Below are 288,358 nucleotides of genomic sequence, written 5' to 3'. Positions count from 1 at the left end.
CCATCCACTACCAGCCTTATCAACATGGCCCAGGGACCCCTAAACACTGACACTCACCCCCCCGTTCAGGACATAGAAACTACACCAATGTAGCATCTCCAGACCTTTACATTACGTTAATGCACAGTCTACTGTCTATATAGTACTATATATTGTATATAATATGTTGTATGTTTTATATTGTATAAAGCTATAGATTCTGTATTCTTTATATACATCTAATTTGTCTACACCATTAACACCCAGTCAAATTCTTTGTAAGTGCAAACCTACCTGGCAATAAACTTGATTCTGACCATGGGAGAAAATGAATGGATGTTAGTAAAGGCAGAGCAATGATACTTTAAGCTATATAGAAAATATTAGATACAAATACATCAGTGGACTGAGGTTAATTTTCCGGGAAATGCTGAGAAATGTCCACTCCTAGGGTCTCATTAAAAAAATGATAAAAGCTTTTCATCATTAAAAAAAACAAACCTTACTCATAATACTTTAAAAAATAACAAGTTGAACATGTCTTATAAAACACAAAAGATCAAAGTTTGATATTAACAAATTCACATCTCAATCTCAGACATCTGTCAGCTTGTACAGTTAAAACAAAAACAAACAAATACAATTCTTTGGAGATGAGATGTGAAGTTGAAGACAGATGGGGTAACACACCATCTCTATGGTGATCTGACCTATTGTCTCAGTGTCTTCTGACTTGAACTGTTCACTACAGAGATGGAACAACTCTGGAGGAAAAAAAAAAAACTCCTTTCTTATTAGAGCTTCCCATTTTCTGTGTAGCTGGGCAACCTTAAAAATATGAGGCAAAAAAAAATAAAAAAATCCAGAGCTGATGAGAGAGAAGGAAAAAAAAAGTCCTGCTGTTGACATTTGATTGATGCCCAATAACATTAGATTGGGACCGTGAGGCAGAGGGCAGAGGACAAATTTCACCTTTGTAGGATAATTTGGGAAAAAAGAAAAAAATCAGGCGATACTAAGATGAAAAAGAAAAAGGACTTAAAATGGACCAGAATTCATTTTTCCCCTCTGTCAGTAGCTTTCGTGCTTGTGAATGAGAGCAGAGGAAATTAGGAACACTGATAGAAGAGTTGAAATGAAGGAAAAGGAAAGAAAATATGGAGAGGGAAGAAGACAGAGAAGAATGAATGACATTGATTGATTCATTTGATTAATCTTAGGAAATAGGGTTACATACCTGGATTTTGCACTTGATTTTGTTGTTTAGATATGAATAAATATGTAAAAATAGATGATAGCATCACTGTTCCTGATCCCTATTTTCATTTAGATGATATGTATTAATTTTTTATCTATGAGCTGGTAATGTCCCCAGATTGGATTTCAGAAAGTTTGTCACCTTATGAAACATGCCGTCTGGAAAAGAGCAATCTTCAAAGCAGAGACAACAGGAGTAGCTTGCTCATGAGGAGTGGGCAGAAATACCTGCTGCGAGGTGCAGAAGTCTCACTCACAGTCACAGGAATTGTTTGACAGCAGTGGATGCTGCAAAAGGTTGCATAAAAAATATCAACTTGATACTATAATTTTTTTCCCAGCCATGTTAGATGAGTTTATTTTTTAAATCATTCTGTTGAAGCACAGCTGAAAAGCAATGTCTGACTTTTATTTGTTCATTTTCATAGAATTTTTATTTGTTACTGCTTTTATTCAGATTCATGTTATTTCTTTGAACCTTGTAGTATTTAGTTTTTATTAAAATGAGGGGTAGACATTTAAACAGAATTTCTACCGACATTTTCTGAGAAGAAACACAATGTGCTCCAGGTCACTGAGAGAAAGCTTTTTATTGAAAATAATAATAATACAAAAAAGCGAAAAAAGATAACATCTCCTTAAATATGTAAAGCAAAATAAGTGAAATGTAACATCCACTGTGAAATCCAATATAAACTCCGGAAGAGCTGTCAGTTGAATAGTAAAAATAAGGTCAATACGCTAGACAGTAACAGTTTTTGAAACATTCCTCGGTCTGGTTAATATCTTTGGTGGCCATTTTTTGATCTAATAGTTATTTAAAAACACATTAAGTACCCATCAGGGCTGAGTCAGGTAATCGGGGGAAAAAGCCTTTGGCTCATAAATTCAGGGAAACAATAATTAGGTTGTAAAGGGGATGGGAGGAAAAAAAGATCAGCTTAAAGCAAGATGTATGTGGCTTGCAGTGAGAGTTTAGCAACCGGTGCAGGCTGCAAAGGCGCAGATCTCACAGACATCCATTGGGACTGCAGCTGAAATAGAGACATAAAACAGACAAATGTCAGCTCAGTCACATTGTTAAAACAATTTCATATTAATAACTTGCGATCTCTTGTTAACAGCGTTAAGATTAGAATCAGCTTACCGAGTCTGACCAGAGATGAAGACCCTCCGGTCTGCTTGCAGAGGGCCAGCAGCTCCTGGGGGAGCATGGGCTCGGCGCAGAGGGACATGGGGCTTGCCCTGAATCTTGGGTTCACTTGCCCTGTCATGGCTCTGCTCTCCGACAGCTCTTGAAGCCTCTTGACTGCTTCCAGGGAGAAACTCAGTCCATTTTCCTGAAGAAAGAAGCAAAGTTTGTTCTTAGTAATGGCTATTTAAAACACAAAGCATAGAAAAAATGTATAAAAATATTTTTTTTCCATTAGAAGCCACATCCTGTATAGATAGATGAAGCTTCGTTTCTCTGTGTATGTCATCAAAAATGCAGCTTGGCATTGTTATCGTGTACAGTCATGTAGAAATCTAACAGAGAATCACTTACTTCAACCTGTACGGCCTCAGAGGTCAAGCCAAGAGCCAGGACAAAGAGAGCAACAGTGGCAAGGGTAGCCTTCATGGTGGTAGTTGGCAGCGGTTAGTTTTGCAGCTTCTTTGGTCCACTGGTTTTTCTCAGCAGATGCTCAGCTCAGTGTGTCTGGTTTCTATCGCTACACAGACCTCCTTTTAAACCCTTAAGCCCAGGAAACCAGTGGTCATGTGACCACAGTTGCTACAAACAGGAGCAAAGTTTTTCTCATGGTTAATGAATGCTGATTGAGTTTTACGAGGTTGTAAAGAGAAATTCATAAATCCAACTTTGACATCATCTGTCTGATTATTTTTATGGATCTGGGGCTCAGGGGTTTGCTGTGCCTGGAGCTGATTTCACCTGTTGTGGGTTAAACAGTTACCAAGATCTTCATGCATGACGACAGAGACACACCAAGGCATTGTTAAAAGGTTTGGCTACCCACACCTTATTATCAAGCTTTGCTTAAGATATAAAAAAAATTCTGCCATGCCTAAATTATAAACATTAGAACAGGTGATAAAAAGAAAACTGCTGACCTAAAACATTCTAGATTTTGGACAAACATACTCTATGTTTTAAATAATAGAGCTAAGCAGTCTGTTTAATATATATCCTGATCTATATTGGATACTTTAACAGTTCTATTTTGCAGTTTGTCAAGAAAAAAGAGCTTATTGGATTGAAATTACCTCTGTCACTCCTTTTGTTCAAAAAGACATTTGCTTTCGTGAATTATTTCCCCTTCTTTTCAGCCACATTTGGATTAATATTTTATAAAGAAACAAAAAAAGAAAGGGGAAAAAAAAACAGTTTACTATCTAAACCCTTCTGTGGGATTTTAGGCATGCTCGATGATAAGTGCTCAGAACTGAAGCTGTGAAAGCTTTTAGGCAAAGAAAGGGGCTACATTGAATTAGGAAGGGCGCTATACATTGCATAACAAATAAATATGTGTTTCACTCCAGGTTGCAGCTTTGGCCTTTTAGCCAGTCAAAATTACAACACAGCTCTGTGACCTTCCACAAATGTAACAGTGTAATTGTCAGACCTCTTAAGGACTGTATGGGATCCACATAACAATCCCAGCGTAAGTTCTGATTTTGCTTTGGGGATGCACTAAATGCACTACCACTCACCCAGCTCTTTGAGGATTTGGCACGCCATCTACACATATGGGAGGTTTTTAATGAGCTCACGAGGCCCAATTTTTCACACACAGCATGAAGGAGCCATTAGTCTAACTAGTGGTTGTGGTACTGGGCATCTTCAATACATCTTTTTTTTAATCTATCTTTAATGATTAGCCATTTTATGGTGTGTGAGGAGGAAATAAAGGTAATCACATTTTTAAAAATAATGATGCTAGTTTATAAAGCATAGCACATTTGTATGGTAGCATTAGTGTATAAAACTTTTGGGGCTTTAGTATAAAACATTTTTTTGAAAGCACTATACCTTCCTGGGAAACCACAGGATTCTTTTCTTAAAGCGAAAAAAAAAAAAAAAGAGACTTTATAATGTAATTATAAATATTATCAGAACTGTGGGGAAAATATGTGTGACATAATTAAACTTGGCAACAGGATTTATGCCTTTCCTGTTTTCTTACTAAAGCAAAGCTCTCAGTAAATCTAACGTAAAAAGACTGGTCTTTTTTGACAGGCCTTGATGATAAATTTTCATTGTCCAAAACATTATTACTTGTATCTTGTTATGTCTATAAATGTGCAGTGTTTTAATGGCCCTACCTGACATGAACCTCCATCTATAATCTTTAAATCAGTTTTAATTATTTTTTAGTTACATTTTCTCTCTATATTTGTCATTATTTTGTGAAGAATTAGCTTATATTCACTTACGACTTCAATAGACTTTCTAGTACCACGAGCCCCATTGACCTCAGTCTTTGTGGCACATTATATTATTATGTCACTTCATAATAATATAAGAATAACATCATATAGTCAAAGACTCCTTGTTACGGTAACTGCACAGCCATGAATTGAAAATCAGGTTACCGTACACCACATTTTTAAAATCTTTTATGCTGCTATAGGCTTAGACAGCTGGAGGACATAGGGACCACTTTTCATCATTCCACTTCATTCTATCTCTATTCTCCCATTCTGCAGTATTTATTAGTTATCTAGCATTATGCTTTTCCTCATCATTTTATCTTTAGCATCTGCTCTGTTCCTGTTTGGCTGTGACACCATCCTGAAGAGAAATATCAGCTGTGCAGCTGCTATCAACATCTTATTTTATAGATGTTGTAGCTTGGTCTGTTTTTTAGTGTAGTCCTGTTTTTTTCTGAATGTCACTAACTGTATGTGCGCTCTTTCATCCTCTGACATGGGAGCTGGCTCGGAGCTTGTCTGCCAGGCTGTGTGTTTCTTGGACGGGGCTGCCTGTGGAGCTGGTTGACAATTACATTTTATATCTCTGCTTCTTTTTCTATGTCTGCTTCTGTCTACTTGAACCCCAGTTGCCTAAGCAGAGGGCTGCTCACACTGAGCCTGGGTCTGCTGGAGTTTTCTTCCTGTTGAAATTGAGTTTTCCTTTCCACTGTCGCTAAAAGCATGCTTGGTGTGAAGGATTGCATGAGAATACTATGAACTAATATGACTGTATGATCTGTCTGAATTGTCTCAGTAAAGTGCCTTGAGATGACATGTTGTAGATGACGATTGAGATGACGTGTTGCAGTGTACTTCATGAAGCCTAGCCTTCAACTGAAGAAACTAAATTACCTGCTTCATCATCAGAGGCTCTCCTGCCTCTGATGCAAACCTATTAGCTTTTAACCGCAATTCAACAAAGCCCAATCAGCATCCAGGGTCCATTTTAAAGGGTCTTCAAATCCACGATTCCACCTGAATTTAACTCAGATGACCCAGATTCATTCCACATCCATCCCCTTCTCCACCATTGTAGCTAAGCTCCATCTGGCTTTCCCAAGGTGCTTCTTCGACCTCATCCCTATAAGAGTGTAATTCCTCCCGGACACTTACTGCATTCCCCATCACAGTCAGTTGAGCCTGGTTCTGCTAGAGGTTTCTTCCCAAGGGGGAGTTTTTCCTCTCCACTGTCGCTTCATGCTTGCTCATCATGGACAGGTTCATGCAAACTGTGTTTATGCAAGCTGGACATCTATTTTCTGGGTCCCGAGTGAAGCACTAGTTTCAGCTCACACAGTCTACTTGTTCTCACCAAATCAGCTCAAGCACACCGTCTTGCCAACCAACAGTCTATGGACTGAACCAACTTCATCCATTTCCACTCCATCACCAGTTTCAGGCCTCGAGGGAACGATAGGTGTTTTCATACACCTGCTTATGCATATTGAAGTACATTTCAGCCATAATGTTTCCTGTCGAGGTCTGAGTGCCAAAGTCCTGAAATAATTGTATCAATAAAATTCTTCTAATTGTCTCTTTTTTGACTTTTTCAGATTGAACTGGCCTCCAGTAAGTACACTTAAGAAAGGTTTGTGATGGTTTATGAAATGGAAATATCTAGATAATGGATCATTTCACAACACTTCGAATACACGGTCTCATAAAAAATAAAAAGAAGTCATGAAGAACATTGTGGACTTCCATATCTAGTTCATCCTTGCGTTCAATATCCAGCTGCCTGGAGGTGGTAATGTTTAAACAACTGTATGCAAGAATAAACAAAGAACACAGGCTCTGTAACACAGAAATTGGGCAGGTGTAAGTGGGTAATGTGTGTATCAGAAAAAGAAAAAAAAAACTTGTAAAGATGCTGAGTGAAACTATTACAAAAGGTTCATTAACCACAGGGAAACGAGCTCTGTACTGACATTATGCTCAGTACAGGGACATCAGAAGATTGCATTTCAGTAAAGCCGAAATTGATCTAAACAATAGAGGAAAGCGACCCTCAAGGACTAAAGTTTAACAGCCCATCACTTAGAAATTAATCTTTGGATAAATATTCCGTTGTGTGTTGAAACTACAATTTGAAAGCCCATAATGACCATAATGACCATGATAATATCTAGACGATAAAGGGCAAAGCTAGCAAGCCTGAAAATGACATCCCAACTGCCAAATGGGGGAGAGGCAGCATCATTTTTAGATGACATATTCAGGAAATTAAAAACAACCCAACCTTATTTGTAAATATAGGTCAAAGCTTTTGAAAGAATTTCCAAAGCATTTGTCTTTCTGAAGAAGTGAGCCCAGTAGTTAGCGCTGCCATCTGTAACACAAGACATTTCTCTGATCTGAGGAGGGTTACAATTTCTGTCAAAACCTGTTGTCATGCCTCATAGTTATTTAACATACACTATATTGCCAAAAGTATTTGCTCACCCATCCAAATTATTGGAATCAGGTGTTCCAATCACTTCCATGGCCACAGGTGTATAAATTCAAGCACCTAGGCATGCAGACTGTTTTTACAAACATTTGTGAAAGAATGGGTCGCTCTCAGGAGCTCAGTGAATTCCAGCGTGGAACTGTGATAGGATGCCACCTGTGCAACAAATCCAGTCGTGAAATTTCCTCGCTCCTAAATATTCCACAGTCAACTGTCAGCTGTATTATAAGAAAATGGAAGTGTTTGGGAACGACAGCAACTCAGCCACGAAGTGGTAGGCCACGTAAACTGACGGAGCGGGGTCAGCGGATGCTGACGCGCATAGTGCGAAGAGGTCGCCAACTTTCTGCAGAGTCAATCACTACAGACCTCCAAACTTCATGTGGCCTTCAGATTAGCTCAAGAACAGTGCGCAGAGAGCTTCACGGAATGGGTTTCCATGGTCGAGCAGCTGCATCCAAGCCATACATCACCAAGTGCAATGCAAAGCGTCGGATGCGGTGGTGTAAAGCACGCCGCCACTGGACTCTAGAGCAGTGGAGACGCGTTCTCTGGAGTGACGAATCGCGCTTCTCCATCTGGCAATCTGATGGACGGGTCTGGGTTTGGCGGTTGCCAGGAGAACGGTACTTGTCTGACTGCATTGTGCCAAGTGTAAAGTTTGGTGGAGGGGGGATTATGGTGTGGGGTTGTTTTTCAGGAGCTGGGCTTGGCCCCTTAGTTCCAGTGAAAGGAACTCTGAATGCTTCAGCATCCCAAGACATTTTGGACAATTCCATGCTCCCAACTTTGTGGGAACAGTTTGGAGCTGGCCCCTTCCTCTTCCAACATGACTGTGCACCAGTGCACAAAGCAAGGTCCATAAAGACATGGATGACAGAGTCTGGTGTGGATGAACTTGACTGGCCTGCACAGAGTCCTGACCTCAACCCGATAGAACACCTTTGGGATGAATTAGAGCGGAGACTGAGAGCCAGGCCTTCTCGTCCAACATCAGTGTGCAACCTCACAAATGCGCTTCTGGAAGAATGGTCAAAAATTCCCATAAACACACTCCTAAACCTTGTGGACAGCCTTCCCAGAAGAGTTGAAGCTGTTCTAGCTGCAAAGGGTGGACCGACGTCATATTGAACCCTATGGATTAGGAACGGGATGTCACTTAAGCTCATATGTGAGTCAAGGCAGGTGAGCAAATACTTTTGGCAATATAGTGTATATACATTAGAAGGTGTTATTTAAAGTGTTTGCTATGAGTGATCTCTTCTCAGGAAAGAATCGTGGAGAGAAAGCTTAATGTAAACACAGCTCTCCATTGAAGGTTAGCAGGCAATTCTATCAGAAGGTCTGAATTTGGAGAAATTAGTTACTTTTGTGATCCTAACTGACCATAAAAAGAAAAAGTTCAGTATAGTTTAATGTAAGCTGCTAAAGACAGAGTATTTTTTGATGTTTTGTACAGTTTATGTAGACATCTTGCTTTAACTGTTTGCAATTTTTTTTTTATCTTACTCTAATGTCTCTGTAGGGAAAAGCTTTCAGTTGTAGGTATTTGTGTAGAAACAATTCTGAGGTCTCATAAATCCTATTGTCAGGTTTAACCAGTTATGTCTGACGGTGAAGAAATATGAATAGAAACTTTAAAAACTTTATAAACCTTTAAACACCTCATATATACTAACTACATTTATGACAAAGTTGACACCATTGATGTAAGAGTTTTCTATGAAACCTCATCCTTGTTTTATTTACAGCCACACTCATCAAGATGACTTTTTATCTTTAGTTGCCTACATCTGTCTCACAACTTTATAGGAATTGTGTTTTTAACTGCTCTGGATTTACGCATTTTGTTGCCACTCATTCAACTTTATTGTCCTCTATGATATGCAAATCCATTCACTGCAAAAAATGGGCTCTCACTCTCCAGTGGACAGTGTTTTTTGTCTGTTTATTTGTAATTCAGTTTTACTGACAACAGATATGAGTCTTATGCTTGAACAATACGATATGACCTTTTTTTTTTTCATAAGAACGCCTTTCATCTAGTATTATGTATTCATAATGAGGTACCATCTATTAATAATATGTTGCAGGGCAGATTTGAAAAAGACCGTCATGTTAGCGTTACCTGAACTTTCCTAGATACACTGGCAACTAATGTGAACATATGTGAACTATGATGAAAAATATAGAGTAATAGGGCTTTGCTTGTTAGACTCATGGATTTAACCAAATGGTTGGCTATGTAAAAAGTATACATATATGAATCATAATAAACATCTTTTCTGATCAAACTTCCAAAAGTCCATCCATCTTCTTGTATTGTTATCATTCTCAAATAGTCCAGAGAAAATTACTGTAGCTTTCTTCCATCCATCTTCTCCAGCTTATTCTGCAAGGGTCACTTTGGTGCCTAACTCCAGCAGTCTATGAGTGAGAGGTGGGCTACACCCTAAACAGGTCACCAGTCTGTCGCAGGGCAACACAGAGACAAACAACAAAGCACAAACACTCACACACATAAACAAGGACAATATAGAGACATAGATTAACCAAACAGTCATGCTTTTGGACTGTGGGAGAGAGCCACAGTACCCGGAAAGAAATCACGCATGCAAACTCAACGAAGAGCCTTCTTGCTGCAAGGCAATATTGCTACAGACTTGTGCCACTGTGTAGTACTTAAACGTGACACACAACAGACAGGGTGAGTCTTATATGATTACTAATGAAAACATAGTTTTGCCGACGTCTTCCTTTAAAGGCTGAGTTAGTCATCACAGTTGCAAAGAGTGTTTCATACCCCATCTTGAGGTTGGAGGGTGTGGTTTTTGAGACTGGGATTGCTACGTTAATCAATAATCACAGACAGACTACCAGACTGCCAATGAATCAAAAGGTCTGTCTAGAGGAAGTGTGTGGGCAGTGTAGACGTGCTCTACAGCACAGAGATGTCTATTAGGGTGACAGTAAATAATTTAGATTTTATGAATAATTAAAGAAATTTAAGGATGCAATGTGATATGAAGTATTGGGCTTTACATGATGTGACATTTGGCTTCCTCCTTTTGGTAAAATTTTACCCTGAGCTGTTTCCACAGTCTTTGCGTTCACAAACCTAAAGCTAATTGATGTTTTGGTGCCTTTTTGTTTGCAAAACTCACTGACAAAACAAATGGATTTATTTTACTCTAAGGAGAAATAACGTGTTTGTGACCGGAAAAAGCATTATCCAAAGGCCAAGGGCAAGACTAATTGACACTGCTATATTGTAGGGAAAGGAAACCCTGAGCTTAGGTCTAAGTATTCACCACCAAAGGTCTCATATTTCTATGCTTTTGTCAAGTAAACAGTATGAGTCCTATTTGTTAAGATATTAAACATTAAATTAAAATCAGGTTTGAAATATTAAAAAGGAGGAGACTGAATAAGCTACTTTAAATCATTTTCAATGAGGTCTTTTCTTTTCAGTTCCACCTAACATTATTGGACAGTGCACTCACACTCACCTTCAATAATAGGTAGATGCTGTTTGCAGTTCAGCCAATTTTTTTGATAACAGGGAAATTTACTGTAGTAAAAATAAAAATTTGCTGCATGCTATTATGGCCCCTATTATATCCAATTAAAATCACACAACAACAAAATATCAGGCAAAATGTGGATAAGCACTTGATATGGTGCCTCTGCTTTCATGCACAAAATATCTTTAGTGAGTTGTGGTAGTTTGTTGTTGTGATACTTGCTCAGCATTGCTTTAGGGTAAATATTTTGCATTACCATAGAGGGATATTTTCTTCTTCAAAAGTTAAAAACACAGACGAGGGATGGATAGTTTGACAGATGTGTAGACTGTCACTTAGGGAAGATCAAATTAGTCTATTTATTATCTGCTTTTAGTGAATACCTAAATATCAAATTTTTTGCTGATGAAGATTCTCAGTCATCCAGGTCATAGTCATTCAAAATCAAATTTTTTGTGATAAAAAAAAAAAAAATGCATCAACGAAAAAAGAAAAAGGTTTTTAGCAGGTGGAGAAATGTTTTTTTTTTTTTTGTTCCTTAAAAGATTTAGTTAAATTATGAAATGGTATTTATTACTAGGGTATTTCTTTATATTAACACAGATTTTGTGTCTAAATATAACCGAGTTTATTCTGAAAAGAAAAGAAAGAAAAACTGTTAAGTCTGTTGTGTTGTGGAAGGCACAGCTTTAAAACACTCTGAATTAAAGATCTTATATGAGACTTTAGGACCCCACATACTGGTCACGCCAGCATGTTCCAGCCTTCATGGTTGAGTGTTTATTTCTCAAATCAAAGGTTAGTAAAGCACCTTGCCCTATTTCTTGTTCCTGTTACCTGTCAGTAAGTGGGAGAGGGTAGCTGAGAGGCTGTAGGTCCTTGTGATGGGCTGCTCTGAGCAATGTGCTGCTGCCACTTTTGTCAATCCATAGCCAAATCTGAATACCTGAAATAGGTCGGTTGCTTTTTGAGACACAGATCTGTCATCTAAAACACGTGCCTGTCAAATCTTCACTGTAAATTACAGTTTCTTTTGTATAGGCTGTGAGTTATTGATTAGGTCTCTTTCTTTTTTTGAAATGGTATCAAAGTCTGCTCTTCCAGGTGTTTATAGCTAAGGAAATAGCAGCCATAAACAATTAATCTAAATCATTAAGGACTAATGCATCTTATCTGATATTCCACTGCCATATGTTAATCTATTTCCACATTGCCAAGGAAATATCTGGTTCCCCTTTCTACAATTCAATTGAATTCACTTTATTTCTATAGTGCCAATTCACAACACGTCACCTCAAGTCACTTTCCAGTTCACCAGATCATACAGTCAAATTGATTCAAAGTTTTCTATCTAAGGAAAACCAGTTGATTGCAACGACTCATTGACTCGAAGCAATCCCAACATTTGATGGTGCAGTTGTACACGACTGCGGTATTTTCATAAAGATAAGACCATGAAGGTATATTGTTTTACTTTTCTTTTAAAATTAAGCAAAACTCATCTTTTGTTTGCTGTGCTATAATATAGATATTAGAAGACAATTGTAACATAATAAGAAACAGATCCTTTGTTCTTTAACATAGTTTTATAAGATCAATTAAATAAACTTTTAGACTAACAGGTTTACTGAACATCAAGCAAGCAATCGAGTCTTTGGTGAGTGATACAGCATGATTGAGGATTCATGAATTTGTCATAAGTGGCCTGTCCCTATCTGAGTGTTAGGGTTTGTAAATCAGACTGTAAATTCTATATATCTAAAGCTTTGAAGCCTCTCTAAATTACTTGTTACATCACAGCTCGGCCAATAAAAGGATAACAAACCACAGAGTGAAAGGCCAACACTCTTGAGAGACAAAAAAAAAAGTTCTTTGTAAATTGAAAGAAGAGCAAAACAAGGAACATGATGCTGGTGTTAGAATTAATAAAAGATAAGGAGAATGATAGCTGATAGCATTATGATTAAGAAAAACCTTGAGTCAATGCGTGGACTCAATTAGCTTACAAAACATTATTCATACATTTTATTTGTTTTCCCCTATAGAAAAATTAAACCATTACAGGTGATATGAAGGATAAAGGTTTAAATAAACTCCATGGAACCTTAAAATGATATTACAAATTATCATAGTGACTAAGGGTACATCTTTTCTTAAATCAAGTGGAGGAATACATCTACAGTAAAAAGAGTAACAATTGAATCCTGAACCAACTTAATAACTACTATTAAAAACTGTCAGTGGACTCGTTTTAATTGTATTTGATTATATCAATTAATTAGGCCATCATCTTGGGTGATTGTCATTTCAGTAAATTAATTAGAAATATGTTTGACATTTCCAATGCTTATTTCACTCACTATAAATAAATACATGGAATCAAAAGCTGTTGATCATTTTTTTTTTTTTAATATATATATATATATATATATATATATATATATATATATATTTTTTTTTTTTTTATAAATATAGTCTTTGATAGATCAGCTGTTCAGGATGCAGCTTTTTTTGGGCATAATGTGTCACAGTGCAGTGGAGGTTTGACAGGACCCAAATGCAGACACTACAACTTAAAGTCGTTTCTTGAAGATTTATTTACAAAAGGGTAACAGAAGCAAAAATCCCAAAACATAAATCCTCTGAAACCAGAAAAATACAAAACCAGGAATACTAACAACAAGGGGGCAAAGAAATGACAACAAACCAGCAAAGAATGACTGAACAGGAGGAGAATATATTAGAGAAACAAAAACCAGGCTAATTAGCAGATTGGGAGCAGGTGTGAACAGAGGCAAGAAGGGAGCTGGGGAAAAGGAGACTGACACAAGAGGGTAAACAAGAAATATCCAAGAACTCAAATACAATCAAAAATAACTAGAAAACAAAAATGGAATAAGACCAATGAAAATGCAGAGATAAAACTTGAACAGAAACGAAACCATGACATAATGTTTATTATTATTATTAGTATGGATTAATATCTGAGAGCAAAAATAAAAATTATGTAAAAGTTTTCTTAAATTTCTGCTTCTGATTATCATCTTTCCTGCTCGTTTAATTGCAGTCTACTTTTAATTTTGCTGCAACAGCACTAAGCATCTCATTTTCAAAGTATATTTCCTTTAAGCTCTTTGCTCCTGTGTTTTTTTTTTTCTCTTCACAGTGTTTCGATTTTGTTTGTACCTGCACCAAAATTAGATCAGTCGAACTAGGAACTAATCCCGCAGCAAATTCCCTGATGAGTTTAACGGTTTAAGGTTTTTAATCTCTTTCATCATTTCAATCTTCAACTCTCTTGCTGTGTGTTGAGATCAGCACATGACTTCAAATTAGTGAAGACTGTGATCTGTGACTGTCATCACTGATTGTGATTTGTAAGTAATATCTCATTTCAGAATCTAATTTCCACTGTGAATTCTTGATCTTCCTTTGATTAAACCAAAACCGCCTTTTCTTGTTTTTCAGAATAGAATTCCACTTTTTTGTCATTACATTGTCACAAGTACAAACCAACGAAATTCACTCTCTGCATTTAACCCATCATTTGGGGAGCAGTGGGCTGCCATTGTGTGGAACCCGGGGAGCAGTGTGGGGTTAAGGGTCTTGCTCAGGGACCCAGGGTGGCAATTTGTGGGAGTGGGGCTTGAACTCAGAACCTCTGAGATCCTAGTGCAATACCCTAATCACAAGGTCACCACTCCCCTTAATGTATCCAGATGCTATATAACAATTTTCTATCATTATATTTATGTATTTTAGCCTCAGTGTTCATGTACTCGATAAACTTTAACAAAGAACAGTTATTCTGTTTTTTTCCAGGTGGTGTAAAAGTCGTATTTTCTATTTATATCTGCCAGACTTAAAGTGCAATTTAACAATGGATTCTTTGTACTGAGCACGCCGATCCAGTTGATGTCTTTCGCACACCAAAACAAAAATATTAGTGTTAGCTGAGGTGAAACACATATAATGTTGTATAATCTGATATGTACACAAACACTGCTCTTACTACTTTACAACTTTTCCCAGTTGTAGATCTCCCTAACAATCCATGATCCATATCGCTGATGCCTAAAGGTTACTGCATATCAGATTCATTGCTAATGATGGCTCTCACATTTTAGTTTATTAGACAAACATGACAAGACAAATATTGGCCCTTTAACAAAGACCATAAACCATAAAGACATGGACGTCTGGAGTGTTTAAGGGAGAAAGGATTTAGGGGAGAGTGAGGTTTATTTTATACTGACGTATTCCTTACCAATAAATCTTAAACATTTGTTTGATCCACAACCTGAACGTCACATGTGTGTCTGTTTTATCCTTTCATTGCTGTTCCCATCGTTTCAGTTTGCCTTTATTTCACAGTAAACTAAACTCACTTCATTGCTGCAGCAAATTTCACACACTATGAAAACTATTTTGAAAATATAAATAAACAGATATACACTATATTGCCAAAAGTATTTGCTCACCTGCCTTGACTCACATATGAGCTTAAGTGACATCCCGTTCCTAATCCATAGGGTTCAATATGACGTCGGTCCACCCTTTGCAGCTAGAACAGCTTCAACTCTTCTGGGAAGGCTGTCCACAAGGTTTAGGAGTGTGTTTATGGGAATTTTTGACCATTCTTCCAGAAGCGCATTTGTGAGGTCGCACACTGATGTTGGACGAGAAGGCCTGGCTCTCAGTCTCCGCTCTAATTCATCCCAAAGGTGTTCTATCGGGTTGAGGTCAGGACTCTGTGCAGGCCAGTCAAGTTCATCCACACCAGACTCTGTCATCCATGTCTTTATGGACCTTGCTTTGTGCACTGGTGCACAGTCATGTTGGAAGAGGAAGGGGCCAGCTCCAAACTGTTCCCACAAAGTTGGGAGCATGGAATTGTCCAAAATGTCTTGGTATGCTGAAGCATTCAGAGTTCCTTTCACTGGAACTAAGGGGCCAAGCCCAGCTCCTGAAAAACAACCTCACACCATAATCCCCCCTCCACCAAACTTTACACTTGGCACAATGCAGTCAGACAAGTACCGTTCTCCTGGCAACCGCCAAACCCAGACCCGTCCATCAGATTGCCAGATGGAGAAGCGCGATTCGTCACTCCAGAGAACGCGTCTCCACTGCTCTAGAGTCCAGTGGCGGCGTGCTTTACACCACCGCATCCGACGCTTTGCATTGCACTTGGTGATGTATGGCTTGGATGCAGCTGCTCGACCATGGAAACCCATTCCATGAAGCTCTCTGCGCACTGTTCTTGAGCTAATCTGAAGGCCACATGAAGTTTGGAGGTCTGTAGTGATTGACTCTGCAGAAAGTTGGCGACCTCTTCGCACTATGCGCGTCAGCATCCGCTGACCCCGCTCCGTCAGTTTACGTGGCCTACCACTTCGTGGCTGAGTTGCTGTCGTTCCCAAACACTTCCATTTTCTTATAATACAGCTGACAGTTGACTGTGGAATATTTAGGAGCGAGGAAATTTCACGACTGGATTTGTTGCACAGGTGGCATCCTATCACAGTTCCACGCTGGAATTCACTGAGCTCCTGAGAGCGACCCATTCTTTCACAAATGTTTGTAAAAACAGTCTGCATGCCTAGGTGCTTGAATTTATACACCTGTGGCCATGGAAGTGATTGGAACACCTGATTCCAATAATTTGGATGGGTGAGCAAATACTTTTGGCAATATAGTGTAACTTAGAAAAACTAATCAAAAAGCAGAAATGTGGGATAATCTAAATGGTCGTGATTTGTAGGGCTACTAATAATACTTAACAAAAAATAATTCATAAGAAAACAACCAAGATTTTTTCCCTGATACAAGGAAGCAATCTTGATTGTTTTCTTATTGATTGCAAAAAAAAAAAAAGCTTTGAAATTATGCTTATTTTGAGATTAAATGCTTTCAGCTGCTTTGGGAATTCAACATTAATAAAAAAAAAGAAAGGTTTACCAGTCTGTACTTAGCACCAAACAATAAGAGAAATTATTATCTGAGTGAGTAACTTATTATCTAGCTGCACTGATTGGAAGCCCTCAGCTCAAGTGCAGCAGCACGTGCACCACGGTCATAGGGATTCAAAAACTGCACCATTTCTCTGCTTGAGAATTTGTTTATGTGACCCATACGTGTACATGTGTTCTGGGCAAGCTCTAAGACATGATAAAAGGGGCCATATACAGCCATTCCCAGAAAGACTACTTGGAAACCCACCAACATAACGTAATTGTTCAGTCAAAAGAATCGTATTATTTACCAGTTTATGATCAAATAAATAAAGCAGCTACCAAAGCCACTTATAAGAGGGCTACATCTAATGAATAACTGTAGAATTAATTAGCTGCAGCTGAAGATTGATATATTTAAAAAAAAATTGCAATCTTTGTTGATGGTTCAGTTACATATTGATTATTTTCATGAATTTATGACCCCCCAGTTATCATAAGGTGCAAAAGTCGGCCCAGTAGACTGCAGCTGGTTAATTTTATATATGTAAGTAAACCGTTCATCAAGACATACTGAACAATAACAACAACTTTAGCTAAAAGGAACAGGGTACTTTTTATTGGAAGCTTAAAGTATGACTTCGAGGTAAAAGAAAAATGTGGAAACAAAGGGAAAATCTTCCTAAATCAACAGAAGTAACTTGTTTTTTTAAATTCTATTGTATTCTACTGTTTGTGATCGAGCCAAAAACCATGTTTCCTTAACTTTCTTTTATTTACATTTAATGTATTTCAGTAGAAGAGCTCGAATGGAACAACAGAATTTCAGTCAACTAGATATTATGCTTACTATCTGCGTTTTTAATAAAAAAAAAATTAGTAAATATGCTAAAGAGGAGAGGGAAACACAAATGTTAAAAATAAGGAATGTTTACCACACATGACTGATCACTGATTGCACCACGTTTGGTGGAGGGAGTATTATGGTGGGGGGTTGTTTTTTCAGGAGTTGTGCTTGGCCGCTTACTTTCAGTGAAGGGAAATCTGAATGCTTCAACAAACCACGATATTGTGGACAATTCTATGGTCCCAACTTTGTGGGAACAGCTTGGAGCTGCCTATTCCTCTACCAACATGACTGTGCACCACAGCACAAAGGAAGGCCCAAAGAGACATAGATGGCAGAGTCTGAGGTGGATGAACTTCAATGGCCTGCACAGAGTCCTGGCCTAAATCCGATAATATAGCTTTGGAATTAATTAGAGCAAAGAATGACAGCCAGGCCTTCTTGTTCACCATTAGTGTGTGATCTCACAAATGTGCTTCCGGAAGAAAGGTAAAAAGTTCCCATAAACTTAGAAGAGTTGAAGCTATTCTTGACCAACACATTGAATCCCTATGGATCATGGATGGGATGTCATTTAAACTCACATCTGAATCAATGCAGGTGAAAAACTTTTGGCAGATTAGTGTGTATAAAAACCTCGGTCCATAGTGATCTTTGGCCTGTAAAAAAGTCAACATATGGTGACCTTACACTTTACGTTGGATAGTTAAAGGTAAAGTTGAGGATTTTTATGAAGACCCGCCCTTTCCACTTAAAAAAAAAAAAAAAATCACATGCACAGCCCTGTACCTGCACGTGAGAGGGAACGTCTATTAAATGATTCCGAGAGCATGCACGAGCCAGTTTCTCTTGTCTTGTGCATGCTCTGTTTAAAAGTTGCTATTTGCATCGCTCATACAAGCATACTTTCCAAAGGAAGATTTGCAATTGTACCACTATGTCAAACTCGCCATCGCAAAGTGAAAATGGGGACGAGAACGTAAGACAGCCTTACCTAAACATATCAGCTGAATGATCGACAATTAGGAGGACCATTTAATTTGATGATCCACCCGGAGGAACAACATCCTCCACTATACATTTAACTCACTTCAACATTTGAAAAGCAGACTAATTTGCTTTTTCATTTTATTTTGATACTTTAAAAGTTTGCTCAAAATTCACATGAGAACATTTCTTATGTCCTCACCTTAGAAGACAAATGTATTCACTATCCTGTTTTGACGTGTTTAGAAAGTAGATTCTGCACGACTAAAGAGAGCGAGAGAGAAAGAGGAAATCAGCACCATACATTTTAGCATTTCCTTTGACTCTGGTTTGTTTGGATACAAAAATCAAGTAGTTTTATTATTTGGAAAAGTCTACAAAAACATGCTAAATCATGTCCCATCCTGAACAAAGAAAAATATTTAAAAAATCAGTTTCTTCTTGTTAGGATTTTCTTCCATGCAGACACATCTTAGCAAAACATTTCAAAATGCAAAATGTTCGAAATGCTGCTATCCAATTTATCAAGCCATACATTATCTTGAAGAGAACTTCAAAAATAGATCAGACTAGGTTTTAGATTAACTCAAAAGACTTCTAGACTAGATTATATAATTGGATGCAGACTGTAGGACCCTGGTTGGACCTAAGTTCCAATAAAGAAGGCCTGCTGTTGATGCCAAAGGCAAGGTTGAAAACAAACAGACAAAGCCTTCTGTTTAATGACCACAAGACTCAGTTACTCTCTTCCTTTGAGGTTTGACCTTAGCAAGCTCAGCTGGGTAGAAAAGTTAATGAAGTGATGTCAAAGTCTTCATTTATTCAAATGTCATTTTACTGTTAAGTTGATCTGCAAAAAAAAAAAATTCAAATTCAGTAACCATGAGTGGTTTTGGATTTTAATAGGTGTTGGCATTTTGCAAAGTAATTTAATTTGAGCAATGTCATCCTCATTGTTGAGGTCAATTGTAAATGGAATCAGGGTTTCTGTGAGCTTGCAGGCTGTACTTCTCTTCACAAAGCAGGTTCTAAAACCAGCAATACTGGCACCTTTTCAGGGAGTAAAACCTGCTTTATATAATACAGATTTTAAGTTAGTCTTCCTCTTGCTCTGAGTCTTTCTCAGAGCAATTCGCTTTGTCTTTATGATTTATATCTCTGTTGCCCTTAAGAACAGCTACTAAGACTGTTGTGAGCATATAAGATGTGTTCATTTATAAATCTAATATGGGCACACACATCAATGTTTCTTTTACTGACAGACGTATAAATGAGTATCAACATAAGGCTGCATTGTTGATCATGCCATATGACCTAATTTAAGAGTGCAAGACAGCAAAGCAGTATAGGATATAATATAATATTATATAATAGAATAGAATATTATATTTGTGCAAACTGGTGTTCTAAATTCTTCTTTGTCAATGAAAAGCCAGCTCCACATGGCTTCACAAACAAGTCAATAAATAATCTAAGGAACAAAGAAAAGCATCTGGTCCTCCTGCTGTCCCTGAATGTCAGTAGACTGGAAGAGTAATGACCTGTCATCTTTGGCTCAAGCTCTGGCCAAGCAGCACAATTTTAATAAGTGTCAATATAGATTTTTGCCAAGGTGTTCACTATGTTCCCATACCTTGGCAGTGGATTAGTCCTTGTAATGTGGGCCACTATAACCACAGAATGTTTCAGAAGGGATACTGTTTCAGTTTTAAAGGAGATGTTCTTGGTCTAAACTGAATACAACACTGATGATATAACACAACCCAGAGGGAGCCCTTGGTTTAAAACCAATTTACAAGATTTTAACCCTTTTAAGAGGACCTGTTGCAGTCTATATTGTACGAAGATGAGTTTGGAGAGCTACAAGGCATTGCAAAAAGACTGACATTTACAGTGCTGTATAGTTGTTCTAAATCCAGATGGTGTCTAAAAGTATAAGGCTTCCATCTCTGGGTTTGCTTTATAGGAAAAATAGAATGGGTCCAATTTGCCAGACACTCTCTTTTTAAGCAAAGCACTTACATCTCAACTCATTTCCATAACACTAAATGCAGGCTCACCAGTCTACCTTTTCAAATACTTTGCAAGCACCTTTTTGGGCAGAGGGATAATTGTTGATTCCTTACATTGCTCAGTGGCACAACTAAAGTCTAAAAGCAGCTAGAAACATAAAAAAACAAAAAAGGTAGGACACCCTAACCCCATTAGCTGGGGTTTCCTCTTTCATTTATATGATTTCAATAACTTTCTGTAACCATCCATAGTTTTTTTAAGTCACACCCAAAGCATATAAGACAGGGGAGGTGGCGGCCTAGTGGTTAGGGCAAGACTCTTAACCCCAAACTGCTTCCCGGGTGCCGCACAATGGCAACCCACTGCTCCACAGGAACATGGGTTAAATGCAGAGAGTTAATTTTGTTGCTCTGTACTTGTGACAGTGTAATGACAATAAAAGGCTTGGGGAAAAAAATCTAAATAAGAACAAAATGTGGGCCCTGAGATAGGATAGATTTATTTGTTTCCAGTGCATTGTTAGTGATTTTTATTGCTATATTGAATACTATGATGGAGGGCCAAACCATAATACTTCCAGCTCTATGCTTCACAGTTGGCAAATTTCTTGGAAGATTGTATTTGGTTTATTTTAAATTTCCCGTCTTTTCTGATGTCCAAATAGTACAATTTATTTGGATATCAGAAAACATTTCCAGAAAGTTCGGTCTGTGTCTATTTTCTTACCAAACTTTTTTCTGGCCTTCATGTTTTTCCCAATTAATTGAAGTTGTTTGATCTCTTTCTTGTTGTACAAGAATATACAAGTCTGTATAAGGTCATATCATGATATTTTGTCTTCTTTTAGATATCCTGTAGCATTTTACTGTCTTTTTAAATTAGGCAAAAGTCTTCAGAGTGCTGGGTAATATTTCCCTAATACACCTACGATTCTAAGGGAGACTAATTTTATTTTCTTCTATGAGGAGATACAAGGGGATGTTATTTTCATAAGCTACATATACCATGTCTCATTTTGTTTTGCTTGTCTCTTTATAACGTACAAATTCATACCAGCTTTCTACTGTTAGCCATGGCTGGTACGAGTCTATGATACATGAAGATGAGCTGTTGGTAGCATAATAGATACCTCTGGCAGTTTACCATAATTACGGGAATTTGAATAATTCACCTTCATACAACTTTGTAGAAACGTCATACTTTGATTTATTAATTAATTAGCATGCCTTTATCAGCATATATGTAAAAAAAAAAAACATACACTTTTGTAACCTGGCATAAGCCAGATGTATTTTGATGTGGAATTCTAACTGAGCTACACATATCCAGCCTTCTGTTGAAAGTGTTTGCAAAAGGGAGGAACATTCAGTACAATTCATTGAGCTGATTGGGTACCTACTTCTCATACTGAGCTTTTAGCCAATCACAGCAGCAGTAGCACTTCTGACATTTCACATTGTTGATTTGTTCAACAACTAGAGGAGTTAAGTGATGAATCAAACTCCTACCATTTCCAGTCGGGAGGAACATGCAAACATCTTTCCCATCCACAAAGGCAAAAATTGTGTCTTTGACTCATTTTAGAAAAATAAATAGAGAGTATTCCAGCTAAAACCTGTGCGGCTTTAAAACCAGTTTTTTTCAGCCCTCTGCCATAAATCATAAATGCTACTGCAATGATTTCATTCCCCAGCATTTCTGTATTGAGGCTAATGTATTGGTTGATTTCTGGAAAGATGTATTTCAGGAGTTAGTTCATTCACATCTGGCGACTATTTATCTTGCTTGCAAGGTAAACACTTTTGTTCTTTTACTAAAATGTATATGTTTATTTATAATTTATATTTTTCTTTCAGTAATCTAACGGAAGCTGATCAAAATCTGTTTACTTTTGTTTACCCACTTGGACAAAAAAAACACACCCAACAAACTGTAAATAGTTTCCAAATCAGGTGGGGATCTGGGGAAAAGTCCTTGCCTCTAGATTTAACACTGACCCATTTTACATTTTACACATTGCTGCTTCATGTTAAAAATATAGATCATCAAACTGAGTTTGAATTTGAAAAGAGGTTGCTTGTGAAGTGGTGCTTTTTACCCGTTCATTAATTACAGTGTGTGGGAGGAAACTGAAACTCCACTAATGGAGTATGCTCAGATGCTGGCACTACATGGAACTCATGACATCGCTCACCTTTTCTTCTGTAACAAATGTGTATCCAGACATCTGAACCAGCATCAGCAGATAACACTATTTTCTGCAGTCCTTTTTGATCTGTTTGTAGAGTTTTGCTGTATGTGTTTTACTTGAACAAGAATGACTTCTTTGATGTCTTTTTCACATGTTTTATGTCACTGTCAATGTGGACAACCTCTGCAAGATCAAATTTTGAAATCAAGGCATTAGTTTGTCTGTTTAAACTTTTCAACAATGCTTGATAAACATTTTCATTTCAAATAACTGCTAAAACTGCAATGCCAAAAAGAATGGCACTGCATTTCCAATGAAATGGGTTCGCTAATTGTGTAGGAAGCTTTAACATTTAATCATGAATACCCTGAAGTAAAGTATTTAACTTACACAATTAGCTCGTAAAGTGTCATTGACTTTGCATCAGTCCTTCACAGTGGCTAAGCCTACAGGGACAATAGATAAAAAACCTCCCCTTTGACAGTAAAAAACCTTCTGCCAACCTTCTGGGGGGTTTGAGCAGAAAGAGCAACACAGAATTACTTATCCATTAATGAGAGAATGGATCAGAATGTATGAGAGAGAACCAAAAGTTTGTCTTCTGTAGTAGCTTTTGAATTACATTGTAAATAAAAGGCTTTCTAGTCTAATCTTGTTCTACAAGTTGTTCTCATTTAGCAATTCTTACCAACTCCGTCGTACCACATTTTGAGTTAGTTTTCATAATCTTTTAAGAATAAAAAACAAACAAACAAATAAAGATAAATTAACCATCTAAGCTGTAAAAATCCTATGGTATTTCCTCAAAAGAACGACTGAAAGCAATATCTTAAAGCTGCAAGGGAAATATGCTAGTCCTTATTTAGCTCACCCTGTACAAACATAATATATGAGTTTTAATTATATGCTGCAGTTAGAATCGCATTTGATGGTAGACAAGAGAGCGAAGCAGAGATGTAAAATGGAAAGAAACACTCTGAGGTCATTTGCTGAAATTCTCCCAAATGCTTCTCTCTATAAACTACACAAACCTGGAAAATCTGTCCAGAATATCAGCTGAATTCAGTGCTTATATAAAATGTTGCATAGTAATATTGAGTTATAACTCACTGCAGTATAAATATTCCCATTTAAAACTAACTTCTTAGATATTTCCTGAAAATGAGATTACAGGGAACACGCTGAGGCCATGCAGAGCATCTTCTCATTATACACCTACTCCTCTGTTTGTAACCAAAGGTGTTGAGGACAAAACCTGTGCTGTTGATGGTTCTGTGGATTCGCAGCAGGAACAGCGTCAGTCTTGACTTCTGCAAAAAGGTAAAAATAAATAAAATATTTATTTTATATGCTATTTTTTGTTGTTTTTTTGAAGGAATGAAAGCAGTGCAATAATTTGTTAACTTAGAAAATGTGTCAACAAGGCAGCCTATAAAAACAGAACTCAATCAATCCAAGGTGGTTGACATCCATTTATTATTTCTCCAGCACAATTACAAGCACATTATTAATGACTTTTAGTTAAAAGGTACTATACATTGTTTTTTGCTTCAAATATTTAGAGCAGCTTGAAAACATCAACAGAATTGACACAAAACTCTCACATACATTTCTATATGCTAGATATGAAATATGATATTTGTGGTATTGAAGTTATAAAAAAATATTATCTTTTAGGAAGTAGAAAGCAGCCGGGAATGGTCAGACCTCCACCAAGCAGCTCATTTCCCTATATCCCCCTTTAAAAAACCTAAATCTTTTTAGAAATTAGATTTTTTGGATCTACAGGTTGTTAAAGTTGTAGAAAATAGGTAGTAGAGAAATACTAGATAGCTCATGTGTATAATATGTCACAGATGCCCTCCATATGTGAGTTGTTTAGCGTGCTACACGCACATTTTGACCTAAGCCACTCTACCAATACACAGTCTATCAGTTATTATTTTCCTGGCAGAGACATATTTTCTAATGTCCTGTGATGCAGTGCCTAACCCCCTGCAGGGGTGTGCCTAGTGTTTTATAAATACCAGTCTAATCCATCATTCAAGGATTTTATTTCTTTTTGGCTGCACTGGTACCTGCCAGGAGACTTGGTGTTAATCACAAAACAATTTTTCTGCCTTATTCAAATTCAACGTATGTTTCTGTTTGAAAGTTTTTCCTTCATGGGAAGTTTTAGCTTCACTGCAATCACTTTAAGGGACAAGAGCTGGAGGGGCACAGAGGCAGCTAAATGACGACAGCATCTGGTAGCTTTTAAAATCATGAATTGCCACTGGAATGTAATGAGCTTTAAGACACATCCACAGGCTAAGACAAATCTGTCATAGAAATTTCAGAGCATCCTATTCATAATGTTTGTACAATCTTGCTAACACCAACATTATCATCATAGCGAACATAAAAAGAGTAAAAAATATCTTGTTAGCATTCAAACAGGTAGGTGGATGTGAATGTGAGGAGTAGGCCTACATGTAGTAATGTCTCAGATGCCCGAGGCCACCCGCGTTTCTGAGACTCCCTACTCATCGGAGCACAGAATAGGTACAGGGTCTGAGTTGTAAGTGGTACTCAGCTTTTACATGGTAGGTTATATGTCACTATGGGGGCATGGGGGAGGAAAAAAACCTTCTTCCAAACCACAGAGTCAGGGATACTCATATCAGTTTTTCTGGATAACTACACTGCAAAAACAGTCTAAAAATAAGTAAAAAAATATCTTAAATTAAGTGTAAGATGATTTGCCAATGGAATGAGCATTTTTGCTCTCGAAATAAGATAATCAGGTAGTATGCACTTGAAATAAGAAAATATTTTTTTTTTGTTATTTTAAATGTAAATTGTCTTGTTCCATTAGCAAAGTGTCTCACTTACCACCTCAATTCAAAACAAACTCAACCTATTTTAAGAAAAAATGACTTATTTAGAGTTTCATTTTTTGCAGTGTAGAATATTGGTAGAGCGAACACCAACACTGATTCAAAATCAGATGCCATACACCAGTTATACATCAGAAGGGCAACAGGCAGACAAATTTAGACACAAAAATAGGATAGCAATAAATGTAAAATAAATTGTCAGAATAATGCATGGACATATAGACAGTACTATAAGGCAACTATTGATACAGCTTATTAGCCAAAAAAGTAAAATTTGTTTTGAATTGTCCTGTAAGTTGACTAAATGTCTGTAGTTTCTGTTTCTAGAGTTATAGCACCCCTTGTGGAGTATCACCTCACAATTTTAAAAGCCACACCCATTTGAATCCAGTGTGCAAACTTCAATGCTTTTTTTTTTTTTTATCCTGATTTTAGCCTTGGACTCAAGGAGTCCTGATGGACTCACTTTGAAGAAAATGTCTTTGTAGGAATTCATGTGTAACTTCCTGACAGCTCTTCAGCTTCACAGATCTTTGCTGTTATGCTTTTAAGTTATTGTTAAACACGTTTGTTTTGGTTCAGTTTCTCAACTTGTACGTTGGTTGGTATTTGAAACACCTATCAGCTATATGTTGAAGTAAAAAGCTTTGGGAGCTTTTCTTTATGCACTATGAGCAAAATGGTTGACGGACATAGTTAATAAAGAAACACAGAGAACATTGTTACAGTTTACCAAAATGCTTTCTTCAGGAGATGATGGAAATCAAAGATTTGATACCTACATTAATAGAAGTGCTAGTATAAACTTTCATTATGTAATTTTGAACTCATTCTAAATCTCTTTCAATTTCTTTATATGCTCAGTTTAAAAAAAATTAAAGCTGAACTTTGAGGTAAAGTTGAGACATTCCTATGTTTTTGGCTACAATAAATGAAAATTGATCTTAATTTCTAACAACAGCATCAATATTTATAAACGAGCTTGGCTGACAATAAAAGTCAAAGATATTTACATATATTTAGTTGGAATGCTGCATCCAATATAATTTCTGTGGCAATGCATCACAATCGATGTACAACTTGGCCCCAAATTTATTCTTTATGAGAACAAAAATGTTAAAGGCTATTATTTAATGAAATAATTGCTTTCTGACAAATTAGTTATGAATCAATCCAACCATAATGAAATAAAGGAAAACTAACTAACTTTATTTTTAACGTTAGTTAGTTTTGAGTTATTTTTATCTTGAAATTTAATTTGGGGAAATACTCTACTTCACACTAACCTGCTTCGGAGAAATAAGACTGATAAAAATCTATAAAATGCATTGAATTCATTAGTCTTTATCATGCTGTTTTTAAACACAGTCAAAACATAACATAATTACATCCTGTTTTAGTTCTGCGCTTTTTACCACATAGAGCTTCTTGTCATCCTAAGTTTTTAAACTTAATATGTCCTAGAAAAATTGTTCTAGTCTTACAGAGATCAGATTTTAATGGATAAATAATGACTTAAGATAAATTCTGGTTCCACTTTTACAAAGTTAAATGACATTAAATTAAACCAAAGTTAATCTGGGGCTCTGGTCCATAAATAGGATTAGTTAAGAGGACACATGAAGTCAGACCAGTGGCAGTTTTTTTTTTTTTTTTTTTTTTTACAAAAAATTAATAAAAGATACTGTAAGGGACCTGCCAACAAGACAATGAAAGATGGATTTAGACTTTGTGCATGTGGATGAGTGAGCTTAGGTCACTTTTCAAGTTTTTATGTCCTGGATCAGCTCTGAAAGGACCAGTACTATTGAGTAAAAGCTCATCCATAAAACAGACATTTGGGGTGCATCAAAGTTAACCTTTCAGAAGAATCACAGATATTGGACAGACATGGGCTGATGCCTGGGCACAGACCTTTAGAGAGGAAGTTTAAAGTTGGGCTTGAGATGCTGTTAACAGCTCTGTGTTACTTTAAAAAAGGAGCAGAGGATATCAAATGTCCACTCATGTATTCCTCAAAAAAATTTCTTTGACAGCCTGCTTCGAACTTCCCTTGTACAGAATTGTATTATCTTTATTTGTTCCTTGTTTAGTATTCTTTACATGCTTTTTATTTTTATACAAAAGGCTACCGTATGTTTCTATTTGTTTTTTATTCCTTTTTTTATTTTGCTACAGAATGTTATCATTTCTTGTCAGGGTAAATTAAACAATCCAATTTCCCTAAAAAAGCTTCAGATTAAGATACTAAATTTAACTTTTAGACATTGGACAAGTTTAAATAAAATAGACTTCTAGTAATTATATTTTCTATTATCTCTGAACTAGGATTTCATCACCCCATTACTGTTTCTTTTGTTTCTTTCCCCCAGTAGGAACTCCACTGCAGCAAATTTATCATTAAATCCAGTCAGTTTTAAATATAATCTACACAACTGTCTATAATCAGCACAAACAAGCTAAAAAAAAAAGGCTGAAGAAAGCAAGCAATCACTCCAGTCAGAGTGCAATTACTGTCACTTAAAATACTCAAATGAAATGAGTTGGGTTGGATGTTTAATACACATAAAGGAAATCTCTGTTCTTTAATGAACTGGTGCCAAGATGTCCATTACAGGTTGTCGCACATGAAACCTAAATTAAGCTAAATTGATCATTCTGCTTTTGTTATATTTGACTTTGAAAAGAAACTCTCCTAAAGATCTGAGGAAACCCAGAAAGCATCACAGAACATATTGACACCCCCAGATATTTCCCCAGCTCTCCTGATTGTCCTGAAACTTATCTCCAGGCTCCTTTTTATTTCAACACTTTATACACCCGGGGATTTACACCGCTGATTGAATTCACTCAGATCAAACGTTTTAATCTTATAAGTATAGAAAACCTTTCAGTTCACTCCTCTTCTTTCCTTTTTATTATCTTGTTTGAAAAAGATGTTCAAAAAGAAAAGAATCAACTTTATTGCAGTACCATAATTTCATAATTAAAAGCTTTATTTACACACATACACTTACAAATTATAATAGAGGGGATATTATTCAAATTTACTGGTGTCACTTTCATTGGCAACCCTGCTAGAAGTACTCTGTACAGAAACTCATTACGAGTAAGCCATTACTTATTTTCTCAAACAATACTTCGGGATGTTGGAGCATACAAAGCGGGTGACCTTTGAGCTTTAATTTCCACTTAATCTTCCTTAACTGTCCAGCAGACTGGGCCATATCCCTTTGCACTATTCTACATGTTACTGGTGTTCTCTGAAAAATACCGTTTGAGGTCTGATATGGCCAAGATTAAGCCTATTCCTCTGACTATTGGACCTTTCTTGGGTTGGTTAGTTCTGCTGAAACACTGAATAAAATAAAAAATTGTAACGCTCAAACATCTATCTATCTATCTATCTATCTATCTATCTATCTATCTATCTATCTATCTATCTATCTATCTATCTATCTATCTATCTATCTATCTATCTATCTATCTATCTATCTATCTATCTATCTATCTATCTATCTATCTATCTATCTATCTATCTATCTATCTATCTATCTATCTATCTATCTATCTATCTATCTATCTATCTATCTATCTATCTATCTATCTATCTATCTATCTATCTATCTATCTATCTATCTATCTATCTATCTATCTATCTATCTATCTATCTATCTATCTATCTATCTATCTATCTATCTATCTATCTATCTATCTATCTATCTATCTATCTATCTATCTATCTATCTATCTATCTATCTATCTATCTATCTATCTATCTATCTATCTATCTATCTATCTATCTATCTATCTATCTATCTATCTATCTATCTATCTATCTATCTATCTATCTATCTATCTATCTATCTATCTATCTATCTATCTATCTATCTATCTATCTATCTATCTATCTATCTATCTATCTATCTATCTATCTATCTATCTATCTATCTATCTATCTATCTATCTATCTATCTATCTATCTATCTATCTATCTATCTATCTATCTATCTATCTATCTATCTATCTATCTATCTATCTATCTATCTATCTATCTATCTATCTATCTATCTATCTATCTATCTATCTATCTATCTATCTATCTATCTATCTATCTATCTATCTATCTATCTATCTATCTATCTATCTATCTATCTATCTATCTATCTATCTATCTATCTATCTATCTATCTATCTATCTATCTATCTATCTATCTATCTATCTATCTATCTATCTATCTATCTATCTATCTATCTATCTATCTATCTATCTATCTATCTATCTATCTATCTATCTATCTATCTATCTATCTATCTATCTATCTATCTATCTATCTATCTATCTATCTATCTATCTATCTATCTATCTATCTATCTATCTATCTATCTATCTATCTATCTATCTATCTATCTATCTATCTATCTATCTATCTATCTATCTATCTATCTATCTATCTATCTATCTATCTATCTATCTATCTATCTATCTATCTATCTATCTATCTATCTATCTATCTATCTATCTATCTATCTATCTATCTCAAGAACGCTAAGAAATGTCTAGGCTTATGGAAAATAAGCAGGCCCACAGCATCATATGTTCTGCACCATACACAGCAATAGGATAAGCAGGTATTCTGTAAATTCATTATTTGGATTATATAAAACCATCCATCCATCCATCTTCTTCCGCTTATCCGGGGTCCTCAAAGGAAGAAGTGTTGGTGGCATTAAGGAGGTGATCGAAGTACTCCGCCCACTGACATACAATGTCCCGAGTGGAGGTCAGCAGCACACCACCCCCACTACAAATAGTGTTGATACTGCACTGCTTCCCCCTCCTGAGACGCCGGTTTGTGGACCAGAATAGCTTTGAACCCATACGGAAATCTTTCTCCATGGCCTCTCCGAACTCTTCCCACGCCCGAGTTTTTGCCTCAGTGACCAGCCGAGCCACCTGCCGCTTTAAAAAAACATATGAATGAATTATTTTTTGTAATTGTTTAGATTATTTCCATCCTTCTATAAGAAAACTGGATTCTGGATTTGGATTTTTAGTCTAAATGAAAATTGCAACATTATAAAAACAGATATGTTACTGCAACTGTTACCAAATTTCAATTAAATTCAATTCAGTTTATTTATATAGAGCCAATTCACAACACGTCATCTCAAGGCACTTTACAGTTCAATAGATCATACAGTCAAATTGATTCAAAGTTTTCTATCTAAGGAAAACCAGTTGATTGCGTCGACTCATTGACTAAAAGGTAATTCCTCACACTAAGCATGCTTGTAGCGACAGTGGAGAGGAAAAACTCCCTTTTAACAGGAGGAACCCTTCAGCAGAACCAGACTCAGTGTGAGCGGCCATCTACCGAGGCCATCTGGGGTTAAAGGAGACAGAAGCAGAGATACAAAAAACAACTGTAAAAGGTGGTCCCATCCAGGAAACACACAGCCAGGCAGATGAGCTCCGAGCCAGCTCCCATGTCAGAGGATGAAGAGAGCACATCCAGCCAGTCAGTCAGAGAAACAGGACTAAACTAGAAAACAGGTCGATCTTAAACATCTATAAACAAAGGTGTTGATGGCAGCAGCACAGCTGATATATAAAAAAATGTATTGACCTTTTGCATATTTAATAGACTATATGGTGATTATCTACTGTATGTTTATGTTTAAAGTACTTATTCTCATAATCATTCAGTGAGATGGGTCCTTCCTCTCGTTTAATGTGTGTTTTTTGGAATCTGTTTGTGTAGTTTGACAGTGTGTGTGAAACAACTTGTTCTTAACTCAATCCTTTGGGTATTAACAAACTGACCTGAGCCAGAACCCTGAATCCCACCAAAAACCTTGACAGCCCAATCTTACTTTCCTTTGACCTAAGCACATTGTATAGGCACAGTTCTGGCAGCAGACACACACACTAATTGATTTTTTTAAGAGCGAAATATGGAGAATGTTTCACATTTCTGTACATTTATTTTTTTAGGACTAGAAAGAGGTAGTTGAAAGTTGTGTTACAAGTATTTAAAGATATTTATCTTAAAAATATATTTTTTTAAATTTCTTTTTCCTTATTTTTCCTTGACCCTTATTTGGACTTCTGTGACAATCAATTAATAAATCATTCCTGCATTTGTAAACAAAAATCCAGGGATATCAGTCTAGTGGAGAGTTTGATAATTCACTTACATTTTTTTTTTCTGGTAATGACTCTATCGAAGAAATCTTTTGTTTTTACATCAAGGCTTTTGATTAAATACACACTGATACAATCAATGGTACAGTGCATCTTTTGTATAATTTAGATAATCACCTAATATCATTTGTGCCTGCTTCCAATCCTCTGAAATGCAAGCTTTTCTGTGTGTTTTTAAAACAAGACAACCATTCCCACAAACATATGTAAGAGCAGATCAAAATATCAAATTACAGCAGTATAAAAGCAGTAACACTGAGCAGCATGAACCTAATATGTTTTAATGTTTTTTCTCATCCTCAGGCCAATTTTGCATGCTCTGTTGGCAACCTTTTCCTGTGTTAATCCTCCTACCTACGATTGCACCATGCTATGAGTGGGGAACCACATGTAGTTATGAGAGAATAAGATATCCTCCAAAGACCATCTAGGATGAGGAAAAGAACAGGTTGTTTTCTTTCAGGGTAAAAATTACACAATGAAGGGTTTTAAAATGGAAGTGAATCTCACTGGCTGTTATTTTGTATGACAAGAATCATTTTTAAAGCAGAAGATTGTTGAATAGAATGATCAGAAACAAGAACATTTCAATAGATAAAAATTATTTTTACTTATCTGCTGACTTTTGAACAACATCAAACAATTGAGTAAGCAAACACAGTGAATTATCAGTGACAGCACATCCTTATCACGGCATCGACACGTAAAAAACAACAAGCAGAAAAGCGATAGTTTGTCTCATCTGATTTATATAATTCAAGATAAATGAAATATTCTTAGGGGGAAAAAACATATATTTCAGCACTCTAAGAACCTAAGTTGTTGATTGAGGTTGTTCAGAAATCAGAACTGTAGGACCTTGATCATTTGACCTCATTAGAGGCATCCTATTCTGTCCCTCTATAGCTGAGCAAGTATCTCTTTTTTATTCTTTAATTTAAAGTACCACCACTGTCATGTTTTTGCTTTGCTGCTGACTCTGACATCTCCCATTTAAATACAGCTGGTCTGATTAGATGATCGTTACATGACCAAGAGAGGGACGGAAATTTAGTCGTGGGACAGATTTCTAAAGAATGAAAGGTTGAAGTCATGTGGGTCATAAACCTGTGGCCTAAACATCAACTTTTTTATTCTCCTTCTTCTTGTTCCCCAGAAAGTTGATAACGTTATTTATAGAATAGAATCGTTTTTTTGCCCAAACTGGTGTAGTCAATTCTTTGTCAACCAAAAGCCATTTCCACATAGCTTCACAAACAACTAGATGAATACATTTAAAGATCACAGTAAAACAAAAAATAAAGACGCGTGCTTAAAGAATAATAATATGCAAAACTACTTTAGTAAATTATGAAAAGAAAGGAAAGAAAGAAAGAAAAGCTGCTCTAAATTAAAGAGTTTAAAGAGCGAATTGCAAATTATAGATGTTTTTCCAGGCCAGTTTAAGCTAATACTTTCAGCCAGATGAGAGCAGGTGGAGAGAGTAATGAAGGTGGTGAGACCGATCCTCTGAGAGAGGGTAGCTCTCCTGATCACAGAGCTCTTGTTCAGCTCAAAAAGAGGTGTGAAAGACTTTTTGCTGCCCTGGTTGATAATATGGAACAGCTTGGGTTTCTTTATGACTGTGAGGAAATTGTAAAGGGAAAAAAAATATTGAAAGTGAGGATGGATTCTATTGATGATTTATAGACCAGAGTAAAACAGCCTTACTAACAAATATTAGCTCTCTCAGCAGGTGGAGCCATTGTTCTGTGTTTTTATAGATTGAGTCTGTGTGTATACTGGAAAGTTAATTGTTGGGCCCACTTCAACTCACAGGAATTTAAAAGACCCCATCTGGTCCTCCTGCTGCCCCCAAATGGCAGTAGGCTGGTAGAATAATGACCTGTCATCTTTGACTGAAGTTCCCCCCCAGCAGCACTATTTTAATAAGTGTCAATATGGATTTTTACTGAGGTGTTCACTATGTTCTGATACTTTAGCAGTGGATTAGTTCCTGCAATGTGGGCTACCAGGACCATGTTATCAGCATATTTTGGAAGGGACATACTTTGTAAAGAGGAAAAACAGATTCTTCTGAAGAAAACATTTTACTTGTTGATACGTCAACAAAATTTACGTAGTTTTAATTCTAGTTATTTAACTGTCTCAACTGGACATCATATTTAGCTTTCCTTCTATTAAATTGAAATGGTTAATCTAGTACATTATATAGATGTTTTAACAGACAAAACATCATAGATGAAGCTTAAATAACTGGGATATAGCTGCAGACTGGGAAATCATGGAATTACTTGTAAAGACAAGGCCAAATTCCCTCATCTAGATTAAATCCAACATCAGAGAACCCAAATATATCTGATCATGCAAGTGCCATGTCTGTCTTACTGTCTAAACATAACTTTTTGTTTAGTTTAAAAAGTTTAATGTCAGCTTAGACTGCTCAGAGCAAATTACCCTTTCAGCAATAGATCCAATCATCTCAAGTTACATAGGGGAGTTTTTAAGAGAGGCACTTAGCATGGAGAATCAATATGCTCCAAATGCCGTACATTGACTTAAATGAAGCACTGAAGAATGTTACTCACACAATTCTTCCAAGGTAACTAGATATGTCTTTTGTTTCCTCCATAATAATGAAAGCTTAGTCATAATGTTTGAACATAACCTTTACAAGCTCAGTATTTACTGTAGGTATGTTAATTTGTATTTGTTACATAGGATTTATTTAGCATTTGTAATTATGTCAAGTTGAGATTACAATTTCTATTTTAAGGGAGAGCAAGAAATTAATTATTCTCAACAGTAACAAATATCAGCACTGAAAAAGAATTGGTAAGCAGCAACAAAAAAAAACAATTCTTGATCTTTCACAGGGAACATTGCTGACATTGAATTCATTTCCATCTTTATATCTATATTGATGAGTAGTGAGCTGGGAAATAAGGGTGTTCGAATCTGCCAGTCCGTAATGTCAGTACTGTCAGTAATGGAGCAATGCCAAGGGTGTAACTTTGGGATAAAAGTTGGTGGGTTGATATTTATAGTTATAGACAGATGCCTGTCTTTGGTTCATTATTTATAAAGGGCTGGAAAAAAAATAATGTATTAAAAAATGACTAATAGCAGCCGATACCGATTTCAACAGCAATATATCATGCATCCCTAGTATGGACACAAGTTCAATTCCATCCATCCATCCATGTCTGGCTTCCCTTTAAGCTGCATCAGTGATGATCTTTTTTCACAAGCAGCAAAATCAAATTTAGAAATTTGTCCCATATGTTGTTGACAGCCAAAGTCTATTTATTGAACCTTATATTTAAAAAATCATTTATACATTGATTTTTATTATTTGTGCTTTAATTCTTGCAGGTTTCTTATATTTTAACTGTAATTCTGTTTCCTGTGAATCTGTTTGTCTCTGGGTTGGCTGGCACAGCTTTTTCTGAGTCTTGTTGAACTACAAAAGACAAAGAGATGTGTTGAACTTTATTATAACATTGCATATTTTTCTTGTAAACTTGGAGATATATTTCATTGCTTGTTGCATATCCCAGTAAATCTATTTCACCTTTAAATCTGCAGCTGTCCCTAATTGTGTCTCTGCTCTGCTTAAAAACAGATTTATAAACCTGTTTACTATAATGATGCCAGAAAAAATATTTTCAAGATATTTAGAAGTTCTGCAGTCTGATTCTGTTCAATAAGAAAACAATAGATATGTGTTCATTTTAATCTATAACTCTAAATAATGGTCCTCTGAGAAGCCCAGTTTTTTTAAGCTTATATAAATGTACACTCTATTGCCATTTTTAGCTGAAAAAGCTCCGTATGTAACGAACAGATTTTTTGTGGCATCTCTAATTTTTTTAACCAACCCGTCTCCTAAATTTTACTGAAACATATATCGAAGTAGCTGCCGGTTAAAATTCACTGAGTGCTGCTGTGTCTCTCCTCGTAGCTACTCTGTACGCAGTCAATAGCGACCACAAATAATATTATGTCCGAAAGAGACAGATGCAATGATATTTATAGGGAGAGCAAGAAATAAACACGAACTGAAAACGCTCTGCACACAGACAGCTGCACCCAACCCCAGTTACTGTTGGCTAAAGTAAATCAGCGGAAAGGGGAAAAAAGCGGAAATTATGTGTGGGGACTGTCCCCTCCATGCCAAAGTTGATGGGGACATGTCCACATCAGCCCTTCAGAAAGTTATGCCAGTGAGCGATGCACAAGGTGGCTTAGCCCAGTGTTTTTCAACCCTGGTCCTTAAGGCACACTGCCCTGCATGTTTTGGATGTTTCTGAGCTTCAGTACACTTGATTCAGATGATTGCAGTTCAGCAAAGCCTGATAATCTGCTATCAATTGATAACAGGTATGCGAAAGCTGGGAAACATCCAAAACATGCAGGGCAGTGTGCCTTGAGGACCAGGGTTTAAAAACACTGGCTTAGCCTGCCGACTAAAGCCAACCATTTTGCTCTTTGTTTAGTTTCAAAAGAAGCTATAAATTCTGACTGATTACTGCTTCCAAACATAAAGTCAATGTAAGGCAATACACATAGCAGCTTTATTTAAATACTTATATGTATATAAAACCTGTATATACATTTACTGTAAACTGTACACTTTCTTTACATCCTCCACCAACATCTTAATTTGTATATTGTTCTTTTAATTACTTTTTAAGAGCATGCTGTTTTTCCAGTTTGACTTTACAACTGTGATGATTGTATTATATGATTGTATCTGAACTGTTACTCTATTGTTGTTTTCAGGGAAGGTCAACAGATGTGGTGGTCTTTCTGGTAATCAGAGGGAACCGCTGCTGAGACTTCATTAGGACTTTTGCACATTTTCACATTGTTCAAATTTGTAGACACAGTTTATTGGTGAAGATGGGCTGCAGGGTGGAACAGTTGGTAGCGCTGTTGCCTTTCAGCAAGAAGCTTCTGGGTTCGATTGCCAGCCTGGGGTCTTTCTGCATGAAGTTTACATATTCTCCCTATCCATATGTGGGTTTTCTCCCACAGTTCAAAAAACATGGCTGTTAGGAGTGTGTGTGTGTGTGTGTGTGTGTGTGTGTGTGTGTGTGTGTGCATGGTTGTAAGTCTTTGTATGTCTCTGTGTTACCCTGAGACAGACTGGTGATCTGTCCAGGGTGTCCCCCGCCTCTCGCCCATAGACTGCAGGAGATTGGCATCGCTCCCCCTGATGGAATAATTGGGAGAAAATGGATGGATGGAGTTTATTGATAGAGGTGTATACAAGAGTATACAATATGAAAGTTATACAATAAATAAAAGTAGGATTATTATAAAGCTTATTATATGTTTTACATGTTTAATAAAATCTTTGGTCAATTGTTTTTGTACAATTGAAACTATTTTTTTTTAATAAGCTAATGCATTTTTAACCAAAGAGCGTTATTTAAACAAGCATTTGTGGTGTCCTTGACTTGGCTGTCACAGGTTTGATTCCCATTCTGCGAAATTTTTACTAAAGTTTTTCCCCTCCCTTTCAGCCCAATTTGCTGTCTCTTTCAAATAAATGCAACTAGTACCAATAAGAGTTAAAAACAAAGGCTTGAATCCATGAATTCCTATTTCGCAGTAGTTATTTGACAAGATCCAAGGTCATCTCGGTTATAGAGAAACATACTGAGTTCAGATGAAAAACTATAAAATTAAAGGTGTAGTGGAGGATTTTTAATTTTTTTTTTTAAAGACCCGCCCTCTCCACTTAAAAAAAAAAATGCACATGCACAACCCTGTACCTGCTCTCAATAGGGAACGCCTTTTGAGCGCATGCAAGAGCCCATTTCTACTTTAGGCTGTGTGGGAACGCAATAAGACGGTCGCTCAGATGGATCACTTCTCACCCATATTTATATATAAAAGTCCTCCCTCATAGCATCTACAGCCCCAAATTCTCTTCAAGTCATTAACAACTTTTTAAAAATTATTCTATTCAGCTCTGCTTTTCAGTTCATTTTCCTTCTGGTACCAAAAAGAGACTAAATAACATCTGCTACACATCAGTGGCGATTTGGGACAAGGAGCAAATCCTGGAAACAGTAATATTGCAGGCTTTAAAGCATGCAGATCTGAAGCTAAAAGCAGAGCTCTTAACCACAGCTATATTTAAGCAATAGCATTCCCATGCTAGCATTGATAAGACATGTAAAAATAACTGTGTAATATTACTCAAATTGGTTTTCTTTAAGCACATAACATTATAATAAAAAACTGCAGACATGCAACGTATTCTATAATATGTTAGCAATGCTGTTCCTGTCTAAAATGTAGGGATTATAAATGTCCATGCAATCTAGGAACTGATCAGTGCACATTAAAGGGTCAATAACTACCAGAAATTGTCGGGTAAATGAGGAAATATGGTTCTTCTTGTTTTGCTTGATTGATTGATAAACTTTATTAATCTCACAGTGGAGAAATACACTTGTCACATCGGATCAATAGCCAAAAAGAAGGTGCCAAAAAGAGGAAAAGGTGCATGGGGTACATACAGTATATACAGTGCGTCCACATATTTGTATATAACAGCTGAAGTCTCTTATTTACCAGGATTAATGTACAAGGTTATTGCACAGGGTATTACATGGGTATTTTTAATAAATAGGCATTTTTTTATTATTTTTTTTTATTTCCTTTATTTAACCAGGTAAACCCCGTTGAGATCTGGATCTCATTTTCAAGGGGGACCTGGGCAGAGATCTGCAATACACTGCAACCTGGTTACAAAAATAAAACCAAATAATACATATGCTCAAATATAAAAGTTTAAAAACTATTTTAAAAGCAGAGACACTGTTTCATAGAGGCTTGTTGTCTTTCTTTAAAGCTGAAGTCTGTAAGTTTTAAAAATCACTTTTTTGTCATATTGGCTAAAACTGTCCCTATGCCCAGACAGCAGTACATGTGATATGTAACCTGTGAAAGAAACTGCTTCAATTGGTCCCGCATACGGCCTGTATTTCAATCTGGAAAGAATATTTCGGGACGAGTCAAAACAACCAATCACAGCCAGAGGAGCGTCTGATGGAGTGTCAATCACAGCCCCCCCCCTCACCGCTTAACCTGCCGCAGCGCCCGGCTGCCGCAGTCAGGAGGACGCGCGTGGAAGTCATGGCGGAGCGACAGCCACCAGCGAAAGAGAAACTGCCCTTACTGCCCCTGCCGACAACTGCTTACACGCCAAACTTCGGTATAACCAGCATCTTATATCTAGCTGCTTGGAGGTGAGTGTTATCGCTCTTACCGGTTCACACTCCATGCCGCGTACGCTGCTAGGATGCTTCTGGTCGCTGCGCAGATGCTGTGAGAGGGGTGGAGCTTGGAGGTGGGGCATGAGTGAAGCAGAGAGGGTGGGGGAGTGGCGTGAAGCCTGTTTTTCTTCAAATTTTCAGTCGAAGTCTGCTCTCTCCTCAATGTTACAGACTGCAGCTTTAAGAAGTTATTTATATATATATATTTAGTTATTACACAGGGTATTAAATATGTATTTATATAAGAGATATTTATAAATATAGTTATTGCACTGGGTATTCAATAGAAACAGGTTATTAAACAGGGTATTGAATAGCTCCACCAGAATCCATTCAAACTGATGGACAGCTGTGAGATGTTTGGAACTATTGTGGGCCAAATAAACCACAGGACTGTGTGTGCCTGGTTCAAAGAGCACATCTCTCTATATATGCTCTACTGCACACATTGTGTTTTGACAATTAATGGTTTTATACATTGCTCCAAAAACCACCAAGACAAAATGCAAATATGCATGTTGACAAATACCTGTATGGACTGCCATAATACTTCGCATGCTTGAAGAATCAACAGGAAGATGTTAAAAACCTCTTTCCAAATCAGAATCTGAAGTTAAAATAGGTGTAGCCTTTTGTCTTGAAGCATATCACAAAGACTCTTATGTTTCAAAAAGGAAAGAAAAATGGCACGAACTGAAGATCAAAGTGCCTACGAAGGACCTCATGACCTTCATGATTCGAAGAGAGCTTGTTTGGAAAAACCTTTAAAGTCCCACTTAAAAAAAAGCCTTTGCCTATTTTACTCAAATGTCTTGAATTCATAAAGTATGGAAGACTATTTACAAATACCAAACAAGTGTGTTTAGTTACACATTCCTTGAGTCAATGAAGATGTTTAGCAATATTTCAATTTGAGGACTAATGGTTTTTTCATTACGTGTCTTAATACACTGTTTTCTGTACTTTAACAGCTTTCTTTAAAATATGTCATCAGAATTATTTATGCTGAGAAAAACACATTTTTCAACAGGTGTTTTATCACAATTCTCTTTTTTATACATCTGACAATAGGTAATCATACTATAATTTAGTTTTTGGACCAGAATGCACTCATGCATTCACACATAAACTCATACTGAAGGGGAATTTAGAGACCAATTAATCTAATAGTCATGTGTTTGGATCGTGGGAGGAAACCAACATCACACACAGAGAGAATATGTTAACTCCATGCAGAAAACAATGAACCTCTTGCTGCAAGGCAACACACTGAAACACAGCTCATCTATTCATGAATCACTGTTTTCAAAAATGTATTTTTTTTTTATTCAAATTGTACTTTTTTCATTCATCATTTCATTCCATTATGACAGCCTATTGCATAATTATAACTTAGTAATGACTCATAATTATGAGCCCCTTGCTGTTATTATAGCAAATTATATCTCATAATAATAGAGAGCGCATAATGGGCCTTATCTTCATAATCATTATGAGATGCATTTTTTTATGTTGAATTTTGTTGATCAAGTTTGAAGGGAAAGGCATTGTGCTCTATTTTCAAATAGCTTTGCCTATCAAACCTTATATTCAAGTGTAAAAACCCTGAACTATTGCCACTTTAGTTTATCTTTAAGTGGACAGTCTCATGGCATGTTTTCCCTCCGCTCCTCTTCACTTTTATCACTTTCTCTCCCCTGCAGCTCCCCCTGTTTCTGGTGCAGCAGGTAACCTTAGTGAAGGGGAGAAGAGCAGAAGCGCAGTTGCGCTCCGCTCCGCTCCGTTTATGGACCCTCTGTTTGCATCCTCCTCTCTGCGCGGATCCCAATCGCTCGATACAACTTTTCCATCCGCGCATTATCCTTTCCGTTTTCCAGGAAATCAAGCATGACTGCACAGCGTGTTCAAAATTAGAAGCGACCTGCAGAGCAACAGAAAATAAGGTAAAGATTTATTTCTAACATGCTGTGCTTTGTATGCTTTATATTTAAATAGCAGCATTTTTGTGATTAAGTAAAAGATGGCTCATAATGCTTTTTTAATTTATTGATATGCCCATGCAAATTGAAAAAATGCCTTGCTTGTGGTAAACGATTAAAACATAACAATAGTTGTAATTTCAAGTTCATTTATAACAGAATACATTTCATAAATACAGAAAAACCTTTTAGGATTTTATTTTGTCCAATATTTTATCAAACAATGAGGTTGTTGGCTATGGAGGAGCAATCCTGCCATAATTAAAAATAAATCCAGAAATAAATAAATGCTCCAAAAATAAATAAGCGTACAATGGAATGCCCCCCAAAAATACAATAAACGAATTATACAGTCAGACATATATATATATATATATATATATATATATATATATATATATATATATATATATATATATATACACAGCCACAGGCACAACAAAGATGGCTACCTACGATGAAGTTTACAGTGAGCTGAGATATTTAGCAACTGTTTTTGAAAACAAGAAAGAAATAAATGCTCGAAACCAGACAAAAATATCATATCATGAACATAAAGAAATAAATAATAAATAAATAACGTTAAAGAATATAACAGACAATAAATAAATAAGGTAATTATTACAAAGGCAAATCAATATAGAAGCTAATTAAGATATATAAGATATATATTTATGTCTCCCTTTATAATTTAATTTCTACCTATATTTAGTTGTTTATTGTATTTTTGGTAGGCAATTAATTGTATCCTTCTTTATTTTTGGAGCATTCATTTATTTCTGTATTTATTTTTAATTATGGCAGGATTGGTCCTCTATAGCTGGCAACATCATAAACCTGTGTGAAAAAGCCATTAGCACATGTCATTACACCGGATATAAAGGCAATTATCTTGAACTGCAAACGGTTGATGAAAATGATTACAAGCTCATAACTGTGGAAGCAAAAACTGCATTCTCCAACATAAGCAGGAATTTGACACTTCACTGTCTGCTGTTTCTTTTGCAGCATGCTTAATAAGTAGAAATAGCTGATGCTATCAGTGTGAGCCATTGTAAAGAGAAAGTTAAGGCTTTATAGCAAATTCAGGACTTAAAATGTAAGTACGGGCAGAATTACAGTTTTAGGTATACTAAAGCTGTCTATACTTTTACAAAAATGTTTATTTGAACACATTTGATTTTATATGTATTATTACATATCCATGTTGCCATCTAGGGGAGTATAAAAGTCAGAATTAAGCATTGAAAATATGTAATGTATACTAGAAAAGCAGGAAAAGCTTATCAACTGTATGTAACCAGATTCTATAACCTAATAATTCAACACAAATAAAAAAGATGCATTTTATCATAAAATCTCAAATATGCAAAGTTTGGTTACATCTGCACATGAATCTACACTGCCAATGTCTAATTTTCCTTTCCCAGAATAATTTAGCATGAAGGTTTTTAGTAACATCAAAACAACACCATGAAAGTAGAAAATACATATCAGACCCTGGTACATGATGTTTTCAAGCTATTAATCATTAGAACCATGTTGTTTTTCTTCCATTTTTCTTTTCAACACAGGCCCCTGAAGTTGAACCAGTCCAGACGCCAGAACAGGAGCTGTTGACACTTCCAATAATTTTTTTCCAGCCCTCCTGGTTGCAATGGATCTTTCTATGCAGAGTTCCACTTTATCTGCAACCCTCTACAACACTAGTATGACAATGAATGCATCAGGGAACAACACTTTTGAGCAGTTTACTGATATCAACCTTTTTGAAATCCTCGGTCCCAAGAGATCCCCCTTTTTTCTCCCTGTGACAACTGTTTATCTTTTAATTTTCCTCACAGGGTTGTCTGGAAATCTTCTCACTTGTGCAGTGATAGCAAAGCACAAGAAGATGCGAAACCCCACTAACTTCTACCTTGTGAGTCTGGCTGCCTCAGATCTACTCGTTCTGATGTTCGGCATGCCGTTGGAGATTTACGACCTTTGGGAGAATTACCCATTCCCCTTTGGTGAGGGCGGCTGCTATTTCAAAACCTTCCTCTTCGAGACAGTGTGCTTCGCCTCCATCCTTAATGTCACCGCGCTCAGTGTGGAGAGGTACATCGCTGTGGTGCATCCACTTAAAACACGATACCTTTCGACCAACCAGCATGCCAAACGTGTCATCACCTTTGTGTGGGTGGTGTCGATGATCTGTGCCATCCCTAACACCTCGCTTCATGGGATCTTCTACTTGCCTGAGAGAATGGAGGAGTCTGCCATATGTGCTGTGATCAAACCCCTGTGGATCTATAACTTGGTGATGCAAATCACAACTGTTTGTTTCTACTTTTTTCCTATGATGATCATTAGCATGCTCTATTTAGTTATGGGCGTTCATTTAGGTAGAGAAAGAAGGCGTACTAGGAAAAACCTAGGGAAGAAATGCTCCAGCAACAACAGGAGAAGGGTCACTGGGGAAAATGGCCGCAGAAGACAGGTCATCAAGATGCTCTGTGAGTATAACATACCAAAAATGCAGCTATGTTATGCAGGTATCATTTAAATTGAAAATGTATTTACTATATATATACTTATATACTATATATACTTTATATATTTTCTAAATAGCTTAATTTACGTCTTCTTTTTGTTGTGTTGACGCATTGTAGGGTCTGCCATCAGACTACAATGTGACACCACAACGGCAATAACTTGTGTAATCTCTAATGTGCAATTACTATTTAATAACCTGTACAATAACCTGTTCTTTATATTTGATACTCAGTGCAAAAGCTATATTTATAAATACCCATATATATAAATACTCACGTTAATACCCTGCAATAACTCTGAATAATAATCCTGCTAAATAAGAGACTTCAGCTGTCATATATATATATCTATATATATCTATATATATATATATATATCTATATATATATATATATATATGCAGGGGTTGGACAATGAAACAGAAACACCTTTCATTTTAGTGTGGGAGGTTTCATGGCTAAATTGGACCAGCCTGGTGGCCAATCTTCACTAATTGCACATTGAACCAATAAGAGCAGAGTGTGAAGGTCCAATTAGCAGGGTAAGAGCACAGTTTTGCTCAAAATATTGCAAAGCACACAACATTATGACTGACATACCAGATTTCAAAAAAGGACAAATTGTTGGTACACGTCTTGCTGGTGCATCTGTGACCAAGACAGCAAGTCTTTGTGATGTATCAAGAGCAGCGGTATCCAGGGTAATGTCAGCATACCACCAAGAAGGACAAACCACATCCAACAGGATTAACTGAGGACGCAAGAGGAAGCTGTCTGAAAGCGATGTTCGAGTGCTAACCCGGATTGTATCAAAAAAAAAAAAAAAAACACGGCTGCCCAAATCACGGAAGAATTAAATGTGCACCTCAACTCTCCTGTTTCCACCCAATCTGTCCGTCGGGACCTCCACAGGGTCAATATACACGGCCGGGCTACTATAGCCAAACCTTTGGTCACTCGTGCCAATTTCAAACGTTGGTTTCAATGGTGCAAGGAGCGCAAATCCCGAGCTGTGGACAATGTGAAACATGTATTGTTCTCTGATGAGTCCACCTTTACTGTTTTCCCCCCATCCGGGAGAGTTACGGTGGGGATAAGCCCGAAAGAAGCGTACCACCCAGACTATTACATGCCCAGAGTAAAGCATGGGGGTGGATCAATGATAGTTTGGGCTGCCTTATCATGGCATTCCCTTGGTCCCATATTTGTGCTAGATGGGCTCGTCACTGCCAAGGACTACCGAACCATTCTGGAGGACCATGTGCATCCAATGGTTTAAACATTGTATCCTGAAGGAGGTGCCGTGTATCAGGATGACAATGCACCATTACACACAGCAAGACTGGTGAAAGATTGGTTTGCTGAACATGAAAGTGAAGTTGAACATCTCCCATGGCCCGCACAGTCACCAGATCTAAATATTATTGAGCCACTTTGGGGTGTTTCGGAGGAGCGAGTCAGGAAACATTTTCCTCCACCAGCATCACGTCATGACCTGGCCACTGTCCTGCAAGAAGAATAGCTTAAAATCCCTCTGACAGCTGTGCAGGACTTGTATATGTCATTCCCAAGACAAATTGAGGCTGCATTTCGCAAAAGGAGGCCCTACACCATACTAATAAATGATTGGGGTCTAAAACCAGGTGTTTCAGTTTCATTGTCCAACCCCTGTATATTCCGATGCACCTTTTCCTTTTCACACTTTCTTCTTATTTTTGACTATGTAGCTGATGTAACAACTAAATTTCTCCACTGTGAGATCAATAAAGCCAATCAATCTTTTTTTATAGTGAGATAAAAAAAAAGCTGCAACATAATTCCAGAGGAATTCCATTTGAAGGCTTGATATCACAACAGGTTATTTTCAGTGTAAGCTACAGAGTTCCTATATCATCTGAAACATAAGTGTTGAGCATCACTGGAGGTTTTACAATATATCTCTGTATCCGTGCTTCTCTTGTCATGAGCAAACAAGGGTCTGTGGCAAAAACGTTGTCAAGTATTCCCAGAACCTTGTTATTTTATTGATGACACTTCCAGAGGAAAGAAACAGTGAATCACACCTAAGAAAAAAAAAGTCTCTCAGAGAAATCATATAGATTTATAAAACTGACACCACTGTTATGGTCATCCAAGTCCATCATACATGTGAATGTTGGCTATGCATTTTTAATATTACAGAAAAGCAACCACACAGCTGTGTGTCAGATCTTTTAATCAAATACATTTTTCTGTCAGATTAGAACTCGAAAGTTAGGAAAAAAAGCAGCATCATATTGTCGATTTTCCCACTAGTTTTTCATGTGTCTAAGCTTACATACAAACTCCCAGTGAATTTACCTGACCTTTGTGAGCACATCCCACATGCCCACTGAGGTTACATCAATATAATGTCTGTCCAAAACCTTGGATCATAAGTTAGAGGGCATACTAGACAAAATAAATCTAGTGAATACATTCATTTATTTAAGATTACTTAGCATAGATGCTACTGATTTAGCTCACTTATATGAAAGAAACAAAATTCCTGTTTTCTTTTTTTAATATGAGCTGTATACTTTGCTGGAGGTTAGATTAGGGTTCCTACCAAATAAGTGCTGGGAGACCGGAACATTTTTCAGAGTTCAACTTTTATTGTCATGGAATTATTTACATTCGTGCAATGGCATTTTATAAAGGTATGTGGTACTGTAAATCCCTGTAACTCTTGTCTGTAATATTTATATTGCTGCCGTCCTAAGGAATGCATTCATAAAAATGTGTAAACTGAATGGGAGTAAAACAAGAAGTAGGAGTTTGAGTGATATCTTAGTCTTTTACTAGCATTTCTAATACTCCAGTTTAGTAACAACATTATTATTAATATCCATAAATGAAAATTATCAATAAATGACCCAATAATACAGACACATTTGAACTGAGATTTTAAGTTCACCCTGTTATTATCATTTGTCCTTACTTCTGCAGTGGCTGTAGAATTAATCCAGGCTGATTGCACCTCCTGCTTTTTGTGTCGACTTTGTGTTCATCAGCTGGTCCAAATGTGCTACTTCAAGATAATTTCCGATTACTGTTTCGATGTGATTCATTAAACCAAAGCCTCTTTCACATTCTGCACTGGATGCTTGAATTGCAGCACAAGTAATTACTCACATATAATTGCTGCATCTAAGTTCTGCAGCCACCATGATGTGAGAATGGTCTGATTGATGCCTGTTTAAGTTTTCGCATTTTCCATGCTGATGGCATTTACAGAAGTGGTGGAAAATGCACTATACTGCTTTGCCATTGTAGCAATATCTCGGTGCTTCGATATTAAATGCAGTTAATTCCTGCAATTCATATCCAGCAAAAGAAGCATCAAAGCAGTGTTTTTAAGCAGCCTTTAAAGTTTTAGTTGTAATCTTATTCTTTTGGACAAAAATGCTTGTTAGTTTTAGTCTAAAGTTATTTCATGTTTTAATTGAAGAAAACTCAAATAGGTTTTTGTCTAGTTCAACTCTGCTGAAAAGAAAATTTGTCAATTTTTTTTTATATATGTATAATAAAGTACACCACCTTTAAAGTTGACAAGTGAATCCAAAAAAATTAAAAGTAGACATATCTTAACAAAACATATGTGAAAATATATATATTACTCATCTAAACATACTTTCACCTACCCATTAAGAATGGCAACCATGTGCTGCTCTTCTTTTGCTGTTACCATAAAAATCTTCTGCTGTTGTGCAGCATGGTACCCCCAGCTACTGTAATAACAGTCTACACACAATATGATTTTTTTTCCCCATTCATAAAACACTAAATCAGACAGATTCAGTGATGGACAGGTCTACTATGGGTACTGTCCAGGTCTTGGACTGGGAAAGTTTTTCGTCCCTGGCGTTTTTCCATCTACCCCGGCCCATCTGGACCGCCCCTGAAAAAATAAAATAGAAGCACAGTCAAATGCGTGTGTCTCAAATGTGAAACACAATACATATACACATTATGGATTAACCGATCTATCTTCAAGCATCACACGACAACCATCACCAACATGGACGCAATAGTTACTGCTGCTGCGTAACGTCCACACTTGCATGAAGCCAGCCAGCCACCCACGCATACACACTAAGTCTAAAACGTAAGCCTGAGTGTTGCAAAAACACCATCATAAAACAATACAATATACAGGCAAACAGGCAGTTCTTCAAGAATAAATACATGGAAGTTCAGCAGTGTGTAAGCATTCACTGAGTGTCTAGGTGGCATGTTGTTGCAAAATATTTGCACATAAATTCGCCAAATATTAGGAAAACCGTAGTTTGGTTTAAAGAAAGCGTTTTAGTTTTATTGTAATTAAGTTTGTTGTAGGGATATTACAGTTTGAAGAAATAGAAAATTGCACCATACTGTATGCCAACCGTCACAAGGATGTGCATGACAAGGAAGGGCTATATATACTGCATGCATCAGTTAGGTAGTTAATAATGCTCCTTGAATTTTTGCATGCATCAGTTAGGTAGTTAATAATGCTCCTTGAATTTTTTACTGTCACAGGTAGGTGCTTTGTCCGGAGAGTAAGTGTTGATTAAGTGATGATTTAAGAAGGGCCGGTCCTTGCACGCTTAAATTAGGACCGGCCCACCAGGCAAATACCCGGCATCACAGATTACCAGTCTGAGCCTGGTACTGTCTCCAGAAATGGAGACATCTGCTTATCATACTCTTATGGCTTTTAGTCTAAAGCTTAATTTATGCCTAAAGTAATACGTTCTGAGGGCAAAATGAGACGTGTGGAAACCACCTCTGTACTCCATGCAGCTTTTTCACCTACCCATTATTCTGGCTGGCTCCTGGGGGTCGTGTACCATTCAAACCACAAGTGTACCAACACCATCAGGAAGTAGAAAACACTATTTTCATCTTTTTCAAAGCCTCTTTGTGTAATCCAAGAGTGACGGTCGTTTCTTTCCAAGAGATTTTGACGACCAGTTGATTGTAGTGAATCCTCGTCATAACATGCTCACAGACCGTAAAGAAGAAGGTAAATCTTTCTGAACATCACAATTGCTGTCCATAGTTAATAAACTAATGTTATACCAGCAAACTCAAATTTAGCCTTATGTTAACCTGAGATTTGCAGAATTATCCGTGCTGAGAGCATTAAGGTGCTACTGAGGTATTTTCCCTCCTTGTTAAGGTCCACAGTGACCACCATCTGTATCCTTGGTTTGATTTCCTTTTGGATGAATAATATACCCCTTTCTTACGGCTGAAAAACATGTTTACACCGGGAACAATCAGCTTTTAGTGGCAGTGGGAACAGCTCACTGACGTGTGTCTACCCGGCAAGCGACCTGCGTTAAAATCGCCTAGGCTCTGATCACCATGCAAAGGGAACACCAGACCCCGGTTGAGCCGCTAAATTACGTGCGCCATGGAATGGACATATGAACGTCAACACTGTGCCAGTCACGTGTAACAAGCTTTATCAACTCTGTTTCAATAAACATGGTGCAGCCCTGGAAAGCGGGATTCAGACAGATAAAAGAGCAAAATGATAAAGAATACTGAATATGATCTGGCCCCCTTCCATGTTGCTCTCCAGTATTTACTTCTGTGATTCCCGTCGCACTGTCGATATCATTGCCAGCAGGGGGTCAGACTCGGCTTTTCAGTCAAATGGGAAGAAAGCCGAAAGCCAGTTGTCAGCGGGTCAGCCCGGTTTTGAAAAACACGGGTTTTCAGTGGGAAAGCAGCGATAGTGAACTATAACTGTAGGTCGATAGTATGGCGTCCGACCACCAAGCCTTCTTTCAAACATGCAACATTTGCTTTCAGGTGGTGAAGGGGAGTGCCAAATGTGCACAGAATTCAACTCGGTTGGTGATCCTTCAGTTTTTGATAGACAGATTAGGTGCATAGCAGGCATAATAGGCCAATGATTTTGAGTATGTAACAAATCAACCAGTAAAAATATTTTGTCAAGTCTTCATCTTAACAAGTAAAACTATTGCACATTATCTAGTTTTCGTTACTAAATGTGTTTAATATCGTCATCCGTCATCAGTGTAAAAAATATTGTATCCAAAGCTCACCAAAGAGGCCCTCATGGCCTATTTGACATGTTCACTCTACCACACCCTTCACATCCTTCAAGCATTGGGAACACAACTCCTGAAACTTAGCTCTCACAATCCAGTGTCCTTCCTTCACAGAAAGGCTGCCTGTTTGGAAAGAAAGTCAGAGTTGTCCCAGCTTGGCCAAAACATCTCCCAGAGCTGTAAAAGTAACCTTGAAATTTGAATTATTCAGCTTCTCGTAGCAGCAATTTACCACTTGATATCAGTTATCATTGCTATCTTATTTTCAGTATTCTTCAAGTACAGTATAGTTTATCAGAAGAGCATTCAAAGCTTGCTGCTTCAGCAGCCATTGAACTTCAACTAGAGGTCTGAATAACAGTGTATCCTTAGGGAGGATCTATGGTAGATCCTGCATTTTGTCCCTCTTTACAGTGGACAGAGAGAACGTAGAATATACCGTTCTAAGAGGAGTTTTCACATCCTGCCTCGCAGGCATGATTGATGTCCAAGTATTGTCTATGGGCTACACAGTGTTGTTTAGTTGGGTGTGGTATTTGCTGCCTAAATAACGATACAAAACCATTGTGCTTTCAAGCATCACCATTAAGATCAGCATCACCATTTTCTGCAAGTCTAGTCCATGCTTGGGATTAAACTGAATAAAACTACATTATTGCATGCACTATAGTTGTCAGGTTGGTCAGAGGTTTTGGAGGACCCAAGTGCAAAGAGGGATGCTGAAGTGATATCTTGCAGTTTTGATAAACAAAAAGTTGTAACTGAAGCAAAACTAAAAAAATAACAAATACAGAAAACCAAAAATCTCGGAGACAACAGGGACAAAAAAAAAAAACACATGAGGAGCCAGGAAATGACAAGGAACCAGCAAACAGTGACTAAAAAGGAGCTGTATAAATAGAACACTGAACAAAGACGAGGCTAATGAGTAGATTGGGAGCAGGTGTGGAAAGAGGAATTAAGAAGGGAGCTAGGAAAATGAGACTGACACATGAGGGCAACAGAGGGTAAACAAGAAATACATAAGTACTTAAAAAAAATCACTTAAAACAACTAGAATAACACAAAATGGGAATTAAACCAATAAACAAGAAAACAAAGACAGACATGAATCAAAATATAACTGAAAACTCAAGAAGAAACAGAACCAAAAAGTGCAGAATCATGAAAATAGCCTATGGTCAAAACTGTATCATGCCAGCAAACACAGTTTTACAGTTGAAATACTGTTCATCACCAGGTTTAAAATATTTGACTAGAATTTGGAGCTCTTTACTGTCTGTGTTCTTATCTACTATTAGGGTATGCCAGAATGCATTTTTAGCATTGAGCACAGTCTAATTTTATGTTATTGATTGAGTTCACAAATTCAAAGGCAATTTTTTTTCTCTGCCAGATTTCTTGTATACTAACATACTTTGTTGTTTGATCCTGTATTTATTGAACCAAAAGCATTTATACATTCATTTTGAATATTGCTAATAAGAACTTTCACTTGCTCAGGGTCAATTTTCTTTTTTGTCATAGCTTGTTTCTTTTCTCTCTGTCTTTACACTTAGTAAATAACATGAATGCATCTAAGCACATAAATCAAATGCAAAAAATAAATAAATGTTAAAACAAACTAAAGTTTTTGGAACAAAATGTTAATGTCCATGCACCCGATTATAGTAAATGCAGAGGACATGTGCACAGTCCAATCAGCTGGCTGCCGAAACAGCAGCGATGGATGCAGTGGAGAACCAGCCTAAATCAAGAAAGCAGAGCCTTCCTGTGTGTTGGAGCATGAAGCACAGCAGTGCTCAGGCTAAGGACGTGCCAAGGAGCTGAAGCACAGCCTACCAGCCTACCATTCCCCTCTAAAGGGGAAGGAAGAAAAAAGAGGCTCGTATAATCGGACTCTAGGGCAGAATATTAGCTAGAATCTCAAACAGATATAACTGTTCAATGTACTGATGTGTATTAAAAATACTTAGCATAGAGTATTAATTTTCATTATAGGGAAGGGCTGAAGTACTTAAAACTGCAATTGAACAAAATGTATAGCAGAGATCTAGATCACCATATATATATATTTTTTAAATATGCTGTTGAAATATTAACAGAGGGAAATATTACAACCTTTATGTTACTGGAAAAAAGGCCCCAGTAATAAATAAAGCTAAAGCAGCCGGGATGTTGCAATGAGGAAATACTGTCTGAAAGATAAAAATGCCTAATAGTAAAGCTGGGCATACACTGTACGATTTTTTTCAATTGTTGCACGCAGCTATAGCTCATGATGCATGTTCAGCCCGACACTCTGATGCGATCTACCTGCTCACACTGTACGTTTAAAATACAAGTCGAACTCAGGTCCGCAGTGAGATGGAGCTACTCTGACTCGTCTATCCGGAAGCCAAATGAGTAGAAGAGGAATATGAAGTTAACTAGAGTGAAACGCGCTGCCTTGGCAATTATTTGCAATTTCATGCCGAAGGCCCTAAAAAGAAAAGGAGACGACGTGTTTGGAAAAAGCCTAGCTGAGCAAACGTGGCTACTACAGTCTATCAATTTTACAGAAAGAACTCCATTTCACCCGCACCCCCACCATGCTTCTGTGTTTACATCTGAGAAGAAGAAGAAAAAGAAGTATCCTTTTTTGCACATGCGTACTGAGCGATTTGCCCATGACGGTCCCGACTTCACGGTACCTGATCGGGAGGTGGTCATGAGATTCTGATCCTACTCGTTACCCCCTGTACACTACACGACGCACGATCAAGCTGAAAGTCGGCCGATCAAAAAATTCTCGCACGACTGGAAAATCGCCCCGCAAAGGGCAAAAAATCGAACAGTGTAAAAGCCCAGCTTAAGATAATTCCCTCACCTCACCTGTCTCCTCTCGCTCCAGAGCTCTAAAGAACATTTTATAGACAGTGTTGACTAATAAAGGATAAACTAACAATATGATCGAAAGAAAATAAACTATTTGAAACACAATTCTTCAAGAACTTAGTGAGAGAGTGTTAGTCCTTCAAGTGCTTGCTGAACTGACGTTTAAACATTAATCAGCTCCTGATAAATATAAAAAAAGTCAATGTAAAGTACAAGGGCTTCGAATTGAACATCTCATGGCTCAATGATTTATAGACTATTCTCCCATTAAAGTCTCCACCCCTCGGATGGCCAACTCCTGTATTTTGGTCATCTAGATCTTTGGCCTCGGCTGCTACACATACAAATCTTGAGGTTATTTTCAAAACAATAATTAAAAAGGCTTAAATAAAACAGAATGATTAGATCCATTAGATGTGTGACAGTAGCTGTAATAATGAGGGCGAATAAGGTAGAAGATAAACAAGTAACGCTTCCACATTCTTAAGATTCATTGGGTTTATTAACTCCTTAATCTTAAATTCTTCCCTGAAAGATTTTCATAACATTATCCTCACAAAATGGTAAAAGGAAATAAAAGTTTGCACCACCAACTACTCCACCAGCTGACAGGCAGCAGAAGGAGTAAAGATGCACTGCGCAGCAGCAACCTGTGTAACTATAAAGTATAAAGCCATCTACCCACCCATGAATTACGGGTGTACTTAGAGGCCCCATTCATACTGCAGGCAAATGAGGCCTAAATCTATTTTTTTAGGAACAAATGATCAGGTCAGGCTGTTTAAAACAAGTGTGGAGGCTCAGATCTGGCTCATATCTTGACTATTTCAAGTCACATTTAAGCCACATTCACATGTGGTCCTGAATCCATCTCGTATCTGATATTTTGGAATGTTATTTCAGAGTGAATGACCGATGCAGATTAGATGTGAATTTAATGTTAAAATTTTTGAAAATTTTTTATTTGCTCTTTAATTTAGCAGGTGATGAATAATCTGCAGATGAAATGATCTGCCAATGGAACAAGTATTTTTGTCCTTAAAGATAATCAGATATTATGCAGTTAGTTATTATTAAGACCTTAGAGTTTAATATTAAACACCATTAAAACTTAATTCAGGCCTAATTGTAAGGGTTATAGGAACCATTAGGTTATGGGAAATATTTTTCATTGTAATTTTTGTATATGACCCTTCAAATAGAGGACATTAAGATGCTTTAGAGTTCCATAAGCATGTGATGATCTGTTGCCGTCTAATATATTTGATGGTATCAAGTCTATCTCCTAGCAGTAGAGCTAAGTAGCGTTGCTAATATGGTCAAAACTTATATCCCAATATATTTCTTTACTTTGGTTGGTACAATATAACTTTGATATGGAAATAAAAAAATAAAAGCCTAAAAAAGAATGCCCAAAATGCCAACAACCGATGCCTTTACAAACATATAACGATAATTTTGACATGTTTATAAAACTCCTCCAATATAACATTTTAATAGAATCTTTAATGTAAAAAAAAACTACCATAAACTATTGAAAAAACTGGAACATCAATGTAATCACAGACTCTAAACTATGTTGAAATATCAGAAATATCCAAGCTCCATTTTTTTTTCTTTTTTCTTTTTGGAAGAGCCGTGAAATTACACAATACTCATTTTAAACATCATTTGAAACACTTAATCTTTCATTTGTGAGTTTATCTAAAAATAATCCTAACTATGCTTTACTACCTCCTCATATCTACAGCATACTTGAATAGTGATCAATCAATTTATTTCTTTAACATTTTTCCTCTCAGTGAAATGCATGATTAAGTGAACATATGAAAGATAAAAGCTCAGAGAAAAATAACAAACATGACCACCAAAGGCAATAATTTTTTTTCTTTTCTGTTTGGTTTCCAAGGTGATGAACATCCCTGCAGGTGAAATTAATTTGGTCTCTTCCTAATGTGAAATGGGTTTATATATTTCATTACTTCTAGCTAAGTTAACAATTATTGCCGTTTCTATGGAGATGTTTATATTACAACAATATATATCCCTGTCTTTTAATAAGTAATGTATTAGTTGGAATTAATGTATTAGTCAAAACCAAACAGCTTTTCATTTATCAGAAAAAATATCCATGACAATATCTGTAAAAACAGAATCTTTATGCACAGATTAATAACCTTATTCTACTTTGAATGTTGCAACAGGTTTATATTAATTTATTATAATTATAAACTGGGGTATATATGCGGATTTATCAGTGATACAAAAACTTAGTGAGTATTTGACTTCTTATTTTTTTCATTTACAGAAACTTTTGAAAAACTTCCTGGCAACCATTAGCTGCTCTAAATAAAAGTTTTTATATTTAAGCAAATATTTAGTTGTAAAGAAGCAGAACAACAAAAAAAATTTCTCAACTCTCAAAAAGGGTCCCTTTACATTCTAATTTTAAAAGCAGAGTTAGCCAGCCTTAATAAGCTGAGAATTAATTAACTACATATAAGCTTATAGAGACCATTTGTTAATGAAAAAACTATCTTGAAAAGCTCCTCAAATATTGTGCTATAGCTTTAATTCAACGAAGGATTAGGTAGCAAGAGACTTATTAAACCTGCATAATTTCATGAGTATAAGAACCTTTAGGATGTTTTTATATGGATGACTTTCAACAAAGTGCTATGTAGACTACATTTCTTCTATAAAAGAGTCAAAATCACTAAATGTTGCACACCTGTTATTTTAGTAACAACACACTAAAAGATGTTTTGTTTCTCACAGTCCTAGAGTGTTTAAGGTTTTGTATGTTGTTCAGATTAGGTGTGCACAAGTTTGGGTAACTAGCTGCATACTGTTAGTAGTTTCCTGATCCATAAAGTTTAAGATGCATTTGCCTCACTGTAAAGAGCTTGTTCTCTTTCACCCATTTTGATGCAATGCTTAGAGAAACTGGCCCTACAGTTTTAACATGTCACATAAAAGGAAACAGAAAAAAAAAAAGAAATTATTCTCTGCTCATTTCCTTTTAAAAGAATATGTGAAACATTCTTTAACTTCAAAAGTAACGTACCGGTAACATAAATTTACATAGCATTTGTTAGAATTGTTTTTCAAACTTGTTAAGTGGATCAAAAAAGAATATGAAAGAATGGAAATGTTTTATTGTGACTTTTATCAAGTTTATTACAAATAATCACATACAGTATGTGTTCATGTAAAAAGGTATAAAGAGACAAAAATTCTATGGAAGGTATAGTGGACAATCTATAGGGGTCCATGGGATCATCTCATCTAGTTCTACCAGATGCCCTGTGTTCATGAGGCACCATTGATCATGCTTCTTCTCGCTTTGCATGGACACTTGTCACGTTTATGCATCAAGTGAACTTCATTCATTCATTTAAGCTCTACTGCTCTGACTGTATACTGTACTTACTGTACACTTATAGTACAGAGCTGAGCATAAGGTCAGTGGGGTTCACACATGCTCGTTCACCTTCGCACACACACATTTAATAATCGTTCTTTCGGTTGAGTGGAAGAGCAGGCAGGACGCTTTGGTTCATGCGCAATTATTCAAAAGGTGACTTGAGTGTTTCCGGAAATGATCGTTCACTGTACCTTAAGCCTATCAAATATTTACACATATGCAAGCTGAACAATCAGCTTTCAAACAGATGGTGGTTGCTGAGGGCTTAAACCAGAGCCCAAATAGACCCTGGGATACAGACCCGCATAGTAGAGGCCCGCTTCCGCCTACTGCTCAAGGCAATTTGTGTCATTAGTTTGAGGAATTAAACACACTGTGCTTTGCTGAGCACATTACTGGCCGATTCTTCACCGCATAGTGCATGACGCGCATTAGGTGGCACGAGCTGCTATATCCAGCACATTCTGATGTATATATAAATAGACATAGACTGATAATTTATGGCTTTATTTTACACATTTCTTTTACGTTTTAAAACACGTTTTTAGTTCGCTGGACTACAGCTTATCACCGCTCCTGCCCGCACCTACAATGAGCTTTCAATATTTGTCCCGCGCCACACTGCTTTGCGTTGGGTCCCTCGAGTCCCCTGGGATTCCCGCCGGAGTGCAGGGCCCTACCGCTTAGTGTGTTTAGAGTCATTGTTCATTTTACAAAACACATTTTTTCCCCATAAGTTTTAACCTTTTGGCTTTTGGCACAGACAGCATGCCTGTGTCTCTCCAACACAGACATTGGAGAGACCAAGCAGCCACTACACAGGCACATGGCGCAACATAGGAGGGCCAACTTCTCAGGACAGGACTCAGCTGTTCACCTACACTCGAAGGCTAAACATTCCCCAGAAGATTCACCTAACATCCACCCCCGACTGACTCACAATGCAATGAGGCATGTGACCGAAACCACTCTGTTGAGGTTGTTAACGACCTGTCACAACGAATAACGACCATTAACAACCCCCATGTGAATATCCTTGGCCAATCCAGTGGGAGGATCAAAGCCACATTTTGCCCCCCAAAGGCTGATTTATACTGTACACAGAAACCAGGTCGTCTGCCTGTGTGTTGCAGTGAACGCAGATATGCCCCCACCCCCACCCCTACCACAGACACTCTGCCTCACCTCTCCCAAATTGTAGGTGACCACAGACTGTGCCGCAGACACGAGATCTCCTTTGGTCAAATCTACATCCGCTCTACTCATGCGTATTTCCTGTTTGGTACCTTACTGGCTTACCTGCCCTTTTTCGCCCTCATGTCCCTCTGTTGTCGCACAAACTTGCCCCCACTTCCTCAGCACCTCGGCCGTATCCAGACCCACAGCTAGTTCTTGATTGTCCCTCTTGGGTTGTGGCGTGGAATAACATAGCACAGACCACGCTTCAATATCAATATTATTGCGACACACAGCTGCTGGAGTATAATCAGCCCTTAACTCTTTGTTAGACCTACAGTATATAAATATCAGTGCTCCCCACCACTAGTTAGAACTGAAAAAGCCTCTTGGATGAGAGGCGAACTTAACGCCCCCTTGCTTAGACTGAACTTTTTCAATCTTGACCATGACCTGGATGACTGAGAATCTTCAGATACTTTAGTCTGCTAATGAGTTCTTCTAATTTCTGGACCATTTGACCTCATATTGATCCAGAATTTGTTTCAATGGTGTACAATGCCACTCCTCAATCAACCTGTAATCTTCCCAAATTCTTTTTTTCTGTTTTAGTTACATACTAAAACACATCCATCCATCCATTTTCTGACACACTTAATCCCAAGGGGGGTCGCGAGGGGTGCTGGCGCCTATCTCCAGCTGCCTATGGCCAAGAGGCAGGGTACAACCTGGACAGGTCGCCAGTCCATCGCCGATACTAAAACACATTTTATACTAAAACACTTAACTCTGAGGAACACAGTGCAACATCTGTAGGTATCTTTTTAGTCAAACCAGACTTGTGGCGGTCCACAAATGTCTTCCTGATATCTTACCTGTTTTTAAATGATCAAAAGTAGGGCTGTGTGATTCAGATGAAAAATGGATCACAAAAAAATCAGACTGAATCGTTAATTATAGATTTGATTACTTATTTATTCCACCTACTTTAAATAAGGACCAGGGGAAAGAAAAGGCTGGATTAAAATTTGAACCCTTTCCCAATTTAAATGTAACCTTTAACATTTAGACAGAGGTCAGACCTCCCATCAACCTTCTTAACTTGGTTCTAAGAGGTTCAGAGGCTCAATCCTTTCCTCTGCCTATCCTCCACAATGCTGTTGGGTTCCTCATTAGAGTTTGCGCAAACTCTAGATCTTTCTGTCTGTCATATTTTGTATTTGATTGATCAAGTGTTTCATTCAAAACATATAATTGTTTTATTGCCCATCTTTAAAATAGTATTGCTCATGCTTTGCACATTTGGCAAATACAATATATTCTAACTGAGCTAAAGTAAAGAAAGTTTAATTCAAATTGTTGTGAGGGAATTTTTTTTTTTCATAGATACACTGTTTTAATTGAACTTTCTGTGCAATACCACTCAAATCTCTTATTCTTGCAACAGTGCACAAAAATATTCCAGTTATTCTGCAGCTGCTAAGCTTCCTTCAGGGAGAAAAATTTAATGGTTAAATGTATAGAGAACAATGTGAGGAATGTAAGGAGGTAAAAAAATAAAACGGTAAGAGCTAAGCATCTTGTAAAATATTTACAAGTGGTAATAGGCAGAGAGTAAAACATTTAGGTGTTATACATTTTAGGGGTATTGATTACTTTACTTTGTGCATTTTTTTAAGACTCCCTTTATCCATTTGTTTTATGGACAGCAGGAAGCCAGATTTCTTCCTTAGACACAGAAGCGTTTTCATTGTAAAAGCTTTTACCTTACACATTAGATGTATAATATTTCTTTCTTATTTCTCCCATTAGCCGTTATTTCATTAGATGCCTTGTAAATTTGCCTTGGGGGGTGCTAATGATTCATGTTGAAATGTGTTAAAATGTACTTAGATAAACAGCCTTATTTCCTATTCACTACAGGTGCTCTTAATACCTTTAGATTCAGTATGTTCCTAATGAATAAATGCAACCTTTCTTTTTGTCTGGCTTTATCCTACAGCGATTGTTGTGGCTGTATTTGGAATCTGCTGGGCTCCTTTCCATATTGAGCGGCTTCTGTGGAGCTCAGTCAACCAGTGGACCGACATGATGCACAATGTTTATCAGTACGTCCACATCCTGTCTGGCATCTTCTTCTACCTAAGCTCTGCGGTAAACCCCATCATCTATAGCCTGCTGTCCACGCGATTTAGAGAATGCTTCCGGGAACTCGTCTGCTCCCACTCAGAGGGAAACACCTCTAGCAGAGACTCACCACCTTTGCCCAAGATTTTACTGGATGCCTCCATCTCAAGTTCGAGAACTCAGTATGAGATAAAGGACTCAACCTCTACCATCCCGTTGCTGTCTCCCAGTGTGACTTTGAATATGGAAACTGCAATCCTTCCATGTGTAGCTAAAGAGACCAGCTCTAAGACCTATGTTCTCTGAGATTTGTTTTGGGACTGACCAGAAACATTTTAAAGTTGTGGTAAGCATTTTGAGAAATGGATTTATTTGCTTGCTTGCAAACAGACTGAGACACAGCTTTGATAATAAAGTATCCCTTAGAGAGGGAGCAGATGTTTTCAAGTAGTGGCTGAGAAACTAACAGATGGACACTGAACTTATCCAAAGTGTTGCATGAAGTAAAGTTCTGTAATTTAGTGAAGCTCATAACAATAATACCCAGTTGCAAGGCAAAACCTGATGTGTTTGCATCTGTGTATGGTGTCCAGGGTAAAAAAAAATGCTGACATTTCATGTTCAAACTTCTGCATATTGAGCAGGAGAGAGCACACTTAATCAATAAATGGTTTAGATTTTTCCAAAAGGATGTTTTCAATGTGACTCAAATCCTATACATTCATTTTAGTGTGCAATTGAGCTATTTTTTGTGAAACTTTAAATTAAAACAAATGTATATATGTGTTGAACTTTGGGAGGATATGGATTTAAGAATTGTTCCCATTAGATTTAATGTTTGTAACTAAGAGAACAAAAGAAAAAGTAAAGACCTTAAAGATAATCATCATTGCGTCTTTCAAGCTATTAGCACAAGCATTCATCTCATCTGTAACAGAGAACTATACTAAAAGGCAATGATAAAAATAAAAAAAATGTCTGTGGTTTCTTACTATCAAATACCTGTGACCCTGGGGAAGACACTGAGCAAACTGAATCCAAAGAAGAGCTATAATCCTCATTTTCCTACTCGAAAGAAACACCGGATAGTTAATGATGCCATAAACCAACGCAGTTCAAAACATTTTAGTCAGAGCAAACAAGCTGTTATCCAGATAAATGAGATGTCACAGGATTAAACATAGCTGTCAGGTTCTCTCTGTCAGTCCCTCTTACTGTTTTTGCCAGGCAGAGGCTGAAATAGATGGAGAGACAGAAAAAAGAGCTGTAAATGTGCTGATGAATTCAGAGAAGTGGTCATGTTGAACAGGCGTGTATTAATTGGGCTGACCTTGTCACCTTCTTTTCTATTCTACTGTGGGATAATAAAAAAAAAACATCAGCACAACTAACAAATGCTTGTTATTAAATAGAAAGAGGATAGTAAAAACCAGTCATATTAGTAATGCAAAGGTTTAAACTACTATAAATTTCTCTGCATTTTTGGTGTGCTTGTTGCAAATAAGGGTTAGTTACACATTTGTCTTAGCCCCTACCTCTATTGAGGGATTTAGGGTTGGGGGTCATGCAAGGACAGAGGCTTGGCTCTAAATAAAGCTCATTGTTAGCTTATGCTTCTTAGCCTACATAATAATTGTCTATAAACAGTGACTATTGAAATCACAAGCAAGGTCTCCATCTTATAGAGAAGTAAAATAGAGTTTAAGGCTGCTTTATTTAAGTACTTAAAAAAAAAATTATATCTCTCTGTATATGAAGCTAGAACTTAACATTACACTGTGAACTGATACTTCTCATTTATTTAGGGGAATTTCTCATTCTAGTACAATTTGTTCCTTATCGGTGGTGTTCAACAATGTATTCCATTATAGTTCTAATAATGAATTTCGCAAAAATTGAGGAGTATTTTCAAAAGACAGCAAGACAGTGCAAGGGAGCTAATGCAGATAAATTGATGATGATACATTTGGATTACCGAACTACCATCAATGCGTCTGAGTATTTCCTCCTAAGACAGAAAATTTTAGCCAGGTCTTTAGCTCCAATTTTAGTATTTGAGGTGAAGATTTCTAAGACATTTAAGGCAGGGGAACTACTGAACAACTTCTGAAGGCAAAAGCTTGAAAACTTAAAAAAAAAAAAATTAAAGGGACACTATGCAACATTTTTCAGTTAATTAATGTGTTCCATAACGTTATGGATGACTAAATGAGTCATTTCAGGTTGAACAAAGGTATTCTCGGCCGCCCTGGTGGTCTGTGGGGGAAATACTGCACTTGCAACTGCAGGAGCACCGACCCGCACCCACAGGCTCAGAAGTCTCGTGAGAGTCAGTCTTGCTTTACGGCGAGAACTGCTACACGCCCCCAGTTAAAAGCATTCTCGTTGCTAGCACAGTGGCAATCTTTGTGCAGTTATGCTACGTTCATGCAGCAAAAGCAGCAAAATTGTGTCTGCTGCTTCATTTTTACTGCTTGTACCAGTTTAGTTCTGACGCGTGGCTGAAGCAGCTTTGCTGCTCTGGCTGCCCGGTGCAAAAGTGGCTCTGACGCGCGTTGGGCGGAGCTTCACTATCCTTTCTCTGCCTTGCAGCTATATTTGCTGTGATCAGTGGGAATAAAGTAGTTTTAATATGTGTTTAAGTGAGAAAATACACAGCTCAGACCCCCACATACCAGCGGGGCGCCGACAGTATGGATCCCTTCATCAGCAGCGGTTCACCGCGGCAGCTGGTAGGTGTTTTTCATCTAAATAATCCAAACTGCATATTCTGCCGGCAGATTTCTGCATTTTAAGTTAATTTAGGCGTCAATAAACTGTTTAAGAGGAGTGATCATCAGCGCTGTGTCTCTCTCCCTGCGTTAAACGCGCCCGATGCGCTGCTTCAGGTGCTCAGACGTGCTGCGCCTGGTGCTCAAAACGCGCCGCGGGACCTTTTGTTGCGCTTTGACGCGCGTCAACCATTGACTTTGCATGTAAACTCGCTGCTTCTGTCGCGCCAGCTACGTCCAGTGTGAACGCAGCATTAGTCATTCGCTGCTAAGCTCAAAACAACCGCGCCTGGCTTGACGGAGAAACCAGGAGAACAGCTGAGCATATTTACGACAGTGCACTTTTACTTTCGCCCTCTGGGGGGAGCCTCGCTGGAAAATCAACACCGGTTGCATAGTGTACCTTTAAAGGTCTGTTCCAAACATTATCTGGGGATGAAAAATTAGGGAATAATTTCTTTGGGAAAAAAATAAAATAATGTAATAAAAATCTCCTATATTATGAACCTTCATTCTCTACAAAATCCCACTAAGTTGTATTAAGCAGTTGCCCCAGTGCTGTTTCAGCTGAAGTCCTCTATATCGCCATAAATTGTGTTGGGTTCCCTTCCTTAATGACTTTCTACATTATCTTTAAGCTGCCACACATTATTTTAAACTTTTGTCAAACAAAGAGGCCTTTCACTCATTTCCATAAGAAAGGTGTAGGTGGTACTGTTAAAGACAAGATGTTATTCATACTGGTTAGTGCCTTCCTGTTTTAGTTTGTATCACACAAACCACTTGTTTTTACTTAAAGGTATAGTGGGGGATTTTAATTTGGAGCTGGATCATCAAAATAAATGGTACTCCTAATTGTCAATCATTCTACTGATATGTTTACGTAAAGCCGTCTTACGTGCTCATCCCCCTTTACACTTACCGGTGGTGAGTCTGACATAGCGGAAAAATTGCAAATCTTCTTTTGTAAAGTAAGCTTGAATGAACGATGCAAACAGCAACTTTTAAACAGAGCGTGCAAAAGGAGAAATTGGCTGGTGCATGCTCTCACATGTGTTTAATAGGTGTACCCTATTGGGAGCAGGTACAGGGTTGTGTGATGTGCATTTTTTTTTTAAGTGGAGAGGGCTGGTCTTTTCAAAAATTCATGAAAATCCTCCACTATACCTTCAGGCTTTGTGTAAAAACTGTCTGCTTTTAAATAACAATGGAAAGGAAATATATATTTTTTCCATCTTTCATCATTTGAAGAGTTTGCAGGGTTATTCTTATTTGCTAAAATGTATTACTTCTTTTGTATAAAACAAATATATATGTATTCTGTGCTTCTACCATAAATTTTGTTTTCATTAACGTTTCTTCTCAATAATTCAGGAAAACCACATTGAAAAGCTGGTAAATGCAAACAGAAAGCCTTGGTGTGCAGAAAAAATAACTTGTAACTGTATCCTTGATAGATTGTTTTTATTTTAAACCATTTTTTTTTTTTTTTGCTGGTATCAAACTACATTGGATGATTAATAGAATATAAACCAGTGTTTGCATTTGTCAACGGCATCTGGAATAATATGAAAAATAAGCTTTAGTCCCTGCCATCGGTTTCTCTCTGAGCTGCTGTTGAAACGTGGCAGCAACATGTGGCCAATCAGAGAGTGGAGACAGATAAAGGGTTACAATTAGAGTATTATTTGCTTATAATAGCTGACATTTGCTGTTCCGAGAATTCTGGTTACCCGAGAAAAGTTATAAAAAGTAGTTTGAGCACAATGCTGCAAATGGATTTTTTCTCAATACCTTCAACTTGGATCAATTGTAAATTGCAATCAGAGAGTACTACAAAGTGTTTTTTTTTTATTCTGAAAAACTTAGAAAACCTGACATGGTCTTTAATTAAATAAGATAATTCTATGAAAATGGAACATTTATATTACATCTCAGTTTTAACTCGATATGCATCTGTTTCAAATTCATATTACTATCCATTTTGAAACACAGTGAACAGCTGAGCATCCAAGTGCAGCTTCTCTCTTCTTTTTACACTATTTATGCTACATGTAAGGTGTTTTCTGATGGTGTCTCAATAAATAAAATAAATCAAGCTCAGTATTCATGTTTATCACAAAATTGTTTTTGATGATTTAGAGCATATAAAAAAAACTCAAACTCAAAAAAAAACTTATTGTATTGGTCTGTATGTATATGGATCAACGGTCTTAGATTTCTATGCCTGTGTGCTTAGTCTGTATGCTTTTTCTTTTTGAAAATCAAATGGGAAAACCTACTGTAATAGGAGCGACAACATGCATTATCATTTCTGCTGTTATTTGAAATTCATTGTTAATGACAAGAAGAAAAGAAATAATCTGTGCTTTACTGGAATATGTAAATAATTAAGCTAATATACTGTGTGCGTGTCCACTAATGTCGTTATGCTTCTTGTTACTTGTCGCCAATCATCTATGTGATTTGAATGATTGGTAAACAAACAGTTTGCCACTTTGATTTAAAAAAAAACAAAAACTGATTGTTGCTATTGTTATTTTTGAAAGTTGCATAAATAAATTTAATTCAATTTAGCTGTTGTACTTTCTATACATAAGTATTTCTTAACTTTTGAATAGATAATTTTAACTTTAATTGTTGTCTAATAATCAAATTATAAAACTAACATTTATATTTATCTTCCAGATTGGACTATGTGGCTATTTCTTTTCTAAAATATGACTAAATATACTTGGACAATTTGCTGAAAATAAAAATTGAGGACTATAGTAAGAAATCTGGGCTGTAAATTCAGGATTTAAGTTCAGCTTCGTGCTAGAACAGCTCAGAGTATTGCATCAAACATGTATATATAGCTATATGTACAAGCTTTAATTTGATAGAAGAGTATAATGGGTTATATTTTGAATGAACAAGTCCAGGGCTGATAAAATATGAGACTTTGATATAGAAGCAGGCTCTATCTACTGAAGTATTTTCACTTAACATTTATGGAAAATGTCACTCATAATGAGATGAGAATGTGAATTTGTTTCAGAAAGCCACTATTAGTTATGATCTGGGTCCCACAGGACAACTTTTCCAGGATTGTGGGAAAAATAGAATATGATAACATCTGTAGACAAAACAAAACAAGAAGTAATTTCAGTGAACATAACTCTCTGGTGTAATGCTAATCGCTTTAATGTCAGCCTTGATTGTCCTGTTAACCATGGCAGGGTGGAGTTAAATCAGGGCCCCTCTTTTGAAGCTATTATTCACCAAAATTGAAGTGGCATCATTTCCAAAACAAGAAAAGAAAAGAACAGAAATTGATTTGATTGGACAAATAGCAAAAAATAAATAAATTACCATTTGTAAACAAAAGCAGTGAAACATGATTTAACAAAAATAAGAGAAATAAGTTTTAGAAGCAGCTAGCTGTGCTGCAGCACCAACATATAGTCTGAGAGTAATACACAGACACCCTGTTTCATCAATATTATTTTTTATTTCATTCCTCTTTTTTAACACGGCTACTGATGCCACATTAAAGCCAGCTTTGTCTGTTCCTTGTTCAAAGACGTTTTTTTGGGGGGAAGCTCAACTCCATGCTTTATGTGCTGTTGATCTGTTTAACCGATAAATTCCGACTTTATTAACACTGAATTATACAATTATGGTATTAAAAAAAAAAAACACATAAAAAAGTAATTTATAATGATATTTGCTTCCATTACAGATAAAACTATGACCCAAATTTAAACCAACATCATAAAAACAAAGCAGTGTTCTTAGCAATAGTCATGTAGTAAGGGTTCACTGGAAAATACAAAGAATCTTTAAAGCAATTATCACCCTGAAAAGATAGGATCAAAACATCAAAGCATCAGAACTACTGTCTTCTTTGAATCAACTACTGTATGGAGTTTTTAAACAGCCACTCTTCTGTGCTATGGTGAGAGTAGCCTTAACTTTAGCATTAAACAGATATTTAATCACCTGTTATTTTCTCTTATTTCTGCCCCTTTAATCCATATAGGATACAATGATAATGTGAAAAACATTGTTCTTTTCTAATGTTTTTGCAAATTTGCTGAAGTACATTCCTATGCATAACAGCTCTCATAAGGTGACAAAAAAGGGGGTAAACCCCTCACAGTCTTGTGCTAATATAAAATAAGATTGGATTCTTCTTTTTTTTTATAAGCACAATGAAATCTTTTACTTATTCCCAAAACCTCCAGTTGCTATTTTTTCACAGAAACATTAACAAAACAGATCAGAACAGCATGATAGTAATTTAAAAAAGGCAGGGGTAGTAAAAGCACTGAGATGCCAAAGTATGAACATTTAGCTTGATAAAGGACCAGTGCGAGGACAACTTTCCTGTACATCATAAGTGCAGTCATATTATCTGTGAAGGTCAATCTGTTCTCATAAAAAAGTTGGTTTTAATGAGAAACTGCTGGAGTCCTTTCTTCTTCAGTGAGTCTTTCTGTATCCTACGCCTTGCATCATGTTGCCTTTCCTCCTCAGCTGGTGAATGTTGGCCTACGGGCTATTCTCACCACATTGTATGTGTTTAACCCAGGAGCATCAAAGCCAGGGGACAAGCCTTGCTTATTAAACAGATAGAAGTTGAACAGCTGACCGTCTTGGGCTTCCAGTGAGACTGAAGCCTTGCCCACTTTCAAAACACAAGGGTACTCTTTATCAAACACAACTCTGAATACTCGCTCAACCAGGTAGTTAAGCTTTATTGTTCTATACTTCTCTGGTATCAACTCTTCAATCTGAGGACCAAACTGCTGCATGATCAGAACGCCGTCAGGTCCCACCTTGATCTCATAGAAAGTAATGTTGCTGTAGGTGAAAAAGCCGATATAATGAGCTGGATTTGGAGGAGCAACAAGAATCCTCTTGGCTTCTCTAAAGGCTTTCTCTATTGCTGGAATAATGTAGCTGTAGGCCTTTGTGACCACATCCTGTTTCTGAGGCCTGCTCCCCGCCATAAGGACCACTAGACCAAGCTTCAGTCTGGGAACCAGGGAGAATGTAGCCGAGTAGCCATCCAGATCACCATCTTTTCTCAAAATCTCGTAGCCCATGAGGTCATTTACCTCCCAAGGTGTCCCAGTACGGTTTGCAAAGTAGTCCTTATCACACCTAAAGAGCGGGTTCAGCATGATCTTCAGAGAATCTGGCTCCAGCAGTTTACGGTGGTAAGCACCCAGCAGGACCATGGCGAGTTTGGCCATATCTGCAGGAGTGGAAAACATCTGACCGGAGGGCCGATACCAGCCGAGATCATAGAGAGGAGCAGGCTTTCCATTGGAGTAAACTCCGACAGCAAACTGGCTCTGCAACCCAGGGGTAAGCTCAAAACTGGTGTCTTCCATTCCTAATCGATCCAAAATGTTCTCTGTGACCCAGCGCTGATAGTCAACCCCAACCACTTTTTCAGACATCACATGAGCAAGTAGAGAGAATGCCAGGTTACTGTAGTGACACCTAAGAAAAGAGAACATTTAAAGAAATGAGAGAGAAAAGAACAGAAGCAATGACACGCTGTCTGGTCATGAAAATTTAAATCCACAGAATGAGGCTTGTTGCATTAGGCATGACATGTCAGAGTGCATTCAGTGTGATTACAGACATGGTTCAAAGAAGGAGATTTATTGGAAAATGTAGAAGCCTCTAGTAAGGCTCTTTATGTCAATAAGCTTTTCACACTGTTAAAAAACTGAAGAACATATTGAATTTTGTTAGCATGTGATGGAGGACAAGTTACAGCCTTAAATGTTGATGGTGTTTCATTCTGAAAGGTCAAAGAAGACGTACTTAGTTCCTGGATCTGCAACAAGGACATCATCTTGTAATAGATTGATTGCAGATTGTGTTTTGCCTTTCCAGAGTAGATTTGTGGCCCGAAGCCTCCGGGGTAGACCTGGAGCAAAACAAAAAAGAGGAAAAAAAACAACCAAATCTCTGGATGAGATTAGCAACTAAAGATATTTTTCCAGGCATTATACACGTTTTCCATAAAAGAAAAAAAAGATTTTTAGAAATCCCTCTAATATTATCATTATGGTGCAGCGCATGTTTTACTTTTTTTTTTAAAAAAGTGGTCATATGTGGACCCACTGTATATACTGTTTATACCCCCTGCACCTTTTTCTACCTTTGGCAAATTCTTCTTAGAGTATTTGATCTGATGTAACAAGTAAATTTCTCTACTGTGAGATCAATAAAGTCAAGCAATCAATCAAGCAATTACTTGTACTTCAGCCTTGTGAGAAAAACACATAGTTCTTCATCATGGTTAATATGTCCACCCCTGATTTTACAGGCACATAAATATACTGACATGTATGATACTTCTAAACTGTCTTTTTTTATTTTATTTTCTCTTTTAGACTAATTATTAGGTAAAGTTTATTAGACTGAAAAAAGACTGAAAAAAAAATCCTAACTCTGTGTTTCTGAAAACAGCAGCTGAATGGTTTGTGAAAAGTAGCAAAATGCACAAAATGTAGTTTGTTTTAATACAAAAGCAGTTTTCTCATTGTTTCTTTTGTCTTTTTTTATCTTCTATCTGCTGAATCCACAAACCTGAGAGCTGGCTTGCCATCCTGCGCAGGGTGACAGAGGAGGAGCGGATTTGTACCTCTCCGCTGTCTAAAAATATGAGGCCATCTGTCACATATTTCAACTCTGAGTCCCGTGTTTTTCCCAGAGGGTTTTTTATGGTGAAATTGTCCACATATTTTTCGAGGGGGTCATCTAAGGAAGCAATCTTTCCATCCTCCCACAATTTGTAGAGCATCAGCGTCGGGAAAATCTTTGATAAACTGGCAATTCTGAAAGACAGACAATATGTCATAGTTATTGGTTTTGATTTTTGGATGACACACCAATTCACAGTTTTTATTTACTCTCTTGCCTTTCTGATGTTTTTCTTTTTTCCAATATGGCCACATGAGTGTGTGGAAGACATGAACTTTGCTAAAAATGTACTTGGCTAAAAATAGAATATATATGCATCTTATTACATTGTAATGTTTCACTTCTTCATGATCAAAAACTGATGTGGTTTTATTTGCTTGTAATTTTTCACTGTTAGCTTTCTGGAAATCTTTACTGTTTATATTCTCTTTACTTTTTTCATACTCATTTTGATAAGATTTGACGAATATAGATTTAAGTCCCGGAAATGTTAAAATCTGTACAACAAATGAGGTAAAAGAGCTTAAATCTGATATGTAAAATGTTTTAAGCAGACCAGTTACCTGACCAGATAAATGTAAGTCTCCACCAGCCTATTGGAGTAGAGGTGTAAACAGAGGCGTAGCCAGAAAATTTTTTAATAAAGGTGGCCAGGCAATAACCAATGTACTTTGAGGGGTGGCCGAAAGCAGATAGGCGCCTTGAACCTCAGGGTTAAGCTACACTGTTCCAACAGGAAAATTAATGAGCACAACATCCATGTTTTCTAAATGAAGACAGACTATCCTTTCCTGCAGCCTTTGCTTACAAATAGACGCATATATAGTGGATGCAATTCTTTCAGGTTTAAGTTCTCGGGCAAACATCTTTTCCATTGTCATCACTTATTTTTATCAATAATCATTCAGCAAAAAAATTATATTTGCAAGTAAAAATATCTACATAAATTGATTATTTAATACGTTTTCATTAAAATAGTTATTTATCTATGATTTCACTGAAGACTGCTAGATGACCTGCAGAGACACATCATTTTCTCTTTACCCCATTTAACACAAAATCTAGTTCTGAAACGAGTATGAATTCTGTATTTATCTTTAATTTTGGTATATTTATTTGCATAATTAACGACAGTGTATTTGTTGTCAAGTAAATGTTAATATATGAAAAATTAAAATGGTTTGAATATTCAAATTGAGAGTCTGTTGCTAGTGTTTGTATTAGAGGGAAAAAAATGGTATGGGCGCCACATCAAGCTCTGCCCCTGGCTGTAAATAATCATTTCAGTTGCCAGGTGGTGCTGTTTCAGCTTACAGTCAGAAGGGATAATGTTAACAGTTAAAATGAAGAAAACTATATCATTATCCCTAGATAAGAAATCCTGTTGGGGAAAAAAAAGGAATCAGCTTCATCCCATATTGAGGAAGCTTTGATTTTATGATACTATTTTTGTAGTCAACGTCCCCTAACCTGAGATTAAGCCCAAAACAAGTCAAAGACCTATAAACAAAACAAGTCTGTGGGCAACTTTGGCTCAATGGGAAGAAAATCATAATAAATCTAGATTAATGTGGCTGCATAGAGTTCTGATCCTGTAAAAAGTTGTCTTGTTTTTTTTTTTACTACAGGCAGAGTGAGTAATGGCAACAAATGGAGATGGAGAAATTAATGCAACTGATTTTCTTTCTTTTGTTTTTTTTTCTTGATGCTTTAGAGTCAGAGGAACGTCTTTATAACTGCACTGGAAAATGTTTCTCACACTTGTTTCTCAGTCCTACTATCTTACAGGGGGATGGTAATTCTGGAATTGCTGTATTGATTGAGTGAGCTCAAGACCCAACCAAGACGGTGAAAATATACTCTACAAACTAGTCTTGAGGGCAAGATTATTTTTTTTTATCTCAACTATAATGTTATAATGGTATGAGAATGGCTATTCCACAAAGCACAATCAATTTAAATGACCATACCCTAAAACGCCTTATTTTCCAGTCTCAAACCTTTCCTGAAAAAATAAATAAAAACAACTCAGTTAAATATGAAGTAGTTTATGATCACTTTTTATATGTTTTGAGATAATTAAGAATAAATACAAAGCCCTGTTTACTCAGAACTATAAAGGGTTAATGCTGCATGCACTTGTCTGTCTGAAGTGGACCCTATATGGAGTATATCTGCCAGCTGTGATAAAAAGCACTTTTTGTAGAAAACTCTTTAAACTGATCATCTGTCCGTTCAGGAGGGGGTGTAAATGGGAGGTCCTGCAATTAGCCCTGTGGTAAATCAATAAATCTTTAAATCCCTACTTTTAAATGTCATGTGCTTTTTTAAGGGTTATCTGGATGCCACGGCACATACTAGGACATGGCTCTGCTTTAGTTTGAATAGATCTGTTTCAATAACCAGTGTGCAGTGAAGGAGGTCAGCTTGCTTCAAATTGTCTCTTAAAAATTTATAAAGTTTTCATTGATTTTAATGATGCATTTTCAGGAGGGGTTGTAAATATCTAGCAACTTCAATTACAATCTAAAAATACAGCACAAATGTATATATATATATATATATATATATATATATATATATATATATATATATATATACATATATACTTATCTATATAAGTATATATATACATATATACTTATCTACTTGTCAGGTGTGGTGTTTGCCTCCCCCGCCCTGCCTACTGAACATCCTGGGCCCTGAGTGTGAGTAGGGCCTGACTCCTCCCCCTTATTATTCACTAGATTCACTTTGGGCATGGCAGCTGGCGGAGCCCATGACCTAGCTTCCGCGGCCCTGTGGGACCTCTGCACTATGGCCTCCGTGTTCAGGCCCCTCAGGGACTGGGCCCCTTTGGAGTTTTTGCCCCTAAGGGGTCGGGCTGCAGGTGCTCTCGTCTGCACTTCTATGGAGGGAGCGGCCATCCCTATGTCTGCCCCTATTGTGTCCCAGTGATGTGGGCTGGCTCTGGATATCTGCGGCTTGCATCGCCTCTTTTTCTGTCCAGAGCCCTGTAGGGCTAGTCCTGAGCTGCTCACAACTGCTATTAAGCATACTTTTCTTCTGAGGAAGCTTTATAAGTCCTTTATACTCGAGCATGCCCATGCATACATGCCACGGGAGTTTGGTTCCAGGTTTTCACAGATACAGACTAATAAAAATTACTAAGCTGCAGCTGGAGAAATGTACCACCTTGAATAATATTGTGTAATCAACATAGGTTTTGCCTTCGACAAACATGAATAGCTAAGGGATAGTCGCTGCTCTGGTAGCTTTTTAAAAATGTTTTCTTTGACTCTCTGTTGTCTTTTCTTTCCTGTTACGTTCTCTGTTTTCTGTTCCTCTCGTCTCATACAGTTGTGGAAGCAGACTTCTAGGAGTAACTTTATATAGTCTTTTTAGTCTATATTTGCTGTTTTGTTTTATTTTTTTCTCTTGTTATGCACTCTTTCCGGTCTTTATCTGTCTCTCTCTCTCCACCTAGTTCTTATCCCTCCCTTTCCGTCCGTTGTATACATTGTTAATCCTTAAATAATTTTCAAAAACGTTTCATACAAAAGTATCAAAAAACAAAATGTGAAATGTGTTTATCATGCATTCAGAGCTACAGAATAAATTGTGTACATGGAAACAAGCAGCTCTCTTTGAAAGTCTGCATCATTCTGACAGCTTTAGGGAGAGTTTATTCAGAGCGTTAAAAAAACACAATCTTTGCTTTTAGCTCAAAGCACCATTTATATGTTTCAAACGATTCAGTTAGGTTTCTGTGTCCAATCTGGATTTGAAGTCAGTATTACATAAGAACTGATTTGAGCTTTTTTTTTTTTTTATGATTTGAGCTTTTAATGGTATGATCACGAAGGGAAAACATGTCTGATAAGAGAGTAAATATAATGAGAACATTTTTAAAGTGTATAATTTTTTTAAATATATATATTTGATAATAGTCAGTACTCTTGTCATCCCCCGTATTAAAAAAATCTTTAAAAAAATCATATAGATTCAAAATGTCATCCCCTCATCCCATCCCCTGTGGTATCTTATTACTGAATGTGTAACATTCCCCCTATATATTAACAGTAATGGCAATAATATTGCCCTTTCAGCATTTGGCTGGCTGGAGGCTTACAGTATGAGTAGCCTGAGCAAAATAAATAAAATCAAAGAAGTGGCCATGCCATGCATATTGCTTTAGGTTACTAGACTATAGTAATTAGGCTATGTATGCTTAAAAAAAAAAAAGAATTTCACCATTCCCCTTTTTTTTTTTTACAACTACACTACTGATAAAAGTTACTTTTGGTCGTTGTACATCCAAAAGGAACTTTGTCAACGTTCTCTGCATAAAATTGAGCTTGTTGCTGGTATGACTTCGACTCCCTTAGATGTTTTACCTTGTCTCTGCCACTGGTTGTCAGGTTGTATGACAACATCTCAAATCACGGAAAGGAGGGGCTCTGGTTGGAAACATCAGAGTTTAATCTTTTTTTTTTTAGCATCTTCAAACTATGACCTTCAACACCCAACAAAGGAGTTTTCAGACCAATGTGAAGTAAGTGGGTAGAAAAGGATTTTTTTTACAAAGTCTGATGCCATGGTTTTCAACCAGCTAAGGGGTCAGTCTGTGTGTCAAGATGAGCATCAGTTTCAAGTGATATGGTCTGATTCTCAAAGGCAATGTCAGGATGGAGTGGGAAATGGAAATATTTTGGCCTCTTCTGTTGTAACCAGGGTATGTCACGGTGGTCTGGTCCTCCATAACATACCCTGACAAACCTCTTGATTTTTTTTTTATCCATTCACCCTCATCTGAGGTCATGAGGTGTAGATCATGACCAAAATAACAAGTTTGTATTCTTTTGGGCAATAAATTGCCTGAAGTCTTGTGAAAGTGATGGGTTGAAAATCTATCAAATATTTTTCAAATATAATTTTAAATCTGTCTGTTTTTCTATTACATTGCCATTGTCAAAAATTGACAGCTTACAGCAACACAAAAAAATCAGAAGAGCACTGCTTTATTCTACATACTCTGTTTACTCTATGCAGTGTAAACACTTTGTTGTTAGGAATATTGTAGGGGTGGCTTCTTTGTTTTTTATAATGAAGATACGAGCAGAAACCCACTGTCCAAATGGAAAACGCTGCCAACCAACCAACCGCTTTTGTCCAGAAAGTGTTGTCATTTTGCAAGAAGGAATTCTTTTAGCCACTGACGAGGGCTCAAAAGTCTTTAAATCATAGCTCTTACCATACTTCATGCCTGACAGAGTTTTTTTCAAACCACTATTATAGCCTATAGCAGTACAAAGAGACTTTAATGGACATAATGAATTGCTGTTTGGGAAAGCTGTTGGTAGCTCACTTCATTGTGGCTTGATTAATGGGCATTGATTTCTCTAGATCAGAACTCTAAGAGCAATCCTGGGTAAACTTGAAAACAGAAGGTTCATTTATCTGTTATAAATAGACCACTGCAGTAGAGCTTTTACTTTTATATGGGCTTTATACTTAAATTCACAGAATTAGAAAATTGTTTCTTAATTGGCTAGGCGGCCCCCTCAGGCAACTTTTAATTAGAAACTACAAAAATAATCAATTTTACTTTTACAATGAATTTTTATCTAATTCCCACTAAAACAGACTTTTCTTCTATCCAGTTATATTTTTAATGAAACTTTAGTTTACTCAAAGGAATCCTGAAAATTTACCTGATATGAATAAAATAAGGCAAAGCAAAAAAAAAATACCAGTGCAATACAAACCTTTTAAGAAAATACAAACATAAAACAAACATTTGAGGGTATTGTTATGTATAAATAAAGAGTATAGAGTGCCATTTGGTGTAAAAACAACCTGTAGATGGTGTATTCACTGGGTGGGCCTGACAGAGGGTCACTGGCATTCCTCTTTCCAAAGTTACCAGTCCACAAAACTGTGTCATTCAAGATCACAATGGCAGACAGAGCAGGAAGGCTGACGGCATTGATGCTTTGCCTGAACAGAACATCCACCTGCAAGGGAAAAAAATAGCTCTAAAATATTTTAACAAAATAGCTGAGACTGTAACTAGTTTAAAAATTCATTTTTTTTTAGCTCCTAGCTTTTTTGTTGGTTTTAACTTGATTTTTAAGAAGCTGTCAATCATTAAGGTCCTCCTTAGACCAGATTGAGAACCTGAAAGAGTTTAGAAATGTTTATGGTCTTATGGTATCTTGACGAGATATTCCATGATGCAGATCACTTCCCATTACACCAGTTAGTTACAACACTGTTTAATCTTACACTACATTTTCTCAGTAAGATTGTTTTGGTTCATTATCATCACGGCAGAACAGCAGGGTCCTGGATGGGGCATGGGTATGAATAATGCAAGCAGTATCAGCATATACATTTGTTTTGGAATTAAACTCATCCACATGGCTTTAGGTAGAGAACTACAATAGCAACTAGTCACCGTGTTCTCACTTTAAATCTAAACCTCATACAAACCAGGATACCTGAAACATTCCAGGTATTAAAAATGAAAATCCCTCCACTCGTCCTATGCAGCTAAAAGAAGACAAACAAAGACAAACAATCCATGTCCTTCATGCAAAAATAGGTATTGCTCTGCACATAAGAGCTCTTCTGTTTGATTAGATTGAATTTTGTCCTTTTTCAAAGTGCATTGAGATAACATCAGAATATTTGTCTCTATATACATGAACTGAACTGAAATGCACAGTGTTATCGGTATGCAGGAGAAAAGGGATTCCAAACACATGTAACCAGAAGGTTGAGGAGATAAAAAGGCAAGCAGTTTCTCCTAGTGTTCAAAATATAATTTTGTAATAGCCAGCTGCGGTACATATTACAAATTACTGATCTGTAAATGCAGGTACTTGGGACATCCAGATATGATCCTAGACTCTAGCTCTGGCTCCTGATCAGCGCTGTTAAAGGGTCAGGGATCAGGATTCCTTGACAAAACTCAATTCCTTTATCTACTAATTGTTGGTCTAGTGCTTTATCACAAAAGCCCAAGAAAGATGCATAGCATGTTTTGTGAAATACAATAACCTTTCTTCCAAGGCGTACATGCACATATTAGTTAGATAGAACCTTTACAGAATGCCAAGGCATTTTTTTCACTCTTTGCTCTCCACACACGGCTCTTCATGGTATCATTATACAAGCTTCTGATGACGGAAAACAACTTTTTGTATTACTTCATCAACAATAAGGCTGGGCTAATCCTTACAAACGCTGGTTGGGCTACAAACTGTAAGACATTTTGTTCCTCCTCTTAAAAGTTTCAGCCCCTAAAAGCCTATATGAGACCTTGTTATTAAAAAAAAACTAATTAAATGTCTGTCTGAAGTTTATAACAAACGTAGACTATTCCTAAAAGCCTCAGATCGGACTCGGGAATGAAAATTTGAATACACAGAGTGTATACAAAATTAAATTTCATTTTGTACAGCTTTCATTTCCATTCCATAAAGTGCAGCAGTGATCAAATGTAATTCAAGAGCTGTATGATGGTGAGAATTTTTATTTTTTTCATTGATCTCACAATGGAGAAATTTACACTCTGTAACTAATCCATCCCCTTGAGCAGTGTGGGGTTAAGGGTCTTATTCAGAGACACAGAGTGCGGGCTGTGAGGATCAAACCGGTTACTTGCAACCTTCTCAGAGCACAAGTGCACTGCTCTAACCAATAGGCCAACACTCCCTTATAACTTTACAATAAGGCTCCTATCATAGATGGCTAGAAATAGTTAACAGATGTTATTAACTAATCTCTAAACACTTTAACACTCATTAACAAGCATTTACTATAGATCAAAAATGTCATTCATGCTCAAAATGTTGTGTTTACAAATGTTTATTGTGTTTACATGATAGTAACTTAGTCTGAAATACTGAAAATAACCATAGAGAGAATAAAGATCTACTATAGCTGAAGAGATTAGAGAGACTATCTGGCAGGAATCAGGCAGTTTTGTCTCTTGCTTAATCTCGATTAATTAAAAATAAGCCCTTAAAGTTTGTTAGAAAGTGTTTACAGATTCATCAATAAACTATTGGCGATTTCTAAAAGGGTCCTTTTGGTAAAGTGGTAGTGACTGATAACACTTGCTGTTAGATATGATGATTTTCCACCTACAACTAAAACTTGACATTTATGTGTTTAACACAGAAATGTTGGCTTAATATTACTTATTTTTAAAACATAATTTTTAATGCATACAGTTTACACAAGAAAATCTGTCTGAAAATGCAAAACTATATTTAAAAGACTGAAGCAGGCACTTAAAAACACTCATGATTTTATTGTTTTGACAGTTTTGTTTTTCCGGTTTGCATTGGTTGATTTATTGTTTGAAAAAAAATTATTTGAATATTAATATTACTTTTAATTTTATGATGCAGGGCCCTAAATCTCCAATCCTGGATGGCTGAAGTTGTGCTACTTCTAGATATATCCCTTGCCTTCAATCAGCTTTACTAATGCAATGGCAGCAGTCTAGCTCTGCTAATGAGCTCAAATTCATCATGTCTGTAGAAAATAAGGTAGAATTCTGATCTTTTCAGAAAATGATCATTTGAAACGATTAATCTCAGCTGAGTTGTAACGGTGAAGATAAATTTGACACTAATGTTCTTTTGCTTCTTTGGTTAATGCAGTTAAGCCCTTACTTATAAAGTGCATCTACGTGATTCTGTCATGAGATGCTAAAGTGCTTTTTCCGTTGCACACAACACAACCTTTTGCTCCAATGAACATTTTTTTTTTTTCCATTTGCTATTCTTTAATCTCCTTCTGGCGAATGAAACAGCATTTGGTGTGAAGGATTATCTAACTGGGCTCTAACTTTATTTGCTTTTGATTGGGCACAATGTTAAAAGGCCTGGTGATTGTCCTTCTGTGATTAACTTTCCTCACCTTTTCCAATGCTTCTTTGAGACTGGGAATAGGATGCTCCAAAGGGAGGGGCTCAGGGAAGCGTGGACACATCATCTCTGAATTGGCATTGCGACCTGCCTCTTCATCTGTGTGATGGATAAGAAAGGAGAAAAAAAGAGGGAAAAAATGTTAGAGGAAACCTGGTGGGAGACAATTTTTGATTAAATCCTACTTGACATTTGATAGAAAACAGCACCCAGGGCACGATGGCAGGGGTGATGTACTTTAATTTGGTGATTGAACATTTCATTCACTATTCCCTGTCTCATGGGGAGCTGGTTAGATTTAAGGATACATTCATACATGGTATGTTCTATACAGCTCCCTGGAGAAAGAAGATGTGACCTGCCTTTGCTCTGAACACAAATAATTCAGGATATGTTGTTGTAGCCTCAGGCCACTAGCTTTTGATTTTGAAAAGAGAATGTTTTTCAAACAAAAACAGGTGTTTCAGAATGTATGCAAGTACAGTCCCATAGCTTTTTCTGAGATTCCTGATCTCACAAAATCATTTTACATGTAGTGAGTTAATTTGTTTTTATACTACGGCCAAACAGATGCATGCCATACAACATGATCTGGTGTAATAATATATAAAAAAAACATCACAGTTTTCGTGATGACTAAATTAAAAGCACGTCTTAATATCCACTGAATTTAATATGGATTTCTTATCTACTAACTAATGTCATTTTTTTCCAAGCTTTTCTGTAATCATCAAACAGACGATGCAGATTTCCGTTTTTGCAAATAGTTTGAAATTAATGATAGAAGCTAAAATTCTGATGTAAATACTTGTTTATTACTTTGCTGCAATTTTTGCACAATTTCTGTGACTGGATTCAGTCCTCTTGTATACTTAAGAATGTTAAAGCCTTTAAATCATTATTGCAACTAAACTATAGGTAAATAAAAAAAGCAAGGTTTTATTTTAGATTGTTGAGAATGTTTTTTTTTTTTATAATTTAGTACACATGTGTTTAAGTAAAAATAAAAAACAGTAATCTAATATTTTGAGATTACAAAAAAGGAAAAACAAAAACATTTTTTATCTTTAAAAACAATATGTCAGACAAAATTTATCTGTGACATAAGTTACTCAAAATGTTAAATAATATATAATATGATTAGTGTTATATGGTTATTTAGTGTTTGCCAAATTCATTAGTTAATTAACCAATCAGATAAGGAGGTCACTGTTATGTCACAGTATTGATTTAGGAAGACAGCATCCTAATTAAGAAGTTCAGCTGTTTTACTCTCATTATCTGTTTCTTCATATAAGAATGATTAGATAAAGTAAGAACAAAAGAACAACTTACCCTAAATTAGTCTCTGTATTATTCTACCATTTTGTGAATAACAGACAAGATCAGTAAATACTTAATGTAATTAAAAAGGGAAAAATTAGAGCTGGTGAATGTATGTGTTTGTTTTGGAACTTAGATATCTAATTTTTTGTTAAAATTTAGCATATATTTCAAAGAATCAGTTTTTACCGATCATCTATTGATCCATCAAAATTCATAATTAAGTGAACAAAGGAGCTATTAATATAAACACAACTACATGGGCTAACTTGAGAGCATTGGCCTAAATCATGGAAGCTTGATTATGTGGTTTCATAACTATTTATTAATGATAAATTAATTTATTAATGGATAAATTGGATGAACTTTAAGAAAAAAAAACTTTAAGAAAAAACAAAAAACTTTACTTATGTACTTATTGATATTGTGGGGGAGTGGTGGCCTAGTGGTTAGGGTATAGAGCTTGGAATCCTGAGGTTCTGAGTTCAAACCCCACTCCCACAGGCTGCCACTCTTGGTCTCTGAACAAGGCCCTTAACCCTACCCTGCTCCCAGGGTGCTTCACAATGGCAGCCCACAGCTCACCAAGGGGAAGAGTTAAATGAATAAGTTTAAATTATTATTGTATTGGGATTGTGCTGACCATGGAAATAATCCCCGCTTTACCACACCAAATGTTTATGCCCCCATCTTAAAAAAAAAGCATAAACTTTACTTGCAATATGTTCTGAATTATCTACTTAATAATAATTATAATGAGGCAGAGATCAAGTTGTTTGACCCGATGAAAACCTCTCTTCAAAAAAAGGCAAATTTGTGTTTAAAAATAAAATTAATTCTGCGTGTGAGTTGGGCATATAACCCATGGTTTGAAAAGCATATGTTTTTTTTTATAGAAAATAAGTAGATTCGAAAGGTCTGAAGAGAAAATTTATTTAACACTAGGAAAAATATCTTGTTTTCAACTTGTTGTTAAGCAAAGCTTTAATCATTCAGTCATACATCTACCTTTGTAAATTAACTTTCATTTCTGTCCTAATATAAAGCACTACCTAAAGTTTTGTGTTGATTTGATCAGCAAAGACTTTCAATATGTCAACATTTCACAAATTTACATTTCTAGAAGAACAGATGTCATTATATAGCATTTTTATTTTATTTTAATGTTGATCATAGGAATTAATGAAGTTATATGGCTACTTTATTGCTGTACAAAACAATATAAGTTCAAGCTAGAATTTATTAAGTAACTGAAGCACCGAGTGAAAGCAGTTGGTGAAATGAACATGCCCTAACTCTTTTGATTAATTATATTATAATATAAATACTGCATAAATATATCCTTCCTCTGGTCTTAAGCATGTGAAGTCTTAGATACTTTGCTATAAACCTTTTAAGATGACATAAAAAAGAATAATTTTCCTAGAAGGCATTAAGAGTAAATTTATCTTGAAGTTGACAAACTTGAAGACACAAAAGATATTTCAGTGAAAAGTGTCCTGACACCATGGCGGTCTTACCTGGCTGAAGTTTTGGCAGCTGATACTGCCAGAGGAAACAGCCTGTCATCACCAGAGAAACAAGAAGAAAGAAGACCAAACCCAGATGGGCCCACTTCACTTTCATCTTCTTGGTTTTCGAGAGTCCTTCAAATGTAACACTGACAGCTGCAGGAGTAGGAGGTGCCGTCACAACCGGAGTTGTCTTACGGAAAGAAAGGCAGACACACAACAACACATGAGTTAGCTTTGAATGAATACATTTTTTTCTATTTCAAGCATTCCATTGACTGAGCTTTATTGTTTATTAGACTTTTTTACAGTGCATTTCATATGTGATTTTGTCAGATACTCTCATTATTAGATGAAATGTTAAATGAAAGTAGTTCCTGTACTTAGCAGAACTCACCACCTGATGATTCACAGGCCAAACCAGAGCAGGATTACCACAGACAGAAATCTTCTTAACCCTCAATGAACATCATAAATATATTCTCAGTAATTCCTGCCATGTTCGCAATTTCTGCTGTCCAAAGGCAGTAAATGGTTTCCCGTAGAGGTTTTCCTGAGCTGGAGAAAGGCACAGACATCGACTCTCATCTCTGATTTTTCACTAACTATGCTGTAATCCTGCACCATCGTTGCTCCCGTTCCTCACAATTCAATTTCCTCTCTAGCGTCCATAGGCTGTTGACATCATAATCCCCAGATTTACTGCACCAAAGCGGCTGGGGAAGTCTTAATCTCTAATCCCCCAGAATCAATTCACTCTACTCAAGCCTTGCTTGGTAGAGTGCAGCAGTAACTTCAGCTGAAATGGCAACCCTCAACTTGAGTTTTGATGGGGTGTTTGGATGAGCCTGTTTCCCACAATATATATTCTAAAAAGCGCAATTGCTCAGGCTCAGCACATTCAGGTCAAATGGATCAGGAAATTTGTGAACCAGGGGGATTTCAGATAATGACAGTGGAATAAATGCCATCTCTGAAAGTCATAACTACCATAAAGTCTCCACCACAGCTGCAAACTCTTCATTGTAATATAGAGGAGTGAATGTGGTTTACTTAGAGGTACAGCTGTTTATTAGTAATCAGGTTCCTCTCATGTGCAACCATATACCAGTTTTAGTCCTTGAGGCAAACACTTTGTCTACTTTTAGAGTAAGGCTTAAACTTTTCTTTTTGGCAATGCTTATATTTGGAGTGGCTCAGGTTATCTTGAGCTTTCTGTATAGTTATGCTGCTACAGTCTTAAACTAATGGAGGCCGGAGGGATCACTTTTCATCATTGTGCTTCATTCTTTCTCTGTTTTCAGCTGATTTTCTTTAGATAGAAAACTTTGAACCAATCTGACTACATGATCTGGGTGAATTGTCTCTGTAAAGTGCAATGAGATGACGTGTTTTGAATTGGCACTATATGAACAAACTAAATTGAAGATTGAATTACCGGTAAATGAAGTGTAAGTACAGTTGTGTTTGAAAGTTTACATACCCTCCCATTAAAGAAAATTATAAAAACTAGTTATTAAATAACAAATATTAGTAGTAATAATAAATAAAAAAAACTACAAAATAATAATCTAGTAAAATAAAATATAGATTTTGTATTTTTGTTTTAAAAAATTATTCTAAAAAAACAGTCTCAGTAAATTGTCCCAGACAGGTAAAGTACCTGTGAACAAAGCAACTGTCAACAGGTGCTCCATCAGGTTTGACCTATTTATAAAATTATTGTCATTGCACATTTATACAAAAATGGAATATTAGAAAACCTCAGAGCATAGAGAGGTCTGAATAGTCTGATCACTCCTAGCTGCTCTCCCCTTTTCCTGGTAGTATGTTGTGCAGGTGTAGGAAACGCCATGCTCCCACAAAATTGTCATGAAATGGTATAATGGATTCATCTCCATTAGGCTAAACTTTTTTCTTAGGAGCCATACCTAAACCTTGCAGGTTTGTGCTTGATGCATCAATGTTTCCTAAAGAAATTATGCAGCATTTAATGCTATTATATACACATGCACCTTTTTCCCCTGTACCAAATGGTAGCTATTTCTATGGGGTACTTTGAGGGCATAGACCATAAACTTAAAGATGGGATGATTGAAGTGAAAAAAATGTGTAAAAGTGAAAGGGCATTGAACATGTTTGGAAATAGTATGGGTTTTAAAATGGAGACAGGTGAAACATTGTTATGATGGGCCATGAAAAATAAATAAGCAATGCTTGATGCTATCCATGGAAAAAAAAGCTTTTTTATGTAACATTTTTGAAAAACCATGTTGTTGACCAAAAAGCTGCACCGAGGTAAAACACAGCACAGAAATAAAATATCTTACAATATTAAAAATACTAACATCTTCCAATGAGGAAGCAGAGCCTGAGGGCTCCAGCTCGGATTCTCCCATTTCTAGTGCTGAGGTTGCCAAGGTGATTTAAAAGCTCCTCAATTGCAAGGCCCCAGGGGTGGAAGAGATTTGCCCTATGTATCTTTATGCTCTGGATGTTGTGGTACTGTATTGGTTAACATGAGGCATCAGGCAGATCCTCTGGATTGGCAGACTGTGGTGGTGGTCTCTTTATTTAGAAATGGGGACCAGAGGGTGTGTTCCAACTACAGAGGAATCATACTCAGAAGCCTCCCTGGTCTATTCTGGGTTCTGGTCCGTCTGTAAGTCGAATCTCAGATTCAGGAGGAGCAGTGAGGTTTTCATGGAACAATGGATCAGCTCTACACCCTCAGCAGGATTCTGGAGGGTGCATGGGAGTTTGCCCAACCAGTCTACATGTGTTTTGTGGATCTGGAGAGGGCCTTCGACCGTGTCCCTCGGGAGGTCCTGTGGGGGGTATGCAGGGAGTATAGAGTAGCGGGTCCTTTAATAAGGGCTGTTAGGTCTCTGTCAGAGCCTGGTCTACATTAACAGTAAATCTGACTCATTTCGGGGGAGCGTTGGACTCCGCAAAGGTTACTTTACTTTGCTTTGGCCTTTGTCACAGATTCCGTTCACAACGTTTGTGGACAGAATTTTTAGGCGCATCCAAGGTGTTGTGGGGATCCGATTTGGTGGCCTGATATTAGTGATTGGCTTCATCAGAGCGTGATCTACAGCTCACACCGGAGAGGTTCTCAGCCAAGTATGAAGCCACCGGGATTAGGATAAGTGCCTCCAAATCAGAGATCATGGTATTGAGGCAGAAAAGGGTAGAGTGCTTTCTCCGGGTTGGGGAGGATATACTGCTCCTCAAGGAGGAGTTTAAGTATCTTGGGTTTTGTTCATAAAATGAGGGGAAGATGGAGCGGGAGACCGACAGGTGGATTTGTGTGGCATCCTCTGTGAAGCAGACGCTATACTTGTCCATTCTGGTAAAAGGAGAGCTCAGCCAAAAGACAAAGCTCTTGATTTAGGTTGATCTAGGTTCCTACTCTCATCTATGTTCATGAGCTTTGGGTCATAACCAAGAATGAGAATGAGAAGAATGAGATCTTGGATACAAGCCGCCAAAAAGAGTTTTCTCCATTGTGTGTCTGGAGTTTCTCTTACAGATAGGGTGAGGAAGGCATCCAGGCAGTACTCAGAGTAGAGCCCCTGCTCCTCCACGTAAAGAGGAGCTAGTTAAGGTGGCTCAGGCATCTGGTTAAGAGGCCTCCTGGATGCCTCCCTGGTGAGGGACCCCGGACATACTGGAGGGATTATGTGTCTTGGCTGGCATGGGAACACCTTGGGATTCCCCTGGAGCAGCTGGCCCAAGTTGCTGGGGAGAGGGATTTCTTGGCCTCCCTACTGAAGCTGCTAGCTGCACGACCCGACCCTGGATAAGCCGAGAAGATTGATGGATGGATTAAAAATACTAAGGTGACAATAGAAGAATCCAAACAAACAGAACAATATCTATATTCATTGGAATCAAACTCAATTTGTGTTAAAGAATTTATTTTTTTAATTGGACTTTCTCATCTAATAGTTTGTCATCTCACAATTTCTTTAAAAAAAAGACATCAAGCCATTCTCTATGAGAAATCATGTAAACAAGTTGCATTAATCTCACATATCTATTTTCAAGACAGCTCTTGGGTTTTATAAAAGCCTCCAAACCTCTGAAAATCACCTATCTACCTAAATTAGTCTTATAACCCCTTTTGTTAGCAGAATCTATCACAAATTTGCTCAGCATGTGGTCATCATCTTAGTTTGGATTGTTTTTAGTATTACATTTAGTTATAATGTAGATAGCATGAGAGTGAGCACCCTGATCCTTCTTTTTTAATCTGTGCAGAGAGAGTCACATATGGCTCATTTTACCAGCACAAGGGCTCACCTCCAACTGCCAGAGCACTAATCATGGCAGAGGTTTAATGTGTTTATTGAAATACACAGTGAATGCATTACCACTCAAGTTCTACATCTGTTTGAGAGGAAGATTGTATATTCTAAAGTGCATAATGTTTGTTCAATTGTTGTTTTTACCTGAGTTTGAACTCCATCCAGTGGGGTTTGCTGAAGAACTTTACTCCCTGCCCTTCCCATGTTGCTGTGGCAGGAGATATTGCCTGAAAAGCAAAAAAATAAGAAAAAATGTCACTGCACTGACACTAAGGTGCAACCTTTTTCACGTACAATATACAATAAATTTATTTTGCAGCTGATTAAGCAGCATATTTTCTGGAGTAGTGTTAATAATTTTGCTCTTATATTTCTGTATATTTGTTCTCCAAGTTTTTCCACTCAAGAAAATTTCCACTATTATGGATGACAAAACATGACATTCCTATCTTTTGCCATCTTGTGAAACAAACAGTTTACCACCATAGTAAAATAAAATAAAGAAAATCAAGCCAAATCAAAGGCACACTCTTCTCTGCTAATTATGGTGCATTAAGTTTCAGGTGATGCAGTTTTGAATAGGGTGGATTTCCATATTGTTTAAAAAAAAAAAAGATCAAGTCAGCTCAATAAAATCTTTGCACTTAATTTGCTCACCTTTCAGAATAATCAGTCTTAAATTGTATCCTTAGTTCCAACAGGGGGTTTAAAGCCTCTTCTCTGTGATCTTTGAGCAAGTTTAATGTCCTGCTGTCACACTTTGTCATCTATTTTTTACCATCTGGTAACTGTGGATCTATGTAGTTTAATAAGGGTACGCCAAGAGAGAATTAAAAAAATACAAATCTTGGAAAGTACAATTGTACATATTCCTTCATGACTAAAAAATGTTTTTGAAAAGGCCCCTCTCAAATTTAGAAATAAATGTGACAGAAAATCTGGTCTGCTTAAGACTGCTGTGAGAGATTTCTCCACAAATCTGATCTAGTTAGACCAATTTTGCATGCTGGAGTGGGCAAATATGAACAAGTTAAGACTTGGCATTCTGATTGACTCATACCACAACAGCCTGAATGCTAAAATTGAATAAAACGTTTTTTAGCATGTCCCAATTTAATGGGGTGCACAGACTTGCAATGAGGCTATTACATTTTTGTTCCTTTTGAAACATTTATTGTCTTTTCACAGGAAGGAAGGATTATTTATAAAGCACATTTCAGCAACAAAACAATTCAAAGTAGTGCATATAAGAGGAAAACAGACTGGGGAAAGTATATTTCAAGATAAATAAAGAAGAGTAAAATAACTGCTAATAAATGGAAAGAAAGTTGGACTCTAAACTTTCTAAAGTCAGAAAACACAAAGTTAAAGGCCATTCTAAAAACGTTTTTAAGGTTTCATCACTGTGCGAGCTTAAATAATTGACAAAGGCTGCTGGATAGGTGTTGAAACCTTCTCAGAAAAACTGAAAGAAAGTCGGGTTGCCTGCTTTGTGGTTGCCGTGACCCAGATGACTTGAAATGTACATAGGCACTCAGCATTTCTACAGTTTTCTGGAGAGTTATTTCAGATTAGTGGAGCATAAGAACTAAAAGCTGCTTCCCCATGTTTGATTCTGGTTCTGGGTATGCAAAGTAGATTAGAGAGAGGAGACCTGAGAGGTCTGGGCAGTTGATCCACTGACAAGTCTGTAATGTATTATGGTGCTAAGCCATTTAGTGATTTTTAGACCAAGAGAATTACTTTACAGTCTGTCATCTGAGATACAAGGAGTCAGTGGAAGGACTTGAGAAATGGGGGGATGTGCTCCACTTTCTTAGTTTTGGTAAGGATGTAGGTAGAAGTATTCTGGAGAAACTGCAGCTGTCAGATTTATTTTATTTTTTTAATAAAGACCAGGGAAGATAACATTGTAGAAATAAATTCTACTAAACATGAACCGATTTGAAATCGTTTTTCAACACCTTGCTAGGACATTTCTCCTTTTTTCCTTTCTTTCTTAAAGCATGGTTTGTAGAACAAATGTCAGTTTATGATATAAAAGATATAATTTATATATACAATATATAAATATATATATATATATATAAATATTATATAATATATATATTATATAAAAATATAACTATTATGTCACAAAAACCTAGCATTTTAACAAAGGTGTTTAGGCTTTGATATTAATGCGACCAATGGCAAATGAGTTGCACATGTCTTTGTAAGAGATTTTGTAAAAAAGGACAACACATTTTAAATATTTTTTTCCCAGATTTCAATTATTAAAAAGGAACAAGTTACATGGAGGGGAATAAATAACAAGACCATCTGCTAGTTGATAAAGCATTTTAACTGAGATTAGACGTTTCTGCTTTCGAGCCCAAAGGTCAGAAACACATCAAAAAGCTGCTGCTGTTTGAAGTGTGTGGATGAAAAATCCTTTATTAATGCCCTTAAACAGAACATTTCTCAGTAGGGACAGACTTTTTGCTTTAATTAAGGCTAAAGCAAGGTGATGGTAATGAGTTCACCTTTGCTTTCATGTGATTTTGAAAAGATTTAGATTTTATCTGAACTGTACTGAAAAGACATTAAACTTTAGAATCAATCATACTGTTAAACAGGATTAGATCACTGTCTCTTTTAAGCCTGTGGTTTGACAAAATATCAAGTTGTAATTTGCCTTTAATACCTGGTAAACAATCAATCTTTCCAGACAAACTTTGTAGAATATTAAGTCTGTGAAACACATTTAAAGTGCAAGCAGCTTTCAGTTGAAATAGTTGACTACAAGTTAGGGAAGCCCACTGAGTATTAATTAGACCTTTAGGTAGAGCCGTGGCCCAGTTGGTGCATGCTAAAGTGCCCTTACGGGTGCCAAAACATGTACCAAAATAACATCTCGTGATTCAAAACTTGTACTAAAGTGCCCTGCCGGGAGCCAAATCACATGTTCAATTACCACCCCCAGTGGTGAGAATCCTGCATATGTGACCTTTTTCCTATGACATCCCTGCCCTTCAAAAATTGTGCCCATGCCATTGTCTTTGGGGATCTAAAATAGGGGAGTGGTGGCCTAGTGGTTAGGGCATTGTGCTTGGATCCAAGAGGTTCTGAGTTCAAGCCCCAATCCCTGAGACTGCCACTCTGGGTACCTGATCAAGACCATTAATCCCCATACTGCTCCCCGGTCGCCACACAATGGCAGCCCACTGCTCCCCAAGGAGATTGGTTAAATGCAGAGAGTTAATTTCATTGCTCTGTACTTTTGACAGTATAATGATAATAAAAAAGCTAAAAAAGAGCAATTAATGAATGAATAAATGAAAATACAAGCTTTTAAATATTGCACAGGAACTTAGAGAAAGGATGGCTCTTTCAAGGGCACAGTTTCTGCCTCAATGTCAACCAAATCATTTTGTAAGCAACACGGGGGCACCTTTCAGCTGAGTAAAACAGTAGTTAAGAAAAAAAATTTTCTCCCCTGATTTTTCTTACCAAGTCAAACCCAAACAAAAATATTATCGGTATGTATGAAACTTTTCCCAAAGCACAAACAGTAAAAGCAGTAACAGCGTAAAAAGTGGTAATTAGCAAGTAACATATAGTTCTTATTGATGTATCTTTTTTTTTGCTAATAAAGGGATACAGTTGTCTCATACATTGCATACATCAATAAAAGGGAGCTTTTCTAGTAATCAAAATTTACCTTAAAAGAGGAAACTGTGAAAGTAGTAAGCTGAAATACTCTGCTGTATCTTTCTTTCTCTCCCCCTCTCTCCTGTTTAGGAGGATTACTTTCATTGTGATTTTTAAGGTTGACCTAAATAGCAAGTCATAGAATGAAAACTCACTGCAGATTAATAGGTGGAAATGTTACAGAAACTTTTAATGAATCCCAGTCCAGAATGTTTGTGTGCACAACCCAAGCCTTAAAAAGTATGAAACAATTTATCATTGGTGTTTGATGTGTCCGTGTTTGTAAAACAACTTCGTGAAGTTTATTTCTTTTTATGTGCTTTCATTTTTAGAGGAATTATTTTGTGTTTGGGTTGCAAGACAATATACATCATTCATCAAAAGGTTTGGCCCAAACTTCACAAGCAAGCTTAGCCGAGAACAAAGGCCAGCAGGGAATAACAACTGCTTCTTCATGAGACGAAGTATGAGAGAAGTTTTAGGGATGGTTGGTTATTTTAGTTTTTAGTTATTCATTTTCTTTATTTTAATCTTAAAGATAAATTTGTTACCATATTATAAAAACCACTATGAAGGCCTTTTTTGCCTCTTCCTATAAACAAACTTTGTTGTAAATTGTTAAATGAAATTTTTGGAAGCAAATCCTAAGCCTCTTTCACACGACAATGTATCTTTTTTATCCTTCACCTATTACAAGTAAATTATTCATATTGTCCTCTTCCCTTTTAATCTCTTCCAATCTTTGTCTTTCAGAAATACCTAAACCTAGACCTTTCATGATAAATAATTTTGCTGGATCATACATTTTTCCAAGAAATTATTGTGATACACAATAATGTCATTTTGTTTGAATCCAAAGAGTTCCAGCACCGCAGTTGTTGCATCTAGCTTTGCAACCAATTTTATCTCAGTTTTTTTTTCCAAATCTTAGCTAGTGTTTTTCTGGCTTGATACTCCTCAGTCACATGGATCTCTTCCTACACTGGCTGTGAAAAGGAAATGATCAGAAGAGAGGTGAGTGGCGAGTGACTCTCATGAATCCTGACACTAGTGCTGTTTGATTCATCACACCTGTCAGCTCTGCACCATTCTTAGTTAGCCTCCATCAGATTCATCTGGTCTATATAACCAGCTCTCAAACTAGTTATGAGTGCCAGAATAAAATAAGTGGTAGAGGGCTATTTGAATAGAACCTGGAACAGGTGTATATTATGAGCGATAATGAGAAACTGGGTGGAGCTCGGCAGGGGAATGAAATAAACCATTAAGCCAGTAATCAGCAGCAAGATCATGTCAACAACCTGTGGCAGTTTTCTAAAGGGAGGGGTGAGTTCTGCAATTTACAGTTTTCTAGTTTAATGAACTGTTCTTCCATTTCTGGTCATTACACTGATACGTTTGAGTGATTGTTTTTGTCTTCCCAACCCTTTGGTTTGCGACACCAGGATGCAAAAGTAACTATTGAACTTATTTAAATCTATAATACAATTAAGTTTTATTATGTGATTAACTATTGTTTTTTTGTTTTTTTGTGACAGGCCAACCTAAACCCTAGCCAAAGAGTGGGCTTTACTTTATTCTCTTACTTTTTGTAAATTTAACTTATTAAATTAATTGAGTGCCAACTTGATCCCCAAAGCAAGTTTATTTTCTAACAGGATGAAGCTAAGTTATACAACTCCAAGCTGCAACTATTTACAAATAAGAAACACACACATTTAAATAAATGGTAAAACTTTCACAAAAAAACTGTTGAAAAGAAAATGAGCATTTTTTAGGTTTCAGTATAAAATAAATTTTGATAACTGTTTGTTTTCGTTATCTGAATTTGCATACAAGAGCTGTCATTCTTCCTGTTACGAAGTAATTTCCTTGGACATTACTTTGCTGTAAGTTCCTAACAATTTAATGCAAAGAATACATACAGCATGAAAAGAGAATGCTTTGAAATGTAATGGTGATGAAAGTTGCATGTAAAAGCTGAAATTAATATCAAGGGAATTGTAAGCATTTTTAATTAGAATGACTTAAGTCTGGAAGAAGCGTAATATGCGTTTTACATGGTTTATAGATATGGTTTAGGTTGGGTCTGTCTCTACTTATTATGTGTGATGGCTCCTGTTCCTTGTTTAATCATAATGAGGAACAAATATGATTGCTGTTTGCATTACACGTCTTGCTCTTTAAACCAATTGGTATTCATCATCAGGCCAAACCTCTAACGCTTCAGTCGGAGTAGTGAATAGAAATATTATTGTTGTTACTGCATACAGAGCAGGAAGTGCTGACCAGACTGCATGATGCAATGTGCAATCATGGGCATTATTAGACATATATATATATATATGTGTGTGTGTGTGTGTGTCTAATAATGTGCAAAGTAGCCGGGTGTTAAAATACAAACACCGGGCTATTTTGCAGATTCTCCCACTAAGAAAGCACGTGGAGGGGTCTGCAATTGTCACTGTAGGTCAGTGTTTAATGTGACAGACATTATCTAAAAAAATAAAATAAAATAAAAAATACAGAAATTACTAAGGGCTACCCACTTTGCCGCTGAGCAGCCCCAGACTCAATATGTACTTCAGTTTATCTTAATAATATATCACACATGTTGCTGATGATTATTTTATAAAAATTTAATTCAAATCCGAATTTGATTAAAAGCAAAATCAAGTACCTTATAATATATTGACAACAAAAATAAGACAACAAAAATAAGAGCATGCAGCATCAACAAATGTGCTTAGATTATAAAATTGTATACATTCATGGTAACATGAGCTAATAACCTCCATCATTTCTGGTATTTGAAAGGTGTATTGTGAAAATTTAAAAGAAAAACCTTTCTTCCCTTCTAAATGCCATTACAGTTGTCTGACATGGAAAATGAGCTTTCCTCTATTTACCACGGTTGCATTTATAAGCTCCATTTGTCTGTTCACCTGGTAGTGATTGTGGCCTGAATTCTCCTGGCATGTGTTTAGGTATGAGGTGCAGTGCTCTCTTGTTTACCTCACTAATTTGCTGACTCTCCGCCATGACAAAGGAACACAGGTAACAGTTTGCAATGATAGATAAAAAAAAAACCAGCCACCCCATCACAGATGTAAAACAAGAGTAAGAAATAAAACAACAGCATTTGTCTAGTGCTATGAAAGGGTCAAAATGGAGTGTGATTAGCAGGAGAATAAGACAAAAGCTAAAGGTAAGCCCTCAACAAGGGGGGAGCTCAGACCTCCCCTGAGATTAAACAGGGATCCACAGTTTGCCGTCTTTTCTAAAAAGGTAGGAACCTCCTTTTAGAATAGATTCAATGCTTATAACTATCTTACCCCAAATGATATTATGCCTCTAAACAAAATACCTGTGCAGTCGGATCAGCAGACTGTGGTGCTTTCTCTCGTGCATATCGCTAGAACCATTCAAACTCGTTGCCAAAGGGGGGCGAGCATCTGCAATGACTCTAGGACTTGTTCTATGCTCCATTAAGATAAAACATTTTTTCTGCTTTAACTTGGTTGCAAAAATCCAACTTTTATTATCAAAAGGCTATAAAGTATACCCCCCCAAGTCTTTATGTTGTATGTTAATATTTGAAACACAAGGAGCTGTGTTGTTTTATCTGCTTGCTTAATTTGGTTGATTTTTTTTCCTTACTCTTAACTTTTAATCTTTTTTGCCAGAAAGTCTGAACAAAACTACTCTAAATCTTTGACACTTAAGGACTTCTCTAGGATTTATAGAGAGGAACCAGACAATTCCAGGAGCACCTGCATCTTTCATGAAAACACTAGCTAATCAGCACAAGATGTCTCCTCTATAAATGACTTTGAAAAGGTCCCCTTAAAAACGCAGTGATTGAGGTGAAAATTCAAAGGGGTTGAAGTGAATGTGTGAAATTGTGCATATAGAAATGAGACAAACTTAATGATTCAAAATAGTCGTAACGCTTACACACAGCTAACTAGCACCACCGAGATACAGAATACCCATATAAACAAGAATAAATCAATCAAGTTTTTTCTTTGAACTCTCTTGATGCACACAGAATAAAGTGAAAAAGAAACACAGCTTGCATTGATTTCCAATCATCCTTCCATTCTTCTATTGTCTATATCCTTATTTTTTATCCTTGCAGGATTAAAAATCTGACTGATGGCAATCTCAAGACATAACATGGGAAAGAGGTAAGGTAGACCTTGCACATATATCAAGTCCATCACATGGCAATCCAGAGTAAAACAGGGAAAACCATCTTGTACACACAAACACAGCTGGTTTTTCATGACATATGGGGACATTTCACTGACTTGCATTCATTTTATATGGAACTTACCCACACCCTTACCCGAATCCCAACTATTACCATCTCCATCCCTAAACATGGAGGAGCAGCATTTAGTTCCTATGCTCCACTTATCTGGAACAAACTTCCAGAAAACTGTAAAAGTGTGGAAAGCCTGAGTTCCTTTAAATCAAGACTAAAAACACATTTGTTTAGGATTGCCTTCGACTGTTCTAGTTAAACAGTTCAACTGAAACATCATTAGTTCAACCTTTTTTATTTTCTTTAGTCTAACTGTTTTTAATGTAAATTTTATATTCATTTTTTTCCTATTTGCTTTGATTCTGTTTTATTTTCCTATATTTAATCATGTAAAGCACTTTGCATTGTCTTTGTACTGAATTGTGCTATACAAATAAATTTGCCTTGCCTTGCCTTGCCTAACCCTAATTCACAGGACAGAACTTTACCTTAGGGGGACCAGCTGACACTCCCCATATGTACCTGTAAGTCCCCACATGGATAGGATATTTTACAATATTTTACAATACTTCCTTCACACACACACAAACACACACACACACATTTTTATTTCTATCTGTATTGAGATTCTTCATTGTTTTACATTAATTTTAGTTACTGCATTTAAGCCTAACCCTAACCCTAACACTAACCATTATCAGTATATTTCTAATCCTAATCTTAAATTGAAGTTAATTCACACCGTAACTCTAAACTGACTCCATAGGGTAAAAATTGGAGATCTGCCACATTAGGACCAGCTTTTGGTCCCCAGAAGGTCAGCAAATATACCACAAACGGCCCTAAATAGGTAACATAAAAGTACACACACACACCCCCACAGCCCCTCAGCCCCCACACACTCATAGACACTAATTAGCCTAACAGCAATTGTTTTAGTATGTCAGGGAAGGCCAGTATACTTGAAGAGAACCTACACATGAAATGGAGAAGAACATTCAAACTGCGCCATGCAGCCTCTTTCACATCAAGTAGATTAGAAATCATAAAAAGTAGAAATACTCTTCAGACATCTGCGTATATTTTGATCAGTTCTCGTTTTCATTACCTCAAGCATTTACTTCAATTCAGTGAGGCAAACACATTTAGTCAAAACGCATTCCACTGTACAGTAATTTGCTTTAGACTGTGGTAACTTTAGTAATGTTTTGTTACACTTGACACTTAAGAGCAGCAACAGCATATCATAACTGTTAGTTAGAATCAAATGTTTGGTTACTTGTTCAATAGTTGATTATTTTGGAAATCAAATGAAAGAACTGTTTATCAAACTGTTTAAAACACTTCATCAATTAGGTGAAAATGGAAGGGTAGCATATTAAGATATTTACCAAGGACATATTGCTCTTAGATTGATTTTTACCTGAAATACACTATAATATATAATCTAGATATTTTTTATCCTGGAGAAATGTTCACAGAGCATTACCTCAACTCGTCAAATAACTTAATAAACTTTATAATCTATTGTTGTTTCATGTCTTAAATATTTTGTTTTGGTTTTGAAAAACTTGATTTTTTAAATTTATTTGATTAAGAAATATCTTTTTTTCTCTTATATATTTCTATATCAAATAATCGTAATGGTAATTCCTTTTAGATCGTGGTGATGGAGTGATTAATCTCCTTTTATTTAATTATGAAATTATGCTTTTGATCTTCCTCTTGCGGATGCAGTAACCCAGTTTCTTTGCAGGTTCATTAAAATTTAAATCAATCACTCAGTAATAAACATTATGTCCTGTGGTATTTTCAGTTTTCCTAATTTTATGCTTTTCATGTAGCAGCCTGCTGGGGCAGTGCCTGCACATCATCTTTAAGTAATATACATCACTGCAAGCTTTGAAGAGCATGAACCTGTATAAACTACAGCAAAACAGTCAACGCTGCTTGGATAGGGCTGCCAAAGAAGCATTTTCAAGCCTGAACAAAAAAACTTATGTTTACACAATATGAACAACAGCTGAATAGTATATTTGAGAAAATGTTCAATCAATGAGGGATTTTTAATGGTCCCAAGGTGGTTATTCATTATATTCCATTTTAATAACAGAGGCTGATAATGGAATCCGATGATAAAATGCGGAGACAGGAATAATTAACATTTTGGCTGATGAAATCAAAACAATACAAGGACTCTAATAATTCTATTAAACATAATAGTTTTTCACTCTGAATAAAATAAATAGTTGATAGATTTTTTTTGATTTTCTTTTATTAACTTCTTTTTTTCTCTAATACAAGTAATTAAGACTTGAGAAAAGTCACCAGACTGAGTATTGTCTCCGCATTACGATTTTAATATTCTGTCTGTATTTCAGATCAGCTACAGCTGACTTCTCAGTCCATGTCTAATTAATTTGATTCATACAACATTTAGAATTTGTGTTATGCGTTCAACAAGCAAATGATACTATACAGCAATCTTGAAATTTATCATTTCAGAATCAACATAAAAATTAAGCATAGTTGTAAATGATGGTATAATACAGCATAAACACAAGGCAGCGAGAATATAATCTGTGTGAAATCATGTTATGTAAACTGTATACAGGATTTTTTTTTCTAGGCCATAGAGCATCATCAACTGTTAATTCCTTATATACACTTACCTCTTATTGAAAGTCTGTTCTCTGCCTCTGCTTCTTCCTTATCAAGCTGCTACAAGCAAAAAGTATTCTGTTACTGTCCCGAATGTGTTTGGGAGCTTGAGAGGAGATCTTGACAGATGTTAGTATCATGGCTCTGGCTAAATCCAGCTTGCATCAAACCCGGTATTCCGGATTAACTCTCTCAGCCAATGGGCACATCTGTTCATGCAACAAAAATTGTTGCTCTGTGAGTATCTGCACTTAAGAGGTCTTAGGTGCACTTTTTTTTTTTTTATCAACTTGCAAGACAGTCTACAAAAATGGATATTCATAAAAAAAAAACAAAAAAAACAAAACAAAGCCAAGCTAAAATGTTTAGCAATTTGATAACAAAAGATAATAGCAACAGACCATTTATAGAAAACACAACTCCTATATACAAAAGGTAATGTGTACCAAAGATTTACTTTTATAATTTCTCCTTTTTTAACCCAGAAAATGTAATGTATTCTATTTCTTTTTGGGTTGCTGGTAAATTTTAGAACCTTTCCATCTTCCCCAATATGCAAAAGGGTCAAAAATCAAAAGAAAAACCTGAAGCACAAAATGATTTTTCTGTCTTAAATTCATGAAGGCAATGTAATGTGAGTTGTTTGCTCTGGGTAATTCTATTAAAAGCATACATTTATACAAATTGAGGCTATCAATACCTTAATGCTCAGGACATGGTTGTGTGTTATTTCTGTGTCGGTGTGTGCAATGGATAAGAAACCTGCTTAGTGTATGCATTACCTGTTGGCTGTTAGGAAAAGGTTTAGCCTTCTGCAACCATAATAGGGAATTAGTGGGTAAAATAAGTGAAGAAAACATAGAGATTGTATAATTCTCAGTTTCATTAATTAAGAATCTTAGATATTTAATTTTTACATATAAGCATAAAGGGACACAGTGATTTGTTGACCCATTAAATCAAATGAAACCATTTTAAGGTGAATGCTGCACAAATGCATTTTCCACATGTACAGTACTTACATATTCATGCATTCTCTATTCAATTCAATTCAAAAATACTTTATTAATCCCAGAGGGAAATAAAGTGTGACAGTAAATCCGAGTTTGTTTGTTTGTTTGTTTTTTAACCAGCTTTTGTAGGTGTTGACAGCTGTAGCCAGAAAGGATTCGCTGTAGTGGTCTGTCTTGCACCGGATCTGGGGACGCCTCTTACTGAAGACACTCTGCTGTTGTTTAACAATCTGACCAAGACAATACCGTTGTCCAAAATGTTCTTCGCTTTATGAAGAGTTGTTCTTTGTGAAATAATCTCTAGAGGTTGCAGAGGAGTTCCTAGGAAAAAAATCTTCTTTATTAGCTTGCTGACCTTTTTTAAGTCATTAGCTCTAATACTGTTAACCCAGCAGAGGATGGCAGAAGAGATCACACTCTCCATTAAAGACTAATAGAAGATATGCTGCTTCTTCCTGCAAATGTCGGAGGACCTAAAATTCCTTAGGATGAATGGGTTCACCAGCTCTCTGTACTCAACTTCTTGTCCATATTTGATGCACCCAATGATTGCAGAGCAATCTGAGTATTTCTGCAGAGAACAGGACTCTGTCTGTTACTTGAAGTCAGACACATACAGAGTAAAAAAGGATGGTGCTCCTGTGCTCTTCTCTAACTGAAGAGACAGCTGACCCTTCAGTCTAACAAACTGTGGTCTGTTTGCCCGGTAGTCTTAAGCTCCATTTACAATACCCTTTTGAAACCTTGCCGAGAACGGTCTAATTGTGGTAACCAAGATTACTGTTGAGTGTAAAGGGAACGCAACTGAACTGGACCGTGCCAGACACAACCAACCCCATCTAAATCTAGCACTAGTTCAACAGTAGGGATTGGCATGGTTCAGTTGTGGCTTGGTTCTCTGATAACAAAGAGTAGACCTGGTCATTTCCTACTTACTTCCAGCTGACTCACTTCATGGGTAAAAATTGAGTCCTTTCGTGGGTTTTCCAGAGACTGACAGTTGTCCGCTCTTTCTGGCTTTGTAATTCACAGATCTCCTCACCTGTTCACAACACAAACTTCTTCTCAGCCTTTATTAATTATAGCAATAATTGGCATCAAAAGAGCGTACTGTGACCTGGGATGATGCAGAGACAGAGGCTCTCATTGAAATTTAGGCGGAGGACGCCATCCAGGCACATAAGTTCCTCAATGTTATTGGCGCGTAAAACCCCAACTTAAGGCCACAGTATTGTGAACCACCAACAGGAGGCAAGGAACTGTGCTAGGATGATGTGTAAATGGTCGTAAGGAACCAAGCTAGGCACGGTTAACTGATCCAAGTTCGGTCCAAACTCGGCACGGATCGGTTTCAGAGGGGTAGTGTAAATGGGGCATTTGATCCAGGTGATTGTTGATGCCTCCACCTGAGCCATCTCAAGTTTCTCACAGAGTAAGTCGGGCTGATTTGTCTTAAATGCACTGGAGAAATCAAAGGACATGAACCTCATAAACCTGCCTGTCTTGTCCAGGCAGGACACGACATTCATGGAACATTCTTAATGCTTTGCTCTAAAGCATTGGATTTCAAAAAAAAATTTTTCTTTATGTGTTTATTACATATTCAGTGTGCCTATCTAAATATTTTATCCATGACATTTTGGTTTGTAAGTATCACAAATGTTAAAGAAACACAGGAATAGTAGCAAAACATAAAAAAAGAGACTGTTTTCTGCCCTTGCTTAGTTCTGGTCCTGAGTATGTTGAGCAAAGAGATATCCAAGGAGCCAAATGGTCTTGATGGCTCATCCCTGGCAAGCAATAATGAAAGATTTAGGCTATGAAACATTGGTGCTTTATAGACCGGTGACATTTATAACCCTTTTTTTTCAGTAAAAAGTGATGGGAAATACGATGCAAATTCCTAGTGTTTGTTAGGACCCTAGCAGAGTACAAACATTCACCCGATGTTGCTGTTGACAAACTTGGTGTATATAACTATATAACTGTGGTCATATCTTGACAAAAAAAGTTGTGTGCCATCAGCATCTACAATACCATGCATTAAATAGTTGCACACTGCTATTAAATACCCTGATTCTCATTTTGGTTTTCACAGTCAAAAAGGCTTTAGTTAATCACTAGTATCATATTACATATGTTAATAGTTTAATAAATTTTTATGGTTTTATAAATGTATAACTTTCACTGTATCTTACTTCTTTTTTTCTATTTTAGCATGCTATATAAATGAAATTCATTTCCTTTAAACCTGTAAATGAATAAAATAAAATGTGTTTCCACAACAGAAAATACAAGTGCATGTAAAATGTATGAATTGGGCACAGCAGAGCAAATTCAGGATAATCAGCTAGGAAGATGGGTTTAAAGCCTGCTCTTAAAAAACATAAAAATTCTTCTCTGCCCTCAGGTGTTCAAGCAGACATGGAAACACAGACCCTGTCTGTGTTTCCATGTCTGGGTCCATAACATTGAAATCATCTCCCTTAGTGTTTATTTTGACTCTTGGGGCGGTTAATAGACCAGCACAGATGGACCTCAAGATCCCCTGAGGTTTCTAAGTCGAAAGCAGCTCTGTGTGATGGCCAACACAAGACCATTATGCCATTTGAAAACCATTAAAAGGATCTTAAATTGACCCTGAAACATACTGTACAGGGAGCCATGATGGTCTATACTTTCCTGGTCTCGGTCAGCATATGAGCCGCAGAGCTTTGGGCAGCTGAAGACTTGACATATTCTTCTACAATATAAACTATTGAAAATAGAAGCATATCTTAAAATGTAAACGCTAGCTGGCTGTTCTTAGATGATACATTCTTTTTTCAAAAAGGTATTTATTATGTGGAGGAAAAGTAAGCTTAGAGTCAAAAGAAACTCTCAGATTGATGATTTGTGTAGGTTAAGGATTAAAAGGCAAAATTTGTAATTGCTCATGTGATCTTTCTCTTTAAACTACAAGTTTGATGATGCTTCCCCTGCTCTGGGGTAATGAAGAGGCACAGAGATGTAAAGCTGTGTCCCCTGATACCACTAAGTGGAAGGATGTACAAAGAACAAGTAAGAGCTAAATATAGACCTTTGGGATACACCTACACTAACCGCATTACTTTCTGAGAATCATCTGTCCATGCTTGCAATAAATGTTCTGTTACGAAAATAGCAGATAAAACAATTAAGGATAGTGCCAGAGGCTAGTCAAGTCTTTCAGGAAAATATCCATGGCTACACATTAGGTAGTACAAGGAGTTTGTGTGAATCCACATTGAAACTTGAATACAGTGGTTTGACCTAAAACCAGATACATATTTTTCTAAAATTCCATTATAACAAAAAAAAAATGAATATTTTTGTTTTTTGTCTGATACTGTGAATAAGAAAGGTTAGTTGGATACATGTCTGTGTCATGATCTTGGAGATGACATGCTTAATTATTTATTTCATTCACCTGTCTTACTCTTCCCGGTTGCTCATTACCACTCATCTGATCCACCTGCTTCTGCTCCATTTAACGTGTGTGCACCCAGCTATCAATGCCAGATGATCTTGTTCTCTCCAGCAAATGGTGAGAGTGTGTTTAGCTTACTTGAGTGTTTCTGATTTCTTGATCCTGACCTGTTCTGCCACTCAACCACTGAGCCTGCCTGTTTCTGTCTGAACTGTTTGTCTGAACTGTCTTTGGACTCCTGGACCTCTGAGCTTGCCTGTTCCTGTTCTGATCTATTTGCCTGACCTGGCTTCAGGCTCCTATATGCTTTCCAGGGCTGCAACATCTGGGACACTCTGGACGGCGTCCACTGGCTTCATCCTACCTCATTCTCTGGCTATGGACTGAACTGTTATACCAGGTTAGTGACTCACGCATTCATAATCATCCTCAATCAGATTATCATGGTCGCTTACCTGTGTTTCTCTCCAACAGAGTTTCTAGTTATACACGCCCTAGATTTGATATTGTGGATCCACAGCCCGCTCTGTTTTAAATAAACGCTTTGAATTATCCTACTGTCTGTTTCGCTTTGAATACTGGGACCTTCTTTCCTGATACGTGACAGTCTGTTATGGTTAAAAGCACTAGGACCTAAATTGCTCTTTTCCAAAGGCAGCTTCACTACGGCTGTTAATAGTAAAAATGGATGTCTGAAGAGAGTAATTTATAATGTTTGAAAAATTATCCTTAAAGGATTTATTGAATAGCTTAAAAAGTGATGTGGAAATAAATGGATCCAAAAAACAGTTGGTTTGACTTTATCAAGCCTCTGCTTCAACAAGAACAAAAGCTCGCCATGTCTTCTTGGGTATAACCAGATATTCAGAGGAATTTAAAATAGCATTTTGCTTAGTTAAAACCAAGGTTTAATTGGCTCCATCGTAAAAAAAAAAATGTTAATACTCCCCAATGTTGGTAAGCATAAAGGTACTGAATAACACTTTCCCAGGAAATGTACCTTTAGGAACCCCATACACAACGTTTGATCACTCATGTTTTTATTTGCCAAAAAGATATAATGTGCTACTTAAAAAAAATAGCACACATTTATGTCTTGCTCTGTATTTTCTGTTTTAGTCATTGTAATTGCCTTAACTGGTGTTTGTTATATTTGAGTGGTTTGATCAACTTTAGTTTAGTTTAAATGTTGTTTTGTTGATTAACTGAGTCACAATGAGAGTGAGGATACAAATACAATGTAGCTTTAATTGACTAAGGCAGTACTAATATATCACTTGCATGAAGTTAGTTTTGACTCTTGATTTACACAGCTATAAAATACCTATAAATCTCAATTTTTTTCCCCTAAATATGACTGTTTTAATTCTTTATTATTAATATATATATATATATATATATATATATATATATATATATATATATATATATATATTTAATATGACTGTTCCAAAAGAACAGTCAGTTTTCTAAGTAAAGTTTTTGGATTACCTCAACATTAACTGTATTTGTTGCTAAAGTTGTAGTAATCCATATACAATATGTTACAGGGCAAAGGGATTTGTTCTAATAAATTCATAAAGGGTTAAAAAAATGAGGTTGGGATGCTTTGATAAATTCACAAGCTGATGGCACCTTTGATTAGAATCAAAGCAAATGTCAAGCCAAATGAGTATTAATATAAAAAAATACAAAAAAAATCTTCAAGCTCTGAACAACTGATTGATGTTGCCTCTCACTGTGCCTTGATGTAAATGTTTTATCTCCATAAAGACATTGTAGGGAGCATTCAATACAAACAGAATAACCTTCAGAGTACAGTATGTTTTCACAGAGGACCAGATAAAAAGGGTAAACATACTAAGTCATTAGAATCTATTTAAATAGGGTGTAATTTGAATATGGAAATTAAGTGTTGATTAACTGAGGAAAATACATTTCATCTGATATTGGTATATAATCTCTTCTTTGTTTGCACAGTCAAAGTATTTCATGCATGGCAGTTTTATAGTCATCATTAACTTTTTTATAGGATACCCAAAATTCAATTATTACATAATAGGGTTGATGCAGTGAATTGCAACAGAAATATTAAGTTATGCAACCCAGTCTGTTAAATTTTTTTATAGTTTTTTTTATAGTTTTCAATCTTTGATTTGAATCAAGAGGAAAAAAAAACATGAAAGCCTAATTTTCCACACTTAGTGAACAATATATATTCTGACATCAAAAATTTCAATCTGAAGTGACTGAGTGAAGAAACACATTCTTCATTCAAAAGCTAGAATTAAAGGGAAAAAAATCTTATATAAATCCTGATAACCTTATACAACCTTATACAACTTTTTTTTTTTTTTGCCTTAATCCCTACTGTCTTATATATTAAGCATGAAGTGGACGGAAATTTATATTTTTTTTGTTGTGTGCATTTGTAATTGCCCCCCTAAGCCAATATGTCTTTGAACCGCATTTGTATTAAAATTACATCTAAAAGACATTTGCCTTTGGTTTCTACCAGCCTTGCACATCCAGAGACAGCAGTGGGCGGGTGGAGACTTGCATAGGGAATTGACTGCGACTGTCTAGAGTGGAAAGTTTGTACAAAGTAGTTAAAGCTCAGTTTAACTGAATTTAGAGCAATGTTTTTGATTGCCAAGGATTCTCTTTTTACTGCCATTTCACCACCAGAATAGACTTTCATCTTAACACTTCTATGGGATCTTTGATCTAAAGCTTAGTGTGACTTTTTGGTGAACATCCAGCCCAATATCTAGCATTGGGTTTTCTCCTTGGATTTAGCTCCACCCATTTCCAGTAAACTCTTACCAGCGTTGTTGTCCATTTAGAAGAAAACACATTCCCATAGCATGATGCATAATGGATGATAGGGACTGTGCAACTAATATAGTGTGCTGTTAGTTTTCTTTCACAGATGGTGCTTTGCATGTAGAGTATATGATTTATTCTGTGTCTCATGTGAGCATCACATTCTTTAACATGTTTGTCAAACTGGTTTGCCCACTGGGATTTCTTTCAATAGGGTCTTTCTTTATGAAACTCATCTGCAGATGTACGCTGTTCTGCAACAACACCATGACCCCACCCGGCATGCTTATGAAAGAAAACCTGGCAAACGAAGATGGAGATCATTGAGAGAGAGACTGGCTGATTGACAAATCCAGGGAAATTAAACAGAGACAGCAGAAGATATAAAACTGAGAAACAAAAACTAGAAAACAATTAAATCTGAAAAACTCACATGAAAAGACAATTAGGAGAAATGTATTGCTACAATTATTACCTTGTCTTAGGTGCTCAGACCTCAGCAGGAAATATAGTGCTTAATTTGATAGATATACATGAACAGGAGCAAAGAATAGGGCAGAACAGCTCCAAATTACACAAAACTCATATGGGTGAGTAGAACATGATGTAATAACGTAAAATTAAGGGCCCAATGTAAAAAAAAACGGTGTTCCCCTTTAAATCAAGGAAGAAATGATGCCAAGAAACTCAGGAAGAGACAACAGGAGAGACGGCAAAAAACAGACTAATGAGACAACAGAAAACTATAACTATAAAACAAACCTAGAAATCCCAAAAGGAACCTAAGAAACTTCTCCTTCACCATGACAACTCTTCAGTTTTTGATGATAAATTCAGTTAATTCAAAATCAGTGTTTTGTTTTATTTCTTTCAAACTGGGCCCTAATGCATGCTACTCTGCATGCTCTGAAAGTTTCCCTGCTGTCACACACCTGATTCAGATGATTGCCATTCAGCAAAAGCCAGTTAATCAGCCATCAACTGAAAACAGGCGTGCAGGGACACATCTAAAGCTTGAATGGCAGTGTGAAGTGATGACCAGGTCAAAGAACACTTGACCAAACAAGATTTCTTACAGGCTTTCTAACCCAATCCTGCTTTAACCATCTCAGTAAATTTGTTTGATCTGTCTGTTGCATCTATTTTTCACAATGCTGTTTGATCACTAGTGTCCTTTTATAAACCTGTGATGCTTTCCCAGAGAATATGGCTTCTGATATTTAATGACACACAGCTAGACTTGTATTAATTTTTAAATATTTGCAGAAGAAGAAAAGGGATAAAACCGAGAAAAAAAAACCCAAAAGAAAACGTGACCCAATTCAAACTAAATCATTAAAAATTTGGAAAAAAATGCATGAAATTTGTCTCAATTCACAAATGTGCACTCTATTTAAATTGATTTTAATTCTTTAAAGGTTGAGACAGAATGTAAACTTGTTCATTGGGTATAAATCATTTCTCAAAGTACTGTATTATGTGTAATTCATCAGTTCATGCTAAATACATTTAAAGGAACTGTCTAGGAAGGCCTGAAAGAAGCAGTATGTTCATTTTAGATTAGATTAGATCAGATTCAACTTTATTGTCGTTACACAGGTAACAGATACAAGGCAATGAAATGCAGTTTAGGTCTAACCAGAAGTGCAATAGCAGCAAGTGCAGGATAAATAATGATTCCATAAATTCCATAAATAATAGTTTTAACTTTAAGATGAATAAATAAAGTTTGGACAGAAGCTATCTAAATTAAAGTGCAGTGGAAGGTAATTGCATATTACAGTTAAAGTACGTTATTGCAAATGTATATGTAAACAATTGGTACTGTGAATGAACAGTCAGCAGTGCAAATATAAACAGTCGGCAGTGCAAATTAATCAGATTGCTGTTAATATCATAAGAAACTGAGAATTTCCTTTTTTTTCTCCTGTATGGCCTTTGACTTTGCGATCTAAACATTATTAGTCAAGTTTCCAGTCAAACCTTTGTTCCATTTTCTTAATCCTTCTTTTTTTAACAACTTAAATAAAGCCCACTTATTGTAATCTGTTATTCTTTTTAACTATTTGTGCTGCCTCTATGGCACTGCAATGTACTTTTCTTTTACTCATCTATAGTACCTTTACATAAATAAACTTACCTTGTGATGTTTAATTTGTAGAAGTGAGTTTTTTTTTTAAAGGTTAATTTTATTAATATACTTTCTTGGCAGAGATTCATCAAGACATCTTTTTTAGGCCAAATGCAGTCTAAATTTGTGATGACAAGTCCTCTCCACTAGATGGCAAGAGTGCTCCACTTCACTGTCAATGCTGTCCCTAAAAACCACATACATATCATTCACTGTCTTTATACTTATATTTTTTTATATAGTTTTAAGCATTGTCATGCTGTTAAGAAAGAATTTCGTGATGAACAAATATTAAAAAAAGCAGTTGAATTTGATTAATGTGACAAAAGTGTCCTGTATTCGGTCATCTGTAATCAGATTTTCAACACAAACCTGCATCTGAATCATCAGTTCCCAGTGTTTGTTTATTTTTATCATTTGTGTGCCAAGACTCTGCTGTTAGTTACCAAAAACAAAAAGACCACAGGATTTTCCATCTTTGATACAGAATAGCAATCAAGTGTGTTCCCTGGGGGGGAAAAGTCGGGATGCATTTATTTGGTTTCTAAAAGAGTGTGTGTGAAAAAAGGAAAAAATAAGAAAATTGAAAAGATTGTATTGGCTGGCAGAGTTTCAAACTAAGAATAAATAGAGAGGAAAAAATGGAAAATAGCTGCTGCCAATTGTCAGTGTTCAAAAGCTAAAACACATGGCAGCAGTTACCAAATACTGAGCAGCCATTTGTGAAAGAACACGTTTCAGCAAATTCACATCCACGTGACTAGCAATTACTTTATCAGACAACTCTTTGGAGTGGGTCACTCTTTGCTTTTTTCTGACACCACAATCTATGCACAGAATCCACTCAACGGGAAGATAGGATAATCCGTAAAATAATACCAGATGGATTGAAGACTGTTATTAGAATCAGGGAATGCTTGACCTCAAATAATTAGGAAACTTATTCCTTAAAGCCTCAATTACAACCTTCAGACATATTTTTCTTTTCTAAATAATTAGAAATCAGATAGAGAGTAGCCCATCCAAGCATAGGGGAAAAAATAAATTATCTTAACAGGCAGCATCAGAAAAAAAAAGCATATTTGTGGATTTTCCACTTAATTCACTTTTATAGAGAAAACATATATTTCATTAATAGTATGCTCTGACAGATATGTGTGCAGAGCACATACAGCTTTCGAAACAGCATTACTATTTTATTCAACTGATTAAAAACAATATACACTAATCAAATGTGTTTGAGTTTGATAGCTGGTGAAGTAGGACTCCTGGATGACTACACATCTGACACCTAGAGCAGCACATTAAATGACAAAGATTTAATAATAACACTCCATACTTTAGTTGAAAGAATCGTTTATTATCTGAGATTTTATATTCTTCTATGTAACAATAATACAAAAAAGTCCTTCCTTCCTTCCTTCCTTCCTTCCTTCCTTCCTTCCTTCCTTCCTTCCTTCCTTCCTTCCTTCCTTCCTTCCTTCCTTCCTTCCTTTCTTCCTTCCTTCCTTTCTTCCTTCCTTCCTTCCTTCCTTCCTTCCTTCCTTCCTTCCTTCCTTCCTTCCTTCCTTCCTTCCTTTCATCCATCCATCCATCCATCCATCCATCCATCCATCCATCCATCATGATTGTTGAAAGTAAAGTTAATTTAGGGTCGATATCATGTTAATGTATTGACTTATCATACATAAACAAGTGTTTGATTCTGTAATAATGTTTGAATTTATACTTCAGACTTGTATTTATCTAACAGTAAACTTTTGAACAAGATGTGACTGCCCAATAATACACACTAGGTTTTACATTTCACTGATGCCATAATTTTTGATTGCTGCATAAGAAAAGTGTTAATATTTACAGTTACATTCAATCAAAAGCAATGACCAAGGTGGCTCAGTTGACAGAATAGATGCAACTTTTGAAAACAGGTATGAACCTGAGCATGAATAAACATGATTTTGATTAGCCCAAAATATCTACATTAAAAATGTTTTTAATTTTAATTATTATAAGTTGTTGCTCTCCTGCAGGAAAAATAATTTAAATGTTTGCCAAGTTTGGCATTAGCAGTAGCAGACCCTGCAGCCAGTAGAGAAACAGTACAAAACCATTAGACGAGTCCACCACCTACTGGCAAAGAGGACTTCAACTTGTAGCTGTTACCTTTGAGGAGAAAAGTAATCTTGCAAAGTATTTAATTTAGGAGGGACTTCATAGGACACTTCAAATTCCACCTCACCACAGTATGGACATTATTTAGGATGGGAGCACATCAAAACAAACCTCAGAATTTTATGTTCCTTAAAATTCTTAATTTTTTTATGTTTCTCCATAAAGATATAATATAAATGATCAAAATGCAATCTAATAGGAAGACAGGAAAAATTTTTTGCTACAGGTTAACACTTAAATCCATAAAGAAATAATTTCTGGAAGATAAGTGCAACAAAAATCAGGGCCTTGCAAGCTGTCCTTAAACAGTATTGAGTCATATGAGGTTTTATTAACATTAGAGAGGAAAAAGAAAATAATTCAGAAACGGCTTTCTCACTTAGATTTCCTCTAAGCTGCCCCATATATAGGTCAGGATATGGCTGTTGGTGCCCCTCATAACCAATAAAAAAACTATGACTGCAAGATGGTAAATCTGTGTATGTCTGTTTGCACTTGTTTATGCATGGCAGAGTAGCAAACCTGATCTTAGGGCTAATGTGCATTAGGGAGGTTTATACATTAGGGGGAAATTCCATCTGTTACCAATTCCTTTGATGCTTTTTTATTCATTACAAGACGTTAATATTGATAATTTGATCCACTTAAAAAGCCTTTTGCTTAACACATCTGGATTGGATAACAAAAATAATGTTGGTATGTTCTGATACTAATAAAAGGGACATTTACATTTCTTAATTGTCATTATTTTTTTTATCTCAGTAGGAGAACAAACATAATTTAAAACAGAAATCTTCATGAAAGTTACTGTATATTAACTTCTTCGCAGAAACAACCTAACATGCGTCATATGAATTTCTTCATCATATTGCCTTTTTCCTGCACCCACATTTAAGCCTCAGCAGATTCGACACCTGATGTTTTTCCTTCACTTGTGATTTCTACTTTCATGCATGACCTTCTGTAGCAGATGCACCAACTGCAAATTTATTTCTCAAGCACGTTTCGGGGTCCCTAGTGCAAAGGAATAATTAAAATATTTTAATTTTTGTTTTTTACAAATAAGAAAAGGAAAATTCCTTTTTTGTTGCATGGGTGGCAATTAGTGGTAAGCCAAAAAAGAATTAGATAATCTAGGACCCAAATGTATTTCTTAGTAACCTTGCAGGAAGGAATTGTATTAGGTGAGCATCAGAACTTTGTATTTATTCACAAACTGTAGCAGTTTTGGTGACATCATTAATTGCTGAAATAGTAACATGTTTTTTTTTCTGAAATTATTTTAAGGACATGAAGCAAAAATAAATGCAGCCACTTATACTTTTGTGATGTTAATGGAGAATAATATAAAATAGGATACAATCTAATTTAATAAGTGACACTGAAAGAAACTAAATATTGTAAAATCAAATAATAAAAAAAGAATCAAAGAGGAATAATTTTAGAATTTCAGACAACATAAAATAAAACATAAAAAACAAAAACATTTTTTTTATCAGTAGAGGTATAGTGTTTTACGTCAGTGCAGCTTTGATCGAATCTAGCTAAAGACTAAAGGTTGAATCGAACATCAGAATGAGGTCATCAGCTGAGATTTTTTGTGTCCGGTGCGTCCCACTTCAGCCCTGCGGATCTAGACTTTGTCGATTGTCATTTACCCAGCTTAATGACAGTGGGTGGCCTATTGATCATCTTAGGCCAACAGAGGCAAACAACCGATGTCGCTCACAATTTTGCACTGCAGAGGAGACACACAGGGGCTCATGTAGTCTGACACTGATTTTGCAGGCAGCAGTGCCTCAAGGGGTGTGAGCATCGATGCCTTCATGCTTCAGCTGACATCAGAGAGTTCAAAGGGCCAAACTCTTTATGACCTCTGGGTGACACTGGAGTCCAGCCTGCCATGGCTTGTGGTGGGACTCGAAACTGTGAAGCACCGTCAGTCTGCTGACCAGTGGAGGCTCTAGACACATATAAAACCAAAAAATATACATATGAGTAAAGCATCAACAAATCTTTATGAGGAACTTTAACTTGAGTTTTTTTATTTCATTTTTTTTAATCACAAGTTTAACACACTTAAAAAAAACACTTGTGATATATATATATATTCTTATATTTCCAATTTATGTAAACATGTAACAAAAAAAATATTTTTGAAATGAATAAATGAACTACATTTACTATTAGTCACATTGGAAACAGGTTAATCGTAATTCATTTTAATCCAACCAATTAACCAATCAATAAAATGAGAAGATTGCACTTAAAGAAAGATCGGTTGATTGATCCGATAGAAAACCAACACATTTTAATCTCTCTTTTTCACCTTTACCATCTCAAAGACAGATTTGAACTCTGCCTGCAGAGCTCTCCACCGGCTGCAGTCATCAGAGTCCCCCGTGGGATCAGAAATGACAGTGTGTTGACAGAGATCGATTCTGATGTCAGCAGTTTCACACCACCACCAACAGCCACTTGGGAGAAGAAAAAGCTCTTATCTTGAACGTCACATATAGTGACACAGAGATCGTTGTGTCCATTGGGCTTTTTTGTGGCAAACCCCTTAATTTGTTTTAGCAGGTTATACACAGTTCTTATGGATGACAGTGACATTACCTTTCAGGAGTTATAATCTCAGCCAGAGACCCAGAACATGGATGCTTACATGTGGGATACAGGGATGCTTTTAACTTTATCATTTGGATTTCCTTCTAAAGCATCAAACAAACATTGTGAGCAACAGAAATTTATTTTCTGCAGTTTCAGTGATGTAATATTAATATACAATATTTCCTCTTATAAAAGCCAGACAGTTTTTAATTGTAGGAAATATTTCATTCTAAAAAACTCACACAGAAAGAAAGAGACAATTAGAAGAACTTTATTGACAAAATCATTTTAGGACTTTGGCGCTCAGACCTTGGCAGGAAACATTAGCGCTGAATTTTATTTTAACATGCATAAACAGGCCTGAAACTGGTGGTGGAGTGGAGATGAAGTTGGTTCAGTCCACAGACTGTTGGTTGGTGAGACGATCTGCTTGAGTTGAATTGGTGAGATCCAGTTGACTGTGTGAGCTGACACTAGTGCTTCAGTAGGACCCGGAAGATTAATATCCAGCTTGGATCAACACAGGTTTGCATGAACCTGTCAATGATGAGCAAGCATGAAGTGACAGTGGAAAGGAAAAACTCCACTTTGTGAAGAAACCTCTGGCAGAACCAGGCTCAACATGGCGGTCTTCTGCCAGACTGGTTGAGATGTGACGGGGAATGCAGTAAGTGTCCGGGAGGAATTACACTCTGATAGGGACGAGGTTGAAGAAGCACCTTGAAAAAGCCACATGGAGCTTAGCTACGATGGTTAATGTGGGGATGGAAGGGGCTGAATTGAGGTCATCTGAATGATAATCAGATGACCTCTGAAGGTGGAATCGTGGATTTGAATACCTTTTAAAATGAACTCTATCAGGTGAGCCTCTGATGATGAGGCAGGTAATTTCGTTTCTTCCATTGAACTTCCGCCTAAGCTTTATAAAAAAAAAGCAGCAAAGAAGTTTGACTTTAACACAATCTCTATGCTCACTGCATCCACTCAATACCTTTCCTATTTTACTTGCACTTTAAAACCATTTTAAGATGGTTTCTTGCAAAGACACAAACCTTTTGGAATGACATGTAGATTGAGAACAAAATGTTTTAAAGGAATAGTACACCCAAAACATGATTAGCCTTCATTTTCTACCCACCCCCATGCTGAACAACACTCTGGAGTACTTTTTTGATATCTCAAATGCATCTGGAGATCTGGGAGGCTTCTTGCTGTCTGCTGACATTCAAATAATGGAGGTCCATGGCGCCCGAGGCAGAAAGGTCCATAAAAGTCCACAAAAAACGTTTCAATATTCCTCCATACTGAATGCGCACTTTCATCTGGTTTGGTCTGCCGGCTTCCGTAGCGTCGTGAACGCGCTTTCAGGAAATCCTATACACTACTGTTTATGCTCTAAAAACATTCTAAATGACTTCGTTTCGAGTAAATTATGGACGCTACCGACTCAGGACACTTGGAATACATTGGACGAGCAGTATGGAGGAATATTGACACGTTTTTTGTGGACTTTTATGGACCTTTCTGTCTCGGGCACCATAGACCTCCATTATTTGAATGTCAGCAGACAGCAAGAAGCCTCCCAGATCTCCAGATGCATTTGAGATATCAAAAAAGTACTCCAGAGTGTTGTTCAGCATGGGGGTGGGTAGAAAATGAAGGCTAATCATGTTTTGGGTGTACTATTCCTTTAAGTTTACCTGAGAGTAAAAAGTAAAAAGACAAAATGTTCTCATACTTAAATACTAATGTTTGCATTATTTCATTAGCGATGTCCTCATCAGTAAGCTCTACACTTTTTTGTGTATCTTCCAAAATAGACCTTGTTTCCCTATTTTTCAGTCTTTCTAGCGATGTTCCAATGAGCATAAGTCCACAAGAGGAATAACTGCCTCGGTAAGATGTTCAGGGTATTTAAGAGAAGGTGTTTCTAAATGCTCTCATTATATTCGGCTGCAGGCGTCTTACCATCTATATCACATGTGCCACACTCAGGGCCAATCTGCCACACCTGTTTACCCTGCCCTCAAGACCTAAACGGGTAAACAAATTGTACAAAATGGCTAAAACTGCAAAATAAATGGGAGTGAAGGTAGAAAACAGAGCGTTGCGCTCTTTGTAAAGGAAATAATTCAATAAAAAGTTTAATATATACAGCTGCAACCAGACCTTAGAAGGCTTGTTGAAACTATAGTGGTCTGATACTAAAATGAGTTTAAAACCCCTGAGAAATAGTTTAGTGACTGCAGCAGAAACAACCCCAGCATAATTCTGTCCATACCATGCTTCAGTGTAGGAAGGATCAAAGCTAGTTGATGAGCTGTGTCTGCATGTTGTTTTTAGAATAATCAAATAAAAGATTTCTGCTTCTTCTGCCCAGACAATCGATGGTGTGTGTTTGTGTATTATTATAAACATACTTCCATTTCAACGTGACCACTTTGCCATAAAAACTTGGTTGGTAGAAATCATCAGCAATGGTTGAACTTACAGATGGTTTTCCATTCACCACAAGCAAACTCTGGGACTCTGCCGAGGTGATGATTTGGTTCTTGTTTACCTCCGTGACCAAGGCTCTTCTAACTCATGTCAAGGGGGTTTCCAGGGGGGACTTTGTGATTCTGCATTTTCTTTTATAGTATATCTGGACATTGGAGGAAAACGGGCTTTGCTGTATATTTAGTCCAGTTGATATATTTTATTTTGGCTTGTCCAATGATTTGTGCCTGCAGATATTTCCATTGACTTCTTTTGCTTGGCTTCAGATCAGACACCATAAGACTTTCTATGGACAAGTGTGTTCAGTTCCAAATCATATTTGCTCAACTGAATTTAACACAAGTGTACCGTAGCCAAGCTGTATAAATGTTTCAACAATAATCAGCAGAAATGAGACGCAGCTGAGCTTAATTTTGAGTGCTGCGAAAAAGGCTGCCAATACATAATTGTATAGGATTCTTTTGTTTTATTTTTGCATGAAATTTGCAAAGATTTTAACTTTGTTAGCGAAGGGTATTGTGCATACAGTAAATGTTGAAGGAAAAAAATAGTTTAGGTATAAAACTTTAACTTGATAAAATGTAGAAGAATGGAGTGCTGCTAATTTAACAGAAAAACAGAATCCAGGAAGTTCGCTCCTGGCCCCTCCTCTCCCTGCACACCATCCTCCCAGCTCGCCATCAGTTCAGAGTTAATGGCTCTTTTGCAGTTTGGCCATATGGGTAACTAGCAGCACAGCACTGACTCTTTAACTGTTTTTCCGTTACAATGCCCATAGGTAGTGTTGTAATGATTTGAAAAAATATATATAATTTTGCAGAAAATTTAGAAAGGATTCTCGAACATCTGAAGCAAAATAGATAACTTCCATTGCTGTAGAATTGAACACTTTTTAAACCAGTAATTTTTATGTCGTTTGACAGGTTTCGCAATACCAGCCGAAAATAATTAATTCAAATGTTGTCATAAAATCTCCAAATATTCTGAGACCATGTCCCCCTTAAACAATATTATGATATGTTTTTATTCAGGAATTGAATGCTTCATTAACAAAAACAGTTAAACTGTAAAAAGTTATCAACTGAAGGCTTACATCAGTTAAAGAAATAATAATGATTAAAATAAATAATCACAAAGTTCCTGAAAAAATCTTTTAAAAAAATGTCAACATTTTAGATAATATAAAGAAATTTTAGACTAAATGCTTAAAAAATACAATTATGTAAACAATAATTTTTATCTTTTTATAAAAAATTAACACAAAAGATAATCATAATCTAATAATATTTATCAGTGCCTTCTGTCAAAAAAGACCAATAATACTAAAAAAAACTTACAAAAAAATATTATAATGCATATTAAGCAAATAAAATGGTTGGATTCTGCTATAATATAGTTGATAAAAATGTCAGTCCCAGTCCCAAGTAAAATTATAAGAGCACAGTACCAAAGTTTAATGCCAGAGTGTACAGATAGGAATGATTAGAAACTAAAGAGCTTTTACAGGCATCATGATATAAAGCAGTTGGCTGTAATTTCAATAAAATTAATTAAGGATTATGGGATATACAATCATTGCAAAACCACATTTCTGAAAAACAGTGTCACATAAATAGAAAAAAAAATGTTTTGGATGTATTAAATGTTTAAAAGCCATGCAAGGAAGAAAAAAGCAGGGAGATCCAAGATCCTTATGACAAACTTATGATTTCTGCATGTTTTTTCCCCCAAAATTTGGGGACTTGTCAACTTTCATTATTATTCCCTGCTCACTTCCATTAAGCATTACCTTATTGAATATGTAATCCAGGGCTTATGCCCATCTTTTTCATTAAAATCAGACTCCCTTTTTCCAGAGGGCAATCTCCTCTTAATTATAACACATCCTGAACACAAGTTCATACTTTTTTCACTGTTTTATTTTGGCGTATAAGTGTTTTTCTTTTAACATTTTCTACTAACTAGCTCACTAACAACCTAATTGGACTTCACCCTGGAGAGTCAGATTGGTTTTGGTTCAGAAAGCTTTCTTCCACTGTTAGAGAAAGTTTTAATTAGCCGAAATGGAACTTACATCATCTGATGCCAAATTATGTTAGGATAAATACTGATATACATGATTTAGGCATAGAGGATGTGGTTTGTAAATACTTAACACAAAACCCATTGGCCTTTATGATTGCAGCAACAATAATTACCTTTTTTATTTCTTCTCTATTCTTTGGTATTAAATTTTATGATTTTTAACACATTCCACCAAATCCTGAACAATTATATTGGGTTTAAAGGTCAACTGTGAGAACATTAAGACTATAAGCTACTGACTTATGAATTATATTGAAAATCTGTCTTTGAGTGAAGGTCTTGCACACACAGCATGTACCAGATCTGTGTCTAAACTTTTAGGCTTCTTTACTTTTATGGACTTAAATTTGAATAGCTAGAGAAAACATCCAACTTCTTTTGGGATTTCACTTTTAATCATAAATCAATTAAATCTGGTAGAGATGTAGAACATTGACATGATTCCAGCAGTCTTCATATCTTGCATGCTTGTCAGTAATTGACTTATTTGCTATTGCAATTCCTCCTGAAGTAAAAGAGTCCACCACTGCAGGAAAACACCCTCCAGCCAAATTACAAAGAAGTTTGAAAAAAAAAAATAGATCTAATAAAAGGCTTAAATTACCTAAAGTATTGACAGGGTGTAACAGTTCTTTTCCAAACCCAAAACAAAGTCTTGGTAAATGTAAAAGATGGACAAAGCTACCAACCCTATGAGTAGCTGAACACAATAATAACAAAGAAGAGCAACAGCTTGTTAATCTGTGCGAACGAAACAAATGATTCTTCCGTTTTTTGTCATAATATCATTGTTTGCTTACGTTTAGCCTGGAAAGATTTGCTTTGTTTAATATTTTACGAGCCCATGTGGTAATATTGTTTACAAAAGGCAGTGTGCTTTCATGGGGCTCAAATATCAATGCACAGGCTGATTTAACATATTCCAGATTTTCAACCCCTCATGTATAGGCTATTTTCTTTATTTTTATTTTTATCTTTATTATCTTGTGTAGTTGGATGTGTGTATATAAATATATATATATATATATATATATATATATAAAACTGTAACTGGAGCGTGTAACAAAAGTAACTTCCCTCTGGGGTTATTAAAGTATTTCTGATTCTCATTCTGATTTTAACTCATCTGCTTTTGTAACTGTAAAAGCTGTCGGTCACTTCATTCTGACAGCCTGACTGTGTACTTCATTACTTTTTGTCTGATGAAATCATGGGCTTTGATCTATCCACTGATATATCTTTACCAAATTGCAGAGAACAATTTTGCATCTTGTCTTTCCCTGAGGGTTTGCTGAGAAGGTAAAAAGCCTCATTAAATACCTTTGGTACCGCTGTGCCAAACTTTGTCAAGCTTTGCTCACAAGGGTTTGCATTTCTGCAAAGGTGATGTGATCTTGAAGTTGTTAAAAACAGTTCACCTTGTGAAAGTTTTTAAAAAAAAGTGTTTGGGTAACAGCTTTTAACAATGTTACAAATTGTTTAAATCATTTTGTTTGCTATGTGTATAACATAATTTAACCACTTATTCACCTCAACCAGGCTGAAGATGTAGGAGGAAGTATGACTTCCCAAAACTTCTTTTCGGATGGAAGTGAACGTGGCCTAAGTCAGATTGTGCAGAAGCGCCTAGAGATAAAGCTTGAAGGTATGAACTTAAACACATTGCACTTCTATCATCTAGTGGTGGACTGGGCTAATTAATAGAACCTGAGCTACACTAACATATTTACTGCCCATGTGTATAGGCACATAATGGATCCAAAGGTTGCAAGCTTACTTAGGAGCTAGAAAACAGCTGACTTTAAATCCTAAATAGTACAAAATAAAAACATCCCATAGAAACATGATATTTTATATTTCAGTAACTATCCAGTAAAGCAGTGTTAGTGATGATTGCACATAGCTGCCCCTACAATTATAAGTAGAAAGCAATCGTGGACATACAGACGTATAAACAAGTTCCAGAATCTTTGCTGTCTACTCTGGTTCTGAGCAAATTTATGACGGGCTGAGATAAATAGGAAAAGTGTCTTGTGGTCTCACTAATCAAAGTTGGAAATTCTTTTTGGCAATCATGTATGCTCGTTCCTCCGGGCTATGGAGAGGAATGACCATCTGTCTTGTTATCAAAGCATAGTACAAAGGCCAGCATCTGTAGTGGAATAGTTGAATTAGTGCATATGGAATGAATAAGATGCACATCTGTGAAGGCATCTTTATTGCTGAACAATGTATAATGGAATTGGAGCAGCAGATGCTAACATTAGAGGCCATGTCTTTTTCAGGCAACACTATGTTGATTTAATACAGAAATTGCTAGGTTTTAAACAAAACAATAATTTGGCAGCATTTCCTTTTATCAACCTAAAAGTGGAAAACAATTTTAACTGGTAAGCTTTGAAACATCATGTCTGAAATACCCATGAATCAGTCTTTTTTAGTCTTTCCCTAACTTGTAATTGATTTAGCATTTAAATTTATTTTGGCAGCGTTGCGAGGCAAGGGCTCAAACATGTACGGTTGTAAGCCTTCTACACCAAACCAAGCTTCTGCCGTCCTGGCGTCCTCTTCCACAACATCTTCAGCCCAGCTTTCCTCCTCTAAATAAAAATTGTATGACGGAGGAGACTCATCCACCACCTGCGACACAAAACTCTCCTCCTCTTGCATGTTTCCGCTGTCTATAGCATTCCTTGACAGTGTCCTTCAAAGTCACCAATTTAGTGCTACTTGGTCCAAATGTACAGTAATTCCCCATTGGGAACCTACTAGCACTAAGTAGCTAACTGGTTAGCAAGATGTTTCGAAGAAACCGGCCATAGTCAAACTTGCTTGCGAACCTTCCGTCACAACAATCCTGCCCCCTTGATAAACGACCAATCACATTCACTTTATTCACTCGTGTAAAGTCGTGCACTACTCGGGAGAATTCGGAAATGAAATGGTTGGAACGTCCGTTTCCCTACGACTTTAATAGAGGAGGTGATGTTGTGGATCCTGACAATCTGAGGTCCGGTAATCAGGAATTCCAGGACCCAGTTTACCAATGTGGGAGTCAAGATAGAAGAGCTTCTGCACTAAGGTCTATGGAATGATAATGAAGCTGAAATCCAGGAATGGCAATTGGAGGTAGGAATTACTTCTCTCCAGGTTGGTGTGGGTCTATGTGGTAAGCTATGGAATTTAACTTGTTTATTAATGGGAGGCCCCTTGAGATGATCTACTTTTTGAGGGGGTCCATATGAGTAAAGAGTTATCCACAGTATTGTTAAGGATTATTCCAGAACCTTTTAATGCATTGAACACAGCATAGCAGGACTGCTTTCATTTTTATATTTCTTTAGTACTAGGGGAAATATCCTTCCAGTGCCACCTGTACAGGGAGGTTTTCAATAAAGCAGATAGTAAATGGCTTCTTTAACCCCAAGCCCGAGGGAAATAAGTAAACTGCCTTCAGTGCTGAGAATTTCTTTCTGGTTTGGCTGGAGGGGCCACTGATGGACTAAAGAAAAATGAAGATGTGATATATTAGGACAACTGTAATATACCCCTTAAAGACAGAGGAATATAATTTTTTCAAGTGCATGAGCCAAGCAGGATGTCTTTCACTGAACTGTCATATTCTCCAGGCCACAGCTATGTTTGAAAAAACATTGCGCTGAACTGTAAAGGAGCTTTTTACTAGTGTTTTTTTTTTTTTTTTAGCTATCTCTTCACCGGACTGCTTCAGACAAAAAAAGTGGAAGTGGAGTTTTTATTATTTCTTGATTCATGACTCTTTAAGGAGGTCTGTCACTGATCAATGTGGTGAGATTATTGAAGGTAAATAGGAAAACTGTGGGACTAAGACAGGTGTATGCATAGCAGAGGTTGATGAAGAACAATCTTCAACACCTTCTTAATGGAAAAGCATGTTTAACTCTTTGGTTATCTCCAGGTTTCCAACAGCATGCCCTTGATACACTTCTGTACTTAAACTCTTGCATGATGTTTAACATCACTAAAAATTTTTTATATATATACACTATATTGCCAAAAGTATTTGCTCACCCATCCAAATTATTGGAATCAGGTGTTCCAATCACTTCCATGGCCACAGGTGTATAAATTCAAGCACCTAGGCATGCAGACTGTTTTTACAAACATTTGTGAAAGAATGGGTCGCTCTCAGGAGCTCAGTGAATTCCAGCGTGGAACTGTGATAGGATGCCACCTGTGCAACAAATCCAGTCGTGAAATTTCCTCGCTCCTAAATATTCCACAGTCAACTGTCAGCTGTATTATAAGAAAATGGAAGTGTTTGGGAACGACAGCAACTCAGCCACGAAGTGGTAGGCCACGTAAACTGACGGAGCGGGGTCAGCGGATGCTGAAGCGCATAGTGCGAAGAGGTCGCCAACTTTCTGCAGAGTCAATCACTACAGACCTCCAAACTTCATGTGGCCTTCAGATTAGCTCAAGAACAGTGCGCAGAGAGCTTCATGGAATGGGTTTCCATGGTCGAGCAGCTGCATCCAAGCCATACATCACCAAGTGCAATGCAAAGCGTCGGATGCGGTGGTGTAAAGCACGCCGCCACTGGACTCTAGAGCAGTGGAGACGCGTTCTCTGGAGTGACGAATCGCGCTTCTCCATCTGGCAATCTGATGGACGGGTCTGGGTTTGGCGGTTGCCAGGAGAACGGTACTTGTCTGACTGCATTGTGCCAAGTGTAAAGTTTGGTGGAGGGGGGATTATGGTGTGGGGTTGTTTTTCAGGAGCTGGGCTTGGCCCCTTAGTTCCAGTGAAAGGAACTCTGAATGCTTCAGCATACCAAGACATTTTGGACAATTCCATGCTCCCAACTTTGTGGGAACAGTTTGGAGCTGGCCCCTTCCTCTTCCAACATGACTGTGCACCAGTGCACAAAGCAAGGTCCATAAAGACATGGATGACAGAGTCTGGTGTGGATGAACTTGACTGGCCTGCACAGAGTCCTGACCTCAACCCGATAGAACACCTTTGGGATGAATTAGAGCGGAGACTGAGAGCCAGGCCTTCTCGTCCAACATCAGTGTGCGACCTCACAAATGCGCTTCTGGAAGAATGGTCAAAAATTCCCATAAACACACTCCTAAACCTTGTGGACAGCCTTCCCAGAAGAGTTGAAGCTGTTCTAGCTGCAAAGGGTGGACCGACGTCATATTGAACCCTATGGATTAGGAACGGGATGTCACTTAAGCTCATATGTGAGTCAAGGCAGGTGAGCAAATACTTTTGGCAATATAGTGTATATCTAGTGTGAGTATACTTGGCAAACCTTTACTATAACCTTATGTCTATTTTAAAGTCATGTTTTCTTCTTATAATGTAAGCCCTATTAGTGATATTAATTTACTAGTTACATCTGTAGTGACCACAATGTCACGGTTGGGTGGATGTTTTTTTTCAGGACACAAATGCAGAGACCAGGAGGCAGAGGTGAGTCTTGCACATTTATTGAGGCCACTGACATAACATCCAAAAATCCAAACACCAAAAACACAAAGAAACAAAAACCAAAACATCAGTGAAAACTCTCGTGGGAAACCAGAGATGAGGAAGCAACAAAAGGACAAAACAGCACTGAGTGTCTGCAGAGGTGGTGTATATATTGGGAGACTGAACCAAGAAAGGCTAATCAGCAGATTGGGAGCAGGTGTGGGCAAGATTACCTAGGAGGAAGTCTAGGTGAAAGGAAACAAGCACAAGGGGGCAACAGCGGGTAACTAAAGATCCCAGCACTGGTAGAAATGAACTACAAAGTCACGAAAATATACCCAAGCAGAGGGCAGAACTCTGATACAAAATACCAAAGATGAACTCCCACTGTATAAGGATTAGAGATTAAACTATTTAAAAAAGAGAAAGATTTCTTCCAAAAAATGGTTAGAGCTGCAGAAGCTTGACACCAAAACACAGCCATTCCTAATTTTCTTCTCTTGCAGCTCTCTATGTTGCCTCTGCCAGCTCATTAAACCTTAAAACCAGAGGAAATCACATCCGAGGCTGGAATAACTCCTTATTTAAAAAAAACAAATAATAATAATCAACATAACACTTCATATATTCTGCCCCATGTCCTCTTTCGGTGCACATAATTTCGTGGTTTAATTCAACACTCTCCATGAGAAGAGTTTCAACATTCTCTATCTTTCCCCTAATACTAATCCTACATTTAATAAAAATCCTCTTTGACTCTTCTAAGGATCATCCCATAAAAAAATATTTTCTAGAAAGAAGTTGCAGATTGTGCAAACTCTTAATCTGTAAAGATTTACATAAACTATTCCAGAAAATATATTATTATTATCATTATTATACTTTTATAGAGATGTAAACACATGCTATAATCTATTAAATACACATATTAGCATTATATTTTTATATTCTTTTACTATTTGATTCCCATGAAATCAGAAAGAGCATATTTGTTTTTCCCAGGAGTGACCATTAAGGAAATGTTCTTATGTGATGAAGCAGAAAGATAAAATGAGACAGATGGGTATTAATATGAAGTGGTGCATGTCATTTATTTTGTGATAAAAGAATGTTGACATTACAGAAAGACAAATAAACATATACATTGCTGATTGTGTTATTTAAATTAACAGCCAGTCACTGAAATTCAGCTGTTTTATTTGGTTGTTTGTTTATTTATGCAAAATTAGTTTTTTTTGCAAAGTTTTCTCTGAAATTTAAAGGTTTTCTAAATAAAAGGAATTACAGTTCCCTTAAATGCTGTGCACAAAAACAGACCTGTGTTTTACACCAAAGAAAAGGGCCTTTTTCGCAAGGTATAACAAAATAATTGTATTTAAAATTCCTCCTTTTTCCTTTCTTACTTCATGTTACTGTATATATTGTGAACACTAACTGGTGTCTTGTATATTTTTTCAGGCCCTATTGGACAATGAGGTTTAATAAGGCCTGAAAAAGGACACATGAACATTTCTGAATGAATAAGTGTTGAGAAAGAACCAAAGACAAAAGAACACGGTATAATAAAATAATTTCATTTTAAAATAATTCAATATTTATTTTAAAAATTAAATTGTTTGGAAGGTGCAATCTCACCCATCTGAAAAAGAGACACATGTCACAGAACTGTTTAAAAACGTATTTTTAGAACACTATCAGTACTGAAATTCAGATAGGAAACTTTAAACGAATGGCTCTAAAATCTCCAATTGCATGATTTGTTTGGTTTAGGAGATTTTTTCAGTCAAGTATGGCTTTGTGTTACAAACTTTGCCAGTCGTTAGTCCTTGGCATGCATGATCAATGAGTATAACAGGTTCTATGGTGTACACACTACAGGGAAACTCATGTGGGTCTTCAACACTATGTAAGGCAGCCTAGAAGGTCCAACAGTCTTCTTTAACAAATGTGATTTTACCCAGGTTTCCTCATTACAAAATGTTTTAAAGAAAGACTAGAGCGTTTTGGGAATTGCACTAAAAAGAGCCTGTTCCGCAAAATGTGAACAGCTGAAAATTCATTGAGGTTTCTCTACCCTTTCTTCCTAACCGACACTTTCATGACTCACTTCTTCAGCAGAGCCTTTAAAACTGAAGGACTTAACTCCTCTGTTTCATTCCTTCTCTTGCTGCTGCTTTCTGGAAAAAATCTACTGCTGCATGGGGACTTTAAATGCCACCATTGAAAACAGCCTTTTTCTCACAAGCCGCCACACCTCTCAGCACATACACACAAGTGCCTTCACTATTTGTACACTCACCCCTGCATTCTGATATTATTTATGGGCTTCTAATATGGTGCTCTGCTGCTAAATCTTACTTTATGTTGGCAAACTCCTGTGCTGTTTCTTATTCTAGCTGAAAATCAACAAAAAAACAATTGCTGTCTGTGTAAGATAGGTCAATACAATACAGTCTTTATGTGCTACCAGATGCTTTGCACAAAAGAAAGCATTTTGTGTATCACCCGGTTGTTCTTCTGTTATTACTGTAGCTTTTTACTCATACACTGCATTTTTAAATAATTTATTTTCTCTTTTTTAGTCATGATGTTATATTGCACTGCTGGTCTATAAAACAAACATTTTATTTATTTATGTGTTATTTAAATAATGGAAATAATTCCTATTGGATCTGAACCTTCAACAATAAACATGCAATGTGCATGTTTTGAAAATAACTGCACGTTGATGTGCTTTTAGCTGCAAAATGTAATTTATTTTGCATAGTTATGTGTAGATTTATTAACAATAACAAGAATTGCGCATTCAGTAATTATAACCAGCAACATAATATTTTTGGATAAATCTAAAAAAACAAATAACTTCACATCTGAATATATTCAAGCATGTTCCACATCAATAAAGTAAAAGCAAAATTAATAACCAGAGAAGAAAAAGTGTTTCTACCTAGATACGTAAATTGAAAAAAATGATAAAAGCAAGACATCCAACAATAAACATTCAGTCCAGGCACCTGTTTTAGGTTAAAGGGAGTTCTTGATCTTTTTTGACAACCTCAGAAGAAAGTTGATGTAAAATGTTAACTACTTCTTGGTCTGCCCTTTTGACTCTTTTTTTCCACTCTCTGTGTGACCAGATTACTGTCTATATCCAGGCCAGGATGTTGAGTGGAGCACGCTTTCGTGTTCCAGATAATAAATTACTCATGAAATATTTGCTCGGCCTTCAGACTCAGCCGGAGCTAGCTCCCAAACCTCCACTTAGCTTGCGAAACATCAACAATTGCAGGATTGTGTCACCTTTACAAGGAAGGTCAATTTTTACAATTTAGAAACAGGGCATTACAGAAAATTTCAGATTGCATTAATATCAGATGCTGCTTGTGCCACCTTGCCCTCTTACCTTCTCTACTCCTTTCATTCAGACTACTAGACAGTTTTCCTTAAACAAGCCATCTGAAAGGTAGAATATTGCATGATTCAGTAAGAAGGGGCCTGATCACTCAGCCTGGGTGCACTTGACTGCACCAGAACATTCCATCAAGCTCAGTGAACCTTAAGGACATTTTAAAGATACAGCTGCAGAGTTCAGAAGGACAACTTGAGAACTGGAAACTGTCAGAAATGTTGAAATATTGCTTTAAATGACAGCTCCTGGTCACAAAGTTAACATTACTAGATTTGTCAGAATTTCTGTTATTATCTATTAAGCTGCAACTTCATATAATTATTACACTAATGTTTATCAAAGGTCTGATCAGTGGTGTTGTGCTCAATCTTTGAGCAAAACATAGAACATCTGTTTGATTTTATTTAATTCTCTTAATTCTGACCCCAAAATATAACTGTCCCAATTATCATTGTTATTATTAGTGTTAAAATTATTATTATTATTCATTGTATTGCAGTTTTTAATACAGAGAGCACAAACAGCATTATATTGTTCAGCATTACATATTATATGTGAAGAAACTTGACGTTGAAAGATACCGTAATAAAGAATACTAAAATAGTTTCTTTTTATAATAATAAAAATGTGATAAATGATATTTTAATATTCATCTTTTTCCTTTCTTACTTTTTACCGTTGTTATATATTTTGGACACTTTAACTGACATCTTGTTTATTTTTTCAGGCTTTAATAAATGATGAGGCCTGAAAAAAGAGATGAAAATTTCTCTTTTTTTTTAATTTTTTTTTTTTACAAAATATATTGTGTTGAGGAAGAGCCAAAGGCAAAATAGTTAAATTAAGTCAAATCACTAAATAGCTTAATCAGTTTTTCAAATATAGAGGCAGATATTAGGACATAAGCTACTGCAATTACTTTAGATCACTCCTCTTCATCTTTCTATTTGAGAAAATAAAAACAATTCTTTGTTATAACATATAAAATAACATGATATATTATAGAATAAATTAAATAAAAACATTCAATTGTGATCCCAAACTTTAAAAAGTATAACAAAACCAACTAAATATAAAAAAATAAAAATGACTGCCATTTTGCTATGATTTCATATCTTCAAAGCATAAAACAAACAGATAAAAGAATAAAGTGGAAATATATCAAGCATTCCTATATGTCCTCCTCACTTATAGATCTTAGCAAAAAGGTGAAAATTCAGTCACCCGTGATTATTACCTGCTCACTCATGAAATAGGGAATCACGGACCAGTGATAGAGCCAAGAGAAACAGATAGGATTTAACTTCCATCAGAGCGAGGCGGCCCTTCATTCTAGCACTGCTTATACCCATAAAAATGCCTGCTAAAAACATACATATTTATCAAGAAGATGATTGTGTATTTGGAAAGAAAATGCACATAATTACCTGTTTCAATCTTTCTGATTTCCCTGAACTAACTGATCTACAGAACTGCAGTTTTAATTATTTAAAAATTCAAACTGTTGAAATATTAATATTCTAATAAAAAAAGGCCTTTTTTAGTTTTCCATGTCCTGCAGAATTTTTTTTCTGACACACATCACGGCATTTTGTTGTCAGATAGTATTTGTCTATTCTGCACATAAAAATAACTGATTCTTGGAGCACTTTAAGTGGACAACAAATTATATTTTATTTTTAGGATCCAAACCTAGAAAGGTTCTATAAAGTTATAAAAAAAAGAAATCCTTTATAATTACAAAAAATTATTACAAAATTTGGAAATGATAATTATTTACAGAAAAGGAAGAAATCACAAGTCCCCTGCTCTGGATATATGCCATGTTTGTCTTAAAATTCAGTTTGTTTCTTTATCTCCTTTCAATGCATAATCCAAGAAAGCTGCATGAATTATTCATATGTGATTCTGAAGTGCAGACAGGCTGTTATGTCACACCTTAGGATACTTTCAGAGAGTTTCTCACACTAATATGTTCACATCTGTCTGGAGGCACAGATGGTATTTCTGCCATTAAAGATTAAGATATTTTGACTTAAAGATTAAAAACTTGTATGGTTTACCTGCTTTTTGACAAAAGCATAAAAGTTAACAGCCACCTTCAATCTTTTAGTTCTTTGCAAGAATGTTCTTTAGCATTTATAACTATTTTATTTGGTTGAAACTTATTCTCTCAGACAAAACTGGTCACAAGTCAGACTTTACATATAATTAGCATGCCTCCCTGCTAACATTTTTTTTTGTCATGTGTGGTCAGAAATAATAAAGAAACTACTCATTAGAAGTCAGCACATACAGTTTACCACAATTTTGCATATTCAAATTTATTTATTTTCTTTTTTTCATTTTAGTGTTAGAGTACAGACACTTTGGACTCTACAATTAATTTTAATCTTTAACTTATAGTTCCTGGAGCAGAATAAAACTGGACTTTTTAACACACAAGATGGATTTGAGGTATAGGATGAAAATATGCAGGCATATAGGCATAACAGCAGGGAAGATTGAAAGTTCAGATGCATAGTCTGGAATCTTTATAGACGCTCACGTGACTGTCTGGTTAGCAAAGGGCTGAATGTGAGTGACAACCACAACGGCATGTAAAAATTTCCTGTAACACATGTGGAACTAACACCAAACGCTTTATTACATCCGAGTGTAGAGATAAATCTGAATGGAATTCGTCTGAACTAACTCATCTTTGTGGTTTATGCTTAGCAGCTGAATCCCTGAGCTGTTTTCCTTATCATCAGGCAATAAAATACATTTGTTGACACAAGCATTTATTGGGTCACTGCATCAGTTTGCCATTAATGCAGACATTGTACACACAAGCGTTCCGATGAGTTAAGCCTGAGTGTAAACCAGCTTTCCAGTATAATTTATAACCCACAAGTCAAGCCAGATTAGGTTTGATTGGAACGCTGGTGCCATATGTGACCTACTATCTGTGCCCCGCTTGTACAACATGGCGGGAGGGTCAGTGATCTCCCAGGGCAAAGGTTGCCATGGAAACGACCTCTGGGTGCTTTCTTCTGCTCTTTGCAGCCCTCACACGTCTCAGGGCAGAATTATTCAAGATTTCTTTATGTTAGGCATGTATTCTTCTGCTCTATTTCCCCACTCTGCTCTACACATCACAGCTCCCCGTGCTTTCCTCTCCGCACACAGACAATTATATGCAGTGGCATTTGGCTGTGTCCAAAAAGTGGCACATATGTGCACTGTTAAAAAAATAAAGAGAACACTCTAATAACACACCCTAGATCTAAATGAAATAAATATTCACATTGAATCCTGCTATTGAATTTGCTGACAACAAAATAACACTAAAATGTATTAACATGGTGACCTTGAATTTGAGTCACACACTAAATTTAAGTGGAAAACCACATGACAGTCTCATCCAACTTGATGTGATATCCTTAAAACAGGTCAAAACGAGGCTCAGTATTGTGTGTGGCATCCATGTTGCTGTATGACCTCACAACAATGCCTTCATCTTGCACGAAGTGTTGACACACTCCAGCCACATGGGGTCTAGAATTATCCTGCATTAGGAGGAACCCAGGGCTAACTGTACCAGTATATGGACACACAAGGGGTCTGAGGATCTTATCTCGGTACCTAATGGCAGTCATGCTACCTCTCACAAGCACATGAAGAGCTGTTCAGCCCTCCAAAGAAATGCCACCCCACACCATTACTGGCTCACTGCCAAACCTGCCATGCTGAAGGATGTTGCAGGCAGCAGATCACTCTCCATGGTTTTTCCTGACTCTTTCATGTCTGCTATCTTTGCTTAGTGTGAACCTGCTTTCAAATGTGAAGAGCAAAGGGCTCAAGAGACGAATTTGCCAATCCTGGTTTTCTGTGGCAAATGCTAAGCATCCTGCATAGTGATGGGCTGTGAGCACAACCCCACCTGTGGATGTCATGCCCTCATACCATCCTCATGGAGTCGTCTTCTAACACATTGTGCAGACACAAGTGCATTTGTGGCCTGTTGGTGGTCATTTTGAAGGGTCCTGATAGTGCTCCTCCCTGCACAAAGGCAGAGGCAGCAGTCCTGCTTCTGGGTTGTTGCCTTCCTACGTTCTCCTCGTGTGTCTTGCCAAGTGCCAATAATTTCCTCCTGTTGTCTATTCCATTTAGCAGTATACATACCAAACAAATGCAACATTGCCACATACACACATCTTTGTCACTGTTTGCGCACGGTTACACTGAGCAAGGTTTTACATGTTTGTTGTTATTGTGATTTAAAATCAAATTATAGTCTAAAAATTGCTAAGCATGTTTCTTCGAAGAATACCTTTTAAAACCAAACTATCTTTTATCTGTCTGGCAGTTGAATATCTAATGCTACATTCAGACCGTGAGAGCAGAGGCAGCAGAAGCAGCTAGATTACATGCAAAGTTGAGCAGCAGGAGCAGCGGATCTGAACAGCCAAAGCAGCGCCTCATGAGCTTCTGAGCATCTGATGTGCGTGATGTGCTTCAGAATCATCAGCTGCTGGAGTTGGAAAAATGTAACTTTTGCTGCTTCCCGCGCCACAACAACCAATCAGAGAAGCTGATCTGGGAACTAGCAGGGAGACAGACACAGCACTGCTGATGCAGATTACTGTGATCACTCCTCTAAAACAGTTTATAAACACCTAAATTAACTTAAAATATCGAAACCTGCCAACAAGATATGATCCTTTTTTTTATTCTGAGGCTTGCAGTTTGGATTACATATGTGAAAAATGCCTTCCAGACGCTACAAACAGTAACCGAGAACCCAGAAGAGGCGACCCGGCCAGAGGCTGCTGTTGAACGGGAGTCCCAAGGTCAGCTCACTGCCGGTGTATGGAGGTCTGAGCGGATCAGACAGCCTAAATAATATTTGAGGGCAGGATCATAATCTTGATGAACTGACTGCACAGATGAAGTTTTCAGGTGGACTATTTCACTTAAAAACAAATTAAAACTACTTTTTACCTACTGATCACAGCAAATATTGTTGTCATTGTTACAGGCAAAGAGAGGATAGGGTAGCTCCACCCATCGTGCATCAGACCCACTTTTCGACTGTGCAGCTAGAGCAGCAAAGATGCTTCAGCTGCGCATCAGAACTAAACTTTTACAAGCATCAAATATGAAGCAGCACATGCCTTTTTCTGCCTCTGCTGCTGAGGGTCTGAACGTGGCATAAGGATTCAGGAGCCTTTAAAGAAATTCTGGGTCTGTGCTGATAAATACATGCTTGCATCCAAACTGGATCTCTTTCTACAAGCTACTCAGTTTGTAAACTTAACGTTCCTATTCATGTGAAAACTTTATGGCTCACTGCATAAAGCTTTTACAGATGACTTCTACAAAGATTATCTGTGAAGTAAATGCTTGCTTCATAATTTAAAGTTACAGCAAGCAGACCTCAAAGCAAAACAACCATGTGATTAAAGCATCAAGTGTATAACAGCTTGTAAAACTATGCTTCTGCGCAGAGTTGATGGAACATTAATCTAAAATGATTTTTGGTATATAGTGTTATTCACGGTATGTCAGATTTCCAAAGGATAAGAAATAAAGAGACCAGCAAGAGTCTTTATGAAAAATAAACATTGTCTCGAGCCTATAGAGTGAAAGGAAAAAAAACACTCAGAGGACTGAGAAAGGTCTTATTGCAGTGTCATTTCATGGCAAAGAGAACAAGTGAAAATATAAATGCCGACCCTTGAGATTCACAGTTTCTTTACCCCTTTCCTCCCAAGAATAAGTTCAAGCACAAAGAAACCACATCAAAGAGGTAAAATACTGCAAAGTAGAAAATAATTTATCATTTTAATAGGAGTTTCTAATATCATAGACTCATTCATTTAATAGGTAAGGCTTTTCTCGGCTCTTTACTGGATTGTGAAGTAAAAAATTTATAAATATTTTTTAAAAGTAGAATTGCATAATCTTTAAAAAAAACAATAATTGAAATGCCAGTCAAGTAAATCTGCTAGCATAAATAAAGCAAACTCAAGCAAAAAATAAATAAAAATAGGAAACTTCTATCTGAAATGATGCACCATGGCAAGAGATGAGATATGGGAATGCATGAAATCCTTAAAGCAGCAAGATTTATTTTAATTTGTATTTATTTATTTTCATTTTAATCTCAAACAAGCTCTTATGAATATATATTTTTGGTCCCAGATACAAACTACTGACTAACCATACAAAAAAGGCTAAGAAACATCCTTGAGTCAAATGGTGTAAAATGACACACAATATAAAAAACACATCAAACTTTCATCTTGGCTAAAAAGCAGTAGTGACCCAAACACCCTCTTCTCCTTTATGTACAGTTTGTCATACTAGAGCAGAGTTAATATACTTTGCAACTACAAAAAAAATGGATTTCCAGGACTTCCATGGATTTCCTTTTTGCAATAAATTATATTGCAATGCATCTAGCAATACTATAGCATTGGGGAAAGTGGGTCCTTGCTAAGGAGTTCTTTACTAAATAAAAACTGACAAACTACTTTCTTTGAGCCATACATCTTATTTATTACATAGAAAAAAAATTTCTCATCATATATTTTTTAATGATTTGTTTACCTAAAAGAATTAAAGATAATTTTTGGGTTTGTCTACATTTGTAGCCTTTGTTTGAAAGTCATCTGACGAGAAATGGTGCAAAGGGCGAGGACGACTGAATCCAGGACTGAGTATAGAGATCATATCTTGAAACAAAAATAGTTTCTTTTATTAATAGTTTGACATGTTTTATGTCTGTCTCTGCTTACTAGACATGCTTGTGTTGTTAAATATATTATTAAATGTATGTACCTGCTTTAGGGAATTTGATGAAATTTTGAGCTCTGGTGCTAATTATGGCAGATTTAGGTTGAAGCATTTGATCATGTAATAATTTATGTGTACTGTCCGAATTAAAATAAAAAGATGAAAATGCTTCAGAATTGCAATTTCTAAAAATGTGCTTATTTTTAATAATATATAAAAACTTTTTATTGTAATACTTTGTCACCCTCTTCCTCCTTATTAACACAAATTGCATTTGTAGCAGTAAAGCTAGAATGAAATCTGACCCTAGGCCACTATAATACAGAGACCTGCCACGTACCTGTGACTTGAGCGTACGAGATTACGGTTAAGAGACTTGAAATATCACCATCACTTTCTAATCCCCCCTGAGTCATTAATTTAATGTTATTCATGACAGACACAGTCAAGGTTCTCCAGTTTCCAAGCAGGTCAACATGCATACTAGAAGATTTTGCAAGGCTTATCCGGCAACCCTACATCAGGTCAAGTGAGCCATTCGAGCTGGGATACGATGAAAGAGTGTGCATGTAAAAAAAAGTCCACAGCGACAGGCAAAAAAACCCAGGAATCCTCTTAGTGTGAATATCCTGTTGTGCTCGTCCATCTGTTGCTCTGTGATGAGCGACGGTCTGAATGGAGAGACAAAAAGAAAAGATAAGGAAGCATGTTGTCTTTAGTAGTCTGGTGTTGTGCTGCGATTAGACGTTAATCATTCTTAATTTCAGCTTTGCTCGCAACAATCAGGATAATTCTACAACATCCTGGACACATTTGAGGCATTTAGGGATACCATTTCTTATTTTTATGCATTGTTTTTCATGGCCTAGCCTGTTTTTTTTAATCAGTTTTTTATATCCAAATAATGCTTCCTGTATATTTCTTAATCAGACCAAACATTTCCTGTTTTTGGTATTGTTTACAATTACTTTTAATGTTAGCTACAGTAAATGCTGGAACATTAACTGAGAAACCTTTTCACAAGACTGAAAGGGTTTGTTTTCATTAGTTTAGATTTTCTACTATTTGGTAGAATTTCTTAAAAACTTGTATGCAATAAATAAAAAAAGAAAAACGTATTTCTGTTATCCTTCTCCAAGTGTCTCATTATATTTTGCTAGAATTTTGGGCAATCCCTTCAGACACAACTGGTGCAGCTAACTTAGGTTTGTGGACTGCTTTTATTACACGCGCTGTTTAAGCTCTGCCCACAAAATGTCGGATAAGACAGAGATCTGGGATTTGTGAGTTTCAATCCAAAACAATTACTTTGCTGTCCTAAAGCCACTTTGTAACTAATTATGACCCAAAGCATAATGTACCAAAGCGCCTATTGGCCTATAAACTTGAACTTCATAGCTGTTGTATTAAGGTGAAAGCTATACTCTTAAGTGCAGCTGAACCATCTGCAGCAACAAACAACATGCCATCCCTTTACACTAGCTCACAGTTTGGATGTAGTTTTCAGGTTTAAAAACCTTTCCCCCTTTTTCTTAAAATGTAATTACTGGCAGCTTGGCCGAACATTTTTATTTCATTTTTAGCCCCTAGATTTATGTGAATTTGCAAATGGTAAAGTTGGAGTTGTTGGAATAATGGCTTCTTTGACATTGGCACAGGAATCATTTCTCTGTGACTAATGACACTTTCTGAGATGCATCAATCAGCATCTTCACATGGTCTTTATGCATGTTGTGTCAGGAAGCCTGACTCCTTCCTTTAAAGTATGATGGATGGACATTCTCACTATGTTTATAATCAGGTAAAATTGTCTTAACAGATAAATAGGTACCTACAAATTGCATCACAACAATCTCCCCATTTTTGCTGCTTTCTTTTATTTAATGAGTAGTACATAAAGAATTTTCTGAGAATTTGCCTTCAAATGTGCCTCATATCAACTTAAATGCTGTGAATCAAACGGAAGCGTACAAAGCCACAAACAAACCCCAAATTACTGTATTTCATAATTTTGACTGACCTAAAACATGCAGTTAAATCTTTGATGACCACAGTGGAAGAAAATCGATGTATATGAACATATAATGTGCATGCAAAACTGGTTTAACTGTAACTGATTGATATTTGTAATAGATAGTAACACACTGTTACAACAATTCTATAAACAATAGTTTGTCTTTTTTTCCCCTCAGATCATGATTCTATTCTCAAGAAATGTAATGTATTTTATTTTCTAACAAATAATAAAAAATAAAGCTTAAAGAAAAAGTGTGAGGAGAGACAAAATTCCTGGACAGCTTCTGATGACAATCGGATATTTCCAATAATTGATACCTATCCTTGCTGACTGAAACAGGCCCTTACAGGAAGCTAAACCAGTGGTAGAATCAATGTAAAATTTAAAGCTTCTGTAAATTCAAGCTCTTCTAATCAACATTTAGAAAGCCTGAGATAATTTGGACATCATAGGATGAAATGTGTGACAAGGTGTCTGCAGAACAGCTTAAGAAAAACAAAACAAAAGAACTGCAACAGTTTGGGGATAAAAGCCACAATGTCAACAGCATGCTGCATCATCACACGAACAGATTTATGCTCGTATGTTCATAACTGTTTATAGAATTTAGGAGCGCTTAAAGACGCTTCTGCACTGAGACCAAAGCCATGATTAATATCCGCCATTTATTTAAAGCATTTATTTTGTCATGACTGTCGGATGAATTATTTTTTACAAGACTTCATTTTTACAAGAATCTTGCCTGGATTTATTGTGGTAATAAAAAATGCTGTCTGTCCTCTGAAGGAATTTCCATTTAACTGTGCCAGTGGCCCTGTGTAAACCAGAGACAACACTGACGGCAGTCACTCTCTTAATCATCTTATTTTGTTGGAGAAAACACATATTTGAACTTGAAAAGGAGGCTTCATTGTGCCGAAGTACATTTACTTGAATAGTGACTCATTTCAGGTCCTGGAAGTTTACTAGTAAAGCTTCAACAATGTCTGTAAAGTTATCTTAACAAGACAATAAACGACCGCTTGCCAAGACTCTCGGTCTATTTAATTAAAGCTGAAGCTTCTTAGTGGGATTGAATGAAATTTTTGGCAGAGGTAAAGCAATATGCTGGGAAGGTGGTGAGGGTCAAGTGGAGTCCACTGGGGTGAGAGTCCAAGCTTTTCTACATGCATTTTATTTAATTTTTTTTCAAGACTGCAAAGAACCGGGGCGTGCAGGTGGAGCAGTGGTTAGCGAGCACAACCCAGGTACGGAGTCCTTAGTCTTCGATGCGGCGACCCGGGTTCAAATCTGGCCTGTGGTCCTTTCCTGCAGGTCTCTAACCCTCTCTTATACCCCCTTTCCTGTCATACTACTGTTGAAAAAAACAAGCCACTAGTGCCATAAAAACTAAAACAAAAAACAAAAAACTGCAAAGAACCCAAATGGATCCTGTGTATCGGATGACTAAATATGGTGACGGTAGTTTGGCAGTATTCCCTATCAAGGACCTGCAATGAGCAAAAATATCAGGAATTAGGCAGTTTGATTTTATTTATCTCACTGTTATCTGCAGTGATTTAACAGAGGAGCAGGAAACTGTATCCAAAGCCCCGACGTAAAACTGATCCAATGTTTGGCTGATGCCGAATAATTTCAGTTTAAAGCTGAAGTTTGTGTTTGCCAGTCAGAACAATAATTTCAGTCTAAATGCATGTGACTGTTTTTAGACCAATACATTTTATGAAGATATTTTTTTATGAAAAAAATAAAAACACATTTTATTGTCTTGATTATTTATCAATATTGTTGCAAGTCTGCATCTTTTCTGTAAACTGCCAGGCCTAAATGATGCTGCCTGTGAATGTTCATCTTTTACTCTCTAGGTGGCAGTGTTGATACAAGACCTAAAACTGCATTGAGAAGCATCTCCACCATAGATACCAGGTTTGTGTTGCCAGTGCTTATTCATAAATCTCATCATTGAGTTGTTATGACTTTTCAGACATTTTTTTATTTTGAATTCTTGCCCTGTGGATGCAATTAAGGTTGTGCAAAAGCATTAAATTGTGATTGAATAAGTTGTATCCTTTAATAGAACACAGCTGCTTCCTTACAATAAGGATATATTCAAATCAAAATGAATACAACCTTTTTATTATATTTATCTGCACTGAATTAAAATTAGATTGTTTTTATATTTATACTTAAAAAAGCAGTCAAACACAACTTGCAAAGGCAAACCAACATAACACCAAAATGAACTCAAATTATGACATTTCAAAGTAGTTTGGACTATATTGCATACTTATAAAAAAATATTTTACCTCCTCACTTAATCATTTACTTAAATAATTCTTTGGTTACATTTTTGTACTCATCTTTTCGCAAACTTTCTGTTTATCGACATTAAACAAGAAATTTCCTGTCCTATTTAGAAAAAACATAACAAATTCAATGATTAATTACATTATTTCGCATTTGTTTTAGAATGCAGGTTGGGGTCATGATATTGCTTTTCCCTTCACAATCCATGGGCTCACACCATTTACACGTTGATTACATCTAAACCTTTAATTTTGCAAAAAAAAAAAACAAACAGACTTTTTCTATGCCTAATCAGTTTTTTTGAGATGATCCATAGCAGGTCTTTAGTTGCACTTACATTAGGTTTCCTGCTGTAAACGGTAAGCGATATACAGTTTTAAAGCTCTTACCTGCCGTTAGTGCCCTATTTTTGGCTTTCATTGGATTAAAGACATATAAGGAAACGTGAGAGGATTTATGCTACATTCTGATCCGTTTTTTTTCATATTTCAAATATTTTATTTCAGCCATAACAAACATTGTATCCATTATTACACAGCATGGCATAGAGATCTTTATCGGCTACATTCAAGAAGTATTAATATCATTTCTTTAACATCTTTCACTTCACTTCTGGCTCAAGTCAATACTGAGCTTGTATGGAACTCATTATGGAGCGGGAAAGCTGCTTTCTCAGTGCCTTGCCATTTTGTTCCATCTGTTTAGAAGTCACCTCAACATGATCTGAAGCCAGCCAGTCAAGTGACCTGGAATCAATACAGTCCAGCTCAGTGGAGGAAAATAAATCAGACTGCTTCATTTAACCCATAAGAGTTCTGCTGCATAGCTACAGCACCACAGCTTGTAATGAGAAAGGCATGTTTGATGACAAACTGATTCTTCCTAATTCTTCTTTCTTATTCAGCTTCAGCAACTTCTGACTTTGTTTCCAGAGGTATATCGCTGCATGCTTTCCAGTGCATGGTGTACTGTCATGAGCTTCCATTAAAAAAAAACAAAAAAAAAACAAACAACAAAACAATTTATGTCTTTTGCTCCTTTTAAATAAGACCTAAATCAGCAATCTTTGTGTAACCTGGTATTTTATCATATAATCTCTATAGGTGTTTTATATATATATATAAAACATTACTGCATGTCATTGCTTTGCATAAGACAGGAAGCAGTTCATTATTTTTCACTTTCAATTTCTGCCACTGCATACTTTACCTCCAAAAGTATATTCAGTCTGCTATATTATACAAATGTTATCCTTTCTTAAAAAATAACAATGTAATTTAACCAACTATTTTGGAGCATTGAACTTATTTTATAGAGTTTTAAAAATAAACTAATTGCAAGCCTCTCTAAAAAATAATTGTAAACAGTAATCTCATTAAAGCCGCGTGTAACTTATGATAGTAATATATGTAAGAACTATTTACAAATATATAATATTATTTGATATAAAGCATTGTGTTTTCTTTTAAGATATAATTATTCCTTCTAGTAAAGCTGGGAAACGTAAAAACTTCCAGATGATCAATTTATTTATTTATTTTTTGTTTTTTCATGTTTTTTTTTTTTTTTTTTTTGCGATTACATCTGTTGCACACTTCCAACAAAGTTACGTCTTCATCTTTTTATTTTCTTGGGGTATGATACTACATTTGATTCAAATGAATATAATCATTTTGCTTTTAAACGGCTTAAAAAATATTACTCATTAAAAAATCAATAAGTGAACATGGTATATGTCATGCTTATTTTTTATTTGTGTTATCATTTTAAATGACTCCCTTTTTAATTATCAAATTTTAAATAAATTCCTAAAGCATAAAAACATGTTAAAAAAGTGACTTTTTTTTTTTTTACAAAGCTGTAGAAGAATTAGTGAATGGTACAAAGAAAATAATTTACCCAATAAACGTTAAATATGTAATTAATTATTCATAAGATTATGATTTGGCATTTAAATCTGTGGATGGGAAATTATCACCAATAATTCAAGTTTTTTGTTACCATTGATGTATGATAATGAGCCATAACCTTGACTAGTGTTTATTTATTTCTTTTTTTACTATTTCTTCTGCAGGAAGAAAAATTGTTCTTTCCATGTAAACTAATTCCCATTTTCACATGAATTTGGACCCATTTGAAATAACTAATTTGGGCTGAAACAATAAAATTAAGTTATATCTGCTATTGGGATATTCCATGCCATATTCCATATATAAAAGGTGATCAGGCATGTGAAAATATTTACTTCTTTCTATCTATCTAACCTATTTAGCCATGAAAATGGTTTATTGTATTGATTGGAGAGTTAAAAAGGAAATGATACACATAGTTGCAAAACCTGCATAAAATACTACTGTTTTGACCCTGGAAACAGTGATTTATGTAAATAATAATTAGCATATATGTTTTCAAGAAACCAAAAAACAAAACAAAACAAAGCCTAAAACGATAAAACAAAAAAATCGGATAATAATAATAATAATAATAATAATAATAATAATAATAATAATAATAATAATAATAATAATAATAATAATAAATGCGTATCATGGTCTAACAATGGAAGTGGCGGAACAGTATCGACTATTAAAAAATCTTAAATGAAAGGAAAATGTGAAGATAAATTGCAAACTTACTTCTTATGTTTTTCCCGGTTGGTCACCTGTTACAATCCGCGCGGAGATGTCAAATTGAGTTTCATTAAAAACCTAAAGAAACATTGGAGCTTTGTTTATAAAAAGATTAACCTGTAATTCCAATCTGAGGAGTGTGGGACTGAGAATAAATCTCTCCATCTTTTATAACATCTCCCTCAGCAATTCATTATCGCAAGGTGAGGCTCTGAGGATAGTCCGTCTGTCTATGATTGACAGCAGGGTGAACTGAAGTGGAAGTGAAGGGGCGAGCACTTCCATTTAAAACAGGTTAAGCTAAAAGCGTGAATAGTTAAAGTAATTTACTGGACTAATTATAAATGTATTTATTATCTATATCTGCTGTAAAGGGGACTTGAGTAATCCGGGGAAAGAAGTGTATGCTGTGCGTCTGTGTTGCTTGGTTCTCCCCCCTGTCTGCTCTTTCATGGTTTCGTCCAAACTTGGTCCAGATTTGAGTTGGTTTTGCTCTGCTATCTGAGATCGCTCAACTGGAGGAGAAGGACCGCCAGTCCCATCTCTGTGTTTGCCTTCAATGGCTTTCTGGACTTATTTTATTTGAATGTCTGGGCATTTGCATCACCAATAATGGATATTTTATGGATATTATGGAGCATACCGACCGTAATAGCTGTTGAAGGTAAGACCCTGCGCGCATCTCGACTGCTGCACGCGCATCCTCGCACCGGCTTGAGTTTTAGACAAAGCGCGTGTATAAATTCGCCCTTTATTATGCTTAATTAATCATTTTTATCCTCGTCTTATAATAATTTGCCATTGGCGCTTTTTACTGTGCCGAAATGCTGCACATCGAGTTTTTTTTGGGGGCGCTTGGATGATAATGGGTCACAAAACACATGCACTTGCAGCACACTGTACCTAATAACGCTTAATAACCTAATTTCCGTCTAAAACTACCGGCTTTTGTGTGGTTACCTACACGAGGACAAAAACATTAATTGGGACAGACGCTTCTGTATGTGGAGGTGTGTCTATCTCAGTTGTCACCTGGGAATAAGCAACCAAATACCTCTGTTTATACCCTTATGTTATTTACAAACATATACAAACAGAACATCAGCCAATTTGACCCTTAAAAGCCTTTCTTTTTTATGTTTTTTAGAACATAGTGCAGTCAGTTGTTCAGAGAGCTTAGCAAAGCAGCAAAGGGCATCATTCAGTGTGGCTTAGAGCACAATGAAACAGGTTGAATGGTAAAAACAGCTTTTATAAGCTTTCAGGTGTTCACAGGAATATATGCTTAAAAGTTACTTAGTAAGGCTTTCTGCACAATAGTCTTCTATCAGCGCTTGTGACTTTATTGTAGCCGTCAAATCATTTAAAGGCTACAGAGTAAAACAATTGTTTTTAATAAATCAAACTAAAACATAAAAGTTTCCTCTCAATTTATTATATATTTTTTTGCAAGTTTTCAGTTGCAGGAATGAGTTAGCCCTATGACAAGTCAAAACACACCATGCTGAGCAGTGGTAAGTGTCAGCCTAGTAATTTTTTCCAGCCTATTTTGAGGATGCGTTCAGAAAACAAATGTATCCTCCTTCCTCTGGTCAGTTTAACTAAACCTCATAATAACAGGTGGAGCAAAGACACTATTCCAAACCAAACCGAGATCTAACTGCAGGATAAATTTTCCCAAAAAAGAATAAAAAACAATTGAAACATAGGAAAACTTATATTCAACTTTAAACCATTTGTACGTGCCGCTTATGCAGGTTTGTTGTGCAGGATAAAGACCTGATAGCCTCCTTGTTCTGTCAGGTCTGGCACAGGCTCTGGTAAGCATCATGCATATTTACAGGAGCCACCACTTACTGTTCTGGTTTATGTTTTTTAATTCAGTTAAATATAATTTTCAGTGGAACAAGTTACAGTATACACTGACCGGTTTAATATTTTCCTGATACTTTTATAATATTTATAAGTGTCTCATAAAACAGCCACGATCCAATTTTTAGTTTTTTATATAATCAAAAAATAGGGAAAACACAACATGTTATTTTAAAATAAAATCATTATACCACAATTATATTTCCGTGGCCGTATTCCGCTAATAAAACTAGTGTAAATAGTTTAGATTAAAGCTGTAAATTAATTATTTTTATTATTTTATAATAATTAATAATATAATTATTATTATTTACGGCTCGACATAAACAGTTTTTATATTAAATAAAAATTGCATTAATTAAAAAAAAAAGTTGCTCTGATGGTTTGTGTGTAACATTATACTTTATATATGTGCATTATCACAACAATTTGATATGATTTAATTTGTGATGTTTTTGCTTGATCTGCTGTTGAAGTAACAGTTTGTTTTTCTGTCCAAAATTTGTTTTTACTGGTCTCTTCAAGTTCAAGGGAAGGACAGGATATGAAAACTGCCAAAAATAACAACAATTTCACACTACTCAGTGTTCCACCTCTACTTGTTTTTTTTTCTCTCTCCTTCAAAATCAATCAGAGCAGGTGTTGTTGTTTTTTTCACTTTTCTTACTTTTCAGTCCTGGCCGTAATCATACATCACCTTTAAAATGCACAGTATGAAATCTTTCAATTAAGAAATCTGTAACACAATTCCATCTGGATTTAACGGTGACGCTAGGTTCAGGATTCAAAACGCAGCATGTACATTTCAAGGACTTTTTGGACGGTCGGTTCAACACCACTTTTTGTTTCAAAACCCAACTAAGCCCGTCGCCGACTGAATGCCGTCCCACATCTGAATTCTACCCTGTGACTCATCCTGTTTGACTGTCCAATGAGAGCGAACCACTGGCTTGCGTAGGAAAAATTAAGAGTTGAAAAAGAGGTCACTGCAGCTCTAATCTGTAAAGAAAAGGATGTCTATCCCAGCATGCAACAGTAAAAGAGCCCTCCAGTGGATTTTTCTGACAAGTTTATTGGAGAGACGACTTTTCCTCTCTGTTTTTTTAAGTAGTTGCAGACATCTTTACATGCCCCTGGCTTTCGGCGTTACAGATAAAATAATTGTTATTTAATTTCTGCTATTTACTAGCAGAAGAAACGCTGCACTTTATAAAAACTTTGTATTTGAATAAATCAATGCAACTCCAAGTAAATACGCAATAAAATCTCAATACGGCATTTATGATAACCTCGGTTTCCGAGGAAGCAAATATCAAAGAGCTATTTGTTATACAAATAATCGATGAATCAAGCGAGGACCATGTTAGGACGGCTAAGAGGATAGAACTGTGTCTTAACTTAACAAAATCCCAGCTGTGCCTCAAGTGTCCATTTTACAAATAGTACGTTAAATCTGCCAGCCATGCTAAAAACGACAATACTGTAAGCTGACACTGAAGGATCATTATTTGCATCGAGACTATTTCTGTTTTCCTTTAAGTCTCGTTTCTATTCAAACTACTGCACAACAGCACCTCCCAGCACTCAAAGCTGTGCATGAAGTTAATTCATCCTTTCCATTCAGCCATAATCCAAAAGCATTTATACACAGCGTGGAACACAAAACAACTTTAAATTAGAGTTAATGTAAGCTGATGCCATGTGCTATTGGTTTAGTTAAAGGCAGGGGAGAGGCTCTTTATGGAAATTAATAGATGCAGTACTGGCAGCGAAATTAGCCTAACTCTGTCAAACATGTCTATGAAAACACACCGTGGATTTATCCCCCTTATTAGCTTTCCCATTTATTGTCATCAGTGTTAAGTTGACAGTCCTACTAACAACGGTGACACCAATCTAATTCAGTCGAGTGGAAATTCTCAGATTCATTTTCAGCCATAAAATTGTTGTAGCCTGTATTGTTAGGGGGAAATGAGTTTTACAAGATGGATTATTTGGCTGTTCCACTCCCCCCCCCCACCCCCCACCCCCCTCTCCTCTATTGTGATGTTTTAGTTTGTACTGTCCAAATGTTTTTCTGGGAGGTTTGGTGTTGCTATGATGCAACAACGCTCTCATCCAGACTTGTATGCATGTCATTGTCGGTGTGAGTAGGATGATAGATCACTTTGATACAGCTTTTTTTTTTTTTCCTGTCGTTCTTTGAAGGAAGCATAATGGGAGCAAAACCACAGCAGAAGATGGTGAAGTGTGGTAGAATGAAATCACAGCGTGGAGTCTTTAAAAAATGTCTCACAGATTTGATTGCATTTCAGTATGCACCGCATTCCTTTAGCTCTGCATTCAGGACTGGACACCATACAGCTAAACACTGGCAAACATGTCCCAAGTTGATGTTTTACACTTCTAATAGGTTCAGTATTGCATATTATGTTGTTTTTCTTTTTTTGGATGCAGTTTGTTTTCACTACTATATAATCACAGGATATGGAAAAGCTTCACAACTGAAGAAAACTTTCTTATTTCTGTAAGTTGTAGTATTTGTCATGTTTAGTCGATATGTTTAGCTGATGATTTTTTTATTGTCTTAATTTCAGCAGCTGCTTCTGAAAAGATTAGATTGAAGAGTGCGAAGGAGACACAACTTTGTGTTTCGGAGAGGTAAAACGATAGGTTTCTGAAATGGGCTCAGATGGAAGTGAAATGAGTGACCGTATACAGTCCAGTGTTTTCTCAGTCCACCCAGTGAGCAGATGCATGGAGCTGCCCTGCACGCCAACCGCCACAGTAGGCTTTCACAAAGAATCTGTCTCTATTCAAACCCTAATCCATGCTGCCGAGGGCCCGGGCATTGTCACTTTGCATGCAAAATTTCAATTAGTGCTGGTACCAGTTGTTTCACTTGAAGGGGGTGTCGCATTTCTGAGACATCTATGGCTACCTCTAGGGTGTGATTAAGGCAGTATCAGTGATTTACTTAAGAAAATCTTTTTTCTCCCTGTATCGCATAAGGTTATACACACTGTGACTGAGCAGCTTAGCGTTATTGTGGCCACTGTGTGTATTACATTATATAAAGACTTTGATTGCGATAGTTATTAAAACAAACAGTAATGCATAATCGCTTATTGTTTAAAAAATAAATGAAACAAATCAAGGTTGATGGGTTGTCTGGGTCAGATGTGTTAAAACTTTAAGAGGGGATTTCTCTTTGATCGATTTCTGCTCCACGCTGGCTTGAGCACATTGCTCCTGGCATCCGCCTATTGAAGCATTTTAACTAAAGTTTGATTCCAAATTGTGATGGATAGCTTGACACTGTTTCCATGCCTTTAACTGTTTGGATCAAATTGCTTGGGTTAACTTTTGTGAGCCAACTCTCCTTTTAGTCTTCTTTCTAACAGACCTTTGCTGGGTTGAATTTAAGCTAAAATGGTATTTAAGTGAACAGTGTTGACATGGTGTTGAAAAGCCTTCAAGTTGCCTGAGTTTCAGACCTGGCAACACTTTATAAATCAATGATCTTGTAGGTACTTCTAATTTGTTCTGCTATTTATCCTTGCCAGTAATACTGTTTAAAAAAGAAGGAATAAGATGACTGAATGGAATCTCATGAGCTGTACTCACGCTCCACTGAAAGAAAAGTTCATATGAGAAGTGACCATGATGTCTTAAAACAAAATTAGCATTTAAATAGAACAGCAATGTTGTACTTTTTGATTGTGTGTTATATATTTAAATCTTGTTCATTATACCACAGTTTTGATGTTTGATGAATCTGTTTTATTTTTCGGGGTCTATTTTATCCAGAGGATAATGTTTTATTTTTATTGTTTATGTCTCTCCTTAAAAGAAGAGCAGGTGCCAGTATAGTCTTAGGCTTGACTAGTTTCCAAGGAGCAGATGGTCAGATATGGCTCCTCCATGATGCTATCTTGAATGGAAATATCATCAACAGGTGTTTGAAATCCTTCAATATGCTGCAGCATGCTGCCAGAGCTAAGCTTGATGCTGAAATGGATTTATTTGAAATTAGATTTGGCATGCCTTTATGGCTGTTTATATTTGTAAATAAAGATGTGAAAATCAGGCAATAATTTTAGTTTTTTAAATCACAATGGGCTTATTTTAGTATCATAACACTCATAACACTAATGTAATAGGGTTACATATCTGTTATTATACTTTCCTAGACATAAAGTATGTACTGTACAGGCATATTTTTCGAAAAAATTTCCAACACAGTCCTACCTACGGATGGAAATCCGTTTTTTTTCCACAGATTTATGCATTTATACTAAAGGGTTTTGCTTTAGATCGATTGGGAATTGTTCAGTAATAAAATTTCCCTTTTATGCCCACATAAACAAATTTTATTTTAACAAAAATATGTGCTGTGTAATGCACTTGTTTTAAATGGTAAATGGCATGTACTTATATAGTGCCTTCATTCAAATCAGGAGACACCCATTCATGCACACACTCACACACTGATGGTGGCAAGCTACATTGTAGCCACAGCCGCCCTTGGGCTCACTGACAGAAGTGGGGCTACTGTACACTGGCGGCACCGGGCCCTCTGACCACCATCAGTAGACAATGCAGGTGAAGTGTCTTGCCCAAGGACACAACGACAATGAAAGTCGGAGTCGGGGCTTGAACCATCAATCCTTTGATTTCAGAGCAAACTCCTACATCCAACGCCACTGTTGCCCTTAAGTTTAATAACATTTTTAAGTTTAATAACATTTTCAAATGCTTAAATAGACATAATTTTACCTACTTATGTTTAATTTAATAATTTTAGCTCTATCGAGGAATCTGCTGCAGATTTGTGTCTGTTTTTCTATCTGAATGGTTCTTATATGAATTTTCTGGAACTAAGCTAAGAAAAATTGTTTTATATTGGAAATGTCTCATAAAATAATAACCACTTTCCCAATCTAGCATGACGGTTCTGCTTAAAACACCATGTAAATAGAATTGCCCAATTTTCTTCTAAAGACATTATAAATGTAATAGTTATTTTGTTGTACATATATAAAAGTAGCAGTATCGTCGTTGACGATATCGGATTGTCGATTACACATTTCAGAGGCTGTATATGAAGGGGGTCTTCGAATACGAACAGGCCGCCGTACAGTGCTATTACTTAATCAGATGCAGCCACTGAATTTCGAACTCAGCCTCAGACTACAGCCTGTGCAGCAGTCAAAGCTTCCAATGATTCCACCCGAATTAAAAGTCTGAATGAAAATATGATATGTAGCCTTTTTTTTTCTTCTTTAAAGTCTTAGGGAAACGGCTGTTCCAACCGTTGCATTTCCGAATTCTACCGAGTGGTGCTCGACTTTACACTAGTGAATACAGAGATTGTGATTGGTCGTTTGACAAGGGAGCGGGATTGTTGTGGCGGAGGGTTCGCAAGCAAGTATGGTTGTGGCCTGTTTGTCAGAAGTATCATGCTAACCAGTTACCAACTTAGTGCTAATAGGTTTCCGATGAGAAACTACATTGGGACCAAGTAGCACTAAATTGGTGACTTAGCAACGACACTGTCAAGGAACACTATGGACAGCGGAAACATGCAAGAGGAGGAGTTTTGTGTCAGAATAGTCTCCTCCATCATACATTTTTTATTTAGAGGAGGAAAGAGGGGATGAAGTGATTGTGGAAGAGGACACCAGGATGGCAGAATCTTCGTTTAGGGTAGAAGGCTTACAGTCGTACATGTTTGAGCCCTTGCCTCACAACGCTGCCAGTTCTGTTAGCTCTACGCCTGCTGAAGACACAGACGTCCATCCCCATGAATACTGGGACGGAACTCAACGGGAAAGGAAAGGATTCTTATTTCAACCGTTGCATATATTCGCTGCGACATATGAATCAAGATGTTATGACCTAAAAAATTTGATTGATAGATGACCATTGATATATGATTGGCCGAATTTAGGTGTACAAGCTGACGTATAACTAAGTGGCCTGCATAAAATAAAGAAAAAAAACCTCACAGATTGTAAGACAGGATTTTTTTTTAAATAAAAAAATTCTAAATTTTGTGACAATATAGTCTGATAAAGAGTACATTTATATACATGTTTCAGCCAGAATGATTTGACATTTAAATTTGACTTCCCTATGACTTTAAAACTGAAATAATTCAGCGTATGAGCGTTGTTTCAACAGTCCTAGCGGACACCCCCCCAGCATCTCAGGGCAGAGAAAACTGGCATTTTTTTCCTTATCACTTTTGCGACCTTTTGTGTTTTTAATCTTTCAAATTTAGATGTGTGATAAATAAACAATTTTTTATGGTTTGACAAACTGAGGGCACGCATTTTTATTTATATTTTACACTGTCTTATGATCTTAATAGAAGAGTACTTCTCATGATTAGCTAATTTACATACTTTGTCTTTTTAGTCAACACAGGAGAAAAAAATACTACTAAACATGGTTGCATTTGTCAAGGAAAGATTTGGCTGTTGAATCTGCCAGAAAGTTGCTAAAGCATGCAAAAATGATGACCTGTTTTCAATATTTAATCAAGGAATATATGAGGATTTTTAACCAATAACATGAAAACAAAAAAGACTAAACAACCTGTAGAATAACTGAATATCTGAGATTATGCTTCCTTTATGTATTTTCAAAAATTCACAATCTGGTAGTAAGTCGTTAGTATGAAAATAGTCCTGAAGTAATATTAGCCACTACTTAAATAAAAAAACAAATCTATCTTTTTCTGTTTTTGTTTATCTGCTCTGTATTGAGGCAAAGTTTGTACTTATTGGAACGAATAATTACCAATAAGTTAAGTAAATGAATAAAGGAACGAATGATTGGAGGTTTATTGATAGAGCTATGTGCTGTACAAGATCTAGCAAAAACCTTACATAAAAAAATGTGCTTGAAGGACTCAGACAAAGAAATGATAATGAGCTTTTCCATTGATCCCCTTGGTTTAAATTTTATCAAGAGCTTTTGTTTCTCTGGAAATATTGTTAAAGTGTCTTCTTTTATTTTAATGTGCCAATTGACTGAATAATCGCCTCTTGATCTTTAAATGTTTTAACAATCAACATTAAACCTATCTGAATGATGATTTCAAGACAGATTGTTCACTCAGCCATCCTATTTAAGTCTCTCTTGGATCTGGTGTGTCTTTTTAAACGCCATCACTGTTATGTTTTTGATGCCTTTCAGGTCTCAGGTTCCAGTCACTAAAATTATTATACTCAATTACTTGCTTAATTTTAATTAAAGAGCTGCATTAGATAATTGAATGTGAGGAATACACCTGCGGCATAAAAGGAATAAAAATGTGCTGTCGTCTTGCTCATTAAAAGTGACAAGTTTTGAATAGTTCAACAGGAAACTTGTTTTTACCTCCCCGTAACCTTTCCAATATCTCACAGAATCTAGATCAAGGATGTGCCTATATCCTGTTATCTTAATTAGCACATGTTAATTGGCATTGCACAGTCTCTGGGTAAGTCATATTTATGAGGGAGGGCCTGATTCATCCTAACCCGTTGGGAGTCAGAGTTATTAAGGGACGGTGAAATGTATTTTCAGACTCACAAAATGTGTGAGGCTTCAGTGTCAAAATGGCCTAACGAGATCTGGGTCTAATTGGCAAATTAAATTCATTGCGCAATGTGCTTATTTGCACTCAGGTTTTACCCATTGTTAGGAAGGAGTTGCGTCCTCGACGCTCGATGTTTTTAAGTTGTGTTTTTAAGGTGTTCTAATACATTTCGGTAGATCTCAAATTAATTCCAGTGTTTTATTGAAAACTTGAGCCGGACCAGTCACTTCAACCCTTATTCATCTCACTTCCTCTGTGTGAGTGAGCCATACACATTTAACAATGTAGCGCTTCTAATTTTCAACTCACTAGAACAGGCTCCTAGGGGCTAAGATGTGGGTAGAAAGAGAGACAGGAGGAAGAGGAGGAGGGAGAGCATAGCCTGAGAGAGGTCAGACCTTGTTTCAGAGATCCTCATCCACATACACCCCAGGTACTGTGACACTGCCTTTATGTGTGCGCCTGGTGAACACAAACCCACTGGATTAGTGTCTGTCTCTCAATGTGCCTGGGAGCAGAGCCCATAGTCAGAGACAAAGCCAGGCTGATTGCGTTGTCATCTGCATCACAAAGGGAAGCTTTTTCTACCTGAACCACTGCCTGTGTGCCGCGCTGCACATCGCATCTATCAGCGACTCTGGACCCACGTGACATCTGTCTTTTGTTTTTTGTCCATCTTTGTCTTCCCATCTCTATTTTTCCTCCATTGGCCAAACCTTCTGTCCCCCAGCAAGGCCCCCTCCCCCATCCTACTAAACTAGTGTCTTAGTGTGCAACAACACTGCTCCTTTCTGATTTTGCTGGTGGTTATGTATTTAACACAGTGTGCATCATCCTGCCTCACTACACAAAGCCAGTAAAAACATTTTTTATCTTCCTTATGCCCCTCTGGGCCTGGCTTGCTAGCTGTATCTCAGGTCTGCCAGACGGTATGATAAAAACAAAAGCTTAGTCTCTACTATTTGACCCTAGCAGGTCTATGAGCTTCATTCGGATAGAGACACCGAAGCTGAGGGGCTGCCAGCAGCTAGATCTGTTTTATCTGATTAGTGTACTTGGCAGGCAGGCCTTGCTTCTCTGTAAGTGATGACTGTGGCCCTGTGTTTGTGACCTCACCAGTTCAGCGACCATAACAGATACAGATAAAGCTTCCACCTTCAAATTATCTTCTTATGCTAGTTTGTCTTAAAATTATGTATTTTTCTGTATTTGATTATTTTTGTTGGGGAAGCACAACTTAAAAAAATTATTTAGGTCTTTATGAGTAACGTTGAATAAAGTTTAAATGGCTCATTTGAAGTTCAGCTAGAGAATGACTTTTTGTGTCCTCAAGTATGATGGTTTCTCTTCCTTTGGTAATTGCATTAGCTCAGAGAATAGAAAATGATCACAAGGCAATTAAATATTTGGCCTTTGGCTGTGACTTGTCTGGTTGTGGAGAGGTGGAGTTCATTTTCTGTTTTCCCAAATTAATATGGAAATTGCAATCCTATTAGCGAAATCTTGTCAACGCTAAAATGCAAGGCAATGAAACTTGTTGCAATTTAGGGAAATTGTGAATAAATTACTCTGTGACTTCATTAAATTCTTCTGATGAAATTGTTGGTTAATTAGGATTAAATTGCAACAAAATAATGTAGAACTAGTGTTCTAATGACAGGGTTTGGTGTTGACCAGAAGAGCCCTAGACCTCAATGTTTAATATCAGCACCCATTGTAATATTAGTTCCAAATTCAAATACTAAAAAAATAAGTTGCAACCTTTAATACTCATCCATTTTGTCTTAACTGAATGATGATGATATTTTAAACTCAACTGTATTATAAACACTAACAACAAACAAAACGAAAAAAACTAAATACAAAGAAACAACACATTGAGAACCACCTAATTAATCATGAATTATTTCAAAATCAACAAAACTAGCACCATCTAGAAATATTGATCTCAACAGATAATTTTGTGAATTCAATTAAAAGCCTGAAATCCCGAAATTTGTTGCATCATCTTTGATTCAACATCCTTTCCATCAGTAAACATCTAAAAAACGCAAGACAGTCAATAACCCCGACTGAGCTAAGATTAGATTTTATGATTTTTTTTTCATACTTTATCAATTGACACTTCATTGAAGTTGTTTTATATTCAGTAAAGCTGATGATAAATGCTCCTTTGGGCTGAGAAAGTAATCTGCATTCACATAATCACTTGACTGGAGATGGATCTACTGGAGGAAGCAATCAGGGATATCTAACCACACTCATGCTTAAGAGCACCCTTTATTATAATAACATTTTGTTCTCCGCTTATTCCCAGAAAGTTTTTATTTTTATTTTATTATAATCTTAAACCTCTTGAAAGAGATTGAGCAGGAAATACTCTTTTTTAAAACTCATGGCCAGCATTCTGTTTAAGCAGCCAGGGAAAGACCACTGAATGTCCTTTGGTGTCATTAAAACGATGTCTGGAGTCACAAAGCTGTGTTGAGGTAATGCGGCTGACATAACAAGACTCAGGTATATAAGGAGACCGTGAAATTATGACTATTTTCCATGCCTTCCCCTGGCATGGGCCTTTGGAGAGGAATCACAATGGGTCGTTTGGGAAGGCAGCTGGGAAATCCATAGAGATTCTCAGGAGACCTGCTGTGCCTGTAAAATCAATACAGTGATCCAGCTGAGACCATTAAATGAAATGACTGCTCTATGATAAAGTTAAACATACAGAAAATTATTATCATCAGGCCTAAATTGTCTTTTCATCTGCAAGCAGTACCGCACATCAGTAAACCCCTAGATTGTCCTCAATGCATTAAGTTCTTTACAACACTTTATTTACCTAAGATGTCCTAAATAAATTATCAGACATTTAGAATTACAGACCTGCACTGAAAATCTGTAGTTTGTTTTCATACTATCCCCTTTTTGGTTTCCAAGAAGATTTTTGCAGCAGTTACACTGACCCCCACCCTTCACCCCCAGTGGGCGTGCCCAATAATTCTCGGACTTGTTTAGCCCATCACACAAACACACACACACACATACGTTTTTCTATCCTCGTGGGTGCTTTCAATTGACTTTCATTAATTTCTAACCAATTTCTACAGCCTAATCGTGACCCTTACTCTAACCCTAATATTACCAGTTCATACCTAACCTTAATCCTAACCTAAACTCAACACCTAACACCTAAGTCTAAAATGGCATTTCGAGTTGACCCTTTTAACCAAAGTTCTTTAAATTACAGTAAAGATCAAATGTAGTGGTAATGGGCTCTACAGCATCTAAATCTGTTCTGAATGTACTGATAATTGAACTTTATTGATCTCACATTGGAGAAATTTACATCTGCTTTTAAGCCATCCCCTTGGGGAGCAGTGGCTTGCCATTGTGGGGCGCCCGGGGAGCAACTTGGGGTTATGGTTCTTGCTCAGAGACCCAGAGTGGCAGTCTGTGGGAGTTGGGCTCAGGATTCCAAGCTCTTCGCCCTAAAGACTAGGCCAACACACCCCACTCTAGGCCGCCACTCCCCACTCTAGGCCGCCACTCCCCACTCTAGGCCGCCACTCCCCCCACATACTTGGCTGTGGTGTGTACTACGGCAAAAACCAGACATCCCCCCACCCCTAATCTAAGCACTTCAAAGCTTTTTTCCTTAAAAGATTGTTTGCCACCTTGTAGCAGTCTGGTGCACATTTGGACAGAAAATGGTGCCGTCATGGACAGTCCCTCTTAAGGATTTGAGTGATTGAAAAGACATGCCTCGTATTCATGGTCTGTCCTCATTTCGGAGGCCAGCTTACAGAAGTGTGTGTGCTACAGTTGTACCCCTTTCTCATACCAGGCCCCCTCATTGCTGTCATAAAGACTTTAAATCTTAACGCTCCAAAAAATAATCAAAACAAATTACATTATATACTGTACCTTAGTATGTTATTCAAGTAACAGGTGCATTATGTATATTTCCTATTAATTTAGAGAAAAAAACCCCAGAAGAAATGATAAAACTTCTTTCTCCAAATGTCCTTTGGCCTAGCTAAATTCAGTAATTCTCACACAAAAGGCCATTGTTTTGATTTATAGCTTCAGTTTGCTTCACTGAACAAAGTAAAAGGGCTTTGTGTCATTTCACCATGTGACCTAACTTTTCTTCCTTTTATAAAAGCCAGTAAAACAGAACAGTATGCAAAAAATAATTTCCTTTGATCTCTGCATCTACCGTAATATGTCCCATTTCTGAGAAACATGAAACTGAGACCGTCCTGTTTAGTGGCTTTTCTCCTCACACACACATTTTTGGCATGGCCACGTCCTAATCTCTATTTCACAGATACCAGCATGGTTATTTTCTGCATCCCAGCCTTTTTGTGTACTTCACAGTCACACAAACCTACGTACACTTCTCTGTACACCGTTTCAAATTCAGCACCTGCAGTGTTGGGCAGTCTGGCTTTTTTTGGAATTATAGTATTAACTTGGAAACCAGAAGCTAGAAGCTGGATTAGTCACTTGGAGGTGTGAACACAAGGTTGGAGCAAAGATGGCATTTCAGCTAATATTTTTAGTCACACTTTCGCTCCTGGATGTCTTCCCAGGAACCTTGATGATGCTGTTACAAAAAGAACTGAATCCTTTTTTTGTTTTCCCCCCTCTTTCTCCCTAATATTGGTCAATCTTCATACTCACTAGAATAGTTTCCCTTTTTATCAGTTCACAATGACAAAACTCCATGTACTGTACCATAGGATTTTATAGAATGCACCAACACAAAGGTTGTCACTATGAAAATTGACAATTTTTTAAAGATGTTTCACAAATAAAAACCTGACTCATATCCTCTTTGAACCACTAATTGATTTTGTCCTCTCCTTTGTGTAGAAGTGACATTATCAACAACACATTTACTCTTTAAAAATACTTGATTAAAGGTGTTAAATCCCTGTATTCAACTTAAAGATTCCTTCAAAAGTTGTCTTTGAATCCATTTTTAAAAATGTTTTACTAGAAAAAGAAATAGAAATCAGACATTTTTCATACCTCTTTTTTGTGGATGTAGCATTAGCGATATTAGCAATTAGCTGTTTTTTATCTACCATCGTTTACTGGCAGGCTGAAAGGGAGTTCCTGATTGTTGGCATCGCCTGTCTTAGTGGAACAGAATCAGGCTTGATGAAAAAAAGCGGGCTACGTTGCAAATTACATTCATCCAGGAAGGGGACCAAAATCGTACTTTGTGGAGAGCCCACATGAAAACAAAGAGCAACTCTCACCCTCCAGATTGTCTGGAAGGTTTTCAATGAAACTTAACACCAACACATGTTTTCAAATGAAAAAGTTAGTTGATCACTGCTTTGAATTTAGCTCTAGACTTTTCTCTTTCATTGAGACATATGCAAATGCTTTGATATAAGATATGTCACTGTTGCTCCCACTGTATGTTTTGAGTGTTTGCTGAAAGGTGATTGTCTGCTTCCCTGTCATCTGCTAAAGATAAATATCCTCATTCCTTGATGCGGCTACCAGCCTGTTTCAAAGTACACAGGGTATTTTTGTGGGGTGATGATTAGCAGTAGTTTTTTCTCTACACATAGGACCTTCTTTGCATGGGCCACACTGCAAAATAGACCCACAGAATGATAGATTTGGTTCATATTATTTAGAGGTATTATATAAACCAGAAATAATTACATATGCATGCAACACTTTTCACTTTTTAAATTGCAAAGGTATGGTTGTAACATAGCAAAAGAAAATACCGTTAAAAGTTCAAGACGTATGAAAACATTTCCTGCAGTTTGTAGTTTTGTAGTAAAAGTTTCTATATTTATTAGATTTTCTTAGAATCATAGTTTTAATTCGATGTTTCGGTAGTATGCACTATACAAATTTCAGTTATCTTTGTCAGTACTTTAAATATCTAACAGATAAATAACAGAATCCGTTTGCGTAAAGCAGCACTTCAGGGGATTTTTACTCCTGTTAAACATCAGGAAAATGCAAATAAACTCTGCTCGAGCCTTCATCCTAATATTCCTGTGCAGCACAAGGGTAAAAAATTATGGTATTAAGCAAATACCAGTTTAAGAGAGCTGAAGATAAATCTGCTCCATGAAAGACTGTACAAATATAAAAAGCAAAAACTCACACATAGAAAATAAATTATATATATATTTCTGCTGCTTTGCATAAAAAAGGAGCTAAAGGAGGGAATTAAGTTTTTGTGTAATGACATATCTAGTGAGTAAAATGTTTTCACAATAAGTGAAAACAATAATAATTTGATCACCTAAGGTCAATTGATCTTTGAGGTTTGGACACTTCGCTGTAAAAGATCAAAGAGTTTAACCTTCAGATACAACTTTTTAGCAATCCAATCATAATCACAGATGTCAAAAGTATTAATTACTCAACTAGAAGTATAAATCCTATTTAAAAACACTTGTAGAAGTTAGAGTATCAACTTAAGTTTTTTATTCAGGTAAGTGTGAAAGTACCATTTTTAAAACTACCTAAAGTATAAAAGTAAAAGTAATACAGGAAATTTTTTTAAGGACATATGATTTAAGGCACTACCCTATTAAAAGGAAAATTTTTCCACAATTCTGGATGATAAATTCCTAACACTTAATTTTCTTAGTTTTATAACCGATGGCAACAATGTCAATTTAACTTTGCATAATCTTGAAAAACAGTTTATTTTGGTGTGTAGTGAACAACAATTTGGTTGAGCTCAGAGTCCAACCACAAAGGAATGAATTGTCTGGATAAAACAAATTATTTTGATGGTTTTAAGTTTTTTATATACCAACAAGTGAAAAAGAGCTAAAATGAAACAAAACGAATGAGTCAATTTTTGTAATGTAAGTAGTAGAAAGTGGATGTAATTGAAAAAAAAAGTAAGAAATAGCAGTAACAAGTCTAAAAAATAATTAATCCAGTAAAATGTAGATAGCCAAAATTTCTACCTTAAGGTAACAAAGTATTTGTACTTTGTGACTTGACACCTCTGGTCATAATACATTTAGTTGGACATTAGGGAACTTGTTTAATTGTTGCTTTTACAAATAGTCATTTAAACCAACAAAAGGAAGCAATCTTTTTTAAAGCTTGCCTTTAAAGTGTAACAAAGCATCAGCACTATGAAATCACAATGCTTAATCCTCCGTTTCACAAAAGAAGTGTGCTAAAGTCCTCACACACTCCTTACGCACTTACACTTATGTTAGGTAGGAAGAGGGCACTTCTCAACAGCTCAAACTCGAGTCTCATTTCAAAACAACTCATTTGCAGCCATCCCCATCTCTTTTGTCCTGTTTTGGCCTTTCCCTGAGGAAAAAAAAAAAGGAAAGAAATCCTCTTTTCTCTGACAAGGCACCACCTGTCATCCCGATGCTAATGTGAAACGTTAACAGGAGGCTGGATAAAACCCACCACTTTGTAGAAATACATTACCTGTCACCCTGTCTCTGGATTTGAACTCCTCTACTACCAAAAGATTTAAGGTCCCTTTGCTAGGTTGTCAGAAGAGACATGATTGTGCCTGTGGTCATAAAGAAACATATGTGTAAGTTTTTTTGAAGGCTTCAAGCAATTGGCACCAGATGTGTGCTGTGAATGGTGTTATTTTTTTTTCTCACATAAGCGTGCGTCTGTCATTGTGTACAGCTGTGTGAAGGGAGAGTTAAGTCCTTTTCACGTAGAGTGACGAGGAGGTGAGAACCAGCAGGTCTAATTGAAGCACTTAATGGTTGTGTCTGAAACCATCACCCCGGCCGACATTGCACATGGAGAAGCTCGTCATTGTTGAATTGCATCTGATTTAAATGCTCTAACACAAAGAAAAGCTGTTGGTCGAGACAGCAGATTTTTAAATATGCAAACATTGCTTTATGAATATTGACACACTTCAGTCTTTCAAAGCAGATGTGAAACATTTGTATAGGAGGTAGACATATACTTTGGGCCTCTCTGAAGAGTCCCATTATGTCTGTTCGAACATAATGTAAATTAACATAGAGTACATTGTAACTAGCTCTCATATTTCCTAATTAAATGTTTGTCATCATAAAAGCAACAAAATGGTTTTAACAGGATTTTTATTTCCTTAATGTTGCAGTAATTCAGAAATATTAACATGGTAAAATAAACAGTTTCATAATTTATCTTCTCATATTTGTTCATTTTTATGGTTAGATTCATTGAAGATATGAATTTTGAACAATTCTTACCTTGGAAATCAATAATTTCTTTGCTAAATGCGTACCAGAAATATCAATAAATAACAATACCTCTGGTTGTTTTCCCTGTCTTGATTTGCTTCGAGCCCTATTCCAACCACATCCCTCCCTTTTCCCAGTCAGATTTGTCTGGCCTTGATCCCAGCAATAGCTTTCTTCCAGGATCCGTCTCTGTCCATCCCACTGCTGCCACAGGCCAGATCCCAGCTCAGCTCTAAGTTCCAATGAAAAGTATGCTCGATGAAGAGAATGTTTATGCACAGTTCAGACACTAAAACTCATCAAATATGTTGAAAAAGGGTCTAATATTGGTCAGATTTTTAGCTCATGGGGAGTGAGGAGGTTTTTTTTGTTTTCCTTTTCTTGCATATGGCTATCAATGACTAGTGTTAGTTTCCGAGTGCCAGTTTAGGAGGATGTTGAACAGGTGGGTGGTAGATTTTGTTATATTAAACATAACTGACATAGGGAAGTGTTCCTGTGGGATTTACCTTGGAAAAGGTGGGAGGTTGTGTCAGAGGCAAAGTGAGGTTAGGTATAGCGAACAGACTGTCATTATTCTAAGGCTTATACAGCTGGTTTGCATATTTCCCAAAGACAGTTCTAATCCTGTGGTTGAACTCAGAAGATGAACTGTGTAAATGAAAATTGAATTTAAGATACTCTACATGATTTAAATTTTAAAATCTTAGGTTGGTTGATTGAAAGTAGATAAAAAATCTAACACAAGGTGTAGCTGCTCTTTTCCCATGCTAATAATCTTATTATATACCAACACTTTGTTCTGTCTTACACAGTGCTGTATTCTTTTAGAGCACATGCAGATATTGTAGTTTGAGAAAACTTTTTTCATAGATAGATAGATAGATAGATAGATAGATAGAAAGAAAGAAAGAAAGAAAGAAATCAGGGCAGCAACTAAATATTTTGAAATTGATTAAACTGTTGATTTTCTTTTGATTAATCGAGTAATAATTGGACAGCCAAAGGTTCCCATAAAAAAGATTATTTTATAATATTTAACCATGTAACATCAAAACCTTTCCACTTGAGTAGTTCTGGATAGAGCACATTTCTTTATTTATCTTAAATGCAAAATGTTGATTAGTTTATTTCCCAATTTTGGTATTATAATATATCCATAAAAAAAAAAAAAAAAAAAATATATATATATATATATATATATATATATATATATATATATATATATATATATATATATATATATATATATATATATATATGTGTGTGTGTGTGTGTAAGTGGAAGTCATTTGCAGTTGTGCCGTAATAGCTAATTAAAGCCCCTGGAAACTCAAAAATGTTTAACGCTAATCCTAACTGAAACCCGAATGTGTGCAAAAATGAAAAAATGACTTCCAGTCGTAAAAAATGAAAAGTTAGGAGCAATAAAACTAAAGCCCTTTTTTGATGTGATAGGTTTTTAACCTTATAATCTAATGTAGAGTGTGCCCCAAACACACTCTACATGAACAAAAAAGTTTAACTTACTTTTGCCAACACAGCCTTCTATGTTTACTTACTACTTTTAGTGTGAGAGGAATAGAGCAGAAGCTCCCATATTAAGTTCTTTAACTATAACTGGAAATTATTTTACACCAGTGACACTAAAATGGAAACACAACACATTTTAACTTTGAGGATTGAAATCTACATGATTTGTTAAAATGCACTGAAGAATGTGTATTTATGTTCAAGACTAGAGAAGAATGTGGAGTTAGATTCTGAAAACACTCCTTTAATATTCTCACATTAGTAAAGTATGAGTCATTGGTTCCTTTTTAGCTCACTGGCCAAAAGACTGCTGATTGCACAAAGGTCCGAATGGTTGAGGGACTTCCTACAAACAACATTCACATATTTTTCTTGGACTTCTAGATCCTGAATTGACTTCTCATCGTCAGGGAACGTATTTAATGTGCAGATTACTATAGCACAGCTTGGCAGGATGTGTTCAGAGCAATATATTACACAGATGTGATGAAATTTTGCATGAGCACTGAAGGAAGGAAAATCATACCTAATCCCATCATTAAGATTTCAGAAGTGAGCTTGTCATTTCTGCCACTACGTGAACGCTTTTCAACAGAAGCCAGCGTCGAGACATGGGTCAGTTGGGTTAGGCTGTTTGGTCTTTGTGAGAGACTAGAAGCAGATGTGGGTGCAGACACTTTGTCATTATCAAGATATCATCTGCTTCTGTCTACAATTATTGTAAAGAGGTAAGCAGCACATTTACATTCATGGCACAGCTGACCGAGATTAAGTATTTAGTAGGTTTTCAGTGAGGAATATATATGAGAGCCAAGCATCAGATGTGCAATGGTGAACACTATAGAGGGGGGAGGGTAGAGAGATCTATAAGGGTAGGGTAGTCAGTTTTAAACCCTTAAAGGATAGACAGACAGACAGACAGATTTTTTTTCCTTTAGGATATTATTGAACATGTCTGTTTACTTATCGGTATCGCATATTTGACCCATTTACTGCACTGGAAACTAAAAGAGACAATGTGGATTTCAATGTTTTATTGTTCTAGAAATCTTGTTTTCATAATTAAAAACCTGCTTTAATCATTGTACCAGAATTATAGTCATGTATCGGCAAAACAAAATATATCATATATCCATGTCAGGACATCTTTGTTCATTAATAAAAACGATCAGTATGTATGCTTACATTCTTAGATTAGTTCTTTGCATTTGGAACTTTTCTTTTTCAAAGTATGTGAATATAACCTTCTAAGAATAAAATATCCACACCTGTGATGTCATGCATTCTTTCTGCTAACTTTTAGCAGCAAAACTTGAAAAAGAAATTGAGTACCAAATCAGTTTTTTTGTTTTTCGATAGCTCATTTCTAATACTTTCCTTTCAAGCTGGGTTGTATTTTTCCTTCTGCAGGTACACCTCTTTCTGCTTCAGCAGCTCTGTTGCAGGGAAGTGAGCAATGCCCCCCTGAATGAATGGTTATCACATGCACACTGCTGTTCTTATGCTTTCCTACTTAGATAAATGCTGTTCACTTAGTGAGAGTGTAAAAAAGAAAGCAGGGAGGACACTTGTCGTTTTCAGGTTTCTACCTGAGTGATCGTTCTAAAAGTAAACCATGCAATAACTACTTAGTAACTAACCACTTAGTCTTAAACTTACAGCGTTTGTATGAAGCTGCTGAATGGCAACTAAATGTAAAGTAACCTACAATTTTGACCATATTTCTATGTTTTTTTCTTTGTACATCTCTTTATGTATAAGGTTCCCTTTATCAGCTGAATTCAATAAAATGGACTCTAAGAAAAGCAATGATTTAATGATTTATATTTATCCCAGTGCTTTTGGTAAATTCAAAATTTATTTTCAAACTTTCATAATGTGTCTTACCCACCACTCGAGCCAACTGTTCTAGCCTTGGGATCTTGAACTGTTTTTATTCTCTGCTCTTAGGTTTGTCTTTTTAATTCACATCAATCCAATATTTAGTTGTCTCCCTATCATAGAGATGATATTAAATCAGATTTAGGCTGTTTGGTGTAGATAGTCATTGATAGCCTACCAATTTTCAGTACCAAAAAGTACGCTTACTTAGCTGGAGCATTGCGGCTGCCTGACTTGCATCGCCATTGCCATTACTTGTTGCCTTCACCAAATGTTTCAAACATTTCTTCCCCCATGTAACTTGCTGTAGATGACGAGTCGCCAACACATGCATGTGTGCTAGTGTGCAAAATGCAGGAGCTAAAGCCACTGATCTGGGCTTTTAAAAAAGTTAAGCACACTTCAACCTTAAAATAATGTTGTGGTACTTCCTCAGTATTCCCGGTGCTCGCCTTGCACTTTGACAAGCCGACACTTTGACAACTGCACTCACTCACGTTTTAAAAACTAGAGCTATAATCTCAAATGCTTGCTATTAGCCATGCTGTTTTTAATTTTACTTAACCAGTGGCTTCCGATGCCATTCCACTCTTTTACGTGCAATGTTGTGTTCATGTCCTGCAAAGAAAATCGGCCACTCCTCCACTCCTTTTGTGGTACTGAAACATGATATTGTTTGATTTTATGGGAATATGTTCTCATTATGACCAACGAAATTCAGTTGATACCTTTAAAAGGACGGAACACTATAGCTTTCTCTATAAGGAAAAGACGAGTGGACATTTTTTTTATCACCACTGTAAGGTTCTGGATAAATATAGGCTATTGTCATTTATTTGCCAATTTTCAAAAGTTTAAATTTGCCTGTCTGATTAATAAAGTCAACATGATTTGGCTTTATTAAACAGTTACGTGTAACTGGAGCCACTGTGAGAGGGGATTGTGAATCTCCTTTTAGAATAGGGGTGGGTATTGCCAAAGAAGTCACGATTCGATTCGAATCACGATTCACAGGCCACGATGCGATTCTATCACGATGCATCACGATACTTGAATTATTGCGATGCATTGCAATATTTTATCCTCCATGTTTTGTTTTTGAATGACTCGGCACAGTATCCCGCGGCCGGAAATGCTTGTGACACAAGGCAGCGTGCGTCAACACATTTGCAGCAACATCTACTGGACTGGAAGTTGTATTATACTTGTTTTTGGCTGATGTTCGGCAACCATTCATGCAATTTTATTTATTCATTTTTTGAAATTAATAATCGATTCTTGGTATCAAGAATCGATGCAGTAGATCACAAAAATTAGAATCACGATGCATCATCATCACGATTATTTTGCACACCCCTATTTTAGAAGGACATCATTTTCTCCAAACGTCATGTCCCTTCATGGCTCAACCTTCTGCAATATCATACCTATTTCACTGAGGGAGAGCACAAGTTTGCAGACCTTCAAAATACATTTAAAAATTTGGTTGCAAGACGTTCACACGTGTTGATGAGGGATCTGGGTGCATTGTAATGATAAACACATAAAAAGGCTACATGCAATATTTATTATTATAATCACTTTCAGTGCAATATTTCAGTAAATCAATGAAATCAGTGCAATATTAGAGAGAGCAGTGCAATAATTGACCTTTTTGTTTGTATCTTATATTCATTGACTTATTGTTTGTCTGTACTATGATGTGCTTTCTGGTAACTGTATCCGTCGGGGTTTAGCGTGTGTCATACATAACTCTTTTGTCTGTGACATCAACCTGCCAGGAGGACTGCAGATAGAAATTAGCCTGTGGCTGAAATCTGGCATAATTACATTGTCTAATATTCATTATGCATTGTCTTCATTTTCCCTAAATGAAAGAAGAGCTTCCTTAGACACTGTAGATCCATATTACACATTATGTTTGTTAAACTGCTCTCATTAGTTGTTTTTATGAGAGGCATACTTTTAGGTTTTATGGCTGTAATATATTGAGGCTGCATGGTAGCGCCTCAGTATATACTCAATATAAACTATAAAATATGTTGGGAACTTCTTGCCCTACAGTAGGAAGTTCCCAGGTTTGATATAATACATGTGATAACTTGGCAGAGCAACTACTATATGTATGTATTTTGATGAGAAATCTGCTTGGTTGGTAATATTTCACAGTACACAGCTATCTATTTGATGCTTTAGAGATATAATATACATTTTCAGTAATAAAGAAGAAAATACTGAACATTTATGCAGTTACAGATTTCCGTAATCTAGATGTATTTCCATCTTGTGAATAATTCTGTAGTTTTGTTTGACGATATTTAATTTCAATCATAGTGTGGTCTACTGCTGTTACAATAGATTTTTTTTTGGAGTTTAAACCTGTTCCTGAGTACTGCAGTAAAACAATGCTAAAAATAACCACAGAAGCCCATCCAAGAAACACTGCAGTGAGACAGCCATGTCTTGTCTTTCTTCCTTTCATCGTTAAAACACAAAGGGTTGATGGTAGAGTTACCTGATGCCGGCATGTTGAGATTGACCACCTTTTATAAACTATGCTTGAAATAAATGTAAAAATTAAGTGTATCATGTAAATTAGGTTTAAAACTTCACCTGTGTATCTAATGAAACCTTAAGCTGTAAACTCTAACCTGTAAAGTAAACATACTATAATTTCAGATGGAGAAATACATGGTTTCATGTATTCAACCTCTCTGTCCTCCTCAAGAGAATTTGGAAATATGCATAGTCATATCCGAGGCTTTCTAAAACCTTACAACTTCAGCAATATTCTGCACAATCACATCTAGTCTAATATTGACTTAATTTTAAGTGAATGTTAGATGAGTATCTCACTGTTTGCGAATGATCTCCTCCCCTTTTTACATGCTGCTTAGTGTAATAGTGAGTATCCACAGAATGAAAGCATTTAACTTCAATCAATAAGATTTATAGCCCTGTACAAGGCAAAGGTGTCTTTGCTCACTTGAAAGTGGTATTTTGGCTGTCCTCCAGCTGAGATGGAACCAATAGCATGATGAATTGTTATTATCTTGGCTCCTTGTTGTAGAATTCACACGTTTCTGTAAGTTTAAACAGGCTGCAACATCCTCTTGCATCAATCAACAGTGGGGCAGACTGAACCTTTCAGTTGGAATTCATATCTTACTCCAATTAAACTAAACCTGAAAATGGAAACCAAACAAGGCAGCTACATCTTAGAGAATATTGTTTAGCTTGGACACTGCTTATCTTTAATATCTCAAGCCTCTATTGCAATTATTTGTGTGTGTGTGTGTGTGTGTGTGTTGAATTCTAATAGCAACAAATTGTTTCTGTAGTCCTTAAACACTGGGGGCTTTTTTAAATTTACAAATTAGCACACACACAAATGGCATAAACCCTCAGCATTTGTCAAGCCTGAGAATTGTGTGTGTGTGTTATCGATTTTTGATCTTGTTCCACTCAAGTGAAAGAGAGGGCAAAGCATCATACATCAAGCTTAATGCCAAAGGGATCTAGGCTTTTCTTTTTATGAACTGCTAGCTGAACTGCAGCTGGTGTAAACTTTGCCTTATCAAGTACAAATCTAACTGACTGACATATGATGCGGTGCTGGGGGTAATGACCAGTCACAACCACTCATTTGATCCGGTGGCAAGCTTTTATTTCCTTAGTTAATTAAAGTATTTTAACCATTATTTTTTAACAAAAACTTCCACTGATAAGTGTTTTTTTATTTATATTTAAAATTTGTTGGGTGATGGCAGATTTTTTGTTATGGTGCGTTTGTGGGGTCCAGTTTCAGCTTTGGTGCTTTCAAGTTTTTATCAAAATAATAGCAAATTGTGACTATGCAGTGGATAGAGCATGAACAAGAGAATGCTCAGAAATGCACAGTTGCATTATGTGTGTGTGGGAGTTGAAGCAGCAGCAACTCCTCTTTCTTGTATAAAGACAATTTCTAACTCTTAGATGCTGTGAGTAAGCTTTCCTACTACTCTGCCGGTCTGTGCTCTAAATGATAAATAAATCAGATAAGTAATGTACAAGAGGAGGAGGATCCTGTCAGTTTGTGTAAACTTACAGTAAATGGTATGTGTGACCTGTTCACATCATCATTGTATATCCATGCGTTGCTTATCTGCTGTGGTACACTTTTAGTTTTGAGAAAAAGCAAACAGATGAGCAACTGTTCTTGCTAAAACAAAGTCCCCAAATTGAAATAAAGTGCATTTTCAAAAGCTCACAATAATATCAATGCTTACTACTTTTTTGGTGTAAAGATCTACTTATCAATGTCAAATCTTATAAACGTTCAAGTTGTTTGGAGGTTTTTATTGGACCCAAATGCAGAGATGGAAGCTGAGGTGGTTTCTTTCTTATTTAGATAGGGGCAGCATAAGCATAAATCCAAAAAATAACTTATCAAGGAAAACGAGAACCAGAACAAAGGGGAACACATGGGTTAAGGAATGAACGAAGTAATAAAGAGAATCCAGCACTGAGTGACTGCTGTGGGGGAGTATAAATGCCAAACTAGAGAAAGAAGGGAGTAATCAACTGATTGGGAGCAGGTGTGGACAGAAGGATCTAGAAGGGAGCTAGGGGAAGGAGATTGACACAAGGGGTACCAGATAGTAAACAAGAAAAAAATAAGAACTTAAAGACAACCAGAAACCAAATAGAATGTTACAAAATTGAAATGAAACCAATAAACTAGAAAACAAAGAGAGAAATGAATCAAAGTGTAACTGAAAACTCAAAAAGAAAACTTTAACAGAACCAAAAGGTGTAGAATCATGACATAAGCACTGAATATGTTATGATTTAATTTATGATAAAAAAACTCTGTCGTTAAGCTTAGTTATGCTAAAGTTAAAGTTGCTTAGGATTACAGAATGATGGATCTTTCCCTTCTAAAGATATATTCAAATATTTAAAGAATATACTTAAACACATATTAGCCATACATTGCTATTTTTTTGAAATGACAAAAAAAATGAAAACATTTAAATTGTCTGTCAATATCTTAAAAATAGTTCAAAACCACACCAGCCTCAGGTTAGAGTTTACATATTGAAACATCTTTTGGTGTATGGCAGATGGCATTTTGAGTCAAAGAGAGTTTTCCAGATATGTTTGGTTTTACCCATCGACTGTGTGAAAGGTTAGTCTATTTTTTTTTAGACGATGTGTATAAAGATGCAGGGGCATCTCAAGCTAAATGCAATATTGTGTCCGTGTATAGCTGCCTTGTGTTGTTGGCAGACTGAAATGCACATAGCTTGGATACAGTCCAGACTTGGATAAGAGACTCCGGTATATGAGATTTCATTTTCTGATAAAGAAATCTTGGACTCACTCTATTAATATATTTATTGTACTCAAGAAAAGAAAACTGAAATTGAATGCTGCTACCTACACCATCATAAATGAACCAACTATTTCAATAGGGCAAGTCATTTAAAATTGTGTTCTTTGTGACTGTTCTAAACTATTGCTGAGAAACCAAAGCGCTCTTGCTTGGTCTTGTCCTTTTAGTTTATAATAGTAAACAAAGCTAAAAACCGTGCCAGAAAAAATAAATGATCTCTTTAAAAATAAAATGAACTAAAGCAGATACAAGTTTCCAATTTATCATGACTTGTTTCAGTGTTGTTTTAGGAATTTTAATGTAAAATAATATGAACAGGGTAGATCTATGCATGGAATTGCTAATAGTACCACAAACCTTTTCTGCCCGTAACCTCATAAACTGTATTGTTTTTGCACAGAAATTTCTGCAAATCATTGAAGACAAAGCAGGCAGTATTGGACTGCTGCACACCATTGTTAAAATGACAAAAGTACTCCAATTGATTTTGAATTACACTAGCTTTCCATGTGATGCTTTGTCTAAGGGCCTTTATTTGTGCTCTGTGTGGGGATTTTCACCTCAGTTGGTGACTGTGGTACTTTCATTGACAGAAATACACCATCTGAAACAATCATGAGACTTTGAATGAAAAATACTGAACTACATTTGAATTAGAATAAAACTTTAATGATTTACCATATCCGGACGAAATGCACATTTACATTTTGTAAGTAAAATGGTTCAAAGGAATTAATTTTGGGTTAATGTGCAGATTGATTTTAAAAAGAGAGCATGCGCCGGGTTTCTTTCTATTGACTATGCTTGTGAGCTCATTTGCCTAATCTTGGGAACTAGAGTAGAAGCTGTATATAATGAGGACTAAAGTTTGCCTGGGATGGCTATGTGGGGCTAATGTAGTGGGAGAGGAGCTCTGAAAGACATGAAGGTATTAATCACACAAAGAGAAGAAGAAGAAGTGGGAGAGCCTATGGAATGGTCAAACATTTTTTCCATTTTACTGCCCTTGAGCATGTTCAGAAGGACAGATAGGCCAAAGTTTAAGTCAACGAAGAAAATCTTTCAAGTTTTCTGGAGGTTTTTCCTGAATGTGCTTTTAGTGCTAGAGATGTAGTCTTATGTTGTACACCCTTTAAATGTGCACATTTGTAACTTTTAATACATGTAGAAACTTTCTTAAAACAATGTTTCAAAATGCTTAGTTGAAAACATTCAATTGCATCTGAATACATCATATATGCTGCTTTTATTTAATATTAAAAAATATGTGTTTAATACTTTCAGAGATATTTTAACAAAGGCCCGTGGCTTTCTCTGTGTCAATGAAAGTGGTAATTCTTAGAAAAAGTGTTTTTACAATATTTTAATAGATTACATTACTTATTTTTTTTAAGTACCATTAAATGGGATTATTTTCATGGTTCTAGTGCAGAGCTACTTCATTTTAAACTTCTCATTGTAAACACACAAATTACATGCCCCTTAGCAATGCAACATCCTTTTCAGTCTTTTGGTTTTAATGAGTTATGCAGATTGGTTCCCTAACAATTTTTCTGCAATTGTTCAATAGAGGCCTTTTTTTTAAATTTGACACATACAGTATCATGAGAGCCACAGTGGCTTCCAAATACATGCAAATGCTCTTGTTTTTGTTTGTGGGGATTCACATTGTGCCAGTGGTCTTAAACTCCAGTCATTAAAGCCGGGCTTACACTGTTTGATATCTTGCCCTTTTCGGGGCGATTTTTCAGTCGTGCGAGAATTTTTCTATCGGGCCGACTTCCAGCCTTATCCTGTAGTGTACAGGGGGTAATGGGGGGCGATCAGCCTCTCGCGGCCAGCTCCCGATCAGGAATCGTGAGGTTGGGAGAAACCGTCGTGGGCAAATCCCTCAGTGCGCATGTGCAAGCAAGGATTCCTCTTTTTCTTCTTCAACTCAGATGTAAACACAGAAGCATGGTGTGGGTGGGGGTGAAATGGAGTTCTTTCTGTAAAATTGACAGACCGTAGTAGCCACTTTTGCTCCGCCATGTCTTTGTACAAATATGTCGTCGCCTTTTCTTTTTAGGGCTTTCAGCACAAAATTGCACAAATTGCCAAGGCAGCGTGTTTCACTAGTGAGCTTCATATTCTTCTTCTACTGATTTGGCTTTCGGATAAATGAGTCAGAGTAGCTCCATCTCACTGCCGAGCTGAGTCCGACGTGTTTTTTAGAGTGTGTGCAAGCAGATCGCATCAGAGCGTCGGGCTGAACATGCATCGTAAGATGTGAACTCACAGTGTACGACAAAACCCCGTGATTTCGTTGTTTGAAACGACTGAAAAAATCGCACAGTGTGTGCCCGGCTTAAGGGCCGGTTTCTTACAACTTTTAGATGAGTCTCTGCTTTAGCACCCCTGAAGCCCTCTAGCTTTACTGTATATAATTGAGATTTTAGTCATTTCACTATATGTAGGTATGTAGGAGGAGTAACACATGTAAAAGTTGCAGGACACTGGTGCCTGAGGGTTGGAGTTTGACCCCGCTCATCGATGACAACTGCTAACCCAATTTTATAATGATACAGACATTATTCAGTGTAATCTAGCAGTAAATTAATTACAACCTTCACTCATTCTATCCCCATTGGAACTTGCTACAGTGTCCTGCTCTGAATTTGCTACCTTTTCACAACCATAGCTTAGGTATTGACTGCCATAGTAGAGGTTTCACCAATTAAAAATCTGTATAGAAAACCTCCAGCCATGTAAGCAAAAAGCTTCTTAAATGTTCTTTTTGTCATTCGTTTGCATAAATTCTGCCAACGGTGTGAATGTATTATTGTGTTCCATGCTGTTGCCAAGGTCATTGTGTATTTCAAAGTGCTCCACAACTTTCTGGTAATTAATTCTTCCTCATAAATAAGAACTAATTGCGGATAACTTTCATATTGTAGTAGTTCTAGTAGAGACAGAAGTAGAAGATTTTCAGTATTAGCATGATGCTGCATATCCTATTAAAGCCTAAGGTTTTAAGTGTTTAAAAAAAACAAAAAAACATAAGGAATAGAAAGTGAGACACCTTAAAACACATTAAATACGCTGCAAGAGCCAACCTTCTCCCATGTCTGTAGGACACCTCTATCGCTTTAGATTTAGATATTCTTTACTTGCAGAATTATGTACTTGTAGAATTTTTTTGTTGATGTTTATTATGAAACAAATAATACTGAACAATAGTAGAAAAGATTAAATAATGTTTTTTAAATCAGCTTGAGGACATTGTCAGTATTGTCTGACAAAAATCTTTGACCGAATCTCACAAATAATTCAATCATAAAATGGACATATAGCCATTATCTACAAAGAGCTAGACAGATGGGGAGAGACTCAGAGAACTTAACAGGCACAGTTCCTCTCTTTCACACATACACACTCAGAGAAACATCAGGTCTCAGCGCTGGGCTGGCAGAATATGCTCAATGTATGCAGGCACACACCCAGCAGGGAGAATACACAAAAAAATTAATGCACTAACACACATACTCTGCTAAAGATAAGCTGTAGCTGCATGTTGTCAGGGGAATTTTACCATCCGTATCATCAAAAAAGGCTCCATTAGGGGAAAAAAGCACAGGTGCCCATGCTTATAGTCTACGACATGATATTTAGAATTTCTAGTATTCATGTGTCACTTTCAAATGGCAATTACCTTGGCTCTTTTAGCGTACATATTTCTGATGCTAGTGCAATACACAAGTAGATCCTGTGATGAGAAAATGGAGGTTCTCACTATGTAGATATTTCTGCATTTGCATCAACTAGCTTTTTGGTGAGAGTATATATATATATTTATATAAATGCAACTGAAAAAGAAAGTAGACAATACTTTCCACTTTCCATAATCTTATCGATTTTGTAACTCATTGTTTTTGCTCAACTCTTCAATTCTTTTCAGGGACAGAAAAGGGAAGGCTCATGTTATTGGATCTTCTGCCCTGACTTGTACCATTGCAGACACGTTTATAGCGGTACGGTTAATTACATAGTTCTTTAGACAATTAGCAAATGGTATGATCTAACCTCTGATCATTAATTACAGTGAATTAGAAAGATGAGTGAAAGCCCAGAAGTTAAATTAACCTTTTAGACCTTGTCAGAATATTGCTTATGGGGCTTGCTATTCATTGATGGCCTCCACATTTTAAGGTCACCTGGGAGGAAAGGAACTGGTCCCACTAAAGGGTTGTAAAAAGCAGTCAGTCTTTCTCTACATTAGCCTCGCCACCACTGTCTTTAAAAACTCTCCTTTGCTAACTAGGAAAGATGTAACATTTGTGTCTACTTACAACCCCAGTTACATTTTCCTGAGGTATTGTATCAAACTTTTCCAAAATGGTTAGTTTTACTAACAGGGTTGAATTAGACCTTGCATAGCCACTAATACATTCAGTTTTTTAAAGTCTGGGATACGTAAAGTTATCTAAGAACTACTGAGCCCCTTTGGATAAAAGGTGAAGTATATTCAGAAGCAAATGATCTGTAACTTATTAAAGGGTTAAAGTAAGCCTGTATATTTGTTTAAGTCATTAAGGCTGACTTGGAGGCGCATCTTCTCATTTTAAAAATTATTAATTTGTTATTTCAGTGATGTTTGGGGCTATTAATATTTCATAAAAAAGTCTGTTCATCTTAGAAGTGGTTTCATGATTATGACCAGAGGTGCCCAGCTGTTAAACTTAAAAATGTATTCTTTTTACATTTAATCATACATTTTGCAACATTTTTCTACATGAATGTATATTTAACTGTGAAGAAAACATCTTATCTAATCTATATGTAAAATTCCACAATTTCGTTGGGGGAAAAAGCATATCTAGGGTTTTAATAGGGCTGGGCGATATAGAAAAAAAGCTTATCGATAAAAAAAAATGTATATTGATCGATATCGATAATTATTGAAAAGATTTGAAACCATATTTTATGTGCAGCTCTGCCTGGACATTTTATGATATTGCTAAATGATTTAATTTTAATAAAAAACACAAACACAGACTTCCAATTAGATCTTTATTTAACCAACTTTTTTAACCATAACAGAATTATTTTAAATAAAAATAACTTAAGAGACCTGAGTTATATTATTAAATACTGACAAAGAATAAATTAAAGTGACCAGAAAAGTGACCAAAATAAATATAACAAATAAATAAATCCCTCCGCCGCCCCCATTCCTCTAAGCTGAACCTGGTTCAGGTAGTTTCCTGCTTTAACCTGAGTTATTACTTTGAAGTTTCTGGCCCCTCAGCATTTTTCTCTCAATTGTTAGAACTACGTGGGAAACTGCCCAGAACTGAAAATATATATATATTTTCCCGAAGATTCCTCGGAGGAGAGCCGCGTCGGGGCCTACAAAGCTCGTACTCCTGCGGGTGTGAGCGGCTGAGATGATAAAAAAAAAAAAAGTTGGTTGCGTTATCAGACTGGTTTTCACTGGTTCCCGACACATTTTACAGATGACTGTGGTTTGTTTTTGGTCCGACTTGCCATGACCGAAATACTGCCAGACTGGCGAACTACAAAAACCTTTCTTTGAAATAATTTCCTCCGCCTCTCCTTGCTGCGACATCTTCATGTGCTCTGTGTTGTGGTTTGAGAGGGCGGCGCTTGGTGACGGCGTGCCTGGGTCCGCGATTGTGATTGGTTGGGAGGAAGCACTGACTAGCATAAACCTACATGCTAGGCTACAATGAGAAGGAAGGAAAACAGCGTTTCTTTTTTATCGCACTTTTATCAACCCTCTTTTTTTCTATTGCGCCACACGTCTATCGATCGATATATATCGTTATTGAATTATCGCCCAGCCCTAGGTTTTAATGAAATTAAAGAAATGTTAAAAAATGACAGTTTATATAAGCTTCCTGATAAAACATACTGCATGTGTTGAATTGGTTATTTATAGCCCAGTGTTTTAGGTTGACTAGATGGGATTCATCTGACCAAACATTCATTTCAGTCATTATTAGACACTTGAAACTGTTAGGTGCTGAAGTTGGCAGACACTCCACTCTTACCAGCATAAAGTCAAACCTCCAGGTTAGAAACACATGACACAAACACGTTTATTTCTTTACATATCTTCAAGCATTTACGCACACATACATCCATATAGCAATGCAACAAAGCACAACCACTTCAAAGGGTCATGCAAAAACAAGCTACCATTATATTACTGCAGCCTGCCTCTTTAAATGCTGGATTTAATAAAGTAACTTACACAATCAGGGTGTAGACTTAACTCCATGCAGTATTCCTAAAACAAGTGAAAGGAGACATAGAATTATGAGCTTAACTTTGGAATTGGACAAAAGACTTGTGTTGAACTTGGAAGGAAAGACTGAATTCTTTAATTTAAAAGACTCACAAGAAACTCTGCATTAGGTTGACTGATTGATTATCTTCTGGCCAATCTATACAATTCTTTCATGGCTTCCAAAATGCAGCAGAACCATATCAGATACTTTATCAATAAAACAGTCGTGCTAAACATGTTTTTTTCCTTGGCAAGTATGCTTGTTGTAATAAAATAGTGTAACTTAAAGCCTTTTCTTAAATGTTATGATACCTATTTTCCCTTTCTTATCTGTACACCAGGATTTTATCCAGTATTGCCTTACATATCTGCTCTTTGCAGAAAAGCTGCAGACTTGGTCACTGCATCAACTCCTGATCTATTCTGTTACAAGGTTTCCAAATAAATGATTTCACAATCTGTTTTTATCTTGTTTCAACTTTTCATGATGATGAAGCCAACATAAATCCTTTATTTCTGCCACACCTAGAAATATTGTTTTATTTTCTATGTTGCTTTACAGCTATTGCTCACTTAAAAAAAAGAAGTGTTCTTAGCGAAACCAGATGTTTAAACCAGATAAAATCAACATTTAATATTTCTACAAGACTGTTTCTATTTTTACATTTGTACACTCCCTTCTGCACAGCCAAAATGTAACAGTAAAAGCAATGAGAGCTACCATCCCTTCATTTTGGAAATGCAACACAGACTGAAAGAAGATGATAAAAAGCTGTGATGAAGAACAAGGACCAAATCAGATAGTTAATGTTAATTATTCAAGTTTCTATAACGTTTGGGTGATCAAAAGTTAAATAATGAAAAAGGATCAGTGTTGATGTTAACGGTGTATAATGCCTTATTAGTTAGGAGACAGAGGGGACGACACACAAAGAAAGATGAGGAGGAGGGAATCAGTTCCCATGGACAAGTCAGCACAATACTTCCTCTGTCCAGGCTTGTCTGGTCCAGTTTGGCAAATGATGCTAATGTTTCAGGATTGATTTGTCACATTCAGCAGTGAGGTAACACACTCTAACAATGAAACAGGCATGCGCTACTGACATGTTGCTCCTTTTTCCGGCTGCTTCCTTCTTCATTGGGAACCTACGTTCACATGACCTGGACCATTACAGGACTCCAGGAGTGCAACTGGACCCAGCCACCCCATCGCCCCAAAATCCACACTCCACCAGGGCCATAACATGAAAACACATGCTAAGCCCCTTTCTGCTTGTTCCTTTGTGTTGTGCCAGCACAAGTTTATTAAGACACACACACACACATGAACCCAACTTAACACACAGGCTAAAACACTACATCGGCACACAGGATCACTCATGCGTGACCCGGATACTTACACACACACTCCGCTCATAAACACAAGCACACACACACATGCATGACCACCCACATGGACAACAGGCACAACGGAAAATTTAACTTTATGCTCACAGATGCCCAGTAAAGCACGGCCCTTTGTCATTTATACTGCTGTCCTTTTCCTTTGAAGAGGAGCGTTGCTTCAAATATTTTGGTCCTGAAACTTTTTTTTTTTTTCTCCAAAAGGTCTTTTGCAGATGCTCACTAAAAGAAATTGTCAAACTCTGACTCCATTTTCTGAAATATTATGAAATTATATCCTAATTAAATTCAGCTAGACTTTATTTATTTATTTGTTTAGTTTTAAAATACCTAAAAGTCTTTTTTTTAGCTGTCAGGGGTGATTCCTACTTTGGTATTTTTTACCAAAAAGACAAGTGTGTGAGGCTTTTTTTCCTAAATACGTGAAATTAAAATATGCCAATGTCATTTTTTCTAAACCAAGTGCTAGGTTTTCATTTGTTTTAAACAGTTGTGTTTTCATGGTTTTTAATTAATACCATGATACCTGGAAAATTAAAATAACAAAGCCTTCAGGAGTAGAATTTTGCACAGCTACTAGTTACCCCCAACAACACTGTTGTTGCTGTTCTGCTGAAATTCCTCACGGATCACTGCTTGTGCCCTCTTTATTTCCATTCTGTCTCCTCCGACACCTGGTCGGTGCCCCCCCACACACCCCCGTGGTCCTCCCTTGCCCTCTCCTTGCATTCCCCCCCGGCCCCTCATTAATCGGCCCTGATATTGATGGGAGCTGAATGCTGGCAAATGACTGCCTCTGAAGCCTCTTCATGCACCCGCTTCTCATCCTGCCTTTAACCCCATACCGAGTTGATTTGCATGCCAGCCGCTCACTAGGCTTGTGAATCAGTCACTCTCTGCCTCAGCTGGCTTAGTCCTTCACTTCATGGTTTAGTTTTATGTTTTTGTTTCTTATTTTTTCCATGTTCACATTTGTAAAATATCCCTGGCGGAACTGATGTTTAATGTTCTTGTTCTTTTTTTGGCATCTGTTGATGCATTTCTGACTAAACTGTTTAACAGTGCAAACATTCTTCTTTTTATTTTTAATTAGAATTTCCTGTAAAAAAACATAAAACATCAGGTTGCTTAGGAGGATACAACAAGCAAAACTGATGTTTTGAAATCTTAATTTATTTATCCTCTGTCATTGATGAAAATATAAAAATATTCATAAATGTTAAGTCTTGAAACATATTTAGTTTCACTCAGACACTGGTAACCGGTTGAGCCGTCTGCTCCCCATGCATTTAGAAATAAAGTTCTCTATATTTTACCTAGAAAGATAAATGTGTTTCTCGGTTTGAACATAAACTCTGGACTCTCTAAGCTGTTTATATTATGAAACATTGGAAGATGCAAAGAAGTCTCCTGTGTAATGTGTGGGTATTTTCTAAGAATGAAAGTGGTAATTTTAGTGTTTAATCCTGTGATTTAAGAAAAGTGGCTCCAAAAGCAAAACAAGCTATTAAGAAAAGGTTTAACAGGCTTTGTGTGCTTTCTAAAATGAGTTAACTCAGCATTTGAAGTTCTTTTTTTCTGTTTTCTAAACTCAAAGAAGCATTGCTATGTTTATGTTTATTACAATAGAAACAAACCGGCCTCCTTGATTAGCTGCATCAATTTCCAGCCGCTTGGCAATGTTTTTTGAAACGAAAGTAAACCTTTGTGTTTTATTACAAACTTTAAAATACCAGCAGGAAACAACTTTTGATGTCAAACAACAGGTTCTTACCTCTTTTAGTGTTTCTGTTTTCCTTTTATTACTCCTCTATAGGTCAGTATAATCCTGGCTGGGAGAAAGAAATCTTATTTATCACCACTAACCTGTTTCCTTAGCAACAATGACTGCTTGACTCTGTTGACATGGCTTTTGCCTTTTGACTTCATGCCTTGGGATATATGCCTTATCTATGCAGAGAATTATGTCCCAATGCTCTATTTGTATTTTTTTTTAAATTTGTAAATAACATTTTGTGCTTAACTTCAGGTATTTGTGAGCTGTACAAATATAATTACTGGGTAGAAACTCAACCTTTATGGAGTTAACAGCACCTATCTCAGACTTCGGCCTGCCGCTCCCTCTTCTTTTCTTTCCTTCCTCTGGGCAATAGATATCTGTCTTGGTTTATCAACAAGCTTTATTTCAACGTCATTATCCCATGCTCAGCTGTCACAGGCGGCTCTTGGAGCTGACGTATATCTTTTGTTTTTTCCTATTGCTGTGAAACCATAAAGTTCTTCTCAGACAGAGATTTGCAGTCCATTTTATGGCTGGTACCTCAAGAGCAATTTGTCTTTTATCTGTGTCAATGGTAAACAAAGTGTTTGGAGATAAACCCAAGGTCGAACAGACACAGAAAACACTTAAATGTTTTAGCTGTTTGGGAGATAAGGGAAACAAAGTATTCTGTCAGGCTAAATGGCAGTAATGGCTACAGAACAAACTGAAGTGTAACTTGAGCTTAGTGTGTGAAGGACTAAACATACCAGAAAGAACCATGAGGCTCATCTCTGCATAGCTTCCAGGGTGCACTAGTCTGTTACCTTTTTTACATTTCACTGCAAAAGTTTTTTCAAGTTGGTCAGGCTAAGATTAACTCTAGTCTACTCTCTACAGTCCCCAGCCAAATACCCCATGGCAATGAGACCAACAAATATGTTTATTAGTTACTGGAAAAGCAGGATATCCTAAAATCCAAGAATTATGTTCTCAGACTATAGTGTAGTGCCTGAAGATGCAATGATGTGTCACCTCAGTATCGTAACGTCAACACTTCTGCTACAACATAAAAGTGGCAGAAAGGTCTAAGTGAGATATTAGATAAACAAGAGTTCCTACTGATAATGCAATATTATCAGAGTTAGACTCCGAGGAGAGGGTGAGGAGAAGGAGACAGCTGTAGAAACCCTCATCGCCTAGCCAAAGAGAACAGTAAAATGTCGGATGCAGAAGCAATCTAGTGCTTGATTTACTAAAAACTCATTGAATTTAATATTTGGAGAACTCTAATTTACTGAACAACCAGAGGCCACTGATGTCAAAAGATCTTATCGTAAGATATGCTCATGATTTGAACCTTGATTTAGTTAAAGCTGTGTTTTCCTTTCACTTCTTTTTGCTCTATTTTTCTTTGATTCTCTTTGTATTGATTTTGCATTTGAACTCAAAAAAGCTCAATTGAATGTGATTATATAAGAACTTCCTAAAGACATTTTTTTCCCAATGTTTTGTGTGTGAAGCTAACTTTAGAATTATTTAGTAGTTCTGAGATTATAATTGTCTTCACTGAGAGAATGACCTTTCCATAAAAAGGCAGATGACCTATGCATCCAAACAGCTACTGCATTCCGTTTAAAATAGATTTTTAACAAGTTTCTATCCTCTGTCTCTAGTTGTCATGAGATGAAGGGTAAAACAAAGGAAGGGCACTTTATACTGTAGTCTCATTGAGCTTTGTATTTGTCTGCTGCTGGTAATGCAGTTTTTGTTTAATTAAGTATTTTCTCATTTTTACTCCCTGCCATTACTCCTTTTTGTCTTCTTTCACAGTTGACCACCATGAAACCATTAGCTCTGTGTTTGTCTTGTGCTGGTATCCAATATCTCCAAGTCTATGTTAGTTTGACTAACACTAAGACCTTAAGGTGCCTTAATGGCAGGCCAGCCCTATTTCCATTGTGCTTTGTCGTTGATTAAGAGGATGTTGATTGCGAGGGCTTTAGGGGTGCCTGTACGGAAAGTGATATTTGGGTTATTCTGTGGCGTGTCGTTTCCCTGTGTTTGAGTAATTAAATGCAGTAATGGTGCTAGAAGTAAAAACAGGCAGTTGGTAAAGCATATGGCTCAAGAACTGTCTTCCACTGCCTCCCTTTGCTCTGCTTTATGGACCTCCAGGGGTTTGTGACCCCACCATAACTCTTCCAAAGTGAGAATGGGGTAGGAACTAGCTCACAGGCCTGGAATCCACCAAGATTCCTTACCTCCCGTGTGATTCCTTTGCCTTCTCCTTTCCATGAAATGTGTGGTCCACATCAGTAAAAGCAGATGGGGTGGTGATGGTTAAACGGTCATTCCTGTTTTGAGGTAGACTGGTAGCTCCACTGGAACATGGAGTATAACAGTATTAGGACTGAAAACTTGGTCCTTGTTTTTGGTAAAATGAAGAAATATCACATGCAAGATAAATGAAAAATATACCTATAAATTACAGTAAAATGTAAAGGGTAAGGTAGCAGGTGAGAAGGGATGGTGTAGAAACCAGGAAGGAAACAAAGAGAAAGAGGAGGCAAAGAGAACAAGAGACCAGCCAGCATGTCTTTGGTGTGCTGCTAGATGAGAATAAATCATTACTTCTCTTTTACAGTTCCCACATGACTGCAGGCATGTAAAACACACATTAATACACACAATTACACCCTCATATCTATCCTCCCACTCGGAATTTCTGGTTTAAAAAATGATTTTTAAACAGGTAACTTGCTGAGGTTGCTTTTTACACATTTTGACCTCTTACTGCACTATTTTAGATAATTTAAATCATCTTATCCACCATGTCATCTATACTAAAACATCAAAAATATCACATTAGGATTCAGACATCTATTTTATCATTACAATGAATAATTACCCCAAGGTTTTGAAGGTAGGTAGACTGGTGTGTGTATGTGCGTGACTTAAAGCGCTTGGGGTGGAAGCTGCAGGATCCTGCCCAGATAGAAAAACAGCTCTGATCTGATGACTTTGTTGGCAGACAGGTTGTATTGACTGGCAACAGATCAACTCTCTTAGCTTGACCTCGCACACATCAATAACACTGTTCAAATTCTTCTTAGTGACACATAGCCATAAAATGTTGTACCTGGAAGAAGGAGGTACACTTTTCATTGGAAAAACAAAAAAAAGTCATAACCCGTCATGGATGAAAGACTAATGCTATTAAGGATGTTACTTTCTTATCTTATATGATTTATTTCATGACAACGTGGTGAATACCTGTGGAAATGCTGCCAATCAAATATATTTCCAAGTTACTTTATCAGCATGGATCTGAAGTATGTTTTTGACAAACTACAAAATATTGATAGATGGGTTAGTGTGCTTTGACTTCATCCAGAGAGATTGGCACTTATCTTTGTTTATTATAAAAATACATTTTAAGTTCATTTTTTACTATGAAAACGATAAATGATTTGCCAAAAAGGAGGAACTGGTGCAAAGGCAATGACTTGATGGTATTGGCTACCTTTTTTAAATAGATTACTTTTAATACTTATTTTAACAGTGATCAAATCATATTCTATGCAGTTGAATGTTTATTGTGAACTCCTTATAATCTGAACTAGAGTCAAAACAAAATATTAAAATAACCCTAAAATAGCTCTGACTAAAGACTGTTTTAAGCTTAAAGGGGAACACCGGTATAAAAAATATAACTGCGGATGTCTGGGGGACGCAGTGATTGGCCTACATGTTATGAATGCTGGCGTACCATAAAGAATAAATTATGAACAGTTTAGTTTGTGCCTTCAACTAGTTGCCCATAGGAAGACATTACTTGGATATAACCTAACGGAATATCTTCAGAACGGCTCTAAATGACACAAAACTCATATGGGTGAGTAGAACATGATGTAATAACGTAAAATCAAGGGCCCAATGTAAAAAAAAAATGGTGCTCCCCTTTAATTTCATTTTTATGCAGTAGTCATGACTGCTCTCACTTGTTGAACTTATATTAAATCTATAGTGTTAAAAAAAGCGTGTTCTTTGAATAAGTGCCATTAAATAAATAAAGCCAACCATCAAAGAAACTGGTGCCTTTATAATATCATAACTTATTCGAAAGATTCAAACAATTTCATGTTACACAGCGTTCCAGTTCTGGACCATAATGCCTCTCATATAAACACATTTTTTAAATTTGCTGTTCATTAATGGTTGATAAAATGAGACGCCTAATAGTTAGGGCTTGGTCAAAATGATGGTAAAAGGTGCAGTCTCTTTATCTCACCTGCAGTTAGTTATAAAGAAAAAACATACTTATGCACACACAGATCAAAGGAATAGCCTAAAACATAATTTACTAAAATTAGACCAAAACGTGGAGTTTTTCTTGTAAAAGTGAGTAAGAGGCAGTAAGAGTTGTATTTTTTTTTATATAATAATTTGAACAGAAAGATAGAAAATTGATACAGAGTTTATAAAAAAAAGTTAACTTCCAGTTCATTTCAATAGGTGGTAGTTTCAGGATTTAAAGAAAATAAGCGCTTCTGGCTTCAGATAAAAACACGTTTAGATTTCTCCGCACCAACTTGGCTACAGGTATTAAAATACCTCTCTTTTTTATTTTTTAAAATTTCTTTACACAAAATGAAATTCTGAATATGAGGTGTTAAGCTTGTTTGCATGTGACCTTGTTAGAACAAGTTGGTCTTCAGGAAATGCAGACAGCTTTGCAGCAGGAACATGCTATTCATTTATTTAGGCTTCATGAAACATTTGCAGCCCCAGATGAGAAAGATTTATCATTAAACACGAAGAAGTCTCAGGATCACATTACTCTTTCCCCCAGTACTTGACCCAGAAACCAAATGCACATTATGACAAGAAATATATGGCATGTAAAGTGGTTTTGGGACACATTTTTTTGATATATGATGACATGCAAAACTAATTTGTCAGGTTGTTGCTGCTATCTTAAGTTATCATGTGTGATAGTGAAATGTTGGTAAACCTCTGACTTTGCAAATAGGTCCATGGAACTCAGGCTCTAAATACCATACAGCTAAATATGCTTATCAGGCTAAATTGAATAACTGAAAGGCCACAGTTGAGGACAAGAATGTTACCACACCCAGTATTTTTTATTAAACACCTAATTTTAAATAAGTATATTTTTTAGTCCACAAAAAGCAAAAAATACCTCTCTCAAACTATTTGCCCTCCGATTCCATGACTCATTTGTTTATCCATTTTGTTGGATTACAGTCAGCAGCCGTTTGTCGGAAATCTTGCCAACATTTTTTTCAGAAATTCTATTAAGCTGTTTCAGATTTGAGGGCTTTTTTTTTTGCACAGACCACAGGTCTTAACTCAGAATCAAGTTAGGACTTTGTGCAAGTGAATCAATGCTTTTCCTTTGAGCTTTTAGAGGTAGTTCCTTACCAGCAATGATTGATGTTTTAGGTCATTGTTATATTGGAAGACGAGCGGAAGAAGCTGCTTACTTCCCCTGGTTTTCTTTCCTAATCTATGCATACTTTTTCTTCCTAAGTGCTTCCACCTTAATAGAATCCCACGTTCTAGTCTGTCTAACCTCCTTTCTTAAAAAATAAGTCATACACCAAAGAACGCTGTAAAGCACAGTCTTTCCTGAGGCCGTCTTTAGCATACTTCAGTCTGGATTAGGGTTTTCTCTTCTTAAGAAGAGTTTTTTCTTGGTCTGCACCCTTTCAGTCTATTCATGTGCAGAGCTCTAGCGAATGCTGACTTAAAGTCAACAATTCTTGACCTGGCTAAGTCATTCATTACTTTTCTTTGCAGTTGTACTGGGGTCTTTGGAGACATCTATAATCAGTTTTCTTTCCACTGTCTTTGAAATATTTCACTTCCTACCATCTACCAGACTTGTTCTGTTCCACTTGGCTCTGTTTAAATTTCTTGATGATAATTCTTACTTCAGTTCCGAACTCCTGGAAGTGCTGCGGTAACTTTGTTTATCTAACTCCTGCCTTACAAGCATACATTCTTTTTCTCAGGTCTACACTGATGTTTTTTCCATGATGCTTCCTTAATTGACTTCTAAAATCCTTACTGAACTTCTTATACTGTATGGAAACAAAGGGAAAACTATACATTTCAACTTTCACAAGCTGTATTACAAAGTTAAAGCACACCATTGCACAACAGGGATTTTTTCTAATGCTCAATAAGAAGATCAGCTCTGTAACAATGCTGTGATTTTAACTTAAGCTGTTATTAGTTTTTGGAGTTATTTAACTTCAGGGGTACAAATGAAATCATTAAAAATAAAGCCTGGATAATTTAAAGTTTTTTTTTATGTTTTTCCTTTTTCCCTGCACTTTTGAAAACAAAATTGTATAAATGGAATGGCTATATTTGATCCTCAATAGTTCAATTAAAGCAATTGTAGTTACCTTAACAACTAATTGATTTTCATTCTTTTTCTTTTCTTGCTGAGAAATCTCAAATATAAAATGCATATAAATTTGATGTTTAACTGAGCAAAGAAGCATGACAGAGCAGTGCTCAAAATGCATATTTTCTCCCTTTTCTCCGGGAAGAAATTAACTGTGGGACTAAAACAGTGATTTATGTATTGCTGGATAACATTTATTAGTCTTTGTCAAAAAGGTAGCTCTTAACCTTAGAAGTTGAACCTTATCACCACATTTTAGGTGATAAGGAACCGGAACTCCTGGAGAGGAATTTACAACAGCTTTCAAAGCATCCTTTAGAGAATGAAATGACTAAAAGCTAATAGAATAGGTCATAAACTTGATAAGATTTCCATTCTACCATCTCTGTGGAGGAATTATTATATAAGCCAAACAAAAACAAGCAATGAAAACAAACCCCTGTCATTTACCCTAATTTAGAAATAAATATGTCCAAGCTTACACAGAGCTGGCAACATTTTTTGGCACTCAAATTGAAGCACTACTAAGCGTTCAGTTAAGTTAGTGTTTTTCCTGCAGCAGCATCATTTCAAACTGATGAAACTGAAAAAATAGAGCGATGATTAAAATGAAAATAAAATTTTCTTAGTGTGGTGAAACTCCTATGTTGAGGTGTAATGATTTTTAACAAAACCTCAATTTATTACATTAAACGACCCACTTCTGCCGATAGGACTGCCCTATCTATGGTGATATTTCACTAGTTTGGAGCATACTTAAGATTGATCTTTCATCAACTTTTTTAAATCTTCATTGGAAGTGCTAACATTTCTGCTGCCTGCAATTTTGTCAAAAACATTTATTTCTTGATATGGTTTTTGCCCAAATCAAATTTTATGTTGTTTTATTTTCAATCCACAACTGGTTTGTGTGAATTAAGATTAATTTAGGTAAAACTTTTTACACATCACCCGTATGGGATTTAATCTAAGGTGGCCAGGGCTGCACATGTTCATTTTACCAACTTAAGAAATTACCAATGTCTCCAATATTCCTGTGTTTTTGCCTGTGTTTTGAATCATGAATGTGGAGATACTCACTTTATGTACTTCACTACAATTTGCCTTAGGTGTCAATCCACGTGGTTGGCATGGTGATAGCTGTTCTCTTGAATAATGCAGGTATTTTCTCATGTAGTATAAAATAAAATGGAGAATCCTCAGTCAGGTTACACCCCCTCATTCAGTTTCCTGCATTTAAAGCCTAAGCTTACCCTTTGGCCTAATAACAGAAATAACCATGTGAAAGGCTCCCAAAAGGGAAAACAGCAAAATACTAGAGGTACATAAAGAGGGAGAGTCAGTCTATGTTAAACACACATCTGCATCATTTGTGAAACAAATGATTTCTTCATGATGTTTCGTAATCTTCGTTCCTGTTATTTTCTGCTGATGGCTTGTAGTCAAGGCGTGGGAGGCTTCTGAATTCCATCAAATCAATTAGGAGTGCAATCTGAAAAGCTGTCACTTTGATAAAAAGTGATCCCTGTCAAACTTTGCTGCAGGTATTTCAGCTGCACTCAGTGAGTCATATCAGTGGTCATAAAAACAGTTAAATGATTTGAGTGATGGATGGATGTCACTTGTACGGCCTCACTATGCTCGAATCACACTCATGTTCAGCTGCAGCTTATAAAAAAGTTGGCCTTTATTTTACAGAATTTTCCTCTGCAACATTTAAAATCTACCGATCTGTTAAACCATTCTGTTTAGGTTACAGGGGTTTGAAAAATATGGAACGCGTACCTATAAATCCCTAAGCTTTTGTCAGTGGCCAGGTTTCTTTCACACTACAGTAGACGGGGTCTGTGAGTGTTCCAGCTCACAATTTATTGCTAAAGTTGACGTCTTTTCCCCATGAAATATGGTGTCACTTAGACCTGAAGTTTTTGAATGGTGAATGTACTCTGATATTACACCTACTATTATTGCTAAGAAATAAAACATCTTGACATACATTGAAAGAAAAAAAAAAAAACAAACAAACTATAATTTGGTTGGTATAACTGTTATCTTGTAAAATAAGGCAGTTGGATTTTTTGAAAAAGAATACAAACTTATTAAAGAAACATGTTGTTTGTTTAGTCAGAGTAACTATCTATAAAACTCCTCATTTCTCAATAATAAACACTGGAATATAGTCTTAATGAAATGTTTTCAGCTTCTGGGAATTCTGACACCTTTACAGCTCAGATTTAGCACAATCACCATTTTTCAAGCATTCACTTAACATTTAGCTATAAAGAAGCTACATTTCTCTTGACATAAAATTAATCTTCTGTCCTTCTAATCACTTTAATCTGTAGCCCATAATTTACATCCTAATGATAGCATATTTCATCTTTATGTGTTTGCAAGCAAACAGCTCCACATTGCCATGGATAGTATAGCGTGTGATGGAAGATAACCTTTCTACAGCTGTGAGGGGATTACAATGCATTTCATCATCATGGAAGGTAAAAAGCAGCTCTGCAATCACATGTCAGACAAAGACAGTTGCATTCCTTATGTCGGACCTGATGTTTTAGGTCCATATAACTTACCTTTTGTTTTATGCTCTAGTCCACTTGCTTTGTTGACAAGTTCAGTCACACAGACTGATAACGCAGCTTTGCTGTGTAGAGATTACCATCTTACATCCTGCTTGGGGCCCTTGGGAACACCATACTGTATCATTCTGTCAACAGCCAGTGCTCTGCGAGTGCTCCACTTTCTGTGTGTTTGTGTCTGCAGCACGAAATTTCACACTCCACTAGACTCTGCCAAAGTCCACTGCCCAGCTTCCTTGCTCATCTTTCTATGCCTTGGGAAAACTCTGAGTCTGCACAGCGTAGTCTTAATGAGGTGATGTTGAAATTCAAGATGTAATCAAACTTACCTGTAATAGCCTCATCAACATCTTAACTGTAAATTGCTGCATTTAATTACAAACCTTCAGACCATGTAAGTCTATCCAATAACTTCCCTACCACTTTTGGATGTGTGTCGATGTGCTTTTGAAAGCAAAAGTTTTCCACAGGTTTTGGTCAATACCTCACTGTCCAGAAAATGTGCCAGTTTGGTAAATTGTCATTGGGGATTAATTTATCAGTTGTTAAAACTATGTTGAAAGTTCTTGCTTACCTTAATGAGAGCAGCTTGTGCTGATGGATATGTTGAGCCAAAGTTCTTGAGGCTAGGGGCTCCTCTCACTCCTTCAATGTAAATAAAACATGTGATTATTTCCACCTGGCCCTACAGTAGCTCTGTCTATCACTGAAGCTATAAATCACATTTCTTCTTTCTCAGGGGTATGCCATTCCCTTTCTCCTTAATCTGCAAGATTTGCGTGCTTGGTTGACTATATATAACTCTGTTTTTAGCTCATTGACCAGCTGCTACCCTGCAACTGTAGCGCACACAACAGTCTTCCCACATTTGCCTTCAGATAACATGGTTTCAGGTGTTCATTCATACACATTTGCCTTGCATTTGTGGTTTAGCAGAACTTAACAAAACATGGATTTCATGGGCAGAATATTAAAGCTGTTTTTCAGCTCGGTTTCTTGACATTATCGCAACACCAGAGAGCACCGTATGTGGGTTTATGTTGCTTTTGAATTAAACGCTTAGGGATTTGCTGCATTTTGGAAAGAGGCTACCGTTCTGCCAGCAAGTAAGATAAAAAAGAAATCCCGCCTCCAAGCTGCTTCATGCTGTTCTGAAGGTCAACTGCTTTCTCAAAATACCCTCGTTAAACCGTTGGACCTAAATACACAACGATATGCTTAAACATTGGTTCTTTCTCTTTGATTCCTGGTTGAGCTACCATCTTAAAGCCATTTTGTATGGATGTCTTGTTTTCCATGATGTAATAACATGCAAAGCAATTGGACAAAATGAGAACCCTTATGCTAGTCATCTTACTTCTTAGCTGCACAAGATCATGTATGTGCATCTTGGAAATCTCTTTAAAAAGTTGTTGTTTTTTTTGTCACCCGTCCTGTGTAAAGGTCCATGTGTTTGTTCAGATATTCCTCCTGGCAGAGGAGACAAGCAACACCCAGACTGGAAGAATCTGTCTACCTCTCCCTTCAAATTGAGCATCCAACTGTCAAACTAAGATTTTTGCCCTTTGGCCAAGTCGTTAATTGTCAGTCATTGTGATGAACGATGGGTGAAAAAAAAACAGAGAAACAAGCTTGCAGACAAAACAGATGAATAAATAAAACCAATAAAGGAAAACAAAATCCTCATGGAAAATTTTCTGAGGTGCGACAAAAAAAAGGCAGTTAAAAAATCTATACTGAAAAGCATTCACGCAGTGGTAACAACTTAAGGAATCTTGTCTGTAGGTATTCGTTGTTTATTTTCTGACTCGCAGCATCTGTCTGTGTACAAAACATTATTGTCTGCTGTGAAGACATCCGCTCTGTATCCCTCATTGGAAATTCTGCTGCTTTCTTTAGAAAGCAGAGATGAAGCGTTGACCCCTCTTAGAGAGGAAGAGTGTTGTTGTAGTACCACGCACCCCTTTTTCCATTCCACTCGCCTGTCACTTTAGACAGCCTCTCACTTGAGAGCTCTAAGATCAGCACTAAACTCTCTCCTTAGTATCGGCAAGTGTTCGAGGAAGAGCTCTCCTCATGGTGGGCTTTTCTTAGACTCCTTGGGCTCATTGCATATTCATAGCTACCTTTAGAGTTAAGAGCATAAAAATACCAAGAAGGTTTTATTTTTTATTGTCATATTGTCAATATGCTGCTTTTGCTGCCAGTCAAGTATCTATTCCTCTCTGTTAACCAACATGGAGATCTTTTTCCAATGAGCTTAGACTGTTAAAACACTTTTATGCATCAATTAAAAGCCACACAAATCACTCAAATGCAGCTACTGCTGTGATGGGATACTGAGAGATTGCAATTCTTAATCAAGTGTTGGGCCAAGCTGATGATACCCTCTAAACTAAACATTATGCCTTCTAAAAAAGCTGCACTGCAAGCTGCCCAAATATTGTACTAAAAATCAATTTTAAGGGAGGTTTATTTAAATGAATCAAAGGAGTAAAGATTCTACTTTTTAGTGTGGTGTTTAGTATACCAATCAGATTTTGTCTGTAGAATCCATCAGTATGATCTATAAAAAGTTAATTGATCCATTTCTAAATTAGGTTTAGGTATAATCTGTAAACAAGTCTCCCTTTCTCCTGCATTTTGAGTGAAATGCAGAAAGGTATTTATTTAAGTTGGAGAAAAGTGCGAACTCTTCTCATCTGTCTTGAATTCACATTAAACACATGATACAGATAATTGTATACTCGCGTCTTTGGAAATTAACAGCATCCAAATTAGAACGCTTTTGTAGCTACTACCTGTTACTTTGATATGGTGCGTTCCCAAAAAATTAGAAAAAACAACAGATTCCTCTGTTCACATTTCCCTGTGCATGGCTATTTTTTGTCAAGTGACATAAAAAGGTCAAGCCCAAAGCACAGCATATATAATTGTTTCAGTAAAAAAAATAGAACTTTGCATTCATTTAATGATATTAGCCTGATTTTGTTTGTTGTTGGATCAGTAAAAAGTGCATTGCATACTACTCTTTCAAATGAAAACACGCTGAAACGCTTCCATGTATCTAGTTAAAAGTGAGAAAACCCCTGGTTCCCTGGACCGTCTGCCTAATTAGAATGAAAAGTAGTGTTTCATTAATCCTTTTTCCTTTTAATTAAAACTCTGATAGACATTGTGTGAAGTCTATAAAGCATCCTACAATAAAACCCACATGATACCAAACTAATTAAAGAGTTTCAACATATTCTTCAAGCACTCTTTAAAAGTGCCTGAAGAGTATCTTTGACTGCATGACCATGTAATATTAGAGAATTCCTGCAGGACCCCTGGCTACTCATTTTCAGTGTGCTTTTACACCGTTCCTGTAAGCGATAAAATTCAAATGATCATATGCAAACATGTCCTCGCAAGAGAAAACAAAAAATGATTCCTACGCATTCCCAGGAGTAACTCTGTGTCATGTCGTCCTCCTGACTAATACCCAGCATGTCTTGCTGAGCACTCACACTCTCTGCCTCAACGGGGACCGAAAACGAGGCTGTGGTTGACAGGGGTGAGCTATGTGCTGCTCTGCCTCATGGGAGGTAATGAATCTGTGTGGCTGCCTAGACTCAAGTGTAGACAGCAGGAGGAAGAAAAGTGATCAGTCTTTCATGGGGAGGTAGTACTTGTGGGTCACTGATAGCACAAGTGACATAAAACAAAAGCAAAGAATGAGAGGGGGTTCATCTGAGAGAAAATGAATAAAGAGGTGTGAAGTAGAAATCACCGTTTAATTTAAAAATGTTCAATAGAAAGAAACCAAAATAACACGGGAATCAAAATAGAAACAGACAAAAGGAATGTTTGGCTTCAGAGAGAAAGAGTCGGGTTTGGGGGAAGAGGATGACGTGTCACTCAGCGAGTGTTACCATTCTTGCGGAAATATGCTCCCTGTTCCCCCACAACACACTCTAAACCACCACAGAGGGTGGTTCATTATTTTCACTTTTCTCCCCCACTAATTATCATCATCGTTACAGGGTATAATTACCATTTTGCCGCCTAACACCCATGTAGACTGTTCAACTCTGAGTCACTCAGAATGTTATCAATATCTGCTCAATTGCAGTCTCATCTGCCTAATTATAAGATTTGGTCTTTGTGATAACTGAATGGGATGTGAAATCTAGGTGTATGTCTTGTGAGTATTGGTGAGATTCTAAAAGTCAGCAGAAGGCTCTGAAATAAGCCATTGCTTTCGGAGGCTGTTAATTAAAATCTGTGCCTTTCTCCAGAATATAAATCAGAGAAAATCCAAGGTAGTGAAAAGCTGAAAGTGTCTGAAACATTATCCAAACTCGAACAGAGCTAAAAATGCAAAAGAGATAAATAAAGCCTTTTAGTCGTAACTTGAGATCCTCTTCTTTTGATTCTGTTGGGTCATTACCTTTTCTAGAGAACCTTGAGATTTAACAGATTTTACGGGTTCAGTTGTCTTTCATTGACAAAGATCTTTCAGTAAGCCGGCTAACATAGCTTTAATTCAGTTATTTCAGTTTTATGATAAGACTGAAGCGCCACAGCCTGCAGTTGTCTAACCGACCTGTACCAAGAAGCCAGGCTCTGACTTATGTTAAGATTAGTAGCTGTGTTTGTCAAGGGGGTTTCTAAATCCCTCTGTGGCATTTTGGAGCTGCAGCTGACGCCTCCAAACTGATGAATGGTGTCTCCATCTGTGGTAGCTCAACCTTGGAGCGCAGGACTGACACAAGCTGGAGGAATTCATAAGACCTGCTGAATGTAACAGACAGATAACTGTGGAGCTGAGACCACATCTTGGGTGGGAACCCAGGCATGAGGGCATGGATGCCAAGAGTTGGGAGAAGAGACAAAGAGGGGCACCATATGAGCATATGATGGACAGTTGGACCAGGGTAGAAGAATTTGTGCCACAAACTACCTCTTGACAGGAAGGAGGCACATCCTCTTTGACCCCAATTACTTGAAGTGTTTCTTTCCATGAGCTAATCTGTGGCATGAATGTTGTCGCCTCCAGTGTGCCGTACAGACTTGCTTTTCAAGCCAGTTATGTGGGGATAATGGCATTGTTCTGTTGACCTGGATGTGTTGATGTGTCAAAGAAAGACGAAGCGCTGTTTTATGTAAAGCCTGTTAGAAAAGATGACATTTTATCCGGAGCTTTTCTTTTTTACTTATTTTGGAGTCTGAAAGGATCATTTCCGTTGTAAAATGTGTTTATGTTAGATATAGTTTGTTCAAAATGAAATACGAACAGACATAATGTGATTTTTTTTTAATAATGTTGTTACTCTAATAGTTTTCCTTACTTTAGTGCATTCACAGCGGCCTATTATCTAACCCCCTTCTCTTCTCCTATTTCTCCACAGAGACACTCATGGACTCCACCACAGCCACGGCGGAGCTCGGCTGGACAGTTTATCCTGTGTCGGGGTCAAGTGATAATAGCGTATGTGACTTAGTCTACTCCCCTGCACTCCTACTCCTAATATCCCATTTATAATGGGTTTTACCCTCTCGCTTTGCATTCCCTATGCAAAAAGTTAGCAGTTGTTAAGTTTAGATATGTTCATATTTGCTGCTTTTACTACAGAAACATTTAAGTGACATCTATATAATAAATCCATTATTTTAACAGTCTTATCCCTCTAACTGCACATTCTTACGCATTCAGCATATTTAAATAATCCCCAAAAGCCCATTTGTATATATATGTATATATATATATATATGTGTATATATATATATATATATATATATATATATATATATATATATATATATATATATATATATACATATACACATATCAGGGGTGGACGTTAAGGATTTTTACCACTTGCCCTTGCACATTTCATTTGCCCAGAAACAATTTTTACTTGCCCAGTAAAATGTTTGATAAATATAGTTCCTAATATAATTTTTTTTATATATATCAATGAAACATGTTTGTTTTTTAAATCTTTTTTGTAATTCTTATTTTTTTAAGTTTACAGGTTCCTGGTGTGTATATGCATGCGTCAGATAATGAACTCAAGCCTACATTACCGTGTTTAACATGTTTTTCAATCCTTCCTGCACATTCTTTTCAAACTAAACTTTGCTTTAAACTGTTGTGTGCTTGGGAAAAATATAAATTGTAATGTTAAAAATCTAAAAAAAAACTTGACAGGTTAAGAACTTAAGATAAATCACAAGACATAAGTCAATGTCACAAATGAGTAACTTTTATTTTAGAGTCACGGCATACTACATAGTTATTTTATACAGGGTTTCCACAGTCTTACATAATTTCAGAATTCCCTGACTTTTAACTGACTTAGGATTAGTTTTCCCTGACAAAATAAATGCAGCAACAAGACAATAATAATAACATAACAGGTCACCAATTTAACATGTTTAGCATGGACATTTTTTAATGTATGACCTGCATCACTGTACAGAAGACTGCCATATGATAGCCATATTTACACTGTGCGCATGGCATACAATTATGCCAATTTCCCTGACCGATGATTTTTAATCTAGGATTATCTGGGTGGTGGGTGAAATGGGTGGAAGCTAAAATAGGTGGTGGGTGTATTACTGTACATACATTTTTTTTGCCTCGTGGTTGTTTTTTAGCCTGTTAAGTAAAAAAGGTGTCTGATTCATGCCAATTCCGGGACAAAAATCATGCCATCTGGCGGAAAATCACACGGCTTTTTCAAATCACACAGCTTTTCCAAATCACGCGAGAATGTGTACAAAACAACATAAATGGCGCCGGCAACGCTTCTGGGTTGTTTTCATCGATTATCGGTAATTTTAAAGTAATTTTGAGTGATACATTTTTTTTTTTGGCGATCATTGCACTTGCCCGGCAGGCAAATGCAATGAAATTTATTCTCTCCCAACAATAAAAACTACTTGCCCCGGGAGATCGGGCGATGGTTAACATCGAGCCCTGTATATATATATATATATATACATATATATATATATAATCTGATAACTGTTACTTACTGCTCTAGATTAAGTGGCACAAAAAAGTAACTTAGAATATAGATTTTTAATTTTGTGAATGGGCAAAATTAACTTGCTGGAATTTCAAGAACATACCTTGCTTTTTCCACACACAAGCTGAACTATTTCCTTAATTTTCATCTATATGCAGATTTTGCAACTCCATGCTTCATTATTTAGTAGTAAGCAATCATATACCATATTTTGGAAAATTGAAATTATGAATAACTAATGAAATTATATCCTTAGCCTGTAAGCACAAAATAATTTGGTGAAGGAAATAAGTTTAAGAAGAAAACCATTTAAAAGCTGGGCTTTAGTATGAAGGTTTTTCCTGTAAATTATGTGAATCATTGACAAAGGATCCTGAGCAAAAAAAAAAAAAAAAAAAAAGTTTGAAATGGTGAAATGGGTGACATTTCATGCTATATTATCAACACAGCCAAAATAGTCAAAAAGAAAACAACAAGAAAGTGAATTGGATATGAATGGCTAACATGAAGGCCAGAGGTGAATGTTGGTCAAAGTGTGGGGTGAGTCAGTCTTCTCTAATAGTGTATACATAGTTAATGTGTAAATTGGCTCCCTCATGAAAATGTATGTGTTGGTAGGCAGTGCTTTTGTTTCCCGCTTCGAGGTCAAAAGATTAATCAGTGACTCAGCGTGGCTTCATAGTGTTCCAGACATTTTTTCATCCTGTGAAAACAATAAAAGAAAACCTAAAGATATAGTAGAACCAAACTGTTTGCTTTATTTAGATCCATATGTACCATCCATACATGTAATGTTTCCAAATTTCCCCTTGTATTTAGTCAGAACAATTAGTTCAAGGCGAACAAAAACCTCTAGACTGGAAGTAATGTGTTATATTGCCCGTATCACTGTTTGATGCATGGTATTTCCAAATAGTTTGCCAGGGCAGTGGTTGCTTCTAGCCACATGCAAGCCAGGCCTACTTAAAGCAGCCAAAACCAGCATATCTGTACCCTTCACTTTTTAGCTCACCACAAAATTCAGGCCTCTTAGAATAAGCCCCCGAATAAAGAAAAAGCACAGTGGACGTGTTTCCTGGGGCTTTTCAAAATCATCTTCTGATTTTATTCAATTTCTTAGTTCTCTGTGGTTTGTTGATAAGTTCAGTGTAACTGCTATGATGGTTTGTTTTGCAACAACAGGAAGAAAAAAAAAAAGCGTCTCAGCAGTTTCATCATATGGTCTTTAAAGTTGTTTACCTCGTCTTTTTTAGTTGAAGGCACATTGCAGGATGCCCACATCTTGTTAATTTCTGCAGTGTATAGCAAGACGCAGAGTTCCTTTAATAATGCCGACTAACAGATTTGTACTCAGGGACTTTAGTCACAGCTCAGGGACTTTTTACATCATATTCTCCTTTCAAACAATGAAAAATGTTAGAGTAAGCAAACAATGTGCTCAGTAATTTCCATAAATAGATTAAAGAAGTAGGGATTTTACACTAAGAAGTTTTAAAAATATATTTTGGTTGTTTTTTTTTGCCACCTCATTAAGGACTTGTTTTTTTTTATCCTACCAACATACTGACGGAGAGTACAGGACTTTACTACTGTTCAGTTAGGTTAAAAACAAAGCAGAAATAGAAATCTTCCCTTCAGGATAGATTACCATGTGAAATTTTAACAGTATTTTTATTCCTCAAATTTAGAAGTCAGAATTCTAACTCTAAGTTTTTATCTTATCCCATTTTCAAAATCCAATTGGCTTTTTTGCAAAAAGAAAAAAAATAAGTATTTGGCAAATTACTTTTGACATTTTGCTAGAATATTTGACACTTCCTTAGGCAATAAATATACTATTAGCAATTAATCGCAGTGATCTTAAAACCTGTAATGGGAATTTGGTTACGTTTAGTTTGATGTCTCTTTCAAATTCCATTTGCAGTTTCAATGCTAAATGTATTGCTAATTGCTACCAACACTTGCTTCTGGTTAACTTTCTCACCTGGACCCTTACTCCTATGAGACCTTTTTTAAAATACATTTTCTGATTATTGATTAGTTTCAAATATATCGTTGTATACATTTAGAAAGAAAACTTGACTGAGACCAATTAACTCTGTTTTATGATTACTTTTATTTTGTTTCATTTTTTTATGTGTTTTCATGTCACAATCTGGTATTTAACAAATAAAACAAAATTGCTTTATGTCCAAACCTTTAACTAAAACCTTTACCTCAATATTTTAGACAAAAAACTCAGTTGTAGACAAACTGCACGACCCATTCTTATTTTATCTCTTTCACTTACATCACAATATACAAGCCTGGCATAGTTAGTTTTATTTTTTTGTGTATTTTTTTTCTATGAATTTAAAATGAAATGTTAGATATGCCAAATAGAAAAGCTTTTTTGTTTTCATGTGGGCAAAGTCTACAAGCCCTAAACTTGATCTCCCTAACTAACTTTATTTGATTAGAAGCATGTGGTTAGATCAGCATAGCTGCCTCCAGCCACAGGAGCCTTAGTTTCCTAAATCTGTCCATGGTGATCAGCTTTAATTCGTACTTGATTTTTTTAAAGTAATTTCTATTAAAGAAGACATCAGACTTTCTTAACATATGGTATTTTTATAGCTGAAATACAAAGTAACACCAGTGGTACCTTTATCACAGAGTGATAACGCTGGGCTTAAGGGTTTAGATAGTTGATTACATCTTTTTAGTTTATGTTTTTTGTCATTTTTTAAGACAGGTTCTGCTTTAGCCGCACATTCGCTTTAACTGAAAACCTTTTACTGCCTCTGATGGTTTTTACATTTCCTCTCATATTGTTTGCTTTTGCTACCTGCTAATTTCCTATGTCACTAGAAAAACTCAACCCTGCAAAATCCCTAATACTCTTGATTTATTCAGGTATGGATTGGCCTTCACTTGGTGGACACTGAAGTTTTTATATTCATTTATACAATTTTGTTAAGTGGTCCTGTCTACCAAAGGGTGAAAAATGAGCGTAAAGGAGATAGCTTGTCCCTTAAGGCCCAAGGCAACAGGTGTTGAAACAGGGCTGGCTCTCTTTTTCAGTTTAACAGCAAGAGGTGCTGTCAAGCTATTGTCTTACATTAATACTGCTGCACATGGCTTCATGGGCTTAACTAGTAGATCAGTAACTTCAAGCAGTGCATGAAACCAGCAATAGATTTGTCTACTCTGTTTAAATAAATGAGAAATATATTCTAATGTAGTTAAAATACTACTGTAAATATTACTGTAATTCAGCTGTTTTCTGCTGCAAGGGAAACATTTACAACAGAAGTTACTAATATGCAATTCTCTAAAGCAGCATTCAAAGTACCTCAACATGTTAATCCATGCTTTTTAATGCATCATTACTTTACAGAATACGTAGATATGGCTTCTCAAATCAAGACCAAATTACTTCAAATACATAAAAGTTGTTTACAGAAGATTATGGTTTGAAATGAAATTAAGATTAAGCATTTTAATCAAACTCTTTGTCATGTAGTCATGATGACCTTTAACATAGTGATGTGAAATAACATGGACATCTGATACCAAGATCTGTAATTCTTTGAATAACCACTGGGGAGTGAGTCTGAATCCTAATTCAGCTAATTCATGCTTGTCCCTCTTGCGTTGTGACGTGGAATAACATAGCGCAGCTCACGCTTCAAAATTCGGCATTAATAAAAAATACCTGCGTCATACCTCCGACAAGCTTACTGCGACACACGGCTGCAAGAGTATAACCAGTCCTTAAGACACCTGTTTAAGTCTTTAAAAGGTCTATGTTAAACTTTGGTGTTTGAAGAGGTAATTCAGTTTAATTCAGGTCTCATGGTCCTGCTGGACACCAACTTAGAAGGACTAGAGTTTGACTCGCCTTCAAATGATGAATAAGAGCTCATCCTTGACATCTTGATGGGTTTTTCTAAAACAAAAAGCTAGATGAAAAGGGGACTCAATGTCAACTTCCTTTAATTAAAGTGACTTTGCATGCTGAGGATGTGATATACCCTTGATATTTCCTTTACATGACCAGTGAGTCATAAGACTATAAGATGTCCTAAATGAATCACGTCTAATATATACCACTTTAAGGTTGTGGTCATATCGCTTACTGTTTTGCTATAGGCTGCCTTTGGTGGTTCACATTTCTGCAGGGTATTGACCAGCTTCAAGAGGGATTTGCCTTTTCGACCACATCACAGAACTACTGAGTGACAAAGTGTGATTATGTTCCTTTAAAACTGCATCACAATCATCTAAAAAAGAAGCTAATCTGCCTTTTACAAAACCTAGCCGTTTTTCATGTCAGGTAGAGTGAATAACACCCGTTAAACTACACAAGGACTTTAAGTTTTATTTATTGCTATATGCTCATATTGACACACAAAGTGAACATAATCATGATTATCCATGCCTTTAAAATGGCATAGCCAAAGTCCGTATTACTTCTGAAAACACATTTAATTACTTTACCGAGGCAATTTGTGTACGAAATTTTTTATGTTGAAATACAGGCTTAGCACAGCTTTCTGAATCACAATTTGTTTCTTGCATAACACAGGCATTGTTTTTTCGTACTAGTGTTGTACAGTAAAAATAGATAATAAAATAAATCCACCTTTCTCAGTCCAGTTGACCTATTTGGCACCATTTCGCAATGAACTGCTTTAGAAATCACAGAACAAAAACTCATCCAGTGAGTATATCTACATAAAACTACAGTCAGTTTCATCCTGTCACAAAGACATATTTATAGTTGGCTTTATAAATGCTCTATTTGACCTGCTTTAAAACATTGCTTTCGGTTTCAACTTATATTCAAATGGATAAAAAGAAAAAGAAACCCTGTGGATTTTATCAAGTCTCTTACAGTAAACCTTTCTAAAGAACAAGCATGTTGTAACAGGTGACAGTTAATTCCACTGAATTGCTAACTTAGATGCAGTCCCTCATACTGATAATAAATGTAACAACAGTGAAAAAAAAAAATCACCCTTTACAGGGGTTGACGTTAAGGATTTTTACCACTTGCCCTTTGGGCAAATGACTTTCACATTTCATTTGCCCAGAAACAATTTTTACCTGCCCAGTATAATGTTTGATAAATATAGTTCCTAATATTCATTTTTGTATATATATCAATGAAACATGTTTGTTTTTAAATGTTTTTTGTAATTCAGTATTTTTTAAGTTTCCAGGTTCCTGGTGTGTATTTGCATGCGTCAGATAATGAACTCAAGCCTATATTACCGTGTTTAACATGTTTTTCAATCCTTCCTGCACATTCTTTTCAAACTAAACTTTGCTTTAAACTGTTGTGTGCTTGGGAAAAATATAAATTGTAATGTTAAAAATCTAAACAAAACTTGACAGGTTAAAAACTTAAGATAAATCACAAGACAGAAGTCAATGTCACAAATGAATAACTTTTATTTTAGAGTCACGGCATACTACATAGTTATTTTATACAGGGTTTCCACAGTCTTACATAATTTCAGAATTCCCTGACTTTTAACTGACTTAGGATTAGTTTTCCCTGACAAAATAAATGCAGCAACAAGACAATAATAATAACATAACAGGTCACCAATTTAATATGTTTAGCTCTATAACATTTAAATGCACCTCTCCAATGTCTAAGAGAAAAAAATTTAATGAACATTTTTTAATGTATGACCTGCATCACTGTACAGAAGACTGCCATATGATAGCGCTTTCTAGCTAGGTGGACAAAAATCACGCCATCTGGCGGAAAATCACCCGGCTTTTTCAAATCATGCGACAATGTTTACAAAACAACAAAAATGGCGCCGGCAATGCTTCTGGGTAGTTTTCATCAAATGTCGGTGAATTTAAAGTAATTTTGAGTGATAAATATTTTTGTTTTTGCCATCATTGCACTTGCCCGGCAGGCAAATGCAATAAAATTTGTACTCTCCCAACAATAAAAACTACTTGCCCCGGCTGATCGGGCGATGGTTAACATCGAGCCCTGCTTTAATAGGAAGTAACCGTTAGAAGAACCTGGTGCTGTTTGAGCAGCCATCTGCCATGAACAACTTGGGGTTTGAGAAAACACATCTGACATCTGACACATCTGAAATGTGTCTCTTTATGGGCCACAAACTTTTTTTGTGTTGAAACACAAGTCTAGGAATACTTTCTGTTTAAACAAGTAGAGACTATGTTTAAATTGTGCTAATTAACAAAACATGTCATCTTAAGGCATTTTACAGGGATGATTCAGTCAGTCAGATTGATTAAATTTTTTTCAAGAAAACTGAGCTGATTGCCTTGAGCTGTGTGCCTTTATGTGCCTCTCCTGAATGAGCATACATTAACAGTAGACATTTGCTTTCATTTTGTCATTGACTTTGCAGCAATCTCACACACTGAGCAAGCAAGGAGCGAAAAATGGGGAGGAAAAACTCCCTTTTAACTGAAAAAACCCTCTAGTAGAACCAGGCTCAGCGTGAGCTGCTTTCTGCAGAGGTCGACTCAGGATTGGAGAAAACAGGCCGACACGCAAAAGGATAACTGAAGCACCGATCAATAAATATTTTCCATTTTAGAGAAGGTACAGCAATAGGTAGCTTTGTGTAGGAAGGAACATTTAAGCAGCTGAGCTCTGAACCTGTTTTCACAAGAAGAACACAGTTGAATATATTATAAGCTCTGAATAAAGGAATAAATACATGATAAAAACCCTGAACGTAGTTTTCTTAGACACCAATCTAGTGAGTTTTGACTGGCATGATAGAGAAGACTGCAGTGAAATAAGTACAGCAGTTTTGACTTCATCATGGGGGACTCTCTCTCTACATTTTGGAATTGACTCTTTACCTACCATAATGGCCACACTTTTCAGTAGCACTGGCATGTGTATATCTTCAGAAACCATATAAGTACTAATGACATGTCTCAAGGATTAACAAATCTCTACATACAAAGTTGCACTTAAAGATATCAAATTACCATATGATTGTCCTTGTTCAGAGTTATTCTATGAGACAATGGCTTTGTTTGAGCAATACTGCACAGAGAAGTCTTCCATTTTATACAATTTGCACACACCTCTTTAACAGCTATGGAAGTGAGTGCCTCTCCTCCACCATGGCTTCTTTGCATGCATTGGGGCAGGGACAGAAAAGGAGAGAAAATACTACTCTGGAGACACAGCGATCATGTAGCAGAAACACCCGAAGCATACAAAACAAACAAGTTAGCAAAGCAAATCGGCTGTCCGGCGCAGCAGCAGCTGTGCACATTGGGATACAGAAAAGAATTTGCATGTTTGGGACATACATATTCACAAGAGTTCTCTTTCAGGTGCATTCAGTTAAAACTGACAGATGCATTTAGAGGAACCACTCCGCTTAATTCCAGGTTTAAAAGTAGTGTTCACTTTTTTTCTTTTCAATTCTTTATTTCTTTCGCTGTTGTCTCAAACCCCAGCCGACCAAGTCAGATGTCAGATTCTAAAGGGGGGGTTGTGTTTGCAGGGAATTCTTAATCTCCTGTTTTTTTACTCCACTACTTTGTGCTCAGGAATGGAAATTGAATTAAACATTAGATGCAAATTTGCAAGTTAGTTTTTCAACACCTTTAATTCTGAGTAAACAGAAAGTACCGGAATAGATGACAGACCATCCGTTTACCTTTTCTGTGCAGTGCCCTGGAATGACTTCTTCTGGTGATTTGGTGCTATTTAAAGAAACTAAAAGGAAGTGAACAGTGATCAGCTGTAGCTAGTACACCGACTGCAGTTTGACTCACTGAATATCTACTATATGACTATGTGAACTGATATATAGCTGGCCAGCAGGGCAGGGTTAAGTGGTCGATGTTTTTCTTTCAGTTGACAACTGCAGCCATTTAGAAATAGACTTACAGCCCAAGGGAGCACACCGAAACTACTGTGGAGGGAAGTCGAGGTCTCCTGCATAGAATGAGAGCATAATCAGGTGGTGTGTGTGGGTTAGGTTATCATTATGGACGTGTTTTAATGTGGTGTGGTACCAGGATGCAGTATATCTAGTGTCACTTAGGGACACACGGCATAGCAGACTTTTGTTGGAACTTGATGTTGACTCCATGCTAAAAACAAATGTTTGAAATCTGTTTTGATTTGTCAAAACTATTCCGTATTGTATTGCGGTTGTGTACAAATAATTGTGGATAATTCAAGCAAGCCATCAAGACTTCTTTTTAACATAGCCTTTCTTCTGGCTCGAGAGTAATTGAAAACGGGATAAATGGAGCTTAAAGGAGACCACTAATTTGCAGTGATTCACAATTAAAGTCTGTGAAATTCGTTTTTTAGAAAGATTCAAGAACATATATGAATATGATCCACATGTAGCGTTGAGAAAGGGAAGAAAAAGATGGAGTTGTTCCTGCTTCATGTGTTGTGCATTAGGAGTGGACAATGTAAACCAAAGCAGGCTAGAGCAGACAGTTCTACTTAAGCCTTGGAATGGGTAAGTCTCTCCTCTCTGTGAGGCCCTCTTTCCTTCAGGATTTGGCTCCCATGGCCTCGCTCATAGTAATTGAATGCAGACAGTGGGTGTCATTTGTCCGCTGTCCCTCTAGGGAAGGTACTCTTGCTCTGACAGATTTCCCACAACTGCAAACAGGGCAAATGTGCCCCAAGAGTTTTCCATTGGGTTTCTCTCTTTGCTTTTGAGTGAATAATTTATTTACTTCTGTCAGTGATTGAGCGTTGATATGAAATGTGGCTTGGTATCATGGGGCTAGGTCAGGTTAATTCAAACACTGTAATGACAAGATGTGATAAATACAAGGTTTATATTGTGTGAAAACAATAATAAAATTAAATGTTTGATTTTTCTGACAGTGTATGCATTCCATCGCTTGACTAATGCTTGTTTTCTTTTTTTTTTACTTCAAGAAACATTTTGGATTATAGAACTGTTATGGAACTGTGAAATAACAGTAAAAAGTGATTCTGCAGAGCTTTGAATACAGTAAAGAGCTCTTAAAGTGTGTTCACAAAGAAGAAATAGAAGTATTTATCACAGATCTGACTGGCTGTTGAAGACAATGTCCATGAAGAGTGAAATTGTGGTCAACATGATGCAGCCAAAAAACTTCCTGACCGTCTGCATGTTGGTTGTAACCGTCTTCCAGATGTGAAAGACGGAATTTTTTGACAGCTTAATGGCATTTTCTTTTCTGCATGAAATCTCTTCAAGGGCATTTGTAATGCCTTCAGATACATGTTTCTCTGCTTCTGTTTTGTGATCAGACTTTCCTTGAAAGGAGATATCAGCGCTGCACAATTTGCGGAGTTTGACATTGTTTTCATGTAGGGTTTGGTTGCATTTGTGGCAGTGACAATCCCATGAAAGTTAACAGAAAATCCTGATGTGTACAGTATGTCACTGAGTTGAGAGTTTGTTATTTCTTTGCTCATGTGGGCAACAAAAAAACAGCTGGAAACACACTATATCCAAATATAACCAGTTCAAATAAATCTTGTCATATGTGAATAGCCCATTGTTTTTTGTCAAAGAAATCAATGTCTTGAGAGGTGGCGTCTAGTCAGTTTTACAGTCTAAAACTGGGACATAGTACATGTGTTTTTATCCCTTATTAACAGTTAGAATAGTTCTGTACATTTCCAGTATTTAGGACAGTATTCAGGGAAAGTGCGCCCAAAAATATGTTCATGTTAGAGGGGATGAAGACAAAAACTTGCAAAATGGGAATGACAGACCTCACCTACAGTCAAGAAATCCATGTTAGGAATTTTTAAAGATTAATCCAAGTACCAGGAAGCAAACTCAACGTTGTGGGTTTACTTCCCGTTTATCCAGTTAAACCAATCCACGACAATGGCAATCAGGATCAGTGATATCACGAAGCTGGTTATGAACTCACTAACTCAATCCAGCTTGAAATGATCATGAATCTGTGAATGTATACATATAAAGGGGCGGGTTCAAGGTAGCAGACCAATCACAATCACGAGTGCAGAAAGGAGAGTCATCTTAGAGAAATACGAAAAGGAAAAAAAAACTCAATAAAAAGTCTACTGTAACACTGTGGCGGAATAAAAAATATGCAAATCACATGGTGAAGGATTGCTGACGGCGTAAAGGCGCAAGTTATACATCAGTGACATTTAACAAATCCTACATCTCAGTCACTGTGCTACATATTAATCTCGTGCCCCTCGTGAATGAAAAGGACTTGGGAGCGGATAACAATAAAACAAAAAAACATAATTGCATCTGTTAAGTTGGACTTTTTAATTCAATAATGTATGGGCTGCATTAAAGCTGGAAGCTGATGCCACAATTTCATCATATTAATACAAGAAGTGATCAGTCTGAGTGAAATCATCCTGATTTTTGAGCTGTGCAAGAACTCAATGGGACAAATGGACATCTGCTCTGCTTTTAAAATGGAGAACGTCATCAAATGTAGCCCCTAAATCGACAGAAATACCTTAATGCGTTTTTTGTTTCCGTCTCATACAGATTCTTTGCTCTAAATGATAGATGATCCATTTCACAGTAACATTACAGACTTCAACTTTATGGTACAGGAAAGTCAGAGTTAAAGCTGAAGTTGTCTCACTAACCAACTTCCACTGATACGCTTCTTTCTTAAAGCTGTCACCCTTATGGAAGTTCTGAAGTTGGATGTGTCGAGTTTGATTTTAGTTGTTTTTTCTGTGCTGTAATATTACTGATTATTTATTGATGGATTTTATTAGTAAAGACTGCTCGTTTGGCTGGTGGATAACCCTTCACAACAAAAGCATTAAAAAACTAGGATTCATTTTATCACTTACTACTTCATTAAAACCATGTGCATTACTTGATGTTCTTGAATAAATTAAGTAATTAATTTATCATATACTTTATAATTAAAACTTTGCATTAACAAATGTGATTCTAAACTGATAACAATTTCTCGAAAACACATTTTCTGGATTTCGTTAAGTGTAAAGTAATTGTGAAAAAGCAGGATTCTTATTGTGTTCAAAAATATTGTATCTTCTATGATAGTAACATGGATGTTTTTGTCCTATGAGATGGATGCAGAGTTCAATCCCTATAAAATATGGAGTTGGTTAAGAGGAAGGCCCATCATTTTCCACCTAAAGCTGAATGTACTCAATTTTAAATAATTGATTACTCTTTTTTAATGGCTCCTTTTTTAATCCCTTGTTTCTTTTGATTGCCAGTGTTGCATGTTGTTGTTGTGTTGCACAAGATCCATTGTTAAGGTTTCACAATGAATCTTCACAGTGAGCTTGCTTCTGTCCTATAGCAAACTCCTGCAGAACAATATCAGAGATGTGTTTTCAGGCATTAGGAAGATCCCAGGTTTCAAGCAGAAGGATGTTCAGACAAATGGAAGTCTGAAAGTCCATCTTTCACCTATTTGAGTTAAGAAACAACTAGGGAAACTAAACTGCAATAAGTCACCAGGTCCTGGTGGGGTCAGCGCCAGAGTCCTGAAGGCCTGTACAGAGCAGCTCTGCAGGATTCTAAAGAACCTCACCAAGCTTAGTCTGACCCAGAAGACAGTTCCAGAGTGGAAGACCTCCTGCTTTGTTACAGTACCAAAGAAAAACACCAAACACTCCTCAATGACCTTATAAAACTGATGCCCTGACATCCCACGTCATAAAGATCTTAGAGAGACTTCTGTTGGTCCACAACCAGCCATCAGGACCCCCTGCAGTTTGTTTATTGTTGTGGATACTAAATCTTCTGTAAGTCCGTATTGGAGAATGTCATCTTTTCTGCCATCCCCTGCCAGAATAACAGCATCAAAGTAAAATACCTAAAAATGCTTAACAAGCTAATAAAGAAGGCCGGGTCTCTTCCAGGAACTCCTCTAGAACCTCTGGAGATGATTTTACAAAGAAGAATTCTTCATAAAGTAAAGAACTTTTTGGACAACAGTAAGCATCATCTTCATCAGATTGTTAAACAACAACAACGGTGTCTGCAGTAAGAGGATTCTCTAGATCCGGTGCAAGACAGACAGCTATAGAAGATCCTTCCAGCCTACAGCTGTCAACACACACGTTGAAAATATCCCATGAGTTACTGTAACATTTAATTTCCCTTTTGGATTAACAGATGGTTGAATTGAATTGAATTAAGGCAATTTACAAACAACTCGTGTCTCAAATAAAAGCCATTGCCAATGTCTTTAATTTCTGGCCTTTAAGTAATGCCTGAAATACCATGACTTGATGTCTTCTCATCTTTGATCTTTAAATAAGCAAATCAATAATACAATAATCTGTCCTTAGATGTTAAAGTACAATTAGTTTATTTTGCAAAACATTAGTCAGCCATAACATTTGACAATAAAGCTTTTATTCACTGATATAATTTCCAATTTTGCATTGTTTAAACATGTGGTGTAGCTGCAACTCCAGTCTATATTTCAGCTGTGTTGGTGCAATCCTTCTAACTTTATCAATCAAAGAGACATATTGTCATTGACACATATAGATTGCAGCTCAGTGAAACTTCTCCTGGAGTAGAATGCGTGATATTGATTCTGAACCTTAATCTTAGTGAGGATCACTGAACTGTAGGACCTCATGTAACTCTAAATGAGAGCAGCTCTACGTACAGCACTGTAGTCTCCATGAGCCCAGCTATTTTCCAACCAAACTGATCAATATTCAATTCAGTGTCCTTTTCTTAGCTGGTCAATCTTGTCTCCATATTGCTTACCTAAAGAGGAAAGTATCTAGTTCTTAAGTATATCAAATTAAAAGGGATCTTAAAGTGATGGTAGTCCTATTTTGTTGTTTGCCTAACAGATTATGAGAGTCACACTGATGTAGGAGTAATAACATTTTGAATTGGCTTTTTTATTTTTTTTTTTGCAAATTCACACTAATTTTAGTTATTTGTTATGTTTGCTGTAATGCAAATGCAAGTATTGTCTAAATGTAAATATTTTTTAACCAAACACTTGAATATTTTTTTGTGAACCCTGGAATGTAGGTTTCAGGACATCTAACAGCCTGAGCAATTAAAGCACATAACGGTATGCTTTTGTCTGGAGTCAGTCAGGCATTCTTTTTCACACCATTTGATTTTGATTGAAAGAGTCTGATCCTTTGTAGAATAAAGTGTTGCTTCTGGTTCTGTTCCTCCCTTTTTTGTACCTGCAATCAGACTATTCTTTACCTATGTACTTGAAATATGGCAAATGTAATTGGTTTTCATTGTAGTTAAGTGTTTTTCTTTGTGGCTATGATTAGTCATAAACAAGCCATATCTCATTTAACTAAATGCAGTTATACAATATTGTGAAATTTTATAGTCCTCTTTATATTGGTTCTGATGCCATATTGAGCCAAATAACTAAGCAGCTTTCTTATGTTATATCTTATTTACTGCAGTTGTATGATCATGTTAACTTTTAAGTAAACTATGAATAGAGTATAAAAAAAACAAAAACTATTTATTTCCTTCTGTTAAGGCAGGTAAAAAGAAAAAAATTCCTCAGTTTCAAGTAATGCATGGTTAAATCTAAATCTACATAATGCCGGTGAAGATTCTCAGTCAGGTCAGGTCATAGTCATTCCAAAAAAGTAAAAACAAAAAACAAAACAATCCACTGGACTTGATTTCCAAGTTTGAAGACGTTTCGCTTCCCAATGCTAATTGTTGACAATTTGCATTAAAAAAAGCTTTCTGGATGGGAAGCGAAACATCTTCAAACTTGGAAACCAAGTCTAGTTGATTGTTTTTTAATTTCTAAATGTACAAACTGACCAAAAACTGCAAAAAGGCAAACTGACTGCATGCTCATTGAGGCTTTTCGGGTCTTTAGGTGGGACTATGATGTTTTGTGGTTATCTGAACAAAATCCAAAGGGTTACATTTACCCAACACGCACACACACACACACACACACACACACACACACACACACACACACACACACACACACACACACACACACACACACACACACACACACACACACACACACACACACACACACACACAAACAAAAACAAAAAAAAACATTACATTGAGAACCCTTAAGCTAATTTTTTTGTTATACACTGAAATGTTTTAATCAGAGTACAGTAGGTTGGATTTTAGAACATGAAACTTTTATTTTTGTGTTCATTGCTATCTAAGGCGAGCTCTTTCCATCTAGCTAATCTATCTTGGCATCCACCACCAGTGTTACTTCTACCTGCTGCAGTTAAAACACATGATCACCCTTTGAGAGACCTCTTGATAAGAGCCGGGGTAAAAAAGCTGTGAAAATGAAGACGTTTCTTCTAATTTCACACTCTATGCTTGATCGTTAGGCTCTTATTATGCCCCATTTGCTTCCCTCCACTAGCTGTGATGAAAGGAGGGCAAAAAGGCCATGACAGGACAAAAGAGGGCCCTTCATCAAAACACATTTTGTTTGGGGTCTCTCTCTCTTTTTTTTTTTTTGTCCAACTCAACCCTTCCCCCACATTTCTGCCAACACGTTTTTCTGGAGTTTCCACTCGCCTGCATCCCTCATTAGCAGCCTCCCCCACCTGCCTCCACATTCATTTTATTAAACTGCGATTGTTCAACGCTCTGTGCTCATCAGAACAGGCTGTCCGCTCTCATTTAATTGGCCCACAGCTTCCCCACTGCTCCTCAACAAGTGGGGAGGTCGATGGCTGCCTATGACCTGGGACACTGGTGTCTGTCAGTTGTGGCCAAAAGACAGCCTTACCCTTAAACCCAACATCATAAGCAGGCAAAACAAACATGCACCCATGTCTTTGCATTGAAGTACACTGTGATGACTTTAAGAAAAAAAGCTCAAAGTAAATCAAATTTTAAATTAGTAGCCATTTTACTCTTTAGATTCCATTGATACTTTCTAATGTGTTAACATTTTATCTTAATATCTTTTAAAATAAGTTAAATTTTAAAATAATATTTTAATTATATTTGTGCATATTTTGATGTCTATAATGTAAGAAAACTTGTTAGGCAAAAATAATCTGGATTTTTCTTCTTTTGTGGCATATGATATCCGTGTTTAGGCTTGTATTTGTAAAGGTCTAGGTCAAGCCAAGCATCCCAGTAGCCATAATTAAAAGCGGTGTGGGATTTGAGAACTAAAGCTGTTCTAATTAGTCAGAGTGTTTAATAGAATGCATGTTTGTAACAAGAGGGGTGACTTTCTTCACCCAGCCCGTCAAAATCTGTCAAAGTCCTCACTAAGTGGGCACTAATTTGAGAAATTATATCAGCTGTGAAGTGAAGAGTGAAGGGGAGCGAAAGTAGAGGCTGGACTGCAAATGCAAAATTGTTCAGCGGATGAGAACAGATATTTTTTTTGACTTGGCTGAAATGCTTAGGTCGAGGTCATGACCTGCAGTGGTGTTTGGAGAGCACAGTGTTAAAAGCTGTTCTGATTCATGGCCAAAGCAGAGGTTTTATCTGGACTGCACTATCACAGTGAGAAGTCACAATGACATGCAGAATATCTGGACTCTAGTCAAGTGTTGCTGAATTCTTTCATTCAAAGTTGGATTCTGAGAGTCTCATCAAAGAAACATTCTTCAAAATATAATGTAAAAAAAAAATCATGAAAAATTGTTATAACAATAAAGGTTTTAAGATTCAGATTTCTTATACATTTTTGTTATTCATCCAGCAATACTTGTTGAATGTTATATATGAAAAATATTTCTTTATATTAATGAGGTCAGCTTGCAGCCAATGAAAACCACAAATGCTGTTTCTCAGAAATTTAGAGAAAAAAAAAAACTTTCCCCCTTCTGAAAAATATGTCTATGCATAACCTATACTACTTAATGCTATAGTATATACACTCTAAACTGTAGCTTCAGATTCTTAAGACCTTGATTTGTAAATACTTTACAAAATTTTGCTTGATTTGAAAAAGAATCATAGGTAAACCAAGAAACAGTCCATTCCTTTTTGCCAAGGTAGAACAGTTCTTCTCTCCAGTTTAGATGTACCTTAACCAGTAACAGTTCTAGCCTATGTTGCTTTGGTGGTTGTTGGAGTAAAGACTCCAGCTGCAGTTCTAACCTTGTTAATATCCCCAAATTGAATGTGCTTTGCTTTACAGTACTCTTAAGGCTGTCGTTATCCTTGAAAAACTTATTAAACCTCCCTTTTTCCTTCTAACTTTCAGTTGACGTGCTTGGATACAGCACTATCATTAGCCAGCTTCTTTAGCATTGACCTAATGGGCTTACGTTCCTTGTGGGGGATGTCATGATCCTTTGGTAAAGAACGCAGTGTTCAAACTTCAATCTACAACATAAATACTCTTGAAATATATCTCATGTATTTTTAGATCTGTCTCCTTAAATTTAATAATAACTATTGTCACGTTCCTTAAATTCTATGGTATATTGGATGGGACTGATACTAAACAATTATTCTGACTAATAGATTAATAAAATATTTGGCAACTATTTCATTTTTCAAATAATTGTTAACTTGAAAAAAAAAAAAGTCATTTTCTGAAAGAACGACCCATTCAGAGCAGTAGGTGCTCCATGCAAAGTGTCATGTGTCCTATTATGGGCTGTGCCTACTGCATCATTGCAATATGAGTCAATTTTTAATCAGAATATTGCAGTAAGAGGTGTAGTGGCAGTAATCAACTTTATTACAGATTCTCCTTAAAAAAATTCCTAATCTCAAGTAGAAAAATATATAGTAATTACTTTTCATCTCATTTGTACCTAATTGAATGGATCTGGATACTGTAACTGTTTTACTTAATGATAGAGCATTAACTTTCTTCCATAAGTTCAGTTCTGTGATGCAACATTAAGAATTACTCATAAGAAAAATGTTAATTTGGTGTTTTTTCCTGTCCCTCAACAGTGGGAGGAGGTGAGCGGTTACGACGAACATATGAACACCATCAGGACGTACCAGGTCTGTAATGTTTTTGACAGCAATCAGAACAACTGGGTACGGACAAAATACATCAGGCGTCGTGGTGCTCAGCGGATCCACGTGGAAATGAAATTCTCTGTTAGAGACTGCAGTAGCATCCCTAATGTCCCGGGCTCCTGTAAAGAAACTTTTAACCTTTATTACTATGAATCAGATTCAGACACAGCCACCAGAACTTCTCCAGCATGGATGGAGAATCCCTGGATCAAAGTTGACACCATTGCAGCAGATGAGAGTTTCTCCCAGGTTGACCTTGGAGGCAGAGTGATGAAGATCAACACTGAAGTGAGAAGTTTTGGCCCTGTGTCAAGAAATGGTTTTTACTTAGCCTTTCAGGACTACGGAGGCTGCATGTCGCTCATTGCAGTCCGGGTCTTCTACAGAAAGTGTCCTCGGATTATCACTAACGGGGCACTGTTTCAGGAGACTCTATCAGGAGCAGAGAGCACCTCGCTGGTGGCAGCAAGGGGTGTTTGCATCCCGAACGCAGAGGAGGTGGATGTTCCCATAAAGCTTTACTGCAACGGAGATGGAGAGTGGATGGTACCCATTGGGCGCTGTATGTGCAAAGCCGGGAATGAGGCTGTGGAAAACGGAACTGTTTGTAGAGGTATGTTGTGGCATTGTTTTTGCTATCCTTTTAAGTCCAATGATTCACTTTGATCTGCCACCATGAAGGAGTAATCCCACCAGGCAAGGAGTCTATTTATGCTACGTGTGGTAGCAGACCTTAAGCTGTTCAAAGAGCTTATTCGTTGAGATACAATAGTGTTATAAGGTCATGCATCAAAATATGATGAAAGGTATAAATTCTATTCATCGTTTATTTAACTGAAGCCATCATCACATTTCCATAACAATACCTTAATCCCCTCTGTTTGCTATTTCCCAATATAAACACACTGTGAAATATGGGTTTTCTTTTGATTTTCCCACAATATTTTATGGGAACAGGGCTCCCAGACCCATAACACAATGACATAGCTTTGTTTGGAACGTGTGATAAGTCTTAGTTTTTTCCTAAAATTAAACTGCTATTGCCACTGTTCAACCTCTTAGGTCGTCACAAAAATAGATTTAAGACAAACTATTGCAGAACTAAACAAGCTCACATTATAATATAAAAATAATGTGACATTAAAATGGCTCTGTTTATACTCTTTATCTGGAAAATCAACATTGGTGGGGGTTACTCTTTAAAGAAACACCCATCTTCTTCTGACTATCCATCAGGGTCTTGATGGAGCTTGTTCCTATCTCCAGATGGGATACATCCTGGACAGGACAACACAGAGACACACGCACACACACACCCACTCACGCACATGCACACACACATACCTAATTTGGAGATGTCTATAAACCTAAAAGTCATCTTTTGGACTGTTGGATGAAGTTGGAGTTGGAGTAGAGAACCAATGCATGCCCAGGGAAAACATGCAAACTCTATGCAGAAGGATGCTAAGCTAGCAATCAAATCCAGGATCTTCTTGCTGAAACACTGTTTTTTTCCGTCAACATGCCATTCCCATCAGCAAAAAAATGGACAGAAAAGCACCAGAAAATGTTCTCCTCCACTTATTTAAATGGACTGGAGATTTTTCACTGTCATTAGGAACCGCTTACAGGAAAATTGATCAAGCTTTTTAAAGAATCGATGGAGCCAGCATTTATCTGCGCCTTGGCCTATCCAAACTTTAGCAGGTGGTATCTGGTCATTGTAGTTAGAGATCTTGATCACTCAGCACAGCACCACATGCATAGCTTGCAAGCCGGAGTCATGCTGATCCATCCCAGAACCTCATACCCCCACCTGTGCATCTGATTGGTTTATTCCTGCCTCTCACGTATGAGCCTGTAATTACAACTCATCCCCCAGTGTCCGTATGCTGGGAGGGAAAACATGATGGGTGCTGCATAACAAACACTGCTGGGCACGTTCAATGAGTACTAAAAAGGATGTACGCAAGAAGAAGTGCAGGAAGATTTCGCGATATAATATGAAGATAATATGTCCAGAAAAATTGAATGTAGGGAATGTAAAGATCCCAAGAAGGACAGCTAGTTTGTATTCCAGACTTGGCAAGGCAAGTTTTTTCTATTGGCACAATTTAAACAAACATATTGTACAGAGATGCAAATTTAAACCATAAGTAGACAGACAAGATATTGAAGTCACAATGTAGTCTTTAACATTTATGGTAAAGCTGCAGTAAAAAAAAAAAAAAAAAATTGTTTTTTTCTATAAGAAAAGCCAACACCTTCTGAACATCTCAGTTTATGTTTGAACTGGTCTGAAATCCTGATACTTAGTTCTAATCATCGGAGCACTAAATGAAAAGGGTTTGATCAGCTTATATAGGCCCACAAGGGGAAATGCATTTAGGAATAATTTTCCTTTTGATCAGTACTGTTTTAAAGACACAGATTTTTACATTTAGAGAACTGGTGCAACCTTTTCATAAAAGTAGTCATGTATGATTTATTTTACTTGTGGTATAAAAGACTCTGGCCGTAGCATTATAGCAATACAGTAATTGAATGGAAAGAAAACCGAATGATTAATCCGGTTTTCTGTACTTTTTTGACAGAAAGCCTTTCTCAAATGTAAATATGATTATGTAAGTAGATGAAGCCCCTTCAATCTCATATAACCTGCCCATATTTTTTGATACTTAGTTTAAAAAAATTAAAATAAACAAAACTAATGATATGATAATCAAAAACGTCACAAATTCATAAAAAACACAAATAATGCGACAAAATTAATAATTATATAAAAAAAAAGTACTTGAAGATTGTATTTTATTTCTTTTAGTTCTGCATATTGTAACATTATTAAGATGTTAATAGGAATCTATATTGTACAATGCAAAATGTTTTGCATTATAAGATATATATATATTTTTTTTTTGTACTAAATGTCAGAATAATTGATTTTGACTCGAACAGAAAGCAAATATAAAGAATATACTAAGGCTAATATTATTCTGGTGGCTCTCTTTGATGTAAGGCATAGCTTGTTCGCTCTTCAGTCAGCTTCCTAAAGATGGAAAACTGATACCGGTTTTTTAAAGCTGTGGTCAACCACCACCTTTCAGCTGCAGGAGGTTGGATAATAAATTGATCTGTGAAAGATGTTTTGCCTTCCAATAATATAGGGTAATGAATTGATTTATGAGAAGTGCCTTCAAATTGTTTGCAAGATATCCTCTTTCATTGTGAAAGTATTATGCCCCACCAACCCACAAAGGAGTAAAGATGCAGACGCTGTTGCTACTGTATATTTCAGTTGATGCTGTGTTCCAACAATTCCAACAAAACATGTAATTATGCATGTAACAATTAAACTGCTGGCAGGGATTTTGACAAATAATTATGCTGTCATGAAACCTGTCAAAATATTGATGGCAGAAGGTGGTGCTCACATCAAATTGCAAAGGTTTTTCTTTATTTTCTGCACTGTCTTACAAGTGAGATTAAGTTTCCTCTTTAAGAACTGCAGTGAAAGCGAGGAACCGTGCAAAAGCCTTTCAGCTTTCAGCAGAGACAGTCCTAAAAAGACAGATCTAATTTCCCCTTAGAGCTTTGTGGAGATGGTTCACCACAGAGACACATCAGGTTCTCTTTGCCTTTGCTGGTTTCTTCAAATTGAATAGCGTTCCCCTTATTTGGGCACAACGAAGGCAACGTCCTTGGGTGGAATGGCAACCTCCCCTAACAATACCCATGTGTCTTTTAGTGTAAACTGATCATCTAACCCCATGCTATTGTGAGTTTAAGGGTCCCAAATGTGGGAGTGTGGCTGATGTTATTGAGCAATGAAAGTTTGGAAGCAAACTGTCACAGTGGTAACAACAACTTGATTCATTTCTTGGATAAAGGAGAGGCTGTTTCTAAGAAGAAATGGGAGAACCGTCACTAGAAATATTATTTGTTTAGCCTTCCAGCCCATGGCTAAAGGACCCAAACATAATTTGATAGAGCACGAAACACTTTTTAAAGTAAGGGCAATAAGATCTGGTGGACTTTTAAGATGAAGATAATTAGGTCATTTTTATAACAACTCTATAACCTTTTTATAATTATATCAGAAAGAAGTTTAGTTAAATAGTTACAAATGAACTCTCCTTATGCATGATGACCACAACAAGTGAATAATTTATTGTGACACATGGTATTGGTTGGGATGTTGAAAGCAAAAACTTTGTCCTCAGAGCTTCTTGTTATAGGTAGGGAAACCCCACCAACAAAGTTAAGAATTTCCACAAAGCTGACAGGAAGATGCAAAAGAAACACCAATACTGTAATATATAGTGTCTGATCCTCTTACATGACCTTTCGTCTTTAGATTCTAGGGCTGGGCGATATAGAAAAAAAGCTTATCGATAAAAAAAAATGCATATTGATCGATATCGATAATTATTGAAAAGATTTGAAACCATATTTTATGTGCAGCTCTGCCTTGACTTTTATAATATTGCTAAATGATTTAATTTTAATAAAAAACACAAACACAGACTTCGAATTAAATCTTTATTTAACCAACTTTTTTAACCATAACAGAATTGTTTTAAAGAAAAATAACTTAAGAGACCTGGATTATGTTATTAAATACTGACAAAGAATAAACTATAGTGACCAAAATAAATATAACAAATAAATAAATGCCCCCCCACCGCCGCCGCCGCCCCCGTTTCCTGCTTTAACCTGAGTTATTACTTTGAAGTTTCTGGCCCCTCAGCATTTTTATCTCAATTGTTAGAACTACGTGGGAAACTGCCCAGAACTGAAAATATATATATATTTTCCGAAGATTCCTCGGAGGAGAGCCGCGTCGGGGCCTACACAGCTCGTACTCCTGCGGGTGTGAGCGGCTGAGAGAGACGATAAAAAAAATAAAAAAAAAGTTGGTTGTGTTATCAGACTTCGTTTTCGCTGGTTCCCGACACATTTTCCAGATGACTGTGGTTTGTTTTTGGTCCAACTTGCCATGACCGAAATACTGCCAGACTGCCGAACTACAAAAACCTTTCTATTTCAATTTCCTCCGCCTCTCCTTGCTGCATCTTCATGTGCTCTGTGTTGTGGTTTGAGAGGGCGGCGCTTGGTGACGTCGTGCCTGGGTCCACGATTGTGATTGGTTGGGAGGAAGCAGTGACTAGCATAAACCTACATGCTAGGCTACAATGAGAAGGAAGGAAAACTGCGTTTCTTTTTTATCGAACTTTTATCGACCCTCTTTTTTTCTATTGCGCCACACGTCTATCGATCGATTTATATATCGTTATTGAATTATCGCCCAGCCCTATTAGATTCTATCATACACTTAACACCCTTTTGTTTTAAGCTCTTTCTTTCAACTTATCCATCCTTCGTAATTAGAAATACCGCTGTAAAATGGTTAAGTCTTGGTTGTGATGCTCTTTAGCTGTCTGTGTGTCGTGTGAAGTATCTCAAGGTCAAAGCATTAATCCTTTGAAACATGAGACATTCAGTCTTATGGTTAAGTATGCATCAGTTCTAGCAAGTGCTGTAGTTTTTTTTTTTGTTGCACCAGATTAAATGGGTTAAAAGCAAACTATTCAATATTTCTTGAATCAAATGTGGTTGTTGATCAAGAGAATTAAGGGGATCTAGTGCATAGGAGGGGGCAGTGCAGACATGATTAAATAGAGATGATTACATGGAAAAGCGGAGCAGGCAGAATCTAGAAATTAGTCGCCCTAACGCTGTCAGAATCTCAATTATTTCCATCTCCTGGTCTGGAGAGAGTTTAGGGATAGAAATCAGCGTTACACAGACAAATCCACGTCACTGCTTTTATTTCCCCTGCCTATCCGGCCTTTAATGGCAACACTAATTGACTAACGGTGCAAGCGGGGAACAGCCCAGCTGATGACTCCATGACTGTCCCCCATGATGGAGTTAGACAAAGACAAAGCAAACGCCCCCCAACCAAGCTGTTCACTGCTTTGTGTATTCTGCAAACAGAGATAAAAGGTTTGCATTGGGGTTCTGTATCAGCAAGACCAAAGCAGCAACAGGGGAGAAAAAAAGGCTTTAAATGTAAACACTGTATAAACAGAGTAAGCATTCAGACAACATTATAACAGCCACACTTATTCTTGTTGATAGATGGCTTGCTCAACTGCTGTTCAAAGAAATGCAGTTAAGCATAAGGAATACAAATTAAAGCCTGTGCAGATATTCGTTATGACAAGATTTGCTTGTTAAAAGAGCAGCACAGCTAACGTGAGTTATTAGCGGCATCAGAGGCAACATCCTTTGATTTCCATTACTAATCTTTTCATTTAGATGCGATGAAATGTTTGTGATGTGTATGCAGCAGGGGCTGTCACTTAATTCTGAACACAGTGTCCAAAGTTTTAACTGTATGAACTCTAATAGTAAAATGTAGGTGCGTAACTCCACTTAGACCATTTTTAGGATACCCAAGACTGTGCACAATAGTTATATTTTATAAATGCAGGGAATGAAATACTTTTTATGTTCATTAAAGCTGTTTACTACTGAGATAAGCTTTATAAGGTGTTACCGGAATTACAAATTAAACATTATATTAGCTGTATTCACACCACTGAACATGTTTCCGCATGGTTTCACAGTTCCAGTCACTGCTGAAAATTGTTGGTACTCTATAGGTATTGTACCCACATTAATATTTATTTAGTTAAAGTCGGTAAGCCTTACAAGATTTATTGGCCTACTGTAAAGGGAGTGCATAAAGTATACTTTCCATTCTAGCTTTAGCAGCACATTTATCATCCCCCAAAGTGATAATGTGTCGTGCAATTCCTTTCAATCTTGCCGAACTTAGAGATCATGGCCTTTAAGCCTGTAAACGTTTTCCACATGTTTTTGCACACGTCAGGGTCTGCTCCACATGCCCCTCTGTCACATTCCTCATTATCCCACACCATCTTTTGCATCTCGGATTCAGTCAGTTTGACCTCATGTAATCCCTGTGCCTTCCTTCACGTTATTGGTCATTTAATTGAGTGGGGAATCTTCCTGAGGGTCTGGTTCTTTTCTATAACACCTATACACATCTCCGTCTTAACCCAAAAGACAGCCGCCGCTTGTCTGGGGGTTATCCAAAAAAACATAGCCCTATGACATTTCTGAGAATTTATTATTCTGGTCATGATAAATCTGCCTTGAGTTGGCTGTCCTGGAAATTAGATGTATGGGGGATACATATCCTTCCATACAGGCTTCAAATTTCTCACCAGGGACAAGGCCACAGATTTTTCCTAAAATGTCTCTGTGCTCTCTCTGATCTCATGACCGTCCAGCTAGAGGTATCTAGTTGACTGGTAGTCTAAGTAAGGCTAATAAATCAAGCATCTGAATAAATCAAGCATCTGGCTGGATAGAAAATAGGGAAAAATCCGTCCGACCGCTAAAGGGAGAAATTTCTCTTGAGGATTAGTGACCTTGTTTGTTCAAGAAGTCAGTCAACACTAAGAAAATTATGATGTCTTATGGTGTGTGCTTTTGACCTAGATGAGAGGTGTAAAAGTGAGAGGAGGAGGAGGAGGAAAGGATATTATCAAATTTAATGAGTTGAAATGGTCGTATATTTTTTGCAACCAGAGGATTTAAGGGATTAGCAAACTCAAAATCCTTGATTACTCTACGAGAAGCTGAAAATAAAGCAGTAAATTAATACTCTGGTTAATACATGGTCAATCATTTATTATAGCAAATATTCCATGCATATATCTCTCTGCTATAACCCGCCCCCCCAACCCCAAAAAACATCTGTTAGTTTTTGGTTTTCTGTTCAGTTACTGTCAAATATTTATTACATTTCCCATGAGAAGCAATTTGATAACAGCATCTTGTATAACCAGAATCTTTTGTGGTTCAAGGTTCACAGGATGAAGACAGTTCAGTTACAACAGGTTCTATATTAAGTAATATAACCTACGGACAAATGTTTCTTTCCTGGTGAGCTACAGGTAATTAAATATTGAACAGTTCCATTGCTGAAGCAACGAGAAAGGAGAGAAATTAGAGTAAAAACTGTAAGGGGAAAGCAGCAGAGCGATGGGGGTGGGGACACTAAAACCGGGGCAAAAAAAGACTCCTACAGTTTTAAATACTCAACAGCCTGTCAACATACCGGCAGATAAAACCGGGTAAGATAGTCTACATCTTTGCCAAAGCATCAAATCTATCATCATTAAACATCCAGTTTGTTCATCTTAAATGACAGATTCCCTGGACATGTGACCTATTTCCATTATTCCCTGATACAGTTTCTTCAAAAAAACATTACGTCTAAAAATAATGGTGCTTTCTTTGGTTCTTAAAACCGAAAGAGTTTCTGCATACTTTCACCATATTTGGAAAGAAAAGCTCACTTTTCTCATTAGTAGTGTTTCCACCTAACTGACAAGGACATTTGAAGGGAACTTTTAAAAATGTTGCAGGAGAGATCTGAAATTTAGATAGGGTTCTTAAAAGAAGTTGATGGAGTTTTCAGAAAGAGAAAACAGACAGTTTATGAGGAAAATGCTTGTGCATTTCATTGTAGTTTTTCTTGTTTAGTGACTTCAGTTGGCCTCATAACTTTTCAAGAAGAAACAGTAGATTACAGCAGAACTGTGGATTTGATATATATTTGATTTCAATTCACATCAGACTCAAGTTACAACTTTAAAGAATTTAAACATGGCCTAATGTAATTACAAACATCAGTATTTTAGGATTTTTTTTAACCACCTAAGACATGACTTTATGAAGACTTGGTCTATTTGACTTTAAATAGTTTGTGTTAAACCTCACAGACCTATATCAAAAAAATAATTAGCTTTTAGTGCACACATTTATTTAATAGGCTGGTAAATAGACTTTATAAGTTTTCAGCAAGTTATACAAACATCTCAGCACAAAAGCCAGTCAGTGATATACCTGAGCATAAGGTGGAGAAAAAAAAAGATATGGGATTTAAAACCTATTGAAATAGTAGCAACATGACTAACAACAATTTTTATTTAAGCTTTGCAGTTTAGACCAGAAGGAAAATTATTTGCATACAAAGTAGAATCTTGGTTTGGGATTAAGTATTTGATTCAGAAAGAAAAAAAAAGACTTACAATTTCACTATAACAATAGCCAGGGATACATTTTCCTTTTTGATAAGGTTTCCAACTAGAAGAAATATGTGTAAACATTTACAGCAGGTAAAATCATGATTAAAAACAAAATTCTTCTCAGAAAAATATTTCTCTAATATTCCTATTTATGGAAAATTCCTACCAGCTGTCAGAAAAGCCTAAGTAATCAACACAGCAAAAAATGCAACCAAATTAGGCCACAAATTAAGTTATGGGTAGAGTATAAGGAATGGCACAGAGAATAAGTTCTTAACACACTCAAATAAATCTTTCAGTACTTTGTTAACATGCCTTTATTGGTAATGTCTACCTAAAGACTTCACCTAAAGTGCATCTCTCAGATTGGATGTCGAATGCATTCTTTCTCATAAATAGTCCTCAGGTTCTGAAGACTATTGCTGTTTTCTAGTTTTTAATTATACTGGTCAAGCTTTTGACTGAACAATTAATTTTCTTTGTCTGAAACAAGAGGTTGTTTGTCTTTAGGAAATCCACACCAGTTTATTCTTCTAATTCATATCAAGAATGTCCCAGTAATCTACTCATGTTTCCTTCAGTTATATAAAGCCTGCCAGTACAATATGCTGTAAGACAGCCTACGCCATGATGTCTCAGGCTACAAACTTGGCATTTGGCGTAGTGTTTTATTAGGTTGATATGCTGAACCACTCTGCCTCCAAACATGGTGTGTGCAATGACTAACAAAGACTTCAGTTTTGATCTCATCTAAACAGAATATATTCTATAATTATTTGACTGGTTTCTTCAAACCGCTGCAAACGTTGAAAATGCCCTAACATGCCTTTTCTTTTTCTGTGGAGTCTCACAAAGTAACTGCATGTTGTGATTATTTTGGTCCAGTGCATCATTTAAAAACTCTACTCCTCATTAAAGAATCTTTTTTGAACACTGCTCTTTGGCCCTTGGACAGCTTTTTTAAAAAAAAAAATAAAATTATAAGGCTGTTCTATAAGCAATCTCAGAAGTGTGATCTAGCCATGGCTGGTTTATGGTAAAATAATATTTGTTCCTACCTCTAGATTATGTACTTTACAGCACTCTGGAATATTCAAAAAGTTTAAAAGCATAGCCATAGACCATTATGAAAAGGTTTCATTATAGCAACACTTTTTGGAAGTTATCTTTGCTTTTATCAATAGAACCACTCTGTGCAATACTTTGGTAATGAGAAACTGTTTCTTTTAAGCATCAGATACTTTAAACATCCATAATGCAGGAAGAATACTTTCTCCATACTGAGAGATTTTAGTTGGCTTCTTAGCCTTATAGGACTTTTTATATATTTGGTGGTCTTTTTATATATTTGGTGGTCACACCAAAGTGACCATCAAACCTTTTTTTACCCCATTTTATTCTTGTGCTATGTTAATACTAACTAAAAGAATACATAGACCATTATTTAAAGTATTATTAGATTGCAGTACTTAAAAGTTTTAGTTTTTTTGTAAAATGTGGTTAAAAAATGTTTTGCATGAATTCAAATACCTAGTCTAAAGACAGCTACTTACAGATTGTTGCTACCCTTTTTTTTCTGCTGGTTTTGACAGAGGAAACACTTTTATCCTTTTTGTGAGCAATGCTGCCAATAAAAATTAAAATTGACCTATAAAGGTCAATTATGCTCATTTAATTTCTTAGCATCCAAAAGTTTATTTTAGCCTGCAGATTTGAAAGAAAAATAGAAATAAATTAACAACTAACTCTCTTGCAGGAGGCTAGATAGGAAGAAGCAATAAACTGAGAGTATCCTTGGGTTTAAGGGCAATATCTCCTCTGACCTCAGTGAATCCTTGTGAACTGATAGTGTCCACAAAAGCCTGCTGCAGCCAGTGAGTCCTCTGCTGTGTTTGAACAAAGTCAACAACCAGCTCAAGTACTTTATATTTATATTTATTTTATTTGGGGATTTAATTCTGGAGTGTTTAGAAATCCACGGGCTAATGTCAACTCCAAGCTTAGAACTGATGTAGCAAAGTTTTCTGTCATCAGCCTCCCTGGGAGGTTTCTGAGGAGTGTTTGAGTTTAAAATTGAGCACATACCTCTAAGGCCACATCAGTATAAGCAAAGTTCTCCCTTTGAAAAAAACCTCAGGAATCTTTCTTTGTTTTCTTTTCTTTGTCATTTTCAATATGTTCCTTACTTCTAGGAGAATCAAGGTGATGTTAAAGTCAGAGGAGATTTATCTTTTCAAAGGATAAATTTGAAATGTTACTTGCAAATATTTTCAACCCCACCTTGTCAAGCATTGTTTGCTAAAGGATTTAAATCAGAGAGCATCAACACAACAAGACTTTCAAATCTTGTATTAAATTTGCAAATTAGTTCTGGACTTTAAAACATGACATTTCTTTGATCTAATTCATCCCGGCATTGATGTTTAAGGTTGCTGTAAATCTGTCAAGTAAATCTCTACTATAGTCTCAAGTCTGCCTCTTCCAGTGCTGCCCTGTAAATTGGTGCACTCTATGATTTGGTCCATTCATTTTTCTGTCAACTTCATTTTGCCTGTGATATCCCTAGAGGATGAGCCTGCCATCACCATGGTAATATATTTGGCGTAATCTGCACTGTTAGATTGCATCACATATACTGTAGCGTTATGTATATTTCCCAAAAAATTTACATATTTATATGACTTGAACACCTCATTCCAAAAATACAGATCATGGCAAGTTGGGGACTGTGCTTAGCCTGGGTGCCATTCCGAACTTAGTCCCGCCCACAAAGTTTGAGGTCGGGAAGTTCGGTCTGGCTCTGCTCCATAGTAGCGCGAGTATTATCGCCCACTGTCAGGCGATCCAATCAAATTGTCAGGGCGGGCTTTATACGATGATGGACAGATGACCAACAGTAACGTAATCAACCACGTGACCAAAGCGCGCTTGGGTAACAACAACAATGGCTGCCGCTGGAGAGTTTAGGTGAGTAGATTCTGCTATTTGGTCTGTTCTAGAAGATATCGACAGCAAATTAATTTTAAAAGAGGATCAGAGAAACGCGATCAAGTCTCATCTTCTTATTATAGGTGTGCAACTGCACGCTTTGATTTTTGTGGACAACAACTATGCCTCGCTTAACATGCGTCACGCACTCCGTTGCTCTTATTGGTTGTAGGTCTATCCGATTGAGTGCAGAGGCATTTTTTTTTTTGGTTCGTTCGAAACACGCCCCATAATCACAGCTTTATGTAGCAGTATCAGACTCATATTCTGACTAGAATTGAGTCGGACTACGTCAGGCTAGACTGTGCTAGCCTCTGGTCAGTATTCTTCCCTCTTGACCTGCCAGGGACTGGCCCCATATGGTAAAAAATATGCCCCTTCAGCGTTGATCGTTCCAGGTTTTAATAGTTGCAGTGAGCCAGTATTATTAAATAGGTCAATCTCTTGATTTTACATCGCTAAGTTACTCACATGCACCTAAAAACTAACACTCCAAACGGTGAAGGAATTGACAGAACACACTACTAAAAGATTATTGTCCTCTGCTTACTTTAATGCTTGATTAAAATAATATTTTCCGGCAGTTTGGTGGCTCCTTAATTGCTCCTAAAGCCCTCGCCTGATGGGCATCTTTAGTAACTAAGATGTTAAAACTCTGAATCTTAACATTGATAACACATTTTAAGAAGTAGTAATCAATTCAATGGTGCATGTCTCTGACATTTTGCAGCCTTCTCTAATAAATTATCTCCTAGTCAGCAATGTTGCTTTGGGCAATGGCTTTTTTCTGTGTGACTGAGGCTGTGGTGTTGTATAGTAAAGTGACATTATTAGTAGCCCTAATGCTCTGAGATATAAAAGGCTGTGTCTTGCACATAATTTTAATCTACATATAACATAAATTCTAAAATGCTAACACCAACTTAATATCCTTATTGTATGATGGGTTGCTCCCCACATTTCCTCTGTCTCTGGTGAAGACCAGGTAGAGAAATACTCCATCATATGCCACTGCTTTGTTGAAAAACTAGCATCACTGGGATCCCTTTCATGTTTTTGACGGTGTCGTTTTTAATCCATCTGTCAGTCACAACCGAGACCACGACCTGCCCTTACCCTCACTGCATGTTCCCTTGTCTGCTGCACGCTGCCGCTGCAAAGCACAATTTTAGAATACTAGATATGGGAAGGAGTAAGACTCAGGATCAAAGAGAGTTGTCCTTTGAAAATAAGTGGAGTGTATTTACTGAATAGGTGTGTTCCAAAGGCAATGGGATTTTATCTAAGAGTACAGATTGAAGAGGAATGCAAAAATATACAAGCTACACTTTTTAAGTTTGTATTCGTAAAAGAAATATTGAAAACTATATATTGCCTTCCTTCCCAGTTATTATTCTGCACACAAAGAATTTTATAAAACCCCAGTGAAAGATCTTGTATTGTAGATTTTGTATAAGTCTCTCAAAATAGACTTATACCAAATTTATACTAAGGTATTACACCAGCCAACACCAGCCAACAACAAAAAACAAAACTATAAAATTTTCTATGCCTCGCTGCATGCAGTTAGCCAAGCCTTGTTGCTAAATAATTATGTAAACCTGTCAGTCAGATGCACTTTATAACAGACTACTGTGATGTAAATGCTGTGGCGGGAGTTGCTGTGCAAATAAAGTAGCTTTCAGCTCTGGCCACAGGATATTCCTATCTTTTGCATTGAAGAGGAACTACTGCGCATGTACAATTTTTAACAACAGTCTACGGCCAAAGATTTTTGCTCCCCAGGGCAGAAATACGACACCAATCCGACGACGAACGAAAAAGCTTAACTCGTCAATAAAGATTAAATATGTATCTTGCACATTTAAAAAAAAAAATATTAATATATAAAATAATAAATAATAAAAAATAATAAATAAATAAATAATAAATTATTTGTTTTTTATGTATCAATCAAGGTCATTGGAGGGGTGGTGTAGCGCCCTAGCGCCGTCTATTGGCCAGCCGTCACTGTATTTGGTGGCATTAAGTCATAAATAAATACTGAGCTTTCCATAACTGGCTGTTGCTGCCTTGTGGTTCACTTCCTGTTTTGGAGGCTTTTGTTTTCCATTCGTGATATCATACTCCGATTGTAATAACTTAATTTGACTTTCCTTTTTTTTTTTCTCTGGTACTCAATTAAGTCAGTAATTGTTCAGGATGAGTGTACTTGAGCCTGCTCAGAAAAACAATCTTGGCCTTAACCGTTGAAGCCTCGTCGAGGGGGATGGTGTTTCATTGCTGCAGGGGACAGCTCGGTTTTTTAAATGCACTACTTACAGATACTTACATATTTCCTAATATAAAACTTTTTATGTCCCCTTGGGCAGCAACTAAGCAAATAAATTACTTAATATAATGAGCTTCTTTGCTCTCCTGTGGTACTTTTGAGCTTTGCTATTGGACACAGTGTTTTTTTTTTTTTACAATCTTTAGATTCTTGTAATGAACTGGGTTCATCCAAAGGGTACAGATTTTTTTTCAACCTATACCTTGGAAGATGAAAGGGATTGTAAAAGCTGCCAGGCTTATCCTTATCTTGTCAGTGAAAATATTCTTACCGGCTCATTATAGGCATCAGTAGCATGTGGGTCAGAATTATCTCTTCACATCCCATCTTTCATCATACCTTCTTGACACGTATTGGTATTTGGAATTTTTTTGGTTTTACTGTTTTTTTCGTCATATTTTAAAAGATTTTCTGTTCTGTTTTTTTTTTTTTTTTAACAAGAATACATTTGAGGTATAAGTAATAGTAATCTGATGACAAGGCTGATCTTTTTTGTTTTGTGTACCTTGTCCATGTCCCTGCATTTACTGTTAGAATTACTAGGATGTTATGAATCAGTGTCTAGGGCCCAAATTTTTAATAATCAGACATAAAAATAATACTTTTATTCTTCTGATATTTCATTTGAAATCTTAGTCTCTTTTAATTTTTTTTTATCTACCACAAGGCTTCGGTAATTCATCACAAACTATCCATTGTATTGATGCAGTGCATAATGAATATTTAGCATGGGTTTTTTATTTGAGCAAGGGTTTTTATTTAAGCAGAATCATAGCCGACTTAACTGATGCATATACTTCAGGAACAGATTAATTTCACCATTGTAGTCTATACCCAACCAACAGATCTTTTTAACTTATTCAAATCTTAAATCTTTGGGTTGCTATAAGAAAGAACTGATTAACAAGGGTTTAGAAAATACACCAGTTTTATTTTGGCTGTATAATATATCAGAAATATATATTTGACGACATCATTGTGTGCAATAGTGATATCCCAAAAGACTTTAAACAAATTGTTATGAACTTGTATTTTACATGCTATTGTAGGATGAATCCAGTTGGACAGGGTTTTGTGCCAGAAAATGCTCAATGGGACACTGATGGTATTACTCAAAGTGCTCAACTTAACACACAAGCAAAGATGAGAAACAGAGAAAAGAGTGAAAACGGGTATATTTCGCAACTGATATAGCCCTAAATTCTCCAGTGTGGACTTTTAACAGCTGAGAAAAACTATAAGTTGTTTTATTGTTTTTGTAAAGGAAGAGTTTTAAATTCCTAAAATTTTGTTCCATTACTTTCCATCTGCTACAGATCAACAACTCTCTGTCTCAGAGCGAAAGACAGATTGGAAATAACAACTACTTAAGTAAAGACAAGGGAAACAGGCAAAACAGGAGAATCACGAAGCCCACTCCTCCGGTTTGACATTAACCACCCGCCTGTGTTTACTACAAAGCCCGGATTGGCCTTGCTGCGTATTGATGCCTGGGAAATGCTTGCTTCGTGCTGGGACCAGGGTTCTGGTTTATTGTGGTCATCTTGAGGCTGTGTGGTCTCGGCAGAGTTATGCTGGCTTTTTAGGTGGGCGTTGGCAGGGTGGGGGTATCGGCACATTTTCATGTGCTGGGTGTTTTCATTACACCCCACCAACATACTTTGTATGACACAGTCTCAACACACACCAAGGCCACTGCTTCCTCCTCTCTTATTACGGGTGTCTGTCCTCTCTCTGAAGTAGCAGGCTTAAAGAACTGTCTGGAATAGATTAGTCACAGCTATTAATGAAAGGGTATTCATTTTTCCGTCCCATTGTCTTAGTTTTCTTTACCCCAATGTGCAAAGTCAACAGAATGGTAAGGATTTAGTTGAATGAAAAAATTAAACCTTAGTATATTACTGTGAGACAGAGTTTGAATGAAGGGTTGAATCACTGTGACAACAGTAATTCAAAGGGAGGGGAGTTGCTGAATAGTAAAGAAAGTACCGACCTACAATATAAAATTTTGAAATCAAGATAGTGAAGAAGATAGAACAGAAAAATGTGTTCTTACCTTTAGAGATGTGTTTAATTTTTATTTTACACTTTTTTAATGTTTAGCTCAAACCAAAAAAAGGAAACTGTAATGGGTAGTTAACAATTAAAATTAAGTTTCTTTAACTATTTAAACTTGTAAACTATTTATATTTAACTATTTATAGGATATATTTATTGTAAATTATTTATATTTAATTATTTATAGGATATATTTATTGTAAATTATTTATAGGATTGCAGATTGTTTGATTATATTTGTCTGTTTTGATTACCACTGTTTTGTATTGTGTTTTGTTTATTGTATTTGCATGTTGTAAAATTTCCTTTGTTATGTACCTCACGGGCTGCCGCAGCTTAATGAGGACAGGCCCTATAAAGGCCGCTGTATCAATGTATGCCGACAATAACCCTCAGAGCCGTGCTTGCATTGTGATTCTTAGCGTTCCCTGGTGAAAGCAGCGAGGTACGTTTTATTTTGTTTGTGTGTTGTAAGTTTATGTTTATATTCTAATATTTGTATTTGTTTAGTTTTCACGGTGACATTGATGACTGAGATGATCCGCATCAAAGAAAATAAACATTGAAAATCACCTGTCGAGACCGCTGAAATTTCATTCACTGCTGGGGAGCTGCTACAGTGAAAACTCGTAGCTTCTGTGCGTCTGGACATCCATTGACGGCGAGAATTCTGGATCTGACATCGGCCGAAGTTTGACGCAGCATCAGAGTCAACGCCTCCATGAGGAGTTGTCTTCGCGGTGGATCCAAGTTTGCTTCAGAAACTGAATCCAACAGATGATCGCTGGCTTGGTGAGAAATTGACTTATCAAACACCGAAACAACTTGAAGATGACGTCACCTGACTTTTATTGGCGTTTGTGAAATTACGCCGAATTATTTAAAAGGTAACTGGACTAATTAAGAGGAAGAAAAAAAAAAATAATAATAATAATAAAAAATAAAAATAAATGAAAAAAAAAAAAAAAAACATTTATGGGTTTAATTTCACTGTAAGGTTTAAGTCATTGTAAAGGGTTAAGATGTCACTGCCAAGTGTAAAAGGACTTTCTACTGAAGATGTGTGCTCTGATGTAAAGCCAAAAGGACAAGAGTTGGTTTCAGGTCCACGGACAAGAAAGTTAACTGGAAAGGGAGAGCAGTACAGAGAAGCAGAATCTGCAAAATGGATAAAGGCATTTCTTAAATCTTATGGATCCTGGAAGCAAATTGCCAGGGAAGCCAGGAGGAAATTAAAAGGTTTCTGCTCTCAGGAGAATCTGAATGAAATAAATCAGCAAGTCCAAAACAGTCTTGATAAAGTGAAACAAAATTATGAGTGTCTTCAACGTAATTCTTTAAATACTCCAGATATTGTGCAGAAACTAGATGCCTGTACTATATTAACAAATGAGATTTATGATCTTGTGTGTAAGCGTTTGGAAGGGAGTATTGTTGAAGAAAATTTTAATCAAGAAGTTGAAAAGGAAAGGGTGCGAGAAATCTTAAATAGAGATGAATATCAGTCTGTTTTTGGAGAAGCCTCTACTGAAAATTCTTCATGTGCATATGGTTCATCAACTACCAGTTCCAAAGTTTCTCAAGAGCGGGTAATTGCAGAAGCTGATCTTGCAGCCAAAAGGGTTCAAGTTAAATCCATGTTGGAGATTGAAGCTCAACATGCTAAAGTCAGTAAACTTGAATGTGAGTGGAAATGTCATGAGTCCCAGATTATGGCAGAAATGAAGCAGAAGGAGGCTGAAGTGCTGCAGCAACTTGATGAGGAAAAGAGCAAGTTAAAGGTAATGGAGACTGATATGGAAGTTAAAATGGCTGCAGCTCGGGTTGATGTTTACAGCAGACTTGAGGATGGTGTTGAAAGGGAAAATCTTGATTTTGAGCCTGAAGTTAAGTCAATGCAACCTTTAAAACACCCAAGAAAGTCGACTGCAAGGGCTGCAACTATTTTACCATCTCAAGTTTGCTCTGAGATTTCTGCAGTAAACTTGGCTGAAGCCTTAACGAGCTCGTTAAGTTTAAGTCGCCTCCCTGTTCCTATACCTGCCATATTCTCAGGTGACCCTTTGAAATTTGTGGACTTTAAGATATCATTTACAACTTTAATTGATTCAAAGGCCATCTCTGCTGGAGAAAAAATGTTGTATCTGAAAAGTTATCTCTCTGGAGAAGCCCGAAAGGCTGTAGAAGGTTTCTTTTACAGAAGTTCTGAAGATGCATATGAAGGTGCATGGGCAGTTCTTCAGGAGAGATATGGAAACTCGTTTGTAATTCAGAAAGCATTTAGGGATAAACTTAAGTCATGGCCTAAGATTGCACCAAATGATCCATCGTCTCTCAGAGATTTTGCAGACTTTTTGAAAAGTTGTGAAGAGGCGATGCCTCAAGTTAAAGGACTGTCTATCTTAAATGATTGTGAAGAGAATCATAAGATGTTGAAGAAATTACCAGATTGGGTTGTACGTAAATGGAGCAGAGTTGTTGTTGAAGTACTAGATGCATGTGGGGAATATCCATCTTTTGAATGTTTTTCTAGATTCATAAAAAAGGAAGCACGCATAGCATGTAATCCTATTGCTTCTCCATTTTTGTTAAAGTCTAGAACTTCTTCAAATGATCTTTCCAGAAAAGCAAAAGCTCTTAGTACCAGTACGGAGTTCAAGAAACAAGAAACTGTTCATGTTCTGAAATCTAAACTGCCTTGTTTGGTTTGTACAGACACGTCGCACAGTATTGCTAAATGCCCTAAATTTGCAGTTAAATCAATGGAAGACAAAATGTCATTTATACATCAGAACCATCTTTGTTTTGGATGCTTGAGAAAGGGCCATTTATCGAAAGATTGTAAAACACGCCATGTTTGTGGAGAGTGTAGACGGCATCATCCTACTTGTTTGCACCTGGAGAGAGTAAGATCTCAGGATGCTGCTCAGCAGTGTTCCATCTCTTCAGAAGAAACACCTCAGGTTTCTCGCAGTGTCTTGTCTCATGCACTCACCCGAAACATTTCTGCAACATCAAGTATTGTTCCAGTTTTTTTGTCCTCTGTGAAGGATCCTGGGAAGGAAATACTTACTTATGCACTCCTTGATACTCAGAGTGACTCCTCCTTTGTCCTAGAAGATCTTGTGAAAAACTTGACTGTTGAAACAAAACCAGTACAGTTAAAACTTAGTACTATGGTTTCTGTTGATGCACCTGTTTCAAGTGAAATTGTGTCTGACTTGCAGATTCGGAGCTTTTTCTCTGATAATTGTATAAGATTGGGGCAAGCATACACACGGGACTTCATTCCTGTTGATACATCTTGTATACCAAGTAGAAGTACAGCATTACAGTGGCCTCACCTTAAACATCTGGCTGGAAAAATGCCTGCTTTACAAGATTGTGAAGTAGGTTTACTAATTGGGTTTGACTGTCCTTCTGCCTTGGCTCCTTTGGAAGTTGTTGTTGGTGGGGAAAATGAACCCTTTGCTCAGAAAACTGCTCTGGGTTGGAGTATCATTGGGGCAGCTAATCCACATTTAGATCGGCAAGGTAACCAAAGATTTGTACACAGAGTGATGGTAAAAGAAATGCCAGCTCCATTAACCTCTGATGTTTTAAAGGCTCTGGAGATGGATTTTAATGAAAAGGGCCCAGAAGGAAAATGTGTTTCTCAAGATGACATTCGGTTTCTACAGCTTCTGAGTGAAAATATTACACAGAAAGATGATGGCCATTTGGAGATGCCCCTCCCGTTTAAAACACCTTGCCCTCCTATGTTGCCAAATAATAAGAAGCTGGCTACAATTCGTTTACAACATCTGAAGAGAAGGTTAAAGAGAAATTATCAGTTCTACAATCATTACAAAACATTTATGGAGTCCATCATTAGCTGTGGTGATGCTGAACTAGCTCCTGAGACAAATGCCAATGATTGTGTGTGGTACTTACCTCATCATGGGGTGTACCATTCAAAGAAGCCAGATAAGCTAAGAGTGGTGTTTGACTGCTCAGCTAAATTTTGTGGTACCTCTTTAAATGATACCTTGTTGACTGGTCCAGATTTGATAAACTCTTTAATTGGAATCCTGCTGCGCTTCAGAAAAGAAACTGTTGCTATCATTTGTGACATTGAAAGGATGTTCCACCAGTTTTTTGTTGCATCAAAGCATCGTTGTTACCTCAGGTTCTTATGGTGGGAGCAAGGAGATTTGGAGAGCGAGCCCAAAGAGTATCAAATGAAGGTTCACCTTTTTGGTGCTGCCTCCTCTCCAGGCTGTGCTAATTTTGGTTTGAAATATTTGGCACAACAGCACAAATCAAAGTTTCCAGCTGCAGCAGAATTTGTGGAAAATAATTTTTATGTTGATGATGGGTTAATAAGTGTCCCTACAGCTAGTGATGCCACCAAATTAATAACTGAAGCACAGAAACTGTGCAAAGAAGGTGGTTTGAGACTCCACAAATTTAATTCCAATAGATCTGAAGTCCTGGGCTGTGTGAATCCATCTGAGAGAGCCACTGTGGTTTCTGCTGATCTCAAGCCTGACTTGGCGCTTACCGAGCATGCCTTAGGTATGCGATGGCATGTCAAAACTGACTGCTTGGGTTTTCATATTGATCTAAGAGATAAACCTGATTCACGCCGTGGCATTTTGTCAGTAATAGCCTCTCTGTATGATCCATTGGGATTTATTTCACCATTCATTATGAATGGAAAATGCATTTTGCAAGATCTGTGCCGAAGAAGTATTGGGTGGGATGACACTTTGCCTGAGGACTTGCAAGTACGGTGGGAGAAGTGGAAGTTCAGCCTTCAGGATGTGGAAGGATTAATGATACAAAGATGTTATCATCCACAAGGATTTGGAAACATTGTTAAAACAGAACTACATCACTTCTCAGATGCTAGCAGCCTAGCATACGGTGCATGCTCCTATCTCAGGTTTGAGAATGACAAAGGTGAAATCCATTGTGTTTTGATCATGGCTAAAGCCAGAGTGGCTCCTTTGAAGATCACAACCATTCCTCGTCTCGAGCTTTCAGCTGCAGTGGTTGCTGCTAGGTTGAGTATGCTGTTAAAATCAGAGCTTGATATGAAGATAGATGCAGAGTTTTTCTGGACAGATTCACAAGTAGTGTTGTCATATATTAATAATGAAGCACGGCGGTTTCATGTATTTGTGGCAAATCGAGTCCAGATAATCAGAGAGAACACAAATCCAAATCAATGGAATCATGTTGACACCACTGAAAATCCTGCAGATCATGCGTCTAGAGGACTGTGTGCCTCTGAGATTTTAACCACCAACTGGCTAACGGGTCCTGAATTTTTGTGGAAAAGGGAGATAAAAAGGGAATTTAAATCCAGCCCTAATCTGTTAGTCGGTGACCCAGAGGTTAAAACTGTTCAGACATTTGCGACTACAACAGATGAGACTGCAGATTTTCTGGAACGTTTCACTAGATTTTCATCCTGGTCAACACTGATTAAAGTAATAGCCAGAATCAAAAGACTTGGACACAGAAACAAATGTTATTCAAATGTGGTGAGTGTTAAAGAACGTGAAGATGCTATGAAATCAGTAGTGAAACTTGTACAAAACCAGGCCTTTGGCTCAGAGATGAAGCTGTTAAAAGGAGGAAACATCCTTCCACGTTCCAGCCCTCTGTTCCATTTAAATCCATTTGTGGAAGATGGTTTGTTGCGGGTTGGTGGACGATTAAAACATTCATCTCTTAGTGAAGATTTTAAACATCCACTGATTTTGCCAAGAAACAGCCATATCACTCATCTTATTCTGTCCTACTGTCACACTCAGGTATGCCATCAAGGCAGAGGTCAAACCCAAATGCAGCTCAGAATAAAGGGGTTTTGGATTATTGGCTGCAGCAGGTTGGTGGCTCAGATGATTCATAAATGTGTGCAGTGCAGGAAGCTCAGACGACCAGAGGAAGAACAGCTTATGGCTGAGCTTCCAAAGCAACGCTTGGAGGCATCTGCACCATTTACCTACTGTGGAATGGACTGTTTTGGTCCTTTTGTTGTTAAAAGAAATCGCAAGGAATACAAGAGGTATGGGTTGGTGTTCACCTGCCTCTATTCGAGAGCTGTTCACATTGAAATGTTGGATGATTTGTCCACAGATTCCTTTCTTAATGGCCTGCGTTGTTTCATTAGTTTGAGAGGAGCTGTTAGCCAGATATATTGTGATCAAGGAAGAAATTTTGTTGGAGCCCAAAATGAGTTAAAACGGTGTGACCCTAAATATCTGGAGTCTTTTCTAGCAGAAAACCAATGTGAGTTTATTTTTAATGCTCCATCAGCAAGTCATGCTGGTGGTGTTTGGGAGCGTCAAATACGCACCATCCGAAATGTGTTGGCCTTTACACTCTCTCAAAATGTAGGAAAACTTGATGATGCTTCATTAAGAACTTTCCTTTATGAAGCCATGGCTATAATTAATAGTCGTCCTTTAACATTAAAGGGAATAAATGACCCAGCTTCTCTTGAACCTTTAACACCTAATCATCTGCTTCAAATGAAATCTGAGTCTGCCTTGCCTCCTGCAGGAACATTTGTGAGGGAAGATATTTATTCCTCAAAACGTTGGCGCCGGGTACAGTTTCTGGTCGAACAGTTTTGGAGTCGATGGAAGAGGGAATACCTCCAGAATATTTCCATTAGACAAAAGTGGCATGTAATTCGGCGCAATATAAAGGTAAATGATGTTGTAATAGTCAAAGAAGATTTTCTCCCAAGAAATAGGTGGCTATTGGGTCGTGTTGTGGAAACGATGGTTGATGGTGATGGTTTGGTTCGAAGAGTGAAGGTGAGAACAGGAGAACAGAGATCTGGAAGGGATATTATCTCAAAGAGCTCAGTAATAGAAAGACCGGTGCAAAAATTGGTAGTGTTATTAGAAAGTGACATTTAAACGTAATGTACACAGACGAATATGTTTAAATAATCTGCATGGTTTAAAATAATGCATGATTGTGGGGTAATAGTTCATGCATTATTGGTGGGAGTGTAATGGGTAGTTAACAATTAAAATTAAGTTTCTTTAACTATTTAAACTTGTAAACTATTTATATTTAACTATTTATAGGATATATTTATTGTAAATTATTTATATTTAATTATTTATAGGATATATTTATTGTAAATTATTTATAGGATTGCAGATTGTTTGATTATATTTGTCTGTTTTGATTACCACTGTTTTGTATTGTGTTTTGTTTATTGTATTTGCATGTTGTAAAATTTCCTTTGTTATGTACCTCACGGGCTGCCGCAGCTTAATGAGGACAGGCCCTATAAAGGCCGCTGTATCAATGTATGCCGACAATAACCCTCAGAGCCGTGCTTGCATTGTGATTCTTAGCGTTCCCTGGTGAAAGCAGCGAGGTACGTTTTATTTTGTTTGTGTGTTGTAAGTTTATGTTTATATTCTAATATTTGTATTTGTTTAGTTTTCACGGTGACATTGATGACTGAGATGATCCGCATCAAAGAAAATAAACATTGAAAATCACCTGTCGAGACCGCTGAAATTTCATTCACTGCTGGGGAGCTGCTACAGAAACTAAAAACAATCTACTGGACTTTGTTTCCAAGTTGGAATACTTTTCGCTTCCCATCCAGGAAGCTTTCTCATTCAACGGACGAAGGGCTCCACCCCCTTGGAATGAGGAGCCGTTTGTCCGTTTCAATTTTAAGGTTTTGTTGGGCTACTGTATAAAACCTCGAACACAACACTCTTTTGAATTGGTAAAGCTTTCTGGATGGGAAGCGAAACATCTTCAAACTTGGAAACAAAGTCCAGTGGATTGTTTTTAATTTTCTTTTTTTGGAATGGCTATGACCTAGGTGACTGAGAATCATCACCAGTGTTTATTTAAATAAAAAAAAATGTTTTTATTACACAAATATAATTTGCTAAACAAAAAATGCTTTCAAAACCAACCTGATTGTATATAAAAAGCAAATATCCTCTAAACCAGGGGTCTTCAATGTTTTCCAGGCCAAGGACTCTCAAAATGATGGTTAAATGATCAACCAAAACTTTTGCAACCCCCATGCAGTACCTCCATGGACCCCCAGGGGTCGCAGACCCTCTGTTGAAGACCTCCGATCTAAACCTATTGACTGATTGTGCTAAATCTTGGTGGCAACAACTTTGGCTCATTTTACAAAATATTATTTTTCATATTCATTTTTAAACTGTCCACTACGTGGAAGGTTCACCACTGCTCCATGTTTTTTATTATATTTGTTGACAATGGCTCTAATTGAGGTTAAAGGAAGTCTAAGGTTATACTGTATGAATGTCTTTGTAACCCCTTTCTAGAATTATAGATATTAATGCTGTTTCTCATCTGTTCTTAAAGTTCTTTCGATCAGGTGGTGATGTGTTGCTGTTTAGGACCTTTTTGCCCGTATCATGCTAAAAGCGACTAATTGAAGAGATTTCTTTGCTCTTCCGCTCATTACCTGGTGATATGTGTACATTATTATTATTTTCTAAATGTTATAAAAACATTTTTGTTTCAAAAAAAAGCATCATGGCTAAAAAGGTAGTTCTTTACATTCTCTCATCTTGTCACCTTGAACACTAGCGTCCCAGCACACTGGGACATTAAGCCACTGTAAGGTAACTCTTCAATCTCCACAGAGAGCACCCTCTCACTAGAGACAACGACTTGAAGCATTTTGAATCAAAATGAGCAGCCATTTCTTAAGGACACCACTGACACATTGATGTCTTTCATCCCTTGTAGAGCTTTGTTAACTCCTCCTTGCGACCTTCTTTCTAAATATAGCAATTCATGTATTGATTTGGGGATGGGGCGCAGTCACAGCATGCCTTTGCGATAATGACCTATTTCAACAGATTGCTTGTAGATAAGTGTTATTTTTTTTTTTTTCCTTTTCTGTGTCGAGTCTGCAGAGAGAAGACGTATCCTCATATGTGAGCAATTTGTTTGATCTCCACTCAAGAGATTGAAAGGAAATCAAACTTAGTGATGTTGGTTCAAATGGCCAGAAGCGATCATGTCGTCATAATGGCATTCGGCTTACATGTGCACGCTTATATTGTCAATGCTTGAACCCTGTATGCATCATATAGCATTTGTTGTATGTAATTTAGACTACGCTGTTAATGTTGTTGCATGATCATTTGCTTCATCAGATTCCTTGGTGTTGTATGGTCATGACATTGCAAAACAAGAGTCAGTTAACTCTATAAGAAGCTAGATTACACATGGTTCATTCAAACTATTATTCCTCATTGGGATTTGAAAGTGGCAATGGGGAATAGGTCCAACATAAACTTGGCAATAGATAGTGTTAATTCCATCTGTGAGAATGCTGTGCCAGCAGGCATACACCCCATTACTGCATGACTATCATTGAAATCATAGCTCTGACATGTGTTTTTATCTGTCAGTAAAGTGCTGGAAAAAAGATTGCCATCAATCGTATCACTGCAGTGCTGCTCAAAGCTGCTGAAAGTCAGGCATATTGTCAATGTTAAATCGAAATATACAAATGTCATGCCCAAACATTTCAGTATTTATCTTTTTGCTCTTCCAAACTAAACAACAGCTCAGTCAAATGAAAGCGGCAATCTGTCTGGCTGTGCCTGTTAATCCCAAAGTACACAAAAGGAAACAACATATTAGTTCCAGTGTACGTTCAATTTTGAAAGATACAGTACTCTTTCATTCAGTGCTCATTTATCAATTCAAAATTTTCTCACATGCTCATTTTAGGATTTGGACTTCAATGGAAGCAATTCTTTAGGAGGACTTTGTTGTTATTCAGCTGGCAGATTGCTATCACATACATCAAACCCCCTAAGACCCCATAAGTCCTTCCTCCAGTTTTATCCAGTCAGTCCTTGCATAGTCTGCAACAATAAGGCTTTTGTGAGTCTGCCTTGTCTGTCATCTCTCTGGTTCTGTTGATGTGGGTCTCGTGCTGAGAGTGTGGTCTCTCACACACCGCAGAGAACACCAGCTAATTGAGCTCGCTGAGTCGGAACCTGTTAGTGCCTTTTTTGGGTTAATAGAGGTTTTATTTGTTTTGTTTTCCCTCTACAGGAAATCAACAGTAAAAGGTGGAAACACATCTGTGTTTAAAGGGTGAAGCATACCTAGACCTTTGACAGATATTTTGTCAGTTACAACTCGAATTAAATGTTTACTGTTGGCCTTTTGTTAATCATGCTTTTGGCTAGAAAAAGAAAGTTTAATCTATCATGTAATTTGTTTCAAGCATTTTTGTTGTTAGTCTTTTAGGAGCAGCGTAGGATAAAGAGTTTTAGTAATCTGACCTGCAAGGACACACATGCTTGACATATGTACATAAATCATGTCTGGCATTTTGTGGAAAAAAACTACATCTACCTGGTATTTCTGCATTCGCTAAGGTGTGTAAAGATTATTTGCACGTGGCATTTCATATGTGTGCTTTAGATGGGGATTTTAGTCAATGAGTGCAGCTGACACGACCCCCCTCTAGACTCGCTGGGATAATCCCATCACCTCCAGGAGCTAAAGACTAATCTTCCCGTACTTTTTTTGCAGACCCTCACTCATTTCAGGCTGCCTCAAATTCTTTCTAAATTTCATCATGCTTTAAAGACGAATTTTGAAACAGCTTTGTGTGTTTTTGGGTTCATATGATTACATGTGTGATAAATTGTTTTTATTTGTGTTCCACTGCAACAAATCTCTTCCTTTTATGGGGCAAAAATACATGTAGTTTTGATGATTCAAATGCCTGTCAGTTTATGACTAAGAACAGAAGCTATCTGCCAGAGGGAAAACAAAGCTACCCGATGATTATATTTTTACAATGACCCTTTCAGCACAGCGACGTCAGTGTCAAAGATGATATGTGGCTGGCCTGTGCAGATATGTCAGATGTGCACCGATGGAATGTGCAAAGTAATGTCAAGATAAAAGTAATGCCTTTAGGCTTCTGGGCTATATTATAGCTATATAAGTCTATATGAAATTAACAGGTTTTAATCAAATGTTTTGCCAAGCTAAAATGGAATGCCTTACATTAAAACATCTGGAGACCGCCCAAGTAGAAAACAGCCACTACTTAACTTATTTATAAAGCACATTTAAACAACTATAGCTGCAACAAAGTGCTGGACATGTAAATTCAAGAAATCTTTAAAACACTTTTTAATGTTAAGGACCTTGGAGATATTTTCCCAAGCAAGAATGTTACATTTAAGTATGATATATAAACAATTCCTACTGATAAAACTGATAAATTCTCACTGGTTCATTGTTAAATCCAAAAAGCAAACATGTCTTTTCTCCCAGTCCAAGTTTATTGTTCTGATCCTTCCATCCATCCATTCATCCACCGATCCATCCATCACTTATCCCTGCTGGGATAAGTGATGGATGGATCGCAAGTGGTGCTGGTGCTTATCTCCAGCTGTCAATGGGCGCGAGGTGGGGTACACCCTGGAAAGGTCACCAGTCTTTTGCAGTATTGTTCTGATCCTTATCACCTAAACAATTAGATAATAAAAGTGCTGTAAAAAATATTGACCTGCTGTAATTATTTTTGTTTTATTTTTGTCATGCGAATTATTGGTTAAATTTTATTAGACACACCTAGGCTTTTAGAAACAAAGAAAAAGAAATACATAAACAACTGCAAAAAAAGGTAGAGAACGAGGGAATCATTTTATGATAGTAAGTTCATGCCAAATTATATCCCTTTCATGATCAGTCCTTTTATGTACCTGTTAGGATTTTTAGGTAGTTTAAGTTGTAGGTACCTTACATTGTTCTACTGACCCTGAGTTGGTATAGGGGAGTGGTGGCCTAGCGGTTAGGGCATTGCACTTGGATCCCAGAGGTTCTGAGTTCATGCCCCACTCCCTGGGTCCCTGAGTAAGACCCTTAACCACCACACTGCTCCCCGGGCACCGCACAATGGCAACCCAATGCTCCCCAAAGAGATGGGTTAAATGCAGAGAGTGAATTTCGTTGCGTTGTACTTGTGACAGTTTAATGACAATGAAGTTGAATTCTATTCTATTTATATAAACTTGGAGCAGCTGTATTCCCTTATGGTTTAAAACCATAGGCTGCATCGCTGTTCTCACCTACTATAATTTCAGGGTCACGCCATCCCAACACAGGTGTAGTGGGAATGAATGAGCATTTTAGGGAAACCCCAAAGCTGGGTAGATGCCAAGGTAACCAAATAGTTCCCTATCTCTACCTGTGCTTTGTTGTCAGCCCTATTTCTGTGCAAGCTGGGTACTTAATTTCACTGACCCGAGGGGTCTATGCTGAACAGCAACCATTGATTAGTTGGGTAGATCAACGTCCCAAGTCCCCTCCTTTATAAGGGTTAAGGATGTGGTAATGGAAGGGTGAAAGACACTGTGTAGGCACATTAATAGCGTAGCAATGCCTTGTTTTCAATGAATCAATTACATAAGGGCCAATTAGTCTACCTGTTCACTCACTTTTTTTCTGCAGCACTATCATTGGGCTATTTAATATGTTAAGTTTAAACATCAGCCATTAGTGACTTCAAGAGTATCTCCTGCAGCAATATCAGAAGTGGTATTGAGTTCAAGAGATGGTTTAATGGCATTTGTGGATTTTAAGCCCTTAGGATATAGTTTTTAGAGAAAATCCATCATGTCGTTTCATGACTGAAATGTGCATGAACATTTTATCCTTTTGAGTGTCATTATCAAATTAGACATTAGCAACAAACTGCTTACTTTTACTATTTTTATTTGAGCACTGTTTGAGTCCACACAATATGTCAATTTGGAAGTTTCAAAACTGTATTTTGCCATCTGTTAAAAGGGCTAAAAACATAAATATATATATCACCGTGTGTTTCCTTACTGTGGCAACAGATGGGTTTGATTTTATTTAGTTATATGCCTGTATGCAGTGCATTCAAACATGCCTTTTGGATGCAGGGTTGCATGGAGACTCTCCTGTTACAGCTGCTTTTCTATGTCTATAGGTCAGACGGATTTAGTATTTGCTTGAATTCCCTGCTGCCTCATTAATTGCTTGTGGACAGAAGAACTGCTATAATCTTAAATAAATACATTCCAAAGCAAGGCGACTAGAGACTAAAACACTGAGTTTAAATAGGGAAGGTAAGGCATATTTTGCACGTTGTTCAATCTGTATGTATGTTTTCTCTTTGTCCCTTTGTATCCGTGATTCGTAGTGGTACACTGGGACAGGGACAGTCCTCAGCACCAGCTGCTTTTTGAGATGCCACCCCCACCTCTCCTTTCCTCCCTCCTGTTCTCCTTCCCTCCCTCTGCTCAGACACCCCTTGTCTCTACTGACTGGACGACACACAACCCCTTTATGCCACCTGTCTATCAGCTGTACTGCACCTTAGGGAGCCTCTGCTGCTGAGCTTAGAACTGCCGCTTGCTGCCTTTGTTTGGACCCTGGTAAAGCTGCATCCCCCTTTTCCTCACCCCTCTTTCGTCTCTCTTTCTGTTCTCTCTGCTTCATGTTCTGCTCTTTACAAACTGATGAACAAAGAGACACATACAGACAAGCAATTGCCTCCGTCAGCTATTTCCTACAACTGCCTTGAGGCACAAAGAACTCCACCTCCACAACGCATCTCTGAGCTTGAAATTCACCTGTACTGCCCAGCTGCTAGCTCTGGCTTATGCGGAAACAAAAGCAGACGATTGAAGAAGTCTGCCTTTGTGATGATTAAAATCAAGATTAGCTGATTACAGGAAAACAATTATGAGAGTTGTCAAAATCGATACAATCTTTATTGGTTCTTTATTGCAAATGCTGGACACCATAATTTATACACTATGGCTCTTATCTTTAATAAGATAACTATGACAATTCAACAGTGAAACAAGACTCATCTTTATCATGTCATCAATCTTATTTTTCATCAACCTGTTTCACAGCTCTCATTCTGATCCACCCTTTACCTTTACCTCAATTCACCATGCCACTTCCACTCAGTGCCACTATCATCAGCAGTCTGTGGTTGTGATCGGGGCTCTAAAGTCCGGGTGCAGCCTGCAGAACAGAGCAGGGAAGCTGCCTTACATAGCAATCGTGCCTGTTGCCGTAGCAACTGGCTGTCCTTGAGAAAAGGGCATGTCTGGGGGTTTGAGAGGCTGAGGTGCTGGTATTCCCAGTCAAAACTTATAGAGAGCTAAGACACATCGATCAGTGTGTTTAGGAGAGTGTAAACACAGGGGTCCACAAATGCTTTAAAAATGAATGAAGTGAGGGGTTAGAGGGCTTGGGTAAAAACTATAAGGGTAATGTTTGATATGTGCAGCATTGTCTCGTAAGATGCAGGAGGGGAAATAAAAGATTTTAAGTGTAAGTCCTGTTTAACTTTGATGGACAAGGCTTCAGGGAGGGCATGCATAGATGATTTGTTCCTAAAGAGATAAATGGCAAAAATTGATGGAGGCTTTCTGTATCCCTTTAGAGGCTGTCAGTAACCCTTGTAACCTCAAACTCGCCAGTAAATGCACTCCTATTATAATCAATAAGAGCATTTGCACTGCTTTTACACATCACAGTGTTGAGAAGAGAGCCATCTGGCAAAATGTGACTTTTTCCTTTTACAGAAAACGGTTACAGCCATTTGGTTACCACCAGGAATTTGATGGTTGGTGGCTGGTCTAATATCAAATAATACTTTTAAAATATGTTCTGTAGTTTACTGGTTGTGAAATAATGGTATGGCGTCAAGATTTTGCCAAAAAGACACACATGCAATACATACACCTATGAGCAACTTTACCTCATACAGATGCTCATAAACCACTCTTCATTCTCATGTTTAACATCTTACATGTGCAAATAGAGCACCATGGTACTCATATGTCACACCTAAGTGCTTGTTCCTTCTCTGAATTTGTGTGGTTTGATTTCCACGCACGTGCAGCCTCTCTCTCTTACCTTTGCATGTGGACCTGTTTCTGTTGTAATTTTGAAGGTATTCCCCTACCAGACAAAGAAACCCGCCTGTGATTGGATACTTTTTTAGGAAATCCCTCATCTGTGTCTGTCTGGTGGGTAACGCCTTAAAGTAACAAAAGTTGACATGATAGCACAGAAACAGGTCCATAAATAAGTGCATAAAAAGCAACCCACAAGTGCTGAACGGGAGAATGCTCTCATGGTTGTGAAATATTTGGGGCCTCATTGTATTAAATCTGCACTTTTAGAATTTTGATGCCTTATAGTTGGCTCCCTTTGCAAAGGTGTTCCCGATTTTAAACATGTTCATTATTTCCATTCCTTTTTTTTCATTCAGTTCAATTCATTTTTTTTCTAGCACCAATTAAAGCACTTATACATGCCATCTAAAAAAGCTTTTCCGAGAGCATTCATTCAAATCATGCCGTCCTTAGGAAACCCAGCTGACTGTGATTTGACTGAATAGAGTCACCGACTTTGCAGAATACTGCATGAGTATCTGGCAAAAGTAGATATTTGTTTGCATTTTGTCGTTGACTCTAAAGTAGTGATGTTATGAGATGAGCCGAGGCTTCAAGGCATGTGTTGAGTAGTGGAGGGGGTGTTTCCATGAAGCGTGTATAAAAGTTTGCTTGATTTAAGGGAGGAGCCAAATCAATGACGTCAGAAGCCATGCTACCCTGCAATACCACGTGACTGCTTTGGGAAGTTGTTTAGCTCACCCAGAACTTCAACAGGCATATACACAGCCTCACTACTCAGTCAAGGTGTGAGGGTTTGTATGGGAGTTACGTTAGTTGGTTAAAACTATTTTGGTAAGATTAAACAGTAGAATGATCAAAATCTAAGCAAGCCACTGGTTACAGTTGTAACATTAGTTTTAAGTAGTATGGCTTTCTGATTTGAAGTCATCATTGCTAGTGGTTTGATCTGAATTTCAATCCTACAAGTGTGAGTTCAAGACCCATCTTGGACTTTTGAAAGTTGCGATAATACTTAAAAGTATTTAGGCTAATGTGACTTATTTGTATTGTTTTGCCCTTGTACAAATATAGATAAACACTGCCAAATTACATTGGTTGATTTGGCCAAAAGATTGGTTGAACATATAACTTCCAACCCGATTAAGATCAAAAGCTGTTAGGGTTAGTTTGAATACAAGTTATTAACAGCTTTCCTTTTGCTCATCATTGCCCAAATTGCATTAAAATGGCAGAAAAACAGTGTACCTGAATTGATTTTTCTCTTTTTAAAAACAAAAAGATTTTATCATTATTTTTATCATTATTAGCAAAACAATTGCAAAAATCCAAAATTATATTGCTAACTGTCGTTCTGCACTCCACCAGTAGGTGGTGAAATGTTCACATGAAGCCTCATGAACTGTGGGGATTGTTGAAGCAATTAGCCCAAACGGTTCAATGCCTCATGAGGCTTCATCTAACCATCACTGCTCTAAAACATCCCTCACACTGAGCATACATGAAGCGAGAGTGGAGACAAAATCTTCTTTTTAACAGGTAGAAACCTCTAGCAGAGGGCTGTCCAAAGTCAGCCCTCGAGGGCCACTGTCCTACAGGTTTAAGAAGTTTTCTTGCTTCAGCACAGCTGATTTCCATTGGTAGCCGATGAAAAGACTTTTAATGAACTGCAATCATCAGAATCAGCTGTGCTGAATCAGGGATACCTCTAAAACCCTTTAGGCAGCCTTGCTCTACCAAAACCTCTCAGTGTGAGCGGCCTTCTGCCAAAGCTGACTGGGGGTTCAAAGAAACAGAAGCAGACATACAAAAACATAGATGCCCTGATTTAGAAGTACTTTCTACGTTAGAAAGAACTAGCTCCATAGGTGGCTCTGTCTAGAAAAAACAGTAAAGCAGACAATCTCTGAGCCAGCTTTTATACCAAAAGGAATGGAAATAGAGGATACACAGTAAGCCACAGTAAAAGCTGAGCTCATAGCTATGTCTAGGAGACAAACAGGACTATACACGGGGAAAAAAAGTGTTTTCTGCTTTTAAAAGCAGAAAGTTTAGTCATCCAGGTTTTTATGTCTTTAGGACATGTCTGTAGTCTACATAATGGGTTTGTTCCATCAGGAATTTTGGAATATAGAATAGAAAACTTTTAATCAATTTGACTGCATGATCTGGTGAACTGTACTGTAAAGTGCCTTGAGATTACGTGTTGGCGCTATATACATAAACTAAATTGAATTGAATTAATCCCATGCTGTCTGATATTTCTACCATTTTGTAGTACTTAAATGATGCAGAGATTCGGCCCTTGCACTGATCCTTGTGGTACTCCACAAGTAACACTGGAGCTTGTGGAGGATTTATAGTTATTATGAAAAAACTGAACTTCTAATCCCTTCCTTATTCCATTCCACACCCAAAAATGTATTTTTCAAAGCAAGCTTTTGTAATTTGATTTTATTTTTTTTACCTTTAATTCTTTAATGTGTAATTTACACCAGTTGAGTTTTCTTGATTTGTGACTATTACTATTTGTAACAAGAAAATGTTTTGTTTTTTTCTCCTGGTAGTTTTACTGTTATTCTATTGGACTTACATTGTGATTTTCAGTTTTTCTTACAATTACAAGTGTTTAAATATAGTTATTTAATTTAAATCAGTTGAATCTGTTTCAAGTTGTCAAACTGTATTTAAATAGTGTAAGATAAATTTAAGCTGTTACAAAATGTGCTATTGGGGGATGGTTCACTTTTCATGTCAAAACAGCAGAAAGTGGTAAATGAAAAAGAAAACTCTATCCAATTTATTCAATGAATCAAATAGATCTTCAGTAAAATATCAATGCCACAGCCCTAAATTTATCCTTAGTCAAGATGTTTTTTACAGTTAATTAAAATTGCCATAGATGTTTTTGCAAATCATACCTTTTTCCACTGCTGTATGCAGTTAGAATCTATATCTGTGGATAACTGTTAATACAGCCAAAGAACAGTTAAAAAAAGCATTGGCTGGTATTTTTAAGGCCTAATGATCTGTCATAACACTTAATAGTGTGAAAGATAAATGCCTCTATGATGGGTCTACAGGTTTATAATCCATCCCGAATAGAGATTAATGCAACACTCAGGCCTGCCTCCTGCCACACCCCAGACATCTACAGACCCGTCCATTGAAACGGGCTTACCAAAAATATGAACGGACATCCAACATCCTCTGAGGAGCAGGCTGTCAAGTGATCTGTCTGCATGAAATGACCCTTTCCACATTATTTCCCAAAACCACTCCTCTCCTTGACTGTTCATATTCTACTCTGTGTCTGTGTATAGGCTCAGAAACCTGCAATTTTACCATTCCACATTTTTGTCTAATCCTTTTCCCCTGCATAAAAAAATTGGGACAAAAAAAGAGAGACAAAAAACTGAGAGAGCAATGAAAATTCCAGGGACTCTTACTGTTCTGCATGCACAAATCCTGTGATACTCTTCAATCATCTCTATTTTCTCCTTCATTGGCATATGGTAGTTGTAAGAAGTCATGGCAAAGTGTGTGGTTAGGACAGTTTTCAATTATTTTCCCCTTTAGTATTTAATAACTGATATCCACCATGTTAGCAAGTTAGTTTTTAAACAGAGAACCACTCTGCCAGGAATCTTAAAGGCCAGAAACTAAACTGAGGGCAGAATTAGAGGTGAGGAAGCAATAGACAAAAACTTAGAAGACAGAAGCAGGAAACAATGGTGAGATGAGAAGAGGGTTGGCTGTAAGCATAGGAAAGAAAGCTTACTAAATAAGGGTCAGATGTGCTGATTAAAAAGTCTGTGAGAAAAGCTTAAAGCAACACATCAGTAGGGCATTCATGGCGTTTATTCCTCAAGCAATGGCTCCAAATTTCCACTTCAACAACCTCACTGATAAAAAAGTACTTTCAGGTTCAAATGATCACTAGTAATATTTCATTGTTACATTTTCAGCAGTTAATTACACCATAGAATATAATTAATCTAATAGGTTCTCTCTGATGTTGTATGTAAAAACCATATGCTGTATATTCCATTGAGAGGAAAACTTCTCCCACAACAACTCATTGCGTCTGCATTGAGGATCTTTCTAACTACTGTACCATCACATATTATATGTGTTAGTTAGGTTGATTGATCTCTGTTAATTATATTTTGGCAAGAGTGTGTGCGAGCTTGGTTGTTTGTCTCTGCTGCCCTGTAAATGACTGCAGAACTGTGAAAGTGTATCTTGTGTTTTGCTTAATGACTGCTAGAGATAAGCACCAGCTCCCTGGTGACACTCAAGGACAAATGGGTTCAAACAGTAGATGGATAAATATATTCTTATATGTTCAAAAAAGATAACAGGTTAAATCGCACAATCATTTTGATGTTATACCTAAAATAAAAACATGCTGTGCAGATTTTTAATACCTACAAAGCCGATTGACTTGCATTTTTTATATTATTGTCATTTTTTTCCTTTAACTGCTATTTTAAGCAACATGGTGGTAAAACTATTGAAAATGTGTGTAATTGTGTGCTTCAGCCTTTCATACAGACCAAGCAGAGATTTTGCTGTTTAACTGAATATAAACATTTTTATTTGTTGGGGTAAGTTCCTTCTCAAGCTCTGACTTAAAGCATATCAGTCATAATTTTCTGTTTAATATTCAGTATCCTATTCCAGAATATAATGATAATAACATTTTCAATAAAAAATTAAGTTTTTATTTTAGTTTAAAGGGACCATTTCTGTCCTATGCTTATTTTGGTTGTTTGGGATAACAGTTGAAGGTCATAATTAATTAATATAAAATAAATAATTAAATAGGTCACTAAGCAAGAAGGGAATTTACTATGATATTCACTTGCTCATTATTAACCTTATATATTACTTTAATAAAATATATATACATATTAAATATATATGTATATATATTTAGGTATATATACATATATATATGTATATACATAAATATATTTGTTTTTCGTGTATTTGTTTTTCGTATGTGACATAAAAAGGCTCAAGTTCTGCAGTGTGAGCTGAAATTGTTCGATTTACTGTGGCCAGACAGATTATTCAATGCTCACTGGATCATTCTTCTTCATCAATATATTGGAGTAAATCATTTGGAAAAGATGGATTTCAATAATCTCTGGCCTATGCTGTGTCCTGGGGTTTAAGTTTACTTGGGTCATGTACATTTTAGAACCTGTTTGTGCATTCTGAGCCTCAGGCTTATTGAGATACCTGCTTCCTCAGACCTTATTTCCCAGGTATCCAACAACCCAAGTTTATCTGCTGCTAAACTCAGCTCCAGATCTGTCACAAAGTAGGCTGCAGTAAAGATGTGGATTGGTGGTCTGAGCCTCTTGACAACTGATGAGCTGCAGCTTAGAGCAAAATGCTGTGGAGAAAAGTCCCTTTTTAATGATTTTGCTGTCCTACCATATTCCATGACACAGATAACGTACTGCACACAAACCATCTATGTGACACACTATATGTTTGCATTGAAAATATATATAAGGTTGGTTGAATAAAGACGAGGAAAGATTCTGTTTTCTTTAAGGCTTGTACTGTAATTAAAAATCTCCTTCAAATGACCAGTACTATAAATTGTTGTTTGTCTAAAATTACAGCTTAGGTAAATCTCTTTCAATTTCTTTAAGATACAGTATTTTGTAAGTTTATGTTAAAAGATAAACAATGCAATAGAAAAACACTTTAAACGGCAAATTGCATAGCTTATTACGCAAGTTTTCATGATAAATCCAGCAGTCTGTTAGGCAAACTTTATATTGTTTATGCCTAGCAATATAATTACGATCTTTGTTGCATTATAGGAAACAACTGGAAATATTACCCCCACATTTTAGTTTAATCAGTGCCAGAAAGTCATTCTTTGATAATCCCTTGAATCCAAGGGATGGCTGGAAACCTTAGACTGTAAACAACCTTTCAATAAATAAACAAGTACACCCAGTAGCTAGTTATCCCGAGTTGCTATGGCCTATATCTACTGTCATTAACTAACCGAACTGCTACCAACAAATGTAATTTAACCCTAGCACACAATCAGAATCACAGCAGATATCCTTTTAAGAAAAGGCTTTTTGTGAAGCACAGAGAAGATTATCCAACTTATAAATACTACCCACTTATCCAAACAGCCGAGGACACGAACGTTAGCTGCAGTGCTAATGTTTTTACATCCTTTCAGACCCAAATTTCAGCTTCAGTGCTAGCGTGTTCACAGTATATCAGGCTAAGCAGTCCAACACAGTAAAGTCATGTCCAGCTCTTACATTTAAATCGACCCTGGCCCGGGTATTCAAACCCGTAACTTTCTTGCTGCAAGGCAGCAGCGCAAGGCACTTTCCCTTTTTAAATAAAGTTTATACTTTGGTGTTTTATTTCAATCTTAAAGGCTACAATATAATGTATATTTGATTGGTTTGTCATCTAGATGTTTGCTTTCACTGTAAAACCTGTGGTCACGGCCACTTTAGTATATATTTTTTTTTGCAGTTACTGCAAAAATAAATTTTTCTAGATTTTTCTAGATTTTCTTGAAAACAACATATTGAGGCAGGCTTGTACGGTCTTTGAGATTTTAAGTACCTGTGTCTACACCTTGTAAGCCATCACTGATGATACACTTACTCTATACTGGGTGAGAGTTTAAGAAGAAACTCAAAAGAGTTCCAGGCGTTTTAATTGCACGAGACATTGAAACCTAGTGGGAGAAATGAATATATCGTTTGTGTACGTGTGGGGTGAAGCGAATGCCAGTTGTCTAATAGCCTTCACACAACCCTGATTGAATTAGACCGTGAGGAGGACTGTGTCCCTAATTGAATCATGAGGGTCTGTGTTCCAAACAGTGCTAGCTTGTGTTCCCTATGGAAGCGCTAAAGAGGGGGAGTTGGCTCTGGGTTAGGGCTGGTGGGCTGGCTCCCAGAAGCAGACATAACTTGTGGCACTCTCTGGTTTATCTTTGGCCATGACTCTTGTTTCACAGTTACGCTCTGTTTGAGTGGGACCAGTTTAAAAGATAATAGTTGTTTGTATATTTCAAGTTATCATGTTCTAAAACCAATATCATTATTTCACATTAACAACTTTAAAATAGCTCAAGTCCAAATGCTCTAAATGAAGAGCATCTGTGAACAGCAATATGTACAATTCCTGAATATGTTTCGACCTACAAATTTACCCCCATTGCAATATTAAAGAGTTTTGCTAGCTTTCATAAGTTTTTTTTTTTTTTAAGGATTTCTTGACTTTAATAACCATATTTTTGGGTCATGATTGTGCATTAAAACAAGAATTTTGACTTTGATCTCTGTTGGTTCTCAATCAAGACAATTTTGGTAGAAAACATAAAGCATTTTTTATGTTTTTTTTTTTTTACATATGTGTGTGTGCAACGTAACCCAATGAAACTGATTCCAGCAGCTCTAGGCATGGGTATAAATAGAAGATATGTAAATAAAATAAAAGTGGTTCCATCTGTACATGCTTCCGTAGTGAGTTGGTGCATGTATATTTACAGAACTTCATTTAAACAGAGTAATTTAGTTAATTTATCCAATCATTTCAAATGCTAACACTAACCACTCAGAAAATTTCTCAATTCTATGTTCAGACTTCTCAGGAAGCTCTCAGCTACACCAGTGGCCTTGGTAATAACCAATGTAACCAACATTATTAATATACTTATTTATTAGCAGTTTGCCTCTATAATGGTTAATGCTATGTACTCCTAATTAATATATGATATACTTGTGTGCTTCTTTAACTTGCCGCATGTGCCTCATAAAATACCTTACCTTAGAGCCCTAAACAAAGTTTAAAGAATTGAATGCATATACATTGTTATCCATTTTCTTCATTTTTAAAGGGTATAATAAATTAAAAATCAGGAAATCCTCTTTGTTTTGCTCTATTATTTTATGAAACAACTTATGGAAATGAAAACAGGATAGACTTGTGTATGAGTTTGCCACAGCATGTCCCATACTTGTGTCAGTTTGAAAACAGTGTTTAAGTCCCTCATACGCACAAACATAGCTCCTGTTGTTGAATTTAAATTTAGTTCCATGCAGTTTATTTATATAGCGCCAATTCACAACTTGTCATATCAAGGCACTTTACAATTCAACCAGATTGTACAGTCAAATTTATTCAAAGTTTTCTAACTAACTAAAACCATTCGATTGCATCGACTCATTGACTCTAAGGCTATTCCTCACACTAAGCAAGCTTGTAGCGACAGTGAAAAGGAAAAACTTCAGCAGAACCAGGCTCAGTGTGAGCGGTCATGCAGATACAGAGATACAGAATTCTATTGTAATACATATGTACCCAACCCTATAAAGAGTTTTACTATTAAACATGCCATTCAGCTTCATAATGATACGCTGCCTCGTGATAGGTTATCACAAAAATTACAGTTAAGTTCACAAAACTTTGTGGGTATAAGATGTAAATTAGTTAAACTAATATAATCACCAATTTCACTCTTTAATATTTAATTACCAAACTCAGAAGAATCCAAAAGCACAGGCAGCTTGTGTCAAAATGGGATAAAGGGAAATACCCTGCATTAAATCTAGGGCTGCAACAACGAATCGATAAAATCGATAAAAATCGACTTTTAAAAGCGTTGGCAACGAATTTCATCATCGATTAGTTGTGTCGCGCGATTAATGCGTCATCCGCTGCCGCCATTATCACTGCCACTTGACTGAAACGGGGGAAAAAAAAAAAAGATACGGCAGAGCGAGTCAGCGCCGCAGGTGCGCAGTGTTTCCAACTCAGCGACTTAGTTGCTATATTTAGCGACTTTTCAGACCCCTCCAGCGACCATTTTTTTAAAAAAAGTGACTAGCGACAAATCTGGCGACTTTTTACGGTGTTACTGGCGGCTTTTGGAGACTCTTACGTGAAAGCATGTATCGTTCCTAATCTTGTCCTCCAGCGGCAGCTGCTGCCGTGGGGCGCCTCCCCCCTCCCAACCCCGTTCTCCCGCAGGAATCTCTCTCATCGCTGCAATCAGAGCCGCAGGATGTACTTGGAGAAGCATCCCGCTGCAGCCTGTTTCAGCGTCCAGACTGCAAATTGCATGTGCCGGGATTGACGGTGCAAATTGATCACAATAATTAATAGCCTTTATAAATAAATTATCTTGCAAATTATGAGGGCAAGGCTTTTGAAGTTTAAATCTTCTGGCAAAGATAAAGTAAAGAAGATCCTGCAATTTATGGAAGTAAAGTATAAAATCCAGCAAGATCAGTAATATGTCAATTAATTATCTGCCACATTCCCATGTAAATATCTGTCTTTGGAGGATGTGTTTTTTAGCACCCCTAGTTCTCTAATTTTTATTCCAAATACAATTTATAATTTGAATCACAGGGCTATTTTTATCTCTATGGTTCAGTATTTTCTCAAGTAGCAACTTTAACTGCTATACTTTCCTGTCTTAAAAGGCAGAACTCTTCTAGTAAAAAAAAACAAACTCATTTGTTGAAATGGGGGGCCTATTGTTTGAACCCCTTAGGGGCTTTAGAAAACAAAAATGCCTTTTTTTGCGCTTTATGAAACAAAGTAGCCTATATTTTGTGGATGTACAGCTACATTTCTCATGTAAGTTTGCGTAGTTTTAACACAAACATTTATTTTTCATATTGCACCAGTACAGTTAATGAGCAACCTGTACTTGCGTACTTGTTTGTTCTGTCTAAAATGTTTATTTTGGAAAAAAATAATATATATATATATATATATATATATATATATATATATATATATATATATATATATATATATATATATATATATATATATATAAAATAAAATAAAAATATTTTTTGTCCGATTCATCGATTAATCGAAAAAATAATCGCCCGATTCATCGATTTTTAAAATAATCGTTAGTTGCAGCCCTAATTAAATCCAACCGATGTTGTCCATTTCCTCCGCTTTCAGCACTTTTTCCTGCTGTGCTCACCAAACCTAGCACCTCTGATTTTTTTTTCTCGTTTTTTTACCCTTGCAGCCTTTTGTCTTTCACACCTTAAGCAACACACACACACACACATAGACACACACGGTTGCACAAAGCCCTTGTCTGTCTTTGTCTGCCTTTTCTCTTCTCAAAGAGTGTGTTCATTAAATAAAGCGCTTTCGGTTAGGATGAATTGGGTCCTTAAAAGAAAGAACGGGGGAGCAGGGAAGAGGGGGCCGGAAGAGTGTCCTGTATTAGCTGTGATGCTTCAGACCAGTGGACAAAGAGTTTCCTTGTTTGGTGCTGTAGATGAGAGACGTTGTGTGAAGGACACTGGGTAGCAGTTGTGTTTTTTCTCTCCTTCCCCTTTTGTGTTACAATACGTACGGCCTTGAACTGAATGGGTTAATTTTGTTCTTCTAATTGTACAGTAGCACCCCGATTCGGGTAGAAAATCTTTAAAATTAGATGGTGATATCAAATAATTATTTTTACCATTCTGTCTCTGTGTATGTGTTGATGTTTTGTGTGTTTGATTGCTGACAGACACAAAGACAAGATAGAGAAGCCAACATGACTGTTCACATTAGCAATTACTTGTTTTTATCCTTCCTAACACACCTAAATATCCATATAGACCCACATACTTTGGGGGATTCAGATGTTTTTTTGCTGCAGGTCTCTTCTTTAATGTGCTGTAAATCTTTTTTAACTGTAATGTTCAGGAAACCTTTGAAACAACCAGCAAATTACCAGCTATAAAACCTGACTACCACCCTAGTGCAATGACTTACTTTACAGCTCCTTCAGTCCTATATTTATTCAGTGAGTCTTGCAGAAACATCTAATTAAAGCTTTTATGTCACTCTATATTATTAACAGTCAAGAACATTGGCAATAAGCAGCTGGTGTTTTGGTGTGTGTCTAGGGTGGGGGTAGATGTTTGAAGAAGAAGTGTTAAATTAAAGAAATATAACACTTGGTACCTAAATTATTAGACAGTGTTAAAAAATATAGCTGACTTACACGGCGGATGCTTTATTATTTCTAAAATGTAACAATTAGGCCTGAATATGCCTGCTTTGTGTCCGGAAATTATCTTGGTTGATCTGGCTCCAATTCCATTAGCTTCTTTGATATTCAGTCTGAAGTGTTTAAAAGTTTACTATTTGGCTTTTTTGCGTTTTTTGTCTTACTCTCGCTCTCATTTCAAACATCTATGTTCATAATCCACTGGGAAAGAAATCCTTAAGCCTTTCTTTGATTAAAACTATTGATGATATTATTAGCAGAGAGGAGAAAAAGCAGGAACAACAGTCAAGCCGCTGTCAGTGAGTATTTTAACATTAATTAACTTTGATAAGCAGAGAGATATTTTTAGTCAGTGAAAACATCCTGATAAATTTTGCCTTTGAGTTCTCACGTGTTGTGCTATTCTGCCAGTGTGATGATCAAACAGCTCAACAGCAGCAGTCTGGGCAGGCTGGTAGGTAGGGAATTAAAGCTCCGGATCTGATTTTTAATCACAGCTCTCCATGTCTCTGCTGCTCTGCATCTGACACCAGCCAACTGTGCAACTCTTTAAATCTGTCATCTGAGTTTAAAGTGGAAATTCCCCAAATTTTTCCCTAAAATAATGGCCATGGTTAAGAACAGAGGAATGCCAAGACATATAATATTGTGTCCTCTTGAAGTAGAATGGATAGTTTTTACTAGGAAAATTGTCTTGGATTGGTTAAAGTCCTTTTCACCAGATAGAAAAAAAGTAATCAGACTGTAATGCTTCTTAAAGTAAATACCTGTAACTAAATGGCAGCAGATTATTCTCAGTGTTGAGTCAGTTGCTTCTGCCAATGTATAGCACATACCTTTTCCACAAAAATACAAAAGGATTAGTTATTACAAGTCTCATACATTTAAAGTCATGTATATACATTTTAAATAAATCATATTTATCAACACATTTAATTTGATAAAAAGGTTTTCAGTCTTAGATTTCCTGACTTGCAGCATTTATAGATGGATGAGCATGGAGCAACAGTGGACAGTTGCTTGCATAATATGGTTGATTTTAGTTGATTTCATCACACAAACTGAGTATACATAACATCAGTGGTGGTAATATCTCATTATTTCACTATGGAATTTGGTTTCGATGTTAATAACTTGGAGGAAATATATATAAAAATATCTAGTATTAAAGAAACATTTTATATTTGAAAAAAAATTAACTGAATTTTCTTGTCTGAGAAAGTTAAATGTCTTGTTAAACAATCATTTTTATTCATGTGATTCTGAACCATGAAGTGAACAAACAATAATGTCTGTTGGTTTAGGTCCTCAGTGGGAAAATTTAAATTATGGACTAGCGTGTCATCCATCTGCAACCACAGAAATGCAACCACTGTGGTGGCCTGGCATCATGCTGCTCTGTATGTGCAAGTCAGTTATTTTAATTCAGTCTCCTCTTTAGGGAGATTTGAAAGTTATTGCTTGGCTTGTTTTGCCTAGTCTGCATACTGCCACAATACATAAATTTAATACAGACACAGTAATTCACTGAATTCTTTGGATGAAAAAATCTCTAACACTTGCATTCCCTACCTCTTCCATCTTTTCATTTTTGTTTTTTCATCCTCCCACCCCAACTCCCTCTTTTCTATGTTTCCTATGGGGTTGATGCTTGGTGCTCCGCGCTCTCATGGACCTTAGTGCGCCTCCAAGGTCCAATCACAGTTCCCCACTTGCCCGTTGCCTGGGCTTCATTATCAGATCCAGTCGACCTGCTAAGTGAATGTCCACCTTAGTGTTTCTCTAACTATCTAAAACCCTTCCCCCGGTCAGTTATACAAGAGGAACAACATGTCAACACCACTTTGTGAATAGATCTTTACCTTGGTTCACATTTTATTTTGTGCAAGGTTTTGTTGTTGACACATCTGCTATTCAATAAGGTTAGTCACATGTGTGTTTTTTCAAGTTTTTTCTAAATGTGCTCATTGCTTGAAACAAAAAGAGAGGGCTGCTTGTCATAAAACGGGGCAGATGGACCCGGTATTCAAGGTGAGACAGCCAGTAGGAAAGTTCAAAACGTTTATTAAACAAAGACACAAACAGAACAAAAGTGGAGCTGCTGAGGATCTGCGGCTCGCAGTGACTGCAGGAGGGGGAGCGGGGCACCGCCCAATCTCAGACACTCTGGTTAAGCAGTTCAGTCCATCTCCCTTGAAGGGGGTGCGATCCAGCCGCTGGACTGCCAACCAACGCAATGGGCTTCACCCAGAATGTCCCGGTGCTGCAGCCTCGGAAGACTAGCAGGTAGCTAATCAGAGTCAGGGGCAGACAGGAGCAAACAGATCAGGCTGGATCCAGGAATCCAGTAGCTCCCAGGCAGGTTCAGAGTCTGATGGAGTCCAGAAGCGTGACCAGGCGGACACGCACAGAAGCAGACAGACTCAGATGCAGACGGGCAGGCTCAGTGGTTGAGGGTAACTGAGACAGGACGTGGAAGTAGAACTTGAATGCCAGAAACTTATTACTGGTGTCCCCGTTGGAGCCAGGCTTACTGGAATAAAAACTGATCCTCCCCGCGTTCCGAGCCAAAACCCTGAGGACTCCGCAGGGGAGGAGCAGCGCACGATCAGGAGATGAGACAGACACAAAACCCTTTTTCCACTGGCCGCTGGGATCCAGGACTGTGGAATAAACTAAACACACTGAACAAACAGACTAACAGAGAACAAATAATGATCTGGCACCGAATGCTTAGGCTGAATATAAAGCAAAGGAAACGGGTTTAAGGAATAAATGATAATTACAGCAGGGAGGGATAACGGCAGGTAAAAGAAAAAAAACAATTGAGGTGGTGGAATCAGGCCAGATTATGACACTGCTACGTACATCTACACTGTATTTACTGTTGAGTACGCTTCAAAAAGTTTAAAATTTATTTATGTGTTGGGATGGAATTGGTATATTTAGGGCCTTAACTTCAAAGATTTCAAATAAGATGGTAAATTGCACGTACAAGTTATTTCTTTAGCACATGTGAGTGCTATGCTGTGCAAATATTAAGACGTAACCGATTTGGTTCTTCCCATTAAAAATGAGTCAATTGCTGTGAAAGAAAGCTAAGGTTCAAACAGTGGAAATGCTGGTTATAAAAATAAATGTTAAAAGAAATAATAAACAAAATGCAAAATACTATTAATAGTGTAGTTGAAATAGATAGTGTTTCTTAAAGTGCTACAAATAAAATAAACATAATAAAAATACCCAAAGTTAAAGTGAAGTCTAAAAAATCGAAAGATACCATAAAACATTAGAATGTTGCTTTGTCTGTTGATTGGCAATATAAGCGGATTATGCTGTAAACATCTGGACTTATGTACACCAGCACCTCTCAACAGCACATACATGACTGCACTATATATATATATATATATATATATATATATATATATATATATATATATATATATATATATATATATATATATATATATATATATACACAGAATCTCTCTTCATGACCTATATTTTTAATGGTCATTTTGTACCTGAATTTCAGAAGTGATAAAAAAGACAAAAACTGCACCGGCAATTGATTTGTTGTTTACGTTTGCATGTTTTCCATCCGTGATTTGGCACGGTTTTGTCATTACAATATGATCTGCATATTGATGAAGGTAAATATGCAAAACTAGATCTGCACACGCTGTCTGCTGAATTGTAAACACAAATCACTTTGCACCTTTTTTGAACATCCCCTCAGCACGTACAAACATCTTAGCACCTGTTTTATTAAATGCAAAACTTCTTAAGATCTGGCCATTACATTATTATTGCTTTTGATACCACAAAACTCTCCCCACAAAAACAAAACAAACTCAATCTTTATCTGACACAGTTATATCTGTTTACCATGTCACATAAAGAAATGTAATATAATTTGGGTATTTTTAAATCATTTTAACTGATTTTGAAATATTTTAGTTATTTCTTAATTGATAATTCAAACAGCAAAACATTTTTCTAAACCTTTAACCGAAACATATTCAAAAGTAATAAAAAAAAAAAAAAACTCAAATAGAAGCAATATCAACTTTTACCCTTTTTAAATTTTAATTTTTCACACAAAATATTGTTTATATGATATAAAGATTTTTTTTTCTTATATAATTTGCTTCACATAAACATACATTTTTGTCTTTGTAATGGAAACATCAAAACTAGACCTGTGTTCGTTGTTCTTCCTCATGACCTTTCCACCATGAAAATTGCAGCTGCTGGAGTTTTTATGTTCCAGATGTTATGTCTGAGCTTTACATACTTTTACATTCACAGGATGAAAAAATAAATCCAGTCTTTTATTTAAACAAGATATAAAAGTTCTGTGTCAGAAGATTTTTTCTGTTACTAATTAGTGTCAATTTTAAAAGTAGCAATAATACAATGTAGAGAAATGTTACCTTTAAAATAACAAGTTATATTTAAGATTTTAGGAAAAGCTAGACAACATCTAGGGATAGATTTTTTCTTCTTTTATCTGACTGAAAAACAAAAGCACTTTTTATGAAGCTGCTAGATAAATAAACTGTATTTCGAAAGACCTGAGGGTTTTTTTTACTTCAGCATTTTGTCTCATGTGTATATTTTATCAAGTAACGGTACTTCCAGAACGTCTTGGTACATCTATATTTTATTTTTTGTTAGTGGAGCAGGTGGGAGCTGGATTACCCGAAGCAAATCTATAGATTTCTTTTTGGCTCAAGTTAGAAGAAAAGCTCTTAACATGATGCAGGTGCAAATGTCATTTTTTCATTACTTTTTAAACCAGTGAAGGATAAATATATTTCACAAAAGCACAGTTTTTGCTACTATTATTATCACTAAAGTGAGCAACGCTTCCAGCATCAAAAATACAAAATCACCCAATGTAGTAGAGGTGATTCATCCACCTGCAGTCAGAGAATTTAATGTCGGATGTGATGTACATATGTATATATTTGATCAATTTGCCTGCAATGATTTTCAAGGATTCACTCCTAGCACATAGAACACTTCAGGTATTTTTAAGACTGTGAAGTGAATATTTAAAAGGAAAATTGCCTGTTTTAATGTTTTCATGACAAGAATGGGCCACAATTCAGGCAAATATTTGCTGGTAAGATTTTATTTTTTATATATCAGTTGGACTCATGGATTTAATGTCTGTTTGTTTCTGTAAATCAGGCTTAATTGAGCTGTAAATGGCCTGTACTTATATAGAGCTTTTTAAAGTGAGAAAACTTGACCAAAGCGCTTGACACAGCATTCGTTCATTCACCCATTCATGCACACACTGATGATAGCAAACTACATTGTAGCCACAGCTGCCCTGGGGCTCACTGACAGAAGCGAAGCTGCCGTACACAGGTGCCACCAGCCCCTCTGACCATCACAAGTAGGCAGTGTGGGTGAAGTGTTTTGCCCAAGGACACAACCACACTGAAACCCGGAACTCGGGCTTGAACCGTCAACCCTTCGATTGCCAGGAAAACTCCTACATCTGTTGCTTTTTTCCTATATGGAAAAATTTAATTATTTTATTCATAAATCACGTCAGACAAAACCTTTTTTAGGCTGCTTGAGTGTACAAGAAAATATTTTATTTAGTTACAGTTAAATATCAGAATATCGATTACGATTAATTGATGTACTTTCTTCCAGTTTAGTACGTTTTGGTAAATGTTTTAGCTTTTGCCTTTTAAACTTGAAATAATGTTGGTATCCTTCCAGAAGCCTATCAGAATAATTTATTGGAACTTTGGCCCATTTCCCCCGACAGAACTGGTGTAACCGCGCCAGGTCTTTGGAACGCCTTGCTCACAGAGGCCTTTCAAATGTTAACTTGTGGCTTTGATATTTTCACAAAATGTTCTTACTTCATATGAATCATTTTTAAAACACATCAGTCCTGTCTTTAACAAACCTTTTGCAAAGCATGATACTGCACCCCCTATACAGTACTTTGCTGATGGGATGATTTTAGTTAAGTTTTATTGGACATGTCTCCAAAAAAGTCTCTTTTTTTCACTAAACTCATTTGAAAGTTGTAATCCTTCTTACTGTATGTTGCTTTCTCTCCAAGGACCATTTTAGTAGCGGTCTTGGCAGGACCCGTTTTGTTATGGATTGTAAGAAGGTTTTAAGTGCTTTAGCAAATGTATTCACACAATGTTTTGCTTTTGTTTGAACCAAAACATTTTTATCAGTGGGGGACACTGAACCATCCTCCTTCCTGAAAGTTATACAGTACAAGCTAGACATTCCCATGCTGTTTATGATTTACTTTATACTGTTTATAACTGTGTATAACGATGATCATAACACCTTCAGGCATCTGGTAACTGAAGCTAAGGATAAATAAGGCTTGTTGGTCTCTGGAATTCTCCCATTGAAATGTCTCGCCTGATGTTCAATGCTGAATTAGTGTGTTTTTCCGTTTTCATCACTCTCATTACTGCCTGTTGAAAGTATAATGAATTTTGCTCAATCAGGGAGACATAAAGCAGCAATATATTTAGTTGTTAATTTCAAATAGTCTTTGGTGTGCATTTTTAAGTAGTGTAAGGCCTATGTTTATTTGCAAATACTTTCAGCCATCAGCTAGAATTTTGGAAGCCCAAATGTACACAAATGAACCCAAGTGATTTTCATTTCCTTTCCTGTATAGCAGCTCCTGGTCTGGGGCTGTTGGGGGTGGGGTTATGTGCTCAGCATTATTGGTGGGCGGTTTCTTGCAGCGAAGCTGCAAAGTGGATTGTGTAAACAGAAGCAACAATGGTAGAGGAGAATGGCATGTATTATAAAAGTAGCTGTGTAAAACTTAAATAACTGCATCATGATAATGCTTAATTCCAACTGGCTCTGATGTTTTCAGAGGTGACTGTCTCCACTGTGCTTACAGCCAAGTAGCCTCACTGGTGGTCAGCTGAATAGGTGTTTTCAGGCTAGCCATACATAAAAAATGCCTGGTTTTAAAATTCTGACTGACTTTTACCCAAAGAGCAGAAGTTTAAATTTACATAATTCGGTCTGGTGACATCTAAGTGTTGGTTTATGTCCATGAATGAATTAACACTAAACAAGTCAGTTTCCATTCAGATTTAAATCACTTGAGTCCTTTTCAATTCAGTTTATTTCTATAGCGTCAATTCACAACACGTCAAGGCATTTTACAGTTTACCAGATCATAAATTCAAATTGATTCAAAGTTTTCTATCTAAAGGCAATCCCTCACTGAGCATGCTTGTAGTGACAGTGGAGAGGAAAAACTCCCTTTTAACAGGAAGAAACCTCCAGCAGAACCAGGCTCAGTATGAGCGGCCATCTGCAGAGGCCGACTGGGGTTCAAGGAGACAGAAGCAGACATAGAAAAAGCAGCTGTAAAAGGCTGCCCCGTCCAGGAAACACACAGCGAGGCAGACGAGCTCCGAGCCAGCTCCCATGTCAGAGGATAAAGAGAGCACATCCAGCCAGTCACAGTCAGAGAAACAGGACTACACTGGAAAAACAGGCCGATCTCCAACATCTATAAATAAAGGTGTTGATGGTAGCAGCACAGCTGATATTTCTCTCCAAGATGGTGTCACAACCAATCAGGAACAGACCAGATCATACTATGAGAAAAAGCAGAGAGAACATAACGTTAGAGATTGAACTAACAGATTCTGCAGAGTGGGAGGATAGAGAGAGAAAGAAGCAGAATGATGAAATAGGGGTCTCTATGTCCTCCAGAAGTCAAAGCCTATAGCAGCATAACTATAGAGATAGCTCAGGATAACCTGAGCAACTCCAACTAAAAGCTTTATTTAAAAGGAAAGTTTTAAGCCTAACCTTAAAAGTAGACAGGGACTAAAACCTCACGGACTAAAACTGGTAGTTGGTTCCACAGGAGAGGAGCCTGATAACTAAAAGATCTGCCTCCCATTCTACTTTTAGAAATTCTAGGAACCACTAGTAAACCTGCAGATTGAGAGCGAAGTGCTCTGTTAGGAACATAGGGAACAATCTTGGGAACAAAAATTGTATTCTTGATTCAACAAGAAGCCAATAAAGAGAAGCCAGGATAGGATAAATATGATCTCTCTTTTTAATTTTCATCAGAACTCTGGCTGCAGCATTTTGGATCACCTGAAGGCCTTTAACTACAGTTTGTGGACTTCCTGATAGTAAAGAATTACAATGGTCCAGCCTTGAAGTAACAAATGCATGGACCAGTTTCTCAGCATCACCCCTGGACAGGATATTTCTAATTTTTGCAATATTGCGCAGATGAAAGAAGGAAATTCTAGAAACCTCTTTGATATGGGATTTAAATGACAGGATCTGATCAAAAACAACATCAACATTTTTTACTTTATTATCTGAAATCAGTTTAATCCCATCCCAATGGGATTAGGTCCCAAGACTATAACTTCTGTATTGTCTGCATTCAGAAGGACAAAATTAAGAGTCATTCAGGTTTTTATGTCTTCGAGACATGCCTGTAATCTATGTAATGAGTTAGCTTCATCTAGATTTATAGACAGATATAGCTGGGTATCATCCGCATAACAGTGGAAATTAATCCCATGCTTTCTTATAACTCTACCGATTGGGAGCATGTATAAGATAAACAGAATTGGTCCTAGCATCGATCCCTGTGGTACTCCACAGGTAACCTTAGAGCATGAGGAAGATTTGTCATTAACGTGACCAAACTAAAATTGATCAGATAAATAAGATTTAAACCAGTCTAGTTCCTGCTGTTCCTTTAATTCCTGCAAAATATTCAACTCTTTCTAAAAGAATATTATGATCAACTGTATCAAATGCAGCACTGAGTTATTTTTTTTTTTACTTTTTTTTTTTTTTACTTCTTTCCATGGAAATGACTAATTTCCCTATCATAAGCAAATTCTAGTAATGACAATACAACTGTTGGAGTTCCTCAGAAACGTTGCGCTTTAGCTATGGATGCATTTGTTTCTTATTTCTGCAGTTTTCTTCACCCAACATATTGTTTGTTTGATATAAAGATCATTTCCAGCACTTCAGAGCAGCGGAGAACAGAAAGCAAAAAAAAAAAAAAAAAAAAAAGCTGGTATTCTTTTACCTGAAAAAAACAAAACAAAAAACTGATCTTTAATTCCCGGGACTTTCAATGGAAAATGGGCATATGCTTTGCTTTTCACTATTTGTACAGTGTTCTATTTCAGTGGGAAAACACAAGAATAAATATTTAATTGTCTTTTTTTTATTGTCCTCTGTCTACAGCCTGTCCATCAGGTTTTTTCAAGCCAACTCAAGGAGATGAGTCCTGTATGCAGTGTCCAATCAACAGCCGTACCACGAGTGAGGGTGCCATCAACTGCATTTGCCGTAATGGATACTATCGTACTGACTCCGATCCACTCCAGATGCCATGCACAAGTATGTATACATCTGCATTTGTTTTATAGTTTTTTTTAACATTGAAGTCACCTGACAAAGATTCAAGACTGGGGGCGATTCTTTAGCGTCAAATATGAACTCTTTGGCAGGCACATTTCTTAGCCAGAAGTAGAAGTTTCTTGGGTCAAAAGGATGATAAAGGTCTGCTTGGCTTTAAGCAGAGAAATCCTGTCAAAGCTGCCCCTCACTTAAACATAATGCTGACATGCTCAAAGTCTGGCTGTCCACAGATCTGACCTAACAGACAAGGCTCGGCTGCCCTCCCTCAACATCACACAGTCTCCGCTCCAATGCAGACTGGAGGTTAGCGGGCCAGGGCGCATTTCTTTATACAGGGTCAGTCTCAGAGAATGAACCGGGGTGAAGCCTTCCCTTGTGATGCCAATGAAGCCCATTGAATTAGAATTTGAATTTGAGGCTGACGCTGACACGAGGAAAGAGAGGGCTAGATGGATGGAAAAAGAGAAGCAAAAATGATCGCGGGAGAAGTTCAGGATAAAAGAGGAAATCGCTTTTACTTGAAAAGAAAACAGGTTTGAACAGGAGAACTAGTGCTGAGTAAAACAAAATCGAACAGTATTAAAAAAATTATCACCTATAAATACTTCCTCAGCCTGTTGAAAAGGAAGAGGGGGGAAAAGATTTGATGGTCTCCAACAATGGAGATTTGCATAAGCTTCGGTCTTGGAGTTGAGCAGCTGTTGTGAATGAGAAAGCAGCAGCGTCACGTCAGCCGTATTAAACGCAGCGGGTCTGGTCTGATTAAAGCAAGAAAACAGGCCCATCAGAGAGGCCCGCTGGCTAATGGGAGGGATATTAGTCCTCCTCCCTTCGAAGGACATGCCAAAGAGGAGTTGTGTTTCAGAAAGACTCCAGGAAGGGCACTCCGACGGGCTTTCTTCCACTATGGGAGATCTTTTAATTGCTGCCAATTAAAAAGAGGTTAAGTAAAAAGTGATCGATTCAAATTTAGGATGTTGTGGGCGGAGTGGAGCTGTTTATCTCGTTAGTCCTGGAGGATAGCTCTACCATAATTAGGTGCATATGGCCGTAAAAGATAAACAGTTTTCTTTGTTTATTTGTTTGGCCTGCCACTCGACATCCAGCACCATGAGGAAAGTTTCCTCTCTACTGTCTGAATAAACAAATAATATAATATCTAATAATAAATAGGTTTCTCTTAGTGGCCATTCTGCCCTTCATTAGAAAATTGTTAAAAGAAAATGTTAAGAAAGCACTTGATAAAGTGGAGATCAGTTTTGAAAATGAGAGTGCAAATGGGCTCCTCAAGGGAAAAGGCACTGCATGCCTGGAATGCAGTCAACTCAAAGAGCCTATACAGACAAGCTTGAGGAATTTCTCTCCTCCTTGTAGGGGGGTTGTGTAAGTAGAGATAGCAATTATGCCCTTCACTTTGTCAATGGCACAACACATCATCCATCAAGAGCATATACTAGTTACTGTCCAGAAGTTGTGCTTATGTGAACTACAATTGGATTTGTTAAACTGGTTTTTATGACTTTATTTTAAATCTCAGCAAATTATTTACTTTACACCCCCGTGTGTTTTTGGGGTCAAATAAGAACAATGAATGGACACTTGACACACAGTTAAAGCTGCCCATAAATGTCCAATGTTTAAGAAAGTACTAGATTAGAACAGCAACATTAATGGGTCATAGTAAATCATATTGACTTGTGCAGATTTTTTGGGGGGGATAATACTATTACATGGGGATTTAAAATGAAATTAAAATGCATGCTGTATAGTGCCTTAAGAAAGTATTCACACACAATTTCTTAAAATTTATAACGTGTATTTTATTGTGCAATTATCTGGTGATGCAACTCAGGGTAGCTCTAAGGGAGCTGCAGAGATCTATGACTCAGGTAGGAGAATCTGAACAATTGCTAATTATGAACTAAATAAAAAGGTCTAAATTCTAGATCTACTGATCTACTGCGCTGTAACTTTTATGTAAATCGCTGCTCATTAAAGTAGCAGGGCAGTACATCCATGTTCTAGGAACTCTGTTTAGTAGAGATAGTGAAGTAGATCAGAGTTTTTAGGAAGGTTGATAGAGTCAAATGCAGGAAGAAGTACCCCCGAAGAAATTGGCATTCAGACCTAAATTTAACAGAGACTTTTTGGTATAAATTGAATATTGGTTTTAAAAATAATTACCACTCAGCCTGAATGTTAGAGAGTGTATTTCAATCTTTTCCAGTTTATTTAAATAGCACCAACTCACAACACCTATTTATCAACGCATAAACAGAAAAAAAAAACTCTAACTAATTATGTGGACAGATTACAAGTCAACTGTATGCTTTGCAATTGAGCCTAGTTTTTATTTATTTATTTATTTATTTATTTATTTATTTATTTATTTATTTATTTATTTATTTATTTATTTAATCAGGACAGAGAACATTAACGAACAATCTTATACTTCTGTACAGATTGTAAATGAGCCAGACTATAGCATAGTTGCTAATTTACATCTGTCGTCCTGAGGCAGGAAGACAAAACAACACAAGATCACATAATACAATCTCAGTCAAAACACATAGACACACGTTCAGACAATGACATTACAACAATAAAATTAGTGAGTGTATGAGTGGGAACTTTTAAGAAACTGTTTAAGGTGCTTTTTAAATGTGCAATAAGTGGGACATTCCCTGATGTTTTTTGGGAGGCTGTTCAAGAAGTGACCCCCTCTGACTGATAGAACAGTTTGTCCAAAGTATGCAATGTGTTGTAGTTAGGTAGTCAAATTGGTTATAAAGTCACTGACATGCAGCATTTGCTCCTCCTGAAAGAGCACGCAGTAACAGTGGAAAGAAAACTTAAACAAAGAGATACCTCCAGTAGAACCAAGTTCAGTGTAAACGGTCATTTCCCACAGCACACTCAGGGTTTGAGAGAAAGATTTAAACTCAAAAGAACATTGAAGGACTGTTTTAGAATAGCTTTCTTTGGGAAAGAGAAGTTTAAAAAGGTAATGGCAGTTCAAGCTCCTTTAGTGTCTTTTCATGAAGAGAAACACATATAGGCAGATAAGATCTGAGAAGGTTTTTAAGACCAGGGGATAAAAGAGAACTCTTACAATAAGTTGCAGTAAAGGCTCAGCAAGTAGCTATGTATAAAAGAGAGGCAACCTCAACCAATGAAAGACAGGGCCGAGTGTATCATCTGTAGAATAAGAATACACTTGGCCCTCTGGGTTGTACTGCTGCCAAAAACTCCATATTCCGCCTCTATAGATGATACACTTGGCCCCGCCCAATATTGGTTAACACTGTAGGGTGTCATAGGAGGATGTCACATCTAAACAAAACACCAGGCCTGATGCAGCCTCTACGAAGAGTAAAAAAAAAAAAACAGAAAATAAAAAGCCAGAAAAACATAAATAATACAAAACTTAATACCAGTAAAAGTTTTGTAACTTCCCCATCCCAGATTATCAGGGAGATAATCCAGCTTTGTTTGATCTGCACCAAAGGGCATTTTTTTTTCTAACCCGTATCTATCTGCCTCCACAAAAGCTCAGAACCAGGACCTGACCTGTTTTACCTACAATTTATATCATTTAAAACAATTTAAAACCCCACCTGGACGCAGCCCATGTCTTCACACAGCAGATTTATTTCATTAAGAGCTTTTAGTTACAAGGTGCTTTGCTTTTCTAGCTTCAGCTAAATACTGTATTAATGACATAGGCACAAATACATTGTCTGATGCTCATATGCCAGTGAGCACTGCGCTCAGTTGAGCAGCGATAAACAAGTCAAATTCAGGGCCTTTTTTCTCTCTAACACAAATACACACTGACACCAGCATCCATTAAATTAAACAGACTGTATAAGAATAAAATTCAGACCTGAGAGAGCACTACATAATTATTTCAAGAGCTTTTACCTTAGGTACTAAAAATACCTCAGAGCTCAAGTGAGCTTATTCAAATGTCACTGTTTATTTTAATAACTGTTGTGTTTACTCACTGATATTCAGGAAATGCTCTAAAGTCTGAGGTGCAGTAATAGAATATCATCCACAGTCACTAGTTCTATTAAGTGGCATTCTCCTTTATTTAATCACAAAGCTTAAATAAATTGGCTCACTAAGATGTAGGCTTAACAAAAATGAAATAAAAATAACTTCAGTTGATGTCATAACTGTAAATCGCAACATGCCCAATTTTTTCTTAATTCATACCTGTGCCCATACCTGTGAAATAGTGCAGTTTTATTCTTCTACCCTTAACTGAGCATTTACTTCAGTAACCTGCTGTTTCCAACTAGTGCAGAAATCTAATTTGCACACAGACCTGTTAGTTGCTGGAAAAGTACAAACTTGATAATACATTAAGAGTTTTTATATAATTACGTACTATAGGTACTGTATGTACCTCAAGGGATTAGGCATGATGTTCAATCTGACTCCTAATTGTTCTGGGTGAAATTGGCCTGTTGGTCTGTTGTGCTTATCGTCTGGCTAGAGAGTACGACAAAAAGGGTTTTAACCTCAATTTTTATTTTATTTTTTTTTTTATGTGTGGGGTCTCATAAGTTTTGAAAAACACTCGATAATTTTACAAACTTTGAGTGTAAGCAAGCCTCAAGATGGAGAAATTAAATTCTATTCTGGAATTAATCAGGAGCAATAAAAGGAAGAAAAATAGGTGAAACATTTTGTCATTTTATCAGAATTTCGAAACATATTCCTTACTAATGGCAATTGCTATTGGAGCAAAATTTGGTGAGCTACAATCAAAGACAACAGAATAGAAATGTATACAACACTTTTTAGATTTTTTTTTTCACACATGAATATGTAATGTTCATTTTACTTAATAACCATGTCTATGCTATGCTTTTTTTTTTTTTTTTTAAATAAAACCCTTTTTCTGGCAGAATCCCAGAATACAAGAGCTATTCTAAACATTTACGTCTGTATGCAACTATTTCATCAAAGGGTTTTCCTGCTTTAACATTTGTCCGTTTACATTACTAAATGCTGAAACTATAAATCTGTCTTGCTTTTCAGCTGTTCCCTCAGCTCCACAGGCTGTGATCTCAAGTGTGAATGAAACCTCTGTGATGCTGGAGTGGATGCCACCCCGAGATTCCGGAGGCCGTGAGGACGTAGTCTTCAACATCATCTGCAAGAGCTGTGGCGGAGGTCGTGGAGGGTGCACCCGCTGCGGGGACAATGTTCAATTTTTACCTCGTCAGCTCGGCCTGACAGAAACCCGGGTGTACATTAGTGACCTGTTGGCCCACACGCAGTACACGTTTGAGGTGCAAGCTGTCAACGGGGTGTCAGATCAGAGCCCCTACTCTCCTCAGTATGCCTCAGTAAACATTACCACTAACCAGGCTGGTAAGTGGGTCCATCTGTCTTCTTCAGCACTTTGCATTCGCCATGTGGTTTTCTCTTCTTTTCTTCTTTCCTCTCTTGTTCTGTAAGTCTCCTGTTCCTTATGCCCTGTACAATTTTCATCACACTTTTTTCTTCAAAAGCACATTATGTGTTATGCAAAGTCTGCCTCTTTCCTCTTTTCTATGGTGATGTATGTAGATTAAGAGCTATGAAATGGGAAACAGAGCACCGCTGATGATGTGACAGACAGAATGTGATGGCCTGTTGGTCTTTAATGTGTGACCTCATCTACGTATTTCAAATTCTAGAGCAGAGAGGCAGCTTGCTGCTGTCTACCTGCTCGATACTGTTAAGTAACTACAACTTCATACAAGCACTTTGCTGAGGAGGAAGATATAATAAGATATCATTGTAGAGTTTGTATTATATAGCTAAAAAAAAACTTCCAAAAGGAAGAATCCAGTTTTTAATATGAAGATTTACAGAAATGTGGTTTTGTTTAAAGGGTTAGCCTCTTTAAGATGCAGAAGATAATCCTTAAGATATGTGTTGCAGATGAAGGTATAATCCTTTATTGAACATGGCAGTTGTCATTTTCTTTTTAAGCATCTTCATGAAAAATATCATATGGTGTGCAAAGCTTTCCTTCTTAGAAAACTAATGTACTGACAGATGCCATTCGACTTTGATTTGTGTTTAGTTTGTGTTTCTAAAGGCTGACTCATACTTTGAAACAAGGTCGTCTGCATATGTGTCCAAGTGAACACAGAGACGTTCCCACACCTTCCGCAGACACTCTGCTGCACCTCGCCCAAATTGTAGGTGACCGCAGACAAGAGGCCTCTGATTGAGCAAATCTACATGCGCTCTCCACTATGCGTATCTCCTTTTTGGTACCTTACCTGCTTGTTTTGTTTGTATGACCGCCATTGCGGAAAACTACTTGTGAAGTTGAACCAGCTAGAAGAGCGAGGTGTGTGAGAACGCTGGGACCCTTTTTCTCCCCGCTCTTTTTGTCCCTCCGTTGTCGGACAAACTTGCCCCCACTTCCTCACCACCTCGGCCGTATCTAGACCCACAGCTACTTCGTGATTGTCACTCTTGCGTTGCAGCGTGGAATAACATAGCGCAGACCACCCTTCAAAATTGACCATAAATCATAAATGTCTGCGTCATACCTGCAACAAGCTCACTGCGACACACTGCTGCGGAAGTATAACCAGCCCATCAATCCATCCATTTTCTTACACGCTTATTCCCCAAGGGGGTGGCGAGGGGTGCTGGTGCCTATCTCCAGCTGTCTACGGGTGAGAGGTGGGGTACACCCTGGACAGGTCGCCAGTGCGTATAACCAGCTCTTGAAGTGAAATACTGTCCTAAAAGTGTTGATTGTTCTTCATCCACCATGCCCTAACAGAGATATTTTCCATGCCATCCATCCATCCATTTTCTTCCCCTTATTCCCTCGGGTCGAGGTGGGTGCGATGCCAATCTCCGACAGTCTACAGGCGAAAGGCAGGGTCAAACTGTATAGGTCACCAGTCATTCACAAGGCAACAAATAGATATGCAACCATACACACTCACCTAAGGCAATTTAGTGATGCCAGTTAACCTAACAGTCATATTTTTGGACTGTGAGAAGAAGCCAGAGTACCAGAGAGAGCTCATGCATGTATGGGGAACATGTAAACTCCATACAGGAAAAAACCCCGGGCTAGGAATCGAACCCAGAACCTTCTTGCTTCAAGGAAACAGTGCTACATACCACTCCGCTGTACAGCCCCTTGTCCATTCCAATGCAGACTAAGGCCGTTTCTTAATATGTGTACTTGTGCATTCTCATGTGCTTGTGTACTTGTGAAACTTCAACAGCCTCAGCCCTAGTACTGTTCCAATTCACAAGAACAGCAGACCGAGAACGGACAAATCCCCTGATGTTTTTCTCGCCCCTCTCTATTTACCGAGTATGCATCAGAGCAGACTTGTTAGTTCCCAAGATTGACAGCTGTTCCAGCATGCACCAGCTTCCAATGGAGCGCTCTAAGAGCTCAGAGTATTAAGTTAAAAGTTCTCTCTTCTGTTGCTGTTGTTCACTAAAAGTACGTTTTAAGATCATATGAGGCGAGAACATTATACTTTTAAACGTCACTATATGGCCCTTTTACCAATTTAATGCATATTAAAAAAAAATAAGGTTGAGAAGACCATAGCAACCAGCGGCCCTCCGAGGGTAACAGCAGCCAGGTCTAATCCCAGCCCGTCTGCAGCAGCCCCCTCTCGGCATAGTGTGAAGTACCGCTGGTATGAAGTACAGATTTTTTTGTTTTATTTGGCAAAATGTCTATTTGATTTGTGTTTATCTGACTGTGTTCATTATATTCCCCCAATAAATGAAAGTAAGAATTTATTATTATCTAGTGACCATTAATAACAGGAGGTGTTCCAATTGACCCATATTTATGCTGCGTGGTCCCTTTCTCCCCAAGTCCATACTTTAATGTGTCCTTCTCAAGAACATACTTGGCGATGACACAAGTCTGTACTCACATTCTTGTGAATTGAGAAACGGCCTGACTGTACACATGTTAATTTGATTGGATTCTGTTTCCTGCATCTTTTATCTTTATCTTTGGTTAAGGATTTAACAGTTTACCATCTACACACTTGGTGCACCTTGCCTTAACTGGGTTCCCCATGCGTAAATGTTAATGGAAAGGGTTCAGGTAGGGTGATTAAAACAGTACTCTGTTGTAATAAGAGTATAAATTGTGCTACATCAGTATCAATATGCCCTAACCTGTTACTAAGACCACTCCTTGTCCAACTAGGAGATGTCTTTGGATGTTAATCCCAGGGAATTAGCGTTTACCTAATGACATTTAGCAACTAACCTTCACCCTCTCCAGGTTCCCCAAGTACTTGGAATTACTACCATCTGATTCGCTGATCACTATTGGTGTGAGCAAGTATTTCTTATGTGTACTTAATAAAGTGACAATTATTGAGTGTACTTTCAGTATATCTATTGTCTTTCCACAGGCACCTTCGCTAGTCTCTTTTTGCTAAATGTGCAGTGATTTGAATTAATTTGACCTGGCTTTATCTAGTTTAATATAGTTTTTTATTTTAGTATCAATATTCCAATACAATTAAAATAACAGAAACATTGCTATGGTTAAAAAATATAATTCTAAATAAACTGTTTTGACATTTTATTTGATTTAAGGACATTTATTGGAAATGAAAGTTCCACATTTTCTTCATTGTTGTAAAAGTCAATGTTTATTAAAGGCTGGATGTTTAAAAATGCCATAACGTAGTTGGTTACAATGCTGCGGCTCAAATGGAACCTTTCATTCATGCACTGACCCTCTTTTTATTGTCTGTTTTGATTTGAGTCACTGGTGTGGTGGGTTAATGAGGGCCTGTGAGTGCAGTTAAGCGTTGTAATGAGGCCCCATGCCCCACTCCAGCTCACTGGGCCACAATAAGTCTGCCACCCCAACCCTTGGCTTCTCTGCTGCTCCTGCTGAGGGGACCTGGCGGAAATTGGGGGGCTCTGCGCCCTCTCCACTGAAGTGCCCGTCACTTCGTATTAGACAGCAATAGTTCCCGTCAGAGCGAGCTGTGAAAAGAACTCAACTCTTGCTCGCCCCCACTCAGTGTTCCCACCTCCCCCATCACCCTTTACTGTGCTAACTCTTTGGACAGGATCGCAGCTTTGCAAAGCTAAAAACTTACAGGACTGGGGTCATGGGGACCAGGAGCCAATAATTGTTTCTGGGCTGTGAGGCTTGGGGGTTACATAAACATTATGTCATCCCTAATTACCTCTGGCAGTTCTGTGCTTCTCTGTTTTAGTGAGAATGAGCTCGACGTGCAGACAAACAAACAAAAAATTAGAGATTCTACACATTTTTCTAAATCAGTTAATCAGTTTTCCATTAGTTTATAAATACAATTTGGGTGAGCATTATAGAAATATCAAAAATCTTTTTTATAATAATCTTAGCATTGAGTGTTGAATATAAAGGATAAGGATGATTAACACCTTATCTTTTCTGTCCAGTCATGCACTCTCTGCACTCATTCATCTTCAGACTCAGGCACCATCACTGTGGGTGGTTGGTGACGGTGTCTCTGTAATGAAGGACATAATTTTCTCTAAAATACACTGCTTGATTATACGCATTAATGTCACGCAAAGCCAATTCTGCCCCTGAAGGTGTTTACATATTTTCCATAAGCATATGACAAATTCTTTAAAACTTTATCGTTGTACTCGGCAGAGTTTTGAAATATGTCTCTAACCATTTATTGAAGTATGACTCACAGTTTGCTCATCCATGTCTGCAGTGCTATGTTTATAAAATGCTGCTCTGTTTGTGATGATAAACTAGCTTCAGGAGTATGACAAAGTTTGAGGTGTCTGTCTTTTTAGGTATTAATGGGAAGCTAACTATCCTTGACATGTGAATGCAGTGATCAAGCCTAGTCTCTCATGCAAAATGTGGAGTAGTATATGGTATATATATATATATATATATAGTATAACTTTACACGACAAAGAAAATTGATATAAATCTTTTATTCCAGTTTTATTTTACGACCACTGTCTTTGATTTGACATGCTCATGTAGTTTTGGAAGATTATTATTTTATTATTTATTTATTATCTATTTATTTTCACAAATCAAACTAGAAACTGAGAATACATCAATAAAAGCGTCACAGAAACCACATAGGGCTTATACCAAATGCCACACCCCTAGAACAAAAAAACTTCAGGCAGCTCACAATATGAAAGACATTTCACTTGAGAGAGAAAACAGAAAAGACATGTACAATAAAAAATGTTTACATTTTATTTCTCAGATTTCAGGAAGTCAATATTTGTAAAAAAAAAAAAAAACATACACCGCTGTCTTTTTTGGATAACAGTATTTTTTTTCAAAGACTTTCTGCCATGTATCTGAAGATTCAAAATATTTTCTATATTTATTCCATAGTTTGCATCTCGCGGCCAAAAAGAATATTGCACTTGGGTTTTAATACTTAATTGTAAATTAAAAGACAAAGCTTGTCTAGTATTATAAGAATGGTCTTGGCAGTTCTTAGCAAAATAAATCTTGAAGCTATCAGGAGACTGGCCTTGTTTTATCATGAAAACAAAGGTACATGTTTGTTAAATATTAATTTCATAAATATTCAACGGCTGTTATTTGGAGAAAAGGGAAGCACTAGCTGTATTAACTTGACAATCAACAAGATTTAAATTTTAAGTTTCATGATATTGCTTCTAAAATAAGAATTACATTTAGTAGACAAATCGCTAGTCTGGTATAAATTAACATTCTGCTGTTTAAAATACTTAATCTAACAAAGTCTTGTATTGGGTGTCAATATTGGCCAAAATGTTGTGCGGTATTTGCGTATCAGTGAATCCCTGTTTTTTTTGTTACTTGGTTACATTTGCTTGACTGTACACTGATAACTTCTCATTTTATTTATTTGAACATTAGAATATAGTTTTTCTGCCTTTTTATTTAATTTATTATTTAGTCCTGATCAGCTTCATGGAATTTTAAAAAGTTTAGTTTAAGGTTAGGTTATAATAGATTAAAGACCAGACTTTTTTTTTTTTATCATAAATATTCGGATATATGCTGCTCATATGTTTCATTTTTAATACCCCCTAAAAGAAGAATTTAAAATATTTGGTGTTTTGTAAAAATATGTTATAAAAATATGTTGTTAAAATATTTTGCACAAATAACTGAGCAGAAATAGAAGTTCATTGAGGACATTTAACTAACAGGAAATATATTTCCAGATAAACTAAACAGCCATTTACCCTTTATGTGTAGGATGTTTTTATCTTAATTATTAGACATGATTTTATGACAGATAACAGTACTCACATGTAAGTTATTTTTTACAAATTACAGATTTCAAAATGACTTAGGTGACTTTATAGCATCAGTCGAACAGTTTGTGTTCTCACAGCTTAACACATATGGTTCGATAGAGAGTTTAGGCAAGCAAACGGGAGCACACTACATATTTGAATTATTCCAAACACCGCACACATGGAAGTAATTGTATAATTCCAGGTCATGGCTTCAAAGCCTGAAGGTGCTATTAGTAGTGTTTAAAAGAATAGCTCTGCCTATGCACACCAGGGGTAAACCTTGTCTTAGTGGCATATGTTATTTACTGAGTAATTTTATAAAGGAAGTGATTAGTTGATATAAATGGAAAGGCTTCCTCAAGAATGTAAAACCATGTAAACGGATTGCAAAGATCATAAATCATTTCGGTGTGACTGTAAAAAATGTTAACTTATCTATTGCAGTGTTCTGAATAGAGATCATTTTATATGTTGAAGGCAACATATAAAACATGCTCTCAGTGATTTAAGCCTCTTCAACAGATGCATTCGATTCCTGCACATTCCTGCCTTCTGTGGTGGTTTTGTTTATTAGATTTCATATTTGTTAAGGCATTTCATTTGCTCAAGGTGAGCTGCTATTATTATTAATAAACACAGATCCTGAATTGGTTTCTTATCAGACGAGTTGGTTAATTGTGAATCCTCATATTATGATGAGGATGGGGGGTGCAATCAGGTTCAGCCTTTTCATATGGCCTAGGGAAGATTTATGAGTTAATTATGCTTTAAATTGCTCAGGTTCACTGTAACCAGGCTACCAGGGACTATTCTGCTCCAGTGGAGCACTGGTGTAAAGCCAGGAGGAGCTGCCAAGAAGGCTACTCACAAGCCAAAAGTAGCCTCTATCCCTCTGACTTATTCATCATGTCACCAGTTGATAAAAAATATAAATATATTGTTTCTTTTTTAAAGCCCTAAATTCAAAGTTTACTGCTTTTGCATAATATGATCAGATGAAAAACATCAACATATTTCTATACAGTTTAAAACCTTATATACATCAGTCAAGTTCAAGAACTCTGTTTTTGAAAAAACAGGTTGTGAACCATCATGGCATAAGTTTATTATATTAAAGATACTAATGGAAAGGATAGATTTTCCTTATGTACTTTTCAGCAACCAAAAAACAAAATTAGGCTAGGCTTGTTATAAAGTAGTTCCAAGAAATGATTAACAAGACTGAGACTAAAAAAAGGCCTGAAAGTGTCAGAGCTGGTGACTTAATAATAAAGAAAGTGATTGAGTGTCAGAAGGGGATGAGCATACATTGTTTAGTGTGACTGTGACAGAAGGTGATAAGAGGGGCACATATGGTGAGTGCCAGCATAGGTCAGTGCTGCAGACAGACAGGAGGCCTCAGCAGGCACCTGGAGCTCAGCACTGACAGAACCTTTAGAATAAAGCTGCTTTGGTATCCATCCAGCCAACCACACATGCAGAGAATTCAAAAGCATACTGAGCAGTCTGTACATAAAAATATCATAGCTGGCATGCATTAAGATATGTGTAGAAAAACAAATTGTGAAGTATGTACTGACATAGAGATTTTTTAGCTATGTTTTTTGAAATTAAGGATTCTTAATTAAATAACCACTTTCTGGATCATTAATAAAACCTGTTAAAATATGTTAAGATATATTATTTTTAATAAAAAGTTAGTAGCTGTTAGATTTTTTTCCCTTCCATTGAGTACATTACATTAAGATCTGCAGGTTTGCAGAAGTGTAAAAGAGAAAACAGCAGAATGCACATTATTTGGTTATTGATTAAGGTTAAAATACCGTGATCATTTGCTTAGTGTGCTGTAAAAGGGAGTAAACACAAATGCACGATTAATTATCATTAAGTGCTTTAACTGTATTCCAAAATTTCTCTACAATGACTTTAATGTAGTCATTTATTTATTTGCTATATCCAAGAGTGGTTCAAAGAGCACTGCTTTTAATTTATTAACTTTTCTGTAAAAATTTATAGAGTTACTCTCATCAATTAAGCAAATGAATCAGTGATAAACACAATGACAGCATTCCCCTTCTAGTTCTCTCCATGGACTGCTCTTCTGCCTCACCCCTTTAAGTTGCCAAACGCATAAAAATTTCCGTTGACATATGCATGAATTATTCTTTTGAGGAGTGTTGTAAAACACAGTTGTTGTTGACTCTGAGGTGGTCTTGCATGTGTCTTTTCTGCTTACCATGATAACTCTCCCCCCCCACCACACACATACACCCACAGGCCACTAATGCAACTTTTTTTGTGTAGCCTAGATTTTCTCACATAGGCGAAGCACATAAAGACTCGGCCGTCATCATCCTCTTAAAGGTTTTATCTTTCATCTGGGGTCATGACCTTAATAAACATAGATGATCTTTAATGATATTTTCTGTTTTTCAACACTCATTGCAGCAGCTCCACACTATTTGAATCCGGATGAGCTTAATGTTGAGGCAAAAAAGAATAAGTGCTGTTCATCAAGCATTGCAGCACATTTGTAAAATTGTGACAATTAACACATTTAAAGTTATTTGTGATTCTCTGCTACATAAAATCCTCATGATCAAAGCAAGAAGTTCAGCATCTCAGATGATTTTAAACATGCACTTAGCTAAATATGGTATTTTTTTCTTCCAGTATTGGTAGCAAATTCCCCTGGAGAGACACAACTTCCAGCACTCCTTTGGTCTTTTAGCCAGGCACTTGTTTCCATTTTACAACTAAAACTTCAACTTAAACATTGTTATTCAGATTTTTATTTTTTATAAAAAACACAAAGTAGCGTATAACTATTAACACAATTGAAACATTTCTAAAATGTGTTTTGCAAATAATTTGAAAGATGTATTGTGCACTTCTATTTGGCCCCCTTTACTCTGAAACTGGTCAATAAAATTATGAATAATCACGTCAGAAATCACCAAGTAAAAGACTCCAAATGTGTAATTGAATTTTAGTGTAAATACAACTGCTATTTCATGGCCTCTACGTTTTTTTTTTAGAGAATATTAATAAAAAAAACATTTATACAGAAGACCAATAATAACCTCAGATAAATCAGGGACAATGCTTTCGAAAGGATTAGGATGATTAGGCATCCAGGGTTGGCTAAATGTTTGGTTATAAAGCCAACTGTACAATCATCTGAAAATGGAAAAATGTATGGCCATACTAAAAACATACTAAGACATGGTTGCTTATCAATACTGCCCTCAGGAGGAACTGCAGAAATTGGCAGCTCAAGTGGGATCATGTGTAATTAGTGTAACATTCGTGTGTTTTTGCAGGCGGGACAGATAAGGTAGTCGGTGCTGATAGAAATGATGAAGCTAAAAACAGCAGAAAACAAATTAAAACCTTTGTCAGCTGTAAAAAAAAACAACAACAACGTAAGCGTAAACCCTGTGCTAAAATGGAGTAATTTTTATTTAAAAATATATTTCACATGATATCTCAATTAAATAAATATAACTAAATAGTAGAATTTAGGAAAAACAAGGTCACTTTCTCTCTTGTCGTCTCATTTCTATATACTTGTTGTTTTATACTATGTCAGTCAAACGTTAGGAATACACAGTAGTTTTGAGAGTAGTTTTTGTTACTTTTGTTTATTTTGTATTTCAGAATTTTGTAATTGCAACTGAATCCCTTTCTTGATGGAAGAAAAGACAACCACAGCCCACACTTGCTTTCCAACTGCGAATAATATTGACATGCAACCTGTGGTTTGTGGAGTTTTTCTTCTTGCCCATTTGGAAGTTGTTTAAATGCAGATACGCTGCCTGCTGATTAAACTGCAGTTTTGACCCACGGCTATGCGCATCAAAGCCTTCAATCTACATCACTGTAGCAGACAGCTCAAATATTGTCTGTTCAGTCTTAATCGTCCCGGAGAGACGGAAAGACCACAGCAAATCTGTGGATTCCAAATGCTGGTATTATATTCTGCCCGGAATGCTTTTAACATACAAAATGTCTATTTCAGCATAAATAAAGGACTTTTTTGCAGTAATATAAGATGGCATTTCTGTCATTATACAAATGTCAAACATTTTTTATTGAAGAAAAGCTGTTTTATTAGTTTATCCCATACTGACAAAGCACAGCTTACTACACTTGTTAAAGAAAGGAAAAAGTGATGTTATTTATTCCCTTTAACATGATTTGTAGTGTAATTAACCTCCTTATTCAAAAAGGCAGAAAAGTTGAACAAAGAACCATATTTCTTTCAAACTTATAAATACTTTCCATTTCCTCTGCAAGATGTGTCCTTGTCCACAGATTTTTATTGCATTTAGTTCTGCAATGTGGTAGTTTGGCCTACATTTAAATCTCATCCTCTCAAATCCCCTGAAAACGTTTCAGACCCCTAAACCGCCTAGTTTAGAATTAGTTTACATTGTCTTTATGATCATATTGTTGCCCCCCTATTTTCCAATGCAGCTGGGTTAAAGCTTGATCAACTGAAATCTCACTTTTGTAGCTTTACTGCTTTGGAAAATCTTTATAAATGTAAAACCCACAATCCTTTGCAGCTGGGGAAATGGGGAAGGCTGCCAGCATGCTAAAAGTACATGCAAATATGAGCCTCTCCCTCAAAGATGTCTCGATCTGCAGCTCGTAAATGGACGGCAGCCTGAAGGAGTGGAGCAGTGGCTGCTAGTTTGGGAGGCTGCATAATTTGCAGCCAGCTGGTTCAGTCCTCTTGTGAAAGTTTCCTCTGCGGGAAAACTGATTTTACAATGAAAAGGGAAAGGGATTTACGAGGCCTGACCTGTTCTCGCAACCTCCCCACATCTTCCCCAAATCATAGCATTGCTGTTTGCAGTGGAACGTCAAATCAAATCAGAGCCACATGTTTGCAGACACAGTGGTTTGTAAAAAAGATGCAGATAAAAAATATTAAACTAAGTTGTATGAAGTGGACTTCATATCTTATATATCACCACTACTGAATCGAGGAAAGGTTTTTCACATATTTTGTTTAAATCGGAGCAAGGTAAGAGTCCTTTATCACTGGATGCATGTGATGTGGGTGTGTGACAAGATTCCTCTGCTGCCAGGCGTCCCCAGTGGTCCCTCTTTATCAGCTTTACTTAATGAAGATGCCCATCATGTTCCCAGCGGTTCCTATTATTTGAGGCCAAACACTACAAGTCAAGGAGATCTTCAAAGGGAGAGTGGAAAAGCCCACTAAAAGAGTGCAATATAATAACATTACAGAGCCATACATTAATTAGATGGATGAAAGCCTCACTTTTGTACTATGTGTGGTAGCAGAAACATGTCCCGGTAAATTGGCTTGGTTTTTAATGAGCAGCAATATCCCCGTAAACGCCATCTTTAATTGATTAGGGATGCCATTAGGTGCTCAGATATAGCAGTAAAACATCTATCGCAGATGTTGCACAAAACAGAGCCTTTGTTGTTCTCCTAGCTTGGTTCAAGGCCAGAGTGGACTCGCAGTGGCTGTTTTTTCTATCAGATCCAGTATGGGGTAATAATGTGGGGTCTGAAACCTAATTCTCTGACAACAGCTGGGGCTGCCTGTCTTTGGTCAATTAAGTAACATGATACTCCCTCATTCCTCCCTGTATTCATTATTTGATTTGATTGTCCCATTATTTTCTTTGAGCTATTTAGACGTTTTGATGTATTAGATTGAAAATAGAAGTAAATAGTCTCTCCACAGTTAGACTTATGGCAAAACGTATTCCCAGAAAACGGATTCTCATTCAGTTGATGTTGTTTTAACCTCTGAAAGCTGCACTTTCTTATTCACATGCTCAAGTTTTGTGGTGTCTGCGAAAAACGTTTTATACCATGCCATTTGTCTTTCCAATTCATCCATCTAATCTAATTATATAAACCTATATCCTGTCTCTGTCCTTGTAACTGCTTTATTAGATTTAAAAGCATAAAAAAAAACATTTGCTGCGAATATCTATGAATGAAGCTGTCAGTAAACGTTTGTGACCTGATATAGAATCGACATATTGTACTGTGTGTATATATAAAATGGAGTTTTTTTATTCTATTTGTGTTAAGGCAAGTAGGATCCTCATGATTTACAAAAGATTACTACAACAACAGAAAATGGCTTGAAATGATTGCAACATGTATTTAGTGGCTTAATTTGATGACTTGTTTTCACACAGGAAACCAAGTATTTACTTAGTCCTCAAAATTACAGATTAATATGTGGAAAAAAACAGTAAGTAAAGACATTTGTGGATTTGGAGTTTCTAAATGTGATATAAGAAAATAGCTAACATATGTGAATCAGTCCTGAAGGCATCACTGCAGCGAAGCATCAACTCTGCATGCCAACGCATTCCACAGTCAATTGGTGGAACATCAACGTAGCTTGAAGTGCATGTACTGAATTACCTCAAAATACGCAGTACAGCTGGTTCTATATTCCAAGCACCTTTGTAGTTTTCCCTACTTGCATAATGTTTCAACACCTCACCTTTGAGTGCATTATTTACCTGTAAGAGCTATGACCTCATTTATTTGAATCTCACTCCATCTTCGAGGCCGTTGGGGCCCTACGTTACAACTGCCACTCTGTCTTACCGAATCTTGTCCTTTGTCAAAAATTAACTAAAGTATTCTCCTTCTGCAGGTTTTTTTTTATGCTGGCATGTGTCCATCCTCCTGTACATGAATACATGAGCTTCCTTTGTTTCTACAGTCCTGTATCAGGTTTCTGGGCATGGCTGTTCCGTGCGTTTAATGGAAATGCTATGCAGGAAAAGGCCATGTGGCAGTCTTGAATATATGTGCATCCGTAATGGGATACTCGTGAGTTCCCCTTTGAGTAACTGTTTGCCTTATTAGGTTGTCGTCTTGTGACTGCAAACAAACTGGGGAGTACTTTGAGATAGAGGAGATTCCTCAGGCTGGTATCCTGGCTGCACGCTGTAAATATTGCTGTACCTCGGACTCCTGGATGGGAGTATCGTGCCAAACCTTAGAGAGTTACAGGATATCTTGGTGAGAGTGTTTCCCTAAGACGAAATACAGAAACTCAATTTATTATCTTCCGGCAGCTGCACATGACGTACTCAGTGACTTGCCAAAGCCTTTTATGTGAGATATCACAATTTATTATATTAGGCGGAAGCTTTTGTTTTAGTAAAAAGGCATGCGAGGCTTCGCTGACAGATGTGTAATTATAAGATCTGAGTCACTGTGGTTACTTATATAACTTTATTTTCTTCTCCTTCTTTGCACAGTTTGGGCAAACATCTTACTGACCGATAGTTAAATTTATTTTCAGGTTTCGATATTAAAGTCACATGCATAATTTATGGATAATTATATAACAACCATACACATGTTACTTCATAGCCTTATATTATAGAGGCGTGGTAGTTGCAGTTTTCCAGTCAATGGATTTTGAACAGAGAACGCGTGCCGAGGGAGAGACTTTTGACTTTATTGCTTGGACTCAGGGGAGCCACTGTGTTGCTGGCTAAGGGCAGTGTGTGTGAGTCGCATGGGCCTGAAACTGATGAGCGTAGGGTTTGGTGTACATAAATTTCACCCAGCACCCCTCCTTCTCTGACACCTCAACCCACCCTACCCTTTCACACACACAGAGAGGCTTAGACATTGAGGCCTGCAGTCCTTGCCAAGCTTCCCAGACAGAGCTTTTTATCCTCGGCCTCTCTTAGCTTTAAGCTGACCTGTGACACCCTGAACTAATCATAATGGTTGCTGGACAACTTTGGGTGATCACGCCCCTGTCTGACCTGATAATATTTTAGGTCACATGGTGGTGTAAGATAATAGCGGACCACCCATGATGTAAGAAATTCACTAACAAGAAATATTTTCTTTTATTTATGTTGTCACATAAATAAATAAATAACCTTAAAACTTATTTTAGAAAGTGTTTTTTTAATATAGAATGTTCATATACAGATTGCACAGTAAATAAATTGGTAATTGTGCATCTAAATAGATTTTTGTAAGAAGACATATATATTTGACATATTTTATGTAGTCATAGCTAAGTACCTATTGTTACAGCAGCTAGATAGATGTATAAATTCATAAATATATATATATATATATATATATATATATATATATATATATATATATATATATATATATATATATATATATATATATATATATATATATATATATTAATGAATGAACAAAAATCTTTAAAACTTTTAAATCTTTGCACTATTTCCCTAATCCTTTAAGAATTATGTTTCTACTAAAGAAATCTACGCCAAATTTAAGACAGAGTGGTATTTTCCTCTCCATGGTGGTCTGGTGATTTTTAAATAAAGATGTAGGAAAAAGTAGTCTGTTATCACCATGACAGGCATGTTTTCATCTGCTCAAAGTAAAATTTCATGTCGGGAAGTTCCATGTGGCTCTTTTTATGGTTTCAGTTAGTGTTGTGACTTGTGAGCCTGATGTCTACCCTTGATGCTCTAGCAGGAGTCTATGCATTATTATATGCTGTAGATTTTATGGGCTTAGAGCTTTCCATAAGTCTGTTTGATTGCAAGATTAAAGATGAGGTAAATTCTCGGAGGATGACAATGTAGTTTAAGCTGGTTTTATTTTATCCGTTACAAGTAACACACTTTTTTTTTTTCTTTTCACAGCTCCATCTACGGTATCAATAATGCACCAGGTCAGCCGTACCATGGACAGCATCACCCTCTCCTGGTCTCAGCCAGATCAGCCAAACGGAGTCATCTTGGACTATGAACTCCAGTATTACGAAAAGGTGATCATAACCATTCAAGTACATGGTTAGATGCTTTGCCTACTGTATATCCTCTTTGACCCTAAACACAGACTGCATTCATTTTCCCTCCTCCTAAAAGGCCAAATACGTAATGATCATATTTAAGGTGTTGAATCCTTTTCATTAGGCCATTTTATATCTGAAACTCCTCCTGCTTGTTTGCTCTGCAGCAGTTCCTCAAAGGCATGTAGCTTCTGAATTTTTCTTTGAACCTCTGCTTGTTCTCCTCTACTTACAATCACGGTCAGTCACTGGGAAAGAAAACCGCGCTCAGCCCTGCAGCAGGGCCAGGGGGGATTGATGTGCTGAGACTTGTGGTTGAAAACATGGTTCGCTGACTGATGTAAAAATATTTTTTTAAGGGGCAAGCCCCTCCGAATCAGCATCGTTTTTCAAAAGAACCCTCACAGTCACAAATGTGCTTTACTCCACCACGTCCATTAATAAGAAAACACACGTATGCATTCATGCAGAAGCAGTTACATGTGTAGTTCCTCAAGCTTTTGCCTGTTGTTTTACTTTTGACTTGTATTTCTTTAACTGACACTGGTGGAGAGAAATGTCAAAACAATTGTTCCAGCTCCTGTTGTGACTCAGAAGTGATTTCTGAGAAGCCTATTGAAGGAAGCGGATAAAAATGTCTCGGTCTCAGCTCTCATCCTGTCAGCATTCTGGAAAGGAAAAGCATGGCAATGAAATGCAGCTCATATCATCACAAGGTGAAGCTCAAAGAATTCACCTGGCCTCAAACTGCCATCTAGTCTCTTTTCCTAATGGCAGCATCTGAATATTTGTCTTCATTGTGATAATATTGTTGTACTTCTTTATTTTAAATACCTTAAATTTCCTTAAATAGGTACTGGGAAGTCTTGAATCTGTCATATAACTTAACATATTAGCTCCCGATATGTAATCTCTTTAATTTAGCAAAATGAGTACCCTATGCAATCTCTTTCAAAATTACAAATCTTTTTTTCTGCCCCCCAGGATCAATCCGAATACAACTCTACCACCATCAGAAGCCGGACCAACACAGCAGTGATCCGTGGCCTCAAGTCAGGGAGCATCTATGTTTTCCAGGTCCGGGCTCGCACTGTAGCTGGCTTCGGACGCTACAGTGGCAAGCTGTACTTCCAGACCCTGACGGAGGGTGAGAATTCAGCCAACGCTCACCACAGCACGCACAGTTCTTATCACCTTTCATGCTTGGCTTTCTAACACATCATGCAGTGCAGTTAGATTTCAGACAGCTGCGGGACTGAGAAGGATACATTATGTGTTGGAAACAGCACAAGTATTCAAAAACAATTACCGTCCTGTGAATATGTATTTGCACCATTCCAGATCTGTTACTGTAAGTTTCAGGTTGTTATATTTTTCATTCACCAAATGAATTGTAATAGCAGAAAAAAGGGAACTGGATTAAATGCAAACTGTAGATTCCAAATAGTTGACTGAAATTTTATTGAACCCCAAAAGGGGCAATTATTTATCCCATCATAACACTCACAATTATAATAGAAAATGACTAAAATCACTAAAATTCCTTTAAAAATGCACAGAAACCGAATAAATATAGATATAGAAACTGTGGTAATTTATCGAAGCTACATAGAGATTACAAAGTCTCAAAGTCTAAGGCAGAAAACTGGAGTCATAGCACTCCTTAACAGGTCGCAGCAGTATTTGACTGTGGCTGCTCCTGAGGCTGTTTACTGTACTGTAAAGAGGGTGAAAGATATTGTCCATTTATAGTTTTTTAATTAAAAAAAGCTATCTGAATCAGTTTTTCCATCTGTGGAAACTAATTGCCCTTTCTTCTAATAACTTACCTCCCTTTGCAGATAAAAGTGCCATCAGGAATTTAAAATAAGTGGCCAATGGTGTTTTGCATCTTGATGGGGAGCTTTGATCCACTGTTGTGTAGAATTGTTTGAATTAAGCACCAGCGGGAGAGTTTTTAAGCACGAGAAGTCTGTTTAAGATCACACCACCACATTCCATTCAAACCAGACTAAGCCTATGAAAAAAAAAAAAACTTTTTTGTTTTATTCTTTTGTCTCTCAGATTGACTTGCTGAGCTGCTTTAGCTCACCGTCTTGCTGTAAAATCAGAGTGTTTAAGTTAAATGTCACTGACAGATGACCAGACTTTCTACTTTAGGCTCATCCGATATAGAGAGAATTTCTTGGTTTCATCAACTGTGGCAGGTTGTTAACATCCTAAAATAGCCCCAAATTTTTGTTTTTAAAACAGTGTCTTAATTTTGCACCAGATATGTGATATTATATGGGCAAAAATTCTAAAAAGTTTCTCTTAGTGTTTTCCCAGAAGCCTCAGAAAAGAACTGATGAACTGATTTCCTCTTTCCTTTCCTTTTTTTTTTATCTTGCAGCCGACTCTATGTTTTCATAGAGCTTCTATATTTATTTAGAGAAACTATCAAAAAAACACTTAACCCTTTTCTCTTTTACCAGTTTTAAGAGTAATTGTTCCTGGGACTGGCTAATAAAATTGTATTTGGCATCCTAAAAACATGTTTAACCACATCTAATCAATAATAACTGAAGGGTGTAATTAGTTTTTGATTTTGGCTAGGTCGTCTGCATAGCTTATACTTGTCTGAAATTTGGTGATCTAACCATGTTGGTATGAAAAAAAAGCCTCAGAAAAGAACTGATGAACTGAAAAATGATTTCCTCTCTCCTTTCCTTTTCTTTTTTTTAATCTTTCAGCCTTCTCCATGATTTCATAGAGGTTCTAGATTTGTTTAGAGAAACTATCAAAAAAACACTTAACCCTGATTTCTCTTTTACCAGTTCTAAAAGCAATTGTTCCTTTGACTGGCTAATAAAATTGTATTTGGCAACGTAAAAACATGTTTAACCACATCTAATTAATAATAACTCAAGGGTGTGATTAGTTTTTGACTTTTGGCTAGGTCGTCTGCATAGCTTATACTTGTCTGAAATTTGGTGATCTCACCATGTCGGTATGAAAAGAAAAAACACCAAAGCAGATGAAAAATCTAAAGGGTTCATAGTTAAATCACAGTTTTGCTTAACACCAATTCTATAAAATGTCAGTTTTTAGAATAAATCACTACCAATGATTTTTTTCTTTTTTACACAAATATTAGGTTAAGCAACAAATTAAAGTTGTCTTGTTATCTAAAAAAATTGGCTTACATTTAGTAAACATCAGTCAAGTAGGTTAATGTTAGAGCTATCTCTGGGTAATCCCTTCTGAATATCTTATTTCCATCAGCCTGCAGAGCCTAGAGCCATCATTAGCCTGAACTCTCACAGGAACATCCGTGATGCTGCCGCGCACATTGATCTCGGCACAGACAAAACATTAGACTGACTCAGAACTGGAAATATTGTGTAAACAGAGCGTGTGCAATGTTAATCCTTTAAACTTCCATTTAAAAAGGTGATTTTTAACTGCAAAAAATAAAAAAAGTAATCCTGCTGATGGAGTTTAAAATGAAGAACGGTTCCACAAATATAAACAAAGCTTACAGTTTCAGCAAAATAGAAGCAGAGGGAAAGTGAAGCTTTCCCAGAAGCAAAAACACCAAAATTAAGTTTTTATTACATTTAATTGCTTCCATTAAATGGATAATTTAATTTAATTTTCTTATGTGACTTTAAAGAGCGGAAGCTTTCTTTTTTTCTCGCACCCATTTAGAAGTTACTTTCTTCATTCTTGGCTTTCGGAGCAGTCTGCTTCTCATGCAAATATGCTCTCTCTCTCTCTCCTTCACTTCACACACTTTCTGCCAGATGATTTGTCCATATCTGTGGCATCTAAGCACATTCGATGTGGTTTGCAAGATGTTGCGTGCTGCCAGCAGAGATGCCAAGATGCTCATTGGTTCACCCAGCCTTATGCCAGTCTGCCACCCATTGCAGCAGCTCAGATGCTTTCCCATATGTTTCAGCTTGTGGCGCCTTGTGACTGTGTGTATGGGCATGCTTGGAATGACACTTCTCTCTTTTTTTTTTTGTTCTAATATAGAAGAGTACAGCACAAACATGCAAGAGAAGCTTCCACTCATCATTGGTTCAGCAGCTGCAGGAATGGTTTTCCTCATTGCTTTGGTTGTCATCATCATCGTTTGTAACCGGTGAGTCAGTTCTCTAATGTAAAAGTCTTTGAAAGAGTTTTACAAATTGCTGCCCCTGCAATTTTTTTGTTCTGCAAATAAAACTACTTCTGTTCAGATATCTCAATTCTTAACCAATTTCGATCCACAGTCACACACACACAAAAATAAACGTGTCGTAGATGCAAACTTATGGTCTTTAAAAAATACAGCTCTGTGAAAAAGTCAGTTGATTCATATCTGGCTTGGATTTCAGTTCCCAATTGGGCCAATCATGCGGACAGTGCAGGTCTGCACCTGTGCAGCATTTTAAAGTCTACAGAGTACACCTAAGATAAATTTCCCACCATGACAATGTTAATGCTTCAGATATCCCCCAGGCTTTTATCTATGCAGTATATCACCGTTTTGGATTATGGCTACAAAATGATATTATATAGATGGTACTAAAGTGTAGAACATTTAGATAAAAACGTACACTTAAAATTTACTCTAGATTTTAGGCAGTAAGGTTAAAAAAAGGTTACACTCTGAATCAAGTTCATTTAATATATTTTGTTGATTTATAAAGTCTTTAAAAAGATTAAAATAAGAAAAATAAATAATTCTTAAAGAGAATGCAGAAATATGTTACAAAAAGTAAAATGGATAATTTCATTCTTGAAAAAAATGTTAAACATTAAATATAATCTGATTTTGGTATAACTTTAGTCTATTTTTATAAGCAACTTTCATAACAAAATACTTAAAAATTAATGAGAGTGCATCCAGAGATACATTTTAGGCATTTTTTTATTATTATTATTACTGATCATCTCTTACAGGTCATTAAAGGGTTGATGAAAATAATATATTACTTACCAATAAAAAAACATTTTTATGCAGAATTTTTACACATCTAAAGAGTATGTCCATGTACTGTATAGTATATATTCTCAATATAAAAAATTATATACATTTACTGATATCCATGACTTTTGATTATGGTTCAACACTCCAGTCTTTTTTTCTCCTGAGCCTCATTAAGAAGCTTCTATTGTTTCTGGTTAAGGGCTGAATGAAAATATATTACTATTTTAATCATTATGCATTTAGATGCACCTGCATATAGTTTGATCTGTTTGAATACTGTATTTTTGATCACGATTGTTAATATACACTAATGAAAATAAGTCCACATTCAAACTGTAGATGATAAAAAGAATCCAATGATGACAAACAGGAGAGTATATTTCAAGCTTACAATAGTTTCCCCTCAAAAGGGTTGATGCATCTAATAAAGTAGGGCTGGGATGAAAGATATATTTAGATTTGTGTGGTATGCCTGTGTAGATGCCTTTTTCTGTGCAGCAAAGAAAAAAACAATATATTTTTCTGTAGTCTGGTTTTAGCTGATTTATCTAAAGCTTAGATACACCTGGGGGTGTTTGATTCATGTCTTCTCCCCCTCCTTGCTCCCTCTCTCCGAGCCAGAGCTAGAGTTCTTTGTCTTTTCCCCAGGAGGCGTGGCTTTGACAGGGGTGATTCAGAATACACAGACAAACTACAGCACTACACCAGCGGCCACAGTGAGTAAACCACCACTTTTCTCCACCCACTCTCACCAACGGCTTCAGCCGCAGGACTAGACACACCTGTATCTATGACTTACGTGTCATTCCTGTGGCGCTCATCCAACACGCCGATGCCTCATGTCTCCATGGCTACCACCTTGCTTGCTGCGGTCCTTTTCTGTGGGCCCCTGCTCATGTCCCCAGCCTGTACTTTTGTGTGATCTTTCCCATTGTTTGATTCTACTCACTTAGGGTGTGGATAACCACACAGAAATCAGAGTTTAACTCTATGTTATATGCATGACGTCTTAGTTAGATAATTTAATTTTGTTAAAAATAGGTCAGCCTTCACTCATTGTAGAGGCCGTTAGAACGCTAACGCGGATGAGTCGTTTGCTTTTGTCAACTTTCAAAGGAATTTAGGGAATGATTGGAATTGCTCAAGGATATTCTTTCTGTATGCACTTAAAAAAAAAGCATAGTTTCAATCACGTCAATGCAGTGATCATTTTGTGAGAAAGATATTTCCATCTTGGCTCATTAACAGATCTTTTTTTACAGTAAATTCATAATTTTGTATTTATTTATATGCTTGTTTGCTTTTATCTCTTCTTAACAAATCAGATTCTCTCATAAGATTCTTAGTTTCTTAGAAAAGCCCAGACAAGCTGTGCAGAGGATTCCAGTTTTAGCTACAGTGAAGAACGTGCCAGTAAATAGCTGGGTATTTCACAGCTATTATCAGAAGCCAACATGTCTTGTGTGTATCCTGTTCTCACACCAGTCGCAGTTCAGGCTTTTGCCCTTGTTTATGGTCGTCTTCGCCATTAAAGGAAGGTGGTCTTTTGAACCATGCTTCAGCTTGAGAAGAGATTGTGGGCTTTAGTAATGGGGGGTTGCGCCGAGTAAGATCTTTTCCATCTGTTCCATTGCTCAAGCATGTTTTCTCGCTGTAGTCTGCCAGGGTTTGAGGCAATGTGCATGCTATTCTTGCACAGCAGCAGGCCATGCGTGAGTTCTGCATCCATTCAGATGGCCTCAGGTCTAATGTGGAGGTATGTGCATTATAATCAGATTTTAAACTAAGGACACTTAAGTCCCCGAACACTTAAAGGCCACCTTAAGCCAATTTACCTGGCATCGCAACTTAGGACAGACAATTTATTTCTAGAGGTGGAGTTGAGCAATACCAATATAAGACCCCACTTCCTCTCCTGAGTGTTAATGGCACAGTGGCTCACTGGAGATGATATATATATTAACCCACTAAATCACAGCTCAGATGACTGAAGGTGCCATGTCCTTGCTGACTGAACAACCACACGCAGTACCCATAAGGTGCCTGTCATACCACCATTTGTAATTACAGTACCTCTTTCATCTTTCATCCTTCATTACCTTTATGTCTTAGGAAAAAAAATCCATAATTGCACAGGATAGCACAAATAAAATATGAATGAATTATTACACTCCCTCACTGCATTGGACTGTCTGGCACATAGGTCTGCTAACGTGACCACAACAATTCAATATTATAGTGGCTCTTTCCTGTCTTCCAAGTGTCTCCAGGAATGAAGATTTACATTGATCCATTCACATATGAAGACCCAAACGAGGCAGTGAGGGAGTTTGCCAAGGAGATTGATATTTCCTGTGTGAAGATTGAACAGGTCATTGGTGCAGGTAACGGAAAGAGCTCATTGAAATTTGGTTGCTATGCAATATTTCTATAGCAGATTGCCAAGGTGTAATAATGATATATTTCATTATGAATGATTTATAATTGCAACTATTTTATGTGTCATGTCTTAATAGGAGAGTTTGGGGAAGTGTGCAGTGGCAACCTGAAGCTCACGGGGAAAAGGGAGATGTTTGTGGCCATAAAGACCCTGAAGTCTGGCTACACCGAAAAGCAAAGACGAGACTTTCTGAGCGAGGCCAGCATTATGGGTCAGTTTGACCATCCTAACGTCATTCATCTGGAAGGAGTGGTTACCAAGAGCAGTCCTGTAATGATCATCACTGAATTCATGGAGAATGGATCCCTTGATACCTTCCTAAGAGTAAGAAAACAGAATTTTTCCCCCTATAGCAGTTTTTATGCTATTACTCGACTACCGTTTTACAGCTCTGCAGAGTAATGATAGCTTTAACAACAACATTTGCTCAAAAACAGACAGGGCTTCCTCCTTTGAGGCTTGGAGGTCTGTATTTAGAGCTTTTACTTTGACAAGAATAAAAAAATTACCCAATGATCTCAGCATAATACGTTTATTAAAACAGACTCTGCCTGACAAAATAACTGCGGTGCTGACTGCAAACTATCTGTCAAAAACTGTCAAGAGATATTCTGTCCTGCTCCACGTAGAGCATATCAATATCCAGCAAATCTGTTACAACAACACATCATAAAAATTAATACAATTCAATTGCTGGGGGCAATTTTACCATAGCACCTCCTTTTTCCCATTGCAGAGTTATTCTACTAGATTGCAAATCAAATTCAGTTTTAACCTGTCTCTCAGCAATATTTTCTGTCAGTCTTTATTTTGCTCTGCTTCATGAGGTGCCTTGTTAGGTAGAGTGCAGACTTGTCGCTCCTAGTCTCACTGCTTATTATGCACTGCTATGCATGCTCGCTTATGAAATTCTAATTATTTTTGTCTTATGCTCCCTGACAAGAAATGTAAAGTGCTCATGAGTTCATCGGATTTTTAATTTTCATAATCTTACCAGCCAGGGATATTACAGGAAACTTTCCGTGCTTCCATTTACGACCCACAATAAATAATTCAGATGCTTTTCTGGACTTGAAATGAAATGTCACATGTTTAATTATGAAACCACTATAGGATGAGATGTTAAACAGGTCATCACTATCTGTGCTGGGATACATGTAGCCCTGAAATCAAATCAAATATGTTGTTTTTATGGTTTTGTTTGCTTTGTTCCACTCTTAAATGTGTCTTTAAAAAAAAAAAAAAAAAATTGCTAGACAAGATGTGAGTAATGGGGACTTAAGATGTAAAGTATATTTTCAGTGGACTTAATTTTATGTACATGTTAATGACAGGTTGTATTTTTATGGCTCCTAGTTGCAATTAGGATCTACAGTAAATATAGTTAGATTGCCTCATGTTTACTACACAAAAGCTGCAGTCAGTGTTTGGAATAATTATAGAACACTGATATAATTCTACCTTTCCTGGTTTTTGCCAGTTATCTTCCATGCAAATGAAAATAGTAGAAAAAAAACCCATCTATGCTTAGTTAGATAGTATTTTAGAGGTAGTTTTTTTAAAGTGTTAAATCGAGCTATCAAAGAAATAATATCAGAAAAAAAGCACATTTTGCAGCTGTTGTTATACCTGCTCCCCATTTCCAGATTTTAGGGGGCAAAAGGCTGGATACCCAAATACACTAGTTCATCATAAGGTCTATGAGATCCAGTTGTATTGTAATATTTTCCATGTTATCTAAAACATTAAGATTTGTGAGTGTGAAAAGTGCGTTAACAATCATGGATTTATAGAATTATATATTTTACCTTTAAATAGTATTTAGTATTTATAGTCTTCAGGCTTAGCTTCCACCTCCAAGCCTGCATCAAAGCCATCCTCATGAAGCCGACATAAAAATGCCTGTCAGCACAGAACTGAGGCTGGCTCCGGAGTCTTTATATGCGTTCTGCCTCTGACCTCACAGAGGAAAAGGATCAGCTTTTTTTTAGGGGGAATCTGATCTTCCTGCAAAAGCTGGTTTTCTTTTGCATATGTAGATACTAGCTAAACATATTTGAGGCCTCTTTGGTTTTTTCTTCAAACCAGTAAAGTTTGGCAATACCTAATAGTTACAGTTGCAGAGAGCTTGAAGCCGTTGAACAAGATTTTTTATCTTTTAAAGCAATTGATAATTTGTTGTTCGAAACAGCGACTGAGGCGACAACTGAGCTGCCTGCTAATGGTTTGGCTTAACTGCTATAGAAAAACAAGCTGTAGAAATAGAGCAGGGATTGAGAGATCATAGATGGGATTGAATGTTGAGCCACATATAAGCTTAGAAAATAAACAGAATAAACTCCAGACTTGCATGAAGAGTTATTTAACAAACTCAAACAGGAATTTGTACTGAAGGGGCATTTTTTCCCCCTGACTTCACCTGAGTTTAATTGGAGGATTCGGCTCTAAAGTAAAGTAAAGTATATATGAAATTGGGCCGTGCTTTGGGCTTTTCTAACCTGCTTTTTTTTTTTTTAGTCTGTCCACACTCAATCTTATTCTTTCCTGCCCCGTTCTCCCAAGTATTTGAGTTTCCTGGCATCGTGGTGGGTGGTGGAAGTTATGCAGGTGTGCCCAGTTGGAGGCACAGCTGCACCACTGCCTCAGACACTATCCGAACATGGGGTATAAAGCCGTCACCAGAACGGAAAAGGGAACAGCTGTAAGCAGACAGCCAGTCCCAGCTTAGCCCTGCCGAGGCATGATAAGCTGGACCAAAACCTGTTGGTCTGCTGCAGGATTCCCTTATTAAAAAAAATGTACAGAAAAATAACTTAACCATATTCAGACTATATAAGTTAGTATAAGTAGTGTAAAATCGTAGCACCTCATAACCAAATATCATATTTACAATTTTAATTCAAATTAAAGCCACAAGTGGCATTGAGCGGCCCTCGCAGCTCGCACCGCCTGGTATGTTGCGATCGCGGGAACCAAGCGACCTCCACCTCCACGCTCCTTCCCAGCCTATGCTCCTGCTCTTCAGCCTATGCCTGCTGCTGCTTCTCTTCATCCT

The 288,358-nt window shown here is 36.8% G+C and overlaps 5 protein-coding genes and 1 long non-coding RNA gene across 7 annotated transcripts; 3 read left to right on the top strand and 3 right to left on the bottom strand.

Annotated features, from left to right (window-relative positions):
- Nucleotides 1-1,807: 1,807 nt before the first annotated feature.
- Nucleotides 1,808-2,945, bottom strand: si:ch211-220m17.5 (guanylin family protein). The gene is made up of 3 exons (XM_038270573.1): nucleotides 2,783-2,945; nucleotides 2,384-2,576; nucleotides 1,808-2,270 (listed from the first exon to the last, which is right to left on the bottom strand). Exons 1-3 carry the CDS (start codon nucleotides 2,855-2,857, stop codon nucleotides 2,212-2,214), a joined length of 327 nt encoding a protein of 108 aa, XP_038126501.1. The 5' UTR covers nucleotides 2,858-2,945; the 3' UTR covers nucleotides 1,808-2,211.
- Nucleotides 2,946-40,798: 37,853 nt separating this feature from the next.
- nmur3 (neuromedin U receptor 3) lies at nucleotides 40,799-59,874 on the top strand. The gene is made up of 3 exons (XM_038270570.1): nucleotides 40,799-41,000; nucleotides 42,611-43,534; nucleotides 59,145-59,874. The coding sequence occupies exons 2-3, from the start codon at nucleotides 42,694-42,696 to the stop codon at nucleotides 59,573-59,575; spliced, it is 1,272 nt and encodes a 423-aa protein (XP_038126498.1). The 5' UTR covers nucleotides 40,799-41,000; nucleotides 42,611-42,693; the 3' UTR covers nucleotides 59,576-59,874.
- A 5,639-nt stretch (nucleotides 59,875-65,513) lies between these two features.
- On the bottom strand, nucleotides 65,514-95,601 carry lactbl1b (lactamase, beta-like 1b). Of its 2 annotated transcripts, XM_038270566.1 has the most exons (8): nucleotides 95,479-95,601; nucleotides 84,988-85,070; nucleotides 80,540-80,723; nucleotides 77,689-77,795; nucleotides 74,611-74,768; nucleotides 68,638-68,885; nucleotides 67,867-67,972; nucleotides 65,514-67,536 (listed from the first exon to the last, which is right to left on the bottom strand). In XM_038270566.1, the coding sequence occupies exons 2-8, from the start codon at nucleotides 85,045-85,047 to the stop codon at nucleotides 66,558-66,560; spliced, it is 1,842 nt and encodes a 613-aa protein (XP_038126494.1). In that variant the 5' UTR covers nucleotides 85,048-85,070; nucleotides 95,479-95,601; the 3' UTR covers nucleotides 65,514-66,557. The 2 variants fall into 2 exon arrangements, with proteins under 2 accessions (XP_038126494.1, XP_038126495.1); XM_038270567.1 differs by lacking the exons at nucleotides 84,988-85,070; nucleotides 95,479-95,601 and adding an exon at nucleotides 80,928-81,221.
- A 33,635-nt stretch (nucleotides 95,602-129,236) lies between these two features.
- On the bottom strand, nucleotides 129,237-137,240 carry LOC119773567. The gene is made up of 2 exons (XR_005279431.1): nucleotides 136,867-137,240; nucleotides 129,237-130,577 (listed from the first exon to the last, which is right to left on the bottom strand). It is a non-coding gene; the product is annotated as an uncharacterized LOC119773567 (long non-coding RNA).
- Nucleotides 137,241-137,337: 97 nt separating this feature from the next.
- On the top strand, nucleotides 137,338-285,705 carry LOC119773562 (ephrin type-B receptor 2-like). The gene is made up of 11 exons (XM_038270569.1): nucleotides 137,338-137,524; nucleotides 187,211-187,290; nucleotides 205,738-206,422; nucleotides 257,602-257,757; nucleotides 262,831-263,166; nucleotides 277,755-277,879; nucleotides 278,888-279,050; nucleotides 281,924-282,032; nucleotides 283,512-283,579; nucleotides 285,125-285,247; nucleotides 285,380-285,705. Exons 1-11 carry the CDS (start codon nucleotides 137,473-137,475, stop codon nucleotides 285,703-285,705), a joined length of 2,223 nt encoding a protein of 740 aa, XP_038126497.1. The 5' UTR covers nucleotides 137,338-137,472.
- On the top strand, nucleotides 225,914-229,877 carry LOC119773566. The gene is made up of 2 exons (XM_038270572.1): nucleotides 225,914-229,708; nucleotides 229,774-229,877. Exon 1 carries the CDS (start codon nucleotides 225,930-225,932, stop codon nucleotides 229,233-229,235), a length of 3,306 nt encoding a protein of 1,101 aa, XP_038126500.1. The 5' UTR covers nucleotides 225,914-225,929; the 3' UTR covers nucleotides 229,236-229,708; nucleotides 229,774-229,877.
- Nucleotides 285,706-288,358: the final 2,653 nt, after the last annotated feature.

The sequence above is a fragment of the Cyprinodon tularosa genome, unplaced genomic scaffold (assembly GCF_016077235.1).
Source record: "Cyprinodon tularosa strain WSP-4 unplaced genomic scaffold, ASM1607723v1 ctg768, whole genome shotgun sequence".
Taxonomy (NCBI): domain Eukaryota; kingdom Metazoa; phylum Chordata; class Actinopteri; order Cyprinodontiformes; family Cyprinodontidae; genus Cyprinodon; species Cyprinodon tularosa.
The sequence above is the reverse complement of the archived record's forward strand: the minus strand, read 5'-3'. Positions and strand labels throughout refer to the sequence as shown.

Coding starts and splice junctions, on each gene's coding strand:
- si:ch211-220m17.5 (XM_038270573.1), bottom strand. CDS start 2,857: ATGAAGGCTACCCTTGCCACTGTTGCTCTCTTTGTCCTGGCTCTTGGC. Junction 2,577..2,782: donor CTGAGGCCGTACAGGTTGAA/GTAAGTGATTCT, acceptor TTCTTTCTTCAG/GAAAATGGACTGAGTTTCTC. Junction 2,271..2,383: donor TTCATCTCTGGTCAGACTCG/GTAAGCTGATTC, acceptor TCTCTATTTCAG/CTGCAGTCCCAATGGATGTC.
- nmur3 (XM_038270570.1), top strand. CDS start 42,694: ATGGATCTTTCTATGCAGAGTTCCACTTTATCTGCAACCCTCTACAAC. Junction 43,535..59,144: donor ACAGGTCATCAAGATGCTCT/GTGAGTATAACA, acceptor TTTATCCTACAG/CGATTGTTGTGGCTGTATTT.
- lactbl1b (XM_038270566.1), bottom strand. CDS start 85,047: ATGGGAAGGGCAGGGAGTAAAGTTCTTCAGCAAACCCCACTGGATGGA. Junction 77,796..80,539: donor GCTGCCAAAACTTCAGCCAG/GTAAGACCGCCA, acceptor TCCATCACACAG/ATGAAGAGGCAGGTCGCAAT. Junction 68,886..74,610: donor AGTGAATACACCATCTACAG/GTTGTTTTTACA, acceptor TCTGTCTTTCAG/AATTGCCAGTTTATCAAAGA.
- LOC119773562 (XM_038270569.1), top strand. CDS start 137,473: ATGGATATTTTATGGATATTATGGAGCATACCGACCGTAATAGCTGTT. Junction 279,051..281,923: donor CTTCCAGACCCTGACGGAGG/GTGAGAATTCAG, acceptor GTTCTAATATAG/AAGAGTACAGCACAAACATG. Junction 285,248..285,379: donor TGAACAGGTCATTGGTGCAG/GTAACGGAAAGA, acceptor ATGTCTTAATAG/GAGAGTTTGGGGAAGTGTGC.
- LOC119773566 (XM_038270572.1), top strand. CDS start 225,930: ATGGATTTTAATGAAAAGGGCCCAGAAGGAAAATGTGTTTCTCAAGAT.